The 288,358-nt window shown below is 39.4% G+C and overlaps 6 protein-coding genes and 1 long non-coding RNA gene across 15 annotated transcripts; 6 read left to right on the top strand and 1 right to left on the bottom strand.

Annotated features, from left to right (window-relative positions):
• The first annotated feature begins 12,968 nt into the window (after positions 1-12,968).
• LOC127434484 (mitogen-activated protein kinase kinase kinase 15-like) lies at positions 12,969-66,147 on the top strand. 3 transcript variants are annotated; one of them, XR_007896052.1, is made up of 30 exons: positions 12,971-13,717; positions 14,753-14,892; positions 16,495-16,518; positions 18,857-19,050; positions 19,703-19,871; positions 20,348-20,454; positions 20,601-20,771; positions 21,196-21,308; positions 21,420-21,579; positions 24,658-24,808; positions 24,920-25,027; positions 25,109-25,158; positions 25,597-25,692; positions 31,352-31,439; positions 31,531-31,664; positions 33,556-33,683; positions 37,259-37,389; positions 37,640-37,745; positions 38,658-38,815; positions 39,709-39,892; positions 43,212-43,389; positions 45,138-45,312; positions 45,410-45,595; positions 46,982-47,087; positions 47,427-47,658; positions 53,412-53,527; positions 60,298-60,404; positions 60,536-60,612; positions 61,586-61,651; positions 65,067-65,213. XR_007896052.1 is itself a non-coding variant. In XM_051687300.1 (29 exons), exons 1-29 carry the CDS (start codon positions 13,417-13,419, stop codon positions 65,161-65,163), a joined length of 3,987 nt encoding a protein of 1,328 aa, XP_051543260.1. In that variant the 5' UTR covers positions 12,974-13,416; the 3' UTR covers positions 65,164-66,147. The 3 variants fall into 3 exon arrangements, 2 of the variants coding, with proteins under 2 accessions (XP_051543262.1, XP_051543260.1); XM_051687300.1 differs by lacking the exon at positions 61,586-61,651 and having other exon boundaries at positions 12,974-13,717; positions 65,067-66,147; XM_051687302.1 differs by lacking the exons at positions 60,298-60,404; positions 60,536-60,612; positions 61,586-61,651 and having other exon boundaries at positions 12,969-13,717; positions 65,067-66,147.
• LOC127434510 (uncharacterized) lies at positions 47,602-96,257 on the bottom strand. Of its 3 annotated transcripts, XR_007896058.1 has the most exons (4): positions 96,221-96,257; positions 95,130-95,470; positions 94,859-94,967; positions 47,602-47,743 (listed from the first exon to the last, which is right to left on the bottom strand). It is a non-coding gene; the product is annotated as an uncharacterized LOC127434510 (long non-coding RNA). The 3 variants fall into 3 exon arrangements; XR_007896056.1 differs by lacking the exon at positions 96,221-96,257 and having other exon boundaries at positions 95,130-96,163; XR_007896057.1 differs by lacking the exon at positions 96,221-96,257 and having other exon boundaries at positions 47,611-47,743; positions 94,750-94,967; positions 95,130-96,192.
• LOC127434506 (C-C motif chemokine 20-like) lies at positions 76,792-80,629 on the top strand. Its single transcript, XM_051687337.1, has 4 exons — positions 76,792-76,995; positions 77,853-77,955; positions 79,945-80,022; positions 80,132-80,629. Exons 1-4 carry the CDS (start codon positions 76,926-76,928, stop codon positions 80,169-80,171), a joined length of 291 nt encoding a protein of 96 aa, XP_051543297.1. The 5' UTR covers positions 76,792-76,925; the 3' UTR covers positions 80,172-80,629.
• A 117-nt stretch (positions 96,258-96,374) lies between the features above and the next one.
• Positions 96,375-146,276, top strand: LOC127434491 (transferrin receptor protein 1-like). 4 transcript variants are annotated; one of them, XR_007896055.1, is made up of 20 exons: positions 96,375-96,514; positions 101,161-101,210; positions 101,334-101,556; positions 101,716-101,899; positions 102,072-102,209; positions 104,457-104,544; positions 104,828-104,950; positions 105,031-105,129; positions 105,466-105,605; positions 105,698-105,858; positions 106,937-107,053; positions 107,385-107,470; positions 107,575-107,638; positions 108,779-108,846; positions 109,161-109,240; positions 109,365-109,455; positions 110,053-110,289; positions 110,743-110,892; positions 111,609-113,238; positions 145,644-146,276. XR_007896055.1 is itself a non-coding variant. In XM_051687316.1 (19 exons), the coding sequence occupies exons 2-19, from the start codon at positions 101,166-101,168 to the stop codon at positions 111,849-111,851; spliced, it is 2,337 nt and encodes a 778-aa protein (XP_051543276.1). In that variant the 5' UTR covers positions 96,375-96,514; positions 101,161-101,165; the 3' UTR covers positions 111,852-113,871. The 4 variants fall into 4 exon arrangements, 2 of the variants coding, with proteins under 2 accessions (XP_051543276.1, XP_051543277.1); XR_007896054.1 differs by having other exon boundaries at positions 111,609-112,668; positions 145,074-146,276; XM_051687316.1 differs by lacking the exon at positions 145,644-146,276 and having other exon boundaries at positions 111,609-113,871.
• LOC127434492 (transferrin receptor protein 1-like) lies at positions 121,440-144,509 on the top strand. The gene is made up of 19 exons (XM_051687318.1): positions 121,440-121,569; positions 132,633-132,682; positions 132,829-133,051; positions 133,212-133,395; positions 133,568-133,705; positions 135,939-136,026; positions 136,310-136,432; positions 136,513-136,611; positions 136,979-137,118; positions 137,210-137,370; positions 137,687-137,803; positions 138,098-138,183; positions 139,871-139,934; positions 141,101-141,168; positions 141,447-141,526; positions 141,651-141,741; positions 142,404-142,640; positions 143,103-143,252; positions 143,974-144,509. The coding sequence occupies exons 2-19, from the start codon at positions 132,638-132,640 to the stop codon at positions 144,214-144,216; spliced, it is 2,337 nt and encodes a 778-aa protein (XP_051543278.1). The 5' UTR covers positions 121,440-121,569; positions 132,633-132,637; the 3' UTR covers positions 144,217-144,509.
• A 1,324-nt stretch (positions 146,277-147,600) lies between the features above and the next one.
• LOC127434486 (activated CDC42 kinase 1-like) lies at positions 147,601-175,981 on the top strand. 2 transcript variants are annotated; one of them, XM_051687305.1, is made up of 17 exons: positions 147,601-147,742; positions 148,225-148,355; positions 158,813-158,990; positions 165,397-165,467; positions 167,904-168,131; positions 168,208-168,360; positions 168,902-169,179; positions 169,259-169,385; positions 169,473-169,619; positions 169,790-169,884; positions 170,149-170,343; positions 170,546-170,637; positions 171,410-171,454; positions 171,566-172,962; positions 173,074-173,169; positions 173,440-173,567; positions 173,669-175,981. In XM_051687305.1, exons 3-17 carry the CDS (start codon positions 158,828-158,830, stop codon positions 173,673-173,675), a joined length of 3,222 nt encoding a protein of 1,073 aa, XP_051543265.1. In that variant the 5' UTR covers positions 147,601-147,742; positions 148,225-148,355; positions 158,813-158,827; the 3' UTR covers positions 173,676-175,981. The 2 variants fall into 2 exon arrangements, with proteins under 2 accessions (XP_051543265.1, XP_051543266.1); XM_051687306.1 differs by having other exon boundaries at positions 167,925-168,131.
• A 41,808-nt stretch (positions 175,982-217,789) lies between these two features.
• On the top strand, positions 217,790-265,324 carry LOC127434509 (pinopsin-like). Its single transcript, XM_051687341.1, has 4 exons — positions 217,790-218,153; positions 221,518-221,846; positions 251,314-251,547; positions 264,054-265,324. The coding sequence occupies exons 1-4, from the start codon at positions 217,790-217,792 to the stop codon at positions 264,327-264,329; spliced, it is 1,203 nt and encodes a 400-aa protein (XP_051543301.1). The 3' UTR covers positions 264,330-265,324.
• The last annotated feature ends 23,034 nt before the right edge of the window (positions 265,325-288,358 follow it).

Below are 288,358 nucleotides of genomic sequence, written 5' to 3' on the forward strand. Positions count from 1 at the left end.
CCAAACTGTTCTGTCTTTCCTATTTCTCTTACGTTGGTGATGACCATGAGAAAACTCGCGTTTTGTTTTCTTGACTTTTTCTTTGAAATCTTCTTTATATACTTTTATATTTTAATGTACTAAAATGCAATTATGTGTGCAGATTTTATTAAAAAATATATATACTTAAAGAAATGTTGCAGCAATTTTGTTTCTTGGTTTTATCATGTAGTCTCATGAACCTGTCCAATGTTGGCTGACCAAAAGGCACAGCACACATGTATTAGGGTCAATGAGTTTGGATTTTATCTTTATATTTTTTTTTATTTTTTTTTTTTTTCAAATAAGGGTGACTTGAAAATACCTCTTCAATGATTAACATGTTTTCAGTTTATGAATCAAAATTACTTTTGATTTAGATTTAAAATGGAGATTGTAATGAAGAAAAATAATTTCATGGGCAGAAAATCTTGAAAAGATAAACTAAAATTTACAGTAAGTAGATTAAATCATGTCATTTGACATAATCTTTTATTTGGCAAAATATCATTGATATTTTAAAAACTGTTTACAGAGTAGACCTCTATCAAGATCCGTAAGTCTCTTTAAATTATCAGATAATTTGACAATTTTATGACATTGCAAGGTTAGTTCAGGTTGTCAAATGACGTAAGCGCACTTCATTGTATTCATAATTCACTAATTTATAATATTTGCAAAATAAATACTTTGGAAATATGGTTGAAAACCCATGCTTGAATATTATGTGATATTGAGATGTGCACATTAATATATATTCATGGAAAAAATATTTTTACTTAATACCACTTGACATTTCATCGAAAACAGTACAGAAAATAAATCATGAAACCATCTTGAACAAAAATTGCATTCCTAAGAACTTGGCTTGCATGTTTTAAACTTTAAAAGATTTTTCTTTTCATTTTTTCTGCACATACTTATTTGCCTTTGACCTACTGGGAAAAGTATATCTTTACTTTAAAGCTCATTTTGCATTCCAGCATAATTAATGTTTGGAGGTGGACTTGTTGTTATGTATCACTTTAAAGGCCATATATTTGTGGTATGTTTTATGAGATGAAGGTCAATTTGAGTTTAGCTTCTAGACGGTGTAAGATACACCATCTCTTGGTTTTATCACCATCAATCGCACATACATCAAACAGCTCAGACACACGCAAACATTCAATCTGCACTCAAAAATACACACGGTCTGCAGCTAATGCGCTTATGGACCTCCCTCACAGACAAATTTTAGACATTCACTGATATCATCCTTAGACATTCAATGCTCTTTATGGTATTTGATCTGGTAATTGAGGATTACGTCTCCTGGGTGCTGTCCAGTGAGGCCTGCAGATGGCTGTGTCTCCCAGGAGGGTCACATCACTGTTGATGTGCTTGCAGAAATACAAGATCAGAGCTTCTAGAGGTAAAACCAGGAGAAGTGAGCTAAACAGGTCACCTTAGAACTGTCCAAACAGACTGGTGATAGACAGACAGTACGATAGTACAATGGATGGAAAGATGGATGGATGGATGGACAGATGTTTGTATCAATGAGGAACTACTGCCATGTAATTCAGCATTACACCATGACAACACAGAAGCTGATCACAATTTACCAAAACACCATGCCACCAGTTTAAAATCCAGTTAATGACGCTAATATGTTGACAAAGATGTCTGAAGGAATTAATTGTCTGGGTAACTTTTTCTGTAAATAAATGTAATATGAATAGGTGCTATACTATTTAACCTGTCAGAATGAGTTACAGTGCCAGGATGGTCATTCTATGAAATGGTTGACTTTTCTGTTTTTAAAAAGTAATTTTTAAAATAAGTATGGAAGTACATACATTTATAGTACATATGTCTACACGTTATACTGCATTAGTACGACTTTAAACATTGTGCTTAAGATCATAACACAATATGGATTAAAAGATAATTTAATGCTGATTTATACACACTTTATTATCAAATGTTACCAAGTTTTGGTAACAGGGTTGACATTTTAAGTTTGTTAAGCTTAAGTTTGTTAAATTCTGCTAAATAAATAAAGTCTATTATTATGAGAGAGTTATAACAGGGTTAACAAATAACAACTGAAAGGAAACGTAGTTAGTTAGTTAAGCTCAATCAACAGCATTTGTGGCATAATACTGATTACCAGAAAAATCCATTTTGACTTTCCCCTCCTTTTCTTTAAAAAAAACAAAAGTAAAAACCCTGAGCTACAGTGAGACACTTACAATGAAAGTGAATGGGGCCAATCTGTAAACATTAAAATACTCACCATTTCAAAAGTATAGCCACAAGACATAAACAATATGTGTTAACATGATTTTAGTCTGACAGAATATCTTACTAACCTTTTCTGTGTAAAGTTATAGTTAATTTTACAACGCCGTTGCCATGACGATGTAATGTCAACAAACACTAAAACGACTGTAAAAAAAATTACGATTTCAACAACTTTACAGCTCAAATAATAATTTTAACAGAAGAATAAATGTAAGTGCTTTTATACAGTTGAAAGCTTTAAACTCTCTAAAAATTGGCCCCATTCACTTCCATTGTGAGTGCCTTACTGTGACCTCGATTTTTGCTTTCTTTTTTTTTTTTCAAGAAAAGGTGGGATGACTCAAAATTATTTTTTATGGTAATCAACATTATGCCACAAATGCTATTGATTGAGCTTCATTTGTATTGAACCCGAAATATTAATTTAAAGCTTTTTCTTATCACACATTATGTCAACATCAGTCTAACATAGCCTACACTAATCAGCCACAACATTAAAACCACATGACTAATATTGTGTATGTGTTCGTGCCGCTAAAACAGTGCCAACCCGCATCTCAGAATAGCATTCTGAGATTATATTCTTCTCACCACAATTGTACAGAGCGGCTGTCTGATTTACTGTAGACTTTGTCAGTTGGAACAAGTCTGGCCATTCTCTGTTGACCTCTCTCATCCACAAGGCATTTCCATCCACAGAACAGCTGCTCACTGGATGTTTTTTGTTATTGTTTTTGGCACCATTCGGAGTAAATTCTAGAGACTGTTGTGCGTGAAAATCACAGGAGATCAACAGTTACAGAAATACTCAATCCAGCCCATCTGACACCAACAATTATCCATGCGATTATCTAATCATTTACATCATTTATACGTTAAAAATATATTTATTTTAATTTTTTCCATTATTTGTCTTCTTTATCTTATTGATGTATAAATTTTGGATGGTTTATACATATTTAAAAAAAAAAATTTTTTTGTTGATCTTATTGAACATCCACAGAAAACAGTTTTACCACCATTTGTGGACTTTTCAGACGGTCCCTTACCACACCCTCCACAGTATTAGCAAGATTTAGCACAATGTGTGGACTTTTCAGACGGTCCCTTACCCTAACCAGGAAAATTAAAGTTCATTTAACAATCATTGACATTTTGTGACAACATGCCCTGTTATATTTGTCACAATGGAGACTTGCAGTTTGCACCGCTTTGAGATGAATAACCTACCATTTATTTGAAATCCTAAAGTAATGAAAACAACATAATTCCCAACATCTCGCTTATACTATATTTTCAGATTTCTTTACGCTGTCGAAGTGATAAAAGACAGGAGAGGGATTCAAGACTGGTGTTATTGTGCAAGCATCAGACGTCAAATCAAAGAGTAACGCGACGTAGCCATAGCTTTTTTTTTTTTTTTTTTACTAGTCTCGCCCCATTATTTTGATCAGAAATGACATGAATGTCCACAATGAAGGAAGTTTATCAAAGTTTAAAATAAAAGCTGAAAGTTTGTGCAGGATGTGGCGTAACTATTTAGTTTGCTATGCGTCAGCGTTGTAGTACTCGAGATCGGTCTTGGTCTCGAGACCACTTTTTTAAGGTCTCGGTGTCCTCTCGGAATCGACCGCATTTTTACTCGGTCTTGTCTCGGTCTCAGACAAAGAGGACTCAGGATTTTATTTCAAGACCGGTCAAGACCACAACTAAATATCACTAAATTGCCTGTGCATTGCCTGATTTATTTGTTAACATCATTACTGTGATTGTTTGTAAAACGTCCTGCTTCAAATGCAAGCAATAATTTAACTCATTTCTAATTTGATATTTTTGTTACTGTTAACTGCTGTCACCCCCTCCCGCCCCCTTCACACACACTCCAAGAAAATGAATGTGGGAGACCTGAGAAGAAACTGTGGCTGTCAGACAAATCTTCTGTAATACAATTTGGCCTAACCAGTGATTCCCAACCACAGTGCCCACTAGTGTGCCGTGAAAGATTGTCAGGTGTGCCATGGAAAATTATCAAATTCCTCAAAATGTATAAATACAGCTTTTTTCCACGGTATTTTAGTGAACCGCGGTAAAGTTAGTTTGACGTTCGACATTCGTTATATATTCGGTTTCTCTTACCCGCGCTCTCTTCAGTCGACAATCTTACAAATATGTCATTAGCACACTTGGTTTAAAGGGAGTACAACTATACTATATGGGCATAAAAATTGGATTCAGAACAGTCAACGCTGTGGTGTGGCTGCAAAATTATGCCTGAAATGCTCCGATGCGCGTTGACTGCCTAGCAGATGTAAGGGACCGTCTGAAAACTCCACCCACTACGCTAAAACATAGGAGATGTCCACTCATTCATTCAATTGACTACAAGTTATACATGAAATGTAAAAAAAATAAAATAAAATAATAATAATAATAATAATAATAATAAAATTATAATAATAATAAAAACAGTAATATACATTTTCACATTCAGAATGTTCTAATAACTTCCCAGAGGATATATGGACTTACTACAGGTGAGATTATTACAGTATGATCCATTATATAAGTACAGTATTCAATTATTTTAGAAAAGAAAAATCACTAAAATTCACCAAAATGATATTTTCTCATTCTAAAGGGTGTAGTAACTTCCCAGAGGATAGATGGACTTACTACAGGTGAGATTATTACAGTATGATCAATTATATAAGTACAGTAATCAATTATTTTAGAAAAATATTCACTGAAATTCACCAAAATGATTTTTTCACATTCAGAATGTTGTAGTAACTTCCCAGAGGATAGATGGACTTACTACAGGTGCGATTATTACAGTATGATCAATTATATAAGTACAGTAATAAATTATTTTAGAAAAATATTCACTGAAATTCACCAAAATGATTTTTTCACATTCAGAATGTTGTAGTAACTTCCCAGAGGATAGATGGACTTACTACAGGTGCGATTATTACAGTATGATCAATTATATAAGTACAGTAATCAATTATTTTAGAAAAATATTCACTAAAATTCACCAAAATTATATTTTCTCATTCTAATGGTTGTAGTAACTTCCCAGAGGATAGACAGACTTCATACAGGTGCGATTATTACAGTATTTATAACAATATGAGTACAATAATGAATTATTTTAGAAAAAAATAAATAGTTGTGCTTTTCCACCTCTACCCACATAATTATTGTGCTAGTGTCTTCTTTTCCCCTATGAATTTATACTCTGCCTGTTATTTAGCTTTTTGCTAGACCATCGTGTGTTAGATCATCAGCTTTCTGTCTGTTCCTGCTACTTGTTCAGGGAATTTTGTATGTTCCTTGTGTGTCTCTAAATTAAGGCTTTTTTCTGGTTTTCTGCATCCCTGCCTGTTGCAACCAATGCTACTTTACGTTTTTCTTGCCCTGATTTAATGAATTTGCCCTCTGATTGGACTTTCACTATAAATTCAGTTCTGTTCTCCCTGCACTACCCATGAATGGCTGGGCATTGAGAGCCCAGAAAAGAAGCATACAATGAAATTATTACGTCAAATGAAAGTAAAATTGATACACTTGATGCAAATGGTCCTGACTGAAACAACCATCAACTAAAACCATTGTATCCCTTAAAATCTCCAATGTCACTCAAAGCCAATTAATTAGCAACAACTTATTCAGTTATTTACTGAAATAAAATGAAAAACACTGCAAATTGACTTGCCTGTCACATTCTTTAAGGAAAATCCCAAATTAATTTAAAATAGTCTTACAGAAGGAATTAAAATATAGAATAATAGCAATACATTTTTTGGTGGAAAATTTGTTATGAATTTGTTATAAAGTTTGTTAATGGAAATGTAGTGAATATATAAGTTTAGAAAACAATTTATAACAGCATTAACATAACAACTTGGGGATCATTATAAAAGAGTTTTTGAAAAAATAAATACCACAGATGTCCTACTTATTTGTTACTGGGAATTATCACAGTAATATTATTGTCATGTTTTAATGTGTTTTAAACATTTTCCACCATGTTTATTTGTCCTGTCTCTTCATTGGTCTATGTTTATGAGTCTTGTTATCAGTTCTGTTTTATCATTTGTTCTTGTTTCATTGCCTTGTTATCATGTTCATTAGTTTAGTCTCGTCATTGGTTGTTTCTGTCATGTGGTTACCCATGTTCATGTATTTAAACCCTCATGTTTGCCATTGTCTTTTGTCAAGTATTGTTTTGGTGTAATGTTGTCAAGTCAAGTCATTTATGTTTGTTTCGTTTTGGATTTCACGTTGTTAATAAATACTGCACTTGGGTTCACTCTTCATCGTCATCGTCTGTTCCTGTTTTCAGCCTGTCAACGTTACAGAATACTCGACCACAAAATGAACCCAGCAGTTCAGCTACTGTGTTTATGCCAGGGAAACCGTTCCATAGAGGAATATGTGGAAGACTTCTGCGCTCTGGCCAGCAAGGTAGATTTTAATGAGATCGCCCTCAAGGACTTTTTCGGGCAGACTTGAATGAGCCTGTCTACTCCATGTTGCCTGGCAGTCGGATAACTTTCAATCTGGCTCAATACATCGATTTTGCCCTGCAACTGAGCAGTTCATCTTTCACTGTAGGAGTGGCTGATGAGCAACAATAGGTTACTAGCGTAACCCCGGTTCTCTGAAACATCAAGTGGAGAGATCCACCTATGGGAAGGGCATCCGTACCTGACATCTGCAGAAGCATCCAATTGCACCAAGTCTGGCTAGACAGACAAAAGTGCGTGACCTATGCCCGGTAAGGACCCGCCCCCTTACCTAAGACCATATAAGGACCTGCACGCGCTGCTGTTCCTCTCTGTAAGTATATTCGCTTCTCGTGCAGCAAGCGGGGCAATCTTTTTGGATCTCTCCACTCGATGTTTCAGAGAACCGGGGTTACGCTAGTAACCTATTGTTCTCTTTCATCATCTCATGTTCAAGATCCACCTATGGGAGACATTGACAGCTCCCCGATTGCCCAATACACTCACAGTGAGGCCCTGCAAGCCAGTTAAGGGAATGGTCACCTCAAAGAGGTGGAGCTTGACATGCCCCATAATCACACACCTGGCAACCCTGAAGCACACAAGTGAGAATTGTGCACAGGCAGAGCATGAATAACATGTTAGTGGCACAAACATAAAAATCAGCCCAGCAGCAAATATACAATGAAAAAAAGCACCAAGGCAGGAATGTAAATGCATGCTTGGTGACATGAATGTGCATGGCTAACCGGCCCATAACCCCTTTTTCTTACTCTTTATATATAAATATAAAAAGAAAGAAAAGGAGCTAACAGGGGAAGGGCTATGAAGAACCTACCCCCAAGACAGAATGAGCTACCGGGGTGCTGGTAACATCCAGCCGGTAGTAACCTACAAAAGTATGGGGAGAATCCCAGCTGGCAGCAAAACAGATGTCCTGCAATGAAACTCCCCTAAACAGAGCCCAAGAGGCAGCCATGCCCCTCGTGGAGTGGGCTCTGAGGCCTTCTGGAGGCTGCACTCCCCTAGATTCAAATGCAAAAATTATAGCTTCCACAAGCCAATGCGAGAGGCGTTGCTTAGAAATGGGATTCCCCGCGTGAGGGGGGGCCCAAGAGATGAAGAGCTGATCACTCTTCCGAAAAGCACTGGTCCTATCCAAGTACGCCTGCAGGGCACGGACAGGACACAGAGCATTCAGCCTCTGATCCTCCGCAGAGGAAAAAGGAGGAGGGTGAAAAGCGGAAAGCTCCATTACCTCATATGAGAACGTTGGGAAGCATCTAGGCACAAAGGCCGGGTTGGGCCTAAGGAAAACCTTATCTCCACTAAGAGAGAATTTAGTGCACGAGGAATGAACAGAGAGTGCATGCAAGTCACGTTTAGCTGATGCTAAGGCCAGGAGCAAAGCTGTCTTGAGAGACAGCAATTTTAGGGAAATGCTTCCCAGGGGCTCAAAAGGCTGCTGAGATAAAGCCTCCAGCACCATAGAGAGGTCCCACTCAGGAACAGTTCTCCTAGTAACTGGGAGAGAACGGCAGGCGCCCTTCATAAATCTACGAATGAGGGGGTGCTGCCCTGCCGTTGAGCCGTCAAACCCAAAATGACAAGCAGAAATAGCCACCAGGTAGACCTTAATGGTGGAAAAAGACCTGCCCTTATCCATAAGGTCTTGTAAAAAACACAAAATATCAGAGACTGAACACTGATATGATGTAGAACCGGGCCCATCACACCACCCTTCAAACACTTGCCACTTACAGTCATATAAGGACCTTGTGTGGAGACCCTAACATTCTGTATAGTGGCAACCACACGTGGGGGGAGCCCCATCGAGCTTAAGTTTGTCCTCTCACGTGCCGAGCCCAAAGAGCCACCCTGTCCGGGTGGGGGTGATGTATCTCCCCGTTCGCTTGAGACAACAAGTCTGTGTGAAGAGGGAGGGGCCACGGCTGGGCATGCAGAAGAGCAATTATCTCTGCCAGCCATGGTGCTTTGGGCCACCTGGGTGCTATCAAAATAAGGGACAGGCCCTGCTCTCTCACCCTGGCCAGGGTGGGTATTAATAGGCACAGGGGAGGGAATGCGTAGAGCAGCACTTTGGGCCACAGGTGGGCTAGTGCGTCCACGCCGAGGGGCGTGTCCTCGTCCTTTAGCGAGAAGAACATAGGACAATGGGATTTTTCACACGAGGCGAAGAGATCTACGGCTGCCTGTCTGAATCTCTCCCACTTGTCTTATGTCGAGTATTGGTTTGGTGTAACGTTGTCAAGTTGCTTATGTTTGTTTCATTTTGGATTTCACGTTGTTAATAAATACTGCACTTGGGTTCACTCGTCATCATCTGTTCCTGTCTTCAGCCTGTCTCAACGTTACAATTACTTTTATATCAGGTCTTATCTCACTTCATATAAAATGAAATATCTGATGAAACATCCAGTTGGAGAAATACTCATACAAACACAGTTTCCTTGCATTAAGTTTGCAGTCAAAATTTCAACTGGATGTTGCATTGAAAATGGAGAAGACTCTGATTACAAAAAGCTGGTGGATGACTTTGTCTTGTTTTGTAGAAAACAACTGCAGCTGAATATCACAAACATAAAAAAGCTGGTGGTGGACTTTGAAGGAACACCTGAGTCTGACTATCATTGAGGCACAGGATGCAACTGTACATCAGAGCAGATGACCAAAATTATCAGAAAGGACAGCTATACTAGACTCGATATACATTTACTGAAGTCAGATGTTAAAGCGTCCTCTCCACAACAGCGATTTTATGAGCACCATGCTCTAGGAAGCGATAGTGGAGATCTCTCTTGCCGTCAGCAATCAGACTTTATTATGCCATCTCTCCTCTTAAGCCTATATAACAGGAAGCAGATACAGTATTAACAGAAGTGTATAGAATTGTTTCTAAAATAATTGATTTCTGTATTCATGTAATAGAACATACTGTAATAATCTTACCTGTTGTAAGTCCATATATCCTCTGAAAGGTTACTACAACATTTAAAATGAGAAAATATCATTTTGGTGAATTTTAGGGAATATTTTTCTAAAATAAATGATTACTGTACTTATATAATTGATCATACTGTAATATCTCACTTGTAGTAAGTTAATCTATCCTCAAGGAAGTTACTACACCCTTTAGAATGTTAAAATATCATTTTGGTGGATTTTAGTGATTTTTTTTAAACCAAGTGTGCTAATGACATCTTTGTAAGATTGTCGACTGAAGAGAGCGCGGGTAAGAGAAACCGAATATCTAACGAATGTTGAACGTCAAACTAACTTTACTGCGGTTTTTGTGAAGGCATAGAGACGGTAGAAGAGTTTTAAAGTTGCCAATTCAGTACATTTTCCATTACATAGTATTTTATGCAACCAATTTAAATATTTTGTCCATCATTATTGTTCTAACAAATTCTAGTCCGCTGTCAAAGTCCTCACATGCCCACAAAATGATGCTTCATCATCACACTTGTAAAAACATTCAGTCAGTGAACCGAATAAATGAATAGAATATAACAGGTGTATTGTTTTACTCACATACTAAAAGCTGTTTATTTGTGCACAGCATAGAGTTACAGATGTTATGAACAAATGTGGCTTACTTGTCACGTTTCTTTCATGAAGCATAAAAAGAATATGAGAAACTGTTACATACGATTACTAAAAGCAAATTCTCCAGTGTTAAACAAGTCCAAAAACACCGTGATTCGATGTGTAGATTCTGAGGGACTGTAATCTTCACAGAGCACGTTTGACATCTGAACCAGTGAATGGAGGACGGGTACCTGCTCTCGGGTCCTAGTGCCTGCCGGATTCAACCTCTGTCAGTGCGATTAATGTGTTTTTTTCTTTCTATTAACAACGCGATTTTGACCTGATGCGACATTTTTTTCTCTCCCGAAAATACAGTAAATAAATAAATAAAAAATGTACAAAAATTATTTGCTGTGCTGTTGCAAGAATTGATTTGCAAGAACAAATCTACAAATTGGAAAATACACAAATTTGTTGGTTTTTCATTATCCAGTTAGTGCTCTTGGAATCTGACCTCATTATACAGTGTACCTATGTGACTTGCATATTTTGCATAGCCGAATTTCAAACATTATGAGTTCATAGGGGCCTGGGTAGCTCAGCAAGTAAAGATGCTGACTACCACACCTGGAGTCACAAGTTCGAATCCAGGGTGTGCTGAGTTACTCCAGTCAGGCTTCCTAATCAATCAATTGGCCCTGTTGCTAGGGTGGGTAGTGTCACGTTAGGTTAACCTCCTTGTGGCTATAATGTGGTTCTTGTTCTCGGTGGGGCGCGTGGTGAGTTTGGTGTGGATGCCGCCGAGAATAGTGTGAAGCCTCCACATGCGCTATGTCTCCACGGTAACGTGCTCAACAAGCCATGTGATAAAATGTGCAGATTGATGGTCTCAGACTTGAAGGCAACTGAGATTTGTCCTCTGCCACCTGGATTGAGGCAAGTCACTACACCACCACAAGGACCTAGAGTGCATTGGGAATTGGGCATGCCAAACTGTGGGAGAAAAAACCATTATGAGTTCACGCTACTAAGACAGACAGAAAAAATGGGCAAATTCTTGAAAAGGAAAACTATCAACAATGGATATGTGGGATAGAGGTGTGCCATGGGATTTTTTTAATTGTAAAAAGTGCCGTGGCAGAAAAAAGTTTGGGAAACACTGACCTAAACCACAAAGAATTCATCTGCAAAAAAGCATCCAAAAGAAAACACAGCAGTATGTAAATTCTGCAATAAAATGCTTACCGAGACGGCTGGGACCACATCAAACTTTTATCTGCACCTAGAAAGCAAGCATAAAGAAAGATAAGCTAAGTGTAATTGATGCTAGCAAAGCTAGCTAGCTAACATTAGCAATCTGTCTCTTGCTGCATTCCATTCAACTCCGGAAGTTACTACATTGTTTAAGAAAAGACAGAGAAAAGTGTAGACTTACGTATTGAATAATTGTTTAATACATTCTGTACTTAATGATGGTTTCTAAGGGAAGAATCATCCAGAAAACCTGATGTGATGCTTGCACAAAATTTTTATTTTTTTAGTTGGATGGTAAAACTTGGAAAAGGAGTGTTGAATAAAGATGGTTAAGTTGATTTCAACTCCTAAGAGTTTGTTAGTATTTGTTTGCTCATAGAAAACAAAGGGAAATTCACACACATACAGTTTACCTCTGCGATGCCTTTTGATTATTTTATCAAGACATTTCTCATGGTACACTGATAAACACACACACACACACACACACACACATGTTGGTGCAGCTATCATTATAAGGACTCTCCATAGACATAATGATTTTTATACTGTACAAACTATAGATTCTGTCCCCTAAGCCTACCCCTAAACTTTCTGCATTTTTACATTTCAATAAAACGTCGTTTAGTATGTTTTTTAAGCAATTTGAATTATGGGGATTCTAGAAATGTCTTCATAAACTACATTTATAGCATAATACCCTTGTAATTTCCAGTTTGTAACCTAAAAAAAGTCCTTGTAAACCACTTAAACCTGCCCACACACACACACACACACACACACACACACACACACACACACACACATATATATATATATATATATATATATATATATATATATATATATATATATATATGTATATATATATATATGTATGTATATATGGCAATAAAAGAGGTTAATTGTTTTCTGTGGGTGTTTTTATGGGAATGTGGATCTTTCAGATCAATTTGAGGAATATCTATGGTTTGCATGTTCTACATTTTATCGTAAGTGTGTCATGCAGTGTGGGACTCGCACTGGTCTGGTCTGGTCTGGTCTTGGTCTTGACTCGGTCTCGCCCTGCCTTGGTCTTGTTCTCGACTTTGTCTCAACCCCTTAAATTATTGGTCTTGTCTCGGTCTCGATACACTCTGGTCTTGGTCTTGACTTGGTCTCGGTTTAGGTGGTCTTGACTACAACACTGCCATGCGCTTATCAACACGGGTTAGTTTTATATTTATACATTTTGATTCAATAGTGAGTGACTGCACATGAAGTGACAACAGCGCAAGGGGAAATGCCAGAATACTGTCCTCTGGATTTACGCAGTTGTCTTATGAAATACTCTGACATTGCTGTATGGTCACGGTTGAACGGAAGGATACACGTTTAAGGAAACGATTAGATTATGTAGTTTTCTAAGAGGGTAGGAGTGGAATGACTTCCTCAAATAGGATGGTAACGAGTAGCGTCTTTGCGTCTTTTACATGAAGTGTTGCCTAACTTCCTCAGCCAGAAAACAAGTGGATATTATTTTGTAAAGAGTTGCGTTTTGGATACGTGCATAACTGTTGGTGCATAAAAGTCCCTCTCTCCCTGTGCCTCAGTTCCAAACGAGATAAAACTGGTCCAGGACTGGATGATCGATTATAATAGTGATGCACGCTGCTTTAATGAATTGCAAGACGCTGGACGTCACAGCCATCTCTCCGTGCCACAGGTGCGCAGTAAACTTTGGTTATTCATGATTGATTAACGACGGAAAGAAAAGAAGAACGCGCAGGGGGGGACAACTATTACTCTCACTATGGAGATCATGTCAAATCAAACTACAGCAGAAGCTGGAGGAGATCACACCGCTGCGGTTTCCATGTCTGCAGGCGTGGATATAGCCGATGTCACCAGCCCGAGTCCCAAACAGCGGTCCCTGAGGGCGGTTTATGTGCTGAATGATGGACTGAAGGCAGTGGCTGCCAACAGCCCAGAGTCCGGGGCGCTGCAATGTCTCCAGCGCGCCTGCGACGCAGAGAGTGCCATATTAACCACAGTGACTTTTGGACGCTTAGACTTTGGAGAGACATCGGTCCTTGATACTTTTTATGACGCAGGTGAGTTAGCATGGGACCCAGGGCATGGGTGCGCAATCCTACATCATGTCTAACTGTTTTGGATGCATGGCACATGTCATGTTAGATTTAGGGCAACGGTGCGCAATCCTGGATCATATTCAACTCTGCATGTTGGTAGGTCCCCTAACACCCATATTTTAGAATAATATGACACACCCAATTCAGGTCATGTAGCACTGTACTTATCCAAAGTACATGTGTTTTGGGCTTATTTGTGTTATTCTAAGGGGATTGGGTGTCACTGGGCATTCCCATGGGAAGATTGTTAGTTTCCATTAAGGAATTTAAGAGTGCAATTGGGATCCTTTGCCTCCAGCACATTCCTTTCCTGGAAATTACTAGCCAAGTCACCTCCCTCTTGCAGGTGTGGCTGCACACTCTTTGTTGTCAAGACACATCTGGTTTAACTTTGGCCTATGTTTGGGTGTTTAACTTTATATTCTATAGTATATTCCATTTAGGCAAAAGTAACAGAATATTTTAAAAATAGGCTATTTCATATTGTATTGTGTAGCTTCCACTTCTGTACTGAGTCTTCAAGTTATGCGTGAGATCCTGCTTATATCAAGTCTGGTCTTGTATTTTGGGATTTCCACTATTGCAAAGCTTTCAACCATATTTTCAGTAGCTTGCATAAATGTCCATTGAATGAATGTCAGTTTGTTTGAATAGAAAATAACAAATATAACCACATTAAATAGACTAAAGTTTATTTAAAGATTTTATATTGTGTGTGGTGTACAAAGGAAGCTCATGTGAAAATGTACGTATTTGACAAAAGAACAAACATGGGGTCTGTTATGGTCATAATTTCCTGAAATGCATTAATTGCGCAAAACTACATTTGTCTAAAAAGAAGTGGGTCAAGAAATCTTTCTAGATCATGTTATGAATCAGTGTTACAGAGACTGTTTTATGAAGTACTTTTGCAAATAAAGCATTCTGTACTGCATTAGGGGGATTGAACAGTATATGTTCCTCCAGTTTGCTCATTGTGTGCCTGACTGATTGCAGACATTGCTGTGGTGGACATGAGCGATGTGTTCAGACAGCCCTCACTGTTCTATCACCTTGGTGTGCGTGAGAGCTTTGACATGGCCAATAATGTAATCCTCTACCACGACACAGACCCTGACACAGCACAGTCCTTGAAGGTGAGAGTTCTGGTCTTAAAAACACACACCTTCACTCACACAAACACATGCAGCCATACTGTATGTTTACCTAGCTATCTAAAGGGCGAAATGCCATAGACTTCCATTGCTTTTTGAATAAAGTTACTTCTGGATTACAAATGAGGGGGTAAATTTGGCATCTTTGTCATCTGTACAAAGAGGCCGGCCACTACCAGGGCCTGCTATTCTCAGCGTACGAGGGTATTATGTTTTCTGGACACTGGACAGAAGAGCTGCTGGGACAACACACTCTGTATTATAGCTCAGGCATGCAACCCCTTAGCAGTACCAGGACAGCTGCACACATTGCTAGGGAGACATTGGAAAAGCATGTGCTCTAGCATAGTGTGTATGATGGCAATCATGCATGGGGAGTGGGGTCACGAGATCTGTTTGTGCAACTGTATTTGTTCATGACCGTTTGCTTCGCTTATGCCACTAATATATCTAACTCCTTCAGTCTAGTTTAATTCACTGTACCACACTGTCATTGGTCAGGAAATACATTTAATAAGTGGCATAATAGCAACATTTTTTCCATGTGTTACTGAAAGTACAACACACTAAGCAAGTGGTGATTTCTAAGGCAAAATATTTTGAAATACAGTACATATGTGCCAACATAGGTGCTAATCTAGGGCCCTATGAAATCTGTGTTATTTTTTCAAAATTCTGTTTTATTTTTCCCCAAAAACTGTTTTCCCCCTTTTTTTTTTCTGAATTCCATTTTAAAGTTTAATCAAATTTTATTATCAAAAGGCTGTCTAATCAAATGAATTCATAAAAATGTGTGTCAAATGCAGTGCTGCACAACAGAGCAACACAGTATTAATGCATTGATGAAAACTGAAAACAGCACTCTTGCTTGTGAGATATTGCTTAAATATAATGTAATTATTATTGATTTATAATTATTGTGCAGTTGCATGTATCTAGTTAATTTGAGCTTTTATTTTGGTGGAAAACAGAGTGAAGCACTTTCAGTTAGCATATTTTTGACAACAACTTCGCACCTCTGTTTAAGCAGATCGCTATATGGCATAATGTGCTTAATAAACCGCAACAGACTGCGATTTAATTATATAAATATAGAATCTGCATGTGCTGCATGCTTCACGATGAATGAGTGCTCTGCTCTCTGTCATCAATACACACACAAAGCGTGTGATGCTCATAATGTGGTGTTTTCAGTGTATGAGCAGCTGGTTTCACACTTTCATTTTGAAGCACGCAGCACATGCAGATTGTAGCATAGCAACCACCCAGAACACCCTAGCAACCAACTAGCAACGCCACAGTAGCAACTACTCAGAGCACCTTAGCAACCATATAACACAGCCCTGGTTACCACCCAAAACATCCTAAACTGTGGTGGCGAGTTTTACACAAGCAAGCACCTCTTGCATTTTCATCAGACAATTGAAAAATCTACTTATTAAAAATTAATCTTATAATACACTTCAATATCATTTGCTGGTGATGAACAACATGCTATAGTGGTGCAAAATAAAGTCATTTATTTCTGTAAGTGGCATAAAATATGTTATTTTTAAGTCATTCTTTCTTTTCTTTTTTATGTAGGACATGGTGGCACAGAAAAACACAGTAAGTATCACAAATCACTGCAGACTCAAAAGGATTAGTAATTTGATGACATTTGAGGACTTTGCCACTATTCTCGTGTGTCAAGAGCTTTGTGTATGATATTTGAAGCTTGTATGACATACTATGCTATGATTTGCGTGCTCTTCTGTGTCATGACCCTAAAATACATCCTCCACTTATTACACGTTGGGCCGATCCACATACACTAATCTTTTGTGAGTGGAAACAAGGTTCTGATGGGTTGCCATGTCTCGGCAAAAAGACCATTTCTGATTCTGATACACCCACAAGGGCTCTCAAGGTGTAATGATACTTTGGTCAGTCAGTGGGTGTTAGTGGTTTGTTTGTGAAAGGAGCGGGTCATTGGTATCAGAGCCCTGTACACTTAGTGCTGGTCTTTAAATAGACCTCTTAAATAGAACGGGTGCAGAGAGGGAGCTGACCATAACATTGGCAGCAGTTTAGAACTAAATGATTCACTGAAATGACTCTGAAACACACAATAGAGGCACATATGTGTTCACAGAGTTCCTCTGTGTCAGAACACTGATTCAGGGTCAGTTTTTGATTGATTCAATATCAGTCTTGCAAACAGTAAGGAAGCTATTCCTATGTTTGCTTTCATAGTCTGATATTCTTTAGGAATTTTGGCTTTGATGTTCAAGGGATAATTCACTCAAAAATTCAAATTCTGACACCAATTCAGTTCTCAGCCTCATGTCATTCCAGACCCAAATTACTTTCTCTTCCATGGAACACCTAAGAAGAGGTTAAACAGAATGTCCAAGCTCCATTCGAAGATAAAAGTGGAGGGATTAATTTAAGTGGATGGGCTATCAGGGATATCAAGCACCAAAAAGGACACACACACACAAATATAAAATAAACGCATCATAAAAGTAGTCCATAAAACTTGTGCACTATATTTCATGTCTTCTAAGGCATACATTATGATAGCTTTGTTTGAGGAACAGAATTACATTTAAGTTGTTATTCACTCCAAATCTTGTTCGATGGCCGTGTTCACCGTTCAGTTTCATTGTATGGAAAAGAGCAATTTGGACTTTCTGCTATTAATAACTCAAATGGGTTTTGAAAGACATAAGGGGGAGTAAATGATAACAGAATTTGGGGGGTGAACCGTTCCTTTCAGTTTCTTAATCACCTGATCATAGGAGTCATTCTCTAAATGTCTTTATCTTATCTTATAATTCCTCTGTAGTTCCTTCTATATTATAGTTTCTCTCTTCTGTATAGCTTCCTCATTCACTTTTATTGTGTAGTGCATATATACTGTCACTCTATTTTTCTCCTTTTCTTTCCATTCCCTTTATTCTTTTGCTGTCCTTTTCTATCTTCTTATCTCTCTTTGTATGTATTATCTGGAGAAGACTGCAAGGCCAGTTAAAATAGGCTTCCCATGGGTCCAGTTGCCTCCTGAGTATAGGGGCTCCGGTCTAAGGAACAAAGTAGGTACTGCAAACATGCTGGTGCATGCTGTAAACAACCAAGCAGTGGCTTCTCATCCATATGTATAGGAATGAGTGACCATTAATGTCACTGTCTATCTCAGATCCTATAATATGAATGCATGTGAATGTGAATGCATGATGGGCATTTGACTTGAAATAAGGTTCAGGTGACCTCTTACATTTGAAGTGTTGATGTGGCAGAGCACTAAGATGTGCTGTGGCCACCTCCTACATTTCACTCTTTAATTCTAGGATAGTACATTATCACAGAGGTGTTAACAGGATTTTCTTGATACTCAGAGTGGCTGCCAGCTTGATGAGTACAGCATTATTAACACTGATAATTCTGCCAGACATTCTGTTATTTTACACAGTGGTACAGTTTTAACTGTCATGAATTAAGAATTAATTGATTATATCACATCTTATTCAAGACAAACACATTCCTGTGGTCTCCTACAAGTCTGATCTGATATTATACTGTAGGATCTTATACTGTTGAGCAGTGGTGCATAATCCTGAGCTTGGAGAACTACTTTCCTGCAGTTTATTTTCAAACAAACCAAAGACCATGGCTAGCTTAACTTTAGGGTTATTTGATTACAGTTAAAAAATAAATTCTGAAATTTGTTAGATCTCTTCAATAAACAGTTTACCCAACAGCTATTCCAAAAAGTATTTCATAACATTTCATTTTGTGTTCCACGGAAGAAAGAAAGTCATACGGGTTTGAATCAACATGAGAGTGTGTAATTGAAGACAGAATTTTAATAAAAAATGTCCTAATCATTGTAAGAACCCCTACTGTATATCACAGAAAAACTATATTTGTTCATAGATTTAGAGTTTGTTCCTCTCTTCCTCAGGCCTCCAGTGGGAACTACTATTTCATTCCATACGTGATGACACCCAACAACGAGTACTTATGCTGTGAGAATGTAGCCCAGCGAAGAGCGTCGGAGTACATGCAACCCAATTGGGATAACCTTCTGGGGCCCCTCTGCGTCCCGTTGGTGGATCGCTTTGTCAGCTTGCTCAAAGATATTCACGTCACATCTTGGTATGGCTGCTCACGTTATGATCATTTTTGACAATATGGTTACTGAGATTAAGCAAATAGTATTCAGGTGGTCATGTGATTCTAAAATGGCAGCCTCCATGAGGGCGCCCCTCCCTCATGTAGAATAAAACAGCTTTTACAAGGTTACTGGTATGACTAGAGTCCTCATCTCATTTGAGTGGTCATGATTTTATAAATATGGTTCAAATTTACAATTAATTCCTTTAGGAGTAAAACTTTTTTAATGGGGGAAAAATTACTGTGTGCATCTTTAATTAGGTGTTAAATGATACTCAAGAATTTCGGGAGAACTGAGTCTCATTGTCGCTGCAGTGGAGAAATGGAACTCCATGTGGAGGACAGATTATATCATCAAGACAGACACACACACAAATGCACGCAAGATTTATTGGGAACTCCAGTATCTTCTAACAAGTGTCATGCTCATGCTCATGCTCATTGTATGAGTCCAGTACCTTGTAAACACAACTTTGTTTACAGGTAGACTGGTGCACCAGACTCCTGAAAGTTGTATAAAGCCAGCCAATCACACTGGAACTGACGATTTTCACCAGCTCTTGCTATTTTCATGTGCAATGTGCATCAGACGGTCAGTGATCCCCATTCTGTCACCGATTCTTCCTCCCTGCAGTGCTTCATACAAAGACACACTCCTGAATGACATTCGAAAAGCTCGAGATAAATACCAGGGAGAAGAGTTGGCCAAGGAGCTTACCCGTATCAAACTACGCATTGACAACACAGAGGTTTTAACTCAGGATATTGTGATGAACTTGCTCTTCTCCTACAGAGATATACAGGTATACATATCTAAAGCATGACAGAACTGTCAGCACCTTTTTGTTTGTTTTTAAAAACTACAGTACAAGATATTCTGCATGGTATTGAAAAGCAAGCTTAAAGGGATAGCTGAACGGGATAGTACACTCAGAAAGAATTTACTCAACCTTATGTTGTTCCAAACTCTTATGACTTTCAATCTTCTTTGGAACAAAAATGAGATGTCAATTAGGCTGAATGTTAGCCGCAGTCACCATTCACTTTCGTTATATGGAGAAAAGATTCACTGAATGTGAATGGTGATTTAGGCTAACATTTTGCTTAACATCTCCTTTTGTATTTCATGGAAGAAGAAAAAAATAAAGTCTTAAGGGTTTGGATAACACTATGGTGAGTATATGATGACAAAACTTTCATTTTGAGTCAATTATTCCTTAGTAACTTGTATTTAACCTGGAATATTCCTTGTCCAAAAGTATCTGGTGTCTGGTTTCAGGACTACGATGCCATGGTGAAGCTGGTACAGACCATTGAGATGTTGCCCACCTGTGACTTGGCCAACCAGCCCATGATCCAGTTCCACTATGCTTTTGCGCTCAATAGGTGACCACAAATCTGCATCGTGTGGTTTATTCTCCCGTTCATATGCTTGGCAAACAAACATTGAACTTGGTTCTATTTCTAATACAGCCCCTTTGATCTGAAAAGCAAATGGATTTATGTTTGTATATGTGTTTATGTGCTCACAGACGGAACAGCCCGGGAGACAGAGAGCAGGCTTTACGTGTGATGCTGCAGGTTCTGCAGTCATGTGAGCTCCCTGCACCTGACATGTTCTGTCTGTGTGGCCGCATCTATAAAGACATTTTCCTTGACTCTGATTGCAAGGACACCAAAAACAGAGACAACGCCATCCAGTGGTGAGTTAAATACTTGCAAGAAGCTTTTTCTAATTTTAGTTTACAGGTGAACATTTTAATGTGCAGAGACAACTGTGTATTGTAACTATTCTAAGTATACTAACTATAAGTAACTATAATCCCAAAGACTTGCATTGAAGAAAGGACCAGAGCCATACTGTTTCTAGGGATTAGAATATCATAGAGACTTGGGGGGTCAATTCTTGAATGGGACCTGAAAGCAAAGACCTAGCAACCACCTAGAACACCTTAGTAACTGTATAAAAGAAGCTAAAAACACTCAGAACACCTTAGCAATCACATAGTAAAGCCTTAGCAATCACCCAATATACCCTAGTATTGTGTTGCCAATTTTTGTATGGGCAAGCAACACTCACATTTTCTTCTGAAAATCTAGTTGTTTAATATTTATTGTGTGTTGCAGGTATAGAAAAGGCTTTGAGCTGCAACCCACTCTATATTCAGGCATTAATCTGGCAGTGTTGCTTATTGTGTCTGGACAGCAGTTTGAGACTTCCATAGAACTCAGGAAAATCGGTAAGGGGGAACACATTCATCCTGTTTCCTGTTTCAGCTTGTCAGTTCACTTCATGAAGGGAAAACCGGAAAAACCTGCTCTCAGTCTCTCTGTCTGTCTCTTTCTTACAGGTGTGAGGTTGAACAGTCTGCTGGGCCGTAAAGGCAGTCTGGAGAAGATGAATAACTATTGGGATGTGGGGCAGTTCTTTACTGTCAGTATGTTGGCCAGTGATATTCCCAAAGCTGTACAGGCTGCAGAGAAACTCTTCAAACTCAAGCCGCCCATATGGTAAACTTGCAGTGTACCTGTAGTATATTTATGTCATATTAACAAAAATAGAATAACTAGCATGAAAAAAAGGAGAACATGTTCCTCTGCACTATTAAAAAATAAAGTTCAGTCATGACAACTCTCGGAAAGATTTAGCATGCTAATGTAGGTATGACTATTGATAGGATATTGATCTTGGCAGAATAGATCTGCTACACTGCTGCTGCAGAGCAATGGAGACTTGCTAGTTGCTACTGCTAGAAAACACACAGTCATACTGAGTTAAAGGTGCTGTAAGTGATGTTTTTATGGAATGGTTTGCAGAAAATGTTCCTAGTTTCTGAAAGATATCACAAAATAAGTGTCCTGAGATATCTCATCGGTCTCTGTGTAAGTTCTAGACTCTGTAAACAGTAAACAAAAATGTGTCCATGGGCCGCAGTCTTTGATATTTTTGCTTGTCAATAATTTTGCACATTCTCATAGTGTAGTAGTTAAAGAGGATCATTGAGGCTTAATGCCATATTCAGATTCATAACATTTGTCAGCTGAATAGTGCTATTTTGCTACTTTTATGTTTGACAACCATGGGAACACACAGTAATGCTGCTCTAATTCTGCTCTTCTACTCAGTGTCAGTTTCAACGGAATCTTTGATGTGCAGGGTTTTTGAAAGAGGGGGTGTGGCTAATTCAAAGACTCAGTCTCGTGGAAGTTAGAATGGCAAAAATCGCTTACAGCAACTTTAAACATGGGAACATGCTGCTGCACATTTAGACACAATGCAAGACACGCTGCAGCTGGAATATATGACATGCTGCTGCACAGCTAGACATACAAACTATCCCCATGTAGCAGAATTGGACAAGTGAAGCTGGGGAGGGTGTGGGTTTTTAAAGAAAAACTCAAAGGTGTGCTGCAGTGAACTGACTTATTTGCAAAACTGTGCAATTTAAATTTAAAACAAAGAGACATAAGTTGATTGGCCACCCAATAACTTCAGCTTACACCATACAAGCTGACTGGCTTAACTTGTCACTTGTGAGTAAGACAATTGGCAAACAGATAACAAATTTGCGGCACTTAAAGTTTCATGCCTGAACTCTGGTCATTTCAGTCATGACAACTCTTGAAAAAAATTTGCATGTTAATGTGGATATGATATGTTGATAGGATTTTGAACTTGGCAGACTTGATCTACTACATTGCTGCTTATGCTGCTGCTGCAGAGGAAGTACAGAGACTCGCAACTTCTAGAAAATACACAAACATAGTTAAGCAAGGACAAAACACAAGACATGCTGCATCAAGACATGCAAACAATCCCCAAACAAAGCAGGGAAGCTGCACAAACGCATCACACATAAACACAAAACATAACCCCCCCAGCCAAGCAGATCTATCGCCAAGACTTATGTACTGCTGCTGCTCCGAAGAGCCATGTGCACAGAGTGTATGTTAGCTAGGTGTGCCTATGGCCACTGGCCAAATGGCGTTACGCTAATTAACTACATTTCTATGTATGCCTGGGCCTGTTTGGCCGAATGGCTTAAAAGGCTAATGACCTGACTCATAATGTTTACCCGGTCCAGGAAAGCCCAGAGCTTATTGAACTAGTGACTTAGACTAGCTTTGTGTGGATTTGTTTAATATAATGACCTAAGAAAGCGATGTGTGTGAGGCCAGATTTTGCTAAAGTTGGCTCTATACTAGCTGATTTTTCCAATGATTTTCAGGTGTTAGCTTCAATAACATAATCACTGGCCAGGCAGAGGGAGACAGAATGCCCATTAGCACCTCTCAGCAGGAGGTGTTAATCGCTTGACTGTTTGAACTCCCAGCTGAGTTAATGCATTGAAACACTAAAAATACACATCTGGCTTGCTTGAATTTATCACTGGCTATGGGTGGGGCGGGAACATGCCACCAAGGCAATGACGAATGAGTGCAGTTCATGTATAAAGTGTTTGTTTTTTCCGGAGGAGGGATGCTATTTATTTTTTTTCTGCAGAAAAAGCATGAAAAAGCACAATATTTTGTTTTGCTTTTTTATACACTTGTTAGGCCTTCCACTAATGCATGATCTGAGAAGACAAAAAGAGTAAAAAAAAAACAAAACATAAATAACAGTAAATGTCATACAAGTTGTGTACCAGATTAAGGGGACAAGGGATTTTTCAAATAATTGCCAAATTGAAATATATATTTCAAAAATGTGTTTAAAAATATAGAGCCAAACCATTTTGTTTTAATCAACAAAAGGTTAGGTTATAGAATGATGTCCAACACTTTCGGCACTTTCTATTCTTTCTGCATGTAACCAGAAATAATAAAACATAAACTGCAGCCGCTGCTGCGAAACACACTGTTCATATTTGCCTGTGTGTTCACATTTCACGTGAACACACAGGCAAGCTTCAGGTTGATTGGCTGCGAAAATGGGGTGTGACAATGAAGCTTTGAAAAAAGTCAAAGGCAGTCGTTAAGTGTGACATATTCACTCCGTTTTAAATCGGTAAATGTGACAGGCTCACTGACTAGGAGGACAAGATTAGCGAAAACGGTCTTAAGTATTACACCACATACACAATTCAAGTTGTTCTGAGTCTGCTAGTGTAGAGCCAGCTAAAGACGCGCTTCTATGTGTCATGGCCAAAAGCATGCTGATAGGAGCTGATAGAAGAAAAGCCCCAGCAACCACCTGAGCAAAAAGCCTTTTCAGAGAAAAACTATTGCAGTGTGCTCCACTGAAAATGGCTTATTTGCAATACTGAGCTATTTAAATGTTAGACAAAGAAAGAGGCGCAAAGTTGATGGCTTATCAATGTACATGTCAAAGGACCAATCAGCATACACTATGCGAGCCAGTTAGCTTAAAATGTCTCATGTGAGCGAGCCAATTGGCTAACAGATAACAAGTTCAAAGAACCTATCAGTAAAGAGCCTATCCCTCACAGCCTCATTTACATTCCTGTCAAAAATCAAATATGGCACTACTCTGAATAATGTACATAGTCTTGACTCTGACAACACAACTGATCATGACTACATCGCTGATGAATATTCAGTTTTTTGGATATTAATTTTTACTGTCAGGTACCTACGATCAGTCGTCCAGAACCTTCAGCTGATTCAGCATTTTAAGAAGCAGAACACAGAGCATTCTCCTCAGAGAGAGAGACTCAACTTCTGGATGGACATTATCGTGGAGGCCACACAGGGATCAACCAATGGCCTCCGCTTTCCAGTACTACACTACCTTATTTTATTGTCTTATTCAAGATCATACCTGTAATGACATGGCATTCATTGATGTAGAACAGTTCCTAATGGCCCTGACACTTTTTCCATTGTGCAGGTGTTGATCCTAGAGCCGACTAAAGTGTACCAGCCTTCGTACGTGTCAATTAACAGTGAAGCTGAAGAAAAGAATGTTTCTATATGGCATGTGTCTCCTGCTGAGACGGTCAGTACCCTCAAAATTTCAAAATAGTGTATTTTTTAAGGAGCCTCATATCATTGTTTGCTATTCCTGATCTGTGCACAGAAGGGCATACATGAGTGGAACTTCACAGCGTCATCCATCAAAGGCATTAGGTAGGAGTCTTTCTCTCTCACTTTCTCTCAATACCTCTTTTCTCAGTTTCTCAGTGTCTCTTTCCTTGACTGCACACTGTCACTTAACATGATGTAACCAAGTGAGACATGTTGATGATTTAGGAACTAGTCCTACTTTGGAGATAAAAGATTCTCTTCACTGTGTTTGTTAAGGATATAGTTTACCCAAAAAATTTAATAACTGTCATCATTTACTCACCCTCCTGATGTTCCAAACCTGTATGACTTCTGTGGAACACCAAAGGAGATGTTAGGTAGAAGAATGATAGCCTCAGTAACAATTAAGACTTCTATGATCTTCTGGCTCTTCACATTACATATGCTGTTTCAACAGCACACCTTCCATTTAAATGTGATCTGTTCATAATCTTAAGGATGGGAAACAAATCCACTATCCACTCTCTTTCCACTCTGTAGCATCTCAAAATTTGATGAGCGCTGCTGCTTTTTATATGTCCACGATAACTCTGATGATTTCCAGATCTACTTCTCTACAGAGGAGCAGTGTGGCAGGTTGGTATGACTGTGTTAACATCATCGCTTTATGTTTCAAACTGTACTTGCCTTCAAAGCCAAAACACAGTAACCACACATTTGGTCAAAATTGACTAAAATCTGGTATTTTAGACTATGAACTGTCCCGTGAGACTGTTAGACTTGTTTGGCTGAACTATGCTTGGATTCAGAGAAAGTGGAGTGTGAAATTTTGACAATCCACATTTGGCTGGACAATCAAAAAACTTTGAAGCCATATTTCAAGTTTTACTGTTGGCATAGTTACTGTGTTTTGGCTTTATAGGGTAGTGTAGCACTCTATTGTTATGAATATTACTAATTTACCCCATTTACACAAGGTTTTAGGCTCTATTTTGGGCAATCCATTTGAAATGGGATGATGCTAAAGACAGGTGTGAACAGTGTCCAAAATGTTTTGTCCACTTCAACCACATTTGGAGGTGGTTGAAAGAGGTCAAAAAATGATGTGATCACTTTGGGATCGTAGTGTAAATTCTATCTGTTAGAATACATTGGAACAGCAGCGAAGCACCGCCCACTCAGGTGTCAATCAACCACTGAGCTAAACAAGATTTTTAAACTTAGCTTTAACTTAGTGGTTATGTGCAGTTTTAAAGCACAAAAACTTCACAGAACTTCTTTAGTGTGCCTGATATCAACATGCAGGGACTTAGATATGAGGCACACACACCCCAAGCTCATTTAATACAGGTACTTTGCATAAATAAATGAGAATGCTGTCCTTACGTCATGTTTGTGCTTTGATTAAATGCAAATATAATTGAGAGAAACAGTTCACCATTTGTCATGCTTTCTTTTTCTTCTTTTACTTTTTTGCACCTCATTGTCATGTAGTAATACACCAATGTAGTGATTAAGGGAATATTCTGGGTTCAATACAAGTTAAGCTCAATCGACAGCATTTGTGGCATAATACTGATTACCACAAAAAATGTATTTCAACTCGTCCCTCCTTTTCTTTAAAAAAAGCAAAAATCTGGTATACAGTGAGGCACTTACAATGGAAGTGAATGAACATTAAAGCACTCACTTTTTCAAAAGTATTACCACAAGACATAAACAAGACATTTTTACGAGTATGAGTACTAGAACATGAGCGTGGTACCACGCTCATGTGCTAGTACTCATACTCGTAAAAATGCTCCGATACCAAAAAAAACGATACCATCTGATGTACGAATGTCATTATGTAAACATTCAGCCCACAAATTAAAATTACGATATGTCATAGTGAGATTATTTAACTGCAAAAGCTGCTATTTAATGAGATAAATATATAGTTTGCATGTAATTCAAATGTGAGCGCTTGTGAATGTGTGGAGAAAGTGTTATGCTGATGCCGGCTGCTCGTAAATGTTAAAGCTCCTCCAAGGCTCATACAGGGAAAACACCGTCATGAGCATTGCGTGCTTTGTAGCAGATGACAGTAAACAGAGTGCAAATTCACATTGTAGCAGGAGGCACATACTATAACGTGAGGAAGGAGGTCACGGGAGGCTGGATCTAGGTGTGGCAAACTTTAATAATAAATAAATAAATAAAAACAAAGTACAAAATAATGGGGTAAACACAGGAACAAAGAAAACAAGCACAAGGGGAAAACTCAGAAACAAAGAAAACATCAACGATTGGAACTGGTCGATATATATATATATATATATATATATATATGTATGTGTGTGTGTGTGTGTAATATATATATATATATATATACACACACACACACACACACACACACACACACACAAAGACTAATGACTAAATAAAACACAGGTGAGAACAATAGGGAACAGCTGGAAGTGAAGGGGATTATGGGAAGTGTAGTCCAGGGGGAACAGATGACAGGGTAAAACACAGGGCAGACAACAGTGAATCGTGACATAGCTCCCCTCTAATGGGCAGCTCCTGATGCCCAAGGATGGCTGGTAAGGGAGGCAGGGCCAAGATGAAGCCAGGGACCAAAGAGACCAGAGTGGACCAGGTGAAGGGCCGGAAGACCAGGGAGACCAGTGCAGATTGGGCAGATGGCCGAGAGACCAAGGAGACCAGAGCAGATCAGGCGGACGGCCGAGAGACCAAGGAGACCAGGGCAGATCAGGCGGACGGCCAGGAGACCAAGGAGACCAGGGTAGATCAGGAGGATGCCCATGAGACCAGGGAGACCAGAGCAGATCAGGCGGATAGCCTTGAGACCAGGGAGACCAGAGCAGATCAGGTGGACAGCCAGGAGACCAGAGCAGATCAGGCAGACAGCCTTGAGACCAGGGAGACCATAGCAGATCAGGTGGACAGCCAGGAGACTCAGAAGACCAGAGCAGATGAGGTGGATGGCAATGAGACCAGGGAGACCAGAGCAGATCAGGTGGATGGCCAGAAGACCCAGGAGACCAGAGTATATCAGGCAGACGGCCAGGAGACCCAGAAGACCAGAGCAGATCAGGTGGACGGCCAGGAGACCACCTCAGGGTAGGGACTGGATCAGGAGGCCTGGTTGGCGGCCACAGGGCTGGAACAGGGTCAGGAGGCCTGGGTGGCAACCACAGTGTAGAGACTGGAGCCGTGGAAGACTCTGAGGGTGGAGCCGTGGGAGGCTCGAGGGATGAAGCCGTGGCAGGCAGAGCCATGGGAGGCTCGAGGGGTGAAGCCGTGGAAGGCGGAGCCATGGGAGGCTCGAGGGGTGGAGCCATGGAAGGCAAAGCCACGGGAAGCTCGAGGGGCGGAGCCATGGAAAGCGGAGCTGTAGGAGGTTCGAGGGATGGAGCCGTGGAAGGCGGAGCCATGGCAGGCTCGAGGGACGGAGCCGTGGAAGGTGGAGCCGTGGCAGGCTCGAGGGATGGAGCCGTGGAAGGCGGAGCCGTGGCAGGCTCGAGGGAAAGAACCGTGGAAGGCGGAGCCATGGCAGGCTCAAGGTGGCGAAGAGCCATGTCATGTTCGAGGGGCGAAGCCACGGAAGGCAGAGCCGTGGCAGGCAGAGCCGAGGGAGGCTCGAGGGGCGGAGCCATGGAAGGCTCGAAGCTAAGAGTCCAGGATGACTGGGAGGTGACCTCAGTGGTCATGACCATGAGCAGAGTCTCGAGAGCTACTTCTGTGGTCATGGGCATAGACAGAGACTTGGGAACAATCTCTGTGGTCGTGGGCATGGACAGGGACTTGGGAACAACCTCTGTGGTCGTGGGCATAGACAGAGACTCGGGAAAAATCCTCTGTGGTTGTGGGCATGGACTGAGACTTGGAAACGACCTCTGTGGTCGTGTACATGGGCAGAGACTTGAAGATGATCTCTGTGGTCGTGAACATGGGCTGAGGCTTGGAAACGACCTCTGTGGTCGTGTACATGGGCAGAGACTTTGAACGACCTCCTTGGTCGTGTACATGGGCAGAGACTTGGAAACGCAAACCTTTCTCCTCCCCCTCCTCCGGCAGGCCGAAGTTGGCAACGCAGGCTCTGGGATGGACGAGGCTGGTAACGCTGGCTCTGGGACGGACGAGACTGGTAACGCTGGCTCTGGGACGGACGAGACTGGTAACGCTGGCTCTGGGACTGTTGAGGCTTCTGGCTCGTTGGCCATGGCAGGAGTGGGCATTGGCTCGTTGGCCGTGGCAGGCGTGGGCATTGGCTCGTTGGCCGTGGCAGGCGTGGGCATTGGCTCGTTGGCCGTGGGCGTTGATAATTTGTGAGGAAGGGCTCTTGTGGCCCAACGCACCGATATCAATGGCGGATCATTCAACTTGGAGACAGGGGCTGTGGGAGGCTTGGCTGTGACCTGGCATGGTGCAGATTCAGAATTGACTGTGAAGTGACGTGGAGCAGACTCAGGCGTGGCTGTGATGTGGCATGGAGCCGACAGTGACGTGACTGTGACAGGGTACGGAGCAGACGGATGTGTGGCTGTGACATGGCTTGGAGCAAACTCAGACGTAGCTGTGACATGGCGTGGGGCAGACTCAGGCATAGAAGACTCGGAAGTCGGGATCGGGATTGAGAGAGGAGGATCCTCTGAAGTGAGTGTTTCCAATGTTAAACTCACGTATTCCTCCCAAGTGTAGTCTCCTGTCTCCGGCAAATCCCTCCACCTGTGAGCTAGGAGTCCGGTCCGGTAGATTGACTTCAGGTGGAAATCAGCAAAACCAGTGTGTCTGGCAATGATGCTAAAATGATGTGAGTATTCGCTGATGGATCATTTTGCTCAGCTTAACTGTATAAAGTATGCCACTAGATCCATTTTGGTTTGGTCAGTTGTTCTATAAAGTGAGGAAGACAGTCACGGGAGGCTGGATCAAGGTGCGGCAAACTTTAATAATAAATAAATAAACACAGTACAAAATAACGGGGTAAACACAGGAACAAAGAAAACAACCACGAGGGGAAAACACAGGAACAAAGGAAACATCAACGACTGGACCTGGTCGATAAACAGGAGGTCAAAACACATATACATCTACAACAACTGACAAACAACAAGCAAACAACAGGGCATAAATATACATAAAGACTAATGACTAAATGAAACACAGGTGAGAACAAAAGGGAACAGCTGGAAGTGATCAGGGCAGGGGATTATGGGAAGTGTAGTCCAGGGGGAACAGATGACAGGGCAAAACACAGGGCAGACAAAAGTGAATCGTGACACATACGGAGTACATACTTAATAATTAAATAGCAGCCTTTTGCGGTTTAATAATCACCTTGAGTCATGTAGTGACCAGAGTGGGAGGTCGCCATCATAACGTCAGTGTTCCTTGGTCAAAACAACACAGAAACTCTACAAAATAAAGGCTCAGTCAAAATTAATGGTACATGTATAGGAAAAAAGTATGACAGAAATATATCACTACTTTATAGTGATGTAATATTCACTGTAATACTACTACTACTACTACTAATAATAATAATAATAAATCAGTTGTACTTGTATTATTCTTAAGCAGTATCTCACATCTGTCAAACTGTGATATTCAGGACTTTATTTGACAAAATGTAACTCCAATGTTGTATTTTGGATTGTGCTGTGAGGTTCTGTATATAAGCACTTAAAATAAATGTAAATAAAATAATTTACTAACCTTTTCTGTGTAAAGTTATTGCCAATTTTACAACTTCATTGCAATGACGATGAAATGTCAACAAACCCTAAAACCCTGAAACGACTGTACTTTAAACAACAACTTTAAAGTTCAAATAATAGCGTACAAATCTGAAGAATTAATGTAAGTGCTTTCATAAAATTATAAGCTTCACATTTCTACCTTTAATCCCTCCAAAAAATTGGCCATATTCACTTCCTTTGTAAGTGCCTCAAAGTAACCTCGATTTTTGCTTTTTTTAAAGAAAAGAAGGGGCAAGTTGAAATTAATTTAATAATTAAATTAAATACATTTTTGTGGTAATCAACATTATGCCACAGATGCTGTTGACTGATGTTAACTTGTATTGAACCCGGAATATTCCTTTAATGTATGTTATCATGAAATCAGAGACCCTCCCCTCGTCAAAAGAGACGCATATTACAACCAGGTCTAAACAGTAATGTGTCTTGCTTGTACACTTGTGATTGGATCGCCCAAAACGCATCTTAATACCAGGTGTAAACAGGGCCTATGTTGTGCATGTTTGTCACTAATATGTTATTTGAAGGTTCTGCTCCATGGTAAAGGAGTTGATCACAGATGGATCAGGAAATGCTGTTGAGCTGGAGGGGGAGGGAGATGGAGATACCCTGGAGGTGAGAACTTGCATGGATCACCTGAAGTTTTTATGTTGTCTGTATTATATTTGTGTGGATTGTTGTACTGAAACCCTGCGTATTGCTGCAGTACGAGTACGACTGTAATGAGAATGGAGACAGGGTGGTTCTCGGAAAGGGTACTTACGGAGTGGTCTACGCAGGGAGAGATCTGAGCAACCAGGTGCGCATTGCCATCAAAGAGATCCCAGAGAGGGACAGCAGGTAAGAACTGTAGGTTCATGTGGCTAAATGGCTAAAGTTTTGCTGTTTTAAAGAAGAGTTCACCCAAAAAGGAAAATTCTGTCATGATTTACTTACACTCATGTCATTCCAAACCGGTATTCCTTTCTTTCTTGTGCAGAACACAAAAGGAGAATTTTAATGAATATCACAGCCTGTCTTTTCAATACAATGGCAGTGGATAGTGCTTCTCTTTTAAACATAAAAAGGACCCAAAAGTATTGTAAAAGTAATCCATGTGACTCGTGCATCATATTCCAAGTCTTCTGAAGGCATACTATTTAAGTAAATGTAAGTATCTTTTTTGGGGGGGGGGATTTATCCCCTCTTTCACCCAGTTTGGAATGCCCAATTCCCAGTGCGCTTTTAAGTCCTTGTGGTCGCCTCAATCCGGGTGGCGGAGGATGGATCCCAGTTGCCATCAACCCGCGCATCTTATCATGTGGCTTGTTGAGTGTGTTGCCACGGAGACATAGCGTGTGTGGAGGCTTCACGCCATCCACCGCGGCATCCACGCTCAACTCACCACGTGCCCCACCGAGAACGAACCACATTATAGCAACCACAAGGAGGTTACCCCATGTGACTTTACCCTCCCTAGCAACCGGGCCAATTTGGTTGCTTATGAGACCTGACTGGAGTCACTCAGCATACCCTAGAATTCAAACTAGCGAACTAGCGAACTCCAGGGGTGATAGCCAGCGTCTTTTACCACTGAGCTACCCAGGCCCCCTTTTTGAAAATGTTGACGTTTGTTGCATGTTCATGAGCGCTATGAGAGAAGCTCATTCACAGTGGCTCAAACTTGAACATGCTAGAACTAGAACTTGAGTTGTGTAATGCTAAAAACAACTCTCATGTAAGGTGTGACAGAATTATCATTTTTAGGTAAACTATTCCTTTAACCTCCCACACGTGACTGCTGTGTGCATTTTCCATTTCTGTTTTTGACTTGTAAATAGTAGCACCTAATAAAGCAAAAAAAAAAAAAAAAAAAAATGGATGTCCACATGTGGACAGCGGGACTAATTTGTGAAATTTTAAGTAATACCAAGCTATTGAAAGTCAGATTTTTTTTCATCATATAATTTATTATGTGTCCAGGATTGTTAATTATTCATGTTTGAAATGTTATAGACATTACAGCTGATTTTCTCTAAAGCTGAATAAATAATTCTTATAAAAGTCTATGTACTAGAATCTACAGTATGTACTGATTATCATTGTCCCATGTCTGCCAAACATGTTGAGTGGTCCAAACATCATCTGCAGCATGAAACTGAACTTTTGACCAGATGTTAGAAGTGAATGCAATAAACTGCATAGGAAAGCTATAGGATGCTCCCTTGCTCCATAATTAGAGAATGACTTAACCTCCAGTGTGCTGTCTGTCTTCACTGGTCTCAGAACAGTTTGAAATGCAGTTTATTTTCATCCTAACTCTGTATACAGCCTCTGAAAGTAACATACATCCATTGATTCTCAATATGATAATGCACAATAAATGTAGGATTTTTATGGAAAGTCAGTCCTATTGTCCATGTATGTGGACACTGTGTTTAACAACATGCCGTTTCAAGATAAATCAATGCAATTTTTAAAATGGCATATCGGACAAAACTAAAGACTCTGCTCTTTTGACTCAAACAGGTTTTAATGTGAAAACTTAAGCTGGTTTCTTATCAGATGTAATTATGTTACCATTTCTCCGAAAGACAAACTCGGCTGAGATTGGAACCATGTTTTTTGTCATTTGACACGATGTGCTGAAAGTTTAACCATTTAATGACAGCATAGTCTCCTGAACTGAGATCAAAACATATTGTCCACACATGTGGATGCAGGGTCTCACAGTATGGTATGCCATCTGCAGGTACTCTCAGCCTCTGCATGAGGAGATTGCCCTCCACAAGTACCTGAAACACAGGAACATCGTTCAGTACCTGGGCTCAGTGTCAGAGGACGGCTATATCAAGATCTTCATGGAACAAGTCCCTGGAGGTACGCGAGTGTTTCTGAAAAAGAAAGTCTTAGGACTAAAATTTAACAATTAATTTCTTCATTAAATGTGATGTGTGACTAGTGCTGGGTAAATTACTTCTGAATTGCAATCTGGCATTGATTAAAAACTACGTTCTACAAAATTGTAATCAGTAAAGTAATCTCTTGGATTTCATGTTTTCAGTAATCTAATCTGATTACTTTCAGACTACTGAGTCAGACCTAACTCTTGTTTTTGATGTCACATGCCTTTGAGTGGAATAGTCTTGTACCATTTTGATATAAAAATTCATTGAGGGAGAAAACAGCAAAAAGACTGGAAGACCTACCAAACAAATATCAGTGTTAGGCCGATTTAAAAAAAAAAGGGTGCGATGGAAATTCCGAATGAGCGAGGGGTCCAGGATGAAAGAACGGGGCACCCAAGTCCGCTCCTCAGGTCCGTATCCCTGCCAATCCACAAGGTATTGCAGGCCTCTTCCACGATAGCACACGTCCAACAGCCTCCTGACGGTGTGAGGATTTCCCACGGGTGCACACAGAGCAGGCAGCGACGAAGGCCCGAGTGTCCGCATCCATAGTAGGCCACCAGAAGTGTCGTTTCAGAAGGTCAAGGGTGCAACTGGACCCAGGGTGGCAAGCAAATCGGGAGTGACCCCACTGGAGAACTTGGGAACACAGTCTGGGACAAACAAACAGTCAGGGGGAACATTACCGGGGTCGGGCTGTGCACATTGGGCCTCCTTGACCACTGACTCAATCTCCCAGGTAAATCGCTCGTATCATGCAGGAAGATGGGAGAATCCTGGCTCGGGGAGGTGTCCTCGGAGACGAACTGACAGGAGAGTGTGTCAGGCTTGCCATTCTTAGAGCCAGGGCGATATGTTAGGGTGAAGTTGAAGCGACCAAAGAACAAGGCACAGCGGGCCTGATGAGAATTCAGCTGTTTGGCAGTTTGGATTTAGGCTAAATTTTTATGGTCAGTCCACACAGCGGATGGTTGTTCTGTCCCCTCGACAGAGTGTCTCCATTCTTCTAGGGCTAGCTTAACTGGCAACAACTCACAGCTCCCCACATCGTAATTGCACTCAGAGGTCAGGCGATGGGAGGAGGCAAGAGGATTAAGTTTTTGTTCTGGAGCTGAATGCTGGGCAAATTAACTCCAACACCAGAATCAGAGGCATCCATTTCTACGATGAATTGCAGGGAGGGATCCGGTTGAATTAACACTGGGGCTAAGGTGAACAGTTCCTTGAGAATGGCAAAGGCGTGATCAGGTCGTGGTACACTGAGGGAATAGAACACAGATCAGGGGGTTCCAGAGTAGGTGGTGCAACAACAGCTTCTGCAGATGGGAGAGAAAACTGCAAACAGAATGAATGACAGGGTAAGCTCCAATTGATTATCTTCAAACAGACCAGTCAATATGTGGGTTATGTAATTTCAACCACATGTATCCTAGAACCAGAGGAGACATGGGAGAGTTGTTGAGTTGAATGTGCTCACGATGGTTACCAGAGAGGACCAGGAGTAGCGGGGCAGTGCAATGAGTAACACGAGCCAGTAATCTTCCATCCAGAGCATTCACCGTGTTGGGAGAGGCCAGCGGTTCAACAGGAATTCCAATCTGGGAAGTTAGTTTGCCATCCAGTAAGCTGTCATCAGTGCCAGATTCAACCAGGGTTAGCAGAGGAAGGGGACATTGATTAGCACACAGGGTAGCTTGAATTTGCATGCAGAGAGGGGACACAGAATAGGGAACCTGGCTCACCAGTAAATCCTCACCTACTGGTGAGCCCCCTCTTTTGGCCGGGAGGGGCAAGTGACAAGGAAATGACCAAGCCAGCCACAGTAGATATACTCACCCGCATTCAATCTTTGAAGACGTTCAGCAGGAGTAAGCTGGGCCCGACCCAATTGCATGGGCTCCTCACCAGATGGAGTGGAATTAGTTGGGGCTTGTGGATTGGGAGGTGATCGGTGGCAGTTTTTGCAGGGTGCCAGGGAGATAAACAGGAGGTGGGTGAAAGGTAAGAGCTACTGAACCTTTCTGAGCCGTTGCAGAATCTACAGTAGATTCTACCTTTCTCTGAGCGGTTATCTAGTTTTTTGGTGAGGGAAACAATGGAGTCAAATTCATCTTTACAGCAATTTCATCCTTAACTTGATCACTGAGTCCTCTTAAACACCTTCTGGAGAGCCTTATCTTTTCAGCTGGACTCCGTGGCTATAGTGCGGAATTCCACAGAATATTCGGTAACACTGGAGGCCTGGACGAAGGGAGAGTAAATGCTTGGTGGCTTCTTTTCCTTGAACCGGGTGATCAAACTTTCCTTAGCTCTGCTGTGAAAGAGAAAAAAGCAAAAGCAGCAGTTTGGTTGTCCCAGATGGCCGTAGCCCACGCTAAAGCATTTCCCCTTAGAAGTAGGAGATCTTACCTTCATCAGTGGAGTAAGTTTGCGGGTGCTGGCCAAAAACTAGAGAACACTGGAGTAGAAAGGATTTACATTTTCCCAGGTCTCACGAGTAGTGGTCGGTGTCAGGAACATAAGCTTCCCGCAACGGGCTGATGAGTGGGAGGTGAGGCAGCAGGAACGGGCTGGCGACCAGTCGACAACTGAGCAAGTAGAGAGGAAATTGTGTTCAATTGATTACTGACCTGAGAAATCTGACCTGCCATGGTGTGGTTACTCCCAGCAAGATCCCGGAGTTGTTGTTCATGCTGTCAGAGGAGTACACCTTGGCTTGAGAGGGCTTTCTGAACAGAATCTGATTCTGCATGGTCCATGTTGGCCAGATTGTTCTGTTATGACCAATGACAGTTCTGGACTCAAACAGAACACAGACACGGAGAAGGAAGTTGGTTCAACAGGTTTATTACAAGATATTTGTAGAAACAGATAGCAGAAAACAGACTGGTGAAGGCGGAGGCAGAGGACTAGCCGGGCTGGCGGTAAGTGGCTGAGCGGAGCTGCAGGCAGGCTGGGTGAGTCGTGGTCCTGGAATATAGGAGAGACTGGGGGTTACACACAAAAGGCAAAACTCTAGGTAGGTAGAGCTGAGCAAAAATCACTAGGAGGCCTAAACGTCAGTACCACACTGACTGACTGACCAATCTGGCAACAAGTGACTGGAGAACCAGGGTTTATGTACTTACAGGCTGATGAGAAGATGAGGAACAGGTGAGTTGGTTGATACAATCAGGAGGAGGAGGAGGAGCCGAGTGGAGCACCATGCCCGGAACAAACCATAATCACAGACAAATGTGGGGAATAACAAGAGACAAACACAGAAAACACAAGGAAAGGGAAAACAAGGAAACACAAGGAAATGGGATAAAATAGGAGCCTTAGCCCAAACTATGACGGATAATTTATGAACAATTTACTGCCATTGCATATTTATTATGTAAAAATGTAATCCATATGTCTAATCAATAATTAACTCTTATCTGACTACAAGTATTTTAAAATGTAATGAAATCTTATTACAAGTACTAGGATTATGCAATCTGATTAATGTAATCTGCTACTACCCAGCACTGTTTGTGACATATTTGTCACCTTTATTCACAGGCAGTTTGTCAGCTTTGTTACGTTCAAAGTGGGGTCCCCTGAAAGAAGCTACTATAATCTTCTACACCCGACAGATCTTGGAAGGACTTCGTTATTTACATGAGAACCAAATTGTTCATCGGGACATCAAGGTAACAACAACAGCAAAACTGTGATAAATCTTTTGGATCTACATTAAGATGACTATTTTTACCATGATCATTGTTGTCATTATTTATGTATTATTTTCTTTATTTAATGTTCTTCGTTTTTACTTTTTAAAGTTTTCTTACAGTTGTAAAGCACTGTGGGTCAATGTCTCCTGTTTTTAAAATGTGCTCTAAAATGTATTTGACTATGACTTGAATTGGACAGTCAGTGACCATATATGTCTGTTCACAGGGGGATAATGTCCTGGTCAACACCTACAGCGGTGTGTTGAAAATCTCAGATTTTGGTACATCCAAGAGGCTGGCTGGAGTCAATCCCTGCACAGAAACATTTACTGGTATATTATTTATGTTTTACATTCGTTGTCTTTTTAAAGAGAGTGCTTTTAAAGTGACCCTTTTCCATCTGACCTGTGTTGTGTGCCATTTATCACACCTCCTGGAGGTCTTGCCAGGTCACAGGTTTGGTTTTAGTTATAGTTCAGCCACTCATTAGCCCCACCAAATAGGATGCTCCTGTCTATGCCAGGGCACCTCCCCCATCACAACACTGTTGTGGTACCTTAAAGGGATAGTTCACCCAAAAATGAAAATTCTGTCAACATTTACTTACCCTTATGTCGTTCCAAACCCTTATCACTTACTTTCTTCCATGGAACACAAAAGGAGATGTTTGGTGTCAGTTGCCATACACTTTCATTGTATGGAGAAAAAGAAAAAGACCATAACAAACCAACATAAATCAGCCACATTCATGCTGGTCTAAGATGGTCTTTTCAGCAGGGCACATAACTTAGTTCTACTGAGACCTGTAGACTAATACAAGCAAAAAATGTAAATGTAGTTGCCTTCTTTTGCACTAACAAGGCTGCTACACATCATTTTCTAGTTAAACCTCGTGTGTATTGGGACAAACTCCAGGGCTAAGATAACTCTTGTTACACAAAACAGACAGCACAGTGAGTGATTATGAGTCCCTGTCACTGGTAACATGAGAATGTCTCCTGAGGGAAAGTAACTAGTTTAGCATAGCTTCTGAGATGGGAGTGTGTTTGTGTTTCATTAGAGTCTGTTAAGGCATTAGAGCAGGTGCACTCATCCGTCCTTCCTCCCTCTCTTCCTCTCGCCATACTCCACTGCTGTCATCATCATTTCATCCGGCTCTCCTTTATTTATTTTACTTTCTGTAAATTCTTGTAACAGCACATTCTTTTCTAATTAAATTCTGTCCTTGGTAAACCACTGTCTAGGCACGTTGCAGTACATGGCCCCTGAAATCATCGATAAAGGCCCAAGAGGTTATGGGGCACCTGCTGATATTTGGTCTTTGGGGTGTACTATCATAGAGATGGCGACAGGCAAACCCCCTTTCCATGAGCTGGGAGAGCCACAGGCCGCCATGTTTAAGGTAAAGGGAATTTTCTTTAACAATATTTATAAATTATGGCCCGTTCACACCAGGTGATGTGTTTGATGCTCTGAACAATATGAAAGTAAAATATTCTCAAGCAATTCTTGCATCAAAATAGTTTACACGCAGTAAAATGCTGAATATTTAGTTTATCAAAATACAGATAAACTCATTTGAAAAATAAAAATCAACCTAGCCTCCAAATACAAAAATGGGGTCATTGCAGTCTGATATTTTGGACGTGAAGCATGAAGTTCTGAGAGATGCATTGTTTTGTTTTGAAGTTTAGTTGTGCATGTTTTTTTGTGAAGAAACAGTGAATTTATCAAATGGATAAGTATCATAAGATTATAAATCAAAGTTCAAAATGTGAACACAGATGGAAATTGCTTAAACAATAACATTATTAAATGGATAGAGGACTATTTCTGTTTGACCTTTTGAAATTAATTGGTTAAATGAAAAGTTTATTTGAAATTATATCAAAATTTCATATCAATGATTTCATAAATGAATACAAAAACAATGATAAAAAAAGAAATCCTGTGTTTTTTGAGTGTCTTTAAATGATTTGATGATTGGTGTATGCCCATTTGTTTTTGTTTATAATTTTTTTTTTATTATGTATATAATTATAATTATATTATATACACAGAATATTTATATGTATATCAGAAAAAAAAAAAAGAAAAAAAAAATAGATGCCAAATTGCCAATTAAATTTAATTCAGATTTGTCTGGAATTCAAAAAATTATCCCAAAAAATTTAACCAAGTCTTCAGTTAGAAAAATTGTGGATCATTGCAATATTTTGTAAAATATTTTGTTTTAAATTTAGCTGTCATATTTTTTGTACTCTCCTCCACTCATGTCTATTCCAATTGTGCTAGGTGGGCATGTTTAAAATCCACCCTGAGATCCCAGAGTCTCTTTCCTCAGAGGCCAAATCCTTTATCCTGTCCTGCTTTGAGCCTGACCCTAATAAACGAGCGATGGCTGGGGACCTGCTCAAAGATCTGTTTTTACGTCAACACATCAAAGGCAAAAAGAACAAGATTGCATTCAAACCCTCAGGTAACATCTCTGACCAAGTCTTACATGCTTTTCACAGCTGTGATAATAATGCAACCTGGGTTGACCCCTCTGGTCATATCCATGGTGTGTATGGCATTTTGGGTCTTGAGAGAGCACACATAGAACATTTCTCTCAGGCAAACACACAGAGATGCCAAACCCCCCCCATAGCCCAGCATTCCTGCATCTCACCGCTGTCTCGGATATTCGCAACAGGTTTAAACTGCTCTCAGCCGGTCACTTGCAGTCCACATTGGACTTATACAAGCAATGTCACCTATTTCTGTGCAGGGGAGGGGCCTGAGAAAAATCTATAGCAAGCCTGAGAAAAATCTGAACAGTACGGACTCACTTTAACTTCACAAATGGCTTCCACTCGTGCAGCACATTTCAGCTATCCTGCTGTCCATGAAAATAATTCTCATGGTGTAGTGTTTCACACAAACACGCTTGCTGCTTTCTCAGAAATCTCTCAAGATTTCTTGTTCACATGGCCAAAAGTCTGACAAGAATGTTTGTTAGTGGCATAGCTGTCTATATCTTCATTTCTAACATTAAACATTACAGCCAACATTATTGGCAGTTGGGCAAGGAGGAGGCGGGAACCAGCTGAACAGTCAACATAAAGTTTTAATGCAAAACTCAACATAAAACAAACATAAACCATAACACAAACAGACACACACAACACAGCCGCGTGCATCTCTCTCTCCTGAACCGGCATCTCCGTCCTCTCCTTATCTTGCTCTCTTGCTGATCAGCCGATTCAGCGCTGGCCGTGCTCCATCACGGCCCGGCTAAGCCCTCATCCTCGTCACAATCATATATACAGTTTTGCTCAAAAGTTTGCATATCCTGGAAGAAATTGTGAAATTTTGGCATTGATTTTGAAAATATGACTGATCATGCAAAAAAAACTGTCTTTTATTTAAAGATAGTGATCATATGAAGCCATTTATTATCACATAGTTGTTTGGCTCCTTTTTATATCATAATGTTTACAGAAATCACCCAAATGGCCCTGATCAAAAGTTTACATACCCTTGTTACAGACACACAAGGTGACACACACAGGTTTAAATGGCAATTAAAGGTTAATTTCCCACACCTGTGGCTTTTTAAATTGCAGTTAGTGTCTGTGTATAAATAGTCAATGAGTTTGTTAGCTCTCGTGTGGATGCACTGAGCAGGCTAGATACTGAGCCATGGGGAGCAGAAAAGAACTGTCAAAAGGCCTGCGTAACAAGGTAATGGAACTTTATAAATTTGGAAAAGTATATAAAAGATATCCAAAGCCTTGAAAATGCCAGTCAGTACTGTTCAATCACTAATTAAGAAGTGGAAAATTCAGGGATCTCTTGATACCAAGCCTAGGTCAGGTAGACCAAGAAAGATTTCAGCCACAGCTGCCAGAAGAATTGTTTGGGATACAAAGAAAAACCCACAGGTAACCTCAGGAGAAATACAGGCTGCTCTGCAAAAAGATGGTGTGGTTATTCCAAGGAGTACAATATGACGATACTTGAACAAAAATGAGCTGCATGATCGAGTTGCCAGAAAGAAGCCTTTACTGTGCCAATGCCACAAAAAAGCCTGGTTACAATATGCCCGACAACACCTTGACATGCCTCACAACTTCTGGCACACTGTAATTTGGAGTGACAAGACCAAAATAGAGCTTTATGGTCACAACCATAAGCGCTATGTTTGGAGAGGGGTCAACAAGGCCTATAGTGAAAAGAATACCATCCCCACTGTGAAGCATGGTGGTGGCTCACTGATGTTTTGGGGGTGTTTGAGCTCTAAAGGCACGGGGAATCTTTTGAAAATTGATGGCAAGATGAATGCAGCATGTTATCAGAAAATACTGGCAGACAATTTGCATTCTTCTGAACGAAAACTGCGCATGGGACGCTCTTGGACTTTCCAGCACAACAATGACCCTAAGCACAAGGCCAAGTTAACCCTCCAGTGGTTACAGCAGAAAAAGGTGAAGGTTCTGGAGTGGCCATCACAGTCTCCTGACCTTAGTATCATCGAGCCACTCTGGGGAGATCTCAGACGTGCAGTTCATGCAAGACGACCAAAGACTTTGCATGACCTGGAGGCATTTTGCCAATGAGCAGCTATACCACCTGCAAGAATTTGGGGCCTGATAGACAACTATTACAAAAGACTGCACGCTGTCATTGATACTAAAGGGGGCAAGACACAGTATTAAGAACTAAGGGTATGCAGACTTTTGAACAGGGGTCATTTCATTTTTTTCTTTGTTGCCATGTTTTGTTTTACGATTGAGCCATTCTGTTATAACCTACAGTTGAATATGAATACCATAAGACATAAAAGAAATGTGTTTTGCCTGCTCACTCATGTTTTCTTTAAAAATGGTACATATATTACCAATTCTCCAAGGGTATGCAAAATTTTGAGTACAACTGTAGATATCTTAAATCATATATCATCTATAAATAGGACGTTCCTTAGTTTATCATAATTACATTACAAGTAAACAGATTTATTATTCAGAAATATTTTTTTACTGACTGTTGGCTGCAAAGTCAAACCACACTGGTGTTACTCGATGCCTTAGACCAGTGAATTTACTGGTTTTATTCACTAGGCTTTATAATACAGGGCCAAAACTAACCAACCACTAACAATGTCTCCTTCTCCCTTGATGGCATCCAATTGTCGAATTGGCTCGCTTGGACTTGGATTCTCTGTGTAACAGTGTGGCAAGGTTTGTGTCCACCATCTATGTCTCCTTGAGGGCCATCAGCTCATAATAATTGCTGCTCTGCTGGTTTCTGGTGACTGTGTTTAGTGCATGCTTTTGTTGTGCTCTGTTTGGTCCTTTGTGTCTGTTATCATTTTTTTCATTCTCTTAATTTGTTGCTCTTTCGCTTTACAGGTGTTTCATACAAATTTGGCTCAAGCGTTCTCCTTTTCAAAGTGGATTTGATTTGAATACTATCATAATATTTTTTGTGAATGTTCATCCTCAATGTAAAGTATTTATCCCTGCTGAAAAGACCAGCTTAGACCTGCAAGAGTGGTTCTGACTGATTTGTGCTGGTTCGTGCTGGTTTGCTGCTGGCCAAGCAGGTTGACCTGCATAGTCATGGTCGACCCGGTAAAAAGACTTTTGGGGACACCACCTAACCAGTAAGAAAAAGCACAGCATATGCTGGTGACCTAGCTGGTCTTTTCAGCAAGAATGATAGTATGTTTCCCATTTTTCTGACTAATAGATTGTGAAAATGTGTGTATATGTTTGTATACATGTGACTCTGTGTTTGTGTTTTACTCCTTGTAGACTACATCCGCAGTGTTTCATTACCAGTACAGCTGCAGGCAGAGGCCACAGGGAGCAGCAGCAGTGAACCCGGCTCTGTGTCTCCAGACTGTGACTCCAAACAAGACATGTTCTTTGAGAAGAAAAAACGCTCAAGCTCTGAGAACTTCATTAAACCGCCCAACTCAAACTTCCTTAGGTGAGCTCAGAAGATTTCAGTCCAACTTGTGTTGCTCACGAGAGCTCTCAGTTGCAAGAGAATATTTTATGCCCAAAGTGCAGGAGGTCTTTAACCTGGCGCCTCATGTATCAATTTAATTTAATTTAATTTAATTTAATTTAATTTAATTTAAATTGATGCAATTTAGTTTAGATTTAATTTAGTTTTTTTTTTTTTTTTTTTTTTTTGGGTGGGTCCCCACCATTTTTTACTTTGTTAGTAAAAAAATACTAACAACTTAATAGTTCTTTATCTAAATTTATGTTGGGATAGGCAAGTGGTGCAGTTGTGGTCTAGTGTAAAAGGTGCAAATTGATAGAACTGACCAGATTTAGACCTGTAATGCCTCATATTTGCCACACCATTTTAGATAAGCATCTTTTCTTTATCAATAATAATTGTGCAACTTAATGTTTAAAAATACTAAATAAAATAAAATTAAAAAAAAATCCACTTGTCTCAAAAATTTTCAGGTATGATGCTTCTTTCTATAGCTCAAACTTTCCCACACACATAGTGTTTCTCACATCAGTCGGGATGAGTTTAAGACCTGCTCTGAGCAGCATCCACAGCGATAGCTTTTTCTGGCACGTGTGCGACTGCTTGCATGTGTAAATGTATCCATTTGTGTAAGTGGTAGATTAGAGTCTGGAATGTTAATGACATGACTGTGTTTACGGAGCTTGAGTACCCGTGGTCAGTACGGCACTCATTCCAACTCTAAATCAACCTGGGTATGAAGCACTGAGGTCCGTCCTGATGGCTGCTCGACTCCATGGAAACGCTGTTTAATTAACACGGAGGAATGAGGAGACAGGTGTGCTGTGCAGGTGTATGTACGTGTGTGATGAGATAATGACTTTTACAGCAGCTCCTCTCTGGCTGCTAATAAATATAATCCCCAAAACAGTTTACTTAGCCTTTCTCCTCGGTTTCAGTGCACACACCGAATCATAGAGCTGTCACAGCCAAGAAACACATATATGCATCAACATTTTCACTCATTTCCTTCTTGAATTAAATCTTTAAAATCATATTTTTTAATCACTAATCCACAATTATATATGCTTTGGCTGGTAAATGTTATGTCATTAAAAATATTTAAACATATAATATGAATCTTAAAAGATAATGGGCCTTATTCATGAAACACAAGTGGAAAGGTGTTTTGTGCAAATCCATTCTTACATAAAATTGTTATACAAGTACTATCAATTTTCAGAGCAATTTGTCCTGCTCGTGTTTCTTGAATGAGATTAAGTAAATGTTTATATATATTTAATTTATTTAACACAGTTATTGCATTTACCTAATTTGACATTATAAGCACTATAAGTATGAAATATCACCAATGAGTGAAATACACCATTAATAAGACCACCAAAGGACTGCTGTAGACTACTGGCAAAAATACTTATTACATATAATTTTGTTGCAAATTCAACATTTTAGAATGTTAATGAATGTTATTTTAATTTATTGACAACTATACAAAACAGTATATTGGGTCTGTAGCATAGTGCAATGATGGTATCGAATGATAATACCATAGTACTGAATGATTACCATATTCTTATACCATGGTATTTACATGGTACTCACCATAAAAAAACACCATATTGTCATGCCACTATGCTAAGAAAAAAAACATGTTAATCCTATGATATTTTTGCTAATATAGACAATGCACATCTGCAACGGTTTGTAAAGTGTGTGTGTTCTATCAGTGTTCCAGATGAGAGTCCTACAGCAGAAGACCGCAGCTCTCCTGCCTCATCTGAGAACAGTGACTCTGGTCTCTTCCTCCTGAAGAAAGACAGTGAGCGACGGGCCATACTCTACAAGGTCCTTAATGAGGACCAGGATAAAGTGACCTCCAACCTAATGGAAAACCACATCCAGGTGTGCAAGTATATTTATGTGCATTTTTTGCATGTGATTGTGTGTACATATCTGAATCTTAAACAGAGGATTGTCTCTCTCTCTCTCTCTATTTTAGGGTCAAGAAGAGCTAAAGTTGTCAGTGGACCACATCAAACAGATCATCTGCATCTTGCGAGACTTTATACGTTGCCCCGAGCGACGCGTCATGGCAACCACCATCTCGAAACTCAAACTGGACCTGGACTTTGACAGCACGTCCATCAATCAGATCCAGCTGGTTCTATTTGGTTTCCAGGATTCTGTGAGTAGATATAAAACTATACTACACTACACTATACTATACTACACTACACTTTACTATACTGTGCTATACTATATACAGTATTATACTATACTATATTATACTTAACTGTACTATACTACTATACAATGCTATACTCTAACACTGTGTCCTAACCAGATGTGACTTAATGCATGTAAATTAAATTTTTCCTAAGCAGAAGTGATATAGATACCATATTATACTATACAGTACTGTACAATACAACACTACACTACACTCTTACATTGTGTCCTAAATAGACATGACGTAATGCATGTAAATTGATTTTTTCCTAAGCAGATGTGATACAGATACCATATTATACTACACTATACTATACTTAAACACTGTGTCCTAATGAGACGTGACATGATGCATCTTAATCTGAATTTGTCCAAAACACACATGATATAGAGATCATATGATACTATACTGTACTGTTCTACAATATACTATATTATACTTAACTGTACTATATGATACTATACCATACTATAATCTAACACTGTTTCCTAACTAGACATGACATAATGCATGTTTATCGAATTTGTTCTAAACAGACACGATACTGTGCTGCATTGTACAATTATACAATATACACTACACTATACTGTACTGTACTATATTATACTATAACACTCTGTCCTATATAGATGCGACGTGATGCATTTGAATCTGAATTTGTCCTAAACAGACACAATATAGATACCATATTATAAAATACTGTACTGGTCTGTACTATACAGTACTGTACTATACTATACTTAACTATGCTGTATTATTCTATACTATATTGTACTGTACTATACTAGACTATACTCTAGCACTGTGTCCTAACTAGATGTGACTTGATGCATGTTAATCTGAATTTGTTCTTAACAGGTGCAATATAGATACCATATTATACTATACCAGATACCATACTATACTGTACTATACTATTACTATATTGATTGTCTGTGATTATGTAATAGTATCAGTTTCATTGTGTACAGTAAAATTACTTGATGCTTTAAAGTTATTATGCATTTTTAGGTGTAATAGTGTACGAAGCTTTAAGAAAAGTATTTTAACTATCTTAAAACAGTTTTTTGTCCTAAAACATTCAAGGCCTATTCTCCTCTGATAAGGAGTTTAAGCTAAGCTGACTGACATATTTTCATTGCATTTCCCTAGAGCTTTCATTTAATGTATCTGTGAGCACAAAGTTACGAGTCTTTTTAAATGAAATCAAGGTGCAGAGGAGCTTATCATTATATTAAAGTGTTCGTGCCTTTTTCCCATGTAGCCTTAGTTTCTCAGTGTCTCCCTCTTGTGTTGGTTTCTTGATGATAATTCCTGTCTCTTGTCACTTTTGTGCCTCAGGTGAATAAAGTGTTGAGGAACCATCACATTAAACCTCACTGGATGTTTGCCATGGACAACATCATCAGACGGGCTGTTCAGGCAGCTGTTACCATTTTAATTCCAGGTGTGTGTAAAAGAAAGAGAAAAGCAAACCAGAGGACATATTTTATTCTGAAGAACAACAGTTTTCATATGACTCTTATGTGGAGACAGACTGATATTGTTTTTAAGACAAATACCGATACCAATTAATTGGTTATATTACCAGATTATTTACATTTTAAGTGTCTAATACCCTATATGCAGAACAATTTCTTTTTTATTATTGTTCTATTTCTGCCATTTGACAGAATTATGGCTAAATAACCATTAGACTACAACAATAACATCACATCTATTTTAATAATAGTAATTATAATAATAATAATAATTATTATTATTATTGTTACTTTCCCATTTTTAGAGCTGCAGACGCATTTTGGCCCAGCATCTGAAAGTGAGGGTGCAGATAAGGACGCAGATGAAGTAGATGAGGAAGAGGATGGGGAGTTCAGTTCAGTGGCTCGTGTGACGCAGGAAGATCAAGCACTCACATCTGGAGTCAGCACCATCAGTTCAGTCATATCCCATGAGGCTCAGCGGCCACAGCACCCACTGGGAGCTCAGATCGGACACCTCAAACAGGAAACCAGCAGGTAGACACCACACTTCCTCTAAAACACTCTCCATCAATCTGTTGTATGCGGTTAAATGTAGAAAGCGGCCAATATTTTGCCACACCTGCCAACAGAAGGTGAATTTAAGAAAAAATGTATAGACTATGAAGCTATGTTTTGCATTATTATTTGTAAAAAATTCTATGATTTTTGCATATTCCAAAATATATTTGTAATAAATTGCTTTATCTGTGGCCTTTGTGTCACTAACAGTATTACATACAAGATGAGTCTCTATGAAACTTTCCTGGCAGAACAATGTCAAGACACTTTGTTTTGTTCCTTATATTTTCATTTTGTTGTGAGGAATATGCCACATGTGTCATGACATGGAATTCTGGACAAAAAAAAAACATCGACATTCTAGACTGTTGAATTTGCGCATGAGTTTCGAGGAGTGTTTTCTTTAGTAGACAGTTTGTATGTCGTTATTTGAATCATGCACATTACTTACATTAATGATGATCAGACTATCACTCTTTAAATTCGACTTGCGTAAAGATGCACTTTATTTTTATTTAACGAATAGTATTCGGCATGACGTGTGACATCAACGTGGCAGCCGCCTTGACACGACCTGCTACATGTAAAATAAAACATTTTATTAGACTAAAGATATCACTGGAGTCTTCATCTGTGAATCATTTTAGACACTAAAATAAAAAAATAAAAAAATAAAGTACTATTAATTTCTGTGTAAAAATTAGTTTTTTAAGTGCACATTTTAAATGAACTTGTTATGTACTCTCCACCAAAGCCCATTTTTACTCCCATTTTGCATGCATGTTAATTTTGCAACCTAAATGTAGATTTTGATTGTTTGATAGTTTTAAATGCATTTTGTTCCCCATCTGTCACTCACTCGACGTTGTGTCGATGTAGTGACACTAGGGGTCACACTTGGGAGCCCAAGACACCTCTGGTCTTTGATAAAAGGCCAATGAAAATTGGCGAGTGGTATTTGCATGCCACTCCCCCAGACATACGGGTATAAAAGGAGCTGGTATGCAACCACTCATTCAGATTTTCTCTTCGGAGCTGAACGGTCATGCTCATTGAGCTGAATACTACTGTTCATTCACCTCTGCTGGATCTGACGGTGCATTTCAGCGGCTTCTCTCTCCTCTGCACTGGTGCACTGCAGAGAATGCCCGTGGGTGCTTCGGCAGAAAAACAAGAGAGTATATTTTCTGAAAGAGTATATATTTCTCTAAAAGAGCGGCACACACGGAACGTCTTTTTAAAGATGGCTTTCCGATTGTGTGTTATTCCTGGTTGCGGTCATTATCTATCAACTTCGGATGGTCATGATCGCTGTCTTTCGTGTCTGGGCGCGACCCACACAGAGGCAGCGTTTGTGGATGGTTCATGTTCTCACTGCGAGAACATGACCATGGCAACGTTGTGGTCGCGGCTTGCTTTCGTAAGAAGCACCCCAGTGGCTCCCCGCCTTGGTCCTTCTACCTACGGGTATGAGGCCACCGCGGCTAGCACTGGGGGCGATTTGGGGACCCCAATGGGATCATCTCCGCCGGGTATCCCCCCGCAGACCTCCCATTCCCCAGCACGCTCGTCTGCCCCAATCGGGCTTCTGGATGAGTTCGCCGGCTCGTCTCACGGCGAGTCTGGCTTCTTGTTCGGAGCCCGCGAAGATGATGAGCTCTTGAGCGCTGCATCGGAGAGTGGGCTTGTCCAGTCGGAAGCAGAAGCCTCAGCTGGGCTTCCCCCTTTGGGGACGATTGCTCAGTCACAGGCCGATGACAAAATAGTGGACATGCTTTCCCAGGCGGCCGCTCAAAGCAGCCACGCCCCGCTCCATTGCCATTCTTCCCGGAAGAGCACAAGGAGCTGACGAAGTCGTGGGAGGCACCGTTTACTGCCCGGCCCCGATTCCGCAGTTCCTCCGCTCTCACTACCCTCAATGGCGGGGTGGCCAGGGGCTATACGGTGATTCCCCCAGTGGATAAGGCGCTCACGGTGCACCTATGCCCACAGAGCACCGCCACCTGGCGCGGACGCCCTAAGCTCCCGTCCAAACCCTGTAGGCTCACGTCGTCCCTGACGGCTAAAGCCTACAGCGTGGCTGGACAAGCCGCCTCTGCCCTGCACGCCATGGCTCTCCTGCAGGTCCACCAAGCCAAGGCGTTGAAAGAACTGCACGAGGGTAGTTCCACCCCAGATCAGATACAGGAACTGCGCTCGGCGACTGACCTCGCTCTCTGAGTGACAAAGGTCATGGCGCAGTCTCTCGGGTGGACGATGGCCACACTAGTGGTCAAGGAGCGCCACCTTTGGCTCAACCTGGTCGAGATGGGCGAGGCTGACAAGACACGGTTCCTTGCTGCCCCCATTTCCCAGGCGGGCCTATTCGGCGACACTGTCGAGGACTTTGCCCAGCAGTTCTTGGCGGTGAAGCAGCAGAAGGAGGTGGGGCGGATCTCGAGGTGCCACACCACGTCGTGGCCATGCTGAGTCTAGGACATCGAAGCACTTACCTGGCTCCTTGTGACCACCCCCGGAACAGCCTGGGACAGGGGAGGAAGAGGCCTGTCCTCGTAACCTGTGGAGACTGCCACATCGGGGGCGGCTGTGTGCCACAGCTGGGCGCTCAGGGGCAGAAAGGCCACTGCTGGAGCGCCAATGCTGCAAGAAAAAACCTGTGGACGATAGTTGTGGTGACGACCGTACACACCGGGTATGTGACCCAGGGAGGAAGGAAGCATTCGCATTCTCAACTATTTCGACGACTGGCTAATCCTAGCTCACTCTCGAGACATGTTGTGCGCACACAGGGACCTGGTGCTCTCACACCTCAGCCGACTAGGGCTTCAGGTCAACTGGGAAAAGAGCAAGCTCCTCCCGGTTCAGAGCATCTCTTTTCTCGGTTTGGAGTTGGACTCAGTCTCCTTGACGGCACGCCTTATGAACGAGCGTGCCCAGTCGGTGCTGGCCGCTGAAAACAGCGGTTCCACTGAAACTTTTTCAGAGGCTCCTGGGGCATATAGCCTCCTCGGCGGTGGCCATCCCGCTCGGGTTGATGCATATGAGGCGCAACCTCAACACTACAGCGGACGTGCTGTCATGGCAGGTTACCCTCAGGGGAGAGTGGAGGCTCCACCCTCAGGTGGTCCAGCTGATTTGGAGTCGATTCAGATGGGCACAGGTGGACCTGTTCGCCTCCCAAGAATCCTCCCACTGCCCGCTCTGGTATGCCCTCACCGAGGCTCCCCTCAGCATAGACGTGCTGGCACACAGCTGGCCCCCTGGCCTACGCAAATATGCATTTCCACCAGTGAGCCTGCTTGCACAGACCCTGTGCAAGGTCAGGGATGACGAGGAGCAGGTCGTCCTAGTAGCACCTTACTGGCCCACCCAGACGTGGTTCTTGGACCTCACGCTCCTCGCGACAGCTCCCCCCTGGTGAATTCCCCTGAGGAAGGACCTTCTTTCTCAGGGGCGGGGCACCCTCTGGCACCCGCGACCAGACCTGTGGAATCTCCATGTCTGGCCCTTGGACGGGACGCAGAAGACTTAAGCGGGCTAGGGCCCCCTCTATGAGGCACCTGTATGCCTTTAAGTGGCATCTGTTTGCTAAGTGGTGTTCTTCTGATCAGTGCTTTCCTTCCTGCAGGAGAGGTTGGAAGGGAGGCTGTCCCCTTCCACCTTGAAGGTGTATGTTGCCGCCATAGCAGCACACCACGACGCAGTCAACAGTAAGTCCTTAGGGAAGCACGACCTGATCATCAGGTTCCTAAGAGGTGCCAGGAGGCTGAATCCCTCCAGACCGTGCCTCATTCCCTCATGGGACCTCTCTGTAGTTCTTCAGGGTCTACAGAGAGCCCCCTTTGAGCCTTTGCAGTCAGCCGAGCTTAAGGCACTCACCTTGAAGACTGCCCTCCTGACTGCACTCACTTCCATCGAGAGGGTAGGTGACCTGCAAGCATTCTCTGTCAGCAAAACGTGCCTGGAGTTCAGTCCGGGTTACTCTCACGTGATCCTGAGACCCCGACCGGGCTATGTGCCCAAGGTTCCCACCACCCCTTTTAGGGACCAGGTGGTGAACCTGCAAGCGCTGCCCCAGGTGGGGGCAGACCCAGCCCTGTCATTGCTGTGTCCGGTGCGCGCTTTACGCATCTATTTGGATAACACGCAGAGCTTTAGAGTCTCTGAGCAGCTCTTTATCTGCTTTGGTGCACAGCGGAAAGGAAGCGCTGTCTCCAAGCAGAGGATCGCCCACTGGCTCATTGACGCCATAACTATGGCATATCTCGCCCAGGACATGCCGCCCCCGGTAGGGCTACGAGCTCATTCTACCAGGGGTATAGCGGCTTCCTGGGCCCTGGCCAGAGGTGCCTCTCTAACAGACATTTGCAGAGCAGCAGGCTGGGCAACACCCAACACCTTTGCAAGGTTCTACGACCTCAGGGTGGAACCGGTTTCGTCCCAGGTAGTGGCACGCAACACAAGCGGATAAGCCCGGGATAGCCGGCCGGGTGTATCGCTTGCACATAGCGCCTTCCACCTCCTTTTGAACTGAAGACGTGCGCCATTAATTCCCAGTAGTGTTCACAAGTTTGTTCCCTGGTTGACTTCCTCCGAGCCCTGTGGCAGTCGAGTTTTCAGAGAGATTCGCTGCCGGCCCAGTACACATGCTAAGAGTCCTGATCTGGGGTAGGTGCTCCGCATGTGGCGGTTCCCTGTAAGGCTAACCCCATGCGATATATTTATCTTCCGCTAATTCGTCTCCCTGTCAGCAAACTGCGTCTTCCTTGGGCAGAGCCCCTCTACCCCAGTCTCCATGTTTGTAGTAACTCCTCCCCCATTGGGCAGGATCTACCTTGAAGACTCTCCACATGGTCGGAAAGACCATGTGATGTATCCTTCCACTTAAATATCCCCCCCTCACTTTGGGTGAAGTGTGGTCTCCGCTGTGTCTTCCCCTTGGGAGGGACACCCCCCGACTAGACCTGGAGGCCCAGTCGGATAATCCCCTTTCTTTTTTAGGGAGTGGAAAAAAGAGAAGGGGAAAAGAGGCCACGACTGGGTTAAGCCTGTCTCTATCTCTTGGGTAGTCGACTTGTCCCCAAAAAGGGCCGTTCGACACTCATAACTATGTTGGGGGAGGTTATGTGTCGACCTGGTGTGCTGGCTATGAGGCACACAGTAGTCTGCCCACCACACACCGCCAGTTCACATAACACAGTTCAGCCAATTGTGGCGTTTCTTATAGGGACCCCTAGTGTCACTACATCAACACAATGTTGAGTGAGTGACAGATAGGGAACGTCATGGTTACTTGTGTAACCTCCATTCCCTGATGGAGGGAACGAGACGTTGTGTCCCTCCTGCCACAATGCTGAACTACCCGCTGAAATGGCCGGACCTTATATCGGCTCCTCAGCATAAAACCTGAATGAGTGGTTGCATACCAGCTCCTTTTATACCCATATGTCCGGTGGAGTGGCATGCAAATACCACTCGCCAATTTTCATTGGCCTTTTATCAAGGACCAGAGGTGTCTCGGGCTCCCAAGAGTGACCCCTAGTGTCACTACATTGACACAATGTCTCGTTCCCTCCATCAGCGAAAGGAGGTTACACAAGTAACCATGCCGTTTTATGCCATACTGCTGGATTTAAAAAAGTATGTCATCATAGTATAACACTAGAATTTGTTCATAATGCTTGAAGGGGCTGAGGGAAAGTGTTTCAGTGTTTTATTACTCTCTGTAGGCTGCTTGAAGAACTGGTGCAAAAGGAGAAAGAGTATCAGCAGGTACTGAGACAAACTCTCCAGCAGCGGGCGCATGACATTGAGCTTATCAGGATCAGACAGCAGCCTGTTGCAGGTTAGCATGTGTTAAAAATCAAATACTTTCTCTTACTAATTTAGAATCACCTATACAACCATACTTTTAACAATTATTAAGGACTTGATGTGACTAAATTTAAAACTGTGACACCTGTAATTACCTCTATCAAAGTCGAATTGCCTGCCCTGACCTGTTTCAGTTTCTCTAATCTGAGCTTGAAAGCAGAACCTGAATGTGAAATCCACGCATCCTCGTTATCATATAGAATGAAGAAATACAGAAATAAACAAATGAAGAAAGGAAAAATAAATAAGAAAAGTAAATTATGAAAATAAAATAGGAGAAGTATTATACAGAAATAAACCAATTAAGATTATACTGTAAGTATGAAAATAAATGCATTTAGATAGTATTAACAGAAATACTATATAGGCTATATATACTGTATATACAGGGCATTCATTAAGTATTCAGACCCCTTCATTTTTTTTCACATTTTGCTATGTTGCAGCCTGATGCTAAAATGCTTAAAATTATTTTATTTTCACATGAATCTAAACTTCATATCCCATAATGACAAAGACAAAAAACAGATTTTTGATAACTTTGCAAATTTATAAAAAAGAAAAAACTGAAATATCACATTGGTATAAGTATTCAGACCCTTTGCTATGACACTTGAAATTTAGCTCAGGTGAATCCCATTTCTCTGGATCATCTTTGAGATGTTTCTACACTTTGATTGGAGTCCACCTGTGGCAAATTCAACTGATTGGACATGATTTGGAAAGGCACACACCTGTCTATATAAGGTCTCACAGCTGAAAATGCATATCAGAGCAAAAACCAAGCCATGAGGTCAAAGGAACTGTCTGCAGAGCTCAGAGACAGGATTGTGTCAAGGCACAGATCTGGGGAAGGCTACAAAAAAAAAAAAAAAAAAAATATTGCCTGCATTGAAGGTTAACAAGCGCACAGTGGCCTCCATAATTCTTAAATCAAAGAAGTTTGGAACAACCAGGACTCTTCCTAGAGCTGGCCACCAGGCCAAACTGAGCAATCGGGGGAGAAGGGCCTTGGCAAGAGAAGGTTAAGCTCCAGAGATCATGTGTGGATATGGGAGAAACTTGCAGAAGGACAACCATCACTGCAACACTCCACCGATCTGGACTTTATGGCAGAGTTGCTAGACGGAAGCCTCTCCTCAGTGCAAGACACATGAAAGCATGCTTGGAATTTGCAAAAAAGCACCTAAAGGACTCTCAGGCTGTGAGAAACAAGATTCTCTGGTCTGATGACACAAAGATTGAACAGCTTGGCCTCAATTCCATGCATCATGTCTGGAGGAAACCAGGCACCGCTCATCACCTGCGCAATACCATCCCAACAGTGAAGCATGGTGGTGGTAGCATCATGCTGTGGGGGTGTTTTTCAGCGGCAGGGACTGGGGGACTGGTCAGGGTTGAAGGAAAGCTGAATGCAGCAAAATACAGAGATATCCTTAATGAAAACCTGGTCCAGAGCGCTCAAGACCTCAGACTGGGCCAAAGACTCACCTTCCAACAGGACAATGACCCTAAGCACACAACCAAGACAATGCAAGAGTGGCTTAGGGACAATTCTGTGCATGTCCTTGAGTGGCCCAGCCAGAGCCCAGATTTGAACCCAATCGAACATCTCTGGAGAGACCTGAAAATGGCTGTCCACCAACAGTTCCCATCCAACCTGACAGAGCTTGAGAGGATCAGCAGAGAAGAAAATCCCCAAATCCAAGTGTGCAAAGCTTGTCGCATCATACTCAAAACGACTTGAGGCTGCAGACGCTGCCATAGGTGCTTCAAAGAAGTACTGAGTTAAGGTTCTGAATACTTATGTCAATGTGATATTTCAGTTTATCTTTTTAATAAATTTGCAAAGTTATCAAAAATCAATTTTTTGCTTTGTCATTATAGGGTATGGAGTGTAGATTGTTGTGAATTTTTTTTTTTAAAGCATTTTAGCATAAGACTGCAACATAAAATGTGAAAAAAATGAAAGGGTCTGAATACATTATGAATGCACTGTATATACACAGATCAGCCACAACATTAAAACCACCTGCCTAATATTGTATAGGTCCCCCTCATGCTGCCAAAACAGCGCCAACCCGCATCTCAGTGTAGCATTCTGAAATTATATCTATCTGATTTACCGTAGACTTTGTTAGTTCGAACCAATCTGGCCATTTTCTGTTGACCTCTCTCATCATCAAGGCATTTCCATCCACAGAACTGCCCCTCACTGGATGTTTTTTGTTTTTGGCACCATTCAGAGTAAATTCTAGAGACTGTTGTGCATGAAAATCCCAGGAGATCAGCAGTTACAGAAATATTCAAACCAGCCATTCTGGCACCAACAATCATCCATGCGATTATCTAACCAACCAATCATGTGGCAGCAGTGCAGTGCATAAATTCATGCAGATTCGGGTCAGGAGCTTCAGTTAATGTTCACATCAACCATCAGAATGGGGAAAAAATTTGATCTCAGTGATCTGGCCTGGCAAAAAGATTTAATTACACCTTCAATGTACAAAAAAAAAAAAAAAAAAAAAGAAGTGAAATCTGTTTTAATAAAAATCGAACACTGGGACATGAAAATGCCCAGAGTAGAAGAAACAACCTCGTTTTTTTTTCATAAATATATATATATATATATATATATTCACTACCGGTCAAAAGTTTTGAAACACTTCCTCATTCCTTTTATTATAATCTTTTTTTTTTTTTCTTTTTTTTTTTCACATTTTAGAATAATAGTAGTCATCAAAACTATGGAATAACAAATGAAGCTATGGGAATTATGTTGTGACTAAACAAAATCCAAAATAAATCAAAACTGTGTTATATTTTAGCATCTTCAAAGTGGCCACACTTTGCCTAGAATTTGCAGACATGTACTCTTGACATTTTCTCAATCAAATTCTTGAGGTATCACCCTGGGATGATTTTTAAACAGTATTGAAGGAGTTCCCATCTATGTTGGGCACTTATTGGCTGCTTTTCTTTATTATTTGGTCCAAGTCATCAATTTCAAAAACTTTTTTTTTTTTAATTAAATTTTAGTTTTATAATGAAATAAATTAATATGTTGGCACAATTATATTTTTGTCTACAAAACTAATTTCAAACATTTAAGCATACACCTTCAGATCAAAAGATTTTTAAGATCATGAGAAACATTTCAGTCAAGTGTTTCAAAACTTTTGACCGGTAGTGTGTGTGTGTGTGTGTGTGTGTGTGTATACATACATACATACAGACAGACAGACAGACAGACAGACAGACAAATAGATAGGTATATGTATATAGGGTGTTTCTTCAACACTGAATATATTACGTCCCAGGGGTTGATTTTTATTAAACAAACCAGATTTCACCTTTTTTTTTCTTTTTGTACATTGCAGGTGTAATTAAAAAAAAAAATGACAGGCCTTCATCATTTATTTTTGGTACTTTTAAAATGCCTTATATGCATAGATTTTACTGTTTTAACCTTGTTCCAGATCCAGACTTTCAACACTAATCTATGAAAATTGTGTTAAAATGGTTTCTAGGAATATTTAAAAAAATGACTACTGTCCCAAAATTGTGGTGTCATTTCCACCCCACCAATTTTTTTTTTTCCTCTTATACATATATATATATATTTATTTATTTTTTTCAAAAGTTAGTGTACTCATTTACCAAGTCAACAAAAGCTGGCTTGATATAAAATATTTGACAACTGATATTTGAAGAAAACAAAGACAATTCAAGTATCACTTGAGAGATTAATATTTTTATTAGCCCAATCAAGCTGTAATTTTACCAAATTATGCAAAAATTGTAACATTATTATTTAATTGTGTATATTTAGGATACATAAAATGGTAACTATAAATTAGCCTTAGCAAGTCATTTTATTCACAAAAATGTTATTCAAATATTTCCATCACCGTCATTTCCACCACAGAATTCTATTTAACACAATCCAGAATTTAAGTTGTGGTGGAATTGACACAGTGGTGGGAATCATCCAAAATGATTTAAATGGCGTAAATCTCCTGTGATGCATGTAATTACGTACGTACACTGTTGGACATTGTCAGTAGACAAATTAAAAACAATGGTGAGAATGTTTAAACAAGACTTTTCTTTCTAGAAGTCCACAGTGCTAATAAAATTGCTAGAAGCCGAATAAACACACACACACACACACACACACACACACACACACACACACACACACACACACACACTACTGGCAGCCAAAAGTTTGGAATAATGTACAGATTTTGCTGTTTCGGAAGGAAATTGGTACTTTAATTCACCAAAGTGGCAATCAGCTGATTACAAAGTATAGTCAGGACATTACTGATGTAAAATACAGCAACATCACTATTTGAAAAGTCATTTTTGATCAAATCTAGATGGGGCCCCATTTCCAGCAGCCATCACTCCAAAATCTTATCCTTGAGTAATCATACTAAATTGCTAATTTGGTACTAGAAAATCACTTGCCATTATATCAAACACAGTTGAAAGCTATTTGGTTTGTTAAATGAAGCTTAACATTGTGTTTGTTTTTGAGTTGCCACAGTATGCAATAGACTGGCATGTCTTCAGGTCAATATTAGGTCAAAAATGGCAAAAAAGAAACAGCTTTCTCGAGAAACTCATCAGTCAATCATTGTTTTGAGGAATGAAGGTTATACAATGCTTGAAATTGCCAAAAAACTGAAGATTTCATACAAAGGTGTACACTACAGTCTTCAAAGACAAAGGAGAACTGGCTCTAACAAGGACAGAAAGAGATGTGGAAGGCCAGATGTACAACTAAACAAGAGGATAAGTACATCAGAGTCTCTAGTTTGAGAAATAGACGCCTCACATATCCTCAGCTGACAGCTTCATTGAATTCTAATCGCTCAACACCAGTTTCATGTACAACAGTAAAGAGAAGATTTAGGGGTGCAGGCCTTATGGGAAGAATTGCAAAGAAAGAGACACTTTTGAAACAGAAAAAACAAAAAGAAAAGGTTAGAGTGGGCAAAGAAAAACAGTCATTGGACAACAGATAATTGGAAAAGAGTGTTATGGATTTTAACCACATTGAGCTTTTGTGGGATCAGCTAGACTGTAAGGTGCATGAGAAATGCCCGACAAGACAGCCACATTATGGCAAGTGCTACAGGAAGCGTGGGGTGAAATGTCACCTGAGTATCTGGATAAACTGACAGCTAGAATGTCAAGGACCTGCTATGCTGTCATTGCTGCACGTGGAGGATTTCTTAAGTTCTGAATTTTTTTTTCAAATTGTAATAGTAATTTTTCATGTTATAATGCCCTATATACACTATATATTGTGATCAGTTGAATGCGACTTTGGTGAATAAAAGTACCAAGTCCTTACCATGAGAGCAAAATTTGTTCATTATTCCAAACTTTTGGCTGCCAATGTATATATTAGGGCTGTCAAACGATAAAAATATTTAATCATGATTAATATCATAATTTCTTGTAGTTAACCGCAATTAATCGCAATATCTTTATAAACATGAGTGGACAAAATATGCTTCATCCAGATGTATTTTTCAGTCATCCACACAAAACCTACCCCACTAACAGAGTTGAACAACAGAAAATGAACACAGCACAACTCAATTCAAATTATGTACAAAATATGGTAGTTGTAAGTGTATTATGACAGGATTTATTTGCTTATTTTTATGGAGTTTTGACAGACATGCAAAAAAGTCTACACTGACTACTCTGTGAAAAATACATCAAAAACTCCTTTTAGACTCAGGTCACAATAGTAACTGGGGTTAAACAGGTTAATGAGAGTGTAGATTACCTGCAGGGTTCCAGCAATGTCTCCAATGTCTGCACTGGCTAGTGCACTATCAAACAGAGACACTGTGACAGAACTTTGGAAACAGCAGCAGGGTTTCCGTTAGCCGGTAATCAGTACCGCCGCTCAATATACGTATATTACGCAGTCTGCATAGGGCACCAACTCCCTAGGCGGGCACCAGAAACTCCACCGGCTGCCCTTACTCGTTGCACATTATATGATATTCAAGGACCCAGTAGCAGTCGTGGAACACAGATGATTGCCTCATGCTCGCACTTTCACTTAGCGCTCGCACCGCGCCTTGCAGTGCAAAGCAGGTGTTCAAATGGCAGCTGTATTACCACTGCAATTATGCTACAATGTTAGGTGCTCTATCTGTGCTTTGCGGGCATGTTCTACTGCTATGCTACATTGATAAAATATTTGGCACAAGTATCAGCATGTCTTTCACCATCTGTTTTCCCGACGGTCAATGCATGTGACATTATGCATTGACTCGCTTCTCATGACCTATGGTTTATTCAAACGGTCATATTACGCGTTAACGGTGTTAAAAGAAATGTGTGGCGTTAAACGAATTATGCGTTAACTTCGACAGCACTATTCATACATGTTTAAAATATGGTAAAACAGCAACATTCTTGGGTGTGGAAGAAAGCAAAACTTCATCATTCACAAGGTTTACACTGCAGTAGCCTAATATTGGCTTCACAGATTCATTATTGCTTTCTAATTTTTGATATGTTTATTTAAAATATCGCTTTATACCAGTGCTCATTAGATGATGAGTATTCAGAATATTATTTCTATTATTCTGATTAATTTGTTATTCATTTTGAAGTCATTATTCGTGCCTTTCCGAATAAGGTATTCAGCTTCGGGCACATCTCTACTGTAGCTGTAACGTCTTTCTTTTGCCCTCACACCAGAGATGCCCACCCCCTCCATATTTAACATGGCTGCTCAGCCTGAGCCTGACAAGAAGCTTATTGATTGGCTGAAGGAGCAGGGTGCTGACTCGGAGACCATAGACAAGGTGAAACATATTTCACATGGCCTTCTCAGTTTCTTTCCCACAACATGAAAAATAGCTCAGGTATGAGGTTTCTTTGACATAATAAATTAAGGAGAATCATGCCAGGTTCTTGTGGTTTCTGTCCCTGCCAGTTTGCTTTGGAAGATTATACACTTAACGACATTCTCTGTGACGTGACTAAAGAAGACATTCGGTGCCTGAGGCTTAGGTGAGAGTTTTAAGTTTTAATTTTAAGTGTACATTCAGTAAAAGTGTACAAGTATGTGATTCTGTACATTGTTCCTTTATATATAGTGTCCCTAAAATTTATTTGAAGGCTTAAGCCACATATAAATTGCAAACAATGCAGCATTTACTTTAAAGAAAGATCACTTTTCAGGCAAAACATTTCACAAAAAGATGTTTGCTAGGTTTTTAACTATAAAATAATAGATTTATTTTTAATTATAAATTATATAATTATACATAATCATGATAATTGACTGTTCAAAAAATTAAAGTATTAACTTTAGCTTAGAAAGTTGTCAAATTTAAGGTGCAATCACACTAATATTAAGCATGCAAAATTACTTAGGACCCCACAACGAAGATAGGAAACAGGATTTGATGTCACACTTTAGGACTTATGTTTTGAATAAATTATATGTTACAAGTAATAATACATTCAAAATGTTTAAATATAGCTACTATCTAGAGGCTGACCAATATTAGTTTTACAGATTAATCGATGCCGACAGTTGATTTTTAGAGCTATCAGTTATCTGTCAAATCTATGCCGATAGCTGCCGTAGTTTTTTATTATTTATTATTATTATTATGAAAAAAAAAAAAAACACTGTTAATAATATGTGTTTGTTTATATTAAAATAGTCAGGGGTAGGCTATTTAATTAATATTTTTTAAGGTCTGGACAAATCTTTCTAAATAACAAAACTGACTAACACCCTCAAATAACCATTAGATTTTGAATAACTACTTTGAAAATAAAAACAAACAATGTAGAGTTACTGTTGATGAAAACAGTAGAAGAACATTTAGATCTGCTACAGATTGTATATCTTTGACAATATTAACCTTCATAAGAAAACAATGGCAATCTCACGTAGAACTGTCTTTTTAGATAAAATAATGAAAAAATGCAATGCCTGTTCTTCCTTTTTCTTTATTATCCTCCCATTCAGGTGAAAATGAGCCTTTCTTATCCTGCACATATGCTGAATTTGTGCAGCAGACAGATATTTGTGCAGGTAATCATTGATAAGCAGAAAACAAACTGATTTGATGATGTTGGAGATTAAGAACCCTGACACATGTCTGATTACAGAACCAAACACAATCAGGATTCTGTATGCATGTATGCAGGTTTAATGGCACTTAACATTTTCACTTTTAACGAGCACGACTGACAATGAACAGATGAGACACACCTGTTTAACACTTGAAGAATGGAGAATAAAAGCAAACGTTTATGTGTATTTTTTTTCAAGGTTCGGTTTTCATCATTGATTTATCTTTTGTTGAAGAAAGTTTGTGCATATGAGCTATCACCACTTCTGTAACAGCTATGAAGTATTTTTTTAAGTCTGTAGTTTTGACTGCACCTGCTAGCTAAGCAATTTGCATAAATAGCCTACATTTTGATTTAAAATGACGTGAACAAATGTGCTTACCTAAAGTTGCTGGTTCATGTTTTAAAAAGCAGTGTGACTGAACTAAGCCCAGACAAGCTTAAACATGTTTGCTGCAGTCCGGTGTCATGATGAATTGTGTCCGCCCGTAAAATAGAGTCCGCATCTGATGTCATAGCGATTCCAATGGCTCATAGGACTTGTAATGAGTATTATATTTACTGCCGGAGTAAAAATCCTACAAAATCCTTTTATGATGTTTTCAATATCACTTTTTAAATACAACATTTATTGACTTGTAAATAATTTGTTACACATAATAGTATATTACCACTGCTATAGATTGTGAAATTAATGTGTGTTTTTCAGTTATCTTCCATTTGGCAAGATATCTGCTACAGAATTACTGAACCACAATATTACAAAATAGTTTACACATGTACACACCTTACAATCTTATATGACCACCAGCAATTATGACGGAAAAACTATTGTGTCCTGAGTGGTTACCCCCTGGGGACACTATTTCACGTGCGGACAAAATGTATCACAACACCGGTACTCTGTGGACTAAATTAGAGAAGTGCAAGTACTGCGTACCGGTAAGTAATCATCAACTTCAAGCACTGTTCCTCTGTATTCCTCTGTGGCCATCGCTGGAGAATTCTAGAGTTAAAATAGCTTTGTTCTACAGCAGGCGTCAGCAACCTTTTTCACATGGAGTGCCATTTATTAATAATAATAAAAAAATGTTTTAAAAAAACATGCACATATATGTGATTTTCCAAAGTTTGAGTTAACTTTTTGCATTTTGTCTATTTTAATTGTTTATTTTTCATTACAAATGATATTATTAGCATATAGTTTGAGTGAATATTTTTTGCAAAACCCAGATGATTATGATATAATCATGATCCTGCATGTGAATTTTCACAGAGCATCTTGTGAAAGTGCTTTTTAAATTTTGTCATACATTTTTCAAAATCACACTGAGAGGTAATCACTAGCATGCAAGCCAACAGCTAGAGAAGAGCAGGCTATTTTATTTACATGACGTATTTCTCACCTGCATTCCAATCTACATCTTGATGTAATCCTTCCTAAATGGGAGACTAAACACTGTTAAAGTGTGACGAGACTCGCGCTGAACGTGCAAGTCATTCACGCATCACAATCCGATCAACTATTTAGCCCTTTTCAGTGAATTGCACCTGCAAAATCATAAAATTTTAATTCCAGGTTGAATGTATATTTTCAATAGACTCAGATTTTTGAACCCCACGATGTGGGTTTATGTTTTCTCTTTCAATCATTTAATGTAATTTTGAGTGTGACTGTGGTTTAAGGAGGGTGTACCTGTATGCTGGGTTGGAAATCTCAAGGATTAATAGTGGTGTCTTCCTTATTACATCACGTGTAAAAGCGGGTGTGTTTACTCGCGTGATTATCTGAAAGTGAAGCGCTGCCGGCTCGTGATGTGCGAATGGCTTGCACGTGCAATTGGGTGGCCTATACTGCAGTCTCGTCACATTTTAACTTTTTGTTTAGCCTCCCATTCAGCTCATGAAAACACACTGCATGATCATGAGGAAGGATTACATCAAGATGTAGATTGGAATACAGGTGCGGAATTTATATAAATAAAATAGTCTACTCCTCTCTCGCCATTGCTGGCGTGCCAGTGATTACCCCTCCATAGGTTGCCGACCCCTGTTCTACAGTATAGACTAACAGCGGTTTCTAGAGTTAAAACAGAAATAATCACTTTCACCTCATAGGAATTTGCATATTTTATCATTGACAATATTCATCCATATTTTTATCCTCACTTCAATGCATATTTTCTTATTTTGATTAGATAAACAAGTATTTTAAATTGAAGTGAGGGCACGAAAAGGAAAATGCAACTATATGGAAACGTGCATATCATTGCATGCATCGAGTCATCAAACTTCATATCTTGTGAATAATAATAAACCTTATTCCTCAATAAACCTCATCTGGTGATATACAAAACCCTTACTCTGGTAATTTTATAGGCTAGAAAAAGCTGAATTTGGTCATTACTTAATACTGAGTATTGTAACGCAGCCAAGTCTCCATCATTTCAAAATAAGAGTCCCTGGTGTGTTTCAGGCTTGTTTATAGTTAAAAGTCAAATGTTATGCACCAAATTTTATTTTTTTTCCTGATTATTATTGAGATTTTGGTTGAACAATAAACTACATCTGGGATTTTATTAATTATGGACTCTTGTAGCCTCTATGTCTGTTCCCCTTATATTAAGGAAAGACTAAGAAAATATTTTACAATTATATAAATCGATTTTAAAAACTATTAGCCAATTAATTGGTTATCGGCCATTTCCATCAACATAGTTATCAGTATCAGTCCTTTAATATGTTCCACTTTACAACAGGACTGCAAACCATGCAGCTTTGAAGTTTGAATGGATTGAGCAAAGAGGTCAGTTTGTGAACATTATTCAGCCTCTACTGGTTAAATGTCATAAATTGTCATAGTTCACCAAACTTGAACTTTGGTATCTGTATAAATGAAAATGAACAGAACACAAAGGCTAAATTTGGAATTGCATACTACGATACTACTCTTACTATTTCTGAATTATCTACTGTAAATATGAAATGAGTAATGTAGAATGTTAGGATGCCATTCCGAATTTTGGCCATTTTGAGTGTGACCACACCTTTTAAGGAAACTTTTTTAGATGAAATACACTTGTGGTTACTCTGCTAGTTAATTTGAGGGGAACTGACTTCATACATCCACTTAATACAAAACTGGGACCAGTTGGTTAAAAGTAATTGCAAAAATGGCTAAGAAAAGTGAAGCTAGCTCTGAAAAAAAGTCATTTGTTTGCAGATGCCACTTGGTTTGATATTTTATGCAAGCAGTGTAATTTATACATTTTAAAAGTGGCTTCAGCGTCCAAATACTTTTTGGGGCCCCAGTTCCTCACTCTGTATATTAATTGGAATTGTTTTTGAATATTTCTTGTTTGTGCTCATGACAGGGGAGGTGTGCTGTGTCGTATCTGGAAAGCCATTCAAAAACATCGCAATAAAGGGCTTACAAAGGTCAAGAATGACGCGGGAAATTCAGAAGGATGAAAGCTGCGCAAAGTTCCTATTAACGGACATCTGAGTCAACATACATGCACATTCCTATAATGAGAGACTGTTTATGAAAACCTCTGTAGTCCAAACATTATAATTCTGACTGACGCCCTCTGCCCAACATGCCATGTTTACCTGTTTCTCGGTTGTAGTCTATTGTTTTTGTGATATTTTTGGTATGTGACCTCACACTCTCCAGGTTTTCCATCTAATTTACATCCAATTTCAATAGAAAAACCCACAGGAATGTAAACCGCTCTGTTCAGGAAAGACTAGACACTGGTGCTTGGGAGATGTTGGCTGACACAGAGCGGCTCTCCAAGTGACATGGGAATGGGCACAGAACGGCATACAAACAGTGTTGTAGGACTTGTAATCATGCCATTTTAAATGTTAGATATATTTCAGTGGTTTTAGGTTTACAATTCTCTACCGTGCTTTGATTTCATTCTAAAATTGTGCGTAAAATTTGTGTAAGAAATATTGTGCAATGCATTTTGACGGACTGTCTGGTCGAAATAACCATAGACCTCTCGGACCAGGGCTAAGGAGCCTTTTCTTAATATATTTTGCTAACTTTGTTTGTGATTTCCCAAGGCATCAATTCTTAAATTCATCAGCAGATAAATATGAGCACATGTTAGTTTGTTTTATACTTAACTGTACTTTTACTGTCTTATGTCATTCTCTATTTCTATAAAAATATGTACAAGACCAGTCTTGCAGACAGCAAATCACTGTGGTTTACTTTATACCCAGCCCGTGTTCCTCAGGCATGTATCCTCTTTCTTAAAAACGAAGTGCCTATTTTTTCGTTAGCTGTTAAACAAAGTAATTTGACCTTGTTACAAGTTAATACAGGCAAAACTGCATGAATGGAAAACAGAATAGACCAAAGCACCAAAGGTGCTTGATCCATTTGTATTTGACCTTTATATTGTGTATCTTGTGTTTGAATATTAAAGCACTGTGACTGTTGATTTGTTTTGGTTGTGCTTAGGGCTCCAGTTTGGCTTCTAAGCTATTTAAATGATTTTTCTAATGTAAGTGTCTCAAGGAAAAGACAATGAAAGATTTCTTTCTCTGATTGACTTTTGACTTAAGAAAATAATCTTAACTGTATGATAAACTGGATATTCAGGCTATGTCTGAGACAAAATACCAACTCGATTCTCTGAATTGCAAAATGCTTTAGGTGAATTAAGTTCAAACTTGCTATAGGCTTTCACACCCGAGCAGATATACATGTCTGAAAGCATGCAAGCAAATTGTTAATCCAATGTCACATAGCTGCTGGGTAAAAAGTTCATTTCACTGCCATCAAATGCTTGGCATAGTTTTCAGCCATGGAACATTTCGCAAATGCTGGAAACATTGTCAAAATGGAAACCAGCACCGGTTTTAATTGAGAAACATGAAATGAAGGGTGTATCTTCATGTAGCTGGGCAGTTTGATTTTAACGGCAGAGGGGTTGATGATTTTTTTCAATGACAAAGGGACCAAGGTAACGGCGAGACAGTTTTCTGGACTCCGTTCTCAACGGAATGTTCCTTGATGACAACCATACCTTCTGACTTGGCTGGTAATTGGGTTAATGAGTCCGATGGTGGTCAGCAAGGCAACGGTTGTTGTCAGCCGAACGGAGGAGGGCAGAGCGAACATCTCTCCAAATCTTACGGCAGCGATTGAGGTGAACTTGGACAGATGGGACTGCAGTGTCGTTCTCCTGGACCGGAAACAACAGAAGGTGATATCCCATGGAACACTCAAAAGGAGACATACCTATGTCTGAGATGAGAAGGGTGTTGTCCTCACACTTTCCAGGTTTTCCATCTAATTTCCATCTGATTTTAATAGAAAAACCCACAGGGATGTCAACAGCTCTATTCAGGAAAGACTAGACACTGGTGCTCGAGAGACGTTGGCTGACACAGAGTGGCTCTCCAAGTGACATGGGAATGGGCCCAGAACGGCACACAAACAGTGTTGTAGGATTTTAATCATGCCATTTTAAATGTTAGATATATTTCAGTGGCTTTAGGTTTACAATTCTCTACCGTGCTTTGATTTAATTCTAAAATTGTGTGTAAAATTTGTGTAAGAAATATTGTGCAACACATTTTGAGAGACTGTCTGGTCGAAATAACCACAGACCTCTCGGACCAGGGCTAAGGAGCCTCTTCTTAATATATTTTGATAACTTTGCTTGTGATTAGCCAAGGCATCAGTTGTTAAATTAATCAGCAGATAAATATGAGCACGTTAGTTTGTTTTATACTTAACCGTACTTTAACCGTCTTATGTCATTAATTTCTATAAAAATACAGTTGAAGTCAGAAGTTTACATACATTTAGGTTGAAGTCATTCAAACTCATTTTTTAACCACTCCACAAATTTCATATTAGCAAACTATAGTTTTGGCAAGTCGTTTAGGACATCTACTTTGTGCATGACACAAGTAATTTTTCCAACAATTGTTTACAGACAGATTGTTTCATTTTAATGGACTATATCACAATTCCAGTGGGTCAGAAGTTTACATACACTAAGTTAACTGTGCCTTTAAGCAGCTTGGAAAATTCCAGAAAATGATGTCAAGCCTTTAGGCAATTAGCTTCTGATAGGCTAATTGGAGGTGTACCTGTGGATGTATTTTAAGGCCTACCTTCAAACTTAGTGCCTTTTTGCTTGACATCATGGGGAAATCAAAAGAAGTCAGCCAAGACCTCAGAAAAAAATTGTGGACCTCCACAAGTCGTCACAAACCTGATTCAGTTACACCAGTTCTGTCTGGAGAAATGGGCCAAAATTCCAGCAACTTATTGTGAGAAGCTTGTGGGAGGCTACCCAAAATGTTTGACCCAAATTAAACAATCTAAAGGCAATGCTACCTAATACAAACAAAGTGTATGTAAAATTCTGACCCATTGGGAATGTGATCAAAGAAATAAAATCTGAAATAAACCATTGTCTCTACTATTATTCTGTCATTTCACATTCTTAAAATAAAGTAGTGATCCTAACTGACCTAAGACAGAGAATGTTTTCTGCAATTAAATGTCAGGAATTGTGATGTTAAAAAGATAAATGTATTTGGCTAAGGTGTATTTAAACTTCTGACTTCAACTGTATGTACAAGACCAGTCTTGCAGACAGCAATTCACTGTGGTTTACTTTACACCCAGCCTGTGTTCCTCAGGCATGTATCCTCTTTCTTAAGAATGAAGTGCCTATTGTGTCATTAGCTGTTAAACATAGTGAAAAGTCATTTGACCTTGTTATAAGTTAATACAGGCCTTAACTGCATGAATGGGAAACAGAATAGACCAAAGCACCAAAGGTGCTTGATCCATTTGTGTTTGATATCTATATTGTGTATCTTGTGTTTGAATGTTAAAGCACTGTGTCTGTTGATTTGTTCTGGTTGCACTTAGAGCTCCAGTTTGGCTTCAAAGCTATTTAAATGATTTTTTTAATGTACGTGCCTCAAGGAAAAGACAATGAAAGATTTCTTTCTCTGACTGGCTTTTGACTTAAGAAAATAATCTTACCTGATTGATAAACTGGATATTCAGGCTATGTCTGAGACAAAATACCAACTCTATTCTCTGGATTGCAAAACACTTTAGGTGAATTAAGTTAAAACTTGCTATAGGCTTTCACACCCAAGCTGATATAAATGTCTGAAAACATGTAAGCAAATTGTTAATCTGATGCCACATAGCTACTGGGTAAAAAATGTATTTCACTTCCATCAAATGCTTGGCATAGTTTTCAGCCATGAAACATTTTTCAAATGTTGGAAACATTTAAAATGGAAACCATCAAAATAAAGAAATCATGTAACCTTTTGGAAAGTGTTTTTCTCTAAATTGACAAGGTTGTTACGGTGTTGTTGATGTTCGTGATAAAGCTTATTGTTTTTAGATAAAACTTTTTTTTCCCCATTTATGGCATGGCCATACAATGAATATGCTTCGTTTAAAGGCCAACAAAACTGTTATGCCAAACGATGGTCAGGGTGAGCTCGATGAATCTCCCGGATGAGAGAGATAGGAATGTCCAGTGGTTCAGTCAGAATGCTGATCTGGGAAGCAAGTTTAACATCCAGGAAGCTGTCATCCACCAGAGCTAACAGAGGAAGAGACTGCTGATTAAAACACAGTGTAGCTTGTAATTGCAGGCGGAGAGAAGACACTGAAGAGGATGTAGTAATCCCCCTGCTACTGGTGAGCACCCCCTTTTGGCCAAAGGGGACAAGTGGCTAGGAAATTACCCATCTGAATGCAATGTATACACCCACCCGCCCTCAATCTCCAAAGTCGTTCAACTGAGGTGAGATTAGCACGACCCAACTGCATGGACCTCATCAGACGGTGAAGAGTTGGTTGAGACATGGGGACCAGTAAGTAATTTGGTGACCTCCTTTCCGTTCAACTGGAAAGACATGAGAGGAGGGTGCGGGGTGAGAGAGATTTGATTTTTCCCTACGCCTTTCTCGCAGGCGGTTATCTAAAATGATAGAGACACAAGTGAGTCAAGAGAGTCAAGAGAGTCAGATCTGTCCTTAACGGCCAGTTCGTCCTTTATTCGGTCATCAAGTTCATTCCAAAAACACTGCCTGAAGAGCACCATCATTCCAGCCCAATTCGGCAGCTAATATGCGGAACTCCACCGAATATTCAGCCACACTTCAAGAGCCCTGACAGATTGAGAGGAGGTGCTTCTCGGCTTCAGTTCCATGAACAGGGTTGTCAAAAAAATACCTAAGTTCAGCTGTAAAAGAGGCAAAAGTGTTAAACAAGGCAGTTTATGAGACCACTCCAGCATTGGCTACAGGCTCGAGTCCTGAGGTGGGCATGGCGCCACGGCACCCAGCACGTGACTGTCACGCCACGGTGCCGCCAAACTCTCAGCCCTTGGTCAGATCTGGCATTTCTCCAGGCAGGGGTTCCCTTAGAGCAGGTCTCGATGTGCGTCATGGTCACGCGTGGCTGCTATAGCATCATATCACGATACACTGGATGGGAGACCCTCACGGCAGCACGACCTGATCACCAGGTTCCTCAAAGGTGCGAGGAGATTGAATCCCCCTAGACCGCGCCTGGTTCCCTCTTGGGATCTCTCTGTGGTCCTACCTGCCTTATAGAGAGCCCCCTTTGAGCCCCTGGAGCAGGCTGAGCTCAGCACTTTGTCACTGAAGACGGCCCTCCTGGTGGCGCTCACTTCTATCAAGAGGGTTGGGGACCTGCAGGCGCTCTCTGTCACCAGCGAATGCCTGGAGTCCGGGCCGGTACACTCTCACGTGATCCTGAGACCCCGGCCCGGTTACGTGCCCAAAGTTCCAACCACTCCCTTCTGGGATCAGGTGGTGAACCTGCAAGCACTCCCTTCAGAGGTGGAAGACCCAGCCTTGTCGTTGCTGTGTCCAGTTCGCACCCTGCGCATCTATCTGGACCACACACAGAGCTTTAGATGCTCAGAGCAGCTCTTTGTCTGCTTTGGAGGGCAGCAGAAGGGGGAAGCTGTCTCCAAACTATGTTGCCCCATTGGATTGTGGATGCCATTTCTCTGGCTTACCAATCACAAGGCCTGCCGTGCACCTGAGGTGTTGCATCCTCCTGGGCACTGGCGAGGGCTGCCTCTCTAGCAGACATATGCAGAGCAACGGGTTGGGCTACACCCAATACCTTTGCGAGGTTCTGCAACCTGTGCAGAGAACCGGTTTCGACCCGAGTGTTACGAGGTGACAACAGGTAGGCCGGGCAGCCGGTTGGGTGTATCGCTTGCATTGCACTTTTCCCCTTTTTTAAGGTGATAATATGCGCTATCTTGTCCACAACATTTCCCCGCAACTGGTGAACACTGGACGCCTCTTTCATTCTTTAAGCACTATTCGGTGGCGAACTCGCCGGGGGAGTAATGCCGTCAGGCCCAGTACTCGTGGTATGCCCTTTTCAGGTGAGCCTGTGTACTTGGGCTAAGTGCTCCATACGTGGTGATTCCCCCCTCGGTAATCCCATATGATGCGTTTCAACTGTTCAGTTTCCCTTCAGGTGAACCCTTTGTTTCCCTTCGTCAGAGCTCTGCTCTGCCTCGGCCACTATGTACTCTCTGTGTACTCTCTCCGTAGACAGTGTCCTTCCCGGTGGCATCACTCCATATGTGAACTTCCCCACTGGTAAGTCCATGTGAGGTATTCTCCACATGTTAACCTCCCTCCGGTAGGATGTGGTCTCCGTAGTACTCTCCCTCCTGGAGAGGGAAGAGCACTTTCCCAGCGCTATTCTAGCAGGTGCTCGGTGGGAAAATTGCTTAATACAAAAATCAGGAAAGGCCACCACCTGTAGCCTCCTCGGGTAAGTGCCTCCTCCCACCCTTATCGGGACCAGGGAGATGCCTTACCTAACTCACTGAAAGGTCACGACGTCGTTGAGCACTCACTGCAATGCATGCAGCAGCCTGCCCGTGTCCGCTCCTCCATACCTCGTGACACGGTTCAGCACCTGCAGCATTTTGTATAGGAACCCCTAGTGTCACTACATCGACACAAAGTCGAGTGTGTGACAGACAGGGAACGTCTTGGTTACTGATGTAACCTCTGTTCCCCGATGGAGGGAACGAGACGATGTGTCCCTCATGCCATGGCACTGAACCGACTGCTGACATGGCCGGGACTCTCTCTCGGCTCCTCAGCACAACTCTGAATGAGTGGTGCACGGCATCTCCTTTTATACCCGTATGTCCAGGTTGTTAATTTTAACAACATACAGACATAAAAGCATTACATTAACATGTTACAGCATAGACCATTGCGGAAGCGTTGTCTCATGTGATTGTCGATTCAGAATCTCTGGTGAACTTTTTACAAGTAATTTTTTAACTGATATGGAAGCCAAGCAACTTTATGGGAAGTTATCAGTTGAAGAATAGCTGAATGTCTTGTTGCAACAATGTCTTTGGTATTCAAACAACTGTCATGGAAAAACATCTTTGGTATTCATGTTATTTCCACAAAAGATGAGCTTGTAAAGATAAAATGTTTCGTCTTTGTGAATCATGTGAGGTATTATGGGCTTTACTCTTGGCTGTTGCAGTTTAAAATAATTTGTCTGGTCAGCCACAGAAGACCCCAGATATATATGAACCCTGATCTCATGCTGTGAAACATTGAGAAAGTTGCTCAGGTGATGCAAATGAGAAAAAGGAATGGCTGTGTTAATAGTTAGCTGACCAGGAACTTTAGGGACTAAATTCTTGAGTGCTGTTTACTCCCTACTGCAACTCAATTCAGGTTACTGCAAGTTTATAGTTAAAGGACAATTTGGCAATGTATTACAGTATTTAGTGGATAAAAAATTAATAAAAAAATAATAAAAATCCTATTGTCAATCAGTATCTTTGGGTTATTTTCCCATAAAAACATCTAAAGATTTTTTCTTTTAATTTGACAATAAAATTACCATCTTATTTGAAAAATAATAGTAAGAATTAATAATAAAAATTAACTTTGTTTAAACTGTATTTGTTTTTAACAAGAAGTAATAAAAAAGAATTTTTTTATTTTATTTAAAATGTATAAGCTTATATTGAGTGATCTGCAGATTCCATAAATCTTGCAATTTACACTTTTATGTGTTTAAGTTGTACCATAAACACATCTTTAAAATGCCCAGCTTTACGAATTCTCAAATCCTTTTTGTTCACATTTTCCAAGCGATGATTTAACCAAAAATCTAGCCCATCTCATGCATATTTACATTCAACACTGTAAAATTGAATTATTTGACCTTACTAAGATTTTTCAAAGCAATCGGTTTGCATGCTTTTTCTAAGTTAATGTACTTATTTGGCTCGAGTAAACTAAATTTAATTTTGTAAGTAACGTTGACTAGTTTCAAGTAAACTTAACTTATCTGTGATTATAGTATCACTGTTTTGATTTAATCATTTAAATTGGGTTATAACATGTCTTATACAGTGTAAAGGAAATTATGACTGGACTCTAGGTTAGCCATATTGGATTCTACTCTGCACTCTTGTAAAGTTCAGTTGAGTAAAGAAGAATGACTTAAACTTAACAGGCTCCAATTTCACCAGAGGCAACATTAATCACCCTCATAGTTACTTCACAAAAATCTCAGTTATCAACCAGCTACAACAATACAACAATAATAGTGATAAGAAATATAACTATATACATTTTAAAATTAAAATCATTATTTTTCTACATAAGTTCCCTTGTTTTGACCAAACATACATAAATTATTCAAGAGCAAGGTCTTATGGGTATTCCACACAGCTGCAATTTTGTACTTGGTAATTTTGAGTTTGTAGTACTCGAAGCCAAAGTTTGAAGTACGTAAATATTTGAGTTATGATTCCAAAATGTGACATTTCAAGTAAGGACCACTTATATGTTTTTATTAATGACAACTTTAGGATTTAGAAAGTAAAGGTAACTTAATTAAAACTAGTAAGAATAGTAAAAAATTAAGCTTAAGTTGAGTAAACAATTTTGTTACAATTTGAGGCTACTATTTACAGTAAAGTGTCACAGTCTCGGTGAGTCCACTGGTTTGTTCCAGTTTGTGTTTACATTTTGCTTCTCACACTACCACGACATAAACAGACCTACAAACACACTCTCCTCCTCCACGCTGCAGCCGGTGCTGGGTACCCCTGATGCTTCACCAGCTCTTGCTGTGTTTAATAAATAAACTGTCCCTTGCCTCCCCACTTGGATCTTTTGTCTCATACTTTCTGACATTGAAGAGCAAAAATCAAATAACTACACAAAAAGTCAGAACTTGATAAAATGAAAAAATTATTCTAAACAAAATTTCCCTGCTAATTTCAAGATTTGAGAAGTATAGATCTGATAATCTGACTTCTTGTAGTGTTTATGGTTTGAACCATTTTTTCACTTGCTTTAAGCACAAACTTTTATTATACTATTATTTTATTTTTCTCATGTCTCTTAGTTCCTATCAAATTCAAATTCAAATGCACAATGTCATATTTACATGTGCTGCACACTGTTAGCTGGAACAGATAAGGGAAAAGGAACACAGAAAATAATTTTTCTGGGTGTTATTTTTAGTCCTGAAGGACACCTAAATTTAGCACAGTCTATTTTAGACATATACAAATTGCATAAGAGTCTATTTTTTTTAGCCCAAGTCCAAAATTAGCCACCATATGAAAATATTTTCCAAAAATGAAAAAACAAGTGATTGTCCAAAATTAGCAGGTATGCACTTATAATATTTGAAACAGACCCACTGTGAGTAAATCAGGCTGAAAAGGATTAAAAGAGGAATAAAAGAGCAGAAAGCATAAGCAACTCAAGAAACCAGAGCCCGAGGCTCCTCACAAAGTTTGTCAAGTATAGTTTCTGAGCCATCTTGATTAACAAATTAAAGGGTGACTGTGAATATACTCATATGTTCTATGATCTACACTCTAAACAAGTGACTCTTTGCTGAGCTTAATTCAGTTGCAGACAGTGGTTCCAAATGCTGAAATAATGGGTCTTATATGGGTCTTAACATGAAATTAAACTGTAAACTCTGCTTAAGTGTCTTGTGTGGCAAAAACCTAATTGAATTGAACAAACAATAGTACATGATCGCATTCTATATGTTTCACCATGCAGAACGGTTGAATACTCTGGCAAAAGGTACTTAATTTGCAAATAAATTACCGTTAAACCCTTCTTCAATTGCACATGCCCGGGTCACTAGTAACTGCCGAAATCCATTATATCAGCAACATAATTGCACATTAATAGTCTCTCCATTTTCTCATCTTTCTAAAAAATTATTTATTTCAAAAATAACAATTTATTTCAACATTAACTCTCCCCATCCAGTCCATTTCAACAATGCTGCATTAATACCAGCAACAATTCTACATGTAGTCCTTTAAAAATTGCACAAACTAAAATTAATTTCAAGAATTGTAATATTATTAGTTATTAATCAAATTTAAAGAAAACTGACGAAGCAGCAAACATCTTCAAGTGTGTTTTTCTTTAATTCAACAATCAAGATAAATGCACAGGTGAATCGTTCAGGAGGATGTTGAGTTATTGAGGCAACAAACCTGTCTATCTGCACACGTCAGTAGATTATCTGTAAACTAAATGCCATCTTTTGAAGGAAGTGTCTAGTTACAGAGATGCAAAATAAACTGCAGTATTATGACTTCACAATAATGTGCAACTAGCTGTAAATTCTTATAAAGTTATCTTAGTTTCAACTGACTGGGGCTTTAAACCAATGAGCTGAGTTATAAAAGTCAACCCTTAAGTCTTTCTCTCCCATCTGTCTCTCATAAATTTGATACATATACTGTAAGTGTGTAATAGAACACTTTTTTTTTTTTTTCTCAAGGAATGGTGCATATGGGTGAATGAAATATATTTTTCAGTTTTTCATTTTGACTGGTATGCAGTTGTCACATGAACTGGCCTGTCTAAAATGGCTTTTGTTTACCTTATTAAAGGTGCACTCAGTAATTTTTTCCACATTAAAAAAGTTTTACTCCAAAATAAATTAATTTTCATTTTGAAACATATGTATAAAATCATGACTGCTCACCCAAACCTCTCCATTCTGCTGCCCTCATTACTTTGTTCATTTTGTCCTATCGTTTTCAGCTGCCCAATATTCTCTAAAACTTGTTTACACTTGGCATTAAGATCTGTGACACATCATTGTTTACATCTGGTTGTAACATACATTTAAAATGGTGTCTATGCTTTCATGACTGCATACTATGTCAGTGTGTTACTGCATTTTGATAAAGCACAAAACAGAAAACGTGTGCAAAAATCGGAGCAACGTTTTGCCCAATTATACTTGAATTTTGATAACAAATGTGATGTTTCGAGCAGAATGCTCAATTATTTAGTGGTGTTCCTGTATTAAAGGGATAGTTCACCCAAAAATGAAAATTCTCTAATTTTTTTACTCACCCTCATCCCATCCCAGGTGTGTATGACCGCAGGTTAGAATCACATGACCAGCTGAATACTACTCACTTAATGTCAGTAACCATCTTGTTATTGGACATTTTCACTCTTGGATTAACTTAATCATGGCTGACTGTGAATAGTGAATTTCTACAATGGCATCTGTAACTGAAAACTATTGATTTTGAATGATGCCGCATCCACACCACTAGGTGTCACTGTAAGTCCAAGATGACACGAACAAAAAGTTACTGAGTGCACCTTTAAAGAGGAGCAAATAATATCAGAGATTGTGTGTTTTTTTTAAGCATATTCTTCTATACAAGATAATTACACACTTTCTCTTTCTTTTTCCCCTGCAGTTTTTAATTACATTTATGCATTTCTCAAACATTTCCAAATTATTCTAAAATTCTAAATTATATCAAATATTTATGTCTAAACATTAAATATTTAAACATTCTGATATATTCTAAATATTTATTCAAAATATCCCTTGCCAGAGGAATGTAGGAAGTAAATTTTGTTCAGCTTTATCACACACATGCTCTGAGGGCGGCACAGTCACTGTACACATAAGTAGAATCTCAAAGGGGAGTATAGGCTAAATAAATCATTCCATGATGAGTTGGGGAAAATCCCATGAGAAGTGCTTAAATTTGAAGAATGTCACCAGTGAAAAACAGAAGCTCTTCGAACATTCTCTGTGGATTATCTCTCTCTCTTAACAAGACTTAACACTTTATGAGATACTGGAGTTCTTTGAAAAGTCAAAGATGATCAATGTTAAAATCTGCACTTTGTGCTTCCTCATACTGGGTGCCTTCATCATCAGGACAGAATCAGGTGAGACAAGTGCATTTATACAACATTAAAATGCAAGCTTTAGAAAAGACATTTTACTATATTGTTCTACTGAAAGCACAAATGATATGTCAGCATATTGCTGTAACTTAACACATGTACTGTAAAAATTAAAAGGTACTCGATGGACCATTTGGGGTTCTTCACATGCCACACTGGCTGAACCCTCTGGAGAGCCTCCAGGCACTCTAGAAAGGAGCTTTAAATATCCTATAGTATTAATGTACTCAAGGAAATGCAAGATACATTTCAAGTACTTTGAAGCCTTTCCTTAATGTTACAGAAGGAACCGCTTACAGTCCTTAAGAGTTCTTGCAGGAACTAAGAGTACATTTCTCAGAAAACTGAAAGGGTGCCTAAAAGTTCTCCAAAGGGTTCCGTTAATGTGGTATGTGATAAACCCAAAACGGAGCCTCAAGTATCTGTTATTTTTTCAGAATGTGCTGGAATACTTGGCTGCTTGAAATTGAGCAACTGCTTTAAAAATTAATTTTTATTGTCACATAAGTATGCTATTTGCATGGACAAGTATCAAATTATGATTATGTTTTTTGCTCATTGGCACAATAATAACACTGAAGAAGATCACCACTTAATGGGCCACACCTATGGCTGAATTTAAACCAGCAACCTTTGTGTAAACAACCCAGATTCTCAACTGTTAGGCCACCGCCACTCCTAATATAGCTTAAACTTGTCATCAATATCATTAAACCCTTCCGATGCAATTACTGTTACTGTGGATCATGGCCATTAGTATCAGATACTATAGTGGAGAGTTTGTTACAGTCTATAGATCTATAGAACATCTGAATATTCCTTTCCCTCCTATTCCACAGTGAGTTGCTGCCTCAGGTACACTAAACGGCCAATTCGTTGTGGAAGTCTGAAAGGCTACGACATCCAAGGCATCACTCGCAGCTGTGACATCCCAGCTATTATGTATGTTCTATTCGCATTTTTCACATTTTGCAACCTCTTCAAACATGTTAGAAATGTACTGTAAATACATATCAAAGGCAACTTTCATTCATGAGTCTACAAAAACCTCCATTGAGAAAATGCGCAAAGTGTGCAGAGGTAAAGGGTGGCTCCTTTGAGGAACCTTAAATACAGTACAAGATATAGGAAACAGTGCTAGCTGTCACATGGGAAGTTGTCACAATGGCTATAATCTCAGTTACTATAATGTGAAAAGTGTAAATTAACAAATGTGTGTTTTCTCTAGCAGTTGTTTTGTATGTTGTTTCAAACAACTTATTTAAAATCCTAGTAAATTAGAATATATTTTGTAAATTCTATCCTCCAAACCAAAATGTTAATATGTCATATCTTTGCTATAGCTATAAAGTAAATAAGCACACACAATAAATCCACACTAGCATACATTCAGACAAGAGTCAGTTATCTACTGAAGGTAGATTTTAACCAATAGGTTGTTCTTAGGACACAAGGGTATGTCGGCAAGTTGCCATTTACCACGTGTTGGTTAATGGTCATAAAGTTTATACTGATTTACTTTTTTGTCAAAACATTGGTTTTAACAGAGATTACATGCAAAAACATGGCAATATACAGTATATATAATATAATATGTCATATAAAATGTCCGTAGTTAATGTGATGAACTCAGGAGCGGACTGACCATTGGGAGAACCGGGACTTTTCCCGGTGGGCCGGCCAAGAATCGGGGCCGAATGGGCCGCGATGAGCTGAAATGGGCCGCCGCGTTATGCAGAACGGTAACCGCTATATGCTGAAGGGGACAGCGATATGCAGAAAATAATAATACAACATTTTAGAATAATAGTAAAGTCATCAAAACTATGGAATAACATAAATGGAACTATAGGAATTATGTTGTGACTAAACAAAATCCAAAATAAATCAGAACTGTGTTATATTTTAGCATCTTCAAAGTAGTCACCCTTTGCCTAGAATTTGCAGACGTACTCTTGACATTTTCTCAACCAACTTCTTGAGGTATCACCCTGGGATGCTGTTTAAACAGTATTGAAGGAGTTCCCATCTATGTTGGGCACTTACTGGCTGCTTTTCTTTAATATTTGGTCCAAGTCATCAATTTCAAAAACTCTTTTTTTATTTTTTTATTAAATTTTAGTTTTATAATGAAATAAATTAATATGGTGGCACAATTATATTTTTGTCTACAAAACTATTTTCAAAAATTTAAGCATACGCCTTCAAATCAAAAGATTTTTAAGATCATGAGAAACATTTCAGTCAAGTGTATTCAGTCAAGTGCCCTTTGTCTAAACAAAGACTAAAGCTAAATTCCCTGCCAGTCCCCTAAAAACTGTCATCGTAACCTTTTAGACTTGTGCTTTTTCATGAATTTATTTGTTTCAGAATTATTTTACTGTTTATATTTTATGGAAAACCCTGTAATAGACAGTTTAATGATGTATGGGCTATTGTGACAACTTACCCCATAAAATGCGGCAATGAAGTGCATCTTTTTCCTGGGCCATAACAGTGAAAATGTGTGAGTGTGTGGGTGTGTGTGTGTGTGTGTGTGTGTGTGTGTTTTGGTAGCTAATACTTTAATGTATGTGCCTATTTACAAAATAAATGTACCTAGAAAAATTTTCACTGGAGTAAAAAGTGTGACAACAAGCCCTGGTCTCCCCTATAAGATTTATTTATTTTATTTTATTTTTTGTCATTACATACTTTCCATCCTTCCATTTCTGTTGTTTAATAGTTTTGATGACTTTACTATCATTTTAAAATTGACAAAAAATAATAGCAAAAAATGAGTTTGTGTGTTGGGAAATGGGACCATTTAATTTTGCCAGGCCCACCTAATAAGGCAGACACATGGATAAACAGAGCTGTTTTGTAAACATGACCTTAATGTAATAGTGCTCTCTAGTGCTAAACAGAGTTCATCGTATTTTGTCATTACAGCTTTCATACGGAGAATGGAAAATCAATCTGTGCTGATCCAGCACAACGTTGGACGCAAAACAGAGTCGCATGCCTGAAGTATGTAAAAGTAACTTATCAATCATTGACTTGAAGGAATGAAGTTTTACCACATGTTGTGCTTTTTAAAAAATATAATTGATGGAAACAAAATGTTCTGTTCCCTTAGGGTAAAAGCAGCAAATATGAAGACTGGAAGTATGTTTTAAGAAAACACAAAAATGAAGCCTGCAAATTATTTTATAACTCTTTAATATTTATCAATAAAGAACAGGCTATTGTATATCTTTATTAGGATTTTTATTTGCCCTTATTCTTGCAGAATATTTACTGTGGCAAAAAAAAAAAACATTTTTGTTTTAAAAAGGCATCTCTTGGTGTGTGTTATTTTTTAAATATTATATAATAAAATTATATAATAAATATGATTGTACTCCAAGTTTAAATAAAACTTTTTTGTATTCTCTCTTGAGGAACTATAGTCAGTGCTGCCCTCTTCTGTTCAAGCTATGACATGCAAGCTTGGATATTTCCCTCTACATAAAATTTAATAAATATTGAATACAATTATATAGATAAATTATTTTTGTCTTCTATTACATTTTGCTAATATGTATTGTTGTTGTATTTTGAAATAAAGGTCCTTCATTAACAAACTCTGCACTATGATGGACTGCTTCATGTTGTTTTCTGAATTTTGAACCATGACATTTGCAATAAAAATTAATAAAAGATTAAACTAGACGAAACCTTTAAGAGGGTGTAGACGTCATGAGTGTGAAAGCTTTGAAGAGGACAATTAAAAGTTTTTAGATCAATACACGGGGGCGTAAATTCCAGGGAGGATGAGGGGGAGGTAACCCCCCCCCCCAGTAATCAAAACAAGCAAGTACAACCCCCCCACCCCCCCACCCCCCTTGTCAATACGTAATATTGGTTTCCATGTGATCTGACACTGTTTGTACAAGCCAAGCACATCACCATGAAATGTTAAGTCGACCGTGCCCTATTTAGAGAAATTTAAACTGAAGAGAATCTATGTCACCACAGGGTAAAGCTACTTCCGCTACAGGTTTGTGGCTATTGCTTTAGTTTACATTTGCCTCTAATTATGCTTCTTACCTCTTCTGTATGATCTGTTTTCCAACTAGTCACAACATAATATAAACAGAAATTATTTTTCATCTTTTCCCAACTGATTCGGCTATTCAGGCCGCAGTCTCTTTTGAGTTTATGTACTGAAATGCAGCGCTGTGATGGTTTCTTCGCCAGCTCCCGTCTCAGCAGGACTATTCATTCAGCCATTTCCCCCCTCTCATCGTCGTATCACGGGAAATACATTTTAAAAAGCTACAGTATATATACTCCCAGCACAGATGCAAAAATACAAATACAATTCAATATGTCTAACTGAACCTTGTATGAACCTTGTCCTGTTTAAAATGTGTTTACTTTATCCCAGTGTAATAAACAATGTATTTAATATTAATTATAACAACAGTGTGTACATAACGTGGCATAAGCACTACATCCAGTACTACAGTGCAGGTTTACGGACTTTAAGATGATGATGAGCAGCCATAAGAGCCATTACAGTGAGTAAGAATATTAGCTACATTTATCAAAAATAAATAAATAAATAAATTATATATATATATATATATATAAATTACAAGAAGAACAAGAAAAAAACTTCTCATGAAGAAACAATCACAAAATGGATATTTTTCCAGAACATTTCATGGTTCCACTATTTTATTTATAAGGATGATAAAATGACAAAAAAAAAAATAATCTTATTTTGACATTTGAGCTATGTGTTATTAAAGGGCAGATGTACCTGTATATCTGAGTTGGTTTGGCTTCATGATTTGAAAAGCACAGTGTTTAATGAATATTATCCCGAATGTCGACTTGGCCATTAACTTTATCACACTCAGTTTTATGATGGTGTCAGAAGCATATCGGAGAGAGAGATGACAAAATATCGGAGAGAGAGAGATGACAGAAGTGTCCCTGTTTATGAAAGGTCTATGGTGCGAGTGATCAGATGCACTGCTTCTCATTCTGGAGCTGTACAGGGAGGGGAGCAGGCTGCTGATGATTTTCTCCACACAAAACATGCTGTTTTCACTTGTGATAATGCAGAGCCAACCCAAACAGACACAGAGTATTAGATGACAGCGAATTCACAAGTTATATTATTACAGGTGTAGTCTAGGGCTAGTAGCAGCTCGAATTTCTCACTGAATATTTGTGTGAAGGCTTTGATTTCAGCAGATCTTGCTCACATTTCAATGGCCGTTGTTGATACCGGAAGTAACTTTACCCTTTGAGGGCCACCCCCGGAAGCGAGAAACGCGGAAGTGTGAGAAAGGCCCTAAGTGTCCAACATTCCACACTCCGTTTTGACTGTTGAAAAAGTGCATCATCCGGGTGCTTAAAGTACACTACTTTTTGCTGCATTTCCAAGCTGTCTCCCAAATGACACATTATACATTTACAAAATATACTATGCACCTAACTGTGTAGGGTATGAATTTTCAAAGTGTACTATCATCCCAAATGGAACACCTAACGTTTTGTTACTACACTGAAGCATTAACCGTTAAACAGCTGATGGGAGTGATGTTTCAAGCGCACGTAATGTGTTCCCGCTAGCTTCAGCGCATTAGCGGACCTCAGTTCAACACTTGTATCTCAAACAACGCACATATTCACACAGTGTGATGTGATGGTAAACCATGAGTGCACGAAGTGTCCAACATTCCACACTCTGTTTTGATGGTTGAAAAAGTGCATCATCCGGGTACTTAAAGTACACTTCTTTTTGTTGCATTTTCAGTGTAAACATACTACTCGCACTATACATTACAAAATGGCATAGAACAGTGCAGAAGTGCAGAAGGGACGCACCATCTTAATGCTTCTAAATATGCAAATGCAGTGCCTCCAGAATGTTGATCACTTCTCACTGATTTTCACATTTGTTTTTCTAGAGAATCTGCACATCTCAGAATTTTCTCTGCATAATTTGCAGATCTCATTTGCAAAATAGTTTCACAGGCAATATTTGGGTCACACCAACTTAAAAAATAGACTCTTATCTGATTGGCCCAGCCAGAATGCTAACCTTTCCATTCCCAAGCTGTTTTGATTAAGATGGTGTTGGGTTCCTGGGTGTTGTCTTTGAATTGCTGAGTAGATTTTCACAGGTGTATCTCATGTATTAAGTATGAGTTCTTCGAGATTTTAATATTCAGTTTGGTTGTCAAAGCAAATGGGGTGAACGATCATCTAGTAAGTAAATTTAAGCTTTAAGGTTAGTGAAATTTTTCATCCCCTAACTGTACCCCTAAACCAAATCCTCACATAAACCGGTGCTTTTGCTGATTTATGAGCTATTTTTACAAGTAAGGACCAGGCTCACAAGTCCGTTGTGTAGAGTTTTCACTTTATCACTAAGGTCAAACACACAAGTGTTTGCGCGATATGAGCACTTTTAATACACAATAGAGGAAATAAGAGAAAGGGGATTTTATTCTCTAGACCTACTTCCTTCTCCCTCGTGTGCTGTATTCAGTCTCTAAAATTTCACCCAAAGAACTAGGTAAGCTCATGGCAGATTTAAATTATTCAATAACACAAAGTAGCTATATGAATGTGAGTTATTCTCTGTACAAAGACAATATGAATTAGGGTACAACTAGGGCTAAAGGCACACCTTAAGGGAAATGTCCTCTTTTTTGGTCACAAAATGTTGAGAAGGGGAGGGGGTCATCTTGTGTAGATCATGTAGATATAGGGGCAATAGTTATAGTGAAAAATGTGCCAAAATAGACAGCAAGATGCTTTTTTGAGTAACAAATTCGAGAGGTCACATGACGCCATGCGAGGAGCAAACGTGTAAATGACGAGCTCTGCGCACTTTGCTCCTTTTTTTTATTATTTTCATTTTATAATCTGGTGAGATTCGATACACCCAGCTACATATTTGCTCTTTGAGGTAAACATGGCAAAGAAGTCAAAATACTCGGGCTCTGGAGACATTAAAAGACACTTACGTGCTCAAGCTGAAACCTCTGATGGGCCTGCGGACCGGGGACTCGGTTTGGACGGAGCGGCGGGAGAGATCCAGCGTCAACTGTCCAACATGTCTGTAATGCTGACGAAGGTTGTTGCTGACTTGGAGGATCTCGCTGTAATACGTCGATTGATTACGGCGATGGAAACAAAGTTGGTTACAAGAGTGGCAGATGTTGAGAAACGGATCGATTATCTGGAGTCAAAGGAAATTATCCACTAATCCGCTAGCGACCAAGATATATGTGGAAAGCATTTTGGAAAAGTTGGAAGATCTTGAAAATAGGAGCCTGGGTAGTTCAGTGGTAAAAGACGCTGGCTACCACCCCTGGAGTTTGCTAGTTTGCTAGTTCGAATACCAGGGCGTGCTGAGTTACTCCAGCCAGGTCTCCTAAGCAAACAAATTGGCCCGGTTGCTAGGGAGGGTAGAGTCACATGGGGTAGCCTCCTCGTGGTTGCTATAATGTGGTTCCTTCTCGGTGGGGCACGTGGAGAGTTGAGCGCAGATGCCACGGTGGATGGCGTGAAGCCTCTACACGCGACTCAACAAGCCACGTGATAAGATGCGTGGGTTGATGGTCTTAGATGTGGAGGCAACTGGGATTCATCTTCCGCCACCCGGATTGAGGCAAATCACTACGCGACCACGAGGACTTAAAAAGTGCACTGGGAATTTGGCATTCCAAATTGGGTGAAAAAGGAAAAAAAAAAAAGAAAAAAGAAAGAAAGAAAATAGGAGCTGACGAAATAACGTACAGATTGTTGGAATTCCTGAGCATGAAGAAGGCACAGATATGGTGAAATTCATAGACGAGCTCTTCCCGAGTCTGTTCGACATAACAGGCCACAAGCTGGAAATCGAGCGAGCTCACAGAGTCCCGGCTTGCAGATCTGCTGAGGGGGACAGGCCCCGATCAATTCTGGCCAAATTTCTGAGATCATCCTATAAAGATCTTGTGTTACGTGAGGCAAGGAGCAAAGGAAAGGTTTCTTGGAAGAGTCACAATATTTTCTTGTTCCCGGACTTTGCGAATTCGACAAGAGAGAAACGCGATCGATTCAAAGAATGTAAGAAACTCTTACATCAATGGAAGATCACTTTTGCACTGATGTTTCCGGCCAAACTGAGAATAGATACTAAGGATGGCCGCAAAGTATTTACGTGTCCCAAGGAAGCACTGTCTTTCATAGAAACAATGGGTAAGCCATTTGGTGTTTCTCATGTAGCTCCAGAGTGGATTAACTCGCTGTACTTACTCTTGGCTGTCTGAGGAAGCGGAGTGCCATTTTTGTTTCTGTTTGTGTTGGTTCTGCCTAGCGGCTGGAGTTTGTTTTGTGGAATAACACTCCTTCAAGAAACTTTTGCATTGACGGAAGATTGCTTTTACACTGAAGTTCCCGGCCAGATTGAGAATGGATACTAAGGATGGCCCTAAAATATCTACATGCCCACACAAAAGATGACTTTCATAAAGTTGATGGACTGAGTAAGTCATGGTGTATTTTTTTTTATGCGGCCACCGAGTGAATGTAACTCGCTCAATACACTCTTGACCATCCAAGGAACCGGGACGCCTGTTTTGTTTCTTTATGTGCTGGTTCCGCCTAGCGGCTGGAGTTTGTTTTGTGGAATAACACTGCTTTGGGACAGTTGTGGATGAATCTGTTTGTTCTTTGTGCTTATACCTACTGTTGGCTGGAGCTTGTTTTATGGAGTATTTTTGCGGGACATTGGAATGATTATGTCATCTGCTGCACTCATAAACAGCCGGCTCACTGAACACTTGTTTGTCTGTCGGAGGAAACTGAATTGCTTTATATCGGCTGGAAGTTGTTTTGTGGAGGAAGACAGTTCTGTGAATGAATCTACATGTTCTTAGTGTTTATTCTGCCTATTGGCTGGAGTTGTTTTAGAGATTTTTTTCTGTTATGTAATTTTGCCTCACAAAATTTGTGCAGAAGCACCGGACTTGAGCAATCTGAGGGCAAAGTTGTCTCGGGAGGCTCTTGTAGGCGTACACGGACCTTTTGAGTTTAGAGAGATTGACGCCGGTTGGCGCTGTCGTGCGCAGGGTTAATGCACACATTTTTCTTTTTTCTGTTTGTTTAGTTCAGGGGGGAGATTGGAGTATGATTGTTGCACTAATGTTGGAATGTGGTCTGTGTCATCTTGTTTTTGACACACAATTTATTTTTTCTATTATATAAAAATGTCAAATGTTAATATGAGTGGGTTATCTTTCTCCATGTGGAATTTGAATGGGTTGGGGCACCCCATAAAATGAAGGGAGGTTATTTCTTTTCTTAAGCGTAAGAAATATGATATAGTGTTTCTTCAAGAAACACATGTTTCCTTGCAGGAACCTGAAAAATTTGGGAAGATATGGGGTGGACATGTTTTCTTTAGTGCTGGCTCAAGTAAGAGCAGGGGAGTCATTACATGGATATGTAAACATCTACAATTCAAATTTCTCAAACAGATTAAAGATAAATTAGGGAGAATCATTATTGTTTTAGCAGAAATTCAGGGGCAAAGGTTGATTTTGGCTAATATTTACACACCTAACATTGATGATCAGGGCTTTTTTATTGATCTCAAAGGGATGTTGCAAGCCGCCGGCACCCCTCATGATATAATATTGGGAGGAGACTTTAATCTTTTGATGGACTTAGTCCTTGATCATAGTGAAGCAAAAGTCTGTAAGCCCCCTAGAGCAACATTGACGCTTCACAGGATGTGTAAAAATCTTGGTCTTGCAGATATTTGTCAACATTTGAACCCATCTGGTAGGGACTATACATTTTTTTCATCAATCCATAAGATTTATTCTAGAATAGATTTTTTATTTTTTTTATTTTATCTAAGTCCCTCATTTCATCTGTTGTTGATTGCTCAATTGGAAACATCTTAGTCTCAGATAACGCCCTGGTGAGTTTAGAAGTGTTGCCACATATACAGAAAAATAAATCATATAGTTGCCACTTTAATGTATCCCTTTTGCAAAATCCTGATTTCCAACAAATGTTAAAGACTGAAATCAATGTTTATATGGAGACAAACTGGTCCTCAGTATCCTCTGTGGGCATGGCTGTGGAGGCACTTAAGGTGGTTCTTAGGGGTCGGATCATACAGTATGCCTCATTCATCAAAAAATCCAAAGCACAAGAACTCGTGGAGTTGGAAGGGAATATTAAAAGTGCCGAGGCAGAGTTGAAGCACCAAATGTCATCTGATGGCCTCAGAGAATTGACCTGATTGAAATACAGATATAATAGTATTTTGTCACGGAAAGTGGAGTTTTGGTTATTCAGGGCAAGACAGCAAGGAAGCTTTTGGCTACATATATAAAGCAGAGAGAGTCTTTTTCTATCATTCCCTCAGTGAAATCTGCTGGTGGTGAAATTTTTACCTTGGCCATTGATATTAATAATGCCTTTAAAGAGTTCTATCTTGATCTTTATAGTTCCACGTCTTTGTCTACTGATGAAGATATTAGAAACATTGTGGAACCATTAGAACTCCCTAAATTGACAACTGAGCAAAAAAATTATCTTGATACTGAGATAACCTTGGAGGAACTTGACGAGGTAATTAAGGCCTTACCTACAGGCAAGGATCCAGGGCCAGATGGTTTTGCTGCTGAATTTTTTAGATCTTATGTTACAGAACTGGTCCACTTTTGTTAGAAGTTTATACAGAATCACTAAAGAATGGAAAGCTTCCGCCAACCATGACACAAGCCCAGATCAGTCTGATTTTTAAAACGGACAAAGATCCAAGTGAGTGTAAATGTTACCGTCCAATTTCCCTGATCCAGTTAGATGTAAATATTTTGTCAAATATTCTAGCTAATCGATTAAGTAAAGTTATGACATCTGTTATACATATACACTATATTGCCAAAAGTATTCGCTCATCTGCCTTTAGACGCATATGAACTTAAGTGACATCCCATTCTTAATCCATAGGGTTTAATATGACGTTGGCCCACCCTTTGCAGCTATAACAGCTTCAACTCTTCTGGGAAGGCTTTCCACAAGGTTTAGGGGTGTGTTTATGGGAATTTTTGACCATTCTTCCAGAAGCGCATTTGTGAGGTCAGACACTGATGTTGGACGAGAAGGCCTGGCTCGCAGTCTTCGCTCTAATTCATCCCAAAGGTGCTCTATCTGGTTGAGGTCAGGACTCTGTGCAGGCCAGTCAAGTTCTTCCACACCAAACTCGCTCATCCATGTCTTTATGGACCTTGCTTTGTGCACTGGTGAGCAGTCATGTAGGAACAGGAAGAGGCCATCCCCAAACTGTTCCCACAAATTTGGGATCATGGAATTGTCCAAAATCTCTTGGTATGCTGAAGCATTCAGAGTTCCTTTCACTGGAACTAAGGGGCCAAGCCCAGCTCCTGAAAAACAACCCCACACCATAATCCCCCCTCCACCAAACTTCACAGTTGGCACAATTCAGTCAGACAAGTACCATTCTCCTGGCAACCGCCAAACCCAGACTCGTCCATCAGATTGCCAGATGGAGAAGCATGATTCATCACTCCAGAGAACGCGTCTCCACTGCTCTAGAGTCCAGTGGTGGCGTGCTTTACACCACTGCATCCGATGCTTTGCATTGCACTTGGTGATGTATGGTTTGGATGCAGCTGCTCGGCCATGGAAACCCATTCCATGAAGCTCTTTACGCACTGTTCTTGAGCTAATCTGAAGGCCACATGAACTTTGGAGGTCTGTAGCGATTGACTCTGCAGAAAGTTGCCGACCTCTGCGCACTATGCGCCTCAGCATCCGCTGACCCCGCTTTGTCATTTTACGTGGCCTACCACTTCGTGGCTGAGTTGCTGTCATTCCCAATTGCTTCCACTTTGTTATAATACCACTGACAGTTGACTGTGGAATATTTAGTAGCGAGGAAATTTCACGACTGGACTTGTTGCACAGGTGGCATCCTATCACAGTACCACGCTGGAATTCACTGAGCTCCTGAGAGCGGCCCATTTTTTCACAGATGTTTGTAGAAGCAGTCTGCATGCCTAGGTGCTTCATTTTATACACCTGTGGCCATGGAAGTGATTGGAACACCTGAATTCAATTATTTGGATGGGTGAGCAAATACTTTTGGCAATATAGTGTAGATCAGGTGGGGTTTATTCGAGGTAGTAGCTCTTCTGATAACATTAAGCGTTTCATCAATATCATGTGGTCAGTGGCGAATAATCAGACTCCAGTCGCTGCCATCTCACTTGACGTTGAAAAGGCATTTGATATGGTAGAATGGGATTATCTTTTTTGGATTTTGGAAATGTATGGGCTTGGGAGTACGTTTATTGGTTGGACAAGTTACTTTATAGACACCCTGTAGCAGCGGTACAAATGGATTAATTTCAGATTATTTCACTCTGGATAGGGACACCCGGCAGGGTTGCCCTGTTTCCCCATTATTGTTCTGTCTTGCCCTGGAGCCATTAGCAGCTGCAATAAGAAAGGAGGATGATTTTCCAGGGGTGATGGCGGGAGGTATAGTGCGTAAGCTTCTGCTTTATGCAGATGATATTTATTATTCGTCTCTGACCCTATTAGACCTATGCCTTGCCTCCACAGAATTATTCATTCTTTTTCCAAGTTCTCAGGATAAAAAGTAAATTGGTCTAAATCCGAAGCTTTGGCTCTGACAGCGTAATGTCCAGTAACGGCCTTCCAGCTGGGTGCCTTCCAGTGGCTCAAACAGGGCATTAAGTATTTGGGTATTTTGTTCCCAGCAAATTTGTCTGATTTTGTTGGAGTTAATTTTGACCCTTTAATAAAAATGTTTGAGTGATGTGGACAGGTGGGCTTCATTACATTTAGCGATGATTGGGAAGGTTAATGTTATTAAAATGAACTGTATTGCAAAAGTCAACTACCTGATACTGTCACTCCCTATAGATGTCCCCCTCTCGTATTTCAAGCAATTTGAGAGCATAGTGAAGTCCTTTATTGGTAAGCACCCCAGATTACATTTTAGTAAACTGCATAGGCCGATTGACAAAGGTGGGCTAGGCCTACCCAAGATTTTGTTTTATTATTATGTGTTCGGTCTCAGACATTTGGCTTATTGGTCGCTTCCACCTGAAAGAGCCCCTCCCTGGTTCTGTATTGAACAGGAAGTTATTGCCCCTATTTTGCCATTGCAAAGCCTTTTTATCAATCTAACCAGAGAAGTTAGATCACACCCCGTTATTTCACATTTGCCCTCGGTATGGACAAAAGTGTCCAGAGTGTTTAAATCAGATATTTATCTAAATGTTGCCTCGAGCTTATGGCTAAACCCAAAACTATGCATTAATAAGTCTCCTTTCTGTTGGTCAGAGTGGATTGTGAGGGGGGTTAATACATTCGGTGACCTATATGAGAGTAGTGGGTTGAGATCCTTTGATAATTTGGTTCAACATTTTGGGATCCCCAGATCTCAGTTTTTTAGGTATGTACAGCTGCGCCACTTGCTCTGTACTATTTCTGGAAATAGCGTACACCCTCCTAAAGCAGCAGATACTCTAGGAGAGGTGATTACTGCTTTTGGAAAAGGTCATGAGGCATCAGTGTAATTACTCCTTGTTAATTCAGAGTCTGGGGGACAGAGCCTCAGCCACTCTCAAGAGATTATAGGAGGAAGACTTAAACTTGGAATTGGAGGAGGGAGAATGGGCTAGGATTCTAAAAAACATAACTGCATCTAGAGACGCAAGGGTGCGCCTTATACAATTCAAGATTTTACATTGGTTCTATTGGACCCCTTCTAAATTATATGGGCTTGGCCTTAAATACACACCCACCTGTGTTGAGATAAAGAAGCTTTGATTAAATGTTCAAAGTCTGGTGTGCGATGTGTTAGCACCTATCGGCGATGGGGCGGTCATCAACATTGAAAGTAGACACATTAAGAGTTGGGTCTTAACCAGTGTCATGATTGCCAGGTAGATCATTTTAAGGTGCTGGAGTCTGGCTGGAGCACCCTCTTTTCAGGAGTGGTGCTCGGAGATGGGAAAGTTGGCGGCCTTTGAGGAAGGGGCATTTAGAAGATTGGGGAGTATGTTCGTGGAGAAATGGGGCGGGTATATGTCATTTATGGATATGTGATTATTATTATATTTTTATATTTGTTTATTTATCTTTTTTTTTCTCTCTTCAAAAATTTAAGACTTAGGCTCAGAAAGGGACTGAGACAATTTTTTTTTTTCACCGTAATTTTTTTTCCATCTTGCGGTTCAGGGCTTCCGTACCTAAGCACTTCCCCTCGGGGGAATCTCTGCTGACATTTTGGAAGTCCGTTCCACTACGTTAAGTGAGCAAAGGAAGTTTCTGTTGATAGACATTCAACCCCTTGATTTTGACCGAAGGAGCGAGCCTACTCTGATGTAATCTTCAGGCAGCTCCATTTCCCACAATGCAACTCGATTGTGACGTGACAGCAGATTGCACTTCAAAACCCCCACCCCCACACAACTCTAATGTATGATGGAAGTGAAGATAGGTCAATTAAGCAGTTTAGAAAAGTTATATTGAGATTTAACAGCACAATACTTGTAGCTATCTTAAACTGTTTATCACACAGTTATAGCCTATGTGTTCATTGTTATGTTAACATTTTCGTTGGTGTAAATCTTGATTAATTCTATCTAACAATTCATTCTAATGCACTGTTTTTTTAAACATATGAGATTCATATATAAGCCTCTGAAATCAATCTCCGGTTTTATAAAATAAAGAAATCATACAGGATGCGCTTTCTGCCATCTTGGTCTCCGTGAAATTCTGTCTGGAGCGTGTCACGAAATGAACTGAAACTCAGCGTATACTTGCCTCACAGACATGAGAAATATGTCTATAGAAAGCTTGAATGGTCTATTTTTAATTAACCAATTTAAATTGAAAACAAATATTCTCTGATTGTGTAATGAAACCAACAAGAGGTACAGTCTTTCCCATTTGAGCTCATTTTCGTTTTTGGAAGAAGACACCCTGTGAATTTACCTCAGAAGAAGAGCGTGATCCGATACGGCCTTTCTAACACAAAAAGTGTCTCACAAAATTTAATTTTGTGAGCGAAACCTGGAGTCTAAAAAATCTATTATGTGTTTCATGGCCTTATTACAGTGACTTAAAAATTACTAACCATGCATAATATTGATTTTCTCAAAAATGCAAACATGTACATCTCATGTTTGGAGGCTCTTATGTTACAACACTGCTGAGAAAGTGATGCAGTTTATTTATTCATTTTGTTAATTATTCATGCTGTCAACAGTTTTTGGGCAAAATTTTGTATTGTTATCTCAAAAGCAAGGTATGGCATTTGTAACCAAGGTAGCCTTTTGATAAAAAAGTCAAAAAAAAAATTGAGGGTTTTACTAAACCTAAGAACTACTCACATTTGTAAATGCCACAATAAACCACAAATATAATTACATAGAATAAGTAACAAGTAATAAGATCCAGCACTGTTTCAGTTGTGCACATGGTAAATCAAGACCTGTCAATCTAAGCGATCAGTCCAATCCAAGCTGTAAAACAGTGGCCGATTGGTCTCTACACATCGTCCCTTCCCACCATACCCACCTACATACCTGAGATCAGAGATGAACTTATTATTAGTTTAAGAGGTTAATCAAGTTTGCTGTTTGTTAACTATAAATGAACACATTAGCTGTTATGTTGTATTTAATTAATTTAATGATGAAAAGGTTAGCTTTATTAATTAAATATGCAATAAGTTGATAATTGTCATTTTCTTCAATCATCTAATTATTAGAACACCTAAAATATGTTGCTTGTAAGTGTTTGCTTCAGCCAGTGAAGGCATGGTACAAGTGTATGTGTGCACATGATCAGGATGGTACCACCTCAGCCTCATTTTTAGCCAGGAAAAACCCTGATATGTGTCACAAAGTTTACAGAAAGCAGTTGATGAAGTGGAGACATGGGTAAATAAGTGGAGTTATATTATCAGTGGTTAAAACTCAAGTTGTGTGTTTCACAAAAAGGAAAGCTGTACCAAAGGTTAAACAGAAATTATATAAACAGGTACTGTAACAAGTTTCATTAGTAAAATACCTTGGTGTATGGATGGAACCTAGATTGACATTTGGAGCACACGCTAAAAAGCTGATTGAGAAGTGTAAAACAGGAATAAATATTCTACAATGTTTATCAGGAGTTGAATGGAGCTTGTAGATCGTCACTGAAAAGAATATACTGTACATTAATCAGATCAAGTTTGGATTACGGGAGTATAGTTTATGGATTTGTATCTGCATTCATAATTAAAAAGATAGAAGCAGTGCAGGCTCAAGCCCTAAGAATATGCTGTGGTGCTTTTAAAACATCTTCAGCTCCAGGATTGCAGGTAGAAGTCGGGGAAGCTCCTTTATAGCTTCGTAGGTATAAACTGAGAATGACTTATTGGGCTACTGTGAAAGGTCATAAAGAAAGTCATCGAGTAAAGAGCGTGCTGGAGGAGTGTTGGGAACATGGAAATAATAACATTAAAAGTTTTGGATGGACTGCTAATAGGGAAGCACAGACAGTTGGTATTGCAGAATGTGCAGTCAGCCCTACTGTGGTTTTATTTAACATTCCCCCATGGATATATCCTATGCCTATTATTGACCTACAATTGCAAGACAAAATCAAGAAGGATGTCCTGAAGGAGGTTATTGTCCAGCAGTATTTAGATCAGGTGTATTCACCAAGGCTACATATATACACTGATGGATCCAAAGATCCACTCTCTGGTCACACAGCTGCTGCAGTATATATTCCAAAATCCCAAAACAGTACTAACAAAAGAATAATTGATCATACACTGGTGGCCAAAAGTTTGGAATAAGGTACAGATTTAGCTGTTTCAGAAGGAAATTGGTACTTTAATTATACAAAGTGGCATTCAACTGATCACAAAGTATAGTCAGGACATTACTGATGTAAAAAACAGCACCATCACTATTTGAAAAAGGTCATTTTTTTGATCAAATCTAGACAGGCCCATTTCCAGCAGCCATCACTCCAACACCTCATTCTTGCGTAATCATGCTAAATTGCTAATTTGGTACTAGAAAATCACTTGCCATTATATCAAACACAGCTGAAAGCTATTTGGTTCATTAATGAAGCTTAACATTGTCTTTGTTTTTGAGTTGCCACAATATGAAATAGACTGGCATGTCTTTAGGTCAATATTAGATCAAAAATGGCAAAAAAAAAGAAAAGAAAAAAGAAACAGCTTTCTTTAGAAACTTGTCAGTCAGTCATTGTTTTGAGAAATGAAGGCTATACAGTGCTTGAAACTGCCAAACAACTGAAGATTTCATACAAAGGTGTACACTACAGTCTTCAAAGACAAAAGACAACTGGTTCTAACAAGGACAGAAAGAGATGTGGAAGGCCAGATGTACAACTAAACAAGAGGATAAGTACATCAGAGTCTCTAGTTTGAGAAATAGATGCCTCACATATCCTCAGCTAACAACTTCACTGAATTCTACCTGCTCAACACCAGTTTCATGTACAACAGTAAAGAGAAGACTCAGAGGTGCAGGACTTATGGAAAGAATTGCAAAGAAAGAGACACTTTTGAAACAGAAAAACAAAAGGAAAAGCTTAGAGTGGGCAAAGAAACACAGACATTGGACAACAGATAATTTGAGTGTTATGGATCTTAACCTCATTGAGCTTTTGTGGGATCAGCTAGACTGTAAGGTGCGTAAGAGGTGCCCGACAAGACAGCCACATCTATGGCAAGCGCTACAGGAAGCGTGGAGTGAAATGTCACCTGAGTATCTGGACAAACTGACAGCCAGAATGGCAAGTATCTGCTAAGATGTCAATCCTACAAGTGGAGGATTTTTTGATGAGAACTCTTTGAAGTAGTTCAAGAAGTTCTGAAAAAATAAATAAATAATAATAAAACAAAAATCTTCAAATTGTAATAGTAATTTTTAGGAACTCTGCTTAAAGGATCTGCAGAACAAATGGAAAAATATAGTGCAATATTAAGATACTGTATCTTAAAATAACAGGGTTAGTCAGGAGAATTGAATTACCTTCCCATTGATGCTTCAAACTCCAGTCTAGTCGGTGGCGGTAATGCACCGGAAGATGGCTTGCCAAACCTCATATGAAGAAGAAGATGAAAGGTTCTGACCCTGTTCCAAATGGCGCACTTCATGTGGACTTGCGGTCTCGTGGCCTTCAGTTGCGCGTTCTTATGAAGTCCACGAGTCCGTAGTGTGTCCCATATGTTTTTAGCGCTTGCGAGGGTTCTCGCGAGCGCCCCCCTTGCGCCGTCGATGCGGTCTTCGTCGAAGCCCGCACTGCTCCAGGCTCACGGCAGTCCGCTACCCAACAGTCCTTGCGACAGACCAATCAGAAGGACTCCAGTTTCCTAGAGGGAAAAACATGGAGCGATGTTCAATTGCGGATTAAAAATGTATTTTAATAATCGCTTTTTCCTGATTGTCAACGGCGGATCACTTGCTTATCATGGATATATTAGAATCACTTTTAAGTCTGATGTGTAGAACTTGTTCAAAACTTTGTTTTATTTAATTTTCCAGAGATATGGAATTATTCCAATTTATTGTTATTGTTGTTTCAAAGAGAATTATAGAATTATTGTGAGTCTCTAAAATAAAAATACAGGAAAGAATAATTTAATGCACATGGCTGTAGCTTATAAGATTTCTTATATTTATTGATATAATAACATTCGGTCTAACAGTGCTATTTAAACCTGCAGAAGTGTGACTGTGTGTATTTTATAACTATTTTTGCGAATATATGGTGGTATGTTCTTTCTATACATTTTACTGTGTTCTAAGCTGTAACCATCCATGTGTCTGAATAATGTTTATTTGTTCTCTAAAGATATAAAACAATGGGATTTTGTTGCTGTAGTCATATGTGCACTTTGTTTTTCAGAGGTTCTTTATTATCTAATGCTTTGTCAGTTTGTTGCTTGAAATTATTTAATAAAAACAAATATTCAATAGTTAGTTTAAAGTGTGTTTCTTTACCCTATATATCAATGCCATGACTTTAATAATTTGTAAAACTGCATGTAAATAAAAATGTAATGTAAAAAATGCGTCATCTGTTTGAAAGCTTGAAGTCTGTCCCAAATGCACACTTTTACCAATCATGCCTCCTCATGGACTTGCTGACTAATGCCCTATCTGTCTGCACTGTCTTACGTCATCAAAGTCTGCACTCAGAGGAAGACGACAAGAGCGGAGGGTGCCATTTATGGCTGGCCTGTCAGCAGAACTGGAAGTGACGTATATATGCATGCGTGTTGAGTGTCCCCGGTGTCATGAGCGAGCGCATGGTGCAGGTCACAGAGCTCTCCAACATTGCTTTATAACTGCCGACAATTAAACACACACAAGAGGAAATAATAATTTAAAGGAATAGTTCTCGCGTTTAAAAAGTAAGTAATTTGCTCTTTAATGCGCTATAGGTTTTGTCTTCTATAAAATTGCAGGCTGGCCTGTTAAGTGAAAGCTGAATGCGAATGTCAACCACTGTCCATTAACTTGTGTTAAGCACTGGTAAACAACAATTGCTTTAAAAAATAAAGTGTTTTATGTATTTTTAAATAAGAGATCAGGTCATGAAATTGTTAAGCATGCTCATTTTTAATGTGGTTAAAACTAGACATTTCCTCAATCACATTGATTGACATTAATTTAATATAATTCTGTAATCATGGGTAATAACAATCATATTAAGGCCTACCTAAACTGAGTATTATCTGACATGAATAGTATTTGTGATTAAGGTTTTATTCGTCTGAATTTTCCTTGGCACAGAATAAATTTCAGATGAATCGTGTGTTCCTGTTTCATGCAGACATGTGTACGTGAACAGGAAGTGTGGAAGGTATTTGACCTTCAGGTGTTCTTTTAAAAGCACCGACACACTTGCATAATAAACTTGTAATACTTGTATTTTCCATTTTAACAATCCGTCTATTGTTCCATGAGTTATAGAGATCTGTCATTTTTAGAAGATGCACGTGGTGTAATATGTGACTTCCCTATTACATAGATTTATATATATGGAAACATTTTCTTTTTGCAGTCAAGTACAACAGCGATGGTCAAAAAACATTTGCAGGCATCGCTCGACACGAGTGCTTTATACTGGTAATAAATACATCGATATATGATCATTTACGCCGAAATCACCGGGGAAAGAGCCGCAGATGAGCCGAAACTGCACACACTCCCTTTCCTTTTGAAGCAAGCACTCAGTACTAATTCGGACAGGCTTAAAACAATAAAGCGATTGGGGTGTTCATTGCCAATTATATGTTTCCCTACTCTGCTGATGAAGATATGTGATTTCCGTGTATGATAAAACATCCCTCGTCTCCATTTTAATAGCAAAGTTCCTTCTGTAGTGATGTACAGCTTCCGAATATTGAATATATGTGCAATAGAGTTTGAAATGCATTTTATGTCGATGCATGTAGAGTAATTGTGCAGGTATTCATTTAAAATGTTGATTTAGTAATTCGTTAATTTTTTTTTTAATTTTTTTTATTTTATAATAAAAATTAACCATGGTTGTACATTAGTAATATTGTAGTAACCATGACTACTGTCAGTCACCATGGTTCCCTTACGACTCCGTACACTTGAAATGGGGAGTGCCTTCTTACACGACCTAGTTTAAACCTCTTTCCAATAACGCCAATATTCTACTTTTGGCTATGGTGTTTGAGCCCCGCCTGTTTTGGCGCGAAACTGTCCGCTATAAAAACGGGTGCACAGACACCATTTCCTCAGAATGTATTCCTTCAAGAAGCCCTCAACCTTCGTCATCGATATACACGAGTCAGCGGGCGGAATCTTCGCGGAAGACAAACCTGTTGAAGTGTTTGTTACCAAATAGAGTATGCTTACTTTGGATTTGGGATTTGTTATTATACACACACACACACACACACACACACACAGTGTTGGGGAGTAACGGAATACATGTAACGGGATTACGTATTTAAATTACAAAATATAAGTAACTATTCCACTAGTTACAATTTAAATCATTGGTATTTAGAATAAAGTTACATTCAAAAAGTATTTTGATCACTGAAGAGATTACATTTTATTGTCATTTATTTCATTTAATATTTAGTCCTTTCAGATGGAAAACATTTATACATATAAATGATGTGATCCAAAGTGCATTTGAACAGCAGTGAAATATTTTCTTTTGATGTGTTACATTCATACGAGCAGACAGAAAAGTAAGTTTGGAGCAGAAGAAATAGAAATAAATTGTAAGCGTTACGCTAAGCTAAAATGCTATTTCTAGCCATTTTACTTGCACGTTACCAGGCACAATCATATTTTTTTATCAAAAAAATTCACATTGGATCATCATTTCGTTTTTTTCTTGTAAGACCTTTGATATTAGGGCAAAAATTGTATTCTTGATCATTTTTGTGTTGTTTTCCTGTAAAAATATTTCTTAAAATTCTTAAAACAAGATCAATTTAATTAATCTTGTTTTAGAAACAACACTGCATAAGATATTTAGGTTTTTCAGAGAATGTATTTTTAACATGTATATTTTGTCTTACTGTACTGGCAGAGTTTTTATAGTCAAAACAAGTGAAAAAATCTACCAGTGCTGAAGAAGTAATCCAAAGTATTTAGAATACGTTACTGACCTTGAGTAATCTAACGAAATCCATTACAAATGACATTTTACATCATGTATTCTGTAATCTGTAGTGGAATACATTTCAAAAGTAACCCTCCATAACCCTGTGTGTGTGTGTGTGTGTGTGTGTGTGTGTGTGTATATATATATATATATATATATATATATATATATATATATATATATATTTCTGTACATTGCAAATACTGAACTATACCAAAACCATGACCCTTAAATTGTGATACAAACCGAACCATGAGAAATTTGAACGGTTACACCCTTAATAAATATATATATATATATAATTCAAATGACATTTAAACAGGTTTCTTTTTAGAGGCATTTGTAAATGTGGTTTTATATTTTTGGTGCAACGCAATAAGTAGTTTGTAATAACAATGGGAATCATTATGGACCAGCCTACTTATGAATGTCTAATTCAGGTCCTCATGCTGGTTGTAACCCTCACATGTTCTTAATCAGGAGTGAAGCATGTATTCTGATTGTCACACCACATTCTCCAATACTCTCTGGCCTTTTGATCATGTTCTTTGAGATAAGATCTCCATGCACCCATGTCTAATTGAGTTTGAAGATCCTCTGTGCTTGTAATGTCCCTTATTTCTGCCTTATTTCAATAAACCATACCAGGAAAACTTTTCTGCAGTAAATGGGAATGTTTGGGTGTTTTGCTTGATTTTGCAGCTTGCTTTTCTTGTTTGTCACATTTGTTTTCTTGTTCAGTCATTGAATTGTGAGGAATAATCTTCTGAGTTCATAGTTCAATTTTTTCATTGTCGAGAGGACACACATTTTAAAGAAACAGTTCACCCAAATATAGAAAATTCTCTCAATTACTCACCCTCATGACTTCTTAGATGTGTGTGACTTTCTTCTCCAGAACACAAACTATTTAGAAGATATTTAGAATAATATCTCAGCTCTGTAGGTCCATAAATGCAAGTGAATGGTGACCAAAACTTAATTTTTGAAGCTCCAGAAAAGGATGTAAAGGTAGCACAAAAGTAATCATATGACTTAAGTGGTTTAATCCATGTCTTCTGAAGTCCAATCAATTTTGGGTGAGAACAGACCAAAATATAACTCCTTTTTCACTGTACATCTTGACATCAGCAGTCTCTTTGGCAATCATGATTTCCAGCTCCATTACACTTCTTAGCACCATCTAGCGCTCTGTGCATGCATAAAGTACTGGGAAGTGTAATCCATCTTAAAATCTTGATTGTGCCTAGATGTCAAAATTTACAGTGAAAAGGAAGTTATATTTTGGTCTGTTTTCACCCAAAATCACTTCAGAACTCAATATGAAGACACGAGTTTTATGGATTACTTTAACGCTGCTTTTATGTTCTTTTTGGAGCTTAGAAATGTTGGTCACCATTCACCTTCCTTGTATGGACCAACAGAGCTGAGATATTCTTCTGAAAATCTCTGTGTTCTGCAGGAGAAAGAAAATCACGCACATCTAGGATGGTATGAGGGTGAGTAAATTATGTTTTTGGGTGAAATATTCCTTCAATGCTGTCCGTGTCACCTAAAATAAAGTGAAGGTTAGGTTGAGTAGGCTTTTTTGTTTATAAATGGTCCCTCAAGGTTAATTTATAGGCCTTCAGTTGTTGTTATTTCCAGTAAGTTCTAGTTGATGAATATTATCTGTGTTGTATGCCATTTCAGCATTGCTAAAATTTTTGTTGTGTGCACTGACTGTTAATCTGGAGGAAGTTCTCTTAACCACACACACAACCACTTCATTTTGTTATTTGGTATTTGTACATTTGGTGGAATTAGAGAAAGAATATGATAAACCATCTCACAACAACATTAAATGTAATGTGGAAAATATGCCCTGCAGCAAAACTTGTCATGATACCGAATTATGAACCAACGGTTCTTTGTTGTCCACATTTCAGCATTAACTTGCAGTTCTTTGTCTAAAATTATAATTATTTTTATTTGAGTAGTTTTACTAAGATCAAATGATGGTTTGGGTTGTGACTGTGGGTCACTAACTTTAGAGGACATGGTATTAGGAAATGTTTGTGGTCTGTACACACATTACTTTGTAAAAATAATTGGTCATCATTTTGCACGTCACAATGTCAACATTATACAATCTCCATATTGATTTCTATCAGATTTGATCAGCCTTTAACTAGCTCTGGAGCCTCTGTAGAGGGTGGCTCAGGATTTTGGATGAAGTTCAGCGAATCATCAACAATTCCTCTTTTTTTATATGAAAAAACACTTTTGGACTTTGATCATGCAGGGTTGTGTTTATGAATTCACAGAGACTTCAAAAAGGGCTGATCAGAGCGGAAGCTTGTAAAAGCCTTTCTGTTGCTAAAGAGATTCTGAGTGAAGTCAATATCTCTTCCATTTTAGATTCGATGGCGGGGACAATTGATCAAGCAAAAATGAAGTTTTCCAGAATTGTGAGTTTACTTTTTTGGTGGAAGATTATTCTTTAAATTCAAATTTTGTAAATGTTTCTTAGAAATAGGAAGTGAATAGTTGCAGTACAAATATAGTTTATTTTCATTTCTCCCTTTTTGTAGGTAAACAGTCGCTCATACACCCGATTCAATCAGTCTCAGAACCCTGATGGAGAGAGCAGTCGTGTGGAGGTGAAGCTGTCTGCGGACGGTGAAGAAGAGATGGATGGTGTTGAGCAAGGACAAGTGCAACATGAGACATACACAAGACCCAGTCGTCCAGTGCCATTGAACAAGGGGAAGATTATTTGTTCAGTGATCGTAGTACTGCTCTTCTTCTGTTTGGGTAATTGTTTTTATTATTGACTTAATTCTTCAATTTATTTTACTTCTGAAGAGAATCCATACGGCATAATGTACAGTCAGCTGATAAACGCTGAAAGGGTGATCTGGACTTTTCCCCCTTGTACTATTCTCATGGTTTTCCTTGCACTTTTTTTGTCAGGTACACTCATTGGCTATGCTGCCCACCGTAAGTCTGAACCACCTTCGCCTGACAGTTTGGACGAGGAAAAGAATAGTGAAGTTCAACCTAGTTATGATGTTCCTGCTCCTACTATGGATTGGAGTGACATTGTTAAGATGATGAATGAGAAACTGTTGTCTAATGCCATTCAGGATAAATTAAGGTATTTGTTATCCAGAGAAAATGATTGTCCATGATTATTTTTGTCCATTGTGATTATGGTCCATTTTAATGTTAAGACAAAGGTTTCATTCTTAAGTAAAATGGAAGAGCCTGACCTAAATTCTGCATTTGTTTTTGCACTCTTCTGGCTTTCGCTGTTCTTTTGCATTAAGTGAGTATTCAAAGGGTGACCGCCAGGCAGGATCATCTGGAGATAACTTGTTAGCTGACAAAATCCATGACACTTTCAAGAAACTTAACATGGAGCCCTGGGTTGATGAGCACTATGTGAAGCTACAGTATCCTAGCAGGTCAGTACTCAGTCAGTTTGTTAGCCTAAGTTTGTTAGCTTAAAAAGAGAAATATCAAAGAAATACTAACAAGACACCATACAATAGAATAGTATAAATTATACTCAATAAGTAACTCAATATAATTTGTTGAACCTTAGTCCTACCCACATGCTTTTTAATTAAATGTGTAGTTCACCCTAAAATGAAAGTTCGGTAACACTTTACAATAAGGATCCGTTTGTTAACAGTTAACTACATTAGTTAACCTGAACTAACAACAAAAAATACTTTTACAGCTTTTATTGATCTTTGTTAATGTTAATTTCATCATATACTAATACACTGTAAAAATAATAATTTTTATATGTTAACATTAGTTGATGCACAATGAACTAACATGAATTAACAATGAACAATTGTATTTTTATTAACTAACATTAACAAAATGTATAAATGCTGTAAAAATATATTGTTTATTGTTTGTTCATGACACCTAGTGCATTAACTAATGTTAAAGAATGGAACCTTATTGTAAAGTGTTACTAAAAGTTCTCATTATTTACTCTAGGGATGGGCATTTTCAAGGAATTTTGTAGTCAAATACTCTAACCTACAAAAATGAGTACCTGATTACTTGTAAATTGCACATTAAAGAAACATGTATGACAAGTATGTGAGTTTTATATTATTTTGTTTTATTTGCAAAATTTACCAAGAATGGTTTCAAAATAAGAAGACTTCAGCAAACTATGATTTTCTTTTGGGGAAAAAATACAATATGCATTAATAAAAATGGAAGGTAAAAAATATTTTAAAATAACAGTAAAAAAACATTTGCTCTCACCTGGAGCTTGCATAAAAACAATACTGATGGCATAAGGGTAATGCATATATATAAACTATCACATTTTTATAATCTCACATGTTATGTTTCATAAACATAAGTGGTGAAAGTTTGCTTTTTATAAAATGTGCTCTGCCTGTGTTGAGACTTCGTGCTCCTACACACATACTGGTCTGATCAGCTTCCTAGTTTGCTTCGCATTTTTTCCACCATAAAAGCAGATCCTCGTCTGTTGGTTTGCATGACTCCAACAAGAATACATCCTGAATACAAATAGAGTAGAATTCAATAAGAACAAAAATATTATAAGTATTGCCTAATATTACTTGGCTTTGCTTTGAAGCCCAGATGCCATGATATATCTACTTCTCTCATCCAACACCACACGTATCCACAGTGCCCCCCTGTGGACTCAATTGTAACTGCGAGATTTGGTAAGAGATTCAGAGGGAAAACATTGTAATTCAGTGCTGCTCGCAACAGGGAAGTGCGGAAAGGAAAATTAATTTACAATATTCGAGTAGTGTTTTTTTATACTCGAGTAGCTGGTGCAGAATGAGTACTTTATTACTTTTACACATCCCTAATTTACTCACCCTCATGCCATCCCAGATGAAAATGACTTTATTCCTTCTTCTGAACACAAAGATTTTTAGAAGAATATTTCAGCTCTATAGGTCCATACGATGCGAGTGAATGGGTACTGAAATGTTGAAGCTCCAAAAAGCACAAAGGCAGAATAAAAATAATCCATTAGACTCCATTGGTTTAATCCATATCTTCATAAGAGATATGATAGGTGTGGGTGAGAAACAGATCAATATTTAAGTCCTTTTGTACTATCAATCTCCACTTTCACATTCTTCATTTGTTTTTGGCGATTTGCATTCTTCATGCATAATGGCACCTACTGGCTGGGAGGAGAATTTATAGTAAAAAGGACTTAAATATTGATCTGTTTCTCATCCACACCTATCATATCACTTCTGAGGACATGGATTTAACCACTGGAGTCTTATGGATTACTTTTATGCTAACTTTATATGCTTTTTTGAGCTTCAAAATGTTGGTACCCATTCACTTGCATTGTGAGGACCAAAGAGCTGAAATATTCTTTGTGTTCAGCAGAGGAAAGAAAGTCATACACATCTGGGATGGCATGAGAGTGAGTAAATGATGATTTCTTTTTAAAGCAAGCCTCTATTACTATAGACAAACACACAACCCATAGCATTGTTGCGACAAAATTTGCACAAGCAAGCACTCCTCACATTTTCTGTAGGACATGTAAAATGATAGTCTTAATTGTATAACATTCTCCATCTTTGGAATACCGTTGCCACATTTTACAAATCCTCAGTTTTTCCACCTTTTCTGCACTAACTGTTATTTGCTAAATCAACTGTTTTTAACCCAAACAGCTCTAATCCAAACAAAGTGTTGTTTGGTTCAGAGGAGATTGGAAATCCAAAGGGGTTCCTGGCTTACAGTGCAACAGGACGTAAAACGGTGAGCTATATATTTCTTCACCTTCCTCTGCTGGAAACACACTTTTTTGCTGGTCTTGTCGTTTAACTTGCATAACTTTTCAATTCAGTAGCTTAAAAGAGCACTTAAAGGGATAGTTCACCCAAAAATGTATATTCTGACAGCATTTACTCACCCACTGGTACCAAACCCATATTGTTCCAATTGAGTGAATCTTGACAAAATTTTCAATTTTGGGTGAACTGTCACTTTTAACATTGGTTGTCCCATTTCCAAACCTGATAATATAAAAATTCTCTCACAGGGAAGAGTGGTGTACGCCAACTATGGTTTGCCAGAGGATCTGAGGGACGTGAAGGACAGCGGAGTGAATCTGACTGGGTCTGTCATACTGCTGAGAGCTGGAAAAATCAGCATGGCTCAGAAGGTAGCTCATTGGGAGTAACTGATAGTAATTGATCTATAATTTTGTTGCTAGTGTCAGTCTGAACGTATTCTCCGCTGTAGGTTGCAAATGCTGCTGAGAAGGGTGCCGTAGCAGCTCTGATCTACCCGGACCCAGCAGACTATGAAACATTGCCTTCAGATACTGAACTCTATGGTCACGTAAGTTATGCCAAAGAATAAGGTTCCATGGTAAAAAATAATTCATAGTCAGCGCAATGTGCTGTCCTATTCAGAACCAATCACGTGATATATATATATATTATATCATATGTTATGTTGTATGACTGATTCAGTCCAAGATTGAGAACGAAGACTCCTGGGATAGATCCAGTCTGATTTGATTGATTCATTTAAATTAAAATATATCTTTTGCCATGGTGCTGCAGATCAAGCTGTGAATAGCTCCTGAATATTGGTGCAGGAAACACTGGCTCTTTATATTCTTTTACTACTTTTTTTGTAGTTGTTACAATTTTGTTTTGTTCATTTATGAAGGTCCACTTGGGATCAGGTGATCCTTACACCCCAGGTTTCCCATCCTTCAATCACACCCAGTTTCCACCTGCCAAGTCGTCTGGTCTTCCAAATATACTCGCTCAGACGATCACTGCAAACATGGCAAGCAAAATCTTGGAGTAAGTTTAAAGTTCAGTTTTAACTTGAGCAGTTTTTTTAGTTCCTGTGGTGGAACATCAAGTTTAATTTGGTAATCTGAAATTTCCCACAGGAAAATGGGAGGAAGTGATGCCCGCTCAAGTTTCATGGGTCGCTTCTCCAATTACAAATTGGGAAATGAGACTGACATGGTCACCGTAGAAGTTAACAACAATCTTATCGACACCAAGATCCATAACGTGTTCGGAGTCATCAAAGGGTTTGTGGATGCAGGTGAGTTTCATCCAGAAGCCCCGTTCACACTGACAGCAGTTTTATTGCTGGAGGTCTGCAGTTCATTGCACTGTTGGTCACAAGAATGCGTTGATGGATGTCCCAACGTTATTGTTTGGCTGCGAACAAAGTGTAAAGTGTTACCTGTACATCAGTGTGGTTGCTTTATACTTGCATTTAAAGTACCTGCATTTAATTACATTTGAAGTTACACTGTTAACCTTACCCTAACCCAACCCTTATGCTAAAACCTAACTCTAACCCCAAACTAACCCTACCCTTACTCCTAAATCTAACCGTAGCTCAAACTCAGTAGCAGCAAATATGAACCTTGAATTTTTCAGTACATATAGTTGCACAATAAATATATTGTATTGTGGATATTTAAATGTTAATAAACAGTAGTTAAAGACACCTAATATAAAGTGTGACCGAAGGTTTTATCATGTTGACTGTTATTCACTGTTAAGCACAGCAAGCTATCATCACGCAAAAACGCTCTCCTTGAAGTTGTCTCTCTCAATTAATTAAAGAATTGCGCCTCCCATTAAAACCACCACCAATAAAAATATTCATGTTAGTAGTCGACCCCACTAATCGACTTGTCAGTTGTTGGACGACTAGCCGATTAGTCAACCACCATTTCGCATTCCTAATATGGATCATATCATAAATGGGATGAATGATTATCGATACAGGAATCAAACTCATTCTGCGTATGTGCAGAAACAAATCATATAGAACAGGAAAATTACTCACAGTAGCATTAAATTCTCCGTCTTGCTGTCACTTGACCACAGTATCTCAGGAGATGGATTACAGGAGCTCTACTGTCTTTAGAGACTCATTGGTAATCGCTGCGTCACATTGCTGTTCATTTGCATAAAGTTAAACTTTACTCCACTTTAAGTCGCTGGAATCGCCCATTAACGGTTGCTCATGCCACCAGAAATCGCCATATCAAAATGAATGACTTAGTTGTATTGTCATTGTGAATGCATTTTGATTGAATAAATGTCTGTACATCTGACCTTTTGTGGACTTGGGGGGTCTCACTATGGTGTCGTTAATCCCCCAGATAAATATGTTGTGATTGGCGCGCAGAGGGACTCCCTCAGCTCAGGCTATGCCAAGTCTTTAGTCGGCACTACTCTTCTGATGGAGCTTGCAAGAGTTTTCACTGAAATGAAGAAAGGTATAGTTCAAGGCATATGCATTGACCCAAAAATGTAACATTTACTCACCCTCATGTTGTTTTAAACCCATGTGATTTAGGCAGTATGTTAGACTTAGGTACCATTCACTTTCATTGCAACTTTTTTTCCCCCCATACAATGAAAGTGAATGGTTACTGAGGCTGTCATTCTATCTCTTTTTGTCCTCCACTGAATAAAGAAGGTAATATGGGTTAAAAACAGCATAAGGGTAAATTGATAGAATTTTCATTTAGCATGTAGTGTTTTCATGTTTCAGTTTTCATGTAGCATGTAGTGTTATGGCATGCACTTATTACTTGTTCACCACAGATGGTTTCAAACCCAGAAGAAGCATTGTGTTTGCCAGCTGGAGCGCAGGGGATTTCGGTAACGTTGGAGTTACTGAATGGCTTGAGGTTTGTTTTGCGATTGTGATGTTACTTTGCTCGAATAACTACATATATGTTGTTTTGAAATACATTTGAGGTTTTGCAATGTGTTTGTGCTCTGCCTTTATCAGGGCTATTGGGCATCCTTGGACAAAAAAGCCTTTACCTACATCAGTTTGGATGGAGTTGTAACTGGTGAGTTTACAAAGTCTACATTTGTCTCTGAGGAACTTCTAAAGGGATAGTTCACCCAAAAATAAACCCATATGACTTTCTTCCATGGAACACAAAAGACATAAAAATGTTCATGCTGCTCTTTCCCAATACAACAAATGTATACAGTGACCATGGGCTGTCAACTCTGTGAAGAATAACTGTAACACTAACCCTGGTCCCTGTATGCTTTGAGTATTGAAAAGAGCACCGTGAACATAATTCAACATTTCTCCTTTTGTGTTCCACGGAAGAAAGTAAGTCATGCAGGTTTGGAGCGACATAAGGGTGAGTAAATAATGACAGAATTCTGAAACACAACATAAGTTTGTCAAAATGGGGCTGAATGGCTACATTAAAAGGATAGTTCACACAAAACTGAAAATTCTCTCATTATTTACTCACCCTCATGATATCCCAGGTGTGTATGACTGACTTTCTTCACCAGAACACATTTGAAGAAAACTAGAAAAATATCTTAGCTCAGTGGGTCCTTAAAATGCAAGTGAATGGAAATTTCTCTTTTGAAGCTCCAAAAATCACAGACAGTCAGCATAAACGTCATCCATACATCACCAGCTGTTAAATTAATGTCTTCTAAAGCGGCACGATCACTTTTGGTGCGAAAAAGATAAATATTTAAGTACTTTTTTTAACTCTAAATCATCGCTTCCAGTCAGCAGCGGTACGCACGTGTGATGTAATTGCATCGGAATTCGAAACACGGGATCTGACGCTCGTGCGTCACAGCCGGAAGAGCAGCGCTGTTTACAAGCGAGGAGGAGGAACACTGTACAGTAGCTTGGTTGATTTTGGTGTAGATCTGTATTCATCTGTTTCTTTACTCACAAAGGAGTGCTTGTGTGCTTATCCTGGATGATTTTTGGAGCTTCAAAAGAGAAATCTCCATTCACTTGCATTTAAGGACCTACTGAGCTAAGAGATTTTTCTTAATGTGTTCTGGTGAAGAAAGAAAGTCATTCACACCTGGGATCTCATGAGGATGAGTAAATAATGAATTTTAATTTTTGGGTGAACTATTAATAAATTTTTTTTTAAAAAAGCCAGTTTGCATTTTCCCCAAGCAAATCCTAGATGTTCTTGTCTTTGTTTGATCTGTAGGTGTGGGTTCCTTCAGAGCTTCTGCAAGCCCTTTGTTGCACACGCTTCTGCAGAAGACCATGGAGAAGGTACACCCAAACACATTGTTTTTTTATTTATTTTTGATAAATGTACATATTAAAATCAGGGCTCAACGGTAAGCATTTTTTCTGGTGGCACACCAAATGTTTTCTTTACATTTCTTTACAAAGGTTCTTAATTTGGAAATAATAGTTGGAATTTTACAGCTATTGCCTTCAGGTGCTTATTGATAACTTTGTTTATTACTTCACAGAAAGTCACATCAGTAGAGGGCATTAAAACACGTTTTCAAGAACAACATGTGTGTGTGTGTGTGTGTATATATTATTTAAATGATCTGTTTTACCTCTCTCTGTGAAAGGTAAAAAATCCAATCGGTTCAGGTCCAGTTAACTTCCGTCAAAGCCTTTTCCAGAGTTATGGCGGTAATCTTAGATCTCTGTGAGTAAATCTGCATTGATTGTTGTCATGATTGATAAAAATATCAACATAAACATAATTGTTTGTGCTGATGTGTACATGCTCTTTAATGATTTCATCTTCTGTCATTGTCATTTGTGCTCAGTCTGAGGCCCATGATGATGGATGATAGTGCATATCCTTTCCTGGCTCTCTCTGGAATCCCCTCTGTGTCTTTCAATTTTGTTCCTGCTGGGGTAAGAGTTGGTTCTTATCTCTCTTTTTTTTTTGCACTGGGCCTATTTTACACTTGGCCACTTAATGCATCTTGATCGATTGGATTACTACTGTATGTCTGATTGGATGTGCACGTTTCATTTACACTTGGCAACGTAAATGTGTCTCTGCAAAACTTATTTAAATTTGTTTTACTATTCTGCTTCCGTGAGTTCACTTCCATGAAGTGCAGCAAAATTGTGCTGCACTTGATGTGGTTCATTAATATTTCAAATGGGAGGTGGCTAAAATTGCTTTGAGGATTGTGGTACAAAAGCAACAGCTGTTGTGTGCCACATTTTCTTTGTTGTCTTTGGTCTTCTGTAAGCTGATTTAGTTCTGTTTGGGAGGAGCAAAGCTTCCGCATGTGGCCTGAACAAGAGTTATTTACATTTGGCCAAATCAAAGGAAATTTACACTTGGTTTTTTCATGACTAGATAGTGATCCGATCAGTAAAAACGCATGAAGTGACCAAGTAAATACCTCTATGTTGCTTTGTATGTACACTTCATATGCAAAGACTGCAGATGGCATTCACCCGAGTGTGCATTCTGATTTGATCATTTTTATCCACCAGGCCTCTGCTGACTACGAGTATTTTGGAACTGTTCTGGATAATAAAGAAAGTCTGGGCACTGTCACCGGTCAGAAAGTGGGTGAGATGTCTGTGGCTGCTGCCCAGGTTGCTGGTCAGATCGCCCTCCGGCTCGTTCACGACCACATCCTCAAACTGGATGTTGCCAAGTATGCAGAGACCATCTCGGACCATGTGAAAACCATCATGAATCGGGTTGAGGAACTCAGAAGTGCAAAGGTGATGTCTTTTGTCATGTGTGTTACATTTTGACAACAAGACATTAATGGAATACTTGCCCAAAATGAAACTTCTCATTTACTCGACTTCATAACGTTCCAAACCTGCATGACTGATTTTCATTTATGAAACTCAAAAGGAGATATTTAGCAGAATGTCCAAGTTGCTCTTTTTCCATATAATAAAAGTGAATGGGGGCCATAGACAGCTGTGGTCACCATTCACTTCCTTGTATGGAAAATAGCAGCTTGGGCATTCTGCTAAATATTTCTTTTTCTTCCAAGAAACAAAAGGTCTTTTGGAATGATATGAAGGTGAGTAAATGATGACAGAATTAAAGTTTTGGGGTGAACTATCCCATTTAAAAAAAAAAAAAAAAGACATTCCTGATACCAGTTTGTATTTGCAAAATAACTTGCCCTTGTTTCTCATTATTCTTTCAACCCATTACAGGTCGATAAAAGTGAGTCTCTGTCAACAGTGTGGCTGAACAGGGCAAAAAGTTCTTTTGGTCGTGCTGCAAACACCTTAGATGTATACATCAGTAGAAGTGATCTAGAAGACCTAGAGATGTGCCGCATCATCAATAACCGCATAATGAAGGTGAAGTCATTTGCTTGGCATTTCTGTGCTTATTATGTAGAGCAGGGTTGGGAAACGTCCGGACCGCAAGGCCATTCGAGAAATCATTTGAAAAGCAAAAAAATGGCCTTGATTCCATTAAATGTATTAAAAATAAATAAATTAAAAAGATTAAAAATTATTTTAAATAGCGCAAAATATTGTATAATAGTCATTTTTTACTTTTTCCCTTGGTGCGTGAGCATGTAACAGAATGCGTATGTCAATTTCAACCAACAATGAGAAATTGCAAGCAATTATGGCCTGCAAAAAAATTTTAAATACTCGAATGGCCTTAAATAGGAAAAAGGTTCCCCATCCCTGATATAGTTATCTTGAAACATGCCTTGTCAACATGAAATCTAAATTATTCTATAGAAAACAAATGTCTTCATAGCCTTTCATTGAAATGTAATAAACTGCTCTGCTTTTGTTGCTTTTACACAATTCAGTCTGTTCCTGATTAATAAAATTAAGTCCTATCCTACATTTTTATTTTTTTTATTTTATTTTTTTATATTCTGTTTTTAATCTGAAGTGCATAATATTCCAGAATTAAATGATTTAAAATGCTGTTTAATGTCAATTTTAAAGATAATATTAAAGCTATTGTACAATTGATTTGATTTAGTTTCTAATGGCACTGATAGATATAGGCCAAGTTCTCATGTTTTTTGTCGTTTTCTTCCTCTTTTAAGGTGGAGCATAATTTTCTCTCTCCTTATGTCTCTATAAGAGATGCCCCGTTCCGACACATTTTCTTTGGTGATGGGTGGCAAACCACCACTGACCTGGAAAACTACCTGAAAAATGTGGCACAAAAAAAAGCAACCTTCGACATGAACCAAGTCCTTAACAAGTTTGCTCTGCTCACCTGGTCCATCCAGGGCTGTGCAAATGACCTGGCTGGAGATATCTGGTCCATGGACAATGAGATATAGGGTTTTTCAGGATTACATCAACAAACTTGGCCTCCATCAGTTTTGATTAAAAGTAAAACTCAAATATCAGAACAAACCATATATCCACCACTACATAGTAGATTGATTTGATTTCAAAATAGTGAAAAGCTCTAATGGAATCTGATCATGCATACCTACAGAATTAAGTATTTGACAGCTATAAAAAAAAAAAATCATGACGAAAGCATGCGACTTCAACATACATGAATATACAGAGTAATGACTAAGGTCTTTAATCCTATTAGGAATTAATAATAAATGATATAGATGATACAGTTCTTATATTGTATTTTATATATATATATACACTTTTCATTTATATAATATTATAATACTATACTGCTGTATTAAGGAAAATAAGTCAAACTTTGCATTTCAGATTCAGTTTGTCATCCCCAGTTATATCTTAAAGTTGGTGATATTCTGATTGATTAATCAGGTTAGCCGCTGATGCTTAAGTACATATGGAGAAAACCATGTCCTTGGCTGCTATGTGGGGATTAAAGTCCCTGTCGCACTTCATGTAAATCCAACATTTTTGCAGGAGATATGTCTGCCTTTGTACCCATTTAGCACTGACTGAGGACCATATTTATTTCTTATTTATTTATCAGTGACAGTGTTCACTATAAAAGAGTCCTATTTATTTTCTTTTTTTAATTATCGGAAGCAGTGCCTTCCATAATTGTGACTGTTATACTGTCATATGTTAAAAGCAGCATCTGCTTACAGAAATACATGTTACCTACAACTTTCAACAGAAATGACTATTGTTACAGGTGCTTGTTGAAAAAAAGTACAAAAGCAATTATTTTAATCCTTGTGAAGCAGTTCCTCTTTTCTAAAACAAAATTCCCAAGAAAAAACTAAAACCCTAATTTGACAAAGCTGATACCAAAAGATCAAGGCATTTAATAGTTTAGGCTGTTGAGCTGAGATTTTCAATGATGTGTTTTCTAATATCCTCTTGTTCAAATATTAAATTGATAAGAAATGTTTCCATTTTGACTCAATGTAGGCCCAAGCATTTCTGTGGCAAAGCATTTCTTTGTAACATTTATATTTCTATTATAAAACCATTATCGGGAGCAGTGTCTTCCATAATGTGGAGTGTTTGAAGGTAGTTTTTGCCTACCAATGTGTATGTATCGAGGGCAGTGTCCCTCATATTTCACTATAGGGTGGATCAAATTATCGGGAACAGTGTTTCCCATAAATTATGTATATATTTTTTTTTCATATGTCTTTGTGGCTTTGTTTTCTGCTTTTTCACTATTAATAACTATACTCTGGGCAACTACAGTTAGATGAAGAAATTTTGGGTTCTGTCAAGTTATGCCGGTGTTATTTAATTTTGGGGGGTTAGGTTACTTTCAATGTTTCTCCAATCTGTGAGACTTGCCTTTTTTTACATTTCTGTACTAGCCTGGTTTATTTTGGTCTCTTTTTCAAGAAATCATGCATTCATTGTTTAGTTTACACAGTGGCACGTTTAGATATTTGATCTCGGTATGCTTTTCTGTGTCTGTTTCTATTCTGTTTTCCAAGGCAGGTGTTTGAAAAGAGGATGTGTTCATTTTGCATATCTACAGTACAATGTTATGAGTGATTTGCATACTGCTGATATTACAATAGTTTAATGTATGATGGCACTTCTGACAAAGTTTGGTAGATGTGTTGCATACTGATCAGTTTCTGTCAGTATATCCAAATCTACGCCCTTGTCTATATCTTTGTCTTTTCTCCTACTTGTGCACTTAGGAAGTTACAAACTTGTTTGGTTTTTCATTGCATGTTAAAATGTTCAAGAAATGGAGCTAAACATTGCAGTGTATTTAAAAATAAAAAAGCAAATGATCTTTATGCATCAGCTGTTTGATGGCAAAATATAGATTTGCATCAACTTGTAGGAGTTTCAGGCACACGATTGTTGTTAGAAATAATTTTTGTGTCCAAAAACTGTCAAAATTACTGTGCTCTCTAATAAACTTAAAATGTACTGTGGCCTTGCAAGTGTTTTCATTGCAAAACTTTGCAAACTGCTTTAAGTCATTTTCAGTCTTGTGAAATATCTACAAAGGAATAGTTCACCCAAAAATTACAATTCTCTCAACATCATGCTATCCCAGATATGTATGATTTTCTTCTGTTGAATACAAACAGCTTTTTAGAAAGATATCTTAGCTCTGTAAGTCTTGACAATGCAGTTTAACAGGGTCCATTACTTTGAAGCACATAAAGGGAGCATAAAATAATCCATAAAACCGTGGTGGTTAAATCCATGTCTTTTGAAGATATATGATAGGTGTGATGAGAAACAAATCAATATTTAAGTTCTTTTTTTATATATAAATTCTTAGTAGGTGGTGATATGCACGAAGAATGTAAATTGCCAAAAACAAAAGAACTCTTAGGAGAGAAGAGAGCACTTAGTAGGGCTGTTTGAAAGTGGAGATTTATAGTTTTTTAAAAGTACTTAAAGATAGATCTGTTTCTCACCCACACTTATATTGCTTCTGAAAACAATTTAACCACAGGTTACTTTTATGCTGCCTTTATGTGCTTGTTGGGGCTTCAAAGTTTTGTACCCTGTTGACTTGCATTGAATGGACCTACAGAGCAGATATATTATTAGTTTGTGTTCAGAAGAAAGAAAGTAAGTCACACATCTGGGATGGCATGAGGGTGAGTAAATTAAAGAGAGAATTTAATTTTTGGGTGAACTATTCATTGTCATTTTTATTTGTATAACGCTTTTCAAAACAGATAGTTTCAAAGCAGCTTTACAGAAAATTAAGCTGTAGGCTAAGTCATCATTGTGCAGTTGATAAATTTAAAAAAAAAAAAAAAAAAAAAGCATTTTTTATTATTAAAGTCATAATTTACCAATGAAGAATATAATTCGTTTTTTGACCCCCAGTGATCAAGCCAAGGGCGACTGTGGCAAGGAACACAAAACGCCGTAAGATGATTGTTGTGTTGTAATTGTAATTGTAATGAAGTACATCATAACTGTTTACATACAGTATAGGCCTAAAAGTGAATAGAAGTGTACACAAGTACGAGTGAATGTTTGTGTAAAGCCTACAATGAGGGGACCAACATCATATGAGGGAAACTGGTAGCAACAACCAATAATGTCAAGATAATGTAAAATGAAATGTTACACATGTAAAATAGCGAAATGAGAGGGTAAGTTTACAGAAATAATATTTGCTTAATTCAAAGATTTAGCAGATATTAACACGGCCCCGTCATGACATAAACGTGCGTGTGCGTAAAATAAAGCGCTGTCGCTTTAAGAAATAGATCAATCCTACGCTGAGCCTGAACGGCCGCTGATCAGCTCATTCTGTTTGCTTAAAACAGCCATATAACGTCCAAGTGACTCATTTTAGAGTCTTGTTTGCTTTCAAATATATTTGACCTAAAACTACATGCCTGTGAGATCGGACCACTGCACTAGATGGTCGGAATCAATGCAGGTAACATCCGCGCTGCGCTATATTGTCCAGCCTAAAGACTGCATCACTACACGACCTGTAATCACTATGGATAACGTAGGCCTTTAATTTCTATGTGCTTGAACTTAACCGCTTACTGTATTTTGATGTCGCTTGCTTGTTATTCAAGTTTGACTTTCTGTATCTGAATATTATGTAGTGGCCGTTCTCAAAACCTAGTGCGTTGCCTACCTAGACAGTATTTGTGGGCATGAGGTGACTTGGAACGCGTTTATGCGTTCTAGTTAGGCAGCTCACTTCGTTTTAAAACACATTCTGTTGGTATTTTCCCCCTTTGAATCACTCCTAAGCGAAATATTTCGAAATCACTTTATAATAAATCACTAAGGTGACGAAACCTGTCATGTCATGGTACCGTTTTGCTTTAAAAAAAATAAAAATAAAATAAAATAAAAAAAATTGCCTATATTTTGCATATATAATTTTTTTTTTTTTTTTTTTTTTTTTTTGTTGTTGTTGTTGTTTTTGTCACGACACAGTGAAACAAGGTTCAGAATCTGGTGTGCGATCATTTTACCCCAGACTCTGTATCTTGGGCGATGGGAACTCGACAAAGTCTCATCTCCCGACCTGATATTTAGATTTTTTATTCAATAAATATATTTGTTTGACAGGGAAGCTGTGCGCAAACAGTAATATATATATATATATATATATATATATATATATATATATATATATATATATATATATATATATTTTTTTTTTTTTTTTTTTTTTTTTTTATAAAAATAAAAATAAAGCACCACAGGAAGAAAAAGGGCAGGTGCTCAAGCCCCCTTTGATGTCTATGTGTGCACGTGCCCGTTTAGAAGAATGGGGAGGCACAACATGTTCGCGGGTATGTGTCATTTATTGATATGTGATTGTTATTATAATATTTTTTTTATTTGTTTATCTATAAAAACAATTAAACAAATGTTTAATTTTCAGGACAAAACTGAAAATCATAAATAAGTATTTTGTCTCAAAATAAATTAGCTATATTCAGGGAACACATTTTTTAATTGCATGAGTAACGAAGATTGCATCGATCCGCTCACGCACGGCTGCAGCCAGGCCAGAGATTCTTCTACCCAAAGCTTTTCTAATAGGGAGCCTACAAAATAGTATAACGCAGCGCTCCCATAGACATTCTGGCGAAGAGACAAGAGGCTGTTCTTTTTGAATGGATGTCTATGGAGGAGATGCCTCAGTGTGCTGAATAAACTTAATTTGTGAGGAAACGGCTTAACACTTAATGAATTGACCACCTGTCTGCTAATCTTAAACATGTTTTACACTAAACCATCTTTTTGGAATGAACGATGTGAGAAGTTTGCTACGATAAACGGACGTTTAATAAGAAAAGTCACGGACGACTTTACGACAGGTAGCATAGATGACATTTTAAGGCTGTCCCCATTCATTTGTATGGTATCCACAAACGGTGACATACTGTCGTAATACTCTAGTTGACGTTATGCTGTTTTTTTATAATAGAACCACGGAGGTTATTATTTCAGTAATTATAAATACTCTTATAAATTAGCAATTTAGGCTGTGTTGCATTTCAAATGGAAAGAGGTGCTTCTAACAAAACTTAAAAGTATGGGAATTGGGGAAAGATGTATAGGATTATGGATTTTCGTCTTGAAAGAACAGTGCAAGTTAGGGTATGAGTAGAGTATTCTAAGATACAAGATAGACAATGGGACTCCTTAAGGGAGTGTCCAGTATTATTTAAAGGGGACCTATTATGCAAAATTAACTTTTACATGGTGTTTGAACATAAATGTGAGTCGGCAGTGTGTGTACACAACCACCCTACAATGTTAAAAGTCCACACACTCCTCTTTCTTATATTTCTATTAATCAAAAACAGTGTCTCAAAATGACTGGTTTTGGTATCCGCTCTAAAGTGGCATCACTGAACCGAAACTCAGCGTATACTTTCCTCACAGACATGAGAAATATGTCTACAGAAAGCTTGAATGATCTACTTTTAAATGAACCCATCGAAAACAAATATTCTCTGATTGTGTAATCTGTATGAAACCAACGAGAGGTACAGTCTTTCCCGTTTGAGCTCATTTTCGTTTTTGGAAGAAGACACGCTGTGAATTTAACTCAGAAGAAGAGCGTGACCCGATACGGCCTTTCTAACACAAAAAGTGTCTCACAGAATTTCTCCTAAAGAGTCTACAAAATCTGTTATGTGTTTCATGGCCTTATTTCATTGACTTAAAAATTACTAACCATGCATAATCTTGATTTTCTCAAAAATGCAAACATGTACATCTCATGTTTGGAGGCTCTTATGTTACAACACTGCTGAGAAAGTGATGCAGTTTATTTATTCATTTTGTTAATTATTCATGCTTGACATGATGACTACAATCATGTCAACTGTTTCTGGGCAAAATTTTGTATTGTTATCTCAAAGAAAGTTATGGCATTTGGAATCAAGGTAGCCTTTTTTATAAAAAGTCCAGAAAACTCTCCAAACAAGTGATCTGAGGGTTTTACTAAACCTAAGAACTACTTACATTTGTAAATGCCACAAGAAACCAGAAACATAATTACATAGAATAAGTAACAAGTAATAAGATCCAGCACTGTTTCAGTTGTGCAAATGGTAAATCAAGACCTGTCAATCTAAGCGATCAGTCCAATCCAAGCTGTAAAACAGTGGCCGATTGGTCACATTGTCCCTTCCCACCATACCCACCTACATACCTGAGATCAGAGATGAACTTATTATTGGTTTAAGAGGTTAATCAAGTTTGCTGTTTGTTAACTATAAATGAACACATTAGCTGTTATGTTGTATTTAATTAATTTAATGATGAAAAGGTTAGCTTTATAAATTAAATATGCTATAAATTGATAATTGTCATTTTCTTCAATCATCTAATTATTAGAACACCTCAAATATGTTGCTTGTAAGTGTTTGCTTCAGCCAGTGAAGGCATGGTACAAGTGTATGTGTGCACATGATCAGGATGGTACCACCTCAGCCTCATTTTTAGCCAGGAAAAACCCTGATATGTGTCACAAAGTTTACAGAAAGCAGTTGATGAAGTGAAGACATGGGCAAAAAGTGGAGTTTCAGATTATCAGTGGTTAAAACTCAAGTCGTGTGTTTCACAAAAAGGAAAGCTGTACCAAAGGTTAAACAGAAATTATATAAACAGGTACTGTAACAAGTTTCATTAGTAAAATACCTTGGTGTATGGATGGAACCTAGATTGACATTTGGAGCACACGCTAAAAAGCTGATTGAGAAGTGTAAAACAGGAATAAATATTCTACAATGTTTATCAGGAGTTGAATGGGGAGCTTGTAGATTGTCACTGAAAAGAATATACTGTACATTAATCAGATCAAGTTTGGATTACGGGAGTATAGTTTATGGATTTGTATCTGCATTCATAATTAAAAAGATAGAAGCAGTGCAGGCTCAAGCCCTAAGAATATGCTGTGGTGCTTTTAAAACATCTTCAGCTCCAGGATTGCAGGTAGAAGTCGGGGAAGCTCCTTTATAGCTTCGTAGGTATAAACTGAGAATGACTTATTGGGCTACTGTGAAAGGTCATAAAGAAAGTCATCGAGTAAAGAGCGTGCTCGAGGAGTGTTGGGAACATGGAAATAATAACATTAAAAGCTTTGGATGGACTGCTAATAGGGAAGCACAGACAGTTGGTATTGCAGAATGCGCAGTCAGCCCTACTATGCTTTTATCTAACATTCCCCCATGGATATATCCTATGCCTATTATTGACCTACAATTGCAAGACAAAATCAAGAAGGAGGCAGATGTCCTGAAGGAGGTTATTGTCCAGCAGTATTTAGATCAGGTGTATTCATCAAGGCTACATATATACACTGATGGATCCAAAGATCCACTCTCTGGTCACACAGCTGCTGCAGTATATATTCCAAAATCCCTTAAAAGTACTAACAAAAGAATAATTGATCATACACTGGTGGCCAAAAGTTTGGAATAATGTACAGATTTAGCTGTTTCGGAAGGAAATTGGTACTTTAATTATACAAAGTGGCATTCAACTGATCACAAAGTATAGTCAGGACATTACTGATGAAAAAAACAGCACCATCACTATTTGAAAAAGGTCATTTTTTTTATTAAATCTAGACAGGCCCCATTTCCAGCAGCCATCACTCCAACACCTCATCCTTGAGTAATCATGCTAAATTGCTAATTTGGTACTACAAAATCACTTGCCATTAAATCAAACACAGCTGAAAGCTATTTGGTTTGTTAATGAAGCTTAACATTGTCTTTGTGTTTGTTTTTGAGTTGCCACAGTATGAAATAGACTGGCATGTCTTTAGGTCAATATTAGGTCAAAAATGGCAAAAAAAGAAACAGCTTTCTTTAAAAACTCATCAGTCAATCACTGTTTTGAGGAATGAAGGCTATACAATTCTTGAAATTGCCAACAAACTGAAGATTTCATACAAAGGTGTACACTACAGTCTTCAAAGACAAAGGACAACTGGCTCTAACAAGGACAGAAAGAGATGTGGAAGGCCAGATGTACAACTAAACAAGAGGATAAGTACATCAGAGTCTCTAGTTTGAGAAATAGACGCCTCACATATCCTCAGCTAACAGCTTCATCGAATTCTACCCACTCAACACCAGTTTCATGTACAACAGTGAAGAGAAGACTCAGGGGTGCAGGCCTTATGGGAAGAATTGCAAAGAAAAAGACACTTTTGAAACAGAAGACAAAAGGAAAATGTTAGAGTGAGCAAACAAACACAGACATTGGACAACAGATAATTGGAAAAGAGTGTTATGGATTTTAACCCCATTGAGCTTTTGTGGGATCAGCTAGACAGTAAGGTGCGTGAGAAGTGCCCGACAAGACAGCCACATCTATGGCAAGTGCTACAGGAAGCGTGGGGTGAAATGTCACCTGAGTGTCTGGACAAACTGACAGCCAGAATGGCAAGGATCTGCAAAGCTGTCATTGCTGCAAGTGGAGGATTTTTTGATGAGAACTCTTTGTAGTTTAAGAAGTTCTGAAAAATTTTTTCCTTCAAATTGTAATAGTACTTTTTCACGTTATTAATGTCCTGACTATACATTGTGATCATCTGAATGCCACTTTGGTGAATAAAAGTACCAACTTCTTTCCATAAGAGCAATATATTTACATTATTCCAAACTTTTGGCCGCCAGTGTCTATCTGTGTTGTTAGCTCTCCAGTGGGTAGAAGATGTAAAACCAAGGACAGTAGTAATATGTACTGACTCTCATGCAGCATTGTCAAGCCTTGCAATTGGACTAAATTTTTCAAGGCAAGACAATAACTATGAGATTCTTGCAAGTTTTTTAAGAATAAAAAATATAAGTTTAATAATGTTTTTGTGGGTACCGGCTCATGTGGGAGTGTAGGGTAATGAATTTGTCGATAAACTAGCTAAACAAGCGCAAAAGCACATGGATATAGACAAACAAGTAACACTCAGTAAGGAAGAGATAAAAAGAAAAGTTAAAGAATATGTTAATAATGAATGGCAAGAAGCATGGAACAGTGAAACGAAGGGCAGACATTTGTATAATATTCAGCAACAAGTAGGCAATGGGTGAATAGTTTATAATAACAGGAAGGAAGATTCAGTTATCACTCGCATTCGAATAGGTCATACTGGGCTAAATCATCATTATGTATAACAGGGAAACAGGACAGTGTAATAATTATGGTTAAGCAGAGACAATAGAGCATGTACTAATAAAATGTACAAAGTATGCAAAAGAAAGGTCAGAGCTTATTAAAGTAGTAAGAGACACAGTTGAAGATACATTTAATCTACAAACTCTACTCTACTTAAAGGATCTGCAGATGGAAAAATATAGTGCAATATTAAGATATCTTAACAGGGTTAGTCAGGAGAATTTAATTACCTTCCCATTGATACTTCACACTCCAGTCTAGTCGGTGGCGGTAATGCACCGGAAGCTGGCTTGCCAAACCTCATATGAAGAAGAAGATGAAGGGTTCTGACGTAGATATGCATGCGTGCAGAGTGTCACCAGTGTCATGAGCGAGCGCATGGTGCAGGTCACAGAGCTCTCCAACATTGCTTTATAATTGCCGACAATTAAACACACACCAGAGGAAATAATAATTTAAAGGAATAGTTCTCGCGTTTAAAAAGTAAGTAATTTGCTCTTTAATGCGCTATAGGTTTTGTCTTCTATAAAATTGCAGGCTGGCCTGTTAAGTGAAAGCTGAATGCGAATGTCAACCACTGTCCATTAACTTGTGTTAAGCACTGGTAAACAACAATTGCTTTAAAAAATAAAGTGTTTTATGTATTTTTAAATAAGAGATCAGGTCATGAAATTAAGCATGCTCATTTTTAATGTGGTTAAAACTAGACATTTCCTCAATCACATTGGGCACATTGATTAAAAAAAATTGAAGTGCAGTATTAATATCATTCTATAATCATGGGTAATAACAATCATATTAAGGCCTACCTAAACTGAGTATTATCTGACATGAATAGTATTTGTGATTAAGGTTTTATTCGTCTGAATTTTCCTTGGCACAGAATAAATTTCAGATGAATCGTGTGTTCCTGTTTCATGCAGACATGTGTACGTGAACAGGAAGTGTGGAAGGTATTTGACCTTCAGGTGTTCTTTTAAAAGCACCGACACACTTGCATAATAAACTTGTAATACTTGTATTTTCCATTTTAACAATCCGTCTATTGTTCCATGAGTTATAGAGATCTGTCATTTTTAGAAGATGCACGTGGTGTAATATGTGACTTCCCTATTACATAGATTTATATATATGGAAACATTTTCTTTTTGCAGTCAAGTACAACAGCGATGGTCAAAAAACATTTGCAGACATCGCTCGAGACGAGTGCTTTATACTGGTAATAAATACATCGATATATGATCATTTACGCCGAAATCACCGGGGAAAGAGCCGCAGATGAGCCGAAACTGCACACACTCCCTTTCCTTTTGAAGCAAACACTCAGTGCTAATTCGGACAGGCTTAAAACAATAAAGCGATTGGGGTGTTCATTGCCAATTATATGTTTCCCTACTCTGCTGATGAAGATGTGTGATTTCCGTGTATGATAAAACATCCCTCGTCTCCATTTTAATAGCAAAGTTCCTTCTGTAGTGATGTACTGCTTCCGAATATTGAATATATGTGCAATAGAGTTTGAAATGCATTTTATGTCGATGCATGTAGAGTAATTGTGCAGGTATTCATTTAAAATGTTGATTTAGTAATTCGTTAATTTTTTAAAAAAAATTTTTTTTATTTTATAAAAAAAATTAACCATGGTTGTACATTAATAATATTGTAGTAACCATGACTACTGTCAGTCACCATGGTTCCCTTACGACTCCGTACACTTGAAATGGGGAGTGCCTTCTTACACGACCTAGTTTAAACCTCTTTCCAATAACGCCAATATTCTACTTTTGGCTGTGGTGTTTGAGCCCCGCCTGTTTTGGCGCGAAACTGTCTGCTATAAAAACGGGTGCACAGACACCATTTCCTCAGAATGTATTCCTTCAAGAAGCCCTCAACCTTCGTCATCGATATACACGAGTCAGCGGGCGGAATCTTCGCGGGAAGAAGTTTTTTATTTTTTTATTTTTATTGCTTAATGAACAACAGTGACATAATAGACAAAACAATAGTTATAACCAGACATACACAGGGGATATAGTACAATACTTTATATACAACTATACCAAAAAGAATTTATATATATATATATATATTCCTTATTTTTTACACATGTTAGCCTATATTATATTAATTATATTTTTCATTAGAAAAGATGTTTTTATAGCCTTCGTGTTTGTTAAAGTAGTCATAGACTCATAACATTTTTAGATCTATACAGAATAATTTGATGGTTTTATCTCTGTTACTTTTGCTTTATGTAAATAACATTTCCCAAGCAATAATAGTTTATAAAAGTTAATAGTTTTATGGTATGATCAACTATGGGACAACCAGTGTTACAGTCCAAGAACAAAATCATGTATTCTTCTATCACAATTATTTTATGAAGTACATCAAATATTAACAAAGAAATCTGTGTCCAAAGATCGTTAGAATATTTACATGCACATAATAAATGTATGAGTTTCAAGCTCAATTTTACAAAATGAATATAGTGGTGAAATATCTTCCTTAAATGTATTAAGAAAAACATTGCAAGGGTAGTATCTATGAAAAACTTTAAAATGTATTTTCTTAACTTTATTAGGTAATAAAAATGTATTAACCTCAGACCAGATCTTATCTGAAAAAATCATGGGAAAATTTTGTTTCCATTTTACAAGCGCTTTCTCAGAACAGCTAACATCTCTTATGAGACATTTTCTAATGTAAAGATTATTACACCTGCTATCCTGGATGTTCACGCCACCAATACACAAATTTGGAATCTGTCCAACTAAGGGATTGTACATTAAATGATTTGCGGGAAGAAGTGCTCCGGCGAACATCACACCACCTCGCCGATTGACGCTTCGCTGGTGAATGGACCTCAGCATCCTGATTCCCTGCAGTGCTTCAGCAGGGTTTGTGTATTGTATATTGTGTAATATATATATATATATATATATATATTATATATTATATTCATTTGTACTTGTATATCTAAAATAGTCATTTACGTGTTCGTGTCTTTTTAAAGATATCGTTCCGTAAGTGTTCCTTGTGCAAGAGGCACATCCCGCCGTCAGATCAGCATAAGAGCTGCATTTACTGTCTGGGCTGCGCCCACGCAGAGTCAGCTCTCATGGAGGCAGACTGTCCTCACTGTGAGGGCATGAGTCTCGAGACGCTTTGCTGGCAAATCACCCTCATTCTGAAGAATGATTCAGCCTCACGCGCCCTCCCACCCGCCTCTTCTGTGATACCCGAGGATTCACACAAGGAGGCAAGGCGGGGCCGCGAGTTCGAGCAGGATGACTTTGAGATGGTCCTGGTGGCGGCACACGCCCCGTGAGCCCCTCAATCTCTCCGAAGTGCATGATAACGATGAAGTCATGTCTCTCACTGCATCAGGCGAGTGGTCAGTGGATGATGCTGCTGTCCCTCCCCCCAGCGAGGGTGAGGAACGTGCACGCACCACTGACAGGGAGATGCTCCGCATCCTTACAAGGGTGGTCAAAGAGCTTCACCTTGAGTGGTCTCCCCCAGAGGAACCTGAACAGTCTCACCTCGATGAATGGTTTCTCGAGTCCGGACGTAACGAATAACGAACTAAGTCCTGGCGCGCGTTCTTCTCGGCGCGCTCGCGCAGTGATGCCATCCTCTTTAATGTGGATCACGAGGTAGAAAACGGTTATGCCCAATTACCCCCTGTGGAGGTGGTGGTAGCGGCATACCTTTGCCCAGTATGTAACAAGGTGTGGAAATCAAGCCCCATACATCCTTCCAAACAGTGTCAACAAACGTCCGCACTGGCGGGAAAAGCTTACTCAGTGGCAGGACAAGCTGGATCAGCACTCCACGCAGTGGCAGTGCTCCAGGTATTTCAAGCCAAGCTCCTCAGGCAAATGGACGAGTACAGCTTCGATCCAGAGACGTTCAAAGAGCTCCGCACTGCTACAGACATGACCCTGCATACCACGATAGTCACTGCGCAGGCCATCGGCAAGTCCATGGGCAACCTGGCAGTTCTGGATCAACATATATGGCTGACCCTCACAAAAATGAGTGATAAGGAAAAAGACACTCTTTTGGATGCTCCAGTGTCTCCAGCCAGCCTCTTTGGTGGCTCTGTGAATAAATTTGCTGAGCGTTATGTCACGACTCAGCAGCAGTCACCGGCTATGAGACACTTTATGAAAAAATGGAGTATATCATAGCCAATTTGCCCTCGCTCTGTTTCGAGCCATTGCCTGACTAAAAGCTCCATACCTGCTGCCTCACCGGCACCTGCATATCAGCACGCACAGCAAAAGCGCTCCTGACGAGCATGACCCTTTGAAGCGGAAAGCAGAGCCCGCGGTTGCCTCTGGGTCTGCTCCAAAAAAAGGCTCGATTGGAGACACACAACACTGTTCCCCATCTCCCCACTACTGGTTGTCGGGAAAGGAATATTGTTCACAATATTGTTCAAAATGTTGTTTCTGTGTCTTGCACTAAAAAAAAATGCAATAAAAAAAATGCAGTAAGTGCAATAAAGAATACAGCACTCGTTGCAAATGCACGAGATGCTCACACATTCTCAAAGAGCCCTTTTCCTTTTCAAAGCACAAACATTATGTGCAACCGCTTCCCTATAATGAGCGTCACATCATATCATACAGTGAGCAAACAAAATTGCCCTCTGTCCCATTACACGTACGCATGGCGAGCCCTAACAGGTATTTCAGAATGGGTGCAAAAAACGATCGAACATGGTTATACGATCCAATTTGCACGCTGGCCACCCCGTTTCAATGGTGTTCTGTCTTCCACGGTTTCACCTGAGGATGCGCCAGTGTTATGAGCCGAAATGCACAGTCTCATCGTGAAAAACGCAATCGAGATTGTGCCAAATTGTCAAGCACAAAAAGGGTTTTACAGATGTTATTTTCTTGTTCCAAAGAAGGATGGCGGACTTTGGCCAATCCTGGATCTGAGACATTTAAATCGCATTTATAAAGTGCCCTTTCAAAATGATTACTCGGAAACGGATCTTATCGCATGTACGCCCACACGATTAGTTTGCGTCAATAGATCTGAAGAATGCATACTTTAATATCCAAATTGTACGATCACAGGATTTTTTTGAGATTCACGTTCGAGGGAACAGCGTATCAATTCAAAGTCCTGCCCTTCAGACTGTCTCTGGCTCCTCTGAGACTGAGTGGCATACGCATCTTGAACTACCTCGACGATTGGCTGTTACTGCCGCAATCAGAGGCTCTGTTATGCCAGCACAGAGACTTACTGCTTCAGCATCTAAACAGCTTGGGCCTCAATGTAAACTGGGCGAAGAGTACGCTCTCCCCCAGCCAACAAATCTCCTTTTTGGGAGTCTGCCTTGACTTCACGAGCAGGGGCTTGCACCTCATGAGCGTGTATGTTCAGGCCATTCTACAGTGTCTTGGCTCAGTTCAAACTGGGGAGAACACTTCCTCTGAAGCTGTTTCAGAAGGCATTGGGATTTATGGCAGCGCCATCATCCCATTAGGTCTCTTACACACAGACCTCAGGGCGCATGCGCATCACTATATCCCACCGCTGTATAGCTGCTTTAGCACCATGGATAGCTCCTGCGTTTTACCAGCGAGGTGTTGCACTGGGGCAAGTTGTCAGGCAGAAAGTGGTGACTACGGATGCTTTCAACACAGGTTGGGGAGCGGTGTGTGATTGACGCCCGACTTTCTGCACCTGAACACATGCGAGGAGTGCGTGGCACATCAACCGCCTAGAGCTATTGACTTTAATTCTAGCCTTAAACGCTTTTCAGTCAGAAATAGCAAGCTGTCACATCCTGGTTCGATCAGACAACATGACAGTTGTGGCATATATAAACTGCCAAGGCGGAATTTATTCACTGCCTCTGAGACTGACGCGTCGCCGCCTCCTTTGGGGCGAGCATCATCTCCTCTCCCTGAGAGTGACATATGTCCCAGGCCGCCTGAATTACGGTGCGGACCTACTGTCACGCTGTATTGAGGATTTGGGAAATGTTCGGCAAAGCAGAAATCAATCTATTTGGCTCAGTGGAGAATGCACACTGTCTGGTCCCCTCTGGTGTTCGAAGTCCCAAGCTCCGCTGGGAACGGACGCAGGCACACAAATGGCCGGCGAAATGCAAATACGCATTTCCCCCGGTATGCCTGATTCACTCCGTCATATGCAAAGTCCGAGAGGACAAGGAAACGGTTCTATTAGTTGCGCTGAAATAGCTCAACCAGCCATGGTTTCCGGAAATGGAGATGTTGTACAGCTCACCATAGGAAATACCACTGAGGAGGGATCTCCTCTCTCAGGCACAAGGCACAATCTGGCATCCCAAGACCCAGCTGTGGAACCTGCATGTGTGGCCCCTAAACGGGGCGCACTACACGTGCCAGAACTGAGGCGTTCAGGCATGAACACCATTTTACAGCTCGGAGCACCGTCCACGAGACACCTCTACGCACTAAAATGTTCACTGATTGGTGTCTCTTATATGGCAAGAACCCAGTAAACTGCCCCATACATGAAATTCTAAGATTTCTTCAAGAGTGATTAGACACAGGACTCACCCCGTCAACGCTCAGTGTATGTGGCATCTATATCTGCGTATTCCGCACATAAAGCCAGCGCCTCTATAGGCAAGCATGATTTAATCATAAAGTTCCTTAAAGGAGCAAGATGATTAAACCCACCTCGGCCGGCAACAGTCCCGTCTTGGGACTTAACTTTAGTCCTAAAAGCTCTCGCAGGGCCCCCGTTCGAGCCTTTGGACTTTTTGCGCATGCTCTCCGTTAAGACCACACTACTGCTGGCTCTGGCCTCAGTAAAACGGGTAGGTGACCTGCATGCACTATCAGTCGACAATTCATGTCTGGAGTTCGGCCCCGGTCTTTCAAGAGTCACTGTCAAACCCAGGAAAGGCTATGTATCCAAGATCCTAACCACACCCTTCAAAGTGCAGGTGGTTCACCTTCAGGCCTTCTTCCCTCCTCCATTTAATTCGGATGAGGAACAAGCATTGCATTTGTTATGCTCTATATGGGCACTACATGCATACTTTGAGCATACTTGCCAGTTCAGACTGTCTGATCAGCTCTTTATATGCTATGGAGAATGCACAAAAGGAATGTCCGTCTCCAAGCAAAGGCGCTCTCACTGGATTGTCGATGCAATTACCCTGGCTTATGAGTCGCAGGGTCAGACTTGCCCAATTGGTGTTAAAGCACACTCAACTAGAGGCATGGCCTCCTCACAAATGGTGTGTCCTTACAAGAGACATGTTTTGTGGCAGGATGGTCCTCTCAAAACACATTCACAAGGTAGTAACGTCCTCTCTGTTTAGAGCACTTGCTATTCATTGGCCAAATATATATACTTATGCCCTTCCCTTGGGCTTCCCATCATTTGCACAACCGCCTGCATTCAGGCCGTTATAATTTTACCATAAAGTCACAAGCACTTTCATTATAAATAAACTCCCTTCCCGACTGGATTCATAAGGAGTTAATTCATACTACTAGACTACAGTTCATATATTCATTATGAGTGCTCTCCTCCTGGCCAACACGAGGATCACTCACTGCGGCATACTCATGTCGGTCACTGCCCCACAAGACTGCGCCACCATGTTACCTCACTGGGAAGTTATGTCGTATAAGTGCGGCGTGATGGGACCCATATGCATAGCTACACAATGTCAAGTGTACCGAGTCATAAGGGAACGTCTCGGTTTCGTATGTAACCTCGGTTCCCTGAGACGAAGGGAACGAGACATTGTGAACGCTAGCCGCACTACAAGACTTAGAGTTCTTGAGACACGAGCAATGCGCTCCTCGTTCTTGGTCAGAAATTCAGAGGAAATTGTGCACCTGTTTTTATAGCGGACCGTTTCATGCCAAAACAGGCGGGGCTCAAACACCATAGCCAATATTACAATATTGGCGTTATTGTAGAGAAGTTTCAACTAGGTCCTGTAAGAAGGCACTCCCCATATGTGTAGCTATGCAATGTCTTGTTCCCTTCGTCTCGGGGAACCGAGGTTACGTATGTAACCGAGACGTTTTGAAACATTTAACCATGGTTTTGCAACAGTAATACTGTAGTTTCCATATGGTAACCATGACTATATTTTGTAAACATGACAGTAACCATGTTGATTTTCTGGTTACTATGTTTTTACTACAAATACCATAGTTAAACTAAGGTTACTGTAAAACAATTATTTTTATTCAGGGCAAACCTGTTGAAGTGTTTGTTACCAAATAGAGTATTCTTACTTTGGATTTGGCAGTAATATATATATATATATTTCTGTACATTGCAAATACAGAACCATACCAAAACCATGACCCTTAAACTGTGATACAAACCGAACCATGAGAAATGTGTGTGTGTGTGTGTGTATATATATATATATATATATATATATATATATTATTATTATTTTATTTTATTTTTTTTCAAATGACATTTAAACAGGTTTCTTTTTAGAGGCATTTGTAAATGTGATTTTATATTTTTGGTGCAACGCAGTAAGTGGTTTGTAATAACAATGGGAATCATATGGACCAGCATCCATATGAATGTCTAATTCAGGTCCTCATGCTGGTTGTAACCCTCACATGTTCTTAATCAGGAGTGAAGCATGTATTCTGATTGTCACACCACATTCTCCAATACTCTCTGGCCTTTTGATCATGTTCTTTGGGATAAGATCTCCATGCCACCCATGTCTAATTGAGTTTGAAGATCCTCTGTGCTTGTAATGTCCCTTATTTATGCCTTATTTATTTCAATAAACCATACCAGGAAAACTTTTCTGCAGTAAATGGGAATGTTTGGGTGTTTTGCTTGATTTTGCAGCTTGCTTTTCTTGTTTGTCACATTTGTTTTCTTGTTCAGTCATTGAATTGTGAGGAATAATCGTCTGAGTTCATAGTTCAAGTCTTTCATGGTCGAGAGGACACACATTTGAAAGAAACAGTTCACCCAAATATAGAAAATTCTCTCAATTACTCACCCTCATGACTTCTTAGATGTGTGTGACTTTCTTCTCCAGAACACAAACTATTTAGAAGATATTTAGAATAATATCTCAGCTCTGTAGGTCCATAAATGCAAGTGAATGGTGACCAAAACTTAATTTTTGAAGCTCCAGAAAAGGATGTAAAGGCAGCATAAAAGTAATCCATGCAACTCAAGTGGTTTAATCCATGTCTTCTGAAGTTCAATCAGTTTTGGGTGAGAACAGTATATATATATATACATATATATATATATATATATAACAGAATATAACTTTTTCACTGTACATCTTGACATCAGCAGTCTCTTTGGTGATCATGATTTCCAGCTCCATTACACTTCTTGGCACCATCTAGCGCTCTGTGCATGCATAAAGTACTGGGAAGTGTAATCCATCTTAAAATCATGATTGTGCCTAGATGGCAAAATTTACAGTGAAAAGGAAGTTATATTTTGGTCTGTTTTCACCCAAAATCGCTTCAGAACTCAATATTTAAGACACTGGAGTTTTATGGATTACTTTAATGCGGCTTTTATGTTCTTTTTGGAGCTTAGAAATGTTGGTCACCATTCACCTTCCTTGTATGGACCAACAGAGCTGAGATATTCTTCTGAAAATCTCTGTGTTCTGCAGGAGAAAGAAAATCATGCACATCTAGGATGATATGAGGGTGAGTAAATTATGTTTTTGGGTGAAATATTCCTTCAATGCTGTCCATGTCTCCTAAAATAAAGTGAAGGTTAGGTTGAGTAGGCTTTTTTGTTTATAAATGGCTCCTCAAGGTTAATTTATGGGCCTTCAGGTGTTGTTATTTCCAGTAAGTTCTAGTTGATGAATATTATCTGCGTTGTATGCCATTTCAGCATTGCTAAAATTTTTGTTGTGTGCACTGACTGTTAATCTGGAGGAAGTTCTCTTAACCACACACACAACTACTTCATCTAGTGTAAGAAAAACACCACTTTTTGACATTTGGTATTTGTACATTTGGTGGAATTAGAGAAAGAATATGATAAACCATCTCACAACAACATTAAATGTAATGTGGAAAATATGCCTTGCGGCAAAACTTGTCATGATACCGAATTATGAACCAACGGTTCTTTGTTGTCCACGTTTCAGCATTAACTTGCAGTTCTTTGTTTAAAATTATAATTTTGTAGTTTTACAAAGATCATATGATGGTTTGGGTTGTGACTGTGGGCCACTAACTTTAGAGGACATGGTATTAGGAAATGTTTGTGTCTGTACACACTAGAGCCCGACAGATATGGGATTTTTGAGACCGATACCGATTTTAGGGAGGGAAAATTCACTGATTACCGATATGGTGACCAAAATATAGCACATTTTTTTAGCTGGAATGAAAACAGACCTTTTCTGTGTGGATTGTGCACTGATTTTGCACCGATATGACTATGCAAAGGTACTCAGAAGGCTGCTTTCTTAAATATTTTTATCAAAGAACATTTGACATTATTATTATTATTATACATTGTCAACAAATTCTAGAAATGAACACTGAGAAAATAAATAAAAATACAATAAATAGCTTAATAAACATCAGTACTGTTTAGTATCAGTCAGTGGCTGATCATTAAAATAAAGAATAAATAAAAAATAAAATAAATAGCTTAATATCAGGGGCCGGTTGCACCAGTTATACATAAGTTACAATTTAGCCTAGCTGTGGCTTAAATGGGCAAAGTCACAATTTACGCTCTACTAAATATTTGAGTGTTGCACCATTATATTTATGTAGGACATAACCCTACGTATAAACTAAATATATACGGAAGCCTCCGATCAGGAGTAACTGATGGAATAAAAAAAGTCATTTTTATGTCATTTAATGACATCAATGAGCTCATGTTTTGGTTGACAGGCATCAATCCTTTCCACATATATGATGGTGTTGGCATTTACACTCATTTACATTTACGAGAGAGAAGGAAAAAAAACGTACTTTTAAGTGGCTCTTCAGCATGAAACCGATCTAACGGTGCCATTTTTAGGGTGCGTCACCCGGTGTCAAGTTTCAACACATTCAAAATATATATAGGATATTAAAATGAATACATGTCTATTTTTCCATCCTGTTGTATTAATATTTATCACCCCTCATTTTTTTTAGATACAGTTCCTATATATTATTATTTACACAGGGCAAATATACTATTTATTAAATCTACTTTTATTGTGCATCCTATTTTAATGTCTGGAAAACCAGACTTTTAAATATTACATTTTGTAAATGCAACGACTGGAATTGTTCGGTTGAAGGGGGTACCAAACCTTCGGATGAATTTCAGCGAATCATCAACAATTCCTCTTTCCTCCTTTTTTTTTTTTTTTTTTTTTTTTTTAATATGAAAAAACACTTTTGGACTTTGAACACGGAGGGTTGTGTTTATGAATTCACAGAGACTTCAGAAAGGGCTGATCAGAGCGGAAGCTTGTAAAAGCCTTTCTGTTGCTAAAGAGATTCTGAGTGAAGTCAATATCTCTTCCATTTTAGATTCGATGGCGTGGACAATTGATCAAGCAAAAATGAAGTTTTCCAGAATTGTGAGTTTACTTCTTTGGTGGAAGATTCTTCTTTAAATTCAAATTTTGTAAATGTTTCTTAGAAATAGGAAGTTAATAGTTGCAGTACAAATATAGTTTATTTTCATTTTAGCCCAAAGAGTGTAATGGTTTCTCCCTTTTTGTAGGTAAACAGTCGCTCGTACACCCGATTCAATCAGTCTCAGAACCCTGATGGAGAGAGCAGTCGTGTGGAGGTGAAGCTGTCTGCGGACGGTGAAGAAGAGATGGATGGTGTTGAGCAAGGACAAGTGCAACATGAGACATACACAAGACCCAGTCGTCCAGTGCCATTGAACAAGGGGAAGATTATTTGTTCAGTGATCGTAGTACTGCTCTTCTTCTGTTTGGGTAATTTGTTTTTATTATTGACTTAATTCTTCAATTTATTTTACTTCTGAAGAGAATCCATACGGCATAATGTACAGTCAGCTGATAAACGCTGAAAGGGTGATCTGGACTTTTCCCCCCTGTACTATTCTCATGGTTTTCCTTGCACTTTTTTTGTCAGGTACACTCATTGGCTATGCTGCCCACCGTAAGTCTGAACCACCTTCGCCTGACAGTTTGGACGAGGAAAAGAATAGTGAAGTTCAACCAATTTATGATGTTCCTGCTCCTACTATGGATTGGAGTGACATTGTTAAGATGATGAATGAGAAACTGTTGTCTAATGCCATTCAGGATAAATTAAGGTATTTGTTATCCAGAGAAAATGATTGTCCATGATTATTTTTGTCCATTGTGATTATGGTCCATTTTAATGTTAAGACAAAGGTTTCATTCTTAAGTAAAATGGAAGAGCCTGACCTAAATTCTGCATTTGTTTTTGCACTCTTCTGGCTTTCGCTGTTCTTTTGCATTAAGTGAGTATTCAAAGGGTGACCGCCAGGCAGGATCATCTGGAGATAACTTGTTAGCTGACAAAATCCATGACACTTTCAAGAAACTTAACATGGAGCCCTGGGTTGATGAGCACTATGTGAAGCTACAGTATCCTAGCAGGTCAGTACTCAGTCAATTTGTTAGCCTAAGTTTGTTAGCTTAAAAAGAGAAATATCAAAGAAATACTAACAAGACACCATACAATAGAATAGTATAAATTATACTCAATAAGTAACTCAATATAATTTGTTGAACCTTAGTCCTACCCACATGCTTTTTAGTTAAATGTGTAGTTCACCCTAAAATGAAAGTTCGGTAACACTTTACAATAAGGATCCGTTTGTTAACAGTTAACTACATTAGTTAACCTGAACTAACAACAAACAATACTTTTACAGCTTTTATTGATCTTTGTTAATGTTAATTTCATCATATACTAATACACTGTAAAAATATTTTTATATGTTAACATTAGTTGATGCACAATGAACTAACATGAATTAACAATGAACAATTATTATTATTATTAACTAACATTAACAAAATGTATAAATGCTGTAAAAATATATTGTTTATTGTTTGTTCATGACACCTAGTGCATTAACTAATGTTAAAGAAAGGAACCTTATTGTAAAGTGTTACTAAAAGTTCTCATTATTTACTCTAGGGATGGGCATTTTCAAGGAATTTTGTAGTCAAATACTCTAACCCACAAAAATGAGTACCTGATTACTTGTAAATTGCACATTAAAGAAACATGTATGACAAGTATGTGAGTTTTATATTATTTTGTTTTATTTGCAAAATTTACCAAGAACGGTTTCAAAATAAGAAGACTTCAGCAAACTACGATTTTTTGGGGGGGAAAAAAACAATATGCATTAATAAAAATGGAAGGTAAAAAATATTTAAAAATAACAGTAAAAAAACATTTGCTCTCACCTGGAGCTTGCATAAAAAACAATACTGATGGCATAAGGGTAATGCATAGATTATATATATATATATCACATTTTTATAATCTCACATGTTATGTTTCATAAACATAAGTGGTGAAAGTTTGCTTTTTATAAAATGTGCTCTGCCTGTGTTGAGACTTCGTGCTCCTACACACATATTGGTCTGATCAGCTTCCGAGTTCGCTTCGCATTTTTTCCACCATAAAAGCAGATCCTCGTCTGTTGGTTTGCATGACTCCAACAAGAATACATCCTGAATACAAATAGAGTAGAATTCAATAAGAACGAAAATATTACAAGTATTGCCTAGTATTACTTGGCTTTGCTTTGAAGCCCAGATGCCATGATATATCTACTTCTCTCATCCAACACCACACGTATCCACAGTGCCCCCCTGTGGACTCAATTGTAACTGCGAGATTTGGTAAGAGATTCAGAGGGAAAACATTGTAATTCAGTGCTGCTCGCAACAGGGAAGTGCGGAAAGGAAAATGAATTTTCAAAAATATTTTTTTATACTCGAGTAGCTGGTGCAGAATGAGTACTTTATTACTCGTACACATCCCTAATTTACTCACCCTCATGCCATCCCAGATGAAAATGACTTTATTCCTTCTTCTGAACACAAAGATTTTTAGAAGAATATTTCAGCTCTATAGGTCCATACGATGCGAGTGAATGGGTACTGAAATTCCAAAAAGCACAAAGGCAGAATGAAAATAATCCATTAGACTCCATTGGTTTAATCCATATCTTCGTAAGAGATATGATAGGTGTGGGTGAGAAACAGATCAATATTTAAGTCCTTTTGTACTATCAATCTCCACTTTCACATTCTTCATTTGTTTTTGGCGATTCGCATTCTTCATGCATAATGGCACCTACTGGCTGGGAGGAGAATTTATAGTAAAAAGGACTTAAATATTGATCTGTTTCTCATCCACACCTATCATATCGCTTCTGAGGACATGGATTTAACCACTGGAGTCTTATGGATTACTTTTATGCTAACTTTATATGCTTTTTTGAGCTTCAAAATGTTGGTACCCATTCACTTGCATTGTGAGGACCAAAGAGCTGAAATATTCTTTGTGTTCAGCAGAGGAAAGAAAGTCATACACATCTGGGATGGCATGAGGGTGAGTAAATGATGATTTCTTTTAAAGCAAGCCTCTATTACTATAGACAAACACACAACCCATAGCATTGTTGCGACAAAATTTGCACAAGCAAGCACTCCTCACATTTTCTGTAGGACATGTAAAATGATAGTCTTAATTGTATAACATTCTCCATCTTTGGAATACCATTGCCACATTTTATAAATCCTCAGTTTTTCCACCTTTTCTGCACTAATTGTTATTTGCTAAATCAACTGTTTTTAACCCAAACAGCTCTAATCCAAACAAAGTGTTGTTTGGTTCAGAGGAGATTGGAAATCCAAAGGGGTTCCTGGCTTACAGTGCAACAGGACGTAAAACGGTGAGCTATATATTTCTTCACCTTCCTCTGCTGGAAACACACTTTTTCGCTGGTCTTGTCGTTTAACTTGCATAACTTTTCAATTCAGTAGCTTAAAAGAGCACTTAAAGGGATAGTTCACCCAAAAATGTATATTCTGACAGCATTTACTCACCCACTGGTACCAAACCCATATTGTTCCAATTGAGTGAATCTTGACAAAATTTTCAATTTTGGGTGAACTGTCACTTTTAACATTGGTTGTCCCATTTCCAAACCTGATAATATAAAAATTCTCTCACAGGGAAGAGTGGTGTATGCCAACTATGGTTTGCCAGAGGATCTGAGGGACGTGAAGGACAGCGGAGTGAATCTGACTGGGTCTGTCATACTGCTGAGAGCTGGAAAAATCAGCATGGCTCAGAAGGTAGCTCATTGGGAGTAACTGATAGTAATTGATCTATAATTTTGTTACTAGTGTCAGTCTGAACGTATTCTCCGCTGTAGGTTGCAAATGCTGCTGAGAAGGGTGCCGTAGCAGCTCTGATCTACCCGGACCCAGCAGACTATGGAAAATTGCCTTCAGATACTGAACTCTATGGTCACGTAAGTTATGCCAAAGAATAAGGTTCCATGGTAAAAAATCATTCATAGTCAGCGCAATGTGCTGTCCTATTCAGAACCAATCACGTGATATATATATATATATATATATATATATATATATTATATCATATGTTATGTTGTATGACTGATTCAGTCCAAGATTGAGAACGATGACTCCTGGGATAGATCCAGTCTGATTTGATTGATTCATTTAAATTAAAATATATCTTTTGCCATGGTGCTGCAGATCAAGCTGTGAATAGCTCCTGAATATTGGTGCAGGAAACACTGGCTCTTTGTATTATTTTACTACTTTTGTTGATTTTTGTAGTTGTTATAATTTTGTTTTTTTTTTTCATTTATGAAGGTCCACTTGGGATCAGGTGATCCTTACACCCCAGGTTTCCCATCCTTCAATCACACCCAGTTTCCACCTGCCAAGTCATCTGGTCTTCCAAATATACTCGCTCAGACGATCACTGCAAACATGGCAAGCAAAATCTTGGAGTAAGTTTAAAGTTCAGTTTTAACTTGAGCAGTTTTTTAGTTCCTGTGGTGGAACATCAAGTTTAATTTGGTAATGTGAAATTTCCCACAGGAAAATGGGAGGAAGCGATGCCCGCTCAAGTTTCATGGGTCGCTTCTCCAGTTACAAATTGGGAAATGAGACTGACATGGTCACCGTAGAAGTTAACAACAATCTTGTCGACACCAAGATCCATAACGTGTTCGGAGTCATCAAAGGGTTTGTGGATGCAGGTGAGTTTCATCCAGAAGCCCCGTTCACACTCGCAGCAGTTTTATTGCTGGAGGTCTGCAGGTCACTGCACTGTTGTTCACAAGAGTGCGTTGATGGATGTCCCAACGTTATTGTTTGGCTGCGAACAAAGTGTAAAGTGTTACCTGTACATCAGTGTGGTTCCGGTTGCTCATGCCACCAGAAATCGCCATATCAAAATGAATGACTTACAGTTGCATTGTCATTGTGAATGCATTTTGATTGATTAAATGTCTGTACATCTGACCTTTTGTGGACTTGGGGGGGGGTCTCACTATGGTGTCATTAATTCACCAGATAAATATGTTGTGATTGGAGCGCAGAGGGACTCCCTCAGCTCAGGCTATGCCAAGTCTGCAGTCGGCACTACTCTTCTGATGGAGCTTGCAAGAGTTTTCACTGAAATGAAGAAAGGTATAGTTCAAGGCATAGGCATTGACCCAAAAATTTTACTCACCCTCATGTTAAACCCATTAAACCCATGTGATTTAGGCAGTATGTTAGACTTAGGTACCATTCACTTTCATTGTAACTTTTTTTTCCCCATACAATGAAAGTGAATGGTTACTGAGGCTGTCATTCTATCTCTTTTTGTCCTCCACTGAGTAAAGAAGGTAATATGGATTAAAAACAGCATAAGGGTAAATTGATAGAATTTTCATTTAGCATGTAGTGTTATGGCATGCACTTATTACTTGTTCACCACAGATGGTTTCAAACCCAGAAGAAGCATTGTGTTTGCCAGCTGGAGCGCAGGGGATTTCGGTAACGTCGGAGTTACTGAATGGCTTGAGGTTTGTATTGCGATTGTGATGTTACTTTGCTCGAATAACTACATATACAGGTGCATCTCAATGAATTAGAATGTCGTGGAAAAGTTAATTTATTTCAGTAATTCAACTCAAATTGTGAAACTCGTGTATTAAATAAATTCAATGCACACAGACTGAAGTAGTTTAAGTCTTTGGTTCTTTTAATTGTGATGATTTTGGCTCACATTTAACAAAAACCCACCAATTCACTATCTCAAAAAATTAGAATACATCATAAGACCAATAAAAAAAACATTTTTAGTGAATTGTTGGCCTTCTGGAAAGTATGTTCATTTACTGTATATGTACTCAATACTTGGTAGGGGCTCCTTTTGCTTTAATTACTGCCTCAATTCGGCATGGCATGGAGGTGATCAGTTTGTGGCACTGCTGAGGTGGTATGGAAGCCCAGGTTTCTTTGACAGTGGCCTTCAGCTCATCTGCATTTTTTGGTCTCTTGTTTCTCATTTTCCTCTTGACAATACCCCATAGATTCTCTATGGGGTTCAGGTCTGGTGAGTTTGCTGGCCAGTCAAGCACACCAACACCATGGTCATTTAATCAACTTTTGGTGCTTTTGGCAGTGTGGGCAGGTGCCAAATCCTGCTGGAAAATGAAATCAGCATCTTTAAAAAGCTGGTCAGCAGAAGGAAGCATGAAGTGCTCCAAAATTTCTTGGCAAACGGGTGCAGTGACTTTGGTTTTCAAAAAACACAATGGACCTACACCAGCAGATGACATTGCACCCCAAATCATCACAGACTGTGGAAACTTAACACTGGACTTCAAGCAACTTGGGCTATGAGCTTCTCCACCCTTCCTCCAGACTCTAGGACCTTGGTTTCCAAATGAAATACAAAACTTGCTCTCATCTGAAAAGAGGACTTTGGACCACTGGGCAACAGTCCAGTTCTTCTTCTCCTTAGCCCAGGTAAGACGGCTTTGATGTTGTCTGTGGTTCAGGAGTGGCTTAACAAGAGGAATACGACAACTGTAGCCAAATTCCTTGACATGTCTGTGTGTGGTGGCTCTTGATGCCTTGACCCCAGCCTCAGTCCATTCCTTGTGAAGTTCACCCAAATTCTTGAATCGATTTTGCTTGACAGTCGTAAGGCTGCGGTTCTCTCGATTGGTTGTGCATCTTTTTCTTCCACACTTTTTCCTTCCACTCAACTTTCTGTTAACATGCTTGGATACAGCACTCTGTGAACAGCCAGCTTCTTTGGCAATGAATGTTTGTGGCTTACCCTCCTTGTGAAGGGTGTCAATAATTGTCTTCTGGACAACTGTCAGATCAGCAGTCTTCCCCATGATTGTGTAGCCTAGTGAACCAAACTGAGAGACCATTTTGAAGGCTCAGGAAACCTTTACAGGTGTTTTGAGTTGATTAGCTGATTGGCATGTCACCATATTCTAATTTTTTGAGATAGTGAATTGGTGGGTTTTTGTTAAATGTGAGCTAAAATCATCACAATTAAAAGAACCAAAGACTTAAACTACTTCAGTCTGTGTGCATTGAATTTATTTAATACACGAGTTTCACAATTTGAGTTGAATTACTGAAATAAATGAACTTTTCCACGACATTCTAATTTATTGAGATGCACCTGTATGTTGTTTTGAAATACATTTGAGGTTTTGCAATGTGTTTGTGCTCTGCCTTTATCAGGGCTATTGGGCATCCTTGGACAAAAAAGCCTTTACCTACATCAGTTTGGATGGAGTTATAACTGGTGAGTTTACAAAGTCTACATTTGTCTCTGAGGAACGTCTAAAGTGTTAGTTCACCCAAAAATAATTTACTCACCTTCGTGTTGCTCTAAACCCATATGACTTTCTTCCATGGAACACAAAAGACATTAAAATGTTCATGCTGCTCTTTCCCAATACAACAAATGTATACAGTGACCATGGGCTGTCAACTCTGTGAAAAATAACTGTAACACTAACCCTGGTCACTGTATGCTTTCAGTGTATTGAAAAGAGCACCGTGAACATAATTCAACATTTCTCCTTTTGTGTTCCACGGAAGAAAGTAAGTCTTGCAGGTTTGGAGCGACATAAGGGTGAGTAAATAATGACAGAATTCTGAAAAACGACATAAGTTTGTCAAAATGGGGCTGAATGGCTACATTAAAAGGATAGTTCACACAAAACTGAAAATTCTCTCATTATTTACTCACCCTCATGATATCCCAGGTGTGTATGACTTTCTTTCTTCACCAGAACACATTTGAAGAAAACTAGAAAAATATCTTAGCTCAGTGGGTCCTTAAAATGCAAGTGAATGGAGATTTCTCTTTTGAAGCTCCAAAAATCACAGACAGTCAGCATAAACGTCATCCATACATCACCAGCTGTTAAATTAATGTCTTCTAAAGCGGCACGATCACTTTTGGTGCGAAAAAGATAAATATTTAAGTACTTTTTTTAACTCTAAATCATCGCTTCCAGTCAGCAGCGGTACGCACGTGTGATGTAATTGCATCGGAATTCGAAACACGGGATCTGACGCTCGTGCGTCACAGCCGGAAGAGCAGCGCTGTTTACAAGCGAGGAGGAGGAACACTGTACAGTAGCTTGGTTGATTTTGGTGTAGATCTGTATTCATCTGTTTCTTTACTCACAAAGGAGTGCTTGTGTGCTTATCCTGGATGATTTTTGGAGCTTCAAAAGAGAAATCTCCATTCACTTGCATTTAAGGACCTACTGAGCTAAGAGATTTTTCTTAATGTGTTCTGGTGAAGAAAGAAAGTCATTCACACCTGGGATCTCATGAGGATGAGTAAATAATGAATTTTAATTTTGGGGTGAACTATTAATTAAAAAAAAAAAAAAAAGCCAGTTTGCATTTTCCCCAAGCAAATCCTAGATGTTCTTGTCTTTGTTTGATCTGTAGGTGTGGGTTCCTTCAGAGCTTCTGCAAGCCCTTTGTTGCACACGCTTCTGCAGAAGACCATGGAGAAGGTACACCCAAACACATTGTTTTTTTTATTTATTTTTGATAAATGTACATATTAAAATCAGGGCTCAACGGTAAGCATGTTTTCTGGTGGCCCACCAAATGTTTTCTTTACATTTCTTTACAAAGGTTCTTAATTTGGAAGTAATAGTTGGAATTTTACAGCTATCAGTAGAGGGCATTAAAACATGTTTTCAAGAACAACATGTGTGTGTGTGTGTGTGTGTGTGTGTGTGTGTGTGTGTATTATTTAAATGATCTGTTTTACCTCTCTCTGTGAAAGGTAAAAAATCCAATCGGTTCAGGTCCAGTTAACTTCCGTCAAAGCCTTTTCCAGAGTTATGGCGGTAATCTTAGATCTCTGTGAGTAAATCTGCATTGATTGTTGTCATATTTGATAAAAATATCAACATAAGCATAATTGTTTGTGCTGATGTGTACATGCTCTTTAATGATTTCATCTTCTGTCATTGTCATTTGTGCTCAGTCTGAGGCCCATGATGATGGATGATAGTGCATATCCTTTCCTGGCTCTCTCTGGAATCCCCTCTGTGTCTTTCAGTTTTGTTCCTGCTGGGGTAAGAGTTGGTTCTTATCTCTCTTTTTTTGCACTGGGCCTATTTTACACTTGGCCACTTAATGCATCTTGATCGATTGGATTACTACTGTATGTCTGATTGGATGTGCACGTTTCATTTACACTTGGCGACGTAAATGTGTCTCTGCAAAACTTATTTAAATTTGTTTTACTATTCTGCTTCCGTGAGTTCACTTCCATGAAGTGCAGCAAAATTGTGCTGCACTTGATGTGGTTCATTAATATTTCAAATGGGAGGTGGCTAAAATTGCTTTGAGGATTGTGGTACAAAAGCAACAGCTGTTGTGTGCCACATTTTCTTTGTTGTCTTTGGTCTTCTGTAAGCTGATTTAGTTCTGTTTGGGAGGAGCAAAGCTTCCGCATGTGGCCTGAACAAGAGTTATTTACATTTGGCCAAATCACATTTGGTGTCTTGTATGCATCACAAACCACCTCCTGAGGGTTTCCTATCTGTCCTGAATTCATCTTAGAGGGCATTTACACTTGGTTTTTTCATGATTAGATAGCAATCCAATCAGTAAAAATGCATGAAGTGACCAAGTAAATACCTCTATGTTGCTTTGTATGTACACTTCATATGCAAAGACTGCAGATGGCATTCACCCGAGTGTGCATTCTGATTTGATCATTTTTATCCACCAGGCCTCTGCTGACTACGAATATTTTGGAACTGTTCTGGATAATAAAGAAGGTCTGGGCACTGTCACCGGTCAGAAAGTGGGTGAGATGTCTGTGGCTGCTGCCCAGGTTGCTGGTCAGATCGCCCTCCGGCTCGTTCACGACCACATCCTCAAACTGGATGTTGCCAAGTATGCAGAGATCATCTCAGACCATGTGAAAACCATCACGAATCGGGTTGAGGAACTCGGAAGTGCAAAGGTGATGTCTTTTGTCACGTGCGTTACATTTTGACAACAAGACATTAATGGAATACTTGCCCAAAATGAAACTTCTCATTTACTCGACTTCATAACGTTCCAAACCTGCACGACTGATTTTCATTTGTGAAACTCGAAAGGAGATATTTAGCAGAATGTCCAAGTTGCTCTTTTTCCATATAATGAAAGTGAATGGGGGCCATAGACAGCTGTGGTCACTATTCACTTTCTTGTATGGAAAAGAGCAGCTTGGGCATTCTGCTAAATATTTCTTTTTCTTCCAAGAAGCAAAAGGTCTTTTGGAATGATATGAAGGTGAGTAAATGATGACAGAATTTTTATTTTGGGGCGAACTATCCCATTTATGAAAAAAAAAAAAAACAAAAAAAGACATTCCTGATACCAGTTTGTATTTGCAAAATAACTTGCCCTTGTTTCTCAATATTCTTTCAACCCATTACAGGTCGATAAAAGTGAGTCTCTGTCAACAGTGTGGCTGAACAGGGCAAAAAGTTCTTTTGGTCGTGCTGCAAACACCTTAGATGTATACATCAGTAGAAGTGATCTAGAAGACCTAGAGATGTGCCGCATCATCAATAACCGCATAATGAAGGTGAAGTCATTCGCTTGGCATTTCTGTGCTTATTATGTAGAGCAGGGTTGGGAAACGTCCGGACCGCAAGGCCATTCGAGAAATCATTTGAAAAGCAAAAAAATGGCCTTGATTCCATTAAATGTATTAAAAATAAATAAATTAAAAAGATTAAAAATTATTTTAAATAGCGCAAAATATTGTATAATAGTCATTTTTTTACTTTTTCCCTTGGTGCGTGAGCATGTAACAGAATGCGTATGTCAATTTCAACCAACAATGAGAAATTGCAAGCAATTATGGCCTGCAAAAACAAATTAAATACTCGAATGGCCTTAAATAGGAAAAAGGTTCCCCATCACTGATATAGTTATCTTGAAACATGCCTTGTCAACATGAAATCTAAATTATTCTATAGAAAACAAATGTCTTCATAGCCTTTCATTGAAATGTAATAAACTGCTCTGCTTTTGTTGCTTTTACACAATTCAGTCTGTTCCTGATGAATAAAATTAAGTCCTATCCTACATTTTTACTTTTTTTTTTTTTTTTTTTTTTATATATCCTGTTTTTACTCTGAAGTGCATAATATTCCAGAATTAAATGATTTAAAATGCTGTTTAATGTCAATTTTAAAGACAATATAAAAGCTATTGTACAACTGATTTGATTTAGTATTTAATGGCACTGATAGATATAGGCCAAGTTCTCATGTTTTTTGTCATTTTCTTCCTCTTTTAAGGTGGAGCATAATTTTCTCTCTCCTTATGTCTCTATAAGAGATGCCCCGTTCCGACACATTTTCTTTGGTGATGGGTGGCAAACCACCACTGACCTGGAAAACTACCTGAAAAATGTGGCACAAAAAAAAGCAACCTTCGACATGAACCAAGTCCTTAACAAGTTTGCTCTGCTCACCTGGTCCATCCAGGGCTGTGCAAATGACCTGGCTGGAGATATCTGGTCCATGGACAATGAGATATAGGGTTTTTCAGGATTACATCAACAAACTTGGCCTCCATCAGTTTTGATTAAAAGTAAAACTCAAATATCAGAACAAACCATATATCCACCACTACATAGTAGATTGATTTGATTTCAAAATAGTGAAAAGCTCTAATGGAATCTGATCATGCATACCTACAGAATTAAGTATTTGACAGCTATAAAAAAAAAAAAATCATGACGAAAGCATGCGACTTCAACATACATGAATATACAGAGTAATGACTAAGGTCTTTAATCCTATTAGGAATTAATAATAAATGATATAGATGATACAGTTCTTATATTGTATTTTATATATATATATATATATATATATATATATATATATATATATATATATATACACTTTTCATTTATATAATATTATAATACTATACTGCTGTATTAAGGAAAATAAGTCAAACTTTGCATTTCAGATTCAGTTTGTCATCCCCAGTTATATCTTAAAGTTGGTGATATTCTGATTGATTAATCAGGTTAGCCGCTGATGCTTAAGTACATATGGAGAAAACCATGTCCTTGGCTGCTATGTGGGGATTAAAGTCCCTGTCGCACTTCATGTAAATCCAACATTTTTGCAGGAGATATGTCTGCCTTAGTACCCATTTAGCACTGACTGAGGACCATATTTATTTCTTATTTATTTATCAGTGACAGTGTTCACTATAAAAGAGTCCTATTTATTTTCTTTTTTTAATTATCGGAAGCAGTGCCTTCCATAATTGTGACTGTTATACTGTCATATGTTAAAAGCAGCATCTGCTTACAGAAATACATGTTACCTACAACTTTCAACAGAAATGACTATTGTTACAGGTGCTTGTTGAAAAAAAGTACAAAAGCAATTATTTTAATCCTTGTGAAGCAGTTCCTCTTTTCTAAAAAAAAATTCCCAAGAAAAAACAAAAACCCTAATTTGACAAAGCTGATACCAAAAGCTCAAGGCGTTTAATAGTTTAGGCTGTTGAGCTGAGATTTTCAATGATGTGTTTTCTAATATCCTCTTGTTCAAATATTAAATTGATAAGAAATGTTTCCATTTTGACTCAATGTAGGCCCAAGCATTTCTGTGGCAAAGCATTTCTTTGTAACATTTATATTTCTATTATAAAACCATTATCGGGAGCAGTGTCTTCCATAATGTGGAGTGTTTGAAGGTAGTTTTTGCCTACCAATGTGTATGTATCGAGGGCAGTGTCCCTCATATTTCACTATAGGGTGGATCAAATTATCGGGAACAGTGTTTCCCATAAATTATATATATATTTGTTTTTCATATGTCTTTGTGGCTTTGTTTTCCGCTTTTTCACTATTAATAACTATACTCTGGGCAACTACAGTTAGATGAAGAAAGTTGTGGGTTCTGTCAAGTTATGCCGGTGTTATTTAATTTTGGGGGGTTAGGTTACTTTCAGTGTTTCTCCAATCTGTGAGACTTGCCTTTTTTTACATTTCTGTACTAGCCTGGTTTATTTTGGTCTCTTTTTCAAGAAATCATGCATTCATTGTTTAGTTTACACAGTGGCACGTTTAGATATTTGATCTCGGTATGCTTTTCTGTGTCTGTTTCTATTCTGTTTTCCAAGGCAGGTGTTTGAAAAGAGGATGTGTTCATTTTGCATATCTACAGTACAATGTTATGAGTGATTTGCATACTGCTGATATTACAATAGTTTAATGTATGATGGCACTAATGACAAAGTTTGGTAGATGTGTTGCATACTGATCAGTTTCTGTCAGTATATCCAAATCTACGCCCTTGTCTATATCTTTGTCTTTTCTCCTACTTGTGCACTTAGGAAGTTACGAACTTGTTTGGTTTTTCATTGCATGTTAATATGTTCAAGAAATGGAGCTAAACATTGCAGTGTATTTAAAAATAAAAAAGCAAATGATCTTTATGCATCAGCTGTTTGATGGCAAAATATAGATTTGCATCAACTTGTAGGAGTTTCAGGCACACGATTGTTGTTAGATATAATTTTTGTGTCCAAAAACTGTCAAAATTACTGTGCTCTCTAATAAACTTAAAATGTACTGTGGCCTTGCAAGTGTTTTCATTGCAAAACTTTGCAAACTGCTTTGTAGATATTTCACAAGACTGAAAATGACTTAAAGGAATAGTTCACCCAAAAATTACAATTCTCTCAACATCATGCTATCCCAGATATGTATGATTTTCTTCTGTTGAATACAAACAGCTTTTTAGAAAGATATCTTAGCTCTGTAGGTCCAGACAATGCAGTTTAACAGGGTCCATTACTTTGAAGCACATAAAGGGAGCATAAAATAATCCATAAGACCATGGTGGTTAAATCCATGTCTTTTGAAGATATATGATAGGTGTAATGAGAAACAAATCAATATTTAAGTTCTTTTTTTATATATAAATTCTTAGTAGGTGGTGATATGCACGAAGAATGTAAATTGCCAAAAACAAAAGAACTCTTAGGAGAGAAGAGAGCACTTAGTAGGGCTGTTTGAAAGTGGAGATTTATAGTTTTTTAAAAGTACTTAAAGATAGATCTGTTTCTCACCCACACTTATATTGCTTCTGAAAACAATTTAACCACAGGTTACTTTTATGCTGCCTTTATGTGCTTGTTGGGGCTTCAAAGTTTTGTACCCTGTTGACTTGCATTGAATGGACCTACAGAGCAGATATATTCTTAGTTTGTGTTCAGGAGAAGAAAGAAAGTCACACATCTGGGATGGCATGAGGGTGAGTAAATTAAAGAGAGAATTTAATTTTTGGGTGAACTATTCATTGTCATTTTTATTTGTATAACGCTTTTCAAAACAGATAGTTTCAAAGCAGCTTTACAGAAAATTAAGCTGTAGGCTAAGTCATCATTGTGCAGTTGATAAATAAATAAAAAAAACATTTATTATTAAAGTCATAATTTACCAATGAAGAATATAATTCGTTTTTTGACCCCCAGTGATCAAGCCAAGGGCGACTGTGGCAAGGAACACAAAACGCCGTAAGATGATTGTTGTGTTGACAATTGTAATGAAGTACATCATAACTGTTTACATACAGTATAGGCCTAAAAGTGAATAGAAGTGTACACAAGTACGAGTGAATGTTTGTGTAAAGCCTACAATGAGGGGACCAACATCATATGAGGGGAAACTGGTAGCAACAACCAATAATGTCAAGATAATGTAAAATGAAATGTTACACATGTAAAATAGCGAAATGAGAGGGTAAGTTTACAGAAATAATATTTGCTTAATTCAAAGATTTAGCAGATATTAACACGGCCCCGTCATGACATAAACGTGCGTGTGCGTAAAATAAAGCGCTGTCGCTTTAAGAAATAGATCAATCCTACGCTGAGCCTGAACGGCTGCTGATCAGCTCATTCTGTTTGCTTAAAACAGCCATATAACGTCCAAGTGACTCATTTTAGAGTCTTGTTTGCTTTCAGATATATTTGACCTAAAACTACATGCCTGTGAGATCGGACCACTGCACTAGATGGTCGGAATCAATGCAGGTAACATCCGCGCTGCGCTATATTGTCCATCCTAAAGACTGCATCACTACACGACCTGTAATCACTATGGATAACGTAGGCCTTTAATTCCTATGTGCTTGAACTTAACCGCTTACTGTATTTTGATGTCGCTTGCTTGTTATTCAAGTTTGACTTTCTGTATCTGAATATTATGTAGTGGCTGTTCTCAAAACCTAGTGCGTTGCCTACCTAGACAGTATTTGTGGGCATGAGGTGACTCGGAACGCGTTTATGCGTTCTAGTTAGGCAGCTCACTTCGTTTTAAAACACATTCTGTTGGTATTTACCCCCTTTGAATCACTCCTGAGCGAAATATTTCGAAATCACTTTATATTATTTTTGCATATTTATTTTTTTTTTTCACGACACACTGAAACAATGTTATAAAAGCGCACACTCCCTTTGTGACATATCTCATCTTTGTTTATGTAGCCTAAATCTGTTTGTTGTTTGTTTATTAGACAGAAGGAGCCTTGATTTACCTCATATTTACCTGTCATGGAGCTGTCAAACCCTGGACTGGTGGACCATCCCTGACAGCTTGAATTCAGTGGGCAATTTCTGAAGACCTCAGGACTGACCCCAAAGCTTGGTAAGACTACTTCTGGGTATCACAACAACCTGTTACTAAACAGCTACACCATGAATCCTTGAATTAATACAGCAAATGCCTGGCTGGGTGGACTCTAGGATGACTAAACATAGGATGCGCTGAATTAAAAGGATCATGACATGAAGTCAAATTTTCCTTGATCTTTTGACATTTAAGAGGTCACTGTACTATGAAAACATACTGTAAGTTTCAGAACTCAAAACCTTCTTCCTCACTGCAAAAAGAGCATTTGTTGAAACTAAACTGCCAGAACTACTCGTTCTCTATACTCACTCCACATTGTGATGTCACACTGTGATAGACATTTGCATCTGACCACCTCAACAAAGACAACACATCAATGCCTACTTTACCTTATCACTTCTGTTAGCCTTTTTCACAAGAATCAGAAACTATGTCACCGCAAGGTAAAGCTACAGGGTTGTGGCTATTACTTTTGTACACATTTGTCATGAAAAACGTTTGGTCTGTTTATCATCTTTTCCCAATTGATTCGGCTACTCAGGCTGCAGTCTCTTTTGAGTTTAAATGTTCAAATGCAGTGCTGGGGTGATTTCTTCACCAGCTCACATCTCATTAGCAGGAACATTCATTCACCATTTCCCTCCTCGCATCACCGTATCATGAGAAATTAATTTTAAAAATATATATATACATCGATCAGCCACAAGCAAAATATTGTGTAGGTTCCCCACGTGCTGCCAAAAGAGCGCCAACCCGCATCTCAGAATAGCATTCTGAGATGCTGTTCTTCTCACGACAATTGTACAGAGCAGTTATCTGAGTTACCATAGACTTTGTCAGTTCGAACCTGTAATGACTTCCCAATAAAGCCAGAGGTGGCTTGGTAACAGGAGTGAGAACGTATTTAATGCGTACCAAGAGAGTACATGCATCCAGAGTATAACTTTAAAACATTGTCTTTCTTTATTATATTCCAAAGGGATAAAACATCATCTCAGTTCAATTTCCATATTTCCATACTCCAACATGTCGATGAAACAAAGTACACATACTGTCAACATGTTGCAGACATAGTAGACTCAAACATAATCAAGTGGTATAGTGCACATTGCACGTTCAAGTTCCCGTTATACACTCAGCTGCATGGTCAAAAACTGTATGCGTCCCTGAGTACCATCACACCTGATTATCATTACCCAAGTGCTCTATTTATCTACAATGCCACCCAGTGGACAACAAAAACATTACAATTGAAATATATCAGTAAAATGGCTCCTACACACCAGCCCCTTAATTGATTATGACCAGGGGTGGGTTTACGATTTCTGAGGCCCCAAGCAACTGACCAAGCTGGGGCCCCATTTTGAAAATTTCTGCTTAAATTACATAAAATTTATTTTAAATCATAATTTTAAATTCATCTTATCAACCATTGTAGCCAAGTACATGCAAAATGTTTAATGAAATAAAAATCTAGTTAAAGATAATTAATGCATGTTTTCCAGTTTTTCCACAATACAGTAATAAAAAAAAACAATATTTACCTACATAAATTTATACAAAACTAATTTTTTTGAACAGGGTGTGCAAAACCTACTACTTCACCCAGTAACATTTTGGAATTCAGTTGTTATTTATTAATTTTATAACCCAACAATTATTTATTGTTGTCCAGTTTGCCATTATAATATGATAAAAATATTGTATTACTTTGAGGATTTGTTGTATACAATAGTAATATATTCCTGTCTTATTTACTTTCACCTGGAGCTTATATTCTGACGCTATGGCTGTATTTTATGTAAGCATTGTAGGCAACGTTCGTTACTAACAATAAACATACAAACCACGGCAGCCCCTCAGTACACTAGAGCAGAAGGAAAAAAAAAACAAAAACAAAAAAAACGTCGCTGTTTATCAAGTGCTGAAGCTTTGCTTGTTGCAGAACAATCTGGAATAATTGTAACAGTCCCCTCTTTGCAACCTGAACTTGTTCAGAACATTAAATCTTTGTGACACCTATGCTAATAAAAACAATCTAGACACAGCTCAACGACTGATACAGAACGCAGGTGTCTCGGCATGCATTATTAACTTGACACATTGTGTTAAAATGTGCCAGTTCTCCGTGAGACACTGAAGAAACAGCGAGACGCGGTGCAGCAGGTATGGATGTTCGTCCAGCGCATGTTTACACAGGAAAACAATGGCAAAACAGAGCAGATTCAGGCAAAAACACGTTCGGTGTGATCAGCCCCTAACTCATCCGTTTTCGCTTATCTGTGAGTGAGAGCACATGCGCGAAACAATTTCGGATGCCCTATATATTTTTTCATGAATTACAAACCCGAACACTACTTAAAAAAACCTCAGCTGTCCCAACCCCAGCGGCTTCTAATGTGAAACGCTCCAAGAGCGCTGACAACAGCGTATTCACCCGTGTATCCAGAACAACATGTCACCCCTCAAGCATTTTTTGCAGAGCTTTCCTACCGGGGCCCCACGCAATTGTGTGGTTTGCGTGGTGGTTAAAACCGCTACTGATTATGACAGGATGACATAACAATTACAAAAAACATATACATAAAGGAGCCATGACAAATTGTGCTTATATTAAAACAACATTATGCATTTGGTCCCAAAATCCATAACCATTGTTACTGTTGCATTCTTAAAGGTTAGACAACAGTCCATATTATTCTGTGGCCTCTAACAAGAAACAAAGCTTTCCTACAGGCCATTTATACTGTACGTACCATGTCTTTATCATCTGGAAAAGTTTCCAGTACTCGACCAAGTAGCCATGAGCCACAAGGTGCAGTATGATCTAGTAAAAGTACAGTGTCCCCAGGAATAAATCTTTGTTGTTCTTTTATCCATTTTTGACCTTTTTGTAGAAGGGGTAGATACTCCCGCACCCACCTTTTCCAAAAGAGATCGGTAAGATATTGGACTTGCTTCCATCTCCTTTTCACATATAGATCTGTCTTTTTAAAAAGACCAGGTGGTAAAGCAGGCTTGCCTTTCATGAGAAGAAGATTATGAGGAGTAAGGGCCTCAAGATCATTGGGATCATTGGATAGCTTAGTAATGGGACGGTCATTTAAAATGGATTCCACTTCACACAGAATAGTATGGAATGATTCACCATCCAAAGTCTGTTGGCGAAGTACGGAACAAAGAATGTTTCTCACCATGCGAATGATGCTTTCCCATGCACCTCCATAATAGGAGCCTGCCAGTGGATTAAAAATCCACTGAACTCCTACCTGAAGTAACTCCTTTTCAATCTGGCTGTTATTACATGCAGAAAGAGCCTCTGTCAACTCCCTGTTGGCAGCAATGAAATTTGTTCCATTGTCTGATCTAATGTGAACTACTTGACCTCTTCAGGAAATTCTTCTTCTTCAAGCATTTATACATCCATCGTTGTCTAAGGAGTAAGCTACTTCCAAGTGCACCGCTCTACTTGCCATACAAGTCAAAATCACTCCATAGCTTTTAACTTCGATAGGACCGAAGTAATCCACTCCAAAATTTGCAAAAGGTGGATGATCAGGTGTAATCCTTTCCAGAGGAAGGTCTGACATCTTTTGCTTACCTGTCTTCCCTCTATAGCGTCTACAGACTACACATTTGGAAATTATTTTTCTTGCAGCAGCATTGGCATTTGTTATCCAGTATGTTTGTCAGAGTTTAGAAAGCATATGATTCCTGCCACAGTGACCCAACTGTTCGTGAATATGACAGAGTATGAGATGTGAAACATGCTGATCCTTGAACAATATAATGGGATGTTTGGTTTCAAAAGGCATTGCGGCCTTCCTGAGTCTTCCTCCCACCCGCAAGAGCTCATTATCCATTACAGGGTCCAGTCTGTATAGGCTGCTCTCCTTCTTAACTCCACAAGTACCATGCTTAAGTTCATCAATCTCATCTTGAAACAAACAATGACCTTCTCAGCATCAGAGAGGTCTTCTAAAGACAAATGTTGTCCACCCAGAGTTGCTTTGAACGACTTAATTTGTGTATCCGTGGTAGACTTGGTAAAGTTGCAATTCATTTCCAAAGCCAGTATCTCCTTCCTTTTATGACATAGCTTACTTAATAGCTTCTTCAACTTCAAAATCCAAGCAACTGCAATTTCAATCTTTTCCACTCAGAGAAATAAGTGATAAGCTGATCAGTGGCATTTTGTGTACTCTGCAAGATGACAGTATTTACCTTAAGATCTCTTTTGATCTATGGGTCATTATCTTGAATGGTGCTTTCCTCTATTGGTGCTAACCAATAGTCTTCTGTACTCCAGAGAAAGCTGGGACCTTCAATCCATCTTTTGTTGTGCATAAAGGTTTCGATCTGCATCCCATGAGAAACGTCATCTGCTGGATTTTCCTTTGTGGAAACATATCTCCATTGCTGAAGCAGTGTCATCTCTCTTATGTAGGACACCCTATTTGCAACAAACATTTGAAAGCATTTATCCTCATTCCTGTTGTACTTGAGCACAGTCATGCTGTCAGTCCAAAAAACTATATACTCCAACTGAAGTTGTAACTCCTTACTTAGCATTTGATCCACTTTAACAGCGAGAACAGCAGCTGGAAGCTCCAAACGAGGAATGGTTAAACGTTTAAGAGGTGTTACTCTGGCCTTACCAAGCAGAAATGTCACATGCACTTTGTTAGTACTGTTTAGCATCTTGAGATAGGTAACCGTGCCATACCCACTTTCACAGGCATCTGAAAAATGATGTAAACAGGCATACATGATTTGTCCAAAATCCTTGGATTTGAAACATCGGTCTACTTGGAATTCTGCCACCCTATCCAAATCAAAAATCCAGTGAGCCCATTGCCTTTGAAGTATTGGAGGTATGTCTTCATCCCAACCCAAGTTTCGTCTACACATCTCCTGTAACAGTAACTTAGCAGGCAACGTAAGAGGAGCCAGAAAACACATGGGATCATACACTGAACTAACTACAGACAAATTACCTCTTCTTGTGCATGGTTGGTTTTTCAACTGCATTTTGAGTTGAAATGTGTCAGCTTCTACACACCAATGAAAACCTAAAGTCCTTTCAACAGGCAATCTGTCTCCATCCAAATCCAGTTGTTGGATATCTTTGATCCTGCGTTCTTCTGGAACTGACTGCAGCACTTTGCGGCTATTACTGATCCATTTTTTCAGGCAGAAACCACCTTCTTGAAAAAGAGTAGTTAGATCTCTTACCATGGAGACAGCTGTCTGCTGAGAAGAGACACTCTTCAAACAATCATCCACATAAAAACAATCAGTGACTGTTTTAACTACTGGAGATGAAAAGAGTGATTGGTTGTCTTCAGCGGTTTGCCTTAAAGCATGACAAGCACAACTTGGAGAAGACACAGCTCCAAACAGATGAACATTCATCCTGTATGCAGTGACTTCCTGGTTCAAATTTCCATCAGACCACCACAGAAACCGAAGAAAATCCACATCTTCTTCCGCCACCTTGACCTGATGAAACATAGCTTGAATGTCAGCAATTAATGCTATTGGTTCTTGTCTGAATCGTATCAAAACTCCCAGAAGTGAATTGGTAAGATTGGGACCTTGCAACAACTGATTGTTAAGTGATGCATCCTTAAATGTTGCTCCGCAATCAAATACCACTCTTAATGTTCCTTTCCTTGGATGGAATACTCCATGATGAGGAATGTACCAGACCTTACCAGCAGCACGCATTAACTGATTTTGTGACACCTTTTCAGCATAACCTTTCTCTAGGACATCAGAAAGGAAGTGTATATTCTTTATGAAACCTTTTGTTCTTTTCCAATTTCTTCTTCAAACCATTGCACCATTGTTTGGCAACACACAAGTTGTTAAGCAGTGTGACATCATTAGCTCGAAATGGTAGCTTCAAACTGTAATGTCCATCCTGTAGTTTGGCTTAGTTGTTCATTACTTGCATAAACCAAAGCTCTTCTCTGGACATTTCTTCCTTATCGGTAGTGTTTTCACTGAAATCCTGATTGTACTGACTATGGAGAAATTTCTCTAGCTTTTCAACAGAGATCCTGTTAATGGCGACAGAGGGGCTACCAGCTTCAACCCTGCAGTTTCCTTCCAAGGGTCCATTAACAACCCACTCCAGTAGAGTTCTAATGGCATATGGTCCATTAACATAGCGGTTTATTATTTCCCAAGGTTCCATTACCTTAGGTGCTGTAGCTCCAATCAGCAAATCCACATTGGCTTCAATGCATGGAAGTTTCACACTGTCCAGATACAGCCATTTGGATAACTCCTCTTGTGTTTTTTCAGGCTCATTTTCAGCGACAAACTGTTGGCTTGTAGCAGCGGACTCATCCGCAGCCAAACACTGTTCATCCATATTACACACAGTACCCAATAACCATGAAGTGCATAGAAATAAAATGTCTTAGTCTTTTAGCAACCAATGCATTGGATTTACGCGTATGTTTCGTGTGCACAGAGACAATGGCCATTAAACGCACAGTTGTTGCAACAATGTACCTTTTAATCCAGTGAGGCCTCCTTCGATGTCCCTGCAGCGGCAAACAACAGATGATTAATCCAGTGTGAATCCAACACGAACAGCAAACAGAATCCACGATTTTGTAATCCTATATCCACAGAACGGAATCCAATGTCCTTGTGGCAAATCCGTGAATGTCCGATGAATCATATATTCCATGCGGTCCAACAGAAGCAAAGTTGTTTGACTTAATAGTAGTCCCACAGAAGCAAAGGTTTTGACTAAATGCATCCAACGGAAGTAAAGGTTTTGACTAAATGCATCAAATGGAAGCATAATTTTTGACTAAATGTAATGACTTCCCAATAAAGCCAGAGGTGGCTTGGTAACAGGAGTGAGCACGTATTTAACGCATGCTAAAAGAGTCCATGCATCCAGAGTATAACTTTAAAACAATGTCTTTATTATATTCCAAAGGGATAAAACATCATCTCAATTCAATTTCCTTATTTCCATATTCCAACATGTCGATGAAACATAACGTACACATACCATCAACATCTTGCAGACATAGTAGACTCGAACATAATCATATTGTATGGTGCACATTGCACGTTCAAGTTCCCGTTGCACACTCAAGCTGCACGGTCAAAAACTGAATGCTTCCCTGAGTACCAACACACCTGACTATCATTCTTCTTCTTCATTGGGGTTTTATGGCAGTTGGCATCCAGATTGTTGCATTACTGCCACCTTCTGTTCTACACTTACCTAGATTCCATTTATTTAAATTCGCTTGTCCAGTCTTTTTTAGAACATTAAATAGACACTGCCTCCCTTGTTTACTGTCTGCACATTCTAGCATACTTTTAATATTGTCCTCTATCCGTACTAATTCCCATAATTGTATCATCATACCCACATGAATGAGACATTTTTCCCCTGTCTAGTTTTTCTTGAATAGCTAAACAAGATTTCATAGAGAAGATCCTGATGGTTTCTGGTTGTGCCTGATTTGATGCTTACAAGAGCAGCTATAGAATCACTGCATACTAAAAATGTGTTACCCCTGGTTTGTTCAATCCACTCTACTGTCATCAATATGGCAAATAATTCAACAGCATAGACATTTAGATAGTCAGACGTTCTTTTATTAAGATCCACTTGGAAACTAGGCACATTAACTCCTGATCCTGTTGCATTTGTTTCTTAATCTTTTGATCCATCTGTGAAAATCTGAATATTGTCCTTGTATTTACGGTCCTATACCTATAGTACTCATCTATAATATCAGAAGTCTTGCTATTTTGTCTAATCTTCAGTAATTCCATATCTACGTATGGATACTCCAGCACCCATACTGGTTTAATGGGCTATATAACAGTTTCTCCAAATTCTTTATCATATATTCCCACATCTTTTGCTATTTGAACTCCTGTCCACCCAAAGCTTTCTCTATGCATCCTCTCCATCTCCCAACATGTTTGCAACACCTTTTTTGTTGGGTGGTAGTCTCTATGACCCCTCAGATTAATCCAGTAATTGGCTACCAGCTGATTTCGGTGTAACCCCAATGACATTTCTCCAGCTTCCACTTGTATTGTACACACTGGGGTAGTTCTTACTGCTCCTAGACAAACCCTTAAAGCTTGAGCTTGCACAATATCTAGATCTGCTAATGCAGACTTTGACGCTGAGCCATAAGCAATACTTCCATAATCTAATCTTGACCTTATTAAAGCTATATAAATATATTTCAAAGCTATAACATTCGCCCCCCATTTTATCCTGACTATCATTACCCAAGTGCTCTATTTATCTGCAATGCTACCCAGTGGACAACAAAAACATAACAATTGAAATATATCAGTAAAATGGCTCCTACAGAACCAGTCTGGCCATTCTCTGTTGAACTCTCTCATCAACAAGGTGTTTCGATTCCACAGAACTGCCTCTCACAGTTCTGTGGAATGTTTTTTGTTTTTGGAAAAATTTGTGTTTTTACTTCATTCGAAGTAAATTAGCAGTTACAGAAATACTCAAACCAGCCCATCTGGCACAAACAATCATGTCACGGTCCAAATCACTGAAATGAAAATTTTTTCCCATTCTGATGGTTGATATGAACATTAATTGAAGCTCCTGGCCCCTATCTGCATGATTTTATGCACTGCACTGCTACCACACAATTGGCTGATTAGATAATTGCATGGATGATTGTCGGTGCCAGATGGGCTGGTTTGAGTATTTCTGTAACTGCTGATCTCCTGGGAGTTTTACACACAACAGTCTCTAGAGTTTACTCAGAATTGTGGCAAAAACAAAAAACATCCAGTGAGTGGCAGTTCTGTGGATGGAAACGGCATGTTGATGAGAGAGGTCAACAGAGAATGGTCAGACTGGTTCGAACTGACAAAGTCTACAGTAACTCAGATAACTGCTCTGTACAGTTGTGGTGAAAAGAACAGCATCTCAGAATGCTTTTTTGAGATGAGGGTTGGCCCTGTTTTTGCGGCACGAGGGGGACCTACACAATATTAGACAGGTAGTTTTAATGATGTGGCTGATCGGTGTATGTTATTTTTCGGTTTTATCTTACATGATTAATATCAGTCTTGTTGCATTTCTTGCCTGTAGAGATTTTTAAGTTTCAAAGTTTACATATTTTTCACCCACCCTGCTTTCTTCAGCCACAGTCTGTGCTTAAGAAAATCTATGATGTAATGAGATGCCATGTGGCATTCTGTCTGCTTCTCTTAGTCATGCTCCAGTTGCCAAGGGTAACTGCATCATTGTCATGGCTACACTATGCTGCCATATCAAACTCAGGCAAGGAGTTTCTGTTGATTTGAGTGTATTTAAAGTGTCTGCGGAAAAACTGTTTTTATTCAGGGTGTCTGGAATACTTACATAAGCACATTCTCTCCGCACCACTTTCTCTCTCTCTCTCTCTCTCTCTCTCTCTCTCTCTCTCTCTCTCCCCCTCCCTCTCCCTCTGCAGCTCTCCGTTTCTGTCTTACTCACATGGGAGGCTGCATAATTCATTAGTAACGAATGGGTCAGCATGTGCTTATTTAGAGCTGTGTGTGTGTGTGTGTGTGTGAGAGAGAACATACATTTCTTAAAAATAATCAATGGCGTTTTTACACTATAAATGTAAATTGTTGCCCATACTTTATGGTTTCCTGAGGGATGTCTATCTGTCTGTCTGTCTGTCTGTCCATCCTTCCACAGTGGGATGTTGAGTGCTTAGTGCAGATTCAGTTTTCACACCTACTGTTGTAACAGTGGATTTCAGGTAGATCCTGAATGAGAGAGAGGACTGCCACACTCGTACTGCAGCTCACAATGACTTAGCAAGAGAAGCAAACCACTGAAGACTTAAGGAGATGAAGACAGAGGATGTATGTAGACATACTTTGTCTGAAAGACAGTAGAGGACTGCAGTTAACTGGATTTTAAGGCACAGTCTGTATACAGATTCATTCATACAAAAGGGTGGGAATAATGTTTCACATTAATTCTCTGATGGCTGGGCAGAGATTTAAAAACAGAAGACACACAGTTTCACATGAGACTGCTACTTTTGTGTGGCCGGGGAATTCAATTACACACTTTCTTCTCTCTGTAACTTTAGCTTACAAAAGAGTGTTTCTTCTAGCTGCTGATGGGAGGAAAAACCAAAGCAAAATATCTCACATATTAGAGGAGAGACTCGACAGTTTACTGTGAAAACAGGACACTCCCCAAGGGAGTGCGGTACACACGCTTACTGAAAGCATCGCTTTTCATGTTGAAATGGCGGGTGTCTCAGACTACCAGCGGCACTATAATGTGAAAGATGAGGTAAAAGGCAAGGTTTTCTTTTTTTTCTTTTTTTTTTCTAGAGCTTTGATTGCCTTATACTACAGTGTATTTTATGTGTAGTCTATTTTTGCTGTAGTGAGTTTTATGTGTGTGTGTGTGTGTGTTTGTGTGTGCGCAGCCAGACGGAGGAGAAATGCAGTCTGATGAGGGTACGGAGTGGCTTGTGGAGCTGCTGACAGACGTGCAGCTCCAGCATTACTTTCTGCGTATTCGTGACGACCTCAATGTCACTCGCCTCTCACACTTTGACTACGTCAAAAATGAGGACCTTGAGAAAATCGGAATGGGCCGTCCAGGTGAGTCTGGTGTGTTTTAGGTGTTAACAAAGGGATGTTTGAGAGGATTTTTGAGTTTTTAAGGAGAGTTTGAGGGTTGTTTTAGGATTGTGTTAAGGGTTTGCATGGGTGATTTAATAGAAATGTCAAAGGTGAGTCACCCTGACATAGACAGTTCTTCCACTAGCTCAACATATTCACAGAGTCAGATGGAATAATCTTAGAAATAATGCACCAGAAAGATTTCTAGCCACTTGTTTAATTTTTTTTATTATTAAAATTTTTTATTGATTCAATTCAACAAATTAAATAAACATAACAGAAAATGTGGAATCAAATTATATAAAATTAAACCCTACCCCCCCCCCCCCACAACACAAACACTCACCCCAGTGGTCATAAATATTTAGAAACACATATAAAAACCCCCACAAAACACACATAAACAAACAAGACAAAACAAAAAAACCTTCCAGAAAGGCCAGATTTGTGCCCCATTTCCTATCAAAAAAACCCTGATTGCCCAGCCTTCTATACAACCCTTCTTCAAAGGCCGCCACCCTCCCCATCTCCGAGCACCAATCATGAAATGAGGGCTCTCCAGCTGACCTCCAACCCCTTAAAATAACCTGTCAGGCGATCATGACACTAGTTAGGACCCAACTCTTTATGTGCCTATTCTCAACGTCGATGACTGCCTCATCGCCCAAAATACAGAGTCTGGGGCAAAATGAAAGCCGAGTGCCCAGTACATCACATACAAGACTCTGAACTTTCAACCAGAACTCCTGGATCTTAACATACCCCCAAAAGACATGGGTTATGTCTCCATCCTCTGACTGGCATTGCCAGCAGGTGGGTGTGTCTTGAAGACCAGGCCCATACAGACTAGAGGGGGTCCAATAAAATCGATGTAAAATCTTGAATTGCATAAGGCACACCCTTGCATCTCTAGATGCAGACCTGATGTTTTTTAGAATCCTAGCCCACTCTCCCTCCTCCAATACCAAGTTTAAATCTTTCTCCCATAATCTCTTGATAGAAGTTAAAGCACCATCCCCCAGGAGTCATGTGATGCCATGCAAGGAGCGGACATGTGAACGATGAGCTCTGAGCAGTTTGCTAGTTTTTGATTATTTTTATGTTATAATCCGGTGAAATTCGATACACCCTGCTACATATCTGTTCTTTGAAGTCAACATGGCAAAGAAGTCAAAATCCTCGTGCTCTGGAGATATTAAAAGACACTTACAAGCTGAAGCCTCTGATGGGCCTGCGGACCAGGGACTCGGTTTGGATGGTGCGGCGGGAGAAATCCAGCGTCAACTGTCCAACATGTCTGTGAAGCTGACGAAAGTTGTTGCTGACTTGGAAGATCTCGCAGTAATGCGTTGATCGATTACGGCAATGGAAACAAAATTCTCTTGAGTTGGTTACAAGGTTGTCGGACGTCGAGAAATAGATCTTGAGAATAGGAGCCGCAGGAATAACATCCGAATTGGAATTCCTGAGCATGAAGAAGGCAGAGATATGGTGAAATTCCTAGACAAGCTCTTCCCGAGTCTGCTCAACATAACAGGCCATAAGCTGGAAATCGAGCAAGCTCACAGAGTCCCGGCTCGGAAATCGGCTGAGGAAGACAGGCCCCGATCAATTCTGGCCAAATTTATGAGATCATCCGATAAAGATCTTGTGTTGCGTGAGGCGAGGAGCAAAGGAAAGCTTTCTTGGAAAAACCACAGCATCTTCTTGTTCCCAGATTTTGCGAATTCGATAAGAGAGAAACGTGATCGATTCAAGGAATGCAAGAAACTCTTACATCAGTGGAAGGTCGCTTTTGCACTGATGTTTCCGGTCAAACTGAGAATAGATACTAAGGATGGCCGCAAAATATTTACATGTCCACAACAAGCATAGTCTTTCATAGAAACAATGGGTGAGTAAGCCATTTGGTGTTTCTCATGTGGCCCCAGAGTGGATTAACTCGCTATACTTACTATTGACTGCCTGAGGAAGCTCGGCGCCATTTTTGTTTCTTTTTGTGTTGGTTCCGCCTAGCGGCTGGAGTATGTTTTGTGGAATAACACTTCAAGAAACATTTTGCATCGATGAAGGGAATATTTTGCACTGAAGTTCCTGGCCAGGTTGAGAATGGATACTAAGGATGGCTGCAAAACATTTACATGCCCACAACAAGCATTGTCTTTAATGAGACCAGTGGACTGAGGAAGTCATTGTATGTTTCTCAGGTGCCTCCAGATGGACTGACTCACTGAACATGCCTCTGGCCATCCGAGGAAGCTGGGCGCCTTTTTTGTTTCTTTTTGTGATGATTCCACCTAGTGGCTGGAGTTTGTTTTGTGGAAGAACACTCCTTTGGGACAGTTATGGATGAATCTGCTCATTCTTTGTGCTTATGCCTCCTATTGGATGGAGTGTGTTTCATGGAATTTTTTTTGCTGGACATTGGAATGATTGTCAATTGCTGCACGTATGAAACAGCTTGTTTGACTGAACGAGGAAACTAAACAGCTTTATTATTTTATAAAAAAATAAAAATAAAAAAAATGTATGCTGGTTCTGCTACAGGCTGGAGTTTGTTTTGTGAAGGATCGCACCTTCGAGACAGTTTTGTGTATGAATCTACACGTTTTTTTGTGTTTATTCTGCCTATTGGCTGGTGTTTGTTTTATAGATTATCTTTTGTTATGTAATTCTGTTTCACAAAATTTTTATAGAATCACCGGACTTGAGCAATCTGACGGCAAAGTTGTCGTGGGGACTCTCGCAGGCATACATAGACTCTTTGAGTTTGGAGGGATGGACACCAATTGGCGCAGTCATGCACGGGGTTAATGCACACGTTTGACTTTTTTCTGTTTGTTTGGTTCGGGGGGAAGTTCGGGGTTTGATTGTTGCACTAATGGGGAATGTGGTCTTTATAATTTTATTTTTGACACACAATCGATTTTTTCTAATATGTCAAAATGTCAAAGGTTAATATGAGTGGATTGTCTCTCTCCACACGGAATGTGAATGGGTTGGGGCACCCCATAAAAAGATGGAAGGTTATTTCTTTTCTTAAACGTAAGAAATATGATATTGTGTTTCTTCAAGAAATGCATATTTCCCTGCAGGAAGCTGAAAAATTGGGGAAGATATGGGGTGGACATGTTTTCTTTAGTGCTGGCTCATGTAAGAGCAGGGGAGTCATTACATTGATAAGTAAACATTTACAATTCAAATGTCTCAAACAGGTTAAAGATAAATTAGGAAGAGTCATTATTGTTTTAGCTGAAAATCACTTTGGGTAATATTTACGCACCTTACGTTGATGATCAGGGCTTTTTTTATAGATCTTGAATGGATGTTGCAAGCCACTGGCACCCCTCATGATATAATATTGGGAGGAGACTTTAAACAATTGTTGGACTCAGTCCTTGATCATAGTGAAGCAGAAGTGTGCAAGACCCCTAGAGCAACATTGATGCTTCACAGGATGTGTAAAAATATTGGTCTTACAGATATTTGGAGACTTTTGAACCCATCTGGTAGGGATTATACATTTTTTTCATCAGTCCATAAGATTTATTCTAGAATAGATATATATATATATATATATATATATATATATATATATATATATATATATATATATTTTCAAGTCCCTCATTTCATCTATTGTTGATTGCTCAATTGGAAACATTTTAGTCTCAGATCATACCCTGGTGAGTTTAGAGATGTTGCCACATAATGAGAAAAATAAATCATATAGTTGGCGCTTTAAAGTATCCCTTTTGCAAAATCCTGGTTTCCAACAAATGTTAAAGGCTGAAATCAGTGTTTATATGGAGACCAACTGGTCCTCAGTATCCTCTGTGGGCGTGGCTTGGGAGGCACTTAAGGCAGTTCTTAGGGGTCAGATCATACAGTATGCCTCATTCATCAAAAAATCCATAGCACGAGAACTCGTGGAGTTGGAAGAGAATATTAAAAGTACCGAGGCAGAGCTGAAGCGCCGAATGTCGTCCAATGGCCTCAGAGAACTGACCTGATTGAAATACAGATATAATACTATTTTGTCGTGGAAGGTGGAGTTTTGGCTATTCAGGGCAAGACAGTCATACTTTGAGTCAGGGGACAAAACAGGGAAGCTTTTGGCAGCAATCACCACTCCCAGAGTATCTGCCGCGTTAGGGGGGTGTATGCTACTCCCAAAAATATTACATAGTAGGTGGCGCAACTGTAAATACCTAAAAAACTGAGATCTGGGAATCCCAAAATGTTGAACCAAATTATCAAAGGATCTCAACACTCCACTCTCATATAGATCACCGAGTGTAGTAGCCCCCCTCACAATCCACTCTGACAAGCAGAAGGGGAACTTATCAATACATAATTTTGGGTTTAGCCATAAGCTCGTGGCCGCCGCTACCGGGTGTCTATAAAGTAACTTAATCCATTCAATAAAAGTATTTCCGAACCCATATATTTCCAATATCTTAAAAAGATAATCCCATTCTACCATATCAAATGCTTTTCGGCGTCAAGTGAGATGGCAGCGACCGGAGTCTGATCATTCGCCACTGACCACATGATATTGATGAAACACCTAATGTTATCAGAAGAGCTTTGACCCCAAATGAACTCCACTTGATCTATATGTATAAGAGATGTCATAACTTTACTTAATCGATTAGCTCGAATTTTTGACAAAATTTTAATGTCTAGCTGAATCAGGGAAATTGGACGGTAACTCTTACACTCACTTGGATCTTTGTCCTTTCTTAAGTATCAGACTAACCTGGGCTTGTGTCATGGTTGAAGATTTCCACTCTTTAATGATTCTGTATAAACTTCTAACAAAAGTGGAGCCAGTTCTGTAGCATAAGATCTCAGTTGTCAGTTTAGGGAGATCTAATGGTTCCACAATGTTTATAATATTCACAAAGAATGAGCGGTTTCATCCACAACTGTCGAGAAGGAGTGTTATTCCACAAAACAAACTCCAGCCGCTAGGTGGAACCAGCACAAAAAGAAACAAAACAGGCGCCCAGTTTCCTCGGACGGTCGAGTGTATATTCAGTGAGACAAGCTACTTGGGGGCAACATGAGAAACACACTATGACTTCCTCAGTCCATCGATTTTATGAAAAACTATCGCTTGTTGTGGGCATGTAAATATTTTGCGGCCATCCTTAGTATCTATCCTCAATTTGGCCGGAAACATCAGTGCAAAAGTGATCCTCCATCAATGCAAGAGTTTCTTGAAGGAGTGTTACTACACAAAACAAACTAGTCGGAACCAACACAAAAAGAAACAAAATGGCACCCAGCTTCCTCAGACAGTCGAGTGTATGTACAGCGAGTCAATCCACTCGGGGGCCACATGAGAAACACCAAATGGCTAACTCACCCCATTGACTCTATGAAGGACAGTGCTTGCTGCGGGCATGTAAATACTTTGCGGCCATCCTTAGTATCTATTCTCAGTTTGGCCGGAAACATCAGTGCAAAAGCGATCTTCCATTGAGGTAAGAGTTTCTTGCATTCCTTGAATTGATCACGTTTCTCTCTTGTTGAATTCACAAAGTCTGGGAACAAGAAAATGCTGTGATTTTTTCCAAGAAAGCTTTCCTATGCTCCTCGCCTCGTGCAACACAAGATCTTTATCGGATGATCTCAGGAATTTGGCCAGAATTGATCGGGGCCTGTCTCCCTCAGCGGATCTCCGAGTCAGGACTCTGTGAGCTTGCTCGATTTCCAGCTTATGGCCTGTTATGTCGAGCAGACTCGGGAAGAGCTCGTCTAGGAATTTCACCATGTCTCGACCTTCTTCATGCTCAGGAATTCCAACAATTCAGACGTTGTTTCACCGGCTATGATTCTCCAAATCCTCCAGTTTTTCCAAAACGCGTTGCACGTCTATCTTGGTCGCTAGCAGATTAGCAGCTAATTCCCTTTCCGACGACTCCAGATAATCGATCAGTCTCTCGATGTCCCTGATTCTTGTAACCAACACAGATAATTTCATTTCCATCCCCGTAATCGATCGACGCATTACAGCAAGATCCACTAAGTCGGCAACAACTTTCGTCAGCACCACTGACGTGCTCACCAGTTGCTGCTGGATTTCTCCTGCCGTACCGTCCAAACCGAGTCCCTGGTCTGCAGGCCTGTCAGAGGTTTCAGCTTGAGCACGTAAGTGACTTTTAAAATCTCCAGAGCCCTTCTTTGCCATGTTAATTTCAAAGAACAGATATGTAGCAAGGTGTATCGAATCTCACCGGTTTATGACACAAAGTGCAGAGAGCTTGCCGTTTACACATCTGCACCTCGCATGGCGTCACGTGGAAACCCCTAGCCACTTGTTTTACATTTATTTGTTCGACAGATCTGATGATCTCATCCCTTTCTGATTTTGCAGGACAGAGGCGGCTGTGGGAGGCAGTGAAAAGGAGAAGGGCCATGTGTAAACGCAAGTCATGGATGAGCAAGGTATGATGTGGATCCTGCAGGTCTACCAAGAGCAGAGGTTTTATTGCTCAAAGGTTGCTCATTCATACCACATGAGACTGTGATGGAGTTGTCTGTTATGTTTCAAACAAGTTTCTCAATGTTTCTCCTAAAATTCCTTTGGAAAAATAAAAATAGACACAACAGTTGGCATTAAAGGGTTAGTTCACCCAAAAATTAAAATTCTCTCATCATTTACTGACACTCATACCACCCCAGATGTATGACTTTCTTTCTTCTGCAAAACTCAAACGAAGATTTTCAAAAGAATATTTAAGCTCTGTTGGTCTTGACAATGCAAGTGAATGGTTTCCAAAACTTTGAAGGCCCAAAAGGAAGTATAAAAGTAATCCCTATGACTCCAGTGGTTAAATCCATGTCTCCTGAAGTGATATGATAGGAGTGGGTGAGAAACAGATTGTAAGGGGGTTCAGTGGAAAGGAGGAGGCGAGAACCGGCTTGACAACTTAAATAATAATTTAATAAACAACTTAAACACACAACCAAAAACACACAGCACAGCTGCCTGCAATTCTCTCTCTCTCTCTCGAACTGTCGTCCCCGGCCACCTTTATCCCTCGCACGCCCCATCAGGCTGATTGGGGACCGGGTGTGTCTCATTCCAGCCCAGCCTCGCCCTCCTCGGCTCTACACTCCTCCCGGCGTTGCCTCAGGCCGGGGAGCCCCCGGCATGACGTACATCCCCCACCCTTCCTCTCCGGGGGGGGGGTGCCTTACGCCTGGGAGGAGACGGGAGGGGAAAAACAACAAAACAAAATGGCGAGGGAAAGGCCAACACGGAGTGACAGAGAGAGAGAGAGAGAGAGAGAAAAAGAAACTCACCGGTTCTCTGATGCGCCGTCGCGTGGTCCTCGATCACTACTCTACCCTCTCAGGCGGACTGCAGCCGCTCCTTCCCGGGCGGACCGGAGTCAGACCTCTGACCCCCAGCGGACAGAACGCCCCTCCGCGTTCCCGGCGTCCCGTGGGGACACTCCTCCGCCCCTGGCAGCGGCCCTACCACTCCAGGCGGTCGGGGAGTCGCTTCCCTCCTCCCCCCCGCGGACGGCGGTCTTCTCTCGACCCCTCCGTGTTCCCAGGGGACGGCAGGGCACTCCTCTGCCCCTGGCAGTGGCTCCTTCGCTCCAGGCGGTCGGGGAGTCCCGTCCCCACTTGCCTCACGGACGGCGGCCGTTCCCCGCGTCCGGGTGGTCGGGCTACTCTGTCCCCCATCGGACGGCAGCGGTGCTCCCCTGGGTGGACGGCAGTGTCGAGGACCCTCCTCCTTCCCGGGTTTCGGCACCAGTGTAAGGGGGTTCAGTGGAAAGGAGGAGGCGAGAACCGGCTTGACAACTTAAATAATAATTTAATAAACAACTTAAACACACAACCAAAAACACACAGCACAGCTGCCTGCAATTCTCTCTCTCTCGAACTGTCGTCCCCGGCCGCCTTTATCCCTCGCGCGCCCCATCAGGCTGATTGGGGACCGGGTGTGTCTCATTCCAGCCCGGCCCCGCCCTCCTCGGCTCTACACAGATCAATAATTAAGTCCTTTTTTAACTGTAAATCTACACTTTCACATTCTGATATTAAAATAACTTTCACATTCAGCCACCTACTTGGGGCTGGTCAAAGGTGGAGATTTATAGTAAAAGGGACTTAAATATTTATCTGTTTCCCACCCACACCTATCATTTAGCTTCAGAAGATTTGGATTTAAAAACTGGAGTCATATGGATTACTTTTATGCCAACTTTATTTAATTTTTGGACCTTCTGTGTTCTGGTCACCATTCACTTGCATTGTATGGACCAACAGGGCCAAGATATTCTTCTAAAAATCTTCATTTGTGTTCTGATGAAGAAAGAAAGTCAAGCATATCTGGGATGGCATGAGGGTGAGTAAATGATCAGAGAATTTTCATTTTTGGGTGAACTATAAGTAAGAAAATAAAGCTATGATATTGATGTTGTTTGCATAGCTTAGATAATTTGATTATGTTTGAGTGCATATTGAAATTTCTGACTTTTGATTGCAGACTTGAGATCTCTTCTGAAACTAGATGATTACAGAGGTCTTTTTCTCTGGAGAAAATCTGAAGATGAGACTTTAGAAAAAGCCATTTAACCATATTGCTGTGTAGGAGAAACAACTGAGATATTTAAGAGATCATTTATTATTTGGTTCTTTTCTTATGGGTGTCAGTTTACTTCTACCATGTTAATAACATTAATTCAAGTTTGACTATTTTGAAAATTAATACTTACTGTCTGTTTTTGAATAATGGCATTGATGCATTTAGGTTACATACTGTGTAGTATTTTACAGATGTCTGCCAGGTATATGGATGACATACTGTATGATTAGCTATTGTATGTTTAAGGCAGAGGCAGGTGAAATCACCCTCAGCTGTAGTCTTTGTGCTTGGGCCAGCAGGTGTTTACCGGGAAGCGACCTGACTCAGATTCCCAGACCCCAGTGGCGTTCCGCAGTGCATCCCCCTCATCGACCCAGCCAGACGGCCAGCCGGCAGATCTCACTTGCCTTATCAGCGACAGAGACCTCACCCTGTTCGAGAAACTGGGAGATGGCTCCTTCGGAGTGGTGAAACGTGGAGAATGGCAGGCTCCCTCAGGAAGAGTGGTAAGGGGGTTAATAGAAATTGACCAGAAATTATGATGGCTATCTATTCACAAGAGTTTTTCTTCCTTTGCTGTAGCTCAGTGTGGCCGTGAAGTGCCTGAAGACAGATCTGTTGGAGCAGGGTGAAGGTCTGGATGACTTCATAAGGGAAGTTAACGCCATGCATTCCCTGGACCACCAGAATCTCATTCGTCTGTATGGTGTGGTCCTCACACACCCCATGAAGATGGTGAGAAAGGAGAATTGAATTACTGAAAATGGCACTCTGTGGCTGCAAACATTTTTTTTAACATAACTTTATTCTCATATACCTCTAGTGAAACTGAAGTAAGCTGAACCAAACCCTTACCAAACTAAACAAAAATACTCTAAGTGTACCATAACGGTTTTCCCACAAGAGAATCTATGAGGACTTATAAGGGGTGTTTAATCACACTAACAGTGATTAAATTGCAGAAGGTTGTCAAGTCACTGTACTGCAAGTTACTAGCAGGCTTTCCTTTTCGACTGTGATATCCAACTGTTTCAGAAATGTGGATCACATGAGCTCCATTTTCTGCACTCCAATTGTTAGTCACTGCATTGCATCACTGCTCATTTGCATAGAGCTGAACACAGCTCAGTATTGTTGCATGTAGCTCATTAAGCCTCAGATCGCCCACTCTCATTGAAATTTAATGACTTCCGGTCACTTTGACAGTGTGAACTCAATGTGTAAAGACTGTTACAGCTCTTTGTACATAGTTTGTTTTTCTTGATTTGTATTTCAGGTGACAGAGCTTGCCCCATTGGGTGCTCTGTTGGACCGTCTGAGGAAGCGGCAGGGTCATATTTTGATATCAGTGCTGTGCCACTACGCGGTTCAGATCGCCTGTGGCATGGCTTACCTCGAATCTAGACGATTCATCCACAGAGATCTGGCGGCACGCAACATCCTTTTAGCCTCCAATGACCTTATCAAGATTGGTGACTTTGGCCTTATGAGGGCCCTGCCTAAGAACGATGATCATTACGTAATGCAGGAGCACCACAAAGTCCCTTTTGCCTGGTGAGGAACTGGATTTTCATTACTCCTTTTTGCTTCTTTCCCTCCACCAGGCAATGTTGATATGCTTAATGTTTTGCAGGTGCGCTCCTGAGAGCTTGAAGACCCGTACCTTCTCTCATGCCAGTGATACTTGGATGTTTGGAGTAACATTGTGGGAAATGTTCACTCACGGGCAGGAACCATGGGTTGGGCTCAATGGCAGCCAGGTATACCCACACACCTGACCCTAAACACTTTATATAGCTACATGAGGAAAGATGCCATAACATTTTTGTGTGTTTACTTCTATATAGATTCTCCATAAGATCGATAGGGAGGGAGAGAGGCTTATCAAACCAGAGGACTGTCCGCAGGACATTTATAATGTCGTGCTGCAGTGCTGGTCACCTAAACCTGAGGACAGACCAACATTTGTGTCCCTCAGGGACTTCCTAGTGGAGGTAAGGTCTTAGATGACAACAGTAGAGGGGTAATCATTATATTAGTACAGTTTTAAAATACATTGTTCTTGTATAAAAGTCTTTGGATTACAGTAATGCACATACACCAGAGAGGTCAATATAATAACAGGTTGTTTTAATTAATGAGGGTGTTATAAAATTGCTTGTAGACAATGCCCACAGACATGAGGGCACTGCAGGACTTTGACGAGCCAGACAAACTTAAAATTCATGCTAATGACATCATCACCATCATAGAGGGCAGGTAAGAATTTAATCAAACTAACACTTTGCATTTTTGTCATCAACCACTCACAACACCCTTGCAACCATAAAGCAATGCCCTTACAACCACCCCACAACACCCTAGCATCATGGCAATGAGTTTTGCATGGGTAAGCACCACTCACAATGTTTCTGAAAAATGTAAAAATGTAGTAAGTAACAAATCAAATACATTTTGTTACTCTGTATATTTATTCTGATTTTTTAAGTCTGTTCATATTAAAGAATTTTCTCTGTGCTGCAGAGCGGAGAACTACTGGTGGAGGGGTCAGAACAAACAGACTCTGAAGGTGGGACAGTTCCCTAGGAATGTGGTGACCTCTGTAGCTGGCTTGTCTGCTCACGACATCAGCCGACCCCTTAAACACAGTTTCATCCACACAGGCCATGGGGACACAGACCCACACCGTAGCTGGGGCACCCCTGACAAGATCGATGAGTAAGATACTATGACTGTGCAAGGCTGGTCTTTTGTTAATAGAATCTATGGATTTTTTCTTATTGATCACAATAAGACAGCTTTACTTCTGTTCACCACTAGAGAGCAGAAAAGTATTATTTTATGAGACCTTATTTGAAAAACATACAGTATATAGAGGTGGGCTAACTTATTTACAACAGCCCATGTGTTCTGTGTTCAGTCTGTACCTTGGAAATCCCATGGATCCCCCAGATGTTCTTGGGCTGGACTCAAGTGCTGCCAAGCCCACTAAATTACCAAACCGGGCAAAAAGTAAGTGACAACTTGATCATATTGACCTGGACTCCTGTTGTCACCAAGGACTGCGTTTACCTGCACACGAAAATTCAAATTAATATTCTGATATTAATTCTGTGTCATGTAAAAACCTAATTCGGAATATCCATTATAACAGAATTTTAATTTAAATTTCAGCATGTCCATGTGCCTGGGCGACCGCGATGCCTTTCTGAGAATACTTTTCTGACCCCAATACTTTTCTGACTAATCGCACAGCCGAGGACTGTGTGTGCGAGTCAAGAAAATCTAGGTCGGCACGCGGTGAATTTGCGTCACACATACTGTGCGCTGAGCAATCCGCAGCTCGTACACCTGGAGTATACTTTGGCCTTAAGAGTCTCATGACCTACAATTTGCCATTTATTGTACCCCTGTGTGATATTGTTAAGGATATATTTTATAATTCATGATCAATTACTATGCAGAATTATTATATATGAAAGGAAATAAATGGCAATAATGACCATATCCAGTATTTACACAAGAGAATAGAAAGAAAAGAATGTGCATGTCTTGGATATTTGGAATATGTTGATCACCATGTGTATTATAAACAAATATTACAAAAGCATGTAAACCTTTTGTCTTTTTTTTTTAATAAAGGCTTAACTAGAATATAGACCTTAATCTGAAACTTTTGTGCATCTAAACATGGTCACTGCTATGCTCTCCTTTAAATTTCTCATATTCTCTTTTGCTCTCCATTTTTTTCTTTGTTTCTTATTTGTTTAAACTGTGGTGTTAGAACAACCTCCTCCTAGGCCTCCTAAGCCAGCAGTTCTTCTTAAAAGTAAGCACCATTTCTTTTCTTCTCAGTGTCACTGCACAGACTGACACTGGTACTGCATTTTTCCTAAAGTCTTGCCAATTTGGCCTGATTGCTTTTTATTTTCGTTCCCAGAACCATTCTATGACTCTGTGCTTGACGATGATCTAATAGTCACAGGTGTGAAGATGTTCTCTCTTAAGACACCTACATACCTGGGTTTGCGCCTCCGCCCTTGGGAAAGCACCAGCCCGAGCGACCGCCTTAGCGAAGTCTCCCTCATTGACTTTGGAGACGACAGTTTCAGCTCTGCTTCACCATCCCCCATTACAGAGACACCCAACCCCAGCACGCCGAAACTGCCCTTGTCCTCCACCACATCCCTCCTGGACATGGTGCCACCGCAGAGCCCCAACCGTGCTCTGCCCAACCCCATGCACCCTACTCCAGTACTGGATTGGGACATGCGGCCCCTGCCTCCTCTTCCGGCTTACGATGAGGTGGCTGTTGAATGTGTGGAGCAGGAGGACATAGAGGTGAGCTCCATTAATGCATCTACGGCGCAGGAAGACACTGCATCTGAACAAACACAGCCATCAGAAGAAGAAACCAAAACCGATGGTAAGCACAGCATAGAGGACAATCTCTTTCTACCATCCAAACAAACTGAGGAGAGCCATTCGTTTTCACAATCTGCAGACATCTTCAAAGAGCTACAGAGGGAGGTGATGGTGAAGCTTCGGGTCCCCCCAACAGGACGTTCCCTCCCCTCTTCACCCATTCCTTCAGCCCTTGCCCCACACCGCCAGATCATCCTGCCCTCCTCCTATGAGGACAAGCCTCAGATACCCCCCAGAATCCCCATTCCACCCATGCGGCCCTCAAGGCATGCAGGAATATACGGCAGCAGACTGTCGGTCTCCCTTGGAGACAGTGAAGATGACAGCTGTTGTCCACCTCAGATACCCCCAAGGGATCACGCGTTATCTCAGCCCAGTTCCCGGGCCCCAAGCCCCATGGTACCGCAGGGAGGCTCCCCTCAACAAAGATCTAGTCTCTGCTGCGTTGGGTCTTTGGGCTCCTGCCTCTCGCCATCATCATATTCTTCTGCACCATCCAGCTCCTCCACGACCTCCTCCACATCCACATCCACCACCACCAGTTTGACGAGTGGTTCTCAGTATGGCTCTACTGAAGTGGGGCAGACCCGGTCCAAGAGTCCCTGCATCTTGCCTATCGTGTATGGTGGTGTGAAGGCCAGCAGTACTCATTATTACCTGCTACCAGAGAAACCAGCCTACTTGGACAGATACGACAGGTTCTTGAAAGACAAGGAGGGAAGTGATGAGAAAAGATTTACAAATATGGCCACTGTGAGGCCTATGGTTCAACAGCAAGTCAACAAGCCCAGCGTTTCCCCCGGGCAGACCAGTAACAGTGGGAACTCCTATAGTCCGGCTTGGCCGAACAGCACCTTGCTGGCTGGGACAGCTACGCAATCCAGTGCGTACAACCGAGAAACAGTACAACAAGTGAGTTTACAGCAACGTTGTTTGGAAGATAATTAAACAACATAACCATTGGCTGCTCTATGATGTCGTGGTATTTCAAGATGGCTGATTGGTTGGATTCTGTCTCTGTAGGTGCAGGAGGCAGTACATGGAGTGACTGTAGAGGAGTGTCAAACAGCCCTTCAGACTCACAGCTGGAATGTTCAGGAGGCTGTAAAATACCTAAAGGTACTAGAGTCTGGGTGCTTTATTTGAGTTCTGTCACAAGAGGCATATGCAAAATTTATGAAGTATTTTTAACATGTATTTAAAATTAAACATTTACATATTTTACACAATATTTACTCAACATTGCTTTAAAAAATTTAGAAAATGTTAGACAATTCTGTTGGTAGAGTTGAAATTGACGTGGAGAACTACCAAATCTGTTAATCGGCCAGCCGTGCAAAATCAGTCTATCAGTAGTAGATTACTCTATGTTACTTATTACTTATGTAGGTGGAGCAGTTGTTCCGACTGGGTCTGAAGGCTCGGCCCGAATGTCTTGAAGTTCTGGAGAGATGTGGCTGGAATCTGGAGCAGGCCAGTACCCAAATGCTAGACTCTTATGGTCCATCTAGACCTAGGTAAAATTAAAATTGTTTAATAAATTATTAGTAGATTTTTTTTTTTATATTCCTGGCTGACCAAGTGCAGATCACACTGATTTCTCTCTGTTTTGCATCAGGTTCTAACAGCTGGAGGAGTGAACCAAGATGTTCTCCATTCCATCGCAGCCAATAAGATTTTAATGTCAACTGCAGCCCACTGAGTCTGAACCAGTCATAGATATTTTCAGGTCATTTGAATTTTCATTGCTTTACTGTTTATAATCAATGCAAGACAAATCATGCAAAATTCACCTATACTTGAATTTCAATAGTGCAATGTAAACACAGAAAACAAAGTAACAGTGTACATCAGATTTTGTTTTATATGTCCTGCTGATATTAAGTTTTTTCATTTATTAATTAGATAAATGTCTGTTTTTATTGAGTGCATTTAATATTGAATGACTTTACACTCTAGTTTGAATTTACATTCAGTCTGTGAAATGTTTAAGAATGTTTTATTCAGGAGCATAGGAATGATCTCAAGTGTTGTGGAGATACAATATAAAACTTGTCTGCTTTGCTCATGAAGATTATGTTATATGATGTTTGCCCAGTAGTCCTAACTGCTTTGCTGAAAGGTAGACATTGGCAAGTAGGTACTAGTCATTGTAGGATATGCCAAACCCTAACCCTGGCATGAGAAATGGTAAGGCATCCCCCAGGAGGGTCTTAAAAATCTTAAAGTGGGGGTATATGTCCCTCCAGTGTTATGATGGTTGCTACGCCCCTGACTGTACTGGCACAAGAAACATTTGATTTGATGAATTTTATAGACCCTTATTCTCCAATCCTCCCATTAACTTGTTGCATGCAACTCACAGGCTTTGTTGTCGCTAATTTAACAATAGCTAGATTTTATTTATCCTTAGTGGTCTTTTGAGTGGTGTTAGAATAATTTTTTTTGTAATGTGCCATGATGACTGCTGCTTAAACAATTGTGCACGTACAGTATTTAATAGGCAACAATTAATTTAATTGTTAGTTTTATTGGTCCTCTTCATTCTCATGTGTTTGATCAAAGGACCACCAAAGACATCAGTCACGTTACGTAATTAGATTTGTTTGGTGGTTGTTGTTTACACTGTTGCTGCTTAGGCTTCCATTTTGAATGAAGAACATAGGTTTTACGTAATAAGTGAAGACTGGGGGGCCTGGGGAGCTCAGTGGTAAAGACGCTGGCTACCACCCCTGGAGTTTGCGAGTTCGAATCTCAGGGCGTGCGGAGTAACCCCAGCCAGGTCTCCAGGCAACCAAATTGGCCCGGTTGCTAGGGAGGGTAGTGTCACACGGGGTAACCTCCTCGTGATCGCTATAATGTGGTTTGCTCTCGGTGGGGCGTGTGGTGAGTTGTGCGTAGATGCCGCAGTGGATGGCGTGGGCCTCCACACGTGCTATGTCTCCGTGGTAACATGCTCAACAAGCCACATGATAAGATGCACGGGTAGACGGTCTCGGATGCGGAGGCAGCTGAAATTCATCCTTCGCCACCCGGATTGAGGTGAGTCACTATGCCACCACAAGGACTTAGAGCAAATTGGACATTCCAAATTGGGAGAAAAAGGGGAGAAAATAAAAAATAAAATAAATACATAAAGTGAAGACTGGACTCACTGAATACTCCCTTACGCACTTCGCGGTTTGCTCAGGTTCATATCAAAGAAAATGCAATTAGTGTTTGTGTGAAAAGTAGATAGTTTAGTACATAAATTTGATACATGACTGGTACTGAATTACAGCTTTTTTTGTTCTTCAGTCTTCTATAAGTTCAAGGTTTGCTACTCTTTGTCAGTTATAGTTCTCTAATATACTGTACATCACAAACTTTGAATCAATCACATACAGACATCTGGCTCAGCACTTTAAGACTTCTCCTCTGTGTTTGTGTGCTTAGTCATTTTTATGTGCTTCTTTGTTTAGCTGCTCAGTATTACAGTTGTTTTTTCTGGTTTTGTGTATATTTATGCAAATTTAGTTGCAATACAGTTTTTGAAATATAGCCTGTGTCAGTGCTCACCTCATGTAGATTGCATTCCACTCTTTCTGAAGTGGTTGGCAGAATAATAATAATAATTATTATTATTATTATTATTGAACAAGCTTTATGAATGTGTATTTTATAATTATTTATCTGTATTTTTGTAATGAAGAAAATCTTAAAACTGGTGTGATGGAGGTTTAATTATTTTATAACACGCTATATTTGCTTTTCTCAGACACATAAGTTTGATACTTCATTTAGCACAACTGGGATGACCTGCAGCAATATTTGTCCCCGGAGGTTTATTTTCATAGGCATTTGTTACCTTTATGAAGGCATACTTTTCCTAACGTGTAATATAACATAACATAATAATATAACATGTCTTCAATCTTTATCAAACAATTCAATTTAATTCATGGAAATAAATGAGTCTGAGCAATTATTAATTTAATTATGATTAAATCAACAGCAAATACAAAAGTAACTAAAGTAACACAACATACTGTACATTACTTGATATGTTTTAAATGGCCAGTACTCACTGAGCCCAGAGGCAGAGCTGCACCATGGAGCCCACTGAGCCTGGAAGTGGAGCTGCACAAGGAGAAGCTGCACCATGGGGCCAGTTGAGTGAACTGTGAAGCTGCATCATAAGGCCCACTATTCTTGTTGTAATAGAATTGTTGCCATGCTTTCTTAACAACTTGTGTTTTCGGAATTATTAGGATTTTGTTTTATTATGTGCTATGCAGAGAGCAACACTCACCTCAGAGATTTAAAAATATAGCATAAATTAATCTGACAGCTACAGGTCACTCATACTAATCACAGCTAGATAGGCCTACAATATAATATATTTAGAAAAAGAAATCTGTCAATGTAATGCAGCAGGAATACATAAGAAATATCAGAAATTAACATGTATGCAGCATTCCCGACAAAAGAAGCAAACAAATGTGTTGTTGGAAACATTCTTAACCAGAAGTTGATTTTGGATGCTGATACCATTTTACTGTACATTTCTACAAAGAAAACCTTTCTCTCCTCTAATCCACCATTAGCTGTCAGTGCGTTACTAAAGAATGAAAGATTATATAGATTTTAAAATTGCTACATCATTGTCATATTCCCAGACTTTCATATTTGTGTTCCTATGTTCCCATCATTAAACTAATAAAGCATTTCTAGGGCAGACTGTTGACAAATAACCACAGTATTTATAGTAAGTGTGGGAAATCATTGGTCATGGCAAAGTCCAGAACAGCATTGTGTAGATTAAAACATTTTAGATTTTATAATTTCCCTATAATTTGCCATCTACAGTCTGAAAGTGATAGTTCACCCAAAAACTATCAATTCTCCTCCCTGCCCAGTAGGTTGCGATATGCACGAAAAATGTAAAAGTGGAGATTTATAGTACAAAAGGACTTAAATATTGATCTGTTTCTCACCTACACCTATCATATCGCTTCTGAAGTAATGGATTTAACCACTGGATACGACTTTGATTACTGGATTATATTAATGCTGCCTTTATGTGCTTTTGGAGCTTCAAAGTTCTGGTCACCATTCACTTGATTTGTATGGACCAACAGGGCTGAAATATTCTTCTGAAAATCTTTGTGTTCTGCAGAAAAATGAAAGTCATACACACCTGAGATGGCATGAGGGTGAGTAAATAATGAGAGATTTCTCATCTTTTGGGTGAACTATCCCTTTAATGCATTCACTTCGGTCACAAACCTCACTTGCTATCATGTTTATTGTTCGCTCAGTGATATTATATTTTGTTGCAAAATGACATTTTCTTCAGCAATAAGTGATGTTCTACACAGCATGTTTTCTTAAAAAAAAAAAAAAGAATTTACTAAAAATTACTTTTCTGATAATAAGGCGATGACTATGACTTCAAACTATGATGCAACAATGTAGCTAGTTCAATAGACAGGGATGTAAACTACTCACCTTACAGCTACTGTATGGTCACCTTTCCTGCAGCTAATTATCCCTTACATTTTCTACATTTTCCCAATTAAAATAACTTGAAAGAGTTCCTTAAAGATTAGACACTTAAGCTTTCAATACAACAAGAAAGCTTACAATACAACAAACAAATTAACTGAAAATATACATCTGGGGCACCTGCTATGACTTTCTCGGTCGTGCCTAGAAGGGATCCCTCTTTCAATCTCGCGAGATTCTACAACTCTACAGAACATCGCACAGCAACGATGAACGCTAGTAAAAGATTCTTTTCAACAGTCTGTTTTGATAAATAGCCATTCTTGATTATCAATTAAAGCTCTAAAATAAATATTTCACATATTACATTTGATAACTTCATCTCTATGTGTGCTACTGTCAGTCATGAGATATTGTAAGTCAGTGGAGAAGTACATCAGTCAGCACCAGTGTCATGGATCAACTGGGGATCATGTTAACTGAGGATGTACGCGTGCACGTGAATAATTTTACTTGCCTTTTCAGTAAAAAGGCAAGTATTCGTTAAATGTGACTTGTCAAGGAGCAAAGAAAAGACGTTTTGCACATTATAAAAAAATGTTAGTATCATTATTAAACCGTTTTTTTTTTTCATCAATGTATGTTCTAATGAATTTGACAGTTTAAGAGCGACTTTAACCATTTCACAGGGCAACATGGTTGCCCAAGTTAATGTGGGACATTGGTTTGAATGGGAACTGGCGATTACACTTGTCAGAGTAGTAAATCGCATGGGTCTTTTATTTGCAACACTAAAGCATTATATGCTGATATGTGTCAATAACATATTTTCAATTGCTTTTATTTCTTTGTAATGAATAATGGCTTGATGAACTTTCTCTGACCATTAAGTATAACCAGTAGCGGATTTAGGCATGGGCGACATGTGCAGTGTGTGTGTGTGTGTGTGTGTGTGTGTGTGTGTGTGTGTGTGAAAATGAGTGAGAATGTGAGACTGTGATGTCACGTGTCACAGCTAGCCTTGCGATTTCTCACACTTGTGCATATGCCATTTAGTTTCTTAATTAGAGACTGCAGCTAACTCCTTCACAGTCCTGGAAGTGTTGGTGTGAGTAAGACTGAATGTGTGTGTGGGTCAGTGCCTTCAATATAGGATGTTTCATCATCCAACCATCAACTGCTAAAATATGGGACAATAGGTGGCCCGTATGGAATGTCTACATTTCGGCCAAAATGCGGGACGTCCTGGTGTTCTGGCAATCTGACCCAGGATGTCCTACCAATAGTTCAAGCTGTCAAATCAATCTAACGAAATGTCAGGCTCAAAATACCTGTCAGAAAGCACTAGGCTACCACCTTAATAAAAGTTGTAAAAACAGGGAAGGCACATCTTGTCAGCTTGAGGTACCGATCAGAATGCACTGACTACCACATCTATAAATGGAGTTCTTAAATTAAGGTTGGGGAGGAGCTTGCTCATCTAATCTGCCAATTAACCTGCAGGCTGCAGAGCATATAAGCCGCCACTTACCTCACTCTAGTGACAGTCTTTCCAGCATCCCTCCACCTCCCCATCTCCATCCTCAATCTTTTAAGAGTTCCTGCCTTATAGCTTCTTCCATATATTAATTAGTCCATTAGGGGGGTAAATTAGAGCTCGAGTCGGGCTTCATCCTCGAGCCCCTCCTTTTGCGGACAGCAATCCACATACAGTATGTTTACCCTTTATCACTCAAAGATTATAGGGGCAAGCGAACTCATGAAAGGATGTAATAAAAAACATGGGATACTTTAGCAAAATCAAGTCAAGCTCTTTATTTTTATTTTCCAACAAGTTTTTTTTGATAAATGAATTAGCTTTGATATCAAAAGTATCCATGTAAAACCCATTTAAACTTTAATTTGTTACTTATCAATCAAATCAGAAAAAAATACATTAAAAAATCCATCTGGAGCAGGAATCGCACTGCGCCTAAAATTGGAGATATGGAACTAAACATTACATGCTAACAGTACATCAAGTGCAAAGCTGAAGTTGCTTTTGTGAAAATGCTATATTTGTACAATTTACCAGATTTAACATTGTGAAGATGTCACTCTCAATTTTGAGATCAAGGTACCACGTGGCAGGCTGTGCAGAAGGCATCTACTTCACCTTGTTAAAAAAAAGATTGTATATTTCACTTGATCTGATTAATTACAACAGCCGCATCCCCAAAATGCATAATTATAATAATAGAGTAGCTAGAGTAGATTCCCATACATTTGTTGCACAATACAATTTTGATGTTCATGCCTGGAGCGATATCAATCAAAAATGGTGTGGGAATGGCAGTGGATCATTGAGAACCATCTCAGACAAAAGGGTACCAGGCCTTAAAAATCATAGAGGCCCTAACTTGCTGGACTCCTCATTAACATCAGGTTACAAAGTTTAATTAATATTTTGGCCGGCAAACTAATGCAAACCGCATATAAGGTTTGTGTTTTAGAATGTTTAGTGTTCAGTCTGACTCTGAATTCCAATTGCTTCACACATTTTGTAACTGCTGTATTGCGGCAAAGACCTCAGCATTTTCATATTAAGAACGAGCAACATCCTTTTTATTATTATTAATTTATTTTTTTGCTTACACAAGTCACTTGATTATGGAACTCTGGCAGCATTAAAAGCATTTTGGTTTCATGGTAGAAGGGATGTCAAAATAAAAGGGACTGCTGAAGACCTACACTACACTAATATTCTTTTGGTGCAAAAATTAATTAAAAGGGAAAGGTGGACAAATGATAAAATCTTACCAGCATGTGGGATTAGTGTGCAGGAGTTCTTGCACTCTTATCGGATTTCACATCAGTCTGCACTTCTAAAATTCAGCTGTAAGGTATTCTTAAACTAAAAAATGTTTTTAAATCTTCAGGTTTAGTGAACACTACCCAACATACAGATTCAATATGGGACGCATCATTTCATATTTAAATACGGGACGATTAAGTATTTTACGGGACGGGTGACAATCCTACCTGGAGGTCTAATACATTCTCATGAGCAAAGTGTGAGGAAAATCATGTGTATCGGGAGAAATTGTAAATTGGGAGTACAGTGGGAGGAGAGATGAAAAAACACAGGGATGAGTGTTGGGAGGTAGTTGTAACAAAGCTAGTCATTCTTTCAAAACCTCCTAACATGCTTTCATCAGGGTTGTACATGTTTTCTTTCATATAATCACTGTTTCAGAACACAAGATTATTGTAACGTGTAATGAGAACATTTGGTTTAATCAACCAAACAGAATGATCTTCTTTCAATTTAGTAATTTTATCAATCTGTTCATCTTTAGCAAACAATGCAAGAGACATGTTTCAAATTAACTTTAAAAGATGTTAAATAATTGTTTTTACAGTACTGTAAACTCACATTAGGAAATACACTTATATTGCCTGACCAAATTGACATTACTGTATATTCATAATGCCTACAACATCAACCCAATGTGTAATCAAAAGATGTGATCAGTGAAGATACAGTATGATGCTGGACTGACACTCTCTGTAAATTCTGACATTACAGTATGTTGTCAATACATGATACAGTAAGAATTGTGTAACAAATACAGTAATGTACACTGTAATGTCATTTACTGGACCATACTGTACCGTACTTTAACAGTACAGTATGAATTAACTGACAGTTTACCTATTCAGACTGGGGTGAGTAATTACATTTACTTTATCATTTAGCAGACGCTTTAATGGTAACCAAAGTGACTTACAAATGAGAGAGACTCCCAAATTTGTCACAGACCTGTAACTTGCATTATAGTAGTTAGGACTTTGTTTACTGTAACACATGGTGGACATTGATGGCCCAGATGTCATTGGACTCACCAGTTCCCTGATTCCTAACTCCTCTGTGACCTCTCTGACCGGCCTCCAGTATACAGATTCATTGTTTGGTTCCTCTTCCTTGCAGTCTATCCTGCTCTATGTTGATACATTGCAAATGCTCATACACACTCTGAATGCATGTGGTACAGTACATACTGTAAACAAGAATGGTTACGTATGATGCAAATTGGAAATTGTAATGGAGGCGGAAGCCGAGGAAGAATCCATATGCGGATGTTTATTCAAACAGTCCATCAAAATCCAAACACAGTGTCAGAAAAACAGGCAGTGAGGTCAAAAACACAGTAAAGCAGTCCAACCAGGCAAACAGGCAAAAGGGGAGATCCAAAAGAGAAGTCAAAACAAACAGGTCAAAAACACTAGGCAATAAGGCAAAGATATAAACGCTTTGTAAGGCAGATGATCTGGCAATACTTCGCAATATGGGAATGAGCATGCATGGCTTATATACTAGGCAAACAGGAAATGACATTACAGGAACTGATGTGGCAGGAAACAGGAAGTGACAGTTCAGAATTCAGGTGAGGGCTCCCTCTGGTGGGCAGGAGACCGCTCAGATGTTACAGAACCCCCCTCCTCTAGGAGCGACTCCTGGCGCTCGGCGTGGATGTCCCCGTGGTCGTGGCGCTGGGCGGTCTGGCCTGGCTCGATGAAATTCCTCTATGAGTGAGGGGTCCAGAATATCAGAAGCAGGTATCCATGATCTCTCCTCAGGCCCGTATCCCTCCCAGTCCACCAGGTATTGGAGCCGACCCCCTCTACGCCTCGAGTCCAGCAGCATGTTCAGCCTATAAGCTGGCGATCCGTCAATGTCCAGCGGAGGCGGTGGTTCTTGAGACTCAGCGTTGGGATCAGCATTCAGGTGGACCGGTTTGAGGAGTGAGACATGAAATGGAGAGATGCGGTAGTTAGCAGGAAGCTCAAGCTGATATGTAACCTCATTTATCAGTTTTACGATTTTGAATGGGCCAACATACCTTGGGCTGAGCTTCCTGCTCTGCAGACGTAAATTGATATCCCTCGTAGAGAGCCAGACCCTCTGTTCCGGTTGGTAGCGAGGATGTGGGCGCCGTCTCCGGTTAGCCTGGAGTTCTTGCCTTCGTACGGCTCTTTGAAGATGGACATGAGTGCTGTCCCATACCCTCTCGCTACGACGTATCCAGTCGTTGACCGCAGGAACAGAGGAAGGTTCGCCAGACCACGGAAACAAAGGAGGTTGATATCCTAGCACGCATTGGAATGGGGTTAGTCCTGTAGAGGCATGGGTTAATAAATTCTGTGCATATTCTGTCCATGGCAAGAACTCTGCCCACCGATTCTGTTCCCGGCTACAGTATGTTCTCAGATATCTACTAATTTCTTGATTCAGTCTCTCGACTTACCCGTTTGACTGGGGGTGATATCCTGACGTCAGACTCACATTGATGTCTAATTGTCGGCAGAAGGCTTTCCACACCTGAGATGTGAATAGAGTCCCCCGGTAAACCATAGATGCGGAAAACCTGGTGAAACAGGGCTTGAGCCGTTTCCATGGCGGTTGGCAGACCCTTGAGGGGAATAAGACGGCAAGACTTGGAGAATCTATCAATGATGACAAGAATTGTTGTGAAATTTTCGGATGGAGGGAGATCAGTAACAAAGTCTATTGACAGGTGAGACCATGGACGTTGCGGGATGGGTAGTGGTTGCAGAAGACCAGATGGCAGTTCCTTGGGGGTCTTCGATTGTGCACAAACCTGGCAGGCTTTCCCATAATCAGTTACATCTCTGTTCATCGTTAACCACCAGAAAGCGTTGTGGATTAATTTGATTGTGCGTGAGATACCTGGATGACCTGAGGTGATGGAGGTATGAACCCATTGCATGACCCGTTGTTGTAGTTCCTGGGGAACATATTGTTTGTTCGGGGGGCACATAGCAGGCGGAGGATTTTGCTGCGTGGCTCTTTGGATCTCCTCCATGATGTCCCAATTCACAGGAGCAATAATTACAGAAGAAGGGAGAATGGGTTCAGGAGAATGAACTTGGAGAGGAGGGTCATGGCATCTGGAGAGGGCGTCTGCCTTGCCATTCTTACTTCCTGGGCGATATGTCACAGTAAATTGGAATCTTGAAAAGAACAGTGACCATCTGGCCTGATGTGAGTTTAGTCTCTTGGCACTCTTTACATACTCATTTTTGTGATCGATGATAACCTGGAACGGGTGAATGGCTCCCTCCAACCAGTGTCTCCACTCCTCTATCGCAGCTTTCATGGACAGCAACTCCTTATTTCCAACATCATAGTTTCTTTCGGCAGAAGTGAGTTTTCTTGGGGAAAAAAAAAAGCACACGGGTACAACTTAGCTGGTTGACCCTGACGCTGTGACAGTACTGCTCCAATTCCACAGTCAGATGCATCTACCTCCACTACAAATGGGAGGTTAGGGTCAGGGTGTTTCAGGATAGGTGCCGAAGTAAAACTTGACTTGAGTTTTGTGAAGGCGATGGTGGCTTTGTTTGTCCACTTTAACTTGGATGGTTTCCCTCTCATAAGAGACGTCAAAGGAGAGGCGATCATGCTGTAATTCCTGATGAAACGCTGGTAGAAGTTGGCAAAACCTAGAAATCTTTGAAGTTCCTTGATTGTGGATGGTTGGGGCCATTCTGTGACTGCCTGGATCTTGGTAGTGTCCATCTCCACTCCCTGATGACTTATGTGATATCCCAAGAACGTTGTTTTCTGAACATGGAACTCACATTTCTCAACTTTTACATAGAGTTGATGCTTAAGACAAGAGAGGATGTTTTGGACATGTTCAATGTGTTCAGCTTCCGACTTGGAGTAAATCAGGATATCGTCAATGTAGGCAATAACATATTGGTTCAAGATGTCTCTGAAGATATCGTTAATGAATGACTGAAAACACAGCTGGCACGTTGGCTAGCCCAAATGGCATCACCAAGTACCCATAGTGACCTCTGGTGGTGAGAAATGCAGTCTTCAACTCATCACCTTCCTTAATCCGGATGAGATAAGTGCTTCTTAAGTCTAACTTGGTGTATATCTTAGCTTCACAAAGTTGTTCCAGGGCAGCAGGAACAAGAGGGAGCGGATAGCGGAATTTTACCATCACGTTGTTAAGTCCACGATAATCAATGCATGGTCGTAGACCTCCGTCGTCCTTCTCAACGAAGAAGAAACCTGCTGCTGCTGGTGAGGTTGAAGGTCGAATGAATCCAGAGTTAATAGCCTCTTTGATGTAATCTTCCATGGCTTGAGATTCTTAACACGATAGTGGGTAGACTTTACTCTTAGGTGGCATGGCATTGGGCAGAAGGTCGATGGTGCAATCCCAGGGGCAGTGTGGTGGTAGCTGTGTAGCTTTGGATTTGCTGAATACCTCTACGTATTCATGATAGCAGGCAGGAATTTTGGGACTGGGGGCAGTGAACGGACTCTCAACACTCGTGGCGAGACATGGTCTTGGCATATTGATGTTCATGCAATGGGTTAGGCAGAATTTGGACCAGTGAGACAGTTCTCCATGATAGTACAGGATCGTGAACAGATAACCATGGATGTCCAAGGATGATTTCATACCTGGGTGAGTCAATGATGTAGAGTGATACGTTTTCACTATGGAACAGACCAATCTGTAGCGGCGCAGGTGCAGTTTGTCGGGTGATACCTCCCTCAATGGGTTTGTTGACATTAGTGATGCAAATTGTGGGAACACAAGGTAACGTAGGTAGACTGTATTTCTTGACAATATCTTTGTTGATCAAATTCAGAGCAGCACCAGAGTCAATCAACGCAGTCATGGTAATGGGACCATTTTTTGTAGTCAGCTGAACAGGAATCAACAACGATTTTGAAATCTGAAGAGAGCATTGATTAACACTCCCCCGTCTGGTAGTAGTGGTGGCTCTCCTGACTTTGTGTGGGCACTCAACGTTACGGTGGCCTGCTTCACCGCAGTAAAAACACAGATCATGTTGGCGGCATCAAGTTCTCTCTTTATCAGATAGATGTGCATAGCCTATTTGCATGGGTTCTTGGTTGACGGTTGGTGTAGTGAGGAAGTGTGTGTGAGGCAGATGAGCAGATTTCCTCTTAGGATTGTTTCTCAACAGGTTATCTATCTTGATGGCCATAGTAACAAACTCAGAGAACGTTAAATCCTAACCCTCGCATGCCAGTTCCGTCTGAAGCTCAAGGTTTAAACTCTGTTTGAAAACAGCCCTTAGAGACACATCATTCCATCCACTTTGAGCGGCAAGGGTTCTAAATTCAATAGCGAAATCTGGAGTGGTACGGTTGCCTTGAGACATGTGTAACAATTGTGTGGAAATATCCTTTCCCCCCTCGGGATATTCAAACACATCTCTGAGTAGTTGTAAGAAGTATGCAAAGGAGGAACGAAACTGAATCCGTCTCCCAAACCGCTGCAGCCCAATCAATCGCTTTACCAGATAACAATGACATCAGAAAAGTGCATTTACTTGCTTCACTTTGAAACTGATCTCTCTGGCTTTCAACATAAATGCGTGCTTGTCTGATAAAACCACGACATTGTCCTGCAGAGCCATCAAACTTGTCTGGCAACGCCAGTCTTACCGTTGGTGGTGTAGCCGAAGGAAGCGATCGAATATAGTGGGTCAAATGATCGTTTGCCGACTGCAGTTTGTTGAGCTGCTCTTGGTAGTTCTTCAGCATTTTGCTCTGATAATCGACCGCCGCTTGAAGCTGAGGAGCTTCTGCTGGATTCATAGTAGGCGAAGTATTCTGTAATGAGGCGGAAGCCGAGGAAGAATCCATATGCGGATGTTTATTCAAACAGTCCATCAAAATCCAAACACAGTGTCAGAAAAACAGGCAGTGAGGTCAAAAACACAGTAAAGCAGTCCAACCAGGCAAACAGGCAAAAGGGGAGATCCAAAAGAGAAGTCAAAACAAACAGGTCAAAAACACTAGGCAATAAGGCAAAGATATAAACGCTTTGTAAGGCAGATGATCTGGCAATACTTCGCAATATGGGAATGAGCATGCATGGCTTATATACTAGGCAAACAGGAAATGACATTACAGGAACTGATGTGGCAGGAAACAGGAAGTGACAGTTCAGAATTCAGGTGAGGGCTCCCTCTGGTGGGCAGGAGACCGCTCAGATGTTACAGAAATATTGTTACAAATTCATTATGTTTGCTTATCCAGTTCTGAACATGTAATTTATTGTAGATGTTGATATTTTACAAACATAACATAGTGAAACCAGTTGAAAGTCCATAGATATACCAAATGATTCACTGATAAACCATTAAGATCAGTTGGATGAAATGATACTCAATGTATTCAAACGAATGGCAAAAAATACAAATGAAAAGTTTGACGTTAATAATATTATGAAAGGCAGTCACTTTTAATGAAAGGTATATATAGATGAAACACTTATTTGGTGTGGTGAAAGCATTACTTTATGATTTTGTGTTTTGTACTTAGTCAATTGAAAATATGCTGAAATTATTGAAAAAAAAAAAAAATGCATTTTTGATGATCTGTTGTGATTGTACTAACAGTTTTGAAAATGTTCCACTTATTTGTGAAAACTACCAAAGCAAATAAGAAAAAATGTAAATGTACATAGTCTTTTAATCACACTATTTTAACTGCATATAAAATGCATGCCTTTACTGTGAGAGTGCCTCCCTACTTAAGTCTCAAAGGCCCAGAAGAGAAAAATAAGGGACATTCTATGAGAAATCAAACAACATGGAACAAGGCACAAACGACCCAAATGTGTACTGTAGAGGATGATGGCATTCCAAAGCAAGTGTTTATTTATTACAGTGTGATCAGATTTTTGTGGGATAAAATGCCTGTTGTCCTCAGATAAGACTATGACAACTGCCAGACATGTCAGGCTTGAAGCTCAGTCAGTCAGTAGGTAGGTCAAATACAGTTTCAATAAACTCTTATCGAAAAAGCCCCACCCCATTCATATAATCACCGATGACTCATGTTCCTGCTAGGATTAGAAATTAGAATTGATGTCACAGGTCAAATCTGTGTCTGTTTACTTTAGCCACTGTCCAGATTCTGCAGACCGCTATCACAGAAACATCATAGAAAGCTGTCAGATCGATAACACTCCTGTTGTAAACTATGCTGCTGTGCTTCCCATGGTCCAGCTAGTTTCCCTGGAATCTCACGGCAGCTGGCACTACTTCAAGTCTTTATATACAGGCATTTTCATCATCCGCTGAATCTCTGGAGGAAAATGACACAGTTGGGTAAACTAAAAGGTTTACCTCTGTAATAAGTGTGTGGTTATTACCTAGAGAGGAGAAAGTGCTGTCTGCAATTGGGTGGGAGGAATTATTCCCAATTCTATTGCCTCCTGTGTGCTGGAGCATTAAAGATCTGTGTCAGAGGCTTAAAAGTTCCATGACTCATTCCCGAACCTGAGCATATCGATCCCCATCACATTCAGGTGATTAACCCAAGTCAAAGGTGTTAAACCCAAGTGACACACGGGTTTGTGGGCTACAAGTGACCAATTTCTCTAAAGAAATATTGTGAGTTAAATATATTTCAGTCATGACAAATCTCTGAAATATTTAGCATGTTAATGTGTGTGTGACATATCCACAAATACACATTCATAGAGAGTTAGCATGTGGACATGCTGCTGCTGCTGCACGGTTGTACAAAACATGCTGCATCGATCATTTATGACATGCTACTGCACAAAGAAACATTACAAACTATCCCCCAACAAAGCAGGAAAGCTGCAAAAAACTCATAACACATAAACACAAAACACAACCTCCCCAACCAAGCACATCTATCACCAAGACTTGTGTACTGCTGCTGCTTCGAAGAGCCACGTGCACCGTGTGTATGCTAGCTAGTGTGCCTTGGCCACAGGTCAAATTGCATAATGCTAATTAACTAAATTTCTATGTGTAACTGGGTCTGTTTGGCCTGACTCATAATGTGTACCTGAGCCAAGAAAGCCCAGAGATTAGTGACTTAGACTAGCTATGTGTGTTTTTATTTATTCTAATGATCAAAGATAGCAATTGTGCCAGCTAGATTTGGCTAAGGCTTACCTTATTAATGATGCGCTTCTATGTGTCATGTCCAAAAGCAGACCTTACTGTGCAAGCTATAGAGGGAATGCCCCAGCAAACCACCTGAGCAAAAAGTATTTTCAGTGAAAAACTAGCTTATCTGTAAAACTGAGCCATTTAAATGTTAGACAAAGAGAGAGCCGCAAAGTTGATTGGCTACACCATTACAAGTAAAAGGACCAATCAGCTTACACCATGCAGGCTGACTGGCTTAATATATCACATGTGAGCCAGCCGATTGGCTACAGTTAACAAGTTAAAAACTTATGAGCTTGTGCCACAGAGTTTCAAAATAAACGGAAAGAGGATACAATCATCACCCGTCTTAGAATAGAACACACTGGTCTAAATAAATTTTTTATTTGTAATATGGAAGCGTGAAACTGGACAATGGATACATTGCAGCCAAGTAGAGACAGTGGAACATGTGCTTCACTACATGGCATATGAAAATTATCTGAACTTAAGGAAAAACTACAAACTATAGGTGTAGTCAACATCTCAATGCAAAGTTTGCTTATAAGTGGTCCAGGACAAGAAATAACATATACTACATAATTAAATTATCTCAGCGTAACAAGCCTATATAATAGAATCAAACTTTTTTTTTTTCACTTCCTTTCATCACTCCACACTCCTCCCAGTTGGTGGCAGTAATGCACCTAAAGCTGGTTTGCCAGCTGTCAACAATACTCAGAAGAAGAAGAAGCCATGGAGGTGGCTGAACTTTGGTCATAAGTTAAACTCTATCAATAGCATTTGTAGGGTGTTGTTGTTAACAACAGAAAATAAATGTTGTTACGTATTTAGGATCACGTAGAGATTAAAGATATATTCCATGTCAAATAAGTTAAATTCACTTATTCCTCAGTTGGTAAAAACATGCAAACAAATGTATTGAGATTTTTGCACTTACAATGGAAATCTTTCCTAACAATCTGCTTTATTTTGGTATTCCATGGAAGAAAGAAAGTCATACGGGTTGGAAACAACATGAGGTTGAGTAAATGATGACAGAATTTTCACGTTATGTGAAATATACCTTTAACCCAAAAATAAGAATCCAAATGGAAGACTACTTACTACCTTGGCTTTGAAAGATATCCAAAAAGAATAAAAAAAAAAGGAGAGGTGCTCATCATCATCAAATTTAAGTAGCAAAAGAGCAAGGCACTCAGTCTCAAATATACAAAATTATTTTATTGGGCAGCAAACAGTAAAAAGCCAGTGTATATTGGCAGACTGGTTGAAAATATGCATTGGCTTTTTAATGTTTTTTCAATGAATACTTTTGGAGATTGAGTGTCTTGATCATTTTCTATGTAAATTATGCCTTTAACCCATTAAGATCAATTGAACGTAAAAAGAAGTGGATGCCTGAATAGCATACAAGCATATGTCTTATAAAGTCATAAAATCGAACCACTTCATGGATTTAATAGTCTTCTAAAATATGAAAATATTTTAATAAACACTTTTTTTAAGTTCTTAAAGGTCTGAGGGGTAGAGAGAGAGAGAGGGCGCTGAGTGACATTTCCTTGAACTTTAATGTTGGTCAGACATTAGCGTGTGCGGGGGTTTGCGAGGACAAATCTGAGGGTACAGGTGGCTCGTTTTAAGATAAGACTGAGGCTGTAGCCATTCATTTTCACAGCGACAGATATCTGCTGTTCACCAAATGCACTCCCCACCATCATGACACCTCTGTGCCCCCCTCCCACCTTGGTGAGAAGCACACAGGAAATTAATTAACGCCTTGATGACTAATCGATACAAAAATGCCCATCAAAGAGCCTTAGTTACCTGTTAGGTAGAAAAATACATTAGGTGAACTTCTGAAATATGTGATGAACATGTTTATCATTCTCAGTCTTTGTTGTTTACTTTTTCACCTCTCATTAAGCACAACTCTTCGGCCTGAGCTGAGACTGGGGTTGAACATGTTTGTTTTCTTCGTTGTACACTTTGTTGTGTGGTGTGAAATTTTCAGTACTTCCCTTTTGACCTCTGTTCATCCTTTTCCACAGGACTTTTCAAAATTCATGTCATAATAATAATGTGTTCTTGTAAGTGTGATTCTGTGTATCACAAGTGTGAAAAGGGTCTTATGCTGTCCTGATGTATGAATCTGAGAGTTGAGAAAAAGCATGCTCCTGTGTATGTTCCAGTCGTCCTTTGATAAAAATTGACAAAACCTCACCATATAAGCTACATTTTCCATTATAAATGAGTGGTGGTGGTGTAGTGGACTAAAGCACTGAACTGATAAGCAGAAGGTTGATGGTTCAATTCCCACAGCCACCACCATTGTGTCCTTGGGCAAGGTACTTAACTCCAGGTTGCTCCAGGGGGATTGTCCCTGTAATAAAAGCACTGTAATTCACTTTGGATAAAAGTGTCTGCCAAGTGCATAAATGTAAATAAATGATCAACAGGTGTATACACAAGCCACTGTGCTAAATCTAACAAAACCTCCCTTTTGGGACATTTAGGGCATCTCTGAATGGAAAAATTACTCATAAATAAGAACAATACTATTTTTCAATATTCTAAAAATGGTACTAAAATAATTTAGGAGTACTAGGCATCCTTCCGTCTTCGGGAGATGATGGTGTAGCTTCCAGTTGGGTGATGTTCTATCTGCACCTTTGCAAGTGGCTGAATAGTCTGACTCTTGAATGACAGTCTCTGCTGCATCTGCTGCATATGAATGATGGCAACGCCTGCTGAGGCTGCTGTTGTTTTTCCTTCCTCCTTGCTCTCTTTGCAGCAAGGTTTTTTCTTCTGGCCTCCGCAGCTTTCTGTATGCCCTGTCTGACAGTAAGGTGCCAAGCGGTGCGCTACTCTGCGCTACTTTCTCACGTGTTGATGTTGATGTTGGACAGCTTCGTGTCTTTCTTGCAGATGTCTTTGTAGTGCAGAAGTGGGCGTCCAGTCGGTCTTGAGCCCTCTACTGGCTCGCCGTATTGTAGGTCCTTGGGTATGCTGCCTTGTTCCATTCTCCTGATGAAGCCAAGCCATCGAGGGTGCCTTTCGCTGAGAGTGGTGAACAAGCTGTTCATGCTGGCGCATTCCAGAACTTCTGAGTTGGGTACTTTGTCCTACCACTGAATGCGCAGAATGTGCAAGGGTGGAAGAGGCCTGGTAGATGAGCAGTTTGTCTTTTGCGTGAGATTTGGGTTGTTCCAGACTCTATGTTTCAGTCTGGCCATGGCTGCTGCTGCCTTGGCGATCCTGCCATTCACCTCTGTATCGATGGAGAGTGAACTGGAGATGGTGGACCCAAGGCAGGTAAAGTTCTCAAGAACTTCCAGGTTGTACTCATCAATGACGATGGTGGGGGGGGGGGGGTGTCTGCATCCTGGGCCATGACGTTAGTCTTCTTCAGACTGATGGTTAGTCCAAACTCCTTGCAGGCATGGGAGAGGCGGTTGACAAGCTGCTGCAGACTATCTTCTGTGTGTGACGTCAAGGTAGCATCGTCGGTGAAAAGCATCTCACGGATGAGTACCTCTGTGAATTTAGTCTTAGTGCAGAGACGGGAGATGTTGAACAGCTTGCCATCATCCTTGGTGTGAATGTAGACTCCCTCGCTGCAGTCCTTGAAGGCGTATTGGAGAAGCATGGAGAAGAAGTCCTCTCCTGTTGACCAGATCAAACGCCTTCGTCAGATCAATGAAGGCAATGTAGAGGGGCAACTGCTGCTCTCGACAATTTTCCTGCAGCTGGCATAGTGAAAAGATCATGTCTAAAGTTGACCAGCTGGCTCTGAAGCCACACTGGGACTCTGGGTATACTCAGGAGGCTAGGGTCTGCAGGCACGCCAGAGCGACATGGGCAAATGCCTTCCCGACGATGCTGAGGAGGGAGATGTCCCAGTAATTATTGCAGTCACTGCAGTCTCGTTTGTTCTTCTACAAAGTTATGATGTTGCTGTCTCACATGTCCTGGTGGGTGTGGCCCTGTTCCCAGCAGAGGCAGAAGAGTTTGTGCAGTGGCTGAAGCAGCATAAGTTTCCTGCTCTTCAGGACTTCTTGGGGATGCCATCTCTCCCAGGGGCCTTCCCACAAGTGAGGCAGTCAATGGCTTTGCTAAGCTCTTCCAGAGTGGGTGGGTGTCTAGCTCCTCCATGACTGGCAGATCTGTGATGGCATCCAGGGCGGTGTGTGTGATGACATTTTGGGTTGATTACAGCTCAGGGTAGTGCTCAACCCAGCGCTGCAGCTTTTTCCACTGGCCTGTGATGACTTTGCCTGATTTTGACTTGAGGGGTGGTCTTGGTGGTTGAGGGGCCTGTCGCCTTCTTGATGCCCTCGTACATCCCTCTTACATCTCCGGTGTCAGCAGCTGCCTGGATAGTACTGCAGATGTTGGTGGGTGTAGGTGTTGGTGCAGTGGCAGGCCTCAAGTGCACTTTGGCTAGGCAATGCCTTGTAAGCCAGGAGGGCTTTCCTCTTCACTTCAGTTCACTTCAGTCTATTTCCTCCCAGTGGGCCTCATACAAATCAGCATTTTTAACCTCCTTCTTCCCATAGGCAGTGATAGCTGAGTTGTACACAGCGAATTGGAGGTGGGACCACCTGGAGTCAATGGTGTTTTCATCTGGTGTTTCCTCGGTGAGAGCCTCCTGCAAGTTGCTGATGTATTGCTGCGTGTTCTCTGGATTGCTTGTGCAGCAAATGTTAATGTGTGTGAGGCCCTTCTCCTTGGAGTGGTGTAGCTTTTTTGGTGCTACTCACACCTTGCTGGCCATGAGGGATTGGTCCGTGTTGCAGTTGGTAACTGAGGAGGATACTGGCAAGTTCCGCCCATCTGCTGATGACGAGGTCTAGCTGGTGCCAGTGGCGGGAGTGCAGGTGTCTCCATGACTCCTGGTGGATCTCCTTGCATTTGAAGAAGGTGTTTGACATGCATAGATGCGGAAGTAGCACATCTCGAGCAGATGTTGACCATTTTCATTGATCTTGCCCCTTCCATGAGGGCCAAGGCAGGTGGGCCAGGCCTTGTGGTCAGCACCCACTCTAGCATTGAAGTTTCTGAGAAGGTAAAGTCCTTCTGTGCTAGGGATTTTGGATATTGCTTAATCCAGAGCCTCATAGAATTGGTCTTTCTCCTCTGGGGTGGAACAGAGGGTTGAGGCGTACACGCTGATGATGTTGGCTGTGCCAGAGGATGTTAACAGGTGGAGGGCAAGGATCCTCTTGGTGCCTGATGAGGGAAGCTCGATGAAGGCGACAAGCGCGTTCTTCACACCGAAGCCGACGCCATGCTGCCTTGTTTCACCCGAGGACTTCCCCTGCCAATAGAAGGTTTAGCTAGCTTGTTTAGCTTTCTGAAGGTGCCACTGTCAGCCAGTCGGGTCTCCTGTAGGCAGGCAATGTCGACTTTCAGTCTGGAGAGTTCCCTGTCGATGACGGCAGTCTTGCATGTGTCGCCGATCTGCTGCGGGTCAGCAGTAAGTCCAGGACACGTGGTCTTGATGTTACAGCTTGCAAATCGAAGAGCTGGAGTCTTCTTTCTTTTTTAAGTCTTGCCTGGTGCGATGTTTTTGGCCTACTTGTCGAGTTGGTTCTCCAAGCTCCACGCACCTAATGAAGCAGGCAGGCCATGGCAGGATGGCACCTTACTGGCTGGAGGCTGCCCAGCTTGGGCGGCCGGTAGCTGTCCAATGAGATGCAATGACCTCTCCCATCGTCGGAAGTGACCCCTGGCACTCATTTCCTACACCAATCAGATGAGTTTATCACCAGATACTGCCACTTCCCGTGTTGTGCCAACACCTTGTGGCATCGCTGGAGTGTCCTCTCCAGTGGAGCTATGAAGCCTGGGCAGAGTACTATGGAGAATCAGCTGTTGCCCATGTAGCAAACCCCCCTCTCCATGCAGCTGGTGGATCCAAGGGAACGACGGATGCCGATACAACTTGGCACCAATGGCGTCGCAGGAGTTGCCAGAAGAACAGTGGTACATTGGAGTTTACATTCTCCTAGATGAGCGACCATCCAAGGTTAATGAGCCCCATCTGCCCGAAGCAACTGGTTTTAAGGCGTCAGTGACCTGCCTTCACCCCTTCTCCTGTTTGTTGAAAACGTGGTTTGCCGGGCTTAGAAGATCAGCCACTTGTGAAGGCCAGGAGCTGGATTTTGGTTGACAGAGGCATTCAGAGGCGCACACCATATGGAATATTTTTGGAGAAATGGGAGCTTATCCCCACTTCCTCCCAGGCTGTATCAACCTTGGACCATTAAAAATGGTACTAAAAGAAATTAGGAGTAGGGTTATTAATTATAATTAGCTTAAATATAAAAGCAGTTAATTTGGGTTTTTGCCTACATTGTGGGATCCAACTGTCCCCTCGAGGAAAACAGCATAATTCCAAATGAAATAATGAAAATCTATAAATGCAGAAATATTTTGTAAAGGTAAGGTTTAGGGCTAGGTGTTGGGTTTGGGATTAGAAAATATTATTAGCTAACTATAAAAACAGTGTAAGTCAATGGGGACCACAATGAGAATGGCTTAATAAATACACTTACTGATGCCTTATGTAAAAATGCAAAAAGTTTTGAATTTTGAATAGGTTTAGGAGAGAAAACTTTACTATATCTCTATAAAAATAATCAGAGGTAAAATCAGTCTGTGCTTACAGGACCAAAATTTGAACCACTGCCCCCAGTGGCCGAAGAGCTAAGTGTTTTTGAATGCATGGGCACTTGTGAACTCCAGTTTCTGGGCGCAATGTCCAAAGAGAAGTGCCAATCCGCTTAAGGAGAATAAGAGCAAACCAAATTAATAAACATACTAAATAATGTATTAAGCCCAAAGGATACTTCTGTTTTGCAAAGCATCTATGTACAGTTGAATGCTAGCCTTTTTTAAAGTGTACTTCATTTGACTGTGCACGCAAACTTGCGTGTCTTGTTCTTTCTGTGTGGGGATTTTCTCTCCTCCCGGTCTTTAATGGAGACAGATGCCTGTAATGGGCTGTGGAAATAAACACAGATGCATCACTAAACAAAGTTTATGGTCCTAGAAAAGCATGCACAGAGGGGGCTCCTTTAAACATGAAAAATGACTACTGAGTCGACCCAGTCTACGTTTCACACTCTTTCTCTCTCTGACCTCCACTTTCTGTATTACCACTAAGGACAGTCTTAATACAGAAAGTTCATCCTGTTCCCTGCCTCCCTAATAAGTCATTATTAGGCATTAGTGTTCTTGAGGGGGTGACTAAGCAGGCATGCAATTGGGTCTTTGCGGTAAGGGTGGGATGTGTGTTCAGCATGGGGGTCCTCTGCCTGAGGCCGAATTAATGATTAATTTTACAACTGCCCAAACTGGCCCCGCCAGGCCGAAATGCTATTTTACTGATTTTACCGTAATATCGCACACCCTGCTCTGGTTTCACTCTGCTCAGCTGTACATGAACACTACTGTTCAAAAGCTCTTGATTCCCATCAAGGGAGTTGCAAAGGATGCACGTTAAGTAAATATGTTCATATATGCTCAAATATATGAACTACATTTTGGATATATGTTCATTTATGGTCATATATCAGATTTCTGTATGGGAAAGATGTGTTATTTGAGCTGTGAAGTTGTCTGAATCTTCCTGTTAGCCCTTGGACTACTGTTTTAGCTTTACATGACTTTACATGGTCATGACATGAGTTGAAAGATTGGAAATAACCTTGCACAGACAGGGTTAGTAAGCAGTTTTATCACAAGACAAGTCTTGTTGATATACATTTAAAACTTTGTATTTTAATGTCTGTTCCAGTGGGATGCCTTGCTCCCTGGACTTCCATTGTAAGTGCATTACTGTAAACATGCTTTTTATTTGTGTAGAAACTGAGAGATGAGGCAAAATTATTTTGTTTGGTAACTGATAGCATGTAACTGATGTTATCAATAGAGCTTAACTTGTATTAACTTGCAACATTCCTTGAAGCATGTTCAGTTCTGCTTAATGGAGATGATTTCCACCACACCTTCCATCACAGAGGAGAGTGTCGCAAAGGTTTGGAGCAAAACAGAACTTGTTGATGTATTGTAGCTCATATTTTGGTGATTCTGTGTCACTTCACCTTGCAATCCTCTCTCTCTCGCCTCTACTCATAATAGTGATTTATGTATGTACTTTCTCTTTTCTCCTACAGTAATTGACAACGTGATGAATGGCTTTGGAAAAGAAGGCAAGGCATTCCAGCAGAACAGTAGTTTGTTCTTCTTGACTAGCAAAAAGACTCCAATGTCCTTTAAAAAGTGAGATTTGCATTCAATTGCAGGTACCTGTGTGGAATGGACAATTGCTTGGCTGACATTAAGCCAGATTGCTCTTTAGTAACATCAGATATGAAAGGCAGGCAACTTTAAGCTAACTGATGTTAGAGTTTATCTGTTGGAGTACACAGTCCATAAACTAATGATTTCAAACACGTAATTAAATGGAAAGGAATTGTTTGTTGAGACAATGAAGGCCAGAGTCAGGCACATACTCTACCCAAGTACACAAATGCTAGGCCAGCATTCTTTTTTTTTTTTTTTTTTTTTTTTAGCACAAGAACATGTTCAGACCGAACAGCCCCTAAAATTGCCTTTTCACCATCCCCGACATTTGTATATTACTGTCACATTTCGCCCCCTATTGGCAGTCATCATGAATGGTTAGTTTGCTTGCTATGTATTGTGTTTGTTGCAAGGGAGAAGGCTCGAATCAAGATGTTTTTGGATGCTCAGAAATAAATTATACATGTTCACATTTAATCACACATTTAATTCCTTTGTGAAATATTTTCAACGTAAATGATCATTTCTAACTTCTACATTCATAACTGAAAATTCTGCATCTGCAGATGGCCAGAAACCTTATGCAACCTCCCTAAAACTCTCTATTGGAAATTAATGACTTCCGGTCTGTCATCTGTCGTTTGTCAGTTTCAGTGAAAAGGCGGTCAAAGTCAACTCACTGAAAAACTGATGAGCAGTACATCAATTATAGACTGGACAATCAGTATGACAGCTCCACTCTCGATGCAAATTAGATATTAATTTAGTGAACTGTGTACTTAAGCTTTTTTTTTTTTTTCAGAGAAAAAATTGATGCTTTTGAATGTTGCTCCTTTATTTCTATGACCTGCAAGTGTGAAGGATATCTCAGCACCATCATATTTGAGTATTATTGAATTTTCTCCTTGGCTACCAGGCATTTTCACATGCATACATTCAGTACATGTAAGTATATTCACAATTAAGAATACATGACACGTTGAATCTACAACACTTTACAAGACGCCCACACTTTATGAAAAGAGACAGGATGTAAAACAGTGGCTAAAGTGGAGGTGTCAGCCATTGTGCTATTGGTTCCCTATGGCTTTGGAGTAGAGTGGCACTACCACAGTAGTTGTATTTGCTCCATAACTCAGAGGAGCATGATTAATGGTGAATGGTGAAACTGCAGCCTCTTGACCTCCCAGGCTGCTCTTTACCATTATTCCTCCAATCACAGCTCCTCCTGTCCAGGCCTATATTCCCAGGAGAACACCAGGGAAAGTGGGAACTGACAACTCCCTCAGTCTCCTGCATGTGCTGTTAAAGGTTTGTGCCTGAAAGTTATTTCCTGTGTCTGGATGGAAGAGATAAGTATGTTTTTTATCAACACTATGGCTTTAAGCTTAGAATAAAGGTTCTCAACTGGTTTTGCTTCAGGACAAAGATTTTACATTGGACATCAAATGGTGACCCAACACAGTAACAAAAGTGTTTGGTTTCTTAATGTCTCTTGAATTTTAATGGTTTCATGCTCCCAGCAGCCAATAATTCACTGCACAGAACACTTTGTGGTCAGCACAAACCATTTTTATTCTTTGTTGCAAATGAACTTAGATATAATGTAGTCTGGGTCATAGTATTTTCTTTTACTTTGTTTTGTTCACGGTGTTTGATGATAAAGGCATATCATGCAACCTGCTCATGTTAGCATGTTAGCATGTTAGCATGTTGTGCTTAATTTGGCTAGCTTGATCAATTTGCACCACAATTCTGAAGAGTTTGGATGCTTGGACTTTGACATCATCTAATATTTTTTTTTTGCCATTTATTTTGCTGCCTTAACTATGCACAATCATATGATTAGTTGCATTTTATAATTTTCATTTAGCATGGTTTTTTCTGTGCTGTCTACAACTCTATCAGAACAGACCATTTTTTGGGTCATGACCCACCAGTTAAGAACAACTATCTTGGGGAAAGTCACTCTCACTATGAAAAATCAAATCATAAACTCGAAGACATGAGATCTGCCTTTTTTCACACTGAAAAATATTTCTGATTCCCATTTAGTACCACAGATCTGAAGAAGCAAAATTCTGTAATGTAATTTTTTCAGTTTTTTCTTTATCCAGACAACATTATTTTGTGGTTCATGTTGTCTCACCTTCATTGGTTCTCAACTAGTTTTGCTTCAGGACCAAGACTTCACATCAGACATCAAGTGGCGTCCTAACATAGTTTAGAGTAATGGCTTCTAATCTTCGAAAATACAAATACAGCGGATCCTCGAACTCCAGGCCCAACACCTCCTCGACGCAGAGTTCAAATGTTGATCGGGCTCGCACACCGACTCCTCCCAACACGGACTCAGGTGAAACGGATATGGAAGATTTAAAATCCCAGATCCTATAGGCCTTAAAAGCAGACATCTCCTCTGTTATAAGGACAGAACTTAAGAATTCCCTCACCGAAGATTTTAACTACCTGAAAAGTGAGCTCCAGGCAGTCAGAACAGAGCTAGCCAATAATGCGGCGCTAATGCGGATTGATATTGATCAAATGAAGGCTACAATTAAGGACATGGAGAGCGGCATGTCAACATGGACGGACGAAGTAGCAGAACTACAAACTACCGTGACCACCTTGAAGGTTGAGCTAAAGGAGCTACGAGATAAATGTGAGAACATGGAAGGGAGGATGTGGAGATGCAACATTCGGATTGTGGGGGTCGCAGAGGGGCCTGGATCCGCCTCCATTGAGACGATTTCTAGGCTGCTGTCAGAGGTGCTTAAACTGGATAAAGACATTATTGTGGACCGCTCGCATCGCAGCCTAAGGCCAAGGACCCCTGGCAGTAAACCACGTGTAATTGTAGCAAAGCTGCACTACTATCAAGACTATATTGAGGTTCCGCTCAGGTTCAAGGGGGATCCCATCGCCATCTTCCCAGACTATAGTGCCAGCGTCGCCAAGGTACGAGCCGCATTCACGGACGTCAGGAAATTACTGCGAGAGCAACGAGGTGTCAGTTACGCATTACTGTTTCCTGCTCGACTGCGTATTACTCACAATGGCACAGACAAAGAATTCCTGGGCCCGGACAAAGCCATGGCTTACGTTAAGAAGCACATCGTCACGGCAGTAGAAAATGGGGCATAATTGAGGACGTCAACATTCTGTTCATCTCCAATACAAATCCGGTGGGATGATCACAATTACCTATGAAGATGGTGTTATGTTATATTCATTACTCTAGTTAACTGCATTTGTTTTCATCTTAAAGGTTATCCCGATCCAATGTAATGTTTATTTTAGACCTTTAAAAGGAAAGATAGGAAGCTATTCTCTCACTCCCATCTTAAGTATAGACTTTGTATAAAACAGTGTATTTAATACATCAGTGGGTGAATACTCAGATTTATTTTATGTTTAGATAGCAAAGACATAAAACTAACTATATTTAAGCGGACAGAAGATTTCTAAGTTAGCAATAAAACTTAAGTAAATATTTTAAGTCTCAAATTAATCTGTGATTTGAAACTGCAAGTGAATCTAGGTTACCTATCAGTCAATAGAAGCATGAGGGCAAAATATACTGGATTTAAAAATGTTTACTTGCTTTTGCTGCCTAAACTAATGAGGCTACTAATTCTTAGTCTTTAAGTTTATGAAAAATTGGGGATATTGTTATTTATCACTGTCTCAGTTAAGACAAATTGGGCGGGAGCTCAACTAGAAGTTACCCAAATAAGCACATAATGTGTGGATACATCTATAAGGGGTTCCTGGTTCATCATGTTCATGTTGATGACAAGGGTAGGGGAAATGCCAGACAAGTTGTTTTGTTGTTGTTGTTGTTGTTGTTGTTTTATATCCATGTGTACTAATATCAAACTCCGTGTACATCAGATGACGACTGTTCTCAGCTCCACATGGTCAATGTTAATACTTAATTTCAGGCAAATGGTTGCTCAGTTAAATTGGTGAGTTGGAATGTTAAATCTCCCAATCATCCTGTAAAACACAAAAAGATATTTACTCACTTGAAACGCCTTAGGACTGACATTGCATTCCTTCAGGAGACCCATCTGCGTATTTCTGATCACAATCGACTTAGGGGAGGATGGGTTGGCCAGGCTTACCATTCTAAATTTCAATCAAAGGCTAGAGGAGTGGCTATAATAATTAATAAGAATACACAGTTTGTCGCAACAAGCATTGAGTCTGACCCTGCGAGGTGCTTTTTAATTGTGGTTGGACAGTTGTATTGACTCCCTGTCATCCTTGCTAATGTTTATGCCCCCAATTGGGACGACCACCGGTTTTTTAGTAATTTCTTCTCAAAACTACCAAACGTGGTAACACATCACCTTATCCTTGATGGTGATTTCAACTGTGTCCTTTCTCCTGTCTTAGACCATAGCTCACCCAGGATGGTTCCTGCCTCCAAATCGTGCTTCAGCATTTCCTCAAAGCATACGGAATGGCTGATGTATGGCGATTTCGTAATCCTACTGCCCGAGGCTATTCTTTTTTCTCCCTGGTACATAACTCATATTCACGAATAGATTACATCTTTATGGACATAAGCCTCCTTTCATCAGTTATAGAATGTGATTACGAAGCTATAGTCATATCAGATCATAACCCACTGACCGTAATGATACATATCCCCTCCAAACAGCCGAGCTATCGTCCTTGGAGGCTTAATCCAACTCTTCTCTCAGACGTGTTTGTGAACTATGTAGCATCTGAGATAGAATCCTTTCTTAGCATCAGTCAAACTCCAGAGATGTCTTCATCAACTGTATGGGAGGCACTGAAAGCATACTTAAGAGGTCAAATCATCTCGTTCTGTGCAAACCAGAGAAAAGCTAGGAGTGAGCGACTCAAGCAGTTGACGGATCAGATATTGGAGCTTGATTCTTTATATAGTAACTCACCATCACCAGCAATACTTAAACAGTGTCTGTTGTTACAAACTGAATACAACCTGTGGACAACTAAACAAGCAGATTATCTTATCTCCAAATTGCAGTGTAATGTTTATGAGCATGGAGAAAAAGATGGAAAACTCTTAGCTCATCAACTGCGTCACAAAACAGCTCATCAGGTTATATCTGAGATATGTGATGCCCAAGCCTTAAAGCATACAGACAATGCAGAGATGAATTTGTGTTTTCATAGATTTTATCAATCGTTATATTCCTCAGGCCCGCCTTCTAGTTTATCATCTCTAGATGTTTTAAAAAAAAATTATATGTTCCATCCATAGACCCAGAAATATGTCCAGGCCCAGATGGATACCCCTCCGAATTCTTAAAAAAATTCTATACTCAACTTTCCCCATTATTACTATCCGTTTTTGAAGAATCTCTTCTATCTCACTCTTTATCTAACACTATGCGTCAAGCAGTCATCTCTTTAATTTTAAAAAAGGACAAAGATCCTCTTGAATGTAGCTCATATCGCCCAATCTCACTTTTGAATACTGATGCTAAAATCCTAACAAAAGTCCTAGCTCGGCGAATGGAGGGAATCCTCCCAATGGTCATCTCGCCTGACCAAACAGGTTTTATTAAGAACTGGTACTCTTTCTTTAATATTAGATGTCTTGCAAATGTCCTTTATGGCTCTTCTGTGTCCAGTACCTCAGAAGTGATCCTATCGCTAGATGCTGAAAAACCATTTGATCGGGTGAAATGGAATTTTCTTTTCTACACTCTTAAAAAGTTTTGTTTTGGTCCTAAATTTGTATCATGGATTGAAATCCTTTACTCATCTCCAGTGGCTGCTGTGCATACCAACAATAACATATCACCCTTCTTTGAATTACAGCGAGGCACAAGACAGTGGTGTCCTTTATCCCCACTTCTTTTTGCTGTAGAAATTGAACCACTTGCCATAGCCTTGAGGACATCCACCAATATCAAGGGTGTGTGGAGGGGAAATTTAGAGCATAAAGTATCACTATATGCAGACGATATGTTGCTGTATATTTCTGACCCATCCTCAAGTCTTCCAAACTTAATTGATCTACTCAGTGAATTTGGCCAGCTATCCGGCTATAAAGTAAATTACCAAAAAAGTGAATTAATGTCAGTTGGGACCGCAATTCCAAATATTTTCCTCTCCCCAATCCCTTTCAAGATCACTACCAAAAAATTCAAATATTTGGGGGTTTGGATTACACACAATTACAAAGATCTTTACAAAGCTAACTACCAGCCTCTTCTATCTCATATAAAACATGAATTTGAACAATGGGACTCCTTGTGTCTCTTCCTAGGCAGCAGGATTAACACAATTAAGATGACTGTTCTGCCCAAATTTTTATATTGTTTCCAGTGTCTTCCAGTCTTTCTCACAAAGTATTTTTTTAACAATCTAAATGCTCAGATTACAGCTTTTGTCTGGAATAAAAGCGCCCCATGGTAACAGACAGAATATTAAAAAGACCTCGCAAATTTGGGGGTATGGCACTTCCAAATATTTTATGGTCAGCAAATATTAGAGCAATACTACACTGGGTAAAAGAAGAGATTACAGCCAGTTGAGCAATAATGGAAAGAACATCCATTCAGTTCAACCCCTTATCAGTATTATGTACTAAGCTGCCATTAGCACATTCTTGTGTTGCAATCTATTAAGTTCTGGTACCAATTCAGGCGTCATTTTGCGCTTTACAACCTTCCATTTGCCACACCAGTAATGAAAAACAATATGTTCACTCCATCCATAATAGATGCAGCATTTGATATGGTCTAAAAATGGCATTACATCACTATATGATCTCTATATGGATGGAACATTTGCCTCTTTTGAACAGTTGGTTCAGAAATTCGCTATCGCTAAGACACACTTCGATAGATATTTACAACTTCGAAGTTTTGTGATCTCCCATTCCAGTTGTTTCCCCTCTTGCCCTCCCCGATCTCTCATAGACTCTGTTCTTGAGCATAAAAGTGAGGTAAAACAGTCTATAAGTAAAATTTATGAACTACTTAATATACATAACCTCGCAGCTTTAGACTCTTTAAAACAAATTTGGGAAAAAGATATGGAAGAGCAAATATCAGATGATACATGGCACAAAGCAATCCAAAGAATATATTCATCCTCTATCAGTCTTAGGCATACGGTTATTCAGTTCAAAATTATACATCGCCTCCATTGGTCTAAGGCTAGATTGGCTAAGATCAGGAGCGATCTTGATCCTACATGTGACCGATGCAAACAATCAGCAGCCACTTTATATCATATGTTCTGGTCATGTCCGAAGCTATTAAACTACTGGGGTTTGATCTTTGAGACTTTTTCTAAAATGTTTGGTCAGTTGATTGCTCCAACATTATTTGGAGTAATTAGTCAGGATGCTAACTTAAGCAGATCCCAGTCTAATGTTATCACTTTTTGTTCACTTCTTGCCAGAAGGTTAATTTTATGTAAATGGAAAGACTCTTCCCCTCCAACATATGGACACTGGATTAAGGACGTTATGTATCATGTACAGTTGGAGAAAATCTGATATTCCATGAAAGGATCAACTTGAAGATTTTTTACCACTTGGCAACCATTTTAAATTTTTGTGGAAAATATGGATGCTGTAGAACTGGACTGAATGTATGCTATGTACATATGAATGTATGTAAGCTTGACTTTTTTTATTTCTATTGACATATTGTGCATGTTTATCTATGTAGGATTCTTTTGACTGGTCTGGCTGTTGTTGGTTCTTGTTGGGGGGGGGGGGGGGGGGGGTGTTGTTAAGTATAAGGGTTATGATACATCATGATACTTACATTTTTCTTGTTTTATCAATAAAAAGACCTTGATAAAAAAAAAATCAAACTTTGAATCCTTGCTGCAAGCCAGGTTGTAATTTTTTATTTTTTTTATTTTTTACACTGCAAATTTCTGATTCATGGTTTTCGAGAACGAGGACATGCAACACAACCTGTCCATGTTGACACCTGTCTAATTGGACAAATTTTAAGCCTCTTTATTTTGCTATCTTAACCATGCATGTGTATGGTGTATATAGCTGCAATAAGCATTGTTTTTTTCTCTGCTGTCCGCGACCATATCAGAACCAACCTGCAAACCATTTTTGTGTCATGACCCACCAGTTGAGAGCCACTGCTCTAGAATATTGGACGTCGTTTATGATAGCCGCAGACTCATGACTAAATCACTGTGTCAGCCACGACTTTTGATCTTTCAATTTCTTCAAGAAATTCAAGGAAGCCTATGTTTATATGTGAGAGTGAATACAAAGCAAGGATCACCTGTGAAGCTCATGTGTCATGTGTGCATGTGTTTGGGGTGTGTGTGACTAATGAGAGAGAAGAAGCTATTCAAGACTATATGAAACAAATCCCTCTCTGATCCTGAGGCCTCTTCACCTCACTCATGTCCACCATATGATCTAATCAGACTTCATTATTATGACCTTGGGCAGCATGCTGCACTCAGAGGAAATTCAATATACTGCAGACTCCCAGCTGATAGCACACTGGAGGGATGGATTTCATATCACGTTGAATGGAACAGTCCCAGCGTGATGAGAAAGCAGAAGAGCGGAAGAAGAAAACCAGAGAGCGTGAGGAGGACAAATAAGGTGGTACATAAAAATGTTCCTCTGTTCTTATTTTTATTAAACAGCCTAAGCTGGTTTGTTGATCTCACAGCCTGGTCAGGGTTCTCAGTTTGTTGGTTTAAAAGGTTTTGGGCATTTTTGCAACCAGTTTTCATAGAATCACATTACTATACCTACATCTTAGCTCAATTATTTTACATGGATTGTTGTACGTATCTTGGCAGTTTCCTAGTGAATTAAACACCATAGAGGCGCTACAACAACAGTTGCTTTTATTCCTTTTCACACAAATCATAAGTAACCCTGCTGAAAAGACCAGGGCTGAATTTCCCAAAAGCATCATGAGCCTAAGTTGATCATAGAAACCACTGGCGCCAATGGTCTCTACGATCAACTTAAACTTGCAATGTTTCTGGGAAACGCAGCCCTGCACAGCTGTTTTGTGTGTTGGGTGCTGGTTCCCCAGTAAGGCATTCTGCTGTGCTAGTGCCCCTACCAGGGCTTTTAAACTAGCTTAACCAGCTTTAAAAGAAAGACCTGGTCAACATGTTTCACCAGCTAGTTTTTGATAGTGAAAATCATGGCTATGCTGGTCCACCAGCTAGACCAGCACCAAACTAGCCTAGAACAGCATATGAATTGCATGGTCCAATTAAGCTGGTCTTTGTAGCAGGGAAAATGGCAGATTATCAGTTCATAAACACTGTTCCTCAAACAATGCTGTTTTACGACATCTAAACATGTCAGAACAATGTCTGATGATAAGTTTTGAACGTTTGCATTACATAACCAACTGCATTTACAGGCTTGTTCATATGCAGTCAAATTGCACAGTAGCTCAACAGATAGTGTTGCTCTTGCGATGCAAAGGACTTTGGTATAAGTCCTGAAGAGAACGTGAGTCAACACGTGAGGCAAAAATGTCATAGAAGCACCACAAAATGATATGGTTGCATCAGCAATTGTGTTTTTCATCTTACATGTTTGGCGCCATGCTCTACCATTTGAGCTACATACAGGGCATTCAACAACATCAACAAAAAAACTTTAGGGTGATATTTGATTTTAGATATTTGGAATTGATTTGATTATGAAAAATTGTCTAAATATGTCAGGTGGTGAAAAATAAGAGAGATTGGTAACATCAGCCTCTGCTTCAGACAAAAAAAGAAAAGAAACATTTTTGGAATAACATGCACTAATGAATCATTCACAAAGAGATCAGAAAAGTATATTTAGAATGTAAAAACTTGACATGGCATCTAAAAAAAACGCAGTGCTCCTGTGAGAGATGCTAAAAACAGCAAAATGTGGCGTAGTCATCAAAGACATCCATCTAGTGCATGTTAACACAGGAAAACAATAGAAATACAGCACAGGTGGATGCAAAAATGTGTTAGGTGTGAACGCTCATTCACATGACATGACACAACACTAGTTGAAATAGCTCAAAGTTACCTCTCAAAAACATAGCCTTTTATTTTAATTGATTTTAGGAAATTCACTTCATCTAGTGCTCTGTTTGTTCTCTCTAATTTAGTGAATATGTGGTACGAACGAATCGGACTAAATCGCAAATCGATTCAGACAATTTTGCAAACCTATTTGACTAATTCACTGGAGAGAAAACAGACGCCTCAAAAGAATGATTCATTTGCGAATCAGGCATCGCTAGTTGCGATTTCTGTCGGTTGATTTTAAACAACCGACAGAAATATGCAATACACGCAATAATTACTGAAATATTCTCAATAAAAAAAAAAATTTTTTGTCAGGTCAGTCGCTCATGTTATGCACAGTGCATACAGATGTATAGCTGCAGGTGCCACTGCTCAAGCCTTCCCAATCAAACAAAGGCATTGCATCTCTTGATATCAGTGTGTTTTAAAGAGCTGTACTTTGTAGATGCTAGTCATAGCAGGTAGATTGGTGTCTATACACACAGCCCATACACAGGTAACCCCTACACTCTACAGTGGGCCTATATAGTCTACAACTGTTTCAAAACAGTGTTCAGTTGTTTGTTTACAGCAAGGGTGTAGATTTGGTTTGAAAATTGGTAGAGACAAATTGCAAGAAGTACATTATTCAAAATGTTGATTGTAACAATGCAAGAAAGTGTAGTCTATAGGCACAATATATCCTCATTTAACAAGTCTCATTTTCTATTCCTCTGCCCCACCACACTAAATATTAGATTTAAGAACTATTTTGATCATGAAGGTCTAATTTTATTTTTTGTATTTTATAGATAAAACATGCTTTTCCAATCTATCACGATTTTCTTCTCCAATGTGCAAAATAAAACATCTCATGGCTAAATGTATGCTATACATTGTGTGCAGAAAATATGAAATAGTAGTTAAAAATGCAAACGTCCTTGCGCTGACATAGACAAACTCATTTTGACAAGCTGCTTGCTCAACTCTCTCACACATGCCTATGTTGTCATAGAAACACACACATACTAGACGCATGCCTAATATTTTCTGCTCCCTGTCTCTTTCATCCCTACCTAAATCTACACCTATGGTTTACAGGGCTTGATTGCCTTCACTGTCTTCACTTCAGCTTTATTGCTTTTTGGCTGCTGTATAACCATGAATTAGCCACTGGTGTTGTCAAACAACACTGTTGGTGTTGAATAATTTTTTTGCTTGATATCTAGTCAAAACCCTTAGCCAATTATAATAAGTCCCATCTACTCCTGTTTTATTCCTTACAGATAATCTGCTCATCTGATATCCATCTTCCATTTCTCAGTGATGTGCCTTGAAAGGTGCTTTGCCTTAGGGTACAGCATTTTTCGGCCCTATTATTCTGAATCCAGGCATGCAAGGGGACATTTTTAGTGTACTTCATAACCATGTCACGATTCTCCGTGGGACTATGGGATAAGACCATCTTGAGAAATAAGGCAGCGTTGATGGAAATGTGTTGCGACAGTCACTATTCACACATACAATGCACTGAAAGATGGGAGATGCAGTTTGTCACAAAAGCCCATGGGATGTGGGAGCATGCTGAAACATACTTGATAAAGAGGGGACGTTTAGTCTATGACACTGACCTTTGGCAGCAATGACCTTAGTCTTCACAAGGTTGGTGAAAAGCTGGATTGTCAAGTTCCTTTCCTTCAACATCTCTCAAAGATTGTAGATTGAAGAGGGAAGATTGGATCAAGGCTGCTGAAAATGTAGGCAGTGGACAAGAACTGACTTTCCTTTAAATACTGGGACTTTGGGCTGGCAAAATCAAGTGTTCTACATTTGGGGTGTTGAAATAAAATGTATGTACTTAACATGAGAAAACTAGATGCTATAGAGGGAAATCATCCATTGAGGTTTGTGATGGGCAAGTATATGTCCTGTTTTGACAGGTTTTTAGACTCAGTCCAACCTGATCACACAGGAAGTCGGCATGGTGTTTCCAAGAGCTCCTGTACCCTAGGGTTGGCCACATAATGCCAACTCAAGCGCCATCTCCCACCAGACATATTTGCATCGGCTCCAGTGTGTTTACCTTCCCCTGTGGTGTGATCAGAAGTGCATTGCATCAGCAATGTGGAAGATCTGGGTTCAGATCCCATGTTGAAACCAGGAAGTAACTGTGTTCGCATAATCTGTGATAAGTGTGATTCTGAGGTTGCATTTACTGTATACCTCTTACTACTCTAATATGTTTACTCCACAGATGGTTAGGTTTAGGTCTGGGTTAGGGGGTATAGTTTATAAAATATGCATTCCTTCTAACTGGGGTTTCAGATTCCAGTGGGTATGGGGGGAGGTAACTCCCCAATAATCAAAACAAGCAAGTACAACTGTGAGTGTGTGAGTGTGTGTGTGTGTGTGTGTGTGTGTGTGTGTGTGTGTGTGTGTGTGTGTGAATTGATGTATATGCATGTGTGCGGTTAATGAGAGAGAGCTGAAGATATTCAAGACTATATAAAACAGATCCCTGTCTGATCGTGAGGCCTTTTCACTGTGCTCATGTCCAGCCATATGAACTAATCAGGCTTCATAATTATGACCTTGAGCAGTGTGCTGAACTTCAATAGACTGCGCAGACTCCCAGCTGATAGCAAGCTTGAGGGATGGATTTCTTGTCATGATAGCCCTGTTCCAGCATTATGAGAAAGAGAAATATTTTGGCTAGGAGATTTTTGTCTGGAACAAGTTACCCATCACACAAATACACACTTACACATGTTCCCAAAATAATGGTATTACATGTACCTTCAACCAATCACTTGCCAGAAATCGACAGCGTGTTTCCATGTTTTTATTCTGTTATCTTGTATTGTAAAACATGAATTAAATGTGAAGTGTGTAATGGTGCTTTTCGCCCCTTATTTGGAGCTCAACAGCATCTGTCCACATTTACTTTCACTGTGTGTCAAAAGAGTAGCTTGAAGATTTTGAGTAAATTGTCTAATTTTTATTTCGAGGTAAACCAGACTTTTAAATGTTGTTGAAAAGGTGATGCAACAAACTGTGAGTATTATTTCTGCCTTTCAAAGATGACAGGCAAAGATGAAAAACAAAAAAAGAAACAGTCAGTTAACGCAATGAAAAATGTTATGTACCGCACTTACTTTTCACCCCTACCTTGTCAATTGTTCAATTAAATTGACTTTGTCCCACTGATGAGCAATTTTTTTTTTTTTTTTTTAGCAATGGCATCTTAGATCTTTAACACATTGTTATTGCTCATTGTTTGCAGCTGCATTGGTGTATAGAAGCTTGAAAATTCTCTCATTATTTACTCACCCTCATGATATCCCAGGGTGACTTTCTTTCTTCACCATTACACATTTGAAGAAAAATAGAAAAATATCTCAGCTCAGTAGATCTTTAAAATGCAAGTGGATGGTGATCAGACTTTTGAAGCTCCAAAAATCACAGACAATAAGCATAAATGTCATCCATACGACTCCAGCGGTTAAATTAATGTCTTATAAAGTGATATGATTGCTTTTGGTGTGAAAAAAGATAAATATTTAAATACTTTTTAACTATAAACCATCGCTTCCGATAAGCTTCACCAGAGGATGGAGTTCACACGGTCTCTAGTGTGATGGATTTTCGATGTCATGTTACGGATGTAATCTCACATTCTCCTTTTGTTGAGACAACCAGGATAAGCATACAAATGCACCATTGTGAGTAAAAACAGATACAAGTACAGATCTAAACCAAAACCAATGAAGCTTCTGTACAGAGTTCCTCCTACTCAACAGTGCTGCTCTTCTATGTGTGTCGCACGTGCCTCGGTTCTCATGTGTCTCACATGCCAACTTGATTACGTCACACAAGCATACCGCTGCTGACCAGAAGTGATGGTTTAGAGTTAAAAAAGTACTTAAATATTGATCTTTTTTGCACAAAAAGCAATCGTGTTGCTTTAGATGATATTAATTTAACAGCTGAAGTCGTATGGATGAAAGTTATGCTGACTGTCTGTTCTTTTTGGAGCTTCAAATGTCAGATCACCATCCACTTGCATTTTGAGCAAAGATATTTTTCTATTTTTCTTCAATTGTGTTCTGGTGAAGAAAGAAAGACATGCACACCTGGGATACCATGAGGGTGAGTAAATGATGAATGAAATATGACAGCTAAACAGCTAAAATATATTTTAGCTGTTTGGGAGACTAAAATATATTTTTCCTATTGACACACTAAAGCTGAAGATATAAATAACCATCTTAAGAGAAATGTTTTCATCTTAAGTGCCTAAAACTTTTGCACAGTACTGTATATATATATATATATATATATATATATATATATATATATATATATATATATAGCAAGGATAATATTAAAATGTTGTTATTAAGAAAATGCGAGAAAGTCAGTCTGGTAATATAGGCAAAATAACATTATTACTACAAGTCTCATTACTTATTTCTCTGCCCCACCATATTAAATATTAACCTGTTTTTTAAGAATTTTGAAAGAATTATCAAATTGAGATCTGATGACTAGGGCTGCACGGTTAGGAGGAAAAATGTGATATGCGATAAACAAGATTATTGGGTCAAAATCAAATGTAATTTTTTTCAAGAAGATTTACCTCGAGAAAGTTATATATATATGAGTCCCACTTCATATCCAAGGGACATGAAGTGACTGTAATGGGGTTCAAGGATGGGCAAGGAGGAGGCAGGAACCGGCAGGACAGTCAACATAACTTTAATGACATAAGTCAACTTAAACAAACAGCGGCCGCATGTGTCTCTCTCTCTCTCTCTCTCTCGAACTGGTGCCTTCGGTTGTCTTTATCCCCCTCCCGGCTGATTAGGACAATTCAGTGCTGGGCGTGCATGCTCCCGGCCCGGCCACACCCTCCTCCTCGTCACACTCCTCGTCCCGATTCAGGCCGGGGAAACCTCCAGCTTGACGTACTCCCTTCCCGTCCTTCTGCCGGCAGGTCTTCCCTGCCTCTCTGGAGCCCTGGGAGAGATGAGGGGAGGGAGAGGGGAGAGGGAAAGAGCAAGGGGGAGAGACAGAGAGAGAAAGAGAGAGAGAAAGAGGAGAGAGAGAGAAAAACTCACTCGCCGGTCCCCAGACATGCAGTCGCCTGGTCCTCAGCCACGCCTCCACCCTCTGGCTGATGACAGGCGCTCCTCCCCTGGCAGACGTCAGTGAGTCATCCGACCCCTGGTGGACAGTAATGGCTCCTCTGCTTCCTGGCGGACGGCAGTGGATCCTCCGGCTCCCGGCAGCGACTCCTCCGTCCCCTGGCAGATGGCAGCAGCTCCTCTACTTCCCGGTGGACAGCAGCGCCGAGGACTCCATGACACCGCATCCCTCAGAACATTCAACATAACTTTAATGACAGAAGTCAAGCGGCCACGTGTGTGTCTCTCTCTCTCTTGATCATCTTTATCTCCCTCCCGTCTGATTAGGACAATTCAGCTCTGGGCGTGCGTCCTCACGGCCTAGCCATGCCCTCCTCCTCGTCACAGTGACATTCTGTAAAATATATTATCCAGCATTAAACAAATGGAAATCTAAAAAAAGGGTACAGTAAATTAACAATTTACAACCGATTTCCTACATTGATGTGCAAGCTTCATGTCTCTCATATCACTCCATGGTTTCTATCGTCTCGCATAGTGGAGGTTTGCTTTGGGGTCCTGATCATCCTGAGTTTATGACTGGATGACTTTATATTATACCTTACATTTTTGACAAATGTCAAAAGTTTTTAGTATATGATATAAAAAAATTATATTTGAAATTTAGAGGCCAATAAATGTCACACAACAACCCCATAACTATAAAAAAAAATAAAAATAAAAAATAAATTAAAACAAAATGCACAGTAAAAATCCATTAACAGGATCAAAGTTAAACCAGCTCTGGTTTTAGACTGTGGGAGGCTCACAGTAATGTATAAATGTGATTTTGGGCTGAATGAAAATCAAACTTTTTGCAGATCAGCACTCCTAGATGTACACCAAAAATTATTCTTCCCACAGGAAACTCTAAAAACTGAAACGAGGACCCCTCTGTGCAGCGCAAGGACCATTTTGTCCAGGGAACATTTAGCTTAATTACACATCCTTTTATTTTCCACCAGAGCTAAAGATCTGGAATTTTATGATGGTAACAAATCTGTCTTTCCTTAAATCCTGATTTGGGATTCTATATAGATCTTCTAGGCTTAAAGATGCATCAGCCGCCATTAATTTTAACAGGATACGGAGGATGTTTCAAAAAATTTAGGTAGCCTACATTTTTTTGAGCATAGTTTACTTATAGGGTTTCCTCCTGCTGCTTTTCTTGAAAACATCCCTCATGAATTTGGACCTCAAAATTTGTACAGGACACAATGAAATCCTACATCAATACAGTTATTTATGAAGTAATTCTCTGATGCCCCTTGTGGATAGAGGAAAATTGTTTTCACTCCCTGTGCAAGAGTTAAATATACTTACAAAGAAAATTATTGATCAGGCAACCAAAAAGCAGATCACTATGTTACAAACCCCGCAATGTGTATTTATGGACAGGCTACAAGTAAAATGTGAACTGGTAGATTTCAAGAAAAGTATGTTTTATGTTTTTTGGAAACACTGAAATAATATTGACCACAAAATCTATTACCTAATCCACACTGATTGAATTATATTGTGGTCTCATATGTTTATTTTACAGGTGTTTATTTTTCACAGATGTCAATGTTCAGTAATGACGAAATAGATCATTGGAAATCAGATTTGTAGCCTGTATATATTTATATTAATGGAACATAGGAACAACAACTACATAATGATGATAATGAATATTGTCAAAAAAATATCAACATAAAAGTTAAGTCACACTTAAAGACCAGTGATGGTATCTTCTTAGATGAGTGATGGTAGGCTTCTTAGAAGAACTTCTGCTAAACAAATACTCAATTCTGTAATTGTCAATCCTGTCACCTTTGTCAGTTATGTGTATTGGTTGGTGATGGGATCTTGACATCCATGTTCTGTGTTTGTGTTTAGCACATGGTTCAGGGTATATTTCATGTCCATGTGCTCTGTCTGTTTTTTGTTTGTATTCCTGTGAGAGCACACGGCTTGGGGTTGTATTTCCTTGCCGTGCGCTCTTCTGTCCATTTTATGTTTCACGTTCAGAGCATGGTGTCTGGATCCTGACTAATGTCTATTTCGGTTTCGGTTCTGGTGTCGGGATCCGGACACTAATGCTCCATGTTTTGTCTTTGTGAGCGCATGACTACAGATTTGGTTCTGTTGCCATGTGCTTTTCTGTCCTTTGTGCTGTGTTTTTTGTTTGAGCACATGGCTTATGATTGTGTTCATTCGCCATTTGCTCTTCTGTTTTGTCAGTTGTGTTTTGTTTGAGCGGATGGCTTCTGTCAGGATTTTGTTGCTATGTGCTCTCCTGTCTCACATCTAGGCCCTGCCCCCTTGTTATTATTTCATTAGCCTCCCCTGCCTTTCCTCGTTACCCTCCTTAGTTCCTTCCTTATATATAGCTCCTCTCGTGTTCAGTCCTGTGCCAGATTGTTTTGTTGATTTGTGTGTCTTCCCAGTCAGTTGGTGCTAGTCTGTCACTTTGGTCGGTTACATTGTTGTTTTGATTTGTAGAGTTTTTAGTTTATCATTCTGTTTTCCCCCTCGTGGGTGTCTTGGTTTGTATTTTTGTTCTTTTTTTCAATGAAGCCCTTTAAACTTGCCTCTGTGTTTGGGTCCTGCCTCAACAAACTGTGGCCGTAATCCTATAATTGTCCAAAAGTCAACTGTAAACCTTTTTCTGCCTTAGTGAATACAATTGTGGAAGATTATCACATTTCTTATTTTATAAACAACATAATTTTCAGGCATCTCCTTATAGCCTACCCTGAGTTTACCCAGAGCACTTTCAGAGTTTATTTTTGAGTAAACTCCTTTTGACCACATGCTATAATTATGATATAATTAATATAATTATGATTTAATAATGCTATACTACAATTTAAATGGAAGTGATACAATACTGCAAAAAAGGGGGCTATAAAAGTTTATTGGCAGCTCAAAGTTACAGATGCAGGTTATTGTTAAATTTCATTTTTAAATAATGATGAATAATGTTAATTTATTGAGACTGTCGGTGTGTTGGCATCCTCGTTTAGCTACATAAAAGACATTTGAACAACAGATCATATATAATTTGTAAGGAAATGACAGCTAAACAAAACTGCTATGGGAGAGAAATCAGTATGTTCTCAGTGGAGATATTAAAATAAATTAAAGTCTGAACACAGACACACACAAAAACTAACAAACTGCTGCAGAATTTTTGCTCTTTCAGAAAATTCAGTCAATTATTAATATTTACAGATCTGAACTTATTCCAAGTTAATTTTGTCTCCTGTTAGGATTACAGTTTAAGTAAGAAGTGTACAAACACCTTAGCCAAGTACATTTAAACTCAGTTTTTCACAATTCCTGACATTTAATCATAGAAAGCATTCACTGTCTTATGTCAGTTAGGATCACTACTTTATTTTAAGAATGTGAAATGTCAGAATAATAGTAGAGAGAATTATTTGTTTCAGCTTTTATTTCTTTCATCACATTCCCAGTGGGTCAGAAGTTTACATACGCTTTGTTAGTATTTGGTAGCATTGCCTTTAGATTGTTTAATTTGGGTCAAACATTTTGGGTAGCCTTCCACAAGCTTCTCACAATAAGTTGCTGGAATTTTTGCCAATTCCTCCAGACAGAACTGGTGTAAAGGAGTCAGGTTTTTAGGCCTCCTTGCTTGTACACGCTTTTTCAGTTCTGCCCACAAATTTTTAAGCAGATTGAGGTCAGGGTTTAGGGATGGCCACTACAATACCTTGACTTTGTTGTCCTTAAGCCATTTTGCCACAACTTTGGAGGTATGCTTGGGGTCATTGTCCATTTGGAAGACCCATTTGCAACCAAGCATTAACTTCCTAGCTGATGTCTTGAGATGTTGCTTCAATATATCCTCATCATTTTCCTTCTTCATGATGCCATCTATTTTGTGAAGTTCACCAGTCCTTCCTGCAGCAAAGCACCCCCACAACATGATGCTGCATCCCCCATACGGTTGGGATGGTGTTCTTCAGCTTGCAAGCCTCAACCTTTTTCCTCCAAACAATAACGATGGCCATTATGGCCAAACAGTTCAATTTTTGTTTCAATAGACCAGAGGACATTTCTCCAAAAAGTACGATCTTTGTCCCCATGTGCACTTGCAAACTGTAGTCTGGCATTTTTATGGAGATTTTGTAGCAGTGATTTCTTCCTTGCTGAGCAGCCTTTCAGGTTATGTCGATATAGGGCTAGTTTTACTGTGGATATAGATAATTGTCTACCTGTTTCCTCCAGCATTTTCACAAGGTCCTTTGCTGTTGTTCTGGGATTGATTTGCACTTTTCGCACCAAACTACGTTCATCTCTAGGAGACAGAATGCGTCTCCTTCCTGAGCAGTATGATGGCTGCGTGGTCCCATGTTTATACTTGCGTACTATTTTTTGTATAGATGAATGTGGTACCTTCAGGCATTTGGAAATTACTCCCAAGGATGAACCAGACTTGTGGAGGTCCACATTTTTTTTTTTTTTTTCTGAGGTCTTGGCTGATTTCTTTTCACTTTCCCATGATGTCAAGCAAAGAGGCACTGAGTTTGAAGGTAGGCCTTAAAATGCATCCACAGGTACACCTCCAATTCAGTGCACCTCCTATCAGAAGTTAACTGGCTAATTGTCTAAAGGTTGACATCATTTTCTGGAGTTTTCCAAGCTGCTTAAAGGCACAGTTAACTTAGTGTATGTAAACTTCTGACCCACTGGAATTGTGATATAGTCAATTAAAAGTGAAACAATCTGTCTGTAAACAATTGTTGGAAAAATTACTTGTGTCATGCACAAAGTAGATGTCCTAAACAACTTGCCAAAACTATAGTTTGCTAATATTATATCTGTGGAGTGGTTAAAAATGAGTTTTAATGACTTCAAACTAAATGTATTTAAACTTCTGACTTCAAATGTAGATAAGGTTTAAACATCAAGCTCATTTTTAGGTTACCCGACAAATCATTGTTAGAGTGTATGACTGCATGACACACTTGAGAAAGCGATCTTAATGTCCCGTCTACTGTTGAAATAAAAGTTGAAAATGACATGAATATTAAAATGAAAATCCATAAAGCCACAGGAATGTGCAGATTATGAATCCAGTGGTTGCTGTGCTTTAGATATGAAACTCATAGTGTGAGCAGTCACCATTCTTAGCCTTTGACCTCACATTATCTGTTCATTAGTTCAACTGCTGCTGTCTAATATTGTATAAAATTAGCTACTTTATTTCCATGGTGTAGTAGAATCCAGAATTTGCCCAGACGTATACGGATTTTAACTCTTATCATGGCCATAATTAGCTCAGTATGACAATAAATATCATTTTGTGAATAAAAGGAATCCTGGGGAAGGTTACCAATTAAAGAGATCTTAAAGAGTGCAATTTCAAGTGGCATATGAAGGTATTCGCTCCTGGCTTGAGACGCAGACGTCAACTAGGCGGGGGGTATTAAAAACACCCATTCATCCCGAGGAGGGGCATAATTGGCTTGACCACATCTTGAAACCACTATCTAGCATATATGGGGCAATAAACTCACTTATTCATTCAGCATCTGGTGAACTTCAGGCGTTAAAATTCCAGTTTAATGCGCAGCACTTTCCAACTGACATAATGGGTTAGAAAACTCTCCTAACTTGATGTATTACAACACATCCACACAGACTTTGCAAAGCACAGACTGTTGTTTTTAAATCACAAGAAAGTGAGTAAATCCATTACAGAAGCTATAATTAATGGCGCAATGATCGAATCCAACGTGAGTCGGAGTTGCGCATGGTGCGCCGGAGGAGGTGACGGAACCAGCGAGCACTTGGATCTGAATCATTCAGCGCACACTCTGAGTCCAACGGGACACTTGGTGGTCGCGGTGTGCCTCGGATTCATCGGAACTTTCGGGTTTCTCAATAACACCCTGGTCCTGATCCTGTTCTTTCGCTACAAAGTGCTGCGCTCGCCCATAAACTGTCTTCTGGTGAGCATCTCGGTGAGTGATCTGCTGGTGTGCATCGTCGGCACTCCTTTCAGCTTCGCTGCCAGCACACAGGGACGCTGGCTCATCGGACGCGCGGGATGCGTATGGTATGGTTTCGTCAATTCATGCCTGGGTGAGTTTGGATGTTAAAACGGTTGTCAGTAAACTTGTAAAGCAGATTTCGCATGCATCTGACTTAGTTTGGTACTTTTTAATCATACGGGAGCGCTAGGATGACCGAGGATATTTCACTGCATTGTGGTTTGAATTGAATGGCAACTAATCTATTATGGCATTTATTCATAACACTATTCAGATTATTCAGTTACCCTCTGTAATAACAGAAGTAGGTATCTCCCCATTACGCAGAGGAATGTAATGCATTGCACTTGCAAGGTATTTGAAACCTTAAGCCTCAGAAATCATTGAATCCAACCTGCATGTTTACACATAACAGAAACTCTCCCCTGTCCATAGATTGTAATCAGTTTAAAATGGATGTTCCCTTATTGACAGATTAAACTAATTGCAGTTATTTTAACACTTCCAATTTATGTTCCATGTATTATGTGTGTTCCAATTTATGGAACTAAAAAAAAAGTATCATGGTATTAGCATGTCTTTCAAACTTGTCCTATGGAAATATTATATTCTTTGTAGTACAGTACCTTGGAGTGCCATGTAAATACCATGGTACATGAATATTGTAATCACTCAGTAGTATGATATTTATCAAAATACCACAGTTTTACTATCTGATACAATGTACGATGATACAGCACTTTTCTGTAAGGGTTTTAACAAGGAAATTTTACAATTACTAATAAAAAGAATGCTCAAAGGACATCAGCATGGAAAGAAATTGCTTTCTGAAAAGACCCAGAAGTCTATCTAACCTTGAAGACATTAAATAACACAAGGGCAGAGGGGTATTGTTCCCTTGATTGCAGTTTCACACTCAACCTGTTAGAAAGCGAGGAGAATAGTTTTTGGGGAAATAAGATGCATGTTGTCCTGTACTTGACCCGTAGCACAGACCGTGCAATAGAGACCGTGTAAAAGGTGGGTGTAGGATTTCCACTGAGTAGAAAAGCTGTGTTGTTGTTAATTAACGTTCTCAATTTTAGCAGCCCTTATAACAAAAGAGTTTAACGTCATTGCATTTCAATGAACTCTTGAGTCTAGTTACAGTCTAGTTGGTTATCAAGGAATGTAAATTACACATAAACGCACAGAATAAGTTGTTGATGCACTGAAATTTTCAAAACCTCAATGACCTGGCATAGACTGTGAATGAATCACCACTGGTTCAATACAACTATGGTTTAACTCAGAACTTCCTAACTAACTGTGCATTTATGGAGAAAAGCTCTGTAATTGGTTCCACTCATTTGAAGCATGAAGGCAGATGCCTCTCATTGCTTTGAAGAGGCTCATTACTCACTTTCTTGATTAGTAGTGATCAGGAACCAGCATGCATAATCAGCATATATAATATACTTTTTCTCTTATTCACAATGTCTAAGGTAATGTCTAATTGCTCCAAGTGCTAAGATACTTGTAAAACAACATAAAGCTACTAGACATAAAGACATGACAAAAAGAGCTTTTACTGTACTGTAATATTTTATTTAATTATATTTTTATATTATTTCATAATATTTTAAATGGTATTATATATTTTATGAAATATTTATGCTTATAATAGGTCTCTCAGAACCATATACATTTTAAGTGAAAGTCTTAAGCAGCTTTTTTTATGATTAATTTGGCTATTTGGGGGGATCTTTTTTTTGAGTGTTTTTTGAGTGTTGTGGGCTTAGGTTCAGGTTGGGGAAAATTGCCACCAAGAGGGATAAAAATGGCCCCAAAATTCAAAATGTGGATGAAAAAATGCCCCTAGAATGAGTTAATATTTGTAACGTGAATTATTATTATGGAGTTTTACATATTATCACATAAAATAGGCATATGTTATCAGAGTTGATGCTGATTCAGTTTTGATTTATTAAACATGAGTCATTCACGACCGAAACAATGGAAGTGAATGAGAGCGATTCATTCATTTAAATGATTCGTTCATAAGCACTGATTTATTCTTGAACAGTGTTGTAGTAGGCATATACTTACATGTGAAGCAAAAAGATTGGATGAAATATATGATGAACAGTACATAAAATATGGATTCATGTGCCTCAAAATAACTAACGAACCACAGTCACAGTGTGTCGTACTATGTACCGAGTTGCTTGCAAATGACAGTTTAAAACTTGTTAAACTATTAAAACACTTCCAAACCTACCACTCGACATTAAAAGATAAGCCGGTTGACTTTTTCTGCCAAGAGTCAAGATTGACAAACCAAAAACAAACAATGATGAGTTAAACCACTGAGAGAAGCCACATTTTCCATACCCACTTACTCGTATTAAAAGCAAGTATCGCTCACGTATTAACAGTGGGGATGATATAACTCGCTGTGTATGGCATTGAACCATGGATTGACATGATGTCCTCTTAGAAACGGGCTGATCAATCACACTGAATACGGGCTAAGCGAAGGTCTATATATTTTCTGTATCGGTATGCATATAGCATGCATAATTTCAGTTATATTATTTAAACAGTGTGTCAAGAGTGTTTGGTAACATCCTAATTGCTCATATGATTGAATTATTCATATATAAAATGATGACACAGGGTGTTTTTACATGGTTAGAATGCCCTCAAGAAAAAAAATGCCCATGAAAATCAGCTCTAAAGTGAGAGCAGAAAAAAGTGGGGACACATATTAATAAGAAGTGTGTGTGAGCGTTTTAGTTATTATTTACTCTTTAGTGGACCATGTGGTGTAGTTCATCCATGCTTTCCACCAAAATCACAACCAGTGTACCTCTCATACAACACATTCATCTCTCTCAACAGCAAGACAACACATTTCTACTTGCTGTAATTAAGTAGAATAAACTCAATAACACAATGGTACTATTTCACTTTAGACCTTACCCAAACACACCTTTGGGGCTCTATATCATTACAAAATACATTGTTTGGCCTCGTCGCATTATATATGGCCCACTGTGCCTAATCAAATAAGAACAACTTGCAGTCAGACACATCTCACATGAGTCCGTACACCTGCACTTCACAGTATTCAATGAAGTTACAGCTGCTATAAATTTCAGGTATTTTTAGTTTCCTCTGAGTTTATCTGGCACAACTGACAGTGCAACATAGAATGATTGAGTGGAAAAGCACAATGAAACAGTGATGTCCCACACCAGATACAGAATTAGTTACCTGTCGTAGCTTGATGTATGTCTGCAATCCACACAAAAACACTGTAACCAGACATGGCCCTGGTGCTCCTCTTTGTAAACAAACCCTCGATGGCAATGAGGGCCTGTAAGCAGTTCAGGACTGCACTGCAGCTTTTACACATAACACTTAGAGTTACAGTCTTGTATTGTCTGTTTCTCTTTCTTCTGTTTGTACAGGCATCGTGTCTCTTATCTCCCTGGCAGTGCTCTCCTACGAGCGCTACTGCACTATGATGGGGGCCACGCAGGCCGACTCTACCAATTACAGAAAGGTGGCCATGGGTATTGCCTTCTCCTGGATGTATTCCATGGTTTGGACTCTTCCTCCACTGTTTGGATGGAGCCGCTATGGTCCTGAGGGTCCCGGCACCACCTGCAGTGTCAACTGGGCTGCCAAGACGGTCAACAACATGTCTTACATCGTCTGTCTCTTTTTCTTCTGCCTTATTCTTCCCTTCATTGTGATTGTCTACAGTTATGGCAAGCTCCTTCAGGCTATCACACAGGTAGGTGTCAAGCTATTTTATAGTTATTGATTTATTAAGCTAATATTAGGCTAATATTAAGATCATAATGCCTCATTTATGAGTTTAGCTACTCATACTGATTTAGCTTATATGTATCTTTAATTGCAGGTTGTAAATGATGCATGGTAAATTTAGCCAGGCAGCTAGTTGGCGTTAAGGGATTAATTCAGTAATTAATTAAATATTTTTCTGCTCTTGCAGTAAACACATGCAGTTAGCAAATTCATTGACTGAAACGTAATCTGCGGCTATATTATTTGTTCTATTTTTTGAGGAGAAATGTGTATTTTTCCAATGTTTAAATACTTTTTTTTCCTATCCTAGTTTAATGTGTCCCCCAAACAGTATAAACACTGGCTTTGTGACACTTTACATATTGCTCTGTTTGTTTGAACAATTAGCTTTACTAATTGTTCTTCAATTTTATTAGCATGATGATAAAAATCATCGATCTCAAGACAAGTTGTAATAGTAGTATGAAATGACAAAATCTTAAGAAATCATATGAATTGGCTCAAAGAAAATGTATGTCTTCTACTGTTGTGTAGCATGGAAAAAAGAATGTATTATATCAATTTTAAATTGTGTTTGTTGATTGGTTGGTGTTTGTATGTGAATAAAGTTGTACATTTTCATACGAGGCAAGTCATACGATATCTTACGATTACGATGTTGTATTATTAAGAATTGTAATTGTAATTGTAATGAGTGTTGGTTAGCCAGAAAGTTGTTAGCCCCAGTCACCATTCACTTTCATTATGTGGAAAAAAGATGCAATGAAAGTGAAAGGTGACTGAGACTAAGACATGAGTTTAGTAAATGATGACAGAAAATATTTATGTGCAAACTATTCCTTTAATTGCTAAAACTTCTAAGTAGTTTTCTCGACATGTTGCACAAATAAGAAACCGTTTGAATAATTTGGTTTGTAGCAGTTCTTTGTTCCTCTGTCATTTCCACTTAAGAAACAAGATTACTTCCTTTACGACCGCTCACCAGGAGTTGTTCTCTGTTGTCCAGAGATCAACATCGGCAGTCACAAACAATTGGAGATTATTCTCAAAGTTTTGCATGAGCCATTTTGAATGCAAATTAAGCACAGTCCTATGTTGCGTACGAAGAAAATCGTGTCAGAATTTGCATGGAGATGGGAAGAAAACAACATTTTCAATTGAGCAATCATTTTTATTTGATGTCCCCTGAGTGGCCCAATTTTTGGGAGTAAACAAAATGCAAACACTTTCAAAGCTCCCACAATTCCTTTCTTCCCACCCCTCCCCTGGTGGTTTAGCTAACAGGGGCCACGAATGCTCAAATCAAATGCAGTGACACAACAGAGCGCTTTGATTTGCACCTGAATTACTTCGGAAAGCAACAATGACTGAAAATCTTCTCTGCTTCTTAGTATAGGACAATGTTTAGAAGAGATGTTTCAGCACTTTCATAGACTGGCGCTGCTTAGGAGAGCTAAATTCATGTTGATTCAAATTGGATCTGTATAAGCATTCCAATTTGACCTTCCTAAAAAGGGCCATTGATGCTTTTCAAAAGGTGAGTGAACAGAGAGTGAACTTTCCCCTTACTTTTCACATCATTTAGCACCAGCTGTCATTGTGTTAACATGAGCAGTTTCTCCATAAATGTTCTGAAATGCCTTTGCTGTGTGTGTAAAGCCCTTCTGAATCTCATTTTGGTCTAAAGGTCATCTATAGATTCATGCACAATGCGATCCGCACCTTGCGACTGGTGGGTGTCACTTGGTTAGGTAATCAACAGCATAAGCTTATTTAAGTGTCAGCAATGTGACCATATTAAATGTCTGCATGCACATGTGAGTGTGTGCATGTATGCCTTGTGTACAACAAAAACATATGTGGACAATCCACAAAGCTCTCTTACCATATTCTTCCTGAGACATAAAAAAAAGGCTGAATGAATTCCCATTCAGCCAAAGAACTGCCAAGCAAGGTCAACTGCAGAATAATGACTAATTCCAGTAAAATGTGTGTGGAGCTGTGATTATACTGTACATTTTGTATTCTAGTATGTAGGTCAAGATAAGGCTTATGATAAGCCATAGACATCAGTGGTGTGATCTAACCTCAGTGGTGTCAGACAGATGCTTCTGCATGCCTGATAACCTTGATCATGGGCTTCTCTTGATAGAGGCAGGAACAAAAGGAGGCCTGCAAGATCCTGAGTGGAAATAATTTCCAATTAATTAAAGAGTTACAACACTTCACAAGGGTGGAGGGAAGGAACCGCAAGAACCTTTTCAGTGAGATCCATCACTGGGCGTATGACCTTGTTACCTAGAGATTAGGCAAATTATTACATTTATGCACACACCAAGGCTTTAGGATTGAAGATAAAGCTGTGCGTGACATTTGTGACTCTTTCTAAAGGCCCAGGTATACTTCGTTTTTGCGTGTTTTCCGGATCACCTCACGCCTGGTCGACCGCGTTGCCTTTGTGAGTATACTTTTCTGACGGCTAACAAATTAGAACATGTTCGACACACGAGCGCTACAACTGCTTTGTGACACTCTTTTAGTACGGTCAGTGGCCAGCACATGCACAGACGATGCAGCTTGACCGCACACCACCTAGATTTTCTTTACTCGTGCATGCGGTCAAGCCGCACGGCTGTGCTGATGACGCAATTTGTGTCACACATACTGTGTGTGGAGCATTCTGCAATGCGCACACCCGAAGTATTTTTTGGCCTTAAAAAAACCAAGGATCTAGTTGCAGTGGAACAACTCTGGGTTAAGTACTTGTTGGATTTTTGTCCAGTCAGAAGCTCTATAAAATGAAAATGCTCCTCCCCATAATACTACCTGCAACTGACTAGCGGGCAAAGTCCTATTCAAAGCAAGTCAGTCCACACTGCAGCCATCTTTGGAACACTCCCGGGCAGCTATTTTGAATGAATACATGTGGTATGACAGTACAGCTCCTATCTACTTGAATGGGGAAAGACTGTAATTTCCAAAACAGTTGGTCAAGATTACAGTCAAATAACATATTTCAAATCAGCAGTAAAATGTGACAAGAATGGTATCATAAATTGTGCTTCTGTCCCTCAGCCATGCTTAAAAACGCTAATTACCCAGCTAGTCAAGCTAATGCGCATGCGCATTCTAGAGTTGACTGACAGGCGATGTCTGTCTCTAAAAAGTGATTGGCTCTTTTACCTGTAAGGAGGGACTTCCATTTCTACATCCACCATATTGGGCATTCCAATTTCTCCCATTAATTTCAATACAAGTGCTCCGTCTCAGGGCTATAGTCTCTGCTAGCGAGTCCCTCAAGGCAAGTCATTCCACTCGGCCACCATCTTGGGAACACTCCCGGGCAGCTATTTTCTATAAATACAAGCAGCATGCAAATATGGCTCCTATCTACTTGAAAGGGGAAAGATGAAAATCTCCAAAATGGTTGTAAAGATTATGATCAAATACAATTTTTTAAATCAGCAATAAAATCTGACAACAATGGTAACATAAATTGTGCTTCTTTAGCTCAGATCAAGGAATTTTTATTTGTATTTATTTATTTATTTATTTTCAGGTTGGTCCATCTAACGCACATGTGCATTCTTATATTAACTGACAGGCAATTACTGTATCTAAAAGGTGATCTTTACCTGTAAGGCGTGAATAATTTGTCTGTCTTGGGCTAAATAGTCTCTGCTAGTGACTTACAAGATGTTCATGGCTGTGATGTAACTTAAAAAGGGACAAGTCCTTCGATATGTCCAGCGATGACCCAAGCTTCCTTCTTTAATAGAAATATTCATCACCAGAAAGAATACTGCACTCGTCAAGTGATTTTTTAGGGTCTTTAAAGGGATAGTTCACTCATAACTGAAAATTATTTTGTTGTTTTCTCACCCTTATGACATTTAAACCTGTAAGACTTTATATCTTCTGTGGAATGCAAAACAAGATGTTAGGCTGAATGTTTGGAACTAACAGTCTCTGTCACCATTTACTTTTATTGAAAAAAGATGCATTGAAAGTGAATGGTAAATTAAGTTCACATTCTGTCTAACATCTCCTTTTGTGTTCCAATGGATAAAAGAAACTCATACAGCTTTGGAACAACACAAGGGTGAGTATATGACAGGATTTTCATTTTTGAGTGAACTATCCCATTAAGAGCTGTTTTCGTTGTTTCAGGATGTATTTACTGGCTGTACTTTTTTCAATAGGAACTGATAAATTCATAGGCCTATTTCGAGAATATGCATTGATGCCTCACACAAAGTAATCTGCATAATGGTATCCTGAAGGTAATTGTGAAAGATATCTTGCTTGGTTGGGAAGGAGGAAGTGGGGGCCAGGTGAACAGTCCACGTAATTCTTTATTAACAACAATTTTCAGCATACACACACGGTTTGCTTTTCAGCACAACACACACACTCAGCTTCAAGCTCGGTTCTCTCTCCCCTCCGGCAGTCTGGACTGCCCTTATATCCCTCTCCAGCTCTCACTGCAACACAAAACAGCTGTTAGAGAGCATTTCCCACAGGTGTCAATCCTTACCGCTCTTCCTCTCCTGGCCTCGCTCTCCACAGATGTCGCTCGGCCATTCCCCCATCTCCACATACCCCCATCGCCCAACTCAGGCCGGGAAGCCATCAAAGCCATTGTGCTGTACCTAGTCGGGCCGGGAAGCCACAAAGCCATTGTGCTGTACCTAGTCTCCCTCAGCGAGAGCTTCCAACTAATGTACAGCATGGAGTGCTCCTCCCCCTCCACCATCTGGGACAGTACCGCTCCCAACCCCTGTCCGCCACATCTGTCTTCAAGATAAAAGGGAGAGAGAAGTCAGGAGAGTGCAATAACGGCCCGCCGCAAAGTGCAGCTTTCACACGCGTGAACGCCTGCTGACATGGCTCCATCCACTGGACCGGATCTGGTGCCCCCTTTTTAGACAGATCAGTCAGTGGGCTATTGACGGTCGAATAGTTAGGCACAAACCTACGATAATAGCCAGCTAGCCCCAGGAAGTGTCTCACCTGCAATCAGGGTGACTCGATCAGTCAGGGTGACTCGATCGGTGGCTTTTACGTTCACCTCCGGCCTGAGCTCCTCCCTCTCCGGAACCGCCAAAGTCACAGGAACCACCTCTCTCCATGGTTTTAGGAGGTTAAGGTGGTAAATTTGACGTACTCCGCCTCTATCCATTCATTTCACCTCATAATTGATTTACCCAACTCGCCGTGTGACCTCAAAGGGCCCTTGCCACTTGGAGAGTAATTTGGAGCTTGATGTGGGGAGCAATACAAGGACTTTATCTCCCGGTGTAAATAGTTATAGTTATTACTATATCAACCCATAGTTGAGTGCCCCTATTATAAATTCTCCTGTGTTAGTTGCCCCAGTGTGTGGAGTTTTGCTTTCAGGTCAAGAAATTATTGAATTTCATTTTTACTTTTGAAGGTCCTTCCACCCAATTTTCCCGTAGGACGTCGATCACAGCGTGTGGTTGACGCCCATACAATAATTCAAATGGGGAAAACCTTGTGGAGGCTTGCGGGACCTCTCGAACTGCAAATAATAGGGGCTCGAGCCACTTGTCTCAATTCCGAGACGTCATCATGCACGAACTTACAAATCATGTTCTTTTGAATTTGATTTAAATCATTCGACCAAGCTGTCTGTTTAGGGGTGGTAGACGCTGGTATGAATCGATTTAGTCCCCAATCATTTTTATGGTTCACGTAGGGTGCGTGACATAAACCTAGTGCCCTGATCATTTCTTTCAGAATCCCCACTCCGGAGATAATTTTGAAGGGTGCCTCCGCAACACTTCGCACTGAGATGTTGCGCAGAGGCACTGCTTCTGTATATTGCGTTGCGTAGTCCACCAGAACCAACACAAAGTGATGCAAAGCGTCTGTTCTTATGGCCTGACGAGGTCCATGACAATTCTTTCAAAGGGGACCTCGATCAATGGAGGGGTGCAATGGCGCTTTTGGGGTGGACGCCAGAGTCACCAGCTGACATTCATGGCATGCCGCACACCACCTGTGAACATCCCTGTGAATGCCCGGCCAATAGAAATGGGCCATTAGATGGTTCAGTGTTTTTTCCTGCCATAAGTGACCCACCATTGGATTATAATGAGCCATCTGGAATAACATTTCCCGACGGCCCTGCGGTGTTAGTTGGGTTGTATCCTCCTTTGTCTGAGTGTCCTGTGTCACTTGATACAACTGATCTGTGATAAAAAATTAGGGGTATGAGAGTGCAATGTCTGGCTGGAGGCGTTGACCATCAATCACTTTCACTTGGTCGAAGGCATGCCTAAGGGTCTTGTCTCATGTCCGTTCCAGAGGGAAATCCCCTGCAGGGAATCCTCTGAGGGCTCCCTTGCATCCTCCTTACATGGAGCTGACGTAGACAGCCCTGGCACCGCCTCCCCAGCCAGCGAATCGCACACCACACACAGATACGCTTGGATGCAGGACCCATCCACACATATTCCTCTCAATAAAGTTGTAAATGCCGGCCAATTCATACCCAAAATAAGTGGATGGGAGAGGCTGGGACTAACTGCAACCTCGACACTATGCTTTTGTCTCTGAAATTGAATGATGACCATCACCAAAAGCTAATTTTGAATATCCCCATGCACACACCTTACCTTTACCTGCCAGCCTGTATCCATCACCTCGGATTTAACCTTGGTGAATGGAGGTTTGTTTACAACCTGAATCCACCAAGGTTTGGTATGTTCCCCCCTTCATACTCACAGGTATCCGGTACGCTTCTGCTCGATCGGGGGTGGTCTGTAGAGCGTTGGGGATCTGGACCAATGTCTCCACCTCCATTGTGGGACATTGGTCCTGGAAATGACCAGGTTCCCCACAGCTCCAGCATACCAGCCCAGAAATCATGCCCACACCCGCAGCAGCAGATTCACCAGCCTGTGGGGGAGAGCGGAAAGAGATAGGGAAACCAGTTTTGGGGTCATAATTCCCAGTTTCCTTGAAATAGGAAGGGGATGGGGAGGGAAGAGAGAGAGAAAAAGAGAAGAAGAGGGCTCACCAGCCCCCGGATATGCTGCCATATGGTCCTCAGCCAGCTGGACTGCCTCATCCAGCAACGCCAGTCGGTGGCACTGGACCCACTCTGCTGTTCCTTTTGGTAGCCGAGGGATGAATTGTTCCAGTACCACCAGATCAAGCACTTCCTCGGCGTCACGTTCTTCAGCCAGCAGCCACCATCGGCAGGTGTCACGGAGCCGTTGGGCAAATGCGAACGTGCAGCCGTGCTCGCCAAGCATCAGCGAGCAGAAGTGTTGCTGATGTTGTTCTGGACTGTGGCCAACCCGTTGCAGGATGGCTTTCTTCAAGTCCTCGTATGCCAGGAGGTTGGAAGCAGAGAGTTGTTGGGCCGTGAGTTGGGCTTCACCGGACAACAGCGGCAGTAGGCGGGCCACCCACTGGGTACTCGGCCAATTCCACGCTCCAGCCTTCTGCTCAAAGAACTCGATGAAAACCTCTGGGTCATCCTGAGGTCCCATCTTCCCGAGCGTGACATGAGGCACGGCCATAGGTGGGTCCGGGGTCACAGCTGATGACCCCTTCTGGTGTACCAAGCTCCATAGCACCTGCCGGTCCTCTGCTTGAGCCTGGAGGAGCACCTGGAACCGCTGCTCCTGTTCCATGCGCAGCTCAAGCAGAGCCTGATGTTGGGCTTGGTGGATGCTGGCTAGGGTCTTAATCAATTTGGCCAGCGGCAAAGACTCCATGACAGCATTTCTTCCTCCTAAATTTCGGCACCACTGTGAAAGATTTCTTGTTCAGTTGGGAAGGAGGAAGCAGGGGCCAGGTGAGCGGTCCAAGTAATTCTTTATTAACAACACTCACACACACACACACAGTTTACTTTTTAGCACAACACACACACACACACAGCTTCAAGCTCGGCTTTCTCTCTCCCCTCCGGTGGTCTGGACTGCCTTATATCCCTCTCCAGCTCTCACTGCAACACAAAACAGCTGTTAAGAGATAATTTCCCACAGGTGTCAATCCCTACTGCTCTTCCTCTCCCGGCCTCGCTCTCCACAGATGTTGCTCGGCCATGCCCCCATCTCCACAGTTATAAAATCATTCCATTTGATCAAAGGCATTTTTCCTAATCCACTGCCTTCAATTTATTTGGATGTCATTTATGTAAAGCAATTATAGGGCAATTGTATTATGAGATCAGATAACTGTATATGAGTGATTTTAGCTCCTCTCTGCTGGTATCGAACAACAAGATGGAATAATGAGAAGCTTTGAGTCTGTAAGAACAATTAACACCCTGTATACTGAGATGTGACTCCATGTCTGTTCGATACTGTAGAGTCCGACGGGACGGGTGCCTGATATGATACTCCCCTTGTAATCTGCTAAATCACAGAAGGAACTATAAAATGCCATGTGATGTTGTTTTAAACAGTAACTCTTTTTCAGTTTGATAAAGCTGAAGGCTCTGGTTAATTGCATGCATCGCACCTCAATTGATTAGTTTATTAATGCATGTTTGTGATCAATAAGACCACACACCACTGCTCGATTTCACATTAAAAAGAGAGGGTTGCTTTGGTACTCTACCTTTGACAAACTGTGACGTCTGAATGTCAACTAAGAAGACCTGTATGCTTTGTCCCTGTGTCTCCCAGAGGGTGTCACACAGTTATATAAGTTTGAATGAAGACGTGACAGAGTTGCGTACCCACAGCCCATAAAGCCACAGTTAGCCTCTCACCTCCTGTCGCTCTGGTCAGCCATTTACAATCCCTTCCAAAATGTCACCCAGTGGGGTGGTTGACCGCCTTCCCTAAGAACAGCTTCATTTACTCAGACACGGCCTGTCTCTTTCTGTAAACTCACACAGTGGGTGGAACAAAGTATGCCGTGAAAACGGGGTGAGACAGAGCAAAGGAAAAAGCCCAAAGGTTTGCATTGGATTTGCCACGCTCATTTTCGGGCTATTCTTTGAGACCGAAATGCTCGTTTGTGCAGAAACTGACTGAGTAGACAGAAACAGAGAGAAAAACAAAGTTTGCATCTGCTGCATGTCACTTTTCAGAGTTCTCTAAAAAGTTTTGACCTCAGGTTATTTTTCTAGGAACAAATTTGTACACTAATAATTACGATTTAATTCAATAAGTTTGATGTGAAGTCTTGGTTCTTAGGTGGTAAAATAGCATGTTTTTTTTAAGCTGTCTTGATTTAGCTGAGTGGCTTTATGGGTATCATGCTAGCTGCACTCCCTGTTTTTTTAATCGAGCCTGACTGCTTACAACCTAATTAGAACAATGCAATCCCTTTTCATTAGGAGCCTTCAAGAGACTATGTGTTTGACAGCTTTTCTGCAACTTTGCCGATGAATTGAAGCTTTCAGTTCGCTTCAGTTTTGGAAGTTCGTATTCCAGGCTAAGTGGCCAGACATAAAAGATACACTATATTGCCAAAAGTATTCGCTCACCCATCCAAATAATTGAATTCAGGTGTTCCAATCACTTCCATGGCCACAGGTGTATAAAATGAAGCACCTAGGCATGCAGACTGCTTCTACAAACATTTGTGAAAGAATGGGCCGCTCTCAGGAGCTCAGTGAATTCCAGCATGGTACTGTGATAGGATGCCACCTGTGCAACAAGTCCAGTCGTGAAATTTCCTCGCTGCTAAATATTCCACAGTCAACTGTCAGTGGTATTATAACAAAGTGGAAGCGATTGGGAATGACAGCAACTCAGCCACGAAGTGGTAGGCCACGTAAAATGACAGAGCGGGGTCAGCGGATGCTGAGGCGCATAGTGCGCAGAGGTCGCCAACTTTCTGCAGAGTCAATCGCTACAGACCTCCAAAGTTCATGTGGCCTTCAGATTAGCTCAAGAACAGTGCATAGAGAGCTTCATGGAATGGGTTTCCATGGCCGAGCAGCTGCATCCAAGCCATACATCACCAAGTGCAATGCAAAGCGTCGGATGCAGTGGTGTAAAGCACGCCGCCACTGGACTCTAGAGCAGTGGAGACGCGTTCTCTGGAGTGACGAATCACGCTTCTCCATCTGACAATCTGATGGACGAGTCTGGGTTTGGCGGTTGCCAGGAGAACGGTACTTGTCTGACTGCATTGTGCCAACTGTGAAGTTTGGTGGAGGGGGATTATGGTGTGGGGTTGTTTTTCAGGAGCTGGGCTTGGCCCCTTAGTTCCAGTGAAAGGAACTCTGAATGCTTCAGCATACCAAGAGATTTTGGACAATTCCATGCTCCCAACTTTGTGGGAACAGTTTGGGGATGGCCCCTTCCTGTTCCAACATGACTGCACACCAGTGCCCAAAGCAAGGTCCATAAAGACATGGATGAGCGAGTTTGGTGTGGAAGAACTTGACTGGCCTGCACAGAGTCCTGACCTCAACCCGATAGAGCACCTTTGGGATGAATTAGAGCGAAGACTGCGAGCCAGGCCTTCTCGTCCAACATCAGTGTCTGACCTCACAAATGCGCTTCTGGAAGAATGGTCAAAAATTCCCATAAACACACTCCTAAACCTTGTGGAAAGCCTTCCCAGAAGAGTTGAAGCTGTTATAGCTGCAAAGGGTGGGCTGACTTCATATTAAACCCTATGGATTAAGAATGGGATGTCACTTAAGTTCATATGCGTCTAAAGGCAGATGAGCGAATACTTTTGGCAATATAGTGTATTTACTCCAAATGAGCACACTGTCATACTATGCAAATGGAAGACAATCATGAACTGAAGCACCAATTGTCTGCTATTCAAACTGTTAAAGTTTACCCAGAATTGTTATCAGGATGGATGGAACTAGGTTATTCTCACGAAAATGTCCTGGTCAAATTTAACTCTAAAACACACACACACACACACACACACACACACACACACACACACACACACACACAATGCAATACAGTATATGTATGTATGTATGTATGTATGTATGTATGGATAGATAGATAGATAGATAGATAGATTACATAAAGAAAATAAAGTCTACATTTAGGACCATAAATATTTTCAGGACACTTAAACACAGTTTATCCCCCATTTCTCATTACCGTAATGGGTGTGGATGTTTTACTTTGACTATTTTTTAATTAAAATCAGCGAAAATGAAAAGCAGTACTAAGTGAGTAGTACTATGATGTGAAAAGGCTTTACATTTTAAAGAATATACAATTTTTCACATTGCTGTAATGAGAATATCATCATTATTATTATGTTATTTTTTTTTTTTTTTTGGCATTGTGGTAATGAGACTTGGGGGGTTAATTGCATAACTGTCATGAAAATAGTGTCACAGTTTAAAATAATTATGGCCCTAAAAACAGGCTTCATTTTTCTGTATGCAAAATATAATTTTAAATTAAGACCAGGACATTCTCTTGACAGGTTTCATTAGGATTACCCATCTCCATTTTTGGCATGCTACTGTACCACAACTTTCATTGTGGCATTCTAACAAGCTTTCGGAAGCAATGACAATTGTAACTTTCATTCGCTCATACATCTGATCAAACTTGGAGATGCACAGTTGCGACTTGGAATTTAAACAATATGACTCTGTTTTTCGTGGACATGATTTTCATAGTTTGCAGGTTGTTTGTGCATTGCTTGATACTGCACTGGCTGGTACCTCTTAACTTACTATCTTATTCTAAGCCTTTCCTTCTCACCTGTTTTGTTTCAGATAGAATAGAGAGCCCTCAGTATGTCACATAATTCAAAAATCTCTCCTGTCACATGTCCTTTAATGCAGCCACAGCTGAAATGCTGTTCTGCACTTCTCAAACAGAAAATTACAAGGCAAACTCAAAAATGTGCCACATCCAAATAATGGAGTTCTAAACAAAACTTTGAGTGTGAATGTGTTCATTTTTATTCCTGCCAATTACAATGCAAGGGTAGTATATAAACAATTCTTTCACAATCCCACCCCCAACTATTTCTGTTATCTTTTCTATTAGGTATTAAATATTATATAAACTTTATTTCTGAAGTAGTCCAGAGAGGATTTAGAACTTGTGTCCAGCCTTATGCTTCAGCCCTCCATTACTGACAGCAAGTGAAATACTGTGTATTTATCTCTTAAAAGATTATTTTAAAAAATGTGAATGTGTGAATTACACCTTGCACTGTTTAGATCAGTCGTTGTTGTCGATTGGCTAGGTGTTGGATGGACATCTTTTTTTGTTTTGTCACTATATTTTATCCTGTTTGTATCCATCAAGGGTAGCTGACGAAGAAAAGCTTTTAAAATGAACGAGTCTTGTTGATCTGGTGGTTGCAGTTAATCTAAGCATTCCAATAGTAACTGATTCCTATGGGCGCATAAAGCCAGTCCATCTCATCTCAACATGCGAGACTAATGACTTGCAGCTTACATAATCCAGCTTGTGTTAAACACAAGTTGATACTGTATGTGCTGTTCTTTCTTTGCCAACATGCACATATACAGTACTTAATATGATCAATTGTTGACCATTTCAGAGTCAGAGACTGATTAAAGGCTTGCTTTTGTAAATAATTGAATTCCTAAGGACTGATTGCACTCAAATCGCTGATCAATTCAATACAAACTTGCTCCAAAAAAATCCATGGATGATTTAGAGGACATTGGAGATATATTATACAGTGTTTGATGAACATCCCCTCAACTTATTGTAAATGTTCTCTTTTAATGAGATATTGAACTTTACAAATCAAACACAGCAGCTTGCACCAAATACAACCCCAATTCCAAAAAAGTTGGGATGCTGTGTAAAATGTAAATAAAAACCGAATGCAATGATTTGCAAATCTCATAAACCCATTTTTTATTCACAACAGAACATAGAAAACATATCAGATGTTTAAACTGAGGAAATGTACCATTTTAATGAAAAAATAAGGTAATTTTGAATTTGATGGCTGCAGCACGTCTCAAAAAAGTTGGGACAGGGCCATGTTTACAACTGTGTAGCATCCTCTCTTCTTTTAACAACAGTCCGTATATGTCTGGGAACTGAGAAGACCAGTTGCTGGAGTTTTGGGAGAAGAATGTTGTCCCATTCATGTCTGATACAGGATTCTAGCTGCTCAACAGTCCTGGGTCTTCTTTGACGTATTTTTTGATTCATGATACGCCAAATGTTTTCAAATGGTGAAAAGTCTGGACTGCAGGCACGGCGAACTGTGTTCACAGACAATGAGTTCTGGAGGTGTTTCTGAGCCCATGCAGTGATTTCCATTACAGAATCATGCCTGTTTTTAATGCAGTGCCGCCTGAGGGCCCGAAGATCACAGGCATCCAATATTGATTTTCGCCCTTGTCCCTTGCACACAGAGATTTCTCCAGATTCTCGGAATCTTTTGATGATATTATGTACTGTAGATGATGAGATATTCAAAGTCTTCGCAATTTTACGTTGAGGAACATTATTCTGAAATTGTTCCACAATTTGTAGACGCAGTTTTTTGCAGATTGGTGAACTTCTGCCCATCTTTACTTCTGAGAGACTCTGCCTCTCTAAGATACTCTTTTTATACCCAATCATGTTATCGACCTGTTGCCAATTAACCTATTTATTTGTAAAATGTTCCTCCAGCTATTTCTTTTTAGAAACGCTTAGTTTTCCAGCCTTTTTTTGCCCCCATCCCAAATTTTTTGAGATGTGTTGCGGCCATCAAATTCAAAATTACCTTATTTTTTTCTTAAAATGTTACATTTCCTTAGTTTAAACATTTGATTTTCTATGTTCTATTGTGAATAACATATGGGTTTATGAGATTTGCAAATCATTGCATCCCAACTTTTTTGGAATTGGGTTTGTAAGTTGTGTAATTATACTTTTACTTGTAATTAAAACTATTCTCTTATCTACATTTCTTCACTCATATTTATGATAATTCCAATGCATGCATTCTTATCAACTATTTATACACTCCATAAGACTGCCCCACAAATTTTCCTTGTATGATTTTTTGTAGATGTTAGATTTGGATTCATAACAACAATTAATAATCACCGGACACTGAATTTCATTAAGATGTAATGACAAGGAAAGCAATGTAATTACACACAGTAAATGAGATTAGCAGTAGAAGAGTGTTTGTATTGCTGAACGCACCCCCATCCTCAGTTTGGGTTGAGAACCTGGAATAGAATGCAGACATGAATGTGATTAACTCATTTTGCTGGACCGTTTGCTTAAATACATTGATTTATGCATGCTGAACGGCAACCGTAGCTCCTTAAAGAATAGAGGGAGAGGGAGAGTGAGAAGGATAAAAATAGAGAGGGACAGAGAGAGACACAATCTCCCGGGAGCTATTTAAGCAGCTGTACTCGCAACTGTTCTGCCCACCTGTCAAAGAGAAGATTTAATGATCTAGTCCACTGTATTTGTTTTGCGTGGGCGAAGACAGATCAGGTTATGCCCCAAATCAATTAGGAGAGGATTGTCAGGGCCTGTTTTGCTGAAGTAAGTTGGTCTAGAATCTAGAATGAAGTTTTATTCTTTCTTTGCTTTCTGTCATTCTCATCTACTCACCCTCCTCCTTACCTATACGCCTCTTTTTACTCTCTCAGTCTCGTTCCCTCTCTGGCTGACACTCTGTATTAGTCTATTTTGACTTTACTGTGTGCTTCTCACTCAGTGTTCTATCTGTCAATCCAGATATCTTTCTTTCAACTATCAACTCTCTCTCTCTACTTATATTTCTCTCACTTATGTGTGCACATACAGAGGTATTTTTTCCTGCCAGCTATTTTGCATTCCTGCTTTTTTCTCTCTCTCTGAATGTTTTAGAGTTTTCAAAACCTTTTCTTCTCATTAATCATAACAATTTTGGTTTTAAAGGAATAGTATACCCCAAAATGTTAAATTCTCTTATTGTTTACTCACCCTTATGCCATCTCAAACTCATACTACTTTTTTTTTCTTCTGTGAAACGCAAATAAAGATTTTTCATAGATGTATGATGTGTTTATATCAATACAATGCAAGTCCATGGGGTCTAAAACTTCCTAGCTCCAAAAAAGGACATAAAGGCAGCATAAAGGTAATCCATACGACTCAAGTGGTTTAATTCATGTCTTCTAAAGCCAAACGATTTTGGGTGAGAACAGACCAAAATGTAACTCCTTTTTCTGCAGTCTTCTCAGCGTGATCATTATTTGAAGCTAGATAACACTTCCTCGCGCTTGACGCATGCACAGAGCGCTGTACACACATTCTTCCATGTAAGGCGAAAAATTATATTTTATTTACCAAGACAATGCATGTAATGTTACAGTAAAATATTGTAAAAAAAATTTGAGGTTATGTTTAGCAAGACAATTCATGTACTTTTACTTTAAACTATTGTTAAAATTATGGTGAAAAATAATAATAGGCAGTTTCCCTACCTGCACAATCACTTTTGATTATATTTTATTGAAATATTTATGTTTCTTCTTACTTTTGATATCAGTTATGTGAATTGGGGTATTATAACTTACGTTTTATGTTGTTTAGTGAATGTTTATTGCATTATTATTGCAAAACAGTACATCTAAAAGTGCAAAGCAGATTTCCAGTTGGTTGGTATTTTAACATCATATCATTTAATGATATATATGGTAGTGAACTGTCAAATATAAAGGCACCATAATGCCTGAAACATGGTCACTGTATTATTTACGGTGAATTTCTGGCTAACACAGTGTGATGAGGAGGAGGGCATGCATCCTCATGGCCTGGCCACACCCTTCTCCTTGTCAAATACAGCTACCTTTTTTTTACTGTAATTTCATTTTTTACAGTGTGTAACTAGTTTGGCAGTTTTGACTTTTTTTTTTAAACTGTTACCTGAGTTAACAGTAGCGTTGCCATTTCTCCCATTTTAAAATAAAATAAAGCAATTATACACCTCTGTTCTCTGGTAATGTGTAAAATTTAGAACAGTGAGTGTGTGTAGAGTGTCCTTTAGGAGTGCTCAAAGAAATATTTGTAACGATCTCATAAATTTACTTGATGTCACATACTGTTTGCAAGTGTTTTATTGGCAAACAAAATGTCATACTGTATTACAAGTATCACTGATTACAACCGTTCAAGCACCAAATTATTGTTCCACTCATTTCACTATTCCAAATAGTCTGTTACAGCTAATTTTATAATTGGTACGAAGTAACAGTTTCTGTAATTTGGCCACAGTAGGGGAGGGCACAAACTAAAAAAAAATGTTGTTCTCTTAAGTTTGTGTAAATGCACATTGGGTTTAAATTATTTTAATTTTTAACATTAATTTTACACATGTCTGGTACACATATGTGGTCTTGTGTCATGAAAACAGTGTATACTTTTTTCACCATCTACATGGAAAGAAGGAAAGTGAAATCTGAAAATGTGCCCTAGGCGGGGCACGTTGTAACAGGTGAGGGGCACATAGTAACATGACCATATGACAGCTAAAAATCCCCCTCTAACAACTGTATCTGATCTAATTAAAATACCTGAATGATAAACTAAAATATTATGTCAATAAAAGCCATTTATTAACTTTGGCATATGTAATATAGCAATAAGTCTGACACTTGACAATGACTACACAACAAAGCCACAGCATTGGCCAAAATAATGCATGGATTGATGACACACACACACACACACACACACACACAAAGGGAAATTATGTAAATTTCATATCTGACTGCATTGGATTGCATATAGTTTGTTCTAATTGGGGCTCGTTGCCACGTCGGCACAACTGGGATTTAAACCTGGCTAGTCACTTCTACTGTGTAGATAAGAATTAAAAGACTATGCTAGCTAACAGATTAGATATTAAAATGATACCAAGTTTTCCTCGTTTAAAATAAACAGTAAAAAGAGAGATGATAATTAACTTTCATGTGACATTTTACTTTTGCTCTGTAAAATGAACTTTTGACAATATCTTCCAAAGTTCTTTTAATTTTGCCACAGTTTATTTTATTTTTATTTATTTTTTCTCCCCTTTTCTCCCCAGTTTGGAATGCCCAATTCCCAATGCACTCTAAGTCCCCGTGGTGGCATAGTGACTCACCTCAATCTGGGTGGTGGAGGATGTATCTCAGTTGCCTCCGCATGTGAGACCGTCAATCCGCGCATCTTATCACGTGGCTTGTTGAGCACGTTACCGTGGATACATAGCGCGTGTGGAGGCTTCATGCTATTCTCCGCGGCATCCACGCACAACTCACCACGTGCCCCACCGAGAGCGAGAACCACATTATAGCGACAACAACGAAGAGGTTACCCCATGTGCCTCTACCCTCCCTAGCAACCGGGCCAATTTGGTTGCTTAGGAGACCTGGCTTGAGTCACTCAGCACACCCTGGATTCGAACTCATGACTCCAGGGGTGGTAGTCAGCATCTTTACTCGCTGATCTACCCAGACCCCTTTGCCACAGTTTTTTTCTCTACACACTGTTGATATGGCAACAATTAAACAAATGAAGTTTCATCTTACCAGTGTGTTTCGAAACATAAACCATGTGTTAGCCCATGTTAGTTTGTGCCCTGCTCTCCCCTACTGTACATGTCGAGTCACAAATTTATGATTTAATGCAAACGATCTGAAAGTAAAACTGACCTCCTGCTTGGTGTGAATCTTATAACATCATTCAGGCCTACCCATCTCTCTAAAATAGCCATTTCTATTCATAATTAAAATGTGGTTAATTATTTTCTGTAAAACAAAGTGAAAATTTTCATATGCATTTGGTTATTAAAGATGACTATGCCTCCAGATATTCCCATGTTTAGGTGAGATACTGTATAAGATGGGGGTGCTTGAACAAATGAGATGGGGATGCCAAAGTCTGGGAACCAGTGATTTATAGTATATCTTTCTCTGTCATTTTCTTCTAGTAAAGCTTCAACAATCTTCTAAGATGGGTATTTGTTGATGATAGATAGAAATGTATCAAGTACTTTAAAAGAAATAATTTACACAGCACCTGATCAGCAGAATGTCAGGTTCACTGGTGAATTGACAGGTTTACTCATGTACTTCGGACTGCTCACAGGCATTTTTATAAGGACGTGTTGGGCCTCATGTATTCAGATAGAAGACAAAGGCAGGCCTAACACAGTCGTAAAACCTAACTCAGCCCCCCACATACCAAGTCGTAAATCTTACTGATAAAAATCACACCAAAAAAATCAAACAGAGTCCAAAACAGACTACAAATCCCATGAAGCCTTGCTCACTAAAGGATCGAACTCTCAACTCCTATTGGATGAGGCACACAACAGACCGCACCTCAACCATGACATCATCAGGAGTAGAAATACCTCTGAAATGCTTCCAGGATTTGCTTCCAGCAACTTTGCTTTCGGTGTGTAGACGCAGCTCATCGCTGCTCTCAGGTGCAGCTTCGTGGCACAAGGAAGTAACGTCCGACTTGAAACTGTGGCCATACAATCTCCATCTCGCTGGATGAGTTGAGATTACTCTGTATTCAACCGAACACTCTAACTGATCCGAAGGAGACCGCCGAGCAATCCGCATCTTCATCCATTTGCCTGCAGGAGTGAAGAGATTAAAAGATTCCTCTTCCATTTTCAATCAAGTCGACATTTCTGATTTCTCCGCCAGCCCGCCGAGAATCAGCAGCCGTACACCCGCCGACAGAGCGAGGAAACGGCCTCCTGTCATCACCCGAGCCTCGAGGAACCGAGTCTGAGTTAAAAGACGGATGAACACACATTCTGCATCCTCATGCGATTCAAGTAAGAGGTTTACGTCTGGGCAGAGTTAGAATATTATTCTGTGTTATTCTTGTGTTTCAAGGTTTTTGCTTGTACAGTTTACGGACCGCCATGTCTACTCATTATTAATACTCGGGGTATTAATTATCACGAATTTGATTTGCTGTATTGTGGTCCACCCACAGTGGGCTGTTGTGCATTTCCGCCATCACGGGTGAGACTGGCAAACTGAGTTTATCCATTAAAGAATCAAAGAACGTGGGACTGTTTACAAGCCGCCCATCGCGCCTCTGAGTGATAAACTAACAGCTGCTTTCTCTCCCATGATCACGAAATCGGCTTTGGGGCCGTCACTTAATTTTCTCTCTCTCGTACTAACCACACACACACACACACGCGACCCCTCACAAACATTCTGGCACACATTTTTGGCTCGTAGTTAGCTTCGTGCTAAAGCTCAGCTTTGTCCCTAAGATATCGTACAAGTGGATACACGCGGTAACTGGTAGACACCATTGACTGGTTTCTCTCCGCCCACATTCACGGCCATATTCCCTGGCCGGAAGTCTGACGTGACATACTCTCCACGAGAGTCATGTCCGCCATTTTGTGCGCGCCCCTCCTTACACACATACACACACACACACACACACACACTCGTTCTCACACATACACACACCCTCATGTGTTATAGGATTATTTTGATTTCCATTATCTAATCATATCACTGTTTAGTTTGTAGTTGTAATCGGAAGTTTATTGACTGCATTGTATTAATTATTAATTGATATTACTGCATAAATAAACTTTGTTTATATTACAAAGAGAAGTGTTTTGGTTTGTTTTGCATACGCCTGTGTCATGCTGACGGGATGTCAGTGCTCGGATTCAAGCCTTCATTCATTGTTTTTTCCCTAAAATCGATATTCTTCAGATGTCGATTTTTCTAAGAAAACAATCTAATATTGAGACTGTAATACTATCTGGTTATTAGTCCCTGATTCCAGGGTGGTGCCCCATCAATGTTAATCCTTATTAATATTCTATTGATTTTTGATAATTGATAATTATCTTTGATGATTGTTGAATTTGAATGATCAATAAGCTAGTGTTAATTTTAATTAATGTTTCATCGATGTTAACAATTAACGATTATCTTTGATAATTGTTGATTTAAAGGATTAGAAAAAGCTAACATTGATTCTCATCAATGTTCTATTGATTTTAATAATTAATAATTGTCTTTGATAATTATTAATTATTGCTAATAACCAAACCCGCTCCTAAATGTGGCGCATTACATTTACTGGAGCCCCATATGAATTAATAATTATTAATTATTTCTGGTAGTAACACTGATCTAAACAACCAGTAAAGCCCTACAGATGACTATTTTTTACCAAAATCAGAGAACACAGTGTGGTCTTCAGAAACAAAGCCATTTTTTGGGGGGGAGGTCTCAACTAAGATCACATGGCCACAACCCATTCAAAACTGGTGACAGATTGTACATATAACCTGAGAAGTTCCCTGTAGGTTCCTCTGGCCTGATCTCTGACCAAACAGTCCCTGACAGCCACATGAGCTGCCATACACATTAGCATCTTCATGTTATGTTTGCCTTCTTCTGACTGCAGGGCTCCCTCGCACCCTGAGGGGAGAGTCTCATTATCACCCTGTTACCACAACATCAGGTACTGCATGTTCGAATATTTGTGTAACTCCCTCCATTTACATGTATTCACCTTCTGTAATGATGCAAGTTTGTGGATGGTTGCAGAGTGGCCAATGTTTGTTTTTGACATTTTAGAAGATTGAAAGTTCTAGGGATGTCAACAGATTTTGGTGCCAAGATATAGTTTTTAAAGAACCCATTAAATTTGAGTTTTGTGGCTTTTAGTTCATGTCTATAATTGGTTATGGGATATTTATATGCTAGTGTACTCCCAAAAGTTGATAGAAATAACCTTTAACAGATAGACACATTTAAAGGAACAGTTGACCCAAAAATTAAAATTCTCTCATCATTTACTAAAAGCGATATGATAGGTGTGGGTGAGAAACAGATCAATATTTAAGTCCTTTTTTACTATTAATTCCCCTCTCTGCCCACTAGGTGGTGAAATGCATAAAGAATTCAAATTGCCAAAAACAAAAGAAGAATGTGAAAGTGGACATTTATACTGTAGTTAAAAGGACTTAAATATTGATCTGTTTCTCACCCATACCTATCATATTGCTTCTGAAGTCATGGATTTAACCACTGGTGTCATGTGTATTCTTGTTGATTTTTGTATTTCATGTCTTTTATTTTGAAAATTCTAGTTCCTGGTTCAAGTCATGTGATTCCTGTTTTTCCTCCATGTTCATGTGTCTTGTTTTCATTGGTTTATTGTTTAATTATCTTGTTTAGAGTTCTGTTTGTTCATTGGTTTGTTCTCCCATGTCCATGTATTTAAACCCTCATGTTTTCCATTGTCCTTGGTCTAGTATTGTATATGTTTAGTATGCAGTTCATGTCAAGTTCATGTCAAGTTCATGTCAAGTTCATGTCAAGTTCATGTCAAGTTCATGTCAAGTTCATGTCAATGTTTCAAGTTTATAATTAGAGTTTTATTGGATTTCACTTTTGTTTAATAAATTGCACTTGGGTTGGAATTTGTCTTCATCTTTATCATTGCCAGTGCCAGCAGCTACGTTACATCTGGAGTCGAATGGATTACTTTTATGCTGCATTTATGTGCTTTGTTTTGAGCTTCCAAATTCTGGCCACCATTAATTGCACTGAATGGACCAACAGAGCTGAGATATTTTTCTAAAAATCTTCATTTGTGTTCAGCAGAAGAAAGAAAGTCATACACATCTGGAATGGCATGAGGATGCGTAAATGATGAATTTTCATTTTTGGGTGAACTGTGTGGTGCTAAAAGTGAGTCGAATTTTCTCCCAAACTGATGAGATTTTTAAGGTTAATGCTCTATCGAGTTTTAAATCAACAAGATCTACCTCCCTACCCTTAAATTTAAACCTAAACTTAACTGAGTGTAATAATAATTAAATGGGATATGAAAAACACAATTGCAGAAGGAACCACTTCATTTTTTGGAGCTTCAATAACATTTTTGGCTCACATGTCGACTCCACATGTGCCCTTCGGGACTCGTACCCCAGTCCTTTCCTATAGCAATCCACATAAAAATGTAGGTATAGTAATGTGATTTTTTGAGACCAGGTTGCTATAACCTTTTCATCCCACTGTCATGTGATTCTTTTGTCTTGGAGAGGAAATGCTAAAAAGTATTTATTTATAGTAATAATGTTTTTAGTGCTCATGGAGCTTTTAGTATCACACTGAATGTGTTTGTAGTGTGTGTATTGCACATGATTGTTGTAATTTTCCCAAAGCTTATTTTTCTGTCCTACTTTCTGTCCTACTAATTTTCCCATTTCACGGTTTATTTGTGTAATCCATTTAGCATCCCTGCACTTTTAAATCAGTGCTTTTAATTGCTATTCCCCAACAATAATGTTTCATCACGAGTTGTGCTGTAAATATTGAAATTCAACTGAGGATTAGGTAGCGCAGATGAACACCTACACAGATTCACAAAAAGCATGTCAAACTCACTGTATCCGTTTGTGCTTCATTTTAGATTTTCTATCTTGAGTCTACTCAGCTTGGCATCCTGCCTTTATAGGAATAGTTCATGAAACTAAAACCCATATGTCTTTCTTGCTTGGAGTTGTGGACGTCCTGCAGGGTATGAACTGCTTTTTTCCATCCACCCACCTCTTTGTTGCATCTCAAACTCGCTCTTAATTGGTATTGCAGCTCAGTGATGATCTATGCTAGGACTTTATACCCCCATAGGCCTTTACACCTTGCAGCCTGTGATTTTCTGCTCCCCTGCATGGTGCCCTTCTGTGCACAGGTGCTGGACTCATTTTGGATATGAACATAACTTAAGTAAGGACAAAAAACTGTGGTGCAACTCCACAGGGAGCCTATTAGCAACTCATCATTCTACTGACATTCTGCTAAGTATTAATTTGTCAAGGACAAATTTCTCAAAGTGGACAGTGGTGTAACGATGCTGGCAATGATAGGCAGATGATGAAGATGATGATGTGTGATGAACCCAAGTGCAGTTTATTATCAATCGTGAAATCCAAAAACCATAATTTCCAACATGAACAAAATACAAAAACATGAACTTGACATGACATGATTTGACATGAGCAATCCAATAAAGTTACAATCACAATACCTGACAATGGACAATGGCAAACATGAGGCTTAAATACATGGACAAGGGAGAAATATGACAATGATAACCAATGACAAGACAGAACAGATAACAAGGTAACAAGACAATAAACCAATGAAAACAGTGAACATGGAGGGAAACATGAAATCACATGACCTAAACAGGAACAGGAACTAAACTTTAAAATAAAAGACATGAACACAAAACATGAACAAAAACACATCTAGATGTGATATATCCCCCCCCTCTAGGGGTGGCTCCCGATGCCCCAAAACAAAAAGACAGTGTTCAAGAGGGAGCTGGGCGTGGTGACTTGACGTGGCTACATGGCATGACGTGGTAACAAGGTACAGCAGTATCCTGACTTGGCCATGGTAGGCGTGGATGCTGACTCATTGGCCGTGGCAGGCGTGAGCGCTGGCTCGTGGAGCAGAGGTGGGCCTGGACCGTGGAGCAGAGGCGGGCCTGGACAGTGGAACAGAGGTGGGACTGGACCATGGAGCAAATGCTTGCTTGTGACATGGCATGGAGCAGTCTGGGGCTTGGCAGAGACATAGCATGGAGCAGTCTGAAGCTTGGCTGTGACATGGCATGGAGCAGACTGAGGTTCGGCTGTGACATGGCGTGAAGCAAACTGAGGCGTTATTGTGAGAGGCTCAGGCATTGCTGTGACATGGTATGGAGCAGGCTGAGGCGCTGCTGTGCCATGGCATGGAGCAGGCTGAGGCGCTGCTGTGACATGGCATGGAGCAGGCTGAGGCGCTGCTGTGACATGGCATGGAGCAGGCTGAGGTGCTGCTGTGACATGGCATGGAGCAGGCTGAGGTGTTGCTGTGACATGGCATGGAGCAGGCTGAGGCATTGCTGGAACATGGCATGGAGCAGGCTGAGGTGTTGCTGGGACATGGCATGGAGCAGGCTGAGGCGTTGCTGTGACATGGCATGGAGCAGGCTGAGGAGCTGCTGTGACATGGCATGGAGCAGGCTGAGGTGCTGCTGTGACATGGCATGGAGCAGGCTGAGGTGCTGCTGTGACATGGCATGGAGCAGGCTGAAGTGTTGCTGTGACATGGCATGGAGCAGGCTGAGGCGTGGCTGTGACATGGCATGGAGCAGGCTGAGGCGTGGCTGTGACATGGCATGGAGCAGGCTGTGGCATGGCTGTGACATGGCATGGAGCAGTCTGGGGCTTGGCTGAGACATAGCTTGGAGCAGTCTGAAGCTTGGCTGTGACATGGCATGGAGTAGACTGAGGTTCGGCTGTGACATGGCGTGAAGCAGACTGAGGCGTTATTGTGAGAGGCTCAGGCGTTGCTGTGACATGTATGGAGCAGGCTGAGGCGCTGCTGTGACATGGCATGGAGCAGGCTGAGGCGCTGCTGTGACATAGCATGGAGCAGGCTGAGGTGTTGCTGTGACATGGCATGGAGCAGGCTGAGGTGTTGCTGGGACATGGCATGGAGCAGGCTGAGGCATTGCTGGGACATGCATGGAGCAGGCTGAGCTGCTGCTGTGACATGGCATGGAGCAGGCTGAGGCGCTGCTGTGACATGGCATGGAGCAGGCTGAGGTGTTGCTGTGACATGGCATGGAGCAGGCTGAGGCGTGGCTGTGACATGGCATGGAGCAGGCTGAGGCGTGGCTGTGACATGGCATGGAGCAGGCTGTGGCGTGGCTGTGACATGGCATGGAGCGGGCTGAGGCGTGGCTGTGACATGGCATGGAGCAGGCTGAGGTGTGGCTGTGACATGGCATGGAGCAGACTCAGGCGTGGCTGTGACATGGCATGGAGCAGACTCAGGCGTGGCTGTGACATGGCATGGAGCAGACTCAGGCGTGGCTGCGACATGGCATGGAACTGACCCTGGCGTGGCTGTGACATGGCATGGAGCAGGCCGAGGTGTGGCTGTGACATGGCATGGAGCAGACTCAGGATCTGAGGCAGAAGGTAGCGTAAGCTCTGCGACAGTGACGTGGGACCCTGGCTCGGTGACCATGACGTGAGACCCTGGCTCGGCGACCATGACGTGGGACCCTGGCTCGGCGGCCATGACGTGGGACCCTGGCTCGGCGGCCATGACGTGGGACTCTGGCTCGGCGGCCATGACGTGGGACTCTGGTTTGGCGGCCACGACATGGAACTCCGGCTCGGCATCCGCCTCCCCCACAGTGAACATAGAACCACTTATCTGCAGGGCAAGGTCGATATACTGAGCCACATTTAGGGGACTGCGACAGCCAGGCATCAGGAAAGAGATTTGCTCATTCAATCCCACCTGGAAAATGTCCTTGAGGGTGACATCATTAAAGTCCACCCGGCAGGCCAGAGCGCAGAAGTCCTCCAAATCATTTTCCAGGGATCGATTCCCCTGGTGAAAACGAAGAAGCTGGATTGCTGGGTTCATTTTGGTCAGTCAGGTATTCTGTAATGATGCTGGCAATGATAGGCAGACGATGAAGACAATGATGTGTGATTAACCCAAGTGCAGTTTATTATCAATCGTGAAATCCAAAAACCGTAACTCCCAACGTGAACAAAATACAAAAACATGAACTTGAAATGACTTGACAAAGTTACAATCACAATACCTGACAATGGACAATGGCAAACATGGGGCTTAAATACGTGGACAAGGGAGAAACATGACAATAATAACCAGTGACAAGTCAGAACTGATAACAAGGTAACAAGACAATAAACCAATGAAAACAAGATACATGAACATGGAGGGAAACAGGAAATCACATGACCTGAACAGGAACAGGAACTAAACTTTAAAATAAAAGACATGAACACAAAACGTGAACAAAAACACATCTAGACGTGACAGGCAGAAATGAGGGTGTCCGTGTGAACATGTTATATCAGCACTGGAAAACCACCAAGGACTGCTTGTGAAGAAAGGGCTGCCTCATCCACAGATGTTCCACTCCATTGCTCTTAATTAGCTCTCAGTAAAAGTACAATTATGTGATTGTGGGTGCTGGGCTCCAGCAATTACGTTCCAGAAGTACAAGCCAATCAGCAAGACGTGTTTACATTCTAATTGAAAATATATGATATGATGCAAACTATGACTCTGATTGTTGAGGTATTTCTGAGGAAATGTGGCCTAAATTAGTGAAAATGTGTTTTACTCCCAATAGGGCTGCCTCCCAATGCTTGATCACTAAGAGACTTGTTCAGTCCATAGCTGTGTCTGAAATTGAAGGCTGATGTGTTGTTGTATGAAGGTACCTCCTAGGAAAACTGGTTTCAGACAGGCTTCCATGGCATCATAAGGTCATATCTAATGATCTAGAACAAACTGTGCAAGTATGCTTTAGAGTTAACCAATCAAATATTTAACAACTACAATGCTTATTTCTCTGTCGAAATGTCATTATAGTGTGAAAGGTGTTATTTAATTACAGAGAGACAATTGTAATAAAAGATAGTTCACCCAAAAGTGGTTCTGTCATCATTTATTCACCCTCATGTTGTTTCAAACCAGTATGACTTTCTTGGACTTACCTGACTTACATGGAACTCATATGGAAAAAAGATGCTATGAAATTATTTGGTGACTGAGGCTAACATTCTGCCTAATATTTCCCATTAGGCCTAATATGTGTCCCACGAAAGAAAGAAGGCCATACAGGTTTGGAACAATATGAGTATGTTTATGAACAATATGAGTTGAGGAATATAAGTGAATAATGACAGAATTCTCATTTTTTGGGTGAACTATCCCTATAAGGGTTGGTTACAACCAATTTCTATCCAATTTTAATGTTTGGTTGAGCAGTAACTAATCTCTTCACTGTGTTATCTGCATTATTTACATATTGGGTTGTAAAGAGAGAGAGAGAGAGAGAGAGACTTAAGCTGATACAGGAGTTGCAAGGCTGAGGAAGTGTGAGAGGAATAAAATGTACTGTTTTCAGATTCACCTAAGCTATTCTCAGCTCTTTCACCTTCCAACACAGCTGCCCTTTGTTCTCAGTCCATGTGCAGCCCGGACTTGTCTTTGCCACTTATGGGGACTTAGGGATGGTAACCACTGTTAAGCAGCCTTCAGTGAGTTCATTCCACATCCATGATGCAGTCTGAGAGAGTTCGCCAGAGCTCTAGTCCGCCACTGCACCAGATTTAAAGAGACAGTTCACCCAAAAATGAAACTTTTGTCACAATTTACTCAGCCCCATGTTGTTTTAAACCCATATGACTTTCTTTCTTACATGGAACACAAAAGGAGATGTTAGGTGGAATAAAAATAGTAAATGGTAACTGAGGTTAACATTTTGCCTAATATCACCTTTTCTGTTCCACAGAAGAAAGTCATACGGGTTTGAAACGACATGAGGGTATGTAAATGATGGCAGAATTTTTCATTTTTGGGTGAACTGTCCCTTTAAGGGACTAAAGTTCAACTAAAGTATCATCTCTCAGCTTTTGCCTGCCAAAAGAGCACTTAGCAGTTGTTAAACAAAGTGCTACAACACTGAAAAAAATGGTCTACTGTGCTCTGCATGCAGTTCTAAAATGTGTAACAGGCCTTTTATTTGCCCATTGTTGCTTTTTTAAAGGGACGATTAGAGACAAGAGTAATTTGATTTGTGGTTGTATCAGTTTCTGCCAAGCTGGCCACAAGCATAATTCTAAACAGTCATTGAGGCATCTAGCCTAGACTGCACATAAAGTACTATCATTTTTATTAGGAAACCATTCCTGCAAACAAAAACAGCTTAAATCTGTCTGAGGCAGTCAGCTGCTCTCCCAGCCTGGACAAGCTAGTCAGGCTGGTCTTTTTTGCTGATTTTCGAGGGGTTTTGGGCACTTGTCAACTTGACGAGCTGGTTAGACTGGTCTGTTTGTTGTTTTTAAAGGGGGTTTTGGGCACTTCTCAACTTTTCAAGTTTGGCTGGTCTGTTTTGCTGGTTTTCAAGAGGTTTTAACACTTATCAACTTGTCAAACTAGTTAGGCTAGTCTGTTTTGCTGGTTTTCGAGGGGGTTTTAGCACTTATCAACTTGTCAAACTAGTTAGGCTAGTCTGTTTTGCTGGTTTGAGGAGGATTTAGCACTTATCAACTTGTCAAACTAGTTAGGCTGGTCTGTTTTGCTGGTTTTCTAGGGGTTTTTAGCACTTATTAACTTGTCAAACTAGTTAGACTGGTCTGTTGTGCTGGTTTTCGAGGGGTTTTAGCACTTGTCAATGTGACGAGGTGGTTAGACTAGTCTGTTTTGCTGGTTTTAGAGGGGTTTGGGCACTTGTCAACTTGGCAAGCTGTTAGGCTGGTCTGTTTTGCTGGTTTTCAAAGCGTCTTGGGCACTTATCAACTTGTCAAACTAGTTAGGCTGGTTTGTTTTGCTGGTTTTCACTGGGTTTTTAGCACTTATCAACTTGTCAAACAAGTTAGGCTAGTCTGTTTTGCTGGTTTTCACTGGGTTTTTAGCACTTATCAACTTGTCAAACTAGTTAGGCTAGTCTGTTTTGCTGGTTTTCGAGGAGGATTTAGCACTTATCAACTTGTCAAACTAGTTAGGCTGGTCTGTTTTGCTGGTTTTTGAGAGTTTTTAGTACTTATCAACTTGTCAAACTAGTTAGGCTGGTCTGTTGTGCTGGTTTTCGAGGGGTTTTAGCACTTGTCAATGTGACAAGTTGGTTAGACTAGTCTGTTTTCTGGTTTTAGAGGGGTTTGGGCACTTGTCAACTTGGCAAGCTGTTAGGCTGGTCTGTTTTGCTGGTTTTCAAAGCATCTTGGGCACTTATCAACTTGTCAAACTAGTTAGGCTGGTCTGTTTTGCTGGTTTTCGAGGAGTTTTGAGCACTTGTCAGCTTGCCAAATTTGTTAGGCTGGTCTGTTTTCTGGTTTAAGAGGAGTTTTTAGCACTTCTCAACTTGTCAAACTAAATAAGCTGGTCTGGTTTTCTAGGGTTTTTGGTCACTTATAAACTTGTCAAACTAAATAAGATGGTCTATTTTGCTGGTTTTAGAGGGGTTTTTGGGCACTTGCCAACTTGTCAAATTAGTTAGGTTGGTCTGTTTTGCGTGTTTTCGAGAGGTTTGGGGCACTTGTCAACTTGTCAAGTTAGTTTGGATGGTCTGTATTGCTGGTTTTAGAGGGGTTTTGGGCACTTGTCAACTTGTCAAATTAGTTAGGCATCTGTTTGGCTGGTTTTAGAGGTTTTCCAGACCAGCTGGATGACTGGCTAGACCAGCTTAACACCAGCATTGGCTCGGAGAAAAGCAATACCCGCTGAAAACCAGTTTGGCCAAGCCTGGAGACCAACTAGATTATCTTAAACCACCTAAGACCAGCAAACCACCTAGGGCTGGTTTCAGCTGTTCTTACCGTAGGAATGAAGCAGCTGCCCAGTATAATGTCAGTTATTCACATCTTGTTTTTCTTTACCTCTCTCCACCATCACAATGACAAAGGTGAGCAGAATCAGTACGGTTGTGAGTCGTAAACGGGAGCAGAGAGTTCTCTTCATGGTGGTCACCATGGTGGTGTGCTACCTGCTGTGCTGGCTGCCCTATGGGATTATGGCACTACTTGCCACGTTTGGGCAGCCCGGCCTGGTGACTCCAGCGGCCAGCATTGTTCCCTCTCTCCTAGCCAAGACCAGCACCGTCATAAACCCAATCATCTACATCTTCATGAACAAACAGGTGGGTACTAACAGGAACAGAAACAGTTTAAACAGCTGATCACACAATTTGCAAAGATGTCTATGCTTATTTTATCATCAGTGACATTTTAGATATGAACATTACATAACCTTTGGTAATTATAGTTTTTCTTGTATGAAATTTACAATGTATGCAAACAGATATAATAATAGAGCACCCAAAGGGTTTTTAAAAACTGACTGTACACCAAACTTAAAGTAATATTCTGGGTTCAATACAAATTAGGCTAAATCAGCAGCTTTTGTGGCATAGTGTTGATTACCACAAAAAAAAAAAAAAAAAAAACAGCGTATAGTTTAACGTTTATGGACTGGCCACATTAACTTCCATTGTACGAACCTTAATGTAACCACAATTTTATTTTATTTTTCTTAATAAATAAGTGATGAGTCAATATTGACTCATCACTTGTTTATTAAGAAAAATAAAATAAAATTGTATATATATATTTAATTGTGTATATATATATATATATATTGTATATATATATATATATATATAAAAATTTTATATATATATAGACATCACTTTTTTATTAAGAAAAATAAAATAAAATTGTGGTTACATTAAGGATCGTACAGTGGAAGTTAATGTGGCCAGTCCATAAACGTTAAACTATATGCTGTTTGAAAAGTATTGCCACGTGATGCTAACATACTTTTGAAACTTTTGAAAGTGTGTAGTTCAATTTTTATGAACTGGCCCCATTCACTTTCCATATAAGAACTAGTAACCGCAACTTTTTTTAATAAACGAGGGACAGGTCTAAATAATTTTGATGGTTATCAACATAATGCATCAAATGCTGTAAATTGATCTTAACTTATATTGAACCCTTAACATTCCTTTAAAAATGTATGAACATCATTGCATTAGATAACAAAATGTCAAAACAAGTGGCATTTTGTTAACGAAAGAATGCACTTTTTAGACAAAGATAAATTTTTTAACACTAAAAAATGGGACCATTTGCTTAGACATACTTGCAAAAATGGCTAAGAAAATTGATGTTAGTTCTGAGAAAAGGTCTAGCATCATTTGTTTGCAGATGCCTCTTGGGTTTATGTTTTGTTATTAAATGCACAGAAATTCACATAAGCGTGGCTTAAGTGTCCATACACTTTAATGGTGCCTGTATTCTTGTAATGAGCCCATGCATTTCATTTCTATATTTAGTATTTAACTAAGAGTCAGGATAATATCAAGTTTTACTTTAAAAGAGCACACGCACAGCAGGTTCCCTTGAGTTCTCTCATTTTTAATAAGATTTTCATTTGGGGGTGCACCTTTCCCAAAAAGCACATTTTCAGCACCTTATTTTAGAATGTATTTAACAGCACAGATCACACAAACTAATTAGTAAAAGTCATTTTTCCTCTGGTGTTAGCCAGTATCTTTTGAATATGACATATAGGAACAGTGTTATGAACTATAAAGAGTTTTGTGCCCTATAGTATTTTAGTTAGTTACCTATTTAGTTCTCATGGCCATTTAATTCTCTCATGGCCATTTAGTTCCACCAATTAAGCCACTATAGATGCATTAATAAAGTTTCCAGAGTTAGGAATTGAAATATAAAATTTTTTGTAAAGTATCATTTCAGTACCACTATTAGATTTAGGGTTAGAATTTAGGTTAAGTTCTTAGGGATAGGAAGCAAACTAGGATTCAAATTTATTGACATTTATTTATTTATTTATTTATTTTTGTTTCTCTCTGTTGATAACTTTTCTATCTCTGTATTGCGCTCTCACTCTTATGTGTTCCCCTTAAAATCCAGGCTTTTCAAACCCAGATTTTTTTTTGTCCCTTCTTTGATGGCTGGTTTGTTTGCCATCATTCATTCTGGTTCATGGCTGGCCGAAAATAATCAAACAGTAATCCCTCCAGATGAAAATATTTCTACATACAATTATGTTCAAGTTTTCAGAAGAAAGCACATACCAACAGAGTGAATATAAACAAATTTTGTGAGGTTGAAGTCTCAGAATTTAATCAAAGTGTGCTCAAAGGAAATAGTAGAAAGTTTAATAGAAAGTTTCCAAAGAAAGTTTTCCTTCAAAGATGGCTTAGCACTTTGTGATCAAACTGATATACCAGCTACACATTTTTTATTATATTTCTGAATGTTTGTGAACAGGCTTAGTAATGTGTTTGTAATATCTGTACACCTCTCATCTTTATGGGTTTAAGCTTTTGGAGAACATCTGCTCCAAACTATTGTTTGTGATAAGACCGGATATAAAGACTCTGGAAATCTGGTTTTGCCCATCGGAGGAGACACCAAGTCACCTGTATGTCATTTTCAGTCTTCAATTCCTCCCAGCCCATAACCATGGAAACTGTGAGTTGAGGCGAGTTGAAGACTTAAAGTGCTGTACAGATTCAACTATCTACCTGGCATGTGTCGATATGACTGGTGGAGATGGAAAGACAGCGGAGCACTGAAGAGTACAGAAAAAACAAGTGAGTTCAGTCCCTTTTGGAGTAAGAGAGAGAGGCAAAATCCCTGAGCCTGTGAGTAAATAACAGTACTCTTGTAACGCACAAGTTCCGGAGCTGTCATGGTTTGTGGTAATTACATTTACTGCTTCCACCCTCTCTTTCCTGGGACTCAAGGAATATTCTGTCACATTAGTATTTTCTCCCTTACTAAAAGAGCAATAGTTCACACATAGAGTATGTAAAGCCGACTTGACATTTAATAGGTCTCCACCTGAGATTAACCTCCGTTGTTTATTTATTGCTTTTAAGGGCCACCAGCACATGAAAATCTATTTTCTGATCAGTATTTTTGTCTCGTTTTCCAGTTTAAATGTAAAAAAAAATCCTTTAAACAGGATAAATTTACTACAACGGAGGGACTATGTGTTTTCAGTGAATATATCTATAAATAAGTTTATTTTTCTCTTCTATTTGCAATTTGCTACTTTCTTGTTTTAAGCATACATGAAACAACATTTAGTGAGGTTTATAAATAAAACAATTGTAAAAAATCCAATGGGGTTAGAAAAATCAACTTGATTCAATATGTATTCTCCGAAAGCAAGTCTTAAAGAGATAATGCACCCAAAAATGAAAATTCTGTCTTTATTAGCTCACATGTTATTCCAAACGTTTATGACTGTTTTTCTTCTGAGGAATACAAAAGGGGATATTTGGCATAAGCCTCAGTCACCATTCACTTTCTTTTAATCTTTTTTCTGAACAATGAAAGTGAATGGTGACTGAGACTCTCATTCTGTCCAACATCTCCTTTTGTGTTCCACGGAGGAAAGAAAAGTCATAAGGGTTTGGAAAAAAATTTGGGTGAGTAAATGATGACAGAATTTTCATTTTGGACTATCCCTTTAATATATATACACAATTTTGCTTCTGAAGTATATTTATCTTGTTTTAAGGATCTTTAGATATTTCACAGCAGAACATGACAAAAAATACTGATAAGGAAAATGTTTTTTGCAGTGTTAAAAAGTGACTCCTAATACACACAATGCAAAATATGTTACAATCGAATTAAGGTGTGTAATAGTGCCCGCTTCAAAAGTCCATTTCCGGAGAGGCAAGGCAGCTCATCCAAGCAGTGGGATCAGTTATTCCGGACCACCTGTGAACAGGTGTACTGTAATTGCCAAGTAAGTTCTGTCCTTCTCTCCAAAGCTTCTCAGCACCCCACAGAAAACTAATAATTTCTGTTCCAGAGTAGCATCTGCTCAAAAGTCTGCTCCCCAGTACTCCTCTCTGATCTGGGCTTTACTCACCTGACCCAGCCAACAGAACTTTCACTTATCCAGCATGAGTATGAGTATGCATCATCTGCCAGGGGTGAAAAAGATTACCTAAATCTGCTTTCGCTTTTTCGACTTTAAAAGTCAAGTCATAATTTTTATTTGTATAGCATCCACAACATACATTGTTTCAAAGCAGCTTTACAGAAAATCATGCTTTAACAAAAAATGAAACTGTAATATCTGTAATGTCTTAGAGTCATCATTGTGTAGTTTGATTAAGTATGATTGTAAACTGTGTATAAAAATAAATTATTAAATAATAATTGTCTTTAGAACCCCAGTGAGCAAGCCGAAGGCGACTGTGGCAAGGAACACAAAACTCCATAAGATGCTGGTTAATGGAGAAAAATAACCTTGGGAGAAATCAGGCTCACAGTGGGGGCCAGTTCCCCTCTGGCTCAGCAACACGAATATAATGCCAATACTAGTTATTTGTGTGCAGTGCAAGTCATGGTTTTAAAATTAGTAAACTAAGTAAGTGTTAAGCATTTAAACAAAGATTTTGTATGAACTGTCAGATTAATGACTAATGTCTTCGAAGCCCATCCTGGATTAACTGCAGAAGTTCACATAGATGCATTGTTATTTGTAAACTGGCTGATGAAGACTTTTGTTGGTAATTAAATGATAGTCTATGTATTCCATTTCAAGAGTGTAGTCCATTAATAGACAAAGGTGATGCAGGCAGAGATCAATGAGGTGGATCGCAGTTCAACAGGCAGGTCATTTCGGTGAGTTTCGGTGAGTTTCGGTGAGGTCTATCCTAAATCCAAGGTTCAGGCAGTGGCATATGAAGTATCCAATGACTTACAGTTGGAGTTGGCAACAGTTCATCTTCTGAAGTCAAAAGACTGAAGTGATGTCTGGCTAGCACCGGCTGTTGTTTGTCGTCATCACTCAGCGACACGTAGCAGTGGAGTCCGACACCAAGAAGGAACAGAGCTGGAGCTGGCCGGCTCTGGTAACCTTGGGATAGGAATCCCAGGGTTGAGACAGAGAAATAAATAGAATAATATTAGCGTTGGTGCCATTACATTTTTTGCAGAGTTATATAATATGAGAAATGTTTCTGAGAAATGTTTCTGGTTCCAGTGTACCTTACTAAAGCAGCCTAAATGTGAGTTGATGTATAAATTAGGTGTATGCCTGGCTAAAGTGAGTGAGTGAGTTTAGGAGCCAAATAGGTAAAGGATATACATCCTTTTGTGGATTTTGATATTCTAGAAAATATATTAACAGGACAGAATTTTGTGATCGTAATGAATGTGATGGAATATAGCATGTCAGAATGTCACTTAAGCACTGTGGAGCTAGACCATTCGAAACTTTGTAAAATACTTTCTCTTTTACCAACTTAATATGCAAAGACAACTATAAGTAAGACATTCATTCGTAGGTCCACACCTTATCTCACAAGAAGTCTTAATTATAGTATGTGATGGCGAAATTGTACAAAAAATTACACCTTTTAAACCAGAAAATAAAAATAAATGAACCTACAAATTATGTAATTATGATTTTTCTGAAGTATAACCATTCACCCAAACTTAAAGCTAACCATGATTTTAATAGGGAAATCACTATTGCGTATCAATGAGGAAAGAGCCACATCTGGGTTTTGAATGAGCGTTGTTTTTGTTTTGTTTTTAACACCTAACCCAAACCCCAAACCTGAACGTGATTTTAATTGGAACATTTTTAAGAAAATTAAAATTTAACGTACCACAGAAGGGAAATAAAATCAGGGTTTGGAACGAGATGAGGGAAGCATGTTACAGGTTATTAAAGGGGCATTCAGTAGTTCTCCAGCTAGCATTAGCATTGCTCTTCTTTGTGTATTTTAAGTACTGATGTGACAGTGGTGTTAGACGCTGTACTGCCATCTATTGACGTGGATCAGCATGATAGACTCTGCTGAACTTGCCAGCTCTAGAATATAATTTGAGGTAATTTCTAAAGTTATTTATTACTACTATAATATAACTGCTTTGCCTAAAAACAAATGTCAGAAATCAATTGAACATGCTTCTACTGTTAAGGACAGATTATTATTGTCCCTCATATCAATAATCTTTGGAGACTGTCTACGTTTCACATTATTTCTAAAGAGAGTTATTACCATTATTAGAGAACTGCTTAGTGTAAAATGAACCTCATTATCTAGCGATACAGAATGTCATGGTTAAGGAAAGATTAGAATTGTATTTGATGATCAAATTTAGCATGTCCATGAATACTGTTTCCAAGCAAACAAAGTTATGGTTTACACAAAATCCACAACAATCGCTGTGCCAAGCTACTTTGCACTAAATGAATGAAGACGTAGATGCCTTACCATTTACTATGTTTACTCTAGTTTTTTTTCTTTGCCAGTCTTTCTGTCTTCTTGCTTCAGACCTTTTTTGCTTCGGCAGTACAGCTACTGGATCTCCCGTTGCCTCCGCTGCTATAGCACGATAAATGTGTGTTCCATTGTGTTCTTTTCGCTCTTCGCATCACCAAACAACAAAACTGTGTGCTAAATAAGCATAGCCAAGAATATCTATACAGGTGGCAGCCAATGAGCGCAAGGATTCTCTTCTTTGATGTTTAGTGAAACACCGCAGGTCATGTGATTTCAACATGGTGAAACACATTGAAGGGGGTGACTGACACCATGTAGAATAAAACACTTTTTATAGAGAACTATTATGAGTACAGTCTTCACCTCATGTGAGTGTTCACCATTCAGATCAAACTTCACAAAAACACAACTCATTAGTTTATGTGTAAAACGTCTTAAATTAGCTCAAAACTAATGAATGCACCTTTAACATACAGTACATTAGTCATTTATATTGCACAAATAAATATGGAATGAGTAACCAAATTTGTTCACAGACATTTCCTTTCGTAAAATAAAATGTTGAATAGGAGGCTTGCTAAAATGTATTGTATCGATTTATAATTCTGTTTGATGATTGTTTGTCTGTTTGAGAATAAATTGTACCTTTTTGTATACGAGCCAAGTTGTACGATATCTTACGATTTAGCCATCTTGTAAGAATTATAATGAGTTCTCATGAGACATTGTTGGAGCATCCCAGCCCAACATAACAACACTGGCCCAACCAATGGAGAAAGTTTGGGGCTAGCTGTTTTTTGATCAATATTTTTTTGTTTTGATGTAAAAAAAAATTATATATGATTTTACAGTATATACAGTGCATCCAGAAAGTATTCACTTTTTCCACATTTTGTTATGTTACAGCCTTATTCCAAAATGGATTAAATTCATTATATTCCTCAAAATTCTACAAACAATACCCCATAATGACAACGTGAAAGAAGTTTGTTTGAAATCTTTGCAAATTTATTAAAAATAAAAACGAAAAAAAATCACATGTACGTAAGTATTCACAGCCTTTGCCATGACACTCAAAATTGAGCTCAGGTGCATCCTGTTTCCACTGATCATCCCTGAGATGTTTCTACAACTTGATTTGAGTCCACCTGTGGTAAATTTAGTTGATTGGACATGATTTGGAAAGGCACACACCTGTCTATATAAGGTCCCACAGTTAACAGTGCATGTCAGAGCACAAACCAAGCCATGAAGTCCAAGGAATTGTCTGTAGACCTCCGAGACAGGATTGTATCGAGGCACAGATCTGGGGAAGGGTACAGAAAAATGTCTGCAGCATTGAAGGTCCCAATGAGCACAGTAGCCTCCATCATCCGTAAATGGAAGAAGTTTGGAACCACCAGGACTCTTCCTAGAGCTGGCCGCCCGGCCAAACTGAGCAATTGGGGAGAAGGGCCTTAGTCAGGGAGGTGACCAAGAACCCGATGGTCACTCTGACAGAGCTCTAGCATTTCTCTGTGGAGAGAGGAGAACCTTCCAGAAGAACAATCATCTCTGCAACACTCCACCAATCAGGCCTGTATGGTAGAGTGGCCAGACAGAAGCCATTCCTCAGTAAAAGGCACATGACATCCTGCCTGAAGTTTGCCAAAAGGCACCTGAAGGACTCTCCGACCATGAGAAACAAAGACTGAACTCTTTGGCCTGAATGGCAAGCGTCATGTCTGGAGGAAACCAGGCACCACTCATCACCTGGCCAATACCATCCCTACAGTGAAGTATGGTGGTGGCAGCATCATGCTGTGGGGATGTTTTGCAGTGGCAGGAACTGGGAGACTAGTCAGGATCAAGGGAAAGATGAATGCAGCCATGTACAGAGACATCCTTGATGAAAACCTGCTCCAGAGCGCTCTGGACCTCAGACTGGGGTGAAGGTTCATCTTCCAACAGGATAACGACCCTAAGCACACAGCCAAGACAACAAAGGAGTGGCTATGGGACAACTCTGTGAATGTCCTTGAGTGGCCCAGCCAGAGCCCAGACTTTAACCCGATTGAACATTTCTGGAGAGATCTGAAAATGACTGTGCACCGATGCTCCCCATCCAACCTGATGGAGCTTGAGAGGTCCTGCAAAGAAGAATGGGAGAAACTGCCCAAAAATAGGTGTGCCAAGCTTGAAGCATCATACTCAAAAAGACTTGAGGCTGTAATTGGTGCCAAAGGTGCTTCAACAAAGTATTGAGCAAAGGCTGTGAATACTTATGTACATGTGATTATTTGTTTTTTTTTTCGAATTTTGTTTTTTTATTTTTTTTTTTTTTTATATACATTTGCAAAGATTTCAAACAAACTTCTTTCACGTTGTCATTATGGGGTATTGTTTGTAGAATTTTGAGGAAAATACTGAATTTAATCCATTTTGGAATAAGGCTGTAACATAACAAAATGTGGAATAAGTGAAGCACTGTGAATACTTTCCAGATGCACTGTATGATATAATTATTTGTGCGTCAAAGTTCTGCAGATACTAATAAACCAACAAAGTTTTGAAATAGGCTTTTTATCTTTGGCCCACGACCTTAACCACAAAAGAAAAATCACATCCCTATTGAAAAAGTATAATGTCATCTTGTCCTGATAATTTGTTGTGTTAATGGCCATGTAAAACTAAAATGCCACACGCTAAATCTGATTGCCTGAAATAGTAATAGTTCACCATGCTCCTGTTCTACAACATGTCCAGATGATCAGCATCTTCCTGTGCCCACCTTTGTCACCTCTGCGGGGTTCACTGGACCTCCTGCTGGCCCCTGTAATGAGTCTGTGGATCAGAATCCATTTATAGACTCATTCCTTCCACCTTACAAGCATCACATTCTTCACCTGCCTGGTGCCCCCAAAAAACACCCACATAGCTCAGAGAGTTATACACCTGTTGACAGCTGACAGCAATGTGACCAATTTTCAGAACTATACAGATTAATTACTGCCACTACAAGGCCATCCCTATCAGTAGATACCAGAGTCAGAAATTAACCAGGGCTTGGGGAGAAACGCCACTGAAAGTGACAAAAATACCCCAGATATTTAAAATGAATTACTCTTTCATTTAGTTTTGTTACCTAAAGTTTGTTATCTAATACTTGATATTGATGTTTCATAATATTTTATTCTAGTTATGGGTTTAGAAAGGGATTCAGGCTCAATCTGAAAAGTGAAACGTTATCAAATGTATCCTGTATGGTGTCATGTAATTAAAATTCAATAGGCCTAGTAGTCCTAACTCATTTGCTGAAATGTAGTCAATAAAGTGGATTGCTTCTTACATTTCTAAAAGTGGGGTAGACATGTTGCCCCCATTTCTAATAGCTGGTTGTGTCTCAGAGGCAAGTGTTGTTAACTACAGTAATATGAAGCGGTTACTGATTTTTAATGAAAAATAAGTTTTAAAAAAAAATTAAAAAAAATAAATGCCCTCATAAAGGTAGAAAAATGCCCCTGAAAATTCATTCCAAGGGGCAAATATGGCTTTTTAAAGGAATTGTTCACACAAAACTGAAGATTCTGTCATCATTTACTCACACTCATGTGATTCCAAATCTGTATGGCAATCTTTCTTCTGTGAAACACAAAAGATGTTGGTGTGAGTCACCATTCACTTTTATTGCATCTTTTTTTACATACAATAAAAGTGTGTGGTGACTGAGGGTGTCAGTCCCTACCATTCGCAGAAGGACACAGGAAAGTCATTAGAGTTTGGAACAACCTGAGCATGTGTAAATGATGACAGAATTTCCTTTAAATAAAAACATTAATTCCAGACACTGGTAGATACATTAAGCAGATGTATGTCTTAAATGGCTGTGGATTCATAGGGGAGACTGGGAGAGCTTTTGAGATGACTGTCAGTGAGTGCCATGTTCATGCATGATTGCATCCCATCAACGCTAACAGAACACTGAACAGCCATTAACAGGATGACTGAAGCCAGTTGTCTTGGGGACAGTTTATATCTGCAGCCTGCCATTAACTGTGACCCCCTAAACCCAATCGAAACCCCCTTAAGTGGTCTATCTCTCTTCTCTTTCTTTGTCTTTATGTCTGGGGTTATTAAAGCCACTGATAATTGACTTATCAGTAAAGGTTTTAGGTTGTAATACAGCTTTTTTTTTTTCTTTTTTCAGCTGTACAATACAAGGAGAGCTGCTCTTAACTGAACTGACAATGTGATACTGCAGTGTTTGGCATCTTCTGAGGAAATGTAGTAGACTATAAGTATACATTGAAAATGGAGGTATACTAAGTACACTACATTTTCTCAAGGGGTGAAATCTCGCTGTTTTGTGTAACAGATAATGTACATTATACGCATACATTTATTTAAAATGGTTTTGTATATCATATACAGTACATGCCAAACAAATTAGGTGGTCTGAAGGTGATAGCAGCAGCAATTATACTGACATACAGTGGATTCTTAGAAAACACTGAAAATCTGTGATTCAAAATCAAATGTGATCCTGGAAATAAACAGTTTGAATTTTTAACAAAGAATGTTAATGATGTGCAATACATAAGAAATATTTAAGATTCAGTACATTTGTGACAATGACTCCAGAAGCTCTCAAAAAATGTCTTTCATCCATTGAAGCACACAAGATGCTCTTTGGAACATTCTCAGATCATGCTGGATATCATGGATCGTTTTCCACAAACTTGTGGATTGCATGATGTCATTGAAGCAAAAGCGAGACAAATTAAATACAAAGTTATTCCAAAAAATTTAAAAAGTTGTCAAATCAAGTTTTCAATCAAATTGTTATGCTGATATCATTTGTAATATTTTTTTTTTTTTTTTTTACTAATATAGAAATATGCAAAATAGTAGTCTCAGACATTTGGACCCCACTGTATTTCACATACTGTACCTCTGCCATCATGTTAAAAAAAACTCTTAGAATATACTGTATATTATAAATAAATGTTAATTCATGTGTTTAAGAAAGTAGTCTTGGTTTCCTGCAAGGTCATCCATCTGAACTCCTGAAACTGGGAATTTTGAAGGAAAAATTATTTACCCTATCCTTTTGAGAGAAAACTTTATGACTTGCCATTCATCTGTTTAAAACTTGCATGAAATCATTTCGCGATCTGAAGGTGATAAAAATCCAAGGCCATGCAAACATTTCTTTATTTAAACCTTTGCATTCCTCTGTAAATTTGTTTGTGTCTTCGAGCAAAAGATCTTGCATTCTCATTGTCAAAAAGTGTCTTTAGAGAAATGTTGCTGAACCTTTACAAATGCCACTCTAAGCTTTAGCATTCATACTGGACAGCTCTACAGAGTTTTGGCTCAAATGTTTATGACGATTGTGGTTTTGTAAGGATGTGGTACAGTAAATCTCTCTTACATATTGACAAAACACCTTCTCTTTGAAAATATATTTTACTCCTGCGAGGCCTCCACACAAAGTTGTTTAATTACAATAAACCTTTATCTATAATGAAAAATGCAATGCAAGAACACAAAGGGAGGTTTGAAGAATAATGTCCTTTTATTCCCTTATTTCGAGTATCCACTGTCCTGATTTTTTCTCATTTTCAACAAGTAAAGCAGCTTTGTTTCCATCTGTGACGACCTGATGGTCAGTGCCTGCAAGCTGTTTCCTTTGAATGTGTGATCTGCGTGTGGGAGAATGTAGATGTGTATACACAGACGCTCAGCAAGGGATTGGCACCTTCAAACAGGCATCTCCATCACTTTCGGATAATTACTGCCTAGATACTCCTGCTGAGAGTTTCTGTATCAGTTAATGAATTTTGAGCACAGAGAGCTTTCAATTTGCAAAGAATCCTTTCCACATTAGAGCAGACAGAGCATCAGCTGTTGTTCCAGGACTGATTATTTCTCCCTTTTCGCTGCTTTTTTATTATTCCTTCTGTTTATTCAGTTGCAAATCCATTAGAATAGCAAAGAAAAGGTGGGGGGTGGAATGGTTGGGCTCCAATTCATTCCACGGACCAAAAAAGGATGATTGTTGCATTGAGTGAGCATTCTCTTTTTTTCTTGATATTCTTTGAACCAATAATGTGCATCTCAATCCCTTCTCTTAAAGATGAAGTTAAAGAAACAATTTGTCCAAAAAATTAGTTATGTCGACTTATGGTGTTTTTGCATCCTATAAGAAGCTTGAAATTCTTCAAAATTCCTTTTTTTGTGTTCCACTGAAGAAAGCAAGTTATACAGCTCTGGCACAACATGAGAGTAAACGAAGACAACTGTCATTTTTGGTGAACTATCCCTTTAAGGATTACACATTTTATGTTTTAAGTCTCTTTGTGTGTCAGTTTTGCAGATGTTTCCATGCCCTTGTCACGTGCATGACTCCAGAGAGAGGCTCCAGCTTTAAAAACTCCTCCAAAGTCACCAAAACTCTCAGGACGGTGCGGCGTGCCAATGGCCAGAATGTGACCTTCGCAGTGGCCTCTGTTGGCACCCCTACTTTCTATGCTCAACAAAGTGGCGGGCAGAAAACATCCTCAGAGGGTGAGGGACTTTCTCCTGCTGTAGGCCACAGGCCCAGAAAACCTGTTGTCTCTCTTGTGGCCTATTACAATGGCTAACATTGACCAGCCACACAAATATCACTAAACCCATATTAATTAAGTGGAATTATAAGTGATATAGAAATCACGGTGAACAATGGATAGCATGGACAGAAAAAAATAATTGAGGGAGGAGAAGTGGCTGTGGCCTGTAGAGGAATGTGGAACTGAGACATGCCCTTTTCTGAAGATCAGATGTCATGTTGCATGACTTTTGTAGGAAAGAACAAAATACTGGATATTGAATGTGAACAGATGCAGACGAAGTTGATACTATTGGAGTGATTAAAGCAGTAAGAAAAGCATCTTTTTAACAAGTGCACATGGATCAAATTGTTCATTTCTAATGATGTTTCTTATGTGTCCTGGATGTAAATGTACCAATGAGTTTGGTGAGGTCTGTTTTTATTTGAAACAGAGAATGTTCCTGATTTTTCGCCAATGTTATAACATGGACATTTTCATCTTGAGTTGCCTTTCATGACTGGACAACCACTGTAGCACAGTTTGTTTAAAGTGATGCTCTTCTTGCAGCCTAATGGTCTTGTAATTCTACTCATGATGTAGGCATTGCAAGTACAATACACTAAGCACACAAATAATTTTTGTTTATGGGATATTTTTACAATGCTGTTGAAATTTAAAGGGGTCATACCATGAAAAACCAAAACTCCTATTTTTGAATTTTACTAGATAAGAAAAATAAATATAGAGTAAATAAAAATATATAAAAAATAAAACAGCTTTTTCTAATATTAAATCACCAGCAAACCTTATACTGAAATTATACTGATGCCAACAGCAAACCCACAAACTGTGAGTAAGTAGGGTACATCAGGTCTCAAGGCACACTTGCACTGTATGGACCAAAAGAGCTGATAAATTCTTTTAAAAATCTTAAAGAAATAGTTCACCCAAAAATGAAAATTCTCTCATCATTTACTCACCCATATGTCATCCAAGATGTGTTTGACTTTCTTTCTTCTGCAGAACACAAACTAAGATTTTTAAAATAATTTATCAGCTCTTTTGGTCCATACAATGCAAGTGAATGGGTGCCAAAATATCAGTATAAAAGTAATCCATAAGACTCCAGTGGTTAAATCAATGTCTTCAGAAGTGATATGATAGTTGTGGGTGAGAAACAGATCACTTTCACATTCTTCTTCTTGTGTTTTTGGTGATTCACATTCTTCATGCAAATCACCCCCTACTGGGCAGGGAGAAGAATTTCTAGCAAAAAAAAGGACTTAAATATTGATCTGTTTCTCACCCACACTTATCATGTCACTTCTGAAGAGATGGATTAAAACACTGGAGTCATATAGATTACTTTTATGATGGCTTTATGTGCTTTTTGGAGCTTCAAAATGTTGGCACCCATTCACTTGCATTGAATGGACCTGCAGAGCTGAAATATCATTTAAAAAAGGTGTTTTATGGGTGACCTTTAGGCCCTGCAACAGGGGCCTTTTTAACCCCAATTCTATTTGCACTTATTGGACAGTTATTGGGAAAATTTTGCTTGAATCACCTTGAACAAAACTGAAAATGACAAGCAAGTATTTTGTCTCAAAATAAATGTAATAATTACCACAAAATCAAACTTTAGACATTGCACGCAATGGTCTCATGGATCAGGAAAATTTGCAGCGTATAGGGACAAACAGGTGTTCAGCAAAGTGCTGTTGGTAGTTTGTTGCTATTTAGTGTCTTGGGACAAAATAAAATCAGAAGTGACTTTTACCTCAGGGGGCCTTTAGCCCCATTGTACCTTACATCTTAGTGCAGTTCCTGATTATATATGCAAACAGGGCATGTACGTAGTCTTAAAGTTACAGCAGCAAACATTGCTCATTTCATTTTAAGGGTTAGAGAGGGTGAAAAAACTAAATTATGGCTGTTTTTGGTGCAAGAAACTTCGACTAACATTATAAGTGAACCTCAGGGAAAATCAATGTAATGATAAAAATGTTTGATATGACCCCTTTAAAATTAAGATTAAAATGCAATATCCATGAAAACAAAGCACTATATATATAATGTAAGCTCTAAAATTCTATTTTAGCATTATGTTTTTTTTGTTTTGTTTTGTTCTTTTTTTCAGTTGCTTAGCATTTAATTATAAAGAATCAATAATGTTCCTCAGTAGCTTTGCCATTAATATTTCCAGGTTTAAATAGCTTATCATTTATCTGTGAGGCACAAATTCCTTGGCATGTTCTGTTGTCCTTTCATTGTCTGGAGGCATTCATTCCATGAAATCTTAATAATACCAAAAAGCTTTCTTAAACTACAGTGTATTGTATCTTAAAGCAATGATATACTTGGCCAAAACCTAAAACAGAAAAGGCTTCAAATGGAATTCATCCCATGTGTTTACTTGTTCATAGTGTTTAATAATCATATGTTTGTTTTCTGTTTTATTATCTGATTTGTTTCTGATCATTTATTTAAATCATTATTTATATTTGTTTGCCATGAAAGAAACAGACTTCTCCGCAATATGCAGACTTTTGACTCCTAAAGACTTGAATAATGTGTGATTGGCTCAAGTTGGACTGTGACTGTTCTCTGATCCCTGTTTACTCTAGCAACAACATTCACAATCAAACAAGGAAAAGGAGGATGTTTACTGCTTCAAAAATGCCCCATTGAATTACTGATAAATGAGAAATTGTACTGGAAAATTAATTAAACAGTTTTGTTATGACTTATCTAAAGCTTTTCTTGTTGTCAGTGAAAGGAAAACAGGTTTTAAAGTGTAATATGATCATTTGATTAATCAATTTCAGTGTCATAATTTCAGTGTCATTTGCCCTTCTTATGCAATACGTATACAACAGCACCTGCTAGGTCACACTAAACATTCTGTAATGTTTAAATAATTAAAAACTGTTGTTTGCTGAGATACATTTGCATTTTAGCACTAAATTTAGAAATACATAAGGCTTAAGCTTTATAAGTCTGGATTGACAATGATCATCACCTTATGTCTTATAATAGAATGGAGGATTACCCTCATAAACCCATATAATTTATGTCTGAGTAGCACATTTGTAAACACAAACTTTCAGATTAAGGGAGCAACAGGTCTGTTTTACAGGATTATTTTTTTTTACAAGAAATGGGATATGTGAAATAAACTGATTCAATGTGAAATTTGATTTCACTTGTTTATTTTGATGCAGGCAGGGGCATTTGTATAATGTACAAAAAAGAGGGTGTGAAAGAACATTAGTGGGTATTTTTCTGAGGACTATTTATAGATTACTATTTACAGTTAACTTTTATGCTTGTAATATAGATTTGCCATTCTGGTAAACATAATGTAAAAATGATGATTAGCAAAATTTGAATTCTGTAAATTAAGAGCAAATGTTGTATGAAGGCAGTGCTGTGCATATTGTTTCATAATATGTTGGAAATGCAGAACAGCACAATTTACATTGAAATGCATAAAATGCAAATGAACAGCACACATTTTGCATTTTTGGACAACAGTAAAAAATAAATTTGATCTATTGTAAAATATATACCTCACTAAATCATGTTAGATTTATGCTAGATACAAAAAATAAAACACAATAAAAAAATAAAACAAATAGCCAATAAGGTTAGAAAGATGTATTCTCTGAAAACAACTGTATCTAGTTTATATAGTATTCAAGTAATATCAAGTAAGAAATTATGATTATTATTTTATTTATTTTTTTGCAGTACAGAGTTTTTGTCATGTTGTGTGTTGTGATTGCACGTTTAGAAGGACTGAAGTTTTGACAGTCATTTATTTGTCAGCGTGTATCTGTATTTCTGTGTGTGAGAGTGTGTGTTTGCAAGCAACTGTCAATATTATGTAGTACCAAAGCATATTTTTCCCCAACAAATGTAAAAATGTTATTGATAATAAAAATATGAATATAAAAGATGTGTCTGGCTCCTATAAAAATAACTCTTTGTATAATTGTAAAATTGAGTTTTAATATCCACAGTGTCTCAATGTTAATTTGTAAGACAGTTTTATTAAAAGAGATGAAGCACAATTCTGAGTTTAAGGAACCAAGATGCCTTATTGAAATTTCTAGATTGCTCTAGTATAAAATATCAGATTTTTGATCTGAGCTGTCAAAAATGACCTCTCTTTTACTTCTGTTCTAAACAAATTGTGATGTTTCCTATTTTTTGTCTACCAAAATGCAAAGGGTAAAACCTCCGCATCATCTATTTTTGTGACAGATGTCTGCTTTCTTTGTTTCTGTTATAACAGTGATGTACTGGGATCTGATTTGAGACTTGAAAATGGGAAAGTCACACCATAGTGTGATAAATTCCTCTAAAAGAGGATGAATCGAAAGTTGTATTGGTGGAGAGATGTGAAAAAGAGAAATGGAGAAAGACGCAGAGAGTTTTCACAACTAAAAAAAAAAAATAGTTCTCGATGGCCCATCAGAAACAGCAGGTGCATTGGAAAGAGGGAATGTGCAGAATTCATATCAAGGAAAGAAGGGGTGTCAATCTGAGTGATTTCACTCAGTGTGAATATAAGGTTCCATTATTGTGATAGTAACAGTAAGAAGCATACCCCCATTCAGCAGCACCCAGCAGGACAAACCATTACTGTACCTAAACCTGACTGATCTGACCCAACATGAGTCCATTTCCAGCTGGATACAGAATACTCCCAGATGCTGAAGACTGATCAGTGTGTGTGTGTGTGTGTGTGTGTGTGTACAAGTATTGAGAATCAACTTGTTCTGTGAGGACATTTCTGGTTGTGAGGATCTTTTGGGTGGTCCTCATAAGGGAAATGGCATATTAAATGATGTTTTTTTTGAAAATTTAAAAATGCAAAAAGGTTTCTGTGAGGGTTTGGTTTAGGGGTAGGGTTAGGGTTAGGGGATAGAATCTATAGTTTGTACAGTATAAAAATCATTATGTCTATGGAGGGTCCTCACAAGTATAGCAAAACCAACATGAGTGTGTGTGTGTGTGTGTGTGTGTGTGTGTGTGTGTGTGTGTGTGTGTGTGTGTGTGTGTGTGTGTGTCAAGAAAAGCCAATACTGAAATTTGTTGGGGTGCTTTTTAAGAACCATGTCATGAGTTCTGTATTTTCAGTGGGAAATTTAGAATAAGAACTAGCGATTACCAAATCGCAAATGAGTCGATTCTGAATCGGCTAAGCAATTCAGTTTGAATGATTCAGACAGCTCCCACATGCGCTTAATCGTTTGGAGCGATTACTCACTTAAACATTAATAAGATACTTCAGAACACAGAGAGCAGGAAGAGTGCTGGATGAAGTGTATTTTTACCTACAAACCATTGAAACAAAACCTGCAAATGCATCCCTTGTTTGCCAAAGCATAAAGCTCAAGGCGAACACAAGCAACTACTGCTGCAGGTAAAGAGATTTTCCTATTTCCATCACTGTACCATGGTACTGCCATTGCAGGCTGCTTTTTTTTTTTAAAGGTAATTCTGAGAATCTTAAGCTGGTGCTGTTTAATGTGAATAAGCCATTTAGATATGCATTGTAGCTAGTTATATAAAAAAATTAGGCCGAGGCCTACTCAAGAAAATGTACAAATGCACACCTGGTATGTATAACATATACAAATGTATAGTTATTTAGAAGGCATGCTCTTTCACTTGTTATTGTTTTCACTTACATATGAAAGTTTATTTCTGTTTGTGGTTATGCCTATTTATGATTCCTGTTTATGAATCCATAGTAGCCTATGCATTTTGTAAATGTTCACAGCATTGTTGTTAATGTACATTTGATTCGCTGGTAATGACCATGGGCAATTTCCTTTGGTACTCACTTAGGGTGCCAAACGGGGCAGGGCTGGCACTGCCAACAACCCTTTAAATACAGTTGTACAGAGGAACAGATGGTATTAGTGATGCACAGATCAAAAGAGATCAAGAGGTATTTGATAAATCACATAACAGCATTGTCATCTCTTAGGCCTTCATAATAAATCTCCTACTGCAAAGGATGAATGTTCAGCAATACAATTTATCCTTCAGTGCAGTAAAAGACTCACTTACTATGAACAATGGCCAAAGCCCTTGGGCCTGACTGACATCATTTCACTGTCATAATTTTGGCATTAGAGTCACAATTATTTCTGTGATGGATGTATTTCTTTATCATTGGGAAAAGCATGTCAATTATTTATATTTTAAATGAATATGAGGAACCCTTTTATACAAAGACTTCCTGTATTGTCTCATCCCCACATTGCTCTGATTGCAGCAAAGAAAAGTTATTTATTTTAGCTTGCTTTGCTTGCAGTGTACGAATGCTTGTTAAATGAATAGTTCACACAAAAATGAAAATTCTCATCATTTACTCACCCTCAGGCCATCGCAGATGTGTATGACTTTTTTTTTCTTCTTCTGCAGAACACAAACAGAGATTTTAAGAAGAATATCTCAGCTGTGTAGGTCCATACAATGTAAGTTAATGCTGACCAAAACTTTGAATTGCAATCCATATGACTCCAGTGGTTAAATCCATGTCTTCAGAAGCGATATGATAAGTGTGAGTGAGAAACAGATCAATATTTATGATTTTTTTTACTATAAATTTCCACTTTCACTTCCACATTCTTTTTTTGTTTTTGTATTTGGCTATTTGCATTCTTTGCGTATATCGCCACCTAATTGTCAGGGCTTGTCAACCATGGAGATATGAGTAAAAAAGGAATAAAAATGTATCAGTTTCTCATTCACAACTATCATATTTCTTCTGAAGGCATGGATTTAACCACTGGAGTCATATGGATTACTTTTGTACTGCCTTTGTATTTTATTTATTTTTTTACTATTTTTTTTTTTGGAGCTTCAATTTCTGGCCACCATTAACTTGAATTGTATGGATCAACAGAGCTGTGATAATCTTCATTTGTGTTCTGCAGAAGAAAGAAAGCCATACACATCTGGGATGTCATGAGGGTAAGTAAATTGTGAGAGAATTTTCATTTTTGGGTGAACTATTCCTTTAAATTAATTGTAATAAATAAAAATGCACAAAAAGCCAAAATATCAATTGATTTAAATGAATAGTTCACCCAAAAATTTAAATTCTATCTCTTCTTTTCAAACATTTGACTTTATTCTGTAGGACACAAAAGGAGAAGTTTAGCAGAAATGTCCAAGCTCCTCTATTCCATACAGTGAAAATGGTTGGGGACCATCATTGTCAGGAAAGTGAGTAGACTAAATGATGACAGAATAATTTTCATTTTTGGGTGAACTATCACTTTTAGCCAAATCATATCTTGCCTTTAGCTTGTGTTTGTATTCATGTAAGAAAAAATGGATGCCCACCCAATATCTCTCTCTTTTGCTTTCTCTCTCTCTCAGTTACTGCCAGTTCATAGATGGAACCATCTGCTAGTATGCTTCTCTGAGGCAGGAGCCAAATGCCTTTTGTGACAGATTAGGTGCCAGTGATCTGCTGTGACTGGCTACAGTTAGGTATATACTGTACATGTAGGGGAGGAAGCAGCGACCATGCTGGGTCATCCACTGTGGCACACTGGCATCCTCCCACCCCAAAGCTCAGAAAGCCAATCATTGCCCATTCTGACCATGCCACAGCCTACATATAGAAGACAAAGACACACATGTACCGACAAAACACTTTATGAATTACAAACAGCACATGAAAGCCAATTAACACATACAATAGGAAAACATTTCATCCCATTCTGATGTTCAAAATAATCAGCTGTAACATAATTTCATGAGCGTACATGCAGTTCCTTAGTATAGTCCAGCCAGAGACTGTATTAAAGTCAATATGAAATCAAAATGGACCCTGTTTGCTCCCCCCCAAAACCACCTGTCATATGGAGACCACTTTTTTTCTTTTTTTTTTTAAACAATCCAATTAATTCTCAAAGGATAAGATCAAGTGTTGTCCTACATATTGTAGCTCATTGAATATCCTGTTTCCCTCTGAAATGTCACGTTATGGAAGGAAAATGGGTTGCGAATGCCATTTCGTGTTGACTTTAAGCTGGATATCTGATTAAATATTTGTTCATATTTGCTTTAGCTGTCCACTAGGATTTGAACATGCACGTCTGTGTCTCCTTTGCCCTTTTGTGGCCTTTTCCAGGCCATTTGCAAAGCAAGTGCTCTCGTAAAAGTTTTCTGTCATCTGCTCCTAAATGGCTCTATTTAGTTTGACCTCAACTGAGAACAGTTGTTAAGGTTTGAATCGTTGTGAGTCAAAGTGGGTCAGCGCACCATTTCTCCTCAGCAACTATTCTTTTACAGTGTGTAAATGTCATGTGTGTGAATGTGGGCTAGGTATTCTCTAGGATATGAAAAAGTTCAATTACATTAATTGCACAAGCACCATGATTAAAATACATCTGTGAATTGAGGGGGTAGGAATAGAAAAATTATTAGAGGATCATAGTGATGCTAATTTGTTCCTCCGAGGGATTTGTCTGGTTAATCTTATTTGTGATTCACTTGTGAAATATTAGCAAAATTAAAAGCGTGATAGATCAGTTTGAATATTAAAGACTTCCATTTTTTTTTTTAATTCTTCACTTTCATAAAAGGTCCAAGAAATGTTCCAATTTTATATATATATACAAACTGGTAGGGTTTAGCAAAAGTATTATTAACAAACAGTGATGAGCCATGTATTTAAAGTCTAGGCCTTCAGTGTGATCCATGCCATTAAGAAAATACAGTTTCACAATGAATAAGACACCCTATGCCTTTGGGCATCATATATTATGTCGCAGCTAACTAGTAATACCAATTGACATTTTAAAAACACGTCCACGCATGAAAGCCAGAACCTGAAACGACACTTAATGCTCAAGCAAGCCTAATTTTAACTGCAGCATGACTGTTTTGTGAAACGTCTCCTGAACAGACATTCAAAAATCATAATTTTTTCATATGAATCTACCAAGGAGGTCTAATAATATTTGCTTTAAATGTTGCTTGCAATAAATTTCGTTTCGTCAGGGTACACGGTTATGCTGCGTTCCATTCAAGTTGGATGTGGGATATTCCTACTTGATATCTCCGACCATAAATGCATTCCATTCCCAGATATTCGGAACTGTAATGCTCCCGTTAGCTTAGCAGGGGTTTGACTCACATTAGAGATGTCTCCTAGCAACCCAACTGATAAACAATGCTGCAGTGCTAGCATTTGTGCTTCAGGTGTACAATTATTAAAAGAGATTATAATGTTTTATACACCTGTTTCTGCAGGCATTTGTTAAACAAGCTTTAATATCATGTAATGTGGAAACGAACTCATTTATCGATATTACTTAATAAAGTGAATCACTTACTTTGTATATCTCCCTGAGTGTCAACATGTTTGTGTGACATCATGCCCCTGCATCTCGGCGAAATCAGAGTTGAGAATCTCTGCATGAGCCTACAAGTTGTAATACTGACTTAAAGATGCATTCCATTGCACTTTTCCTAGTAGGAAGTTGTAAAATCCGACTTTCCGAGTTGAATGGAACACAGCACTACTTTTCAAAACTTGATCCGACACTGAATGCTCAAGCAACCTAATTTACACCTAGAAAACTCCTGATGTTGCTATAACAATGCAAAAAGCACTTACCAATTTGCTTGAAGTGAAAATCAGTCCTCCTTTTCTGTTTAATAAATTAAGCAATCACACAATCATACAGAACATCTCGTGTTTTTAAATCCATAAGAATCTCTTTCTCAATGGCGATAGCGGCAGTGATGACAATCTCGCGCTTTTCGCTCTTGAATTATGTACAACATTTAAAGCTTAATTGCATCACTCAAGGCCAGCTAGAAGGCCTCGACTGGGACATATCCTAAAGATCACACCCACCAAGAACAAATAAATCAATCTGATTGGCTGATGACAATCTGACTTTAGTTGCTCATTCATTTGCACTGTTGAGGGATTCTGTGGAAATTCTGAAGGCCTGAGGGGGTGGAGCTCAAACTCACGCACTGCTTCGGCTAACGAGTTTGGCTTTGGGCTTGTGATTTGTGAAACAGTTGTCACACTTTGCTTGTAAGCATCAAGGAATAAATTCTGACTGGATAAACTTTTCGTTTTTCTCTATTTGTTTGTAGATTAATTAAGAGCGGAATGCGATTAAAAATACATAGGCAAAAAGGTGATTGAGAATGAAAGGATGAAAACTATTTATTTATTTGGCATGCTAGGCCAGCAGAGAAGGCTTTGCTGGCCCTGAGAATTCACCACTGTTAACAAAATACCTGGGGCAGGATCCCTAAAAGGTTACAGTGGTAACACTTAACATTAAGGTTCCATTTGTTAACATTAGTTAATGCATGAGGTATCATGAACAAACAAAGAACAAATATGTTTTACAGCATTTATTAATCTTCGTTAATGTTAGTTCATAGTGCGTTAACATTTACAACTTTTTATTTTAAAAATATATTAGTAAATAGTGATATTAACATTAACCAGTATAAATAAATGCTGTACAAGTATTGTTCATTGTTAGTTCATATTAACTAATGTTGTTAACGAATGTTAAAAAACGGAAACTTATTGTAAATTATTAACATTACAGTATGTAATTTTAAGCCTTTCCAATCTTGAAACTTTGTTTTTGGAGTAATTTGGAGATTGAAGTGTTTTCCTCGATTTCATTTCATTAATGTCACTCTGTAAAATGTAATTGTGTTTTAAATATTTATACTCAGTTGTGATACATGCAGGAACCTAATTTCAATGTACGACTGAATTATAGATGTGTGAAATATGAGACCCTCACATTTCCTATTCTCCCAAGAAAGTTCATATTATAGAAATAAAGAGAAATTACAAACAATACTTCCAGTCTACCTTTTAAATGATAATGTGGTAATGGGGGGACATGTGTATTGTTTTGTTTTTTACTTCAAGGTGGAGTGTGGAGATCCATAGTCTTCATGTGAGCTCTGCACTTATGATTAACTGGTTTTGCTTTAGGCCCCAGATTTTGCATTGGGCATCAATTGGAGACACAACACAAAATTATTTATCAAGCAAAAATGAACGGATTCTTCTTGAAATTAGATTCCAGTATATTGTTTATCTTGTTTTGTTTTTGGAAATGTACTTCCAGTGGACTGGAAGTGTAGATGCAGAGAAATCATTCAGGCATTACGTATACACAAAAGTTTAGTCAAGCATGGTCGTTCACGTTCAAAAATGACCGTGAAACACTCTGCTGTGTGATTAAAGATGGGGGACACCATCTGATGAATGCTGGCAGGAGAAGAAATTGAAACAGGAGAGATAAAGGTGCATGTCACACTGTGTGCAACAGTCTGATAATTTAAAATACATGAATGCATTCTCTTTTTTATGATTTATTCATATGGATGGCAAGCAGGGCACAGGAAATAGCAATGGAAGGGAGCTGACTGTTGAGCAGCTCTCAAGGACGCTGTTGTCTGCCATGTATCCAGAGACTGCCGTCCTCTTACAGGGCCTCTCTGTATGCACAATCTCGCTGTTGAACCCTTATTAATTCACACATAGCTCTCCGTTCACACACCGCGTTCACACTACAAATGGCCGTCTAGCCCTCAGGGACCCCAGCAGAAACACAGTGTCTTTTTGAAGAGTTCTTTTGGCTCACTTTGTGTCCTTAAAGGTGAGGAAGATTAAACAGACTTGCGAATTAAGGGAAGCTGGGAGAAAGGGCCTCTCCAAGGTCCTCTGTCATTCCTCTTGAACACATAGACTCAATGTATGTGAATTACGGTCTGTCAAACAGGTTTGATTTGTAAAGACCCATGCCAGGATCTGTGACATACTAGCTTAAATGTCCCCCTGAATATTGTCATGTTTTGGTGTAGACAGAAGCCACTGGAAACAAAGCAGCAATGGCAGTTCTCCTAGGGCTGTGCCTGATAATCAAAAGGATTTCTCCCTCATAGCCAAAGTCTTATCTCAGTGGTTGTAATGATCAGAACTACATTTCTCCAAAAGCGAGGTACGCTTATGAGACAGGAAAAAGATGAGGGAGAAGCCAGAAGCATTTTTGTAATCTATTTGCTTATGCTTTAAATTGCATCATCATTTACCTGCCCTCGTGTCTTTTCAAAACTGTATGACTGTTTGTTAATTCTTACAGAATCTTTACAGAATCCTTCAAAACTTGGTAAACATGGTACAAGAGAGACATTTTGATCAAACACTGAGAGTGTGAATTTTCCATGTGAAAATATTTTAAATATGAAAAATCCCTTAGATGCCCATTTTAAATTTGCCTGTGGGTTCATCCATGCAGGCTCACATAAATAAATGCTAAAGCTGCCTACTGCTAAATCAAAGCTCCCAAGGCACATTGAAAATAAGCTAATTATTAATAACTAATTAGTCATTTACTATCAGTTAATGACTTTCTAAGTCCTCAGCATCTACCTTCGTACAGCATATTCCAAAAGTTTTGTTCCCTCACACAATGAAGTGTTTACCCATGGATAAACTCTCAGCGTGAAAGTCTAGAAAATGATCACAATACTCTTGTTTGTTTCTGCATTAATGTCAGCATGCATTAGGGTACATAATTATGCATTAATCTTGGCATTAACCCTTATGTTCTATTGAGACTGAGGGTCGTTTACACGACAACGTTTTCAACTAAAAACAGAAAACTTGTTATGTGTTTTGGCTGTTCGTTTACACAACATCAGCGTTTTGGGGCCTGAAAACGCAAACTTTTGAAAACGGGTTTCATAGTGCAAGTTTTTGAAAAGGATGCTGTTATCGTCTCCGTGTAAACATACAAAAATGCAAATTTGTGAAAATGCACGCGAGTACTTCAAAACAACGCGCGAGGCATTCAAAACTACAATGGCGGACTACAGGGCTGTGTTTGTGCTGCTCAAGATTTTGAGTTTATTGACGCTTCTCCAGCAAAGTGTAGATTTATTGCATCACTACTGCGACGATTAATCTTCATTGTTTGTATTCACCGCTCTGTGGAAGAATGCTTATGTGCGCAGGAGCGTAGTGTTTCTTTACAAAGTGAAATCGCCAACTACTGGACCGGCATGCATGATTCAGCCTTTTTAGTCGTTTTCGCAAATCCATGTGAACGGGGATCATTATGACAACGTTGTTGTCTGTATGTGAAACTTTTCAAAAACGCAAAGGAAAAAAGTACATCGTTGTCGTGTAAACGTACCTCGACATTACTGTCTTTATGTTTGGGGTCCCACAGACCCCAATGATGTAAATATAACATATTGTTTTCTTCTCAAAATCTTTGAATGTGTTTCTCTGATCTTACTCTGATCCACTGTTTTATCAAAATGTAGTCATATTCTTTTCAGCTATCCTGTATAGTAATGTTGTTCCTATAGAGTCTAGGAATAAAACTAGTTTCTGTGACCTCAAGCTTTTATTTGAAGTTGTTTTTAACTTGAAATTTTTTTTTATTAAAAATAAATAAATAAATAAAACACTGCAAGATGTGACAATGACCAAAAGGTGTTGATTTGATGAATGTTACATTTATATAACACTACACTCAAAGCACTTTACACAGTGAACAGGGGACTCTCCTCAACCACCACCAGTGTGCAGCATCCACTTGGTTGATGCAACAGCAGCCATAGTACACCAGTATGATCACCACACACTTGCTATTGGTGGAGAGGAGAGAGTGATGGAGCCAATTAATGGATGGGGATTATATGACTGATAAGTGCCAAATTTGGCCAGGACACTGGGGTTACACCCCTACTGTTTTCAAGAAGTATCCTTTATTGACCACAGAGAGACAGGATCACCATTCAACATCTCATCTGAAGGATGGTGCCTTTTTACAGTATAGTGTCCCCATCACTATACTGGAGAATTAGGACCTACACATTTTGCAGGGTGAGCACCCGCTGCTGGACTCCCTAATACCTCTTCCAGCAGCAACCTTAGTTTTCCCAGGAGGTCTCCCATCTAGGTACTGACCAGGCTCAGCCCTGCTTAGCTTCAGTAGGCAACCAGTCTTCAGCTACAAGGTGATATAGCTGCTGATGCATGCATACATAGAACAACAGGCATAAAAAACAGCACACTCAAAAATGTGTAAATGAACCCTAAATCTACAACGGACAGATCATGTAATTAATTTGGTAAAAACTTTTAATGTATTGACAGCCCTATCTATAACAAACACATTCTGAGTGGTGGATTTTAACTTTTTTATTATGATGACCAGTATTTGCTCTTTTGTACAAAGATGTGGATGAGCTCAGTGTTTAGTTGACTAAATGCATTTATACTAAATTCTAAATTCTCTTTTGTAAGATTTGAAAAAGCAACATAACATTTTACCCTGACATATCAGGTTTGTCCTTGTAACCTACATTTACTGCATTTCATTTACATTTTTCCTTGCCCAAATTCAATAAGGCGTCATGCAGCATTACATGGTTTACTGCAGCCTGGTGTGAACTGCAGGTGTTTAGGGTGTTGGGAGATGGCTGTTGGGGAGGGGGTGTTGTGCTGCTTTCCTATTAAACATTGTGTCCATCTTTCCCTGTGTGGCTGTTATTATTGCTAACACAAGAGAAAAGAGGAACATGATTAATAATTCTGCTTTGATAAATCTGCTTAACTTTATATACATTCAGCGTGTCAATTATCTTTCCTGTGTTTTTTAAAGGATCATATCTATTGAATGCATACAGAGTTTTAATTCAGTTCAGCTATTCCTTTGGTCATAGGAGATATTGAGTGAGAGGAGAGTTGCTCGAGGTGAGATGATGGAGTCACTGTAAAGGTGAGTGTGTTCAATGAAATGATTTTAGATTATGACCAACTTGGAGTACTGGAGGGTACAAACAAACATATTGATCTTATTCCCTTTGAACAAGATGTCTGACCCCACATGGTTGTGAGGCCCCACATCATTATAAACCAACAATGAGTTGAGAAACACCTTACTCCTGCACCACCAGAACCTATTTCTATTGGTTTCCCAGGGGAAAATTACATTTCTCAGAGGTTAATCTTTCAGAATTCAGGAGACTTAACTGTTATTCTCAGTTATGTTTGTTTAGTAATTAATTTAGTCAATTTTCCTGAGAAATAAAAATAACAAATTAAACAATTGTTTGTCATACTGTAAGAGTATCACTATCAAACCTTAAAAATTAGTCAAGCACAGCATTTTGTTCTTTGAAGAATTGGATGAGAAATGTTTCACAATGAAATCATTACTTCTGATTACAGACTTTGGTATTTTAGCAAATCTGAGCACAGTTTGAGACATTGTTGAGATCTCTTCTGAAACCCTCAAGGAGACACATGTGAGATTACTGGGGTCTTTTTCTTAGGAGAAACATTGAAAAACCAATGCAAAACTCCATTTAATCTCACTGTTAGAAGAAATGATTTAAATATTTAAGAGATCTCATTTGAGATGTTTCTTTACTTTGGTGTGCAATTTAAGCTTTAGATTTTGCAAATGGAGTCAAACTCTGTTATCTGAAACTACAACATTGTTTAAATCATGACAATAATCTACCAAACAGTTAGGAGAACAAACACTTACACAAAATTGAGGAAAGATCCTTATCTAACATATGTAATCGATATCTTCTTTTGTTTTCATTTACGCTTAGGAGAGCCGTAACCAGCTTTTGCACAAGCACACACACACAAAAAGAGAGATAAAAAGAAATGTTTGTCAGATTATCTTTATGCTATACTGGAACAATGATTTTAAACTTTTACATATTTTTAAATATGCAGAAGCACTTCTGGTTTTCAATGAACCCAAGAGAGTGCATGCTACACCCCTTGTCTCTCTACACTGGTTGCTGCACGTTACACGTATCAAGTTCAAGGCTCTAAAGCTGGCATACAGAACAGTCACTAGGTCTGCTATAGCTTACCTAATATCATTCCTGCAGACCTATGTTCCCACCAGAAGGCTGCGGTCTGCAAATGAGTGGCGCCTTGTTGTACCAACACAAAGAGGCACCAAATCACTTTCCCGGACTTCCGGCTTTACTGTAACTCGTTGGTGGACCAACCTTCCCAACTCCATCTGTGAAGCAGACTCCCTCTCTGTTTTCAAAAAACGGCTGAAGACTAATGGGTTTTTCGGCTTTTCGTGAGCACTTCACCATACACTCGTAATAATAAAAATAAATACCTTGTTCCACTTTAATCTCTTTCTTGTATAGTACTTTCTGATGCAATAGAAACTTTGTAATGCAGCACTTTTCGTACTACTGTCTCCTTAAGATGAATCACTTATGTTGTATCCTTCCTCATTTTGTCAGTCGCTTTGGATAAAAGCATCTGCCAAATGAATAAACGTAAATGTAAAGAATATACATCCAGCCTGTCAGTCATCTTCACTGTATTTTGGATTCTCCAGGATCATATGTATGTTGTATACATACAGAATAATTTTTTTTTGTTTTGTTTCACCATTGGTCTTTTGGTCACAGGGTTAACTGAGTAAGAACACAGTTGTTCAAGTGGTGTTGGGAGTAACTGTATAGGTTGAGTTTTCTGAAGAAAATGTAAGTGGTGCTTACCTGTGCAAAACTCACCAACACAATGTATGGGGGTTGATAGGGCATTGCTATTCTGTAGCTAAGGTCATCTGAGTGTTTTTTAGCATGTTTCTATGCAGTTGCTGGAGCATTGCTAACAGTGTTGCCAAACGCCTCCCTCTAATAATCTCCAAAACTACCCAAAAGTCAAAATTTTTTACAAACAGTTGCTCTTTAAGAAAACACACTGTGAAAAAAGTTCGGAATTTTAACAGTAAAAGACTGTAAAAATGCTACAGGAAAAAAACGTTCAAAGGTTAACGGGTAAGTTACCTTAAAATATACGGTAAAATGTTTTAATATGTTTAAAAAGACAATACATGTAGTTTTATGGAAATTTTTGTAGAAATATATATTTTTTCATGTAAAAAGTATGATTTTCTGTATAATTAACAGTAAAAATGTATATTATGTTTAACAAGAGAGTACATGTACTTTTTACGGTAAATTATTGTTAAAATTACGGTAAAAAAAACTATAATCGGGAGTTCCCAGAATTCCCTGCATGACCCAGTTCATTTCATTATATTTTATGGGAATAGTTATGTTTCTTCTTATTTTTAATATCAGTTATGTACATTGGGGTTTTCTGTGTTATATTTGATGTAGTTTTGTTACTGTAGTTGAGTTAATGTTACCCTGATGGTATTAAATGTTTGTGTGAGTGACACTGAGCACTGTCTCTACATGTTAATTGGTCATTACTCCAGGAAGGGCCTCTTTTGATGAACTTCATCATGTGCCCTTTTGCCATTACTACAGTGATTAACAATACATTATAAAGTGAAAAGCAGATTTTTACAGTTTTAGGTTAATATATCAAGTTTATTATTTAATAATATAAATGATGGTAATGCACTGTAAAATATACAGGCATCAAAATTACATTCCGTAAAGCCTGAAACGTGGTTACCGTATTTTTTACGTTGAATTTCTGGCAATCACAGCTGCCAGTTTTTTACCGTTATTTAACAGGATTTTTTTTACAGTGTACATAAAGACCAATGGATGTATGTGTATATTATAAAAAATATTATAAAAAGCATATAAAATGGACATAAAACAAGATCACCGATAAAGTATGTAATTTGATAGCAGCTGCTTTAAAACAGGCTTTACATAAATCTTCTAAATTGTAATGCAAATGAGTCCATACGCACCTGCTTTTGATCGGAAAAGGGTAAAGGCATATTTTATTGGATATGACTTATAGCATGTGTTAATTGCCCAAAATCGAAAAATAGCAATGTATATTTGAATGTAGGCAAAATAGCTCCTTGTCACAAAACATAATTAAAAGTGGCAGCAACTATGAGAAAATGACTAAATTTGGAGACAAATTCCCCAAATTGGCAACACTGATTGCTAGGTGTTTGTTGTGATGTTTTGGGTGGTTTCTTATTGGCTCAGGTCAAAACAGCCCACCTCCAAGTCTGAGGGATTTTTTTGTGCCCATTTTATTTTTCGCCAGGCAAAATTATTAAGTATAATTGCTATTTGAGGAATCATTCAACTTGATAGCACAAACAATGTGGGAGAAGTTACACACAGAAGTTTAATACTTAGCGTTAGGGGTTTGTTGAAATCAAACATGCATAATATTACAATGCCGCATAAAAACATAATGTTATGTTAATGTATTAATCTATTGCAAACTATTGTTTCATTCAGCTTTTGGCGTGTGATATTGTTCATTTAGTTCTTACACAGTTCAAAATCAACTTGTAATGAATATCCTCAAATTGCAGAAAAAGCTGACAGATCTTTTCCAGCTTAAGCACCTCTGCATTAGACAAAGAAATAACATATTTTTCTGATAATCAAAACAAAAAAGTCTTATTCTTTTATAATTGTGAGCTCACACATTTGCAAATAGAAAAGTACATTTCTGATGTTCCCTCATTAGAAGCAAAAGCATTTCCTGGGACTGCTTGTTCTCAGTTGTTCACAATTGTAAAATTGTTTACAATTTTGTAAAATTGTAAAAAAATAAATAAATAAATAAAAAACAGTTGTAAAATTGCTTTACATTTATGGTTTTGCTCATTATGGGTTTGTATTGGACAAATATTTGTTTGTGCACTGGCATTAAAACTGTTTGAATGGCTGATGCACAGACTCTAATGCTCCTATCAGTCCCAAAGCTGTTTGCTTCCTTCTCGGCTAGAAATCCAAACTAGTAATGATAACCCCAGTTCAAGCTGGTACATTTCACAAGTTGGTCAATTGGGAATAGACCCACTGTTCACTCAGACACTACAACCCATAGCCTGATGTGACCCTACTGGACTTCTTATTCTAAGCTCAGCACATATTCTGCAGACCCAGCAGATTTAGGACCCCTTGCTTGTTACTGTTTCTAGGTTACTTGATCCAGCCGAGTCAATAAAGTTAGAAAGCAACAATAGATTAAATAAATACAAAAGGAATGCATGTTACTTATTTGAAAAGTCATCCGCATGAGTAAGAAATGTACATTACTTTTTACTTGAAAAACATTATCTGATTTCATATCGCATGTTACTTATAACACGTTAACCCTAACACTGTTTGTGATAGCAAGATTACAAGAGAAGTTGATTTATCAAGACTTCCCTTAATTCCTTTTCCTCCTTGTCTCTCTTCCATCTATTTGTAAGATGACCTTCAGTTCATGTAGAACACGAGTGTAGTGAGCAACAGATCAACTGGGAAAGCAGCCCCTGGGTTGATCATTAAAAACTTTCTCGGGCAGAAAAAACAGCAGCTGTGCCCCAGTGGTCCAGCATCTGCAGTCTGTTAAGAGGAGAGAGGGGCAATGATGGGTTGTGTGATAGGGAATTAAAATTAATTAGAGTCATTAAGTAATTAGTAAGACAGTATGCAAGGAGAAAAATGTGATGTTCAGAGGTGCAAATGAGGCTATTTCTGGTAGTGGATACCTGCCATGTTCAGTGTTGACAATGAGTTAATGAAGTCTTAGTGTCTGAGGATTTACTTGTCTTGTTGGTCTTTAGAGACCTTGTAGATAAATGAGGAAACTGATATGGAAGAGTGTCAGTATAAGAAAGAAATACAATTATTTCTGAGTGCTAATCAAGTTCTTGAATAACGGCAAGGTTTGGGCTTCAGGGATGTCTGGAAACTAGGGCTGAAAGGATTAGTCGACGTTATCCACAACGTCGAGAATAAAAAATTGTCATCAAAAATGTTCGTTGTCGAATAGTCGTTTGATCTCATTTAACGTAACATGAGATCACATTAAACTCTAATGATGGCGCATGAGAGCAGCACTGCAGCTGACTGACTGAGGATAGGAAGAATTACACAGCTCACAGTCCAGATGCACTCTAAACTTTCCAAACAGTTTCAGGTGATGTAGATCGCAAAGTATGAGGGAATTATAATGCAAAAATACAAAATAAGTAAATACAGAAGCACTCTCGTTGTGGAATAAGTGGCGCTTGAGCTGCTGCTCTGCTGAAGCAAAGCTTGCATGTCGAGCGTCTTTAAAGGAAATACAGTTATATTTAATGCGTTATAGCTTTATTAAAGTTCAAATAATACATAAGCAGATAATGTAAATAACTGCAAACTCCGAAACTGGCATTTCTCCATGAGGTCAGCGCCTCTTCTATGAGTTGCACGAATGTCCCGATCTAAGGGGGAGAGACTGAAACTGCACCCGGCTGATGCACACTCTTGCTCACTTGTCCCTCGAGCACACACGCTTGCTGCAGCTAGATTATAACGTGATGGCTCGGGACTTACTGAATCATAATATATGCGTCACTGTGCCTTTCTTATCGTGAAGAAAATTGGCAATACGTAGGTTTATTAATAAGAGAGAGTTTGTTTTTTTGTGAGTTAAAGATGAATTGAAGTGAACAGAAAGGTGAGAGAGGATAGTCTTCACCCCATTATACACTGCAACAAAATACAATTTTGATTTGTTTTTGTTTTGGCTTGTTTTCCAATATAAATATCTAAAACTCATTTAAAACAACATACATTTTCTTTAGCAGCTATACTACAGAAGAAAAAAAAATATCTGAGAATGTTGGATATAATATGAAAATATCTAAAAATCCTTTTTAAAAAGATGCATTTACCTGAGAAGCAGCATATAAGATATTTAAACTTGCTTTTAAAGAATGGATCTTGAATATCAGTATATTTTGTCTTTACTGCACTTGCAGAAGTATAACCAAGTGAAAAATACACTTATATACAAAATACACTTTTATTTAAGATACTTTCTCTTAAAGCAAGTCTAAATATCTTAAATGTTGCTTCTCAAGTAAATGTATCTTGTTTTAAGGATTTTTAGACAATTTTAAATGGAAAGCAAGACAAAAACAATAAGATTTTTTGCAATGAATTTCTTTACTGAATTAAACTTAATAAAAAGTTGTTTTTTTTCCCTCTAATTCAGTGAATGTCATTTAGAAGTATTTTTAAAAGATGATTTTGTCTTCTTTATTGTTATTAAGCACGTTCAATACAACATTTTAAGTCAGGGCACAAGCTGAATAATCAGTTAAGAGCTAATGATTAATCGTTGCAATAACTGGCGAATAGTCGAATAATTGTTCTAATAATCATTAGATTAATCGATTATCAAAATAATCGGTAGTTGCAGCCCTACTGGAATCCTTGCCATTTTTAAGAGCATCTTTTAAAATTCACAATAATCATATACTGTATAATCATCAGATTTATGAAATACAGGTCATTGTCATAGATGAGATATTGGTGCCCTGTCATGCATAACTCAGTATATATCTGAATATTGTATGACACGCAATCTACATGTTGCATCTCTAAAAACATTATTATCCTGATGCATATAAGGGGTCATCATCATATTCATCCGCTTGGCCTTCATATGTTATGTGAATATACTGTAAATGAACTTCCTGAGTAAATGATACCCCATGACTCTCCAATCTGACTATGCATCAGTTGTTAAAATCTCATGGTACAGTCAGTTGTTTTCCATTTAATGAACCTTTACCCATGCCAGTCATTTCTGTCCCGTATTATTTTTATTATTATTATTTATGATTGTTTTTCACTGTTTTTCATTTGCATGTTTGCATTATTCAAAGAATTCACAAGATTCTTGTACGGAAATGTGACCAAGCCCTGGGGTCTCCAACTTATCTCAGATTTGCATGACTTTGGCCTGAAAAAAAGAAAACTCAACCAGCTGGCAATAGGAAATGATCATGTCTGCAGAGTTTAGATAAAATCGATATGACCAGACTGCAACTCCTCACTGAAGTCTCTTCTTTCCATCTTAAATATTTATGCAGAGAGTCCACAGACTGAAGCATGGGCCAGACAGTTTGTCAGTCATTCCCTCACCATAGACAGCATTTCCTCCCTATTTATAGGCCTATCTTCTCTAGATGTTCAGCATGCAGATTGGTTCCTCATGCAGTACAGTCCAAAAATGAAAATTCTGTCATTTACTCACCCTTATGTTGTTCCAAACCAGGATGCTGTTTTTTTTTTTTTCCTTCTGTGGAACACAAATATAAACTTTTTTTAAGAATCATTATAAATCTACCGTACAAGTTTATTGTGACGATCGGCTTTCAAGCTCCAAAACGAATTCATAAAAGCAGTCTATAGAACTTGTGCACTGTATTCCAAGTCTTCTGAAGCCATACCAGTTTATGTGAGGAACAGACTGAAATTGAAATTGCTAATTTTGCCCTCCCCCAAAGCTAGCATCTAGTGTTCATGTCCAGAATTTAAAAATGCCTTAAGCCTAATTTATAAAATGGAAGAAGCCAAACTTTTTCTCCTGTATGAACTAAAGCACCCTAGGCGATCGAAGCGCCCTGCAACGTTTTAAAATTAATTAGTTATATACTGTCGAATGGCCTGGAATATAGAGCACAAGATGCATGGACTACTTTTATGGTGAATTATAATTTTTCTTTTTTCTTTTTTTTTTTTTTTTTTTTGCTTGACAGATGTGGTCAGGTCACTGTGAACTGTTGTTGAATGACAACAGCTGAACAAGAATTCTTCAAAAATTTCTACAAATCAAAAAAAGTAATTTTCTCACTGAGTGTGTTTGTCTTATTTACTGGTAAAAACATCCTTAAAACAAGAAAAAATTACTTAAAGCATAGTAACAAAAGATATTAAGTCGAGAAATATCAAAAAGTTTGTAGGGTTTATGCTTAAAACAAGAAAAAACGAATTGCCAATGGGGTAAAAAAAATACAAATAAATTCCATTTAATCAAGTTGTTCCCTATCTGTCACTCACTCGACATTGTATCGATATAGTGACACTAGGGGTCACTCTTGGGAGCCCCAAACACCTCTGCTTTTTTTTAAAAAGGCCAATGAGAATTGGCGAGTGGAATTTGCATGCCACTCCCCCGGACATATAGGTATAAAAGGAGCTGGTATGCAACCACTCATTCAGATTTTCTCTTCGAAGCCTTTCAGTGCACTGAATGCAATTCCCCTAGAAAAACTCACCTCGCTAAAGACTGCTGGATTTGACGGTGCATTTCAGCAGCTTCTCCCCCTCTGTGCCTGTGCAGTGCAGAGAACGCCCCTGGGCACTTCGGCAGAGCAAAAAAAGAGTATACTCTAAAAAGAGTATATTTTCTATTCATAAAAGAGCGGCACACACGGAACGTCCTTTTAAAGATGCCTTTCCGTTTGTGTGTTATTCCTGGTTGCGGTCGCTATCTCTCCGCTTCCGATGGCCACGATCGCTGTCTTACGTGTCTGGGCGCTGCCCATGCAGAGACATCGTTCGTGGATGGATCATGTCCTCCCCGCCTCGGTCCTTCTACCTACGGGTATGAGGCCGTGCCGGTTAGCACTGGGGGCAATTTGGGGACCTCAATGGGACAACCTCTACCGGGTATCCTCCCACGGACCTCCCATTCCCCAGCATGCTCGCTTGCCCCAATCATGTGCTCGGACGAGATCGCCGGCTCGTCTCAGGGCGGGTTCGACATCTCGTCTGGCACCCCGGAAGATGATGAGTTATCGAGCGCAGCATCGGAGAGCGGGCTTGTCCCGTCTGACGCTGAGGCTTTGGCTGGGCTTCCTCCTTCAGGAACGGTCGCCCAGTCTCAGGCTGATGCGGAAATGACGGACATGCTTTCCTGGGCGGCCGCGAGTGTCAGGCTAGAGTGGAACCCTCCACTCTCCCCTGAACCCTCGTGGCTCTACGATTGGTTCCTGGGCTCGGGGCGCCACTCACAGCCGCGCCCCACCACTGTTCCTTTCTTCCCGGAAGTGCATGAGGAGCTGACAAGGTCATGGGAGGCACCTTTTACTGCCCGGTCCCGATCTTTCAGCTCCCCCGCTCTCACTACCCTTGATGGTGGAGCGGCCAGGGGGTATTCGGTGATCCCCCAGGTGGAAAAGGCGCTCTCGGTACACTTGTGTCCATAGAGCACTGCCACCTGGCACGAGCGCCCGAAGCTCCCTTCCAAGGCC

The sequence above is a fragment of the Myxocyprinus asiaticus genome, chromosome 44 (genome assembly GCF_019703515.2).
Source record: "Myxocyprinus asiaticus isolate MX2 ecotype Aquarium Trade chromosome 44, UBuf_Myxa_2, whole genome shotgun sequence".
In the NCBI taxonomy this organism is placed as follows: Eukaryota; Metazoa; Chordata; class Actinopteri; order Cypriniformes; family Catostomidae; genus Myxocyprinus; species Myxocyprinus asiaticus.

Bases quoted from the DNA above. Each gene is read 5' to 3' on its own strand.
- LOC127434492 (XM_051687318.1), top strand. From the start codon at position 132,638: ATGGCGTGGACAATTGATCAAGCAAAAATGAAGTTTTCCAGAATT. The intron at 133,052-133,211 runs GTAATTTGTTTT...TTTTTTTGTCAG, and splicing joins ACTGCTCTTCTTCTGTTTGG to GTACACTCATTGGCTATGCT. The intron at 136,612-136,978 runs GTAAGTTATGCC...TCATTTATGAAG, and splicing joins ATACTGAACTCTATGGTCAC to GTCCACTTGGGATCAGGTGA.
- LOC127434486 (XM_051687305.1), top strand. From the start codon at position 158,828: ATGCAGTCTGATGAGGGTACGGAGTGGCTTGTGGAGCTGCTGACAGAC. The intron at 169,180-169,258 runs GTGAGGAACTGG...AATGTTTTGCAG, and splicing joins CACAAAGTCCCTTTTGCCTG to GTGCGCTCCTGAGAGCTTGA. The intron at 169,620-169,789 runs GTAAGGTCTTAG...AATTGCTTGTAG, and splicing joins TCAGGGACTTCCTAGTGGAG to ACAATGCCCACAGACATGAG.
- LOC127434509 (XM_051687341.1), top strand. From the start codon at position 217,790: ATGATCGAATCCAACGTGAGTCGGAGTTGCGCATGGTGCGCCGGAGGA. The intron at 221,847-251,313 runs GTAGGTGTCAAG...ACAATGACAAAG, and splicing joins TCCTTCAGGCTATCACACAG to GTGAGCAGAATCAGTACGGT. The intron at 251,548-264,053 runs GTGGGTACTAAC...TTTGTGTGTCAG, and splicing joins ACATCTTCATGAACAAACAG to TTTTGCAGATGTTTCCATGC.
- LOC127434506 (XM_051687337.1), top strand. From the start codon at position 76,926: ATGATCAATGTTAAAATCTGCACTTTGTGCTTCCTCATACTGGGTGCC. The intron at 77,956-79,944 runs GTATGTTCTATT...TTGTCATTACAG, and splicing joins TGTGACATCCCAGCTATTAT to CTTTCATACGGAGAATGGAA. The intron at 80,023-80,131 runs GTATGTAAAAGT...CTGTTCCCTTAG, and splicing joins AACAGAGTCGCATGCCTGAA to GGTAAAAGCAGCAAATATGA.
- LOC127434484 (XM_051687300.1), top strand. From the start codon at position 13,417: ATGGAGATCATGTCAAATCAAACTACAGCAGAAGCTGGAGGAGATCAC. The intron at 43,390-45,137 runs GTGAGCTCAGAA...GTGTTCTATCAG, and splicing joins CCCAACTCAAACTTCCTTAG to TGTTCCAGATGAGAGTCCTA. The intron at 53,528-60,297 runs GTTAGCATGTGT...CCCTCACACCAG, and splicing joins CAGACAGCAGCCTGTTGCAG to AGATGCCCACCCCCTCCATA.
- LOC127434491 (XM_051687316.1), top strand. From the start codon at position 101,166: ATGGCGGGGACAATTGATCAAGCAAAAATGAAGTTTTCCAGAATT. The intron at 105,606-105,697 runs GTAAGTTTAAAG...AATTTCCCACAG, and splicing joins ATGGCAAGCAAAATCTTGGA to GAAAATGGGAGGAAGTGATG. The intron at 108,847-109,160 runs GTACACCCAAAC...TCTCTGTGAAAG, and splicing joins TGCAGAAGACCATGGAGAAG to GTAAAAAATCCAATCGGTTC.